Source organism: Tamandua tetradactyla, chromosome 9 (assembly GCF_023851605.1).
Source record: "Tamandua tetradactyla isolate mTamTet1 chromosome 9, mTamTet1.pri, whole genome shotgun sequence".
Classification (NCBI taxonomy): domain Eukaryota; kingdom Metazoa; phylum Chordata; class Mammalia; order Pilosa; family Myrmecophagidae; genus Tamandua; species Tamandua tetradactyla.
The window spans coordinates 102,585,652-102,874,009 of record NC_135335.1 but is presented as its reverse complement, the minus strand read 5'-3'; the positions used below and the strand labels follow the sequence as shown (position 1 = coordinate 102,874,009).

Genomic DNA, 288,358 nt, shown 5'->3' with positions numbered 1-288,358 from the left:
TGCAATAGGCATCAGAAGACAATATTCACCTTTTCCCCCTCAGTCTGGCAGCAGGCTGCCCCAGAGGGGTATCTACTGTTTTAAGGGATCTGTTGTGTTTCAGGCAACTGTGGGAGAACTAGCACTGGAGGTGATTTTCATAGAGGGGTGAATACAGCTTTGTCCTACTCTCCCCTTGTAAATCCTACTGTAGGGGAGAGGGATTGGCCATGGCAAGAATCACTCACTTCCCTCAGCAAGCCCTAAGCATCTCAGGAGCTCATCTATTATCTCAGGAAGCTGGAGTGTTCACATTGTTATGTAGGTTTTTTGTATTTCTCTCCTTTACACAGATTCAGGCACCTTAGATTCCATTTCAGTTAAAACTCAACATTTTAGAGACAAGGTGACGGAGGCTCAGAGAAGTAAAGGAATCTCTTCAAGGTCACACAGTAAGTTAGTGGCCAAACCAGGGCTAGAACAGGGTTTCTGGCTATTATTTAGTCACCCAAAATATATTCTTTGGGTGCTTATTATCCGCTATGCACCATTCTGGGTACCGGACGTCAAATGTTCTTAATAGAAACACACTGGCTGCTCCTGCTAGGGCTTCCTTGCTCCCCTCATCCAGAAGTTTTCCAAACCTGCCCCACAGTCTAACCTCAAGACCTCCAAGGACACTCCCATGGCATTCCTGAAGACTTAGAAGAGACGTTTTGTGTTCAGTCTTTTCCTCCAAGACTCTGGAATGCATGTTAGCAATATTGCTAATTTATAGCCATGTTGCTTTTCAGAAAATTCCCTAGCCTGCTCTAAGTCAACAGATGAGAGCAAAGGCTTCTTAAAATACTGTCACAGGAGCCAAATTTTTCCTTATGTGAGCAGGATGTTTTCGTTGAACCTGGGCCCCAGCTCAGGCCTGTAACAGCTCAGCCTGGTCCTAAAAGTGCTTGGGTTCTGTGTGAAAATTTGGAAAGTCCCTGTAGATAAATTTGTTCAGTGCTATATCCAGTCTTGCCCTTCCACCGACAATGCAGATTCTGTGCTCTCCCATTTGCCACTTTTTGTCTTCCTCAATACAGAAATGCCTTAAAAGTTTTGGTGATCACATTGCCTGTGCACGAGTTCAAATCTGTTATGTACCCTGAAAGGCCATGTTCTTTTAATCCAATCTTGGGTGGGACCTTTTGATTAGGTTGTTTCCATGGAGATATGACCCCACCCATTCAAGGTGGGTCTTAATCTTCTTACTGGAGTCCTTTAAGAGACATTTTGGAGACAGCTATGAAAATCAGAACACAGATGTCTGGAGACAGAAAATGCCCTAGGAGATACTAAGCTAAGAGATGAAATCCAGAGTTTGCCCCAAAGAAGCTAAGAGAAGACCCACAGATACCTGGAGACAGGACATGCAAGAGAAGAAAGCCACACAGAGAGAAAGCCACTGGAATCAGAAGCTGAAGGCAACAAACTGGAAGTAAGGACCAGCAGACACCAGCCACGTGCCTGCCCAGCTGACAGAGGTGTTCCAGATGCCAGCGGCCTTTCTTCAGAGTCCAGGTATCATCTTGTTGATGCTAAGGCATTCAGACATTTTCATGGCTTTAGAACTATGAATTTTTAGCCTAACAAATCCCTTTTGTAAAAGCCAGTCCATTTTTGATACATTGCATTTCAGCAGCTTTAGGAAACTGAAACAGATTTTGGTACCAGAGAAGTGGGGTGCTATGATTTGCAAATACCAAAAAATGCTGGAAAGGCTTTGTAAATGAATAACAGTAAAGTTCTGGAAGAATTGCAGTATGCTTGCTAGAAAAGGCCTGAATTGCTTGAATAGATTGTTAGTAGAAATATGGACTCTAAAGACACTTACAATGAGAAATTAGACAGAAATGATGAATGCATCATTGCAGACAGGAAGAAAGGCAACCTTGGTTTTAAAATGACAGAGAATTTGGCAAAATTGAGTCCCAGTGTTGGGATAGAGGGTAAAATTTGAAAGAGATGAGCTGGAATGCTTAGCTAAAGAGATTTCCAAACTAACTGGAAAATGAAGCCTGGCTTCTCCTTGCACCTTACAGTAAAATGTGAGAGAAAAAGTAAACTGAGAACTGAACTTTTGGGTACAAATAAGCCAGAAATTGATAGTTTGGAAAATTCTGAACTTTTAGAAAATGAGACCCCAGATGCTAGTACCCCATTGCAGATTTAACCGAACATGGAACCAGTCAGCCATGTCAGGACAAGCCAGGTTTGGAGACAGAGTTATCCAGAAAGGATTTGTGGAAAGTCCTATTACCTGATGGTTGTGACCTCCATATGCTGCATGCCAAGCCAACAATTTTTTTTGTGATCTCTATATAAACAGAACCACTGCCAGACTGGACTAAAAAGGGACATATTGAAGGAAAAAAAATACTTCAAATGCAGAAGCATGAAAGCAAAGGTCGTGGAGCCAGGAGTCCTCAGGCCAGGAGAGTGGACCCATTCACTCATATGTAGAGGGGTGAGTTTGTCCTGGAGTTTGCAGAGGTTGGAGCACATTCACCAGGTATGTGGGACAGCCTAGCCACCACCCACTGCTCTGAAGTAGCTGAGTGTGTGCCCTGGAGATGGCAGAGAGTTGGGATACCACCCAGACACTTGAAAAGGGTGGGGTCAGTAACAAGGTGGTCTCTCCAATGCTTCCCAATATTGCAACCCTAACCCCAGTGTTTGAAGAGAGCAGTGCCACTGTGTAAGGCCTTGGAAAGGGTGGGACTGCCACTCTTTCAAGCCCTGAGGATAAAACATCATTCCATAAGAGACACTCAGACTTTAAAATCTAAAGAAGTATGCCCTGCAGGGTTTCAGAACTGTTTGGGATCTTTGACCCCTGTTTTCCTTCCAATTTCACCCTGTGAAAATATGAATGTTTATCCTGTGACTGTCTCTCCTTTGTGTACTGGAAACAGATAACTTGTTTTGAATTTCACAGGTCCACAACCATATGAGAATTTTGCCTTAGGACAGACAATGCCTGTAGCTCATTTTGATAAAACTTGGTACTGTTTCTGACTTTGTATTGTAACTTAAATGATTTAAGGCTTTTGTAATACTGTGATGGAATGTAGTTTGCATATGGAAAGAACATGTTTTGGGGGGTCTAGTGGATAAAATGGGCTGGTTTGAAACTGTTACGCACCCCAGAAAAGTCACGTTCATTTAACCCAATATTGTGGGGGCAAACCTATTGTTGGGTGGAACATTCTGATTAGGTTATTTCCATGTAGATATGACCCCACCCATTCTAGGTGAATCTTAATCACTTACTGGAGTTCTTTAAAGAGAGACATTTGGAGACAGCTATGGAAATCAGAACACAGACAGTTAGAGAAAGAAAACACACTGGGAGATACTAAGCTAAGAGATGAAGTCCAGAGTTTACCTCAGAGAAGCCACGAGAGGAACCAGACATCTCAGGAGAGAAAGATCCTGGAGATACCAAGAGAAGACCCACAGGGCACAGAGAGAAAACTACTGGAATCAGCTCAAGGCAACAAACTGGGAGCAAGAATTAGTAGACACCAGCCATATGCTTTTCCAGTTGATTAAGGTATTCCAGAAGCCAACAGCCTTTCTTCAGAGTCCAGGTATCATCTTATTGATGCCTTCATTCAGACCTTTTCACGGTCTTCATACTATAATTTTTGAATCTAATAAATAGCCTTTGTAAAAGCCAGTCCATTTCTGTATATTGCATTCCAACAGCTTTAGCAAACCAAAAGAACCTGTATTCTATTTTTACCCTCCTGTCATTCTGCTTGTCAACTGAGAACAGAGAACACATCGTGTTTGTGCAAACTGACCTTCTGGAAAGGAATTCATTCATTCATTCATTTGTTCACCAATCTATCTGTTAACTATTCTGGCCCTATTTCTAGGAGCTAAGGACATGGTAATAGACAAAGACCCCTGCTTTATTGGATGTTCTCATGTTGAGCCCACTAAATTTCCTCTTCAGAACCAAGGTGCCCATTTTCCCTGTCCAGAAGCTGCCTGCTGATGACTCACAGCCAAATTCCTCCCCAGGAATTGCCCCCAGCCAAAAGAAGTTGTGTCACCCAAGGTAATTCCGTTTTCCTGGCACAGCCAATATCCAGTAGCTGGTTAATGTGCCCAGTTCCTTCTGTAACAATTTGGGACATGCCTCAAGCTCTACCCCAGCTTCAAACTTCCCCCTGGGATCAGTTGAGGCCTCTGTGCAACTGCATCACAGTTCACCTCTCTCTACTGAGGCCTGTCTCTTTCACCTCTTATGAATGCGGTTTCTCAGACGGTTCCCCAATAAACCTCCTCTACACAAATCTCCCCCTCAGAGTTTTTCCCTGGGAACTCATTCTCCAATATCTACCATCATGAGGCTTATATATTATAGGAGGGTAATACACAATAAATAGTGATATAGTATGTGAAAAGTGGCCTTGCTATAAGAAAAAATAGAATGGGGTCAGGAGATCAAGAGTGTACCAGTTTGAAAGGATGTATGTATCCTAGAAAAGTCACGTTTTAATCTAATCCCATTTTGTAAAGGCAGCCATTTCTTCTAATCCCTATTTAGTACTGTATGTTGAATCTTTAATTAGATCATCTCCCTGGAGATGTGACTCAATCAAGAGTGGTTGTTAAGCTCTTTTAGGTGGAGATGTGTCTCCACCCATTCTAGGTGGGTCTTGATTACTTTGCTGGAATCCTATAAAAGAGGGAAGTTTGGAGAAAGCAGGAGATTCTGAGAGAGCTGAACGATGTAGACATGAGAAGCAGAGTCCACCAGTCAGTGACCTTTGGAGATGAAGAAGGAAAATGCCTCTGGGGAGCTTCATAAAACAGGAAGCCAAGAGAGAAAGCTAGTAGATGACACCATGTTCACCACATGCCTTTTCACACGAGCAAGAAACCCTGACTGTGTTCATCATGTGCCTTCTCACTTGAGAGAGAAACCCTGAACTTCATCGGCCTTCCTGAACCAAGGTATCTTTCCCTGGATGCCTTTGAATGAACATTTCTATAGACTTGTTTTAATTGGGACATTTTCTCGGCCTTAGAACTGTAAACTAGCAACTTATTAAATTCCTGTATTTAGAAGCCATTCTGTTTCTGATATATTGCATTCCAGCAGCTAGCAAACTAGAACAAAGAGTATGAAATGGGGAAGTGATTAATTTTCTTTTTTAATAGAGTGATTAAGATACGTATCTCTGAGGATGTGACATTTAAGTAGACTTGAAATTAACTAGCTGAATGTCCAAGTGCTTCTGAATCTAAAATTGCTACTCTATCGCATACATACACTTCCATCACATTTCCCTGCCTTACTTTCCTTCTTAATGTTTATCACCAGAAGAATTCTATATATTTTACTAACTCATCTTATATATTGCCTTTCCTCCCCTCAGCTTCCACAAAGGCAGGTTTTTTTTTATACCATGTATGTATACATATGCATACCATGTATATAGGCATATATATGCATATGCACTTATACATACATGTTAGAGAAGTAGGTTTACAGAAAAGTCATGCATAAAATACTGAGTTTCTATATGCCATCATATTATTAACACCTTACATTACTGTGATATGTTTGTTAACATTAGAAGAACATTTTTATAATTGTACAATTCACTATAGTCCATGGCTTACAGTAGGGTTTATGTGTTGTACAGTCCTCAGGTTTGTTTTTCTTTAAATTTTTATTCTAGTAACTACATATTAAATAAAATATTCCTTTTTCTCCACATTCAAATATATAATTCAGTGCTGTTAATTATGTTCATGATGTTGTGCTACCATCACCACCACCCATTACCAAAATTTTCCATCAACCTAAACAGAAACTCTATATAATATCAGCATTGGCTACCCATTCTCTATCCCCATCGGCTACCCATTCTCCATCCCCATCTCAGCTCCTGGTCACCACATTCTGGCTTCTGACTCTAATTATTTCATATCAGTGAGATCAACATTTGTCCTTTTGTATCTAGCTCATTTCATTCAACATGTTGTCTTCCAGGTTCATCATGTTGTCATATATATCAAAACTTTATTACTTTTGGGCTGAATAATATTATTCGGCCAAATAATAAATGTGTATATATCACATTTTGCTTAGCCATTCATCAATGGATAACATCTGAGTTGCTTCCATTTTTTGGCAATTGTGAATAATTCCACTGTGAACATTGGTATGCAAATGTCTATTCAAGTCCCTGTTTTAATTCTTCCACAGTGGCTGCAACATTTTACATTTCCTCTCCAATGCTTATAATTTTGTTTGTTTGTTTGTTTGTTTTTAATAGCAGTCATTCTAGTTGGAGTGAAATAGGGTCTCATTGTGGTTTTAATTTACATCTCCTTAGTGGCTAATGATGTTGAACATCTATTCATGTGCTTTTTGGTCATTTGTATATCTTCTTTGGAAGGAATATCTATGCAAATCTTTTGCCCACATTTTAATTGGGTACTTTGTCTTTTTATTACTGAGTTGTAGGAGTTCTTTATGTTTCTGAATATTAAACCCTTACTGGTTATATGGTTCCCAAGTATTTTCTACCATTGTGTAGGTTATCTTTTCACTTTTGTGATAAAGTCCTATAATGCTCAAAATTTTTCATTTTCATGAGTTCTCATTCAACTAATGAGAACTTTTTTTTGTATCTTTTGTTGCTACTGCTTTTGAGTGTAAAGTCTAAGAGACCATTAAGACATGAATTTTTTGTCTGTCTTGTTTACTGCTGTATCCCTAGTGCCTAAAACATGCTGGGCAGTGTTAGGGACACAGTAAGAATTTGTTGAAAGAATAATGAATGAATTTCAAGCTACTACATAAGGAGAACGTTTTTCCAAGACTTATGAAATGAGGAAATTTTCAAACTCAGAGACAGGTTCAGAATAGAGAAAACCAATACAAATGACAAATATCCCTTTCACCAAGGGAACTTGGTAAAAGTTGGTAGCAAATTTTATTCTGTCATTGGTATTTATTATGTTGGTAAATGTGTTAATATATTGATAAAAATGTGGCAGACTTTAATAACAAAATGCATTTTATGGGAACAAGTGGTCAAGAGGAATTGAATTACCAAAATAGGTGGTTTTGTGCACAGGTCTAACTGCCCTGCAATGAAAGCTTTCAGATTGAAATTCATATTAATAAAGATAATATAAATAATGATTTAGCTACAGATACAGAAATATATATAGACGTATCATCTGCTTATAGGAACTATATTAGTCCCTGCAGTATAGCTTTGAATCACTGCCTTCAGGAAAATCACACTCCAGACAACTTCTTAATTCATAACTTCTATCTGCAAGACATAATATACAATATACCAGTTTAACAGGCTTTCATTGGTATCTTCATCAACTCTCTACTCACTTTCTGATCCCCCTCATTTTCCACTTCCACTTCTGATGGTGGGAGACAAGTTCTTCACTCTCCTTCAAGGTCTGCACTGTTAGTATATTTTTCTACCTCTGTCCATAAAATTAATTGAATTTTCCTCAATCCATTCAATCCAGGACCTGAGGGATCAAGTTGTATGCATGAATGTTTCTTGGGTCTTCCATATAACGTTAACCTTATCACGCAGTGAATGAACTGAATGTGGCATACCATTTTTCAACAAAAGGACTGATGTCTTTGGGTTTCAGAGATCATTCACTTCCCCTAATCCCTTGGCTTCTTTGACCCCATCTTTCCACTTATGGTACAATTCCCTTTCAGCTCCTTCATCCTTCCCACAGTGTTATAGAAGTATAAGTTCTCCCAAATACAGTCATTCAAATTAGTTTGTAGCCAACATCCAGGCAATGTTACTGATACAAGAGCAGTGAGCCCAGGGTCCAGAAAGGCATTGAGATCCCTGAGCCAGAAACACAGGTGATGTGGTATTGTTTTGTCTGCACACATTGCTCTAATAATGCTGCACAAATCTTCCCTAACCAGTACTCTGTCTACAGCAATTGTTCTTCACCTGCTGTGATCTGCATCAAAATTACCCCTTTGGTTTATTGAAAGTGTTTATGTTCAACTCCAGCCATAGAAGATCTGATCCAGTAGTTTTGTTATAGGGCTGAGGGACCTGCTTTGGGATGCTGGATCTAGGGTTCTGCAAATTACAATTCTCCTCTGTCCTCTGGCTTCCTATCAGCTCTTGGCCATACGGTGCACTAGAGGAGACTGGGCGGCTTGGAATAGGAAAAATAGAGTTGCTCTTTCCTACTTGCATGCTTTATCTCTCGGTAGCACCCCTATTAAAGGCTGGTCTCCCTGGTTACAACAGTGTCTTTTAGTTCGAGTTTATACCACTCATGATACCCCCTCTAAGACACCAGAACCAGTCAAGGGTGGCTCTCACCTGAGAGGTCTGGGTCCCAGCTCTACAGGGTCCCCTCTACAATCTCCTAATCTTGTACCTTTGTTCCCTCCAGCACAAATGGGAATAGCTGCTTCCCGTGCTTACTATCTCTATGATATCTCAAAGTCCACTTTTTGTCATTTCAGTCCACCAATATGTGTTTACTATTTCCCTATTTCCTGTTAAAATAACTTGTGTGATTTCTGTTGTGGTCTTTTTTTTTTTTTTTACTGGACCCTAATATCACCCTTGGAGCCAGGAGTGGCTCCAGGAAACAGAGTACCAAAGACGACTTTTAGTAAGTATGCCCCAGTACAGTTGAGCCTGTTACTAAAATATTAAGTTACTTATATGGTTGCGTATTACTGTCCCAATGCCATAAGTAACATCCGTGCTGTCTTTCCACCTTAAACTTTCCTGATGGATCCCCAGAATCTCCTCCATGATCCAGAAACTAAAATAGTAACTCCTGGCTATGTGAAGATCTCTAGAATGCTATACCAATTCATTAGCTATAATTGATTCTTATTTGCTAATGTGCATGCCATAATTATTGTTAAATGTTTTGACTTTCATTCTTGCATGCACCTCTAGTTGTGATCCATGGTGCCACAGGACAACCATAAAATATGTTATTGCCTAAAGCGTAGGTGTTAATTTATTTAGTTACTTTCCATCAACTCCAAGTAATGTGAATAGGAAGTCTATGCTGATGGCAAGTACACATGCCAAATATGGCTATTCCTTGTACTGCCCACCACACTGGATATCAATGTATCACAAAGATGGTGGAACTGCAAAGTCAGGCAGTCAGGTAATCTACCAAGTGAAACTTGATATCTATCTATACAATCTGGTCTGTTGATTGGGGACCACCCATCTTTCTAATTGTCAGGTATATTGAAAGTCTTCTCCTCTCATATCCATGCTGTAAGCTTTCCAGAGGTACTATATATCAGTAAAGTGCCCTAGCCTGCAGGTTATAATCCAGAACTTTCTATGGAGCACAGAATTCATGATAATGTCTTAAATATGAATTGGAATGAGAAACTATTCCCATGGATGGTGATATTAAATGGAAGAGACTACAAGGTGGTTCTAGATGGGAACATATGAAAGCTAGGGTGGGAAATCTTAGCAAATGATAAATGTGTTTCTCATGACATTTGGCCCTAGATAACTAAAACTTTGGATGGTAAATGTGTTTATGTGTGTTTATACTTGGTCCTTTTTTGTAATTTTTATCTCTTTGTTAATCATTTCTACCTAGTGAGACATCATCCTCATACTTTCCTATAATTTTTTAGATATGCTTTCCTTTAATGCTTTGAACATGTTTAAAACAGCTTATTTAAAAGCCCAATGTCTGGGTTTCCTCAGGGACAGTTTCCATTGACTTCTTCATGTGTCTGGGCCATACTTCCTTGTTTCTTTGAAAGTCTCCTCATTTTTTAATGGAAACTGGACATTTTAAATAATATAATTTGGCAACTTTGGAAATCTGGTCTTCCTCCAACCCCATGCCTTATTGTTGCTGCTGTTTGTTGTCATTGCTGCTGCTGTTTGTTCATTTGGTGACGTTCTTGGTCTAATTCTGTAAAGTTTATATTCTTTGTTACATCTGGCCAATAAAGTCTCTGTTCATTTTGCTTAGTTGTCAACTAATGACTGGGCAGAGATTTCCTTAAATGCTTTAGGCCAATAATAAGTCTCCCATCTGTTGCTGACGAACTCTGTATGTGCATTGGGCATGACATCCGTGCTCCAGAAGTTTACGACTCTTCCTTAGCCTTCATTTCCTGCTCACACAGAGCTTCAAGGTCAGTTAGAGGTGAAAGATTAAGGCCTTCTCATAACTTTTCAGGGCATGTGCCCAACCTTGCATATATACTTGGCTTTGTTAATTTCCAGGCATATGCTGGAGTTCATTCCCTAGATTTTTCCTTTTAGGGTCTTTGGCCAGCTTTTTGTTTATCCAAATTGTTTATAACCACCTCAGTCAGCTGCAATATTAAATAATTGCACTGCTTGTTTTTGACAAACAAGTGTAAAAAAATGGGGCTTTTCTACACTGAGCAAGTGCTGAGTCAAGTCAAATGAAGAAAAGCCCTGTGAATAGGATTTTTCCAGGAGCTTCCAGACAGTTTAAACAGTGACCATTCTCTGGGGGGGGGGGGGGGGGGGGGGGCGGATTTGGGGGAAGCTTAATACCTGTTCTGCTTGGTACAGTGGCTACTATGCTGCTTTTCCACAGCTACTGTAATTGTGAGGTGGAGAGTTTGCAAGACTACCTCAGAGCTTGGAAGGAGGCATGAGAACGGACAAGTACAAATGTCACAAAGTTCACTGATCTTACAGAAATTCAATGATTTTTTTCTGAAATAAACACTCATCAGATTATTGTAAATCTTTGGTTAATTTCCGGAATTCTGAAAAAGTGATACTTTTTTTTTTTTTTTACCAGTATTCTAATTGCTTTTACGGAGGAGTGAATTTTCAACAGTTCTTAATGCACCATTCTGGAAATGCATCTCCAATTGACCCCATCCCCAATATAGTTGCTTTAAGTATTTTCTCTGCATACATTATCATCACATTAGATATATTATAATTTTTACTTCACCACCAAGTATGATTTCATAAACTCACTAGAAATAGAATAATGCATTATATCCATCCATATTTTAACCATCTTGATGTTTTTCTTTCCTTTCTGAAACGCCAAATGTTTTTCTGTCATCTCCTTTTGTTTTGAGAACTTTGTTATCCATTCTTTAAGAGTAGGTTTGCTAGCAATAAATTATCTTAATTTTCCTTTTATCTTAGAAAGTCTTTATTTCTACTTTAATTCCTGAAGTATATTTTCACTGGATGAAAAATTCATGGTTGACATTCTTTTATTTTTAGGACTTGAAAAATGTTAAACCACTTCCTTATGTCCTCCGTGCCTTCAGATGAGAAATCCACTGTCATTTAAATTGATAGTCCCTTAAATATGCATCACCTCTCTCCAGATGTCTTCTAGATTTTCCCTTTGTCTTCAGTTTTCAGAAAGTTAATGATAGTGTCCCAGCATGGATTTCTTTGGATTTTTCTTCTTTGGGGTTCATTTAGTTTCTTAATATCTATTCCAAATTTACAAGGATTTTTGTCATCATTTCTTTGAATATATTTTCAGTCCTATTTTCCTTTCTTCTCCTTCTGAGACTCAAATGATTCCAGTGTTAGCTCTATTGTTAACAGGCCCCTGAGACTTTTTTGATTATTTTAAGCCTAATTTCTCTATGTTGTTCAGATTGGGTGAATGCTGTTGATTTCTTAATATATGCTGCTTCTATCCTCCATCATCTCCAGTCTACTAGATAATCCATCTGGCAAGAATGGCTTTTTAAATTTTCAGTGATTGTAGTTTTCATTCTATAAGTTCTATTTAATTATTTTTTGTAACTTTTACATCTTTGCTGAGATTCTCTGTTTTTTTCATTTGCTTTAAGAAATTCAGTACTTTTGAAACATTTTTATGTTGGATGCATGAAAACCCTTATTAGATAATTCCAACACCTGATTCATCTCAGGTGTTATTATCTGATTATTATTTTTTCTCATTCATGTTGTGCTTTTCTTGGTTTTTCACATGTAAAGTTACCTTGGATTGCATCTTTGACATTTTGGATATTAAATTATGACACTCTGGATACTACCACTGTTGAGGCAAAATGTGGGTCTTTTTGGGTCCTTGTGTTAGCTCCCTACTTCCCTTGGCCAACACCTTCCCAGCAAAAGTAGCACATTGTCTTGCCCTGCCTCGTTGCTTCCCAGTAGGGGTATAAAATTAGATCTCCAGTCCAGCCCACTGGCATCAGAGGGAGGTGAGAAGTGAAGCGCTGACTCACGTCACATTTTTACTACCCCTACCTTGGTGGGGAATCAGAGCACTGTCTGCTTCTGCCCAGCAGAGAAGGAAAGATTAGCTCTCTGCTCAACCGGATCGACACCTCCCTTCCCCCAGTGAAGGAATCAAAGTGTACCTTCTGTTTCTGTCTTGTGTAGGCTGGTGGAGTTGAAAGATCAAATTCCTACTCAGTTCTGCTGAAACTTCAATACATAGGGAGTGTGATTTTTTTCCATTGGTTTTGCCTGGAGCAGTGCAGATATTCCTCCGAGTGTTTTCTGTTGTTAGGCTGCCATTTTCCAACTTCTTCGGCTAAGGGAGACAGGCTTTTCTTAGGCCATTTTTGCCTGTGCTTGTTGGCTTTCCCAGCTTTGAGGCTTCTGCAGGAACTTGTGTAGGTCTTAAAGTCCGAAGACAGCTCACTTTCTTCCCAACTTTCAGAGACTTTCTTGGCTTGTTTGTTTTCTTGTGTCCCTGGTTTATCAGCTGTAAAAGGGCAGACTTGGGGGGAATGGGGCTACTCCATTTTGGAAACTGGTAATTTGGAAAATTGAGTTTTCAACCAAAAATATTGCTGCCTTAGACAAAATATGTAAGAAGGAAAGAAGGAAAAGAGAACAGATATTAGATAGGCAGCTGGTGGTGACTGCTATGGGGTTGATATCATGAACTTTTGTTGTTGTTCTTGTTTCTTTTATTTTTAAGGCAAATTAATTATAGAGAGTCCAGCACTATATACTAATTGTTCTATTCTGCTAGCTGCCTGAATGTGATATACTAGAAATGGAACGGCTTTTATAGGGGGAAATTTATTAAGTTGCTGGTTTATAGTTCTAAGGCCATGAAAATGCCCCAATTAAAGCAAGTCTATAAAAATGCCCAAATTAAGGCACCGACAAGAGGTTTGCCTTCACTCAGTAAAGGCTAATGAATTTCAGGGTTTCTCTCTCAATTGGAAAGACACATGGTGAACATGGCAATGTCTACTAGCTTTCTCTCCAGGTTTCTTGTTTCCTGAAGCTCCCCTGGGGGCATTTTCCTTCTTCATCTCCAAAGGTCTCTGGCTGCATAGGTGCTTGTGGTTCTCATAATTCTACTCTGTCGCTCTCACATAATTCTCAAGCTTTTCTCCAAAATGCTTCTTCTTTTAAAGGATTCCAGTAAACTAATCAAGACCCACCTGGAGTGGGTGGAGTCACATCTCCCTCTAATCTAAGGTTAATGCCAACAATTGGGTGAGTCAGATCTCTGGAAACAATCTAATCAAATTTGCAACATAAAGTAATGAATAGGAATTAAAAGAAATGGTTGCTCCCACAAGATTGGATCAGGATTAAACAATAGCTTTTCCAGGTTACATAAATCCTTTCAAAGCAACACACAAATATAAGTGCCTTTTGAAATCAAATGTTTTCTTGGAAATCACAAACTGGATTCATAAACATCAGAGTTACTGGAATCTCAGGGGTCAGGCTGAAATTTTGTACACTGAAGGTGGCCACCAAATTAACCCATGCTGAAGTCTTGCCATAGCCTCTGGTGTACAGTCTAAAATAAGCAGAAAGCTGCTGTAATGCTTTCTTCTTTCTGAATAAGGGTGGCTGGCAATACAGAACAGCAGACCTCTGAATCAAAAATAGAGGAAACCCTTCAAGAATCAGAGGAAATGCCTCCCTCTGAAATAAATTTATTACAAAAAACAAGAGAAAAAAATTTAAGACCTCTAATTTGTGTCCTCAAAATAATTCAGCAGAACACTACATTATAAAATAGAATAAACAATAAAAAGGAGAAAATAAATAGATCAGAAAAGCTTGTAAGAAGTTGAAAAAGATCATTGTTAAATTGAAACTGCCATGGAAATCATGTACAGCAGTATGGATGCCATGGGAAATTGAATCAATAAAGAAAATTTGGGAAAATTTCCCCAAACTCCCAAAATGATGTCATTTATTAAAATCACAAGAATAAAACTTGACAGGTATGGAGGACATATTTAGGAAATACAATTTTTTGGCAAAAGGAGTTATAGAAAGAGAAAAAAGAATGGACGCAACAGAAACAAAAAGTAAAGGAAATAATTAAAAAAAAAAAATGTGTGTGTGACCTAAAGGTAGAACAGGGTTTACAAGTCAGTAGAATGGATTCACAGGTTCAAAAAAACCTAACAAGAAAAAGAATGCTTGAAATTTAAAATCAAAACACAATAAGCAGTTGAAAGTTACGAAAAGTCATGAAAATCAGGTAGGTGTCAAGATTTTTCTCCATTATATTTAAAAACAGAAAAGAAGGTTGCAAAACCAATAGAGGAAAGATGTTTGTATCCCAACAATTCCCCATGCACTGAGTTGTTGTTCCATGCCAGGGTTAGAGATAGAAATTTTCAGATATTCTGTCCTCAGAATAAACACCAGTTTAATACCCTGCCTCTGTAGGGTACACTCCAAGATATACTTCAGCCGTCCAGGACTGGAATGCAGTGGGCATGATATAATAAGTAATGAAACCAGTCAAATGGAGTGCTGAGTCTAAACAATGGTACTGATAGAGCAATGAAATTTAACTCTTTGAAATACAAGATATTCCCTGTAAAATAATAGCAGGAATTTAATAGTACCGTGATAAGCCTTTATCTAAAATCCCAAATTATAATAACAAAAACTGAGAGGTAGGGGACATGGGAAGTAGCATCTTTACTGTAATTGCAGGGCATACTGTTTTATTTCTTTTTTGAGCTAATATCAGGAATTTATTTTTTATAGCTTTGATGTTATTTTTAATAGGTGTACAATAGAACTTTTTCAGTTTTTATCTTTATTTTCTTAGTCATCTGTCCACACACTGGATAAAGGGAGTGACAGTCACAAGGTTGTCACAATCACAGGGTCACATCATAAAAGATACATGGTTCTGCAATCATCCTCGAACATCTAGGGATTACAGTTCAGTGGTTTCAGACATTTCCCTCTAGTTACTCCAATACACCAAAAACCAAAAAAGAATATCTATATAATGCATAAGAATAACCTTCAGAATGACCTCCCAACTCTATTTGAAATCTCTCAGCCACTGAAACTTTATTTTGCTTCATTTCTCATCATCCTTTTGGTCAAGAAGTTTTTCTCAATTCCACAATGCCAAGGCCAGACTCATCCCCAAGTGTCAGGTCCTATGTTGCCTGGGAGATTTGCATTCCTGGGAGTCATGTCCCATGTAGGGAGGAGGGCAGTAAGTTTACCTGTGGAGTTGACTTAGAGAGAGAGGCCACATCTGAGCAACAAAAGAGGTTCTCTGGGAATAACTCTTAGGCATAATCATAAATAGGCTTAGCTTCTCCTTTGAAAGAATGAGTTTCATAAGGACAAGCCCCAAGACTGAGCGCTTGGCCTATTAAATTGTTAGTCCCAATACTTGCAAGAATATCAGGTGGGGAAGTTAATATTGCCACATTCCTCTCCAATCCTTCAAGGGGATTTGCAAATACTTTTTTGTCTTCTGCCCAGCTTACTCTGGGATGTATCAGGGCATCACACTACCCTGTACAAACCAACAAGATCTCACTTCCTTTTTAAGATTCCATGTAATTATGGTGTTTAAATAAACTGACCATACTAGTTAAATTAGATAACGTGCCACAGAAAATATAAATTTTGCACCTATGGCCCACAGGAGTTGAAGTTTTAAAATAGTCAATATCATCCATTACCCTTTACCTTGATCCTAACCAGATGGCTTCATTCACATCTCTAACTTATGTCTGATCTCTTTTTTCAGCTTTTTAAACAGTTGCTGTATGGGTTAATGCTGACTTTCATAGCTGCAGGACCCTAGCTCTAAGTCTTAGATGTCACACAGAAGCCCAATGTTTCAGGGAATAACCCAGTTATACAGAAAGAGCTCCACATGTCAGAATTTAAAAATAACAGTTGCAAATCAGGAGTAGATGTGACTGCTATAAGAGCTTAAATCTAGGAATCTTTACAATAAGCTTCCCCTGACAACTTAATGTTCCCAAATTCAGCTCTCAGAGTTTGCACATTATAAGTTAGTCCATACTAGTGAGGCATTATATTTTTTCATTTCTGGCTTTTTTTCACTCAACATACTGTCCTAGTTGCATGCCTCACAACATCCTTCCTTCTTGCAGTCATTCACTATTACATGTATACACCACGGTTAGCCCTTCCTCTCATTACTTGATGTACCCTTAGGCAATCTCCATTCATTGCAAAGTGTGAATACTGCTACCATCAATCATTCATGTCCCTGCTTTCAGTTCTTCCAAGTATACACCTAATTGTGGGGTTGCAGGATCATATGGCAAACCTACACTTCACCTCTTGTGGAACCACCACACTGCCGTCCAGAGGTGCTACACCATTCTACTTCTCTACAAATAGTGAATAGGTACATATCTCTCTGCAGATTTTCTCCAGCACTTAATTTCTGTTTATTTTTAAAGGTTTTATTCTCACACTATATAATCTATCCTAGGTAAACAATCAATGGTTCTGGTATAATCACAGTTATGCATTCACTACCACAACCTATATGATGACATTTTCATTTCTTCTGCAAAGGAAGAATAAGAGGAAGAACAAAAAGCAAAACACAAAAAATAACAAAACTAAATAAAAAGGAGAAACAGCAACACTGATAATCCCATACCCCTCCCATATATTCTCCTCTAATTGACATTTAGCTTTGGTATACTGTGTTGTTACATTAATGGAAATATATTACAACGTTACCAGTAACCATAGAACATAGTTTGCATTGATTGTATTTTATCCATATACCATCCCATTTTTGACACCTGGCCCTATTGACATTTATTTGTTCTCCCTCATGTAAAAGCATTCTTATATTTGTACATTTAATCACTATCATTGTCTATACTAAGTTATACAGTCCCAGTCTTTATCTTCTATCTTTCCTTCTGGTGACATGCATGCCCTAGGCTTCCTTTTTCAACCATACTCACACTCAGCTTTGTTCAGTGAATTTACAATACTGTGCTACCATCAGAAAGTATTATGCTATCCATTTCTGAATCTTTACAATCAATCCTGTTGAACATTCTGGACTCCTTCAACATTAACTGCCCAATCTCTGCCCTCTTTCTATCTCCCTATGTTCTCAACCTTAATTCTCAATGTTCACTCATTAATGTCAATTCATATTAGTGATACCACATTCTTTTGTTTCTGGCTACTTTCACTTAACATTATGTCCTCAAAGTTCATCCATATTGTTGCATGCATTATTACTTTATTCTGATATATCGTATCTTATTTCTTCTCTATTTTTACCCTTACATTACTGTTTTAGTTGGGAAAACCTGCTAGAATGCAAGATACCAGAAATGGAATGGCTTTTAAAAAGGAATTTATTAAGTTGCAAGTTTACAGTTATAAGGCCATGAAAATATCCAAATTAAGGCATCCAGAGAAAGATACCTTTAATCAAGAAGGTCGATGACATTTGGGATTTTTCTCTCAGCTGGAAAGTCACTTGGCAACATCTGCTAGTTTTTTCTCTAGGCTTCTTCAATGGCTTACCTGGGGGCATTTTTTTTTCCTTATGCATCTCCAAATGTCTCCAGCTGTGTGGGCTCTGTTGGTTCTGTTAGCCTTTCCAAAATGATTCCCTCTTAAAGGGCTCCAGTAAGCAATCCCACCTTTAATTGGTGGAGACACATCTCCATGGAAACTACCTAATCAAAGGTACCACCGACAATTGGGTGGGTAACATCACCATAGAAACAATCGGAAAAGTTCCATCCAGCAATATTCAATGAGAATTAAAGAACTTGGATTTTCTGGGGTACATAAGATTCTAACTGGCAATTTACTGATAGTCTTCATTTCTACACTCTTCTCCAGGCCTTTTTCCTGTCTTTTCCTATCTGCCTGTAGTGCTCCTTTTAGTATTTCTTATAGAATAGGTCTCTTATTCACAAACTATTTCAGTGTCTATTTGTCTGAAAATATTTTAAACTCTCCTTCATTTTTGAAAGACAGTTTTGCTGGATATAGAATTCTTCATTGGAATTTTTTTCTTTTTCTATGTCTTAAATATATCATACCACTGCCTTCTCACTTCCATAGTTTCTGTTGAGAAATCCACATACAGTGTTATCAAGTTTCCCTTCTATGTGATGGATTGCTCTTCTCTTGCTGCTTGCAAAATTTTCTCTTTGTTCTTGACAATTGACAATTTGATTAATAAGTGTCCTGGAGTAGGACTATTTGGATCTATTCTGTTTGGAGTACACTGTGTTTCTTGTTTCTATAATTTTATGTCTTTTATAAGAGATGGGAGATTTTCAGGGATTATTTCCTCCATTACTCTTTTTGCCCTTTTTCCCTTCTCTTCTTTTTCTGGGACATCCATAACATATGTATACATGTAGTTCATGTTGTGACTCAGTTCCCTGAGACCATGCTCATATTATGCCATTCTCTTCCCTACCTGTTCTTTTGCATGTAGTATTTCAGGTGTTGTGCCCTCTAGTTCATTAATCCTTTTTTCTGACTCTTCAAATCTGCTGTTGTGTTTTTCATCTCTTCTACTGTGACTTTCATATCCGTAAGTCCTGTCATTTGTTTGTTCAAGCTTTTAAGTTCTTCTTTATGATCTCCCAATTTCTTCTTTATATTCTTCATCTCTTTTGCCATTTCTTCCCTGAACTCATTGATTTGATTTTTGAATTGATTAAGCATTGTTTGAATAGCTTTAATTAGTTGTTTCAACTTTGGCATCTCATTTAAAGTGTTAATTTGTGCCTTTAACTGTGCCATATCTTCATTTTCCTACTGTGATTTATAATTTCTTCTGGTGGGTAGGCATCTCATTTCCTTGAGTAATTTGTTTTGGAGGTCATTTTCACTCTTTTACCTAGGGTTTTTTTGTTGGCTGGCTTTGTTCTCTATCTCTTTTTATGGCCTTCATCTCAATTTATTCTAGACCTCTGTCTTGACCTGTGTCTGTTTAACTGTTTAACTGATCAGAATTTTTTACTTTTGATTTTCTGGTTCTTGCCCTGCCTATATGGAAACATTTTTTGAGAAGATTCTCCCTAGACATGACCAACCTTGATCAGATTTTCCCAGACAAGCCAGGAACAAGTTTCAGGAGGAGGGTTAATCAGTGTGCCAGATTGAAAATATTACATACCTTTTAAAAGCCATGTTTTATCCCTGATTCAGTCTTGTGGAGGCAGCCATTTCTTTAATCTTGATTCAATACTGTAGAATGGAAACTTTTGATTAGATTATATCCATGGAGAGGTGACACATCCAATTGTAGGTGTGACCTTTTGATTAGATGGAGGTATGACTCAACCCATTCCAGGTGGGCCTTGATCAGTTTATTGGAATCCTTTAAAAGAGAGAACATTTTAAAGAGAGTGAGAGGCAATAGAAACCTCAGAGCTGACAGGGGAGAAATGACAAAGCTGAGAGAAACTTCAGACCAGAATTGACAGTCAGAGAACAGAGAAACAGATGTTTGAAGATGCTTGGAGCCCAGCACATGTCACTATGAGATGTTAAGCAAGCCAGAACCTGGAGAGAGACAAGGGAAGCCAAGAGATGAAAGCCAGCCCTGAAGAAGGAAAATGAGGAACCCCCACAAGAACAGAGGCTGAAAGCAATGGAGCCCAGGAGCAAGGGACCAGCAGATGCCAACCCCATTACTGCCCAGCTGACAAAGGTGTTACTGACCCACTGACCTTCCTTGAATTATGGTATCTCTCCCTGGATGCCTTGGTTTGGACATTTTCCTAGGCTTAAAACTGTAGGCTTGTGACTTATTAAATTCCCCTTTTAAAAAGCTGTTTCCAGTTCTGTATATCGCATTCCAGCAGCTTGCAAACTAACACAAACACTATCAAGTTTCCCCAAAGATGAGGCCCAGCAGGTTGTCTGACCTACCTGTGAGCCATCTAGCAGGTGGCATTTGTCAGCCCACAGGTCCCTGGTGGAGTAAAGCCTTTAATACTCAGCCTGGACGGGTATGGTTAAGAAAGAGGCTGATGTGGAAGGCAAGCTTAAACTTTTTCTGATTCCCAGAACTTGGGGTCTGAATTCTCTGAAGGACGGTGGTCACTTGAGCTGCCCCCTGCCCCTCCTTTTCTTGGGGAAGATATGCCCATTAGGGAATTATCTCCTTTGCTTAACTTGTTATTTTGTCTTTCAGACCTATCTTTTTTTTCACTGATAAAACAACTTACAAGCACACACATTCTTAATATACAAACAATCCATACCTGGTATACATTCACAATGTCATCACATAGTTCTCTATTCATCATCATGATCTTTTATTAGAACATTTGCATCACTCCAGAAAAAAGAAGTAAAAAGAAAAAAGAAAAAACGCATACATACCATAACCCTTACCCCTCCCTCTCATTGACCACTAGTATTTTCATCTAACCAATATATATATTTTTAAATTTTAACATTTGTTCCCCCTATTATTTATTTTTTTAATCCATATGTTTTACTCATCTTCTCAGACCTATCTTTTAAAAAACATATATTTTTATTGATAAATTTTAACATACAAACATTCCATACATAGTGTACAATCAATGGCTCACAGTATGATCACATAGTTGTGTGCTCATCACTGTGATCATTTTTAGAACATTTGCGCCACTCCAGAAAAAGAAATAAAAAGAAAAAACTCATACATACAATACCCCTTACCCCTCCCTCTCATTGACCATTAGTATTCCTACCTACCCAATTTATTTTTATCTTTGTCTCCCCTATTTGTTTATTTTTATTTTTTAGCCATAAATTTTACTCTTCACTCAGACCTAGCTTTACTCTGCCCTTGCCTTGGTCAGCACTGACAACTGAAAATGCCTGAGGCTATCTCTAATGAGCTACTTAGAAAAAGTTCCCTGCTGTGATCTTGGCTTTTCACCCATTCCAGACTGGTGTACCATGTGTGTCTGGTCACAGATGTCCCCTGAACAGTTGTCCCAGACAGTTCCTGACTATTTACTAGGACCTCTAGAGGACTAACTAAATTCCACACCTCCTTATGTGACTGCCTTGCCCTGCCTCCCTGTTCTATTTCTATTTATTTATTTATTTATTTATTTATTTATTTCATGGGCAGGCAACGGGAATTGAACCCAGGTCTCCAGCATGGGAGGCAAGAATCTGGCTGCTGAGTCACCGTGGCCCACCCTCCCTGTTTTATTTTGATGGTGACAATAGCAAAAGAAATGTATAGGGTTAAATATTTTCACATACTTGAAATACATCATAATAGAATAAAAATAGGAATACATACACTCAAAACACTAGTGAAAAGCAGAAAGAATGCATGGTCCATATAAAAAGAGAAACAGCAAGGAATCACAAATCCAGTTAGAATAAAAATGCTAACATAAAAACCACCACAGCAGTCATTATTATAAAGTTATTAAAAGCCATGTTTCTAAAAGTCTATTTAATGATGTAAATGGAGAACACATACAAAATAATTTATAACATATGAGTCCAATATCATACTTGTGTGTTTTTGCGTTTATGTTTACTGGGGTGAGTATCTTCCTGAATTTGTATAAATAGAAAAAAAGAATAGAAACAAATACACAACAATGCTAGAAGTGATTGCTTTGGAGTGGTAAAATTTTAGGTATTTTTTTTTCTTTTTGTGTCTGTATTTTCTCTTTTTTTTAAATTAAGAGTATGTATTTTTTTCCTAATAAGAATAATAATAAGAAATCCACACTGGAGATCTGGGTTCAATTCCCAGAGTCTGTACATACCAAAAACAACAACAAAAGAAATCCACACAAACAAAAACTCTCTTTCAGAATAAAGCAATGGCCCAAATTCTTTCTGGGATAGAATATAGGGTTGAGATAATAATGCTAAGTAATCATCTAGAAACATTACAAAACCATTTCTTAAAATAATCATTGTATTGTCTTCTAATATCACCAGAAAGTGGCTGAGGTTATTTTGAGCTTATGCATTTGTAACCCATAATCAAATATTATCATAAAATCAAACATATACCTAAAGAAGAAATAGCTGTCAAAGAGAAGAATCTATGATAACAATTCTATGATGGAATGTTTTCAATATTATTCCACTCCCATGGGTTCACTAAAATTATTTTTCAAATGGGCATCATTGTCTATGGAGGATATGCATCAAATATTTTCAGGGGATATATGATACATCATACATCACACATGTATGATACATCATGCATCATATGTATGATACATCATACATCATATGTATGATACATCATACATCATATGTATGATTATTTTCATTTTATTCATACCTTTTCAGTATTTTTGACAATGCGCAAATTACTTTTAAAGTCAAAGAGAAAATAGATGGTGGTTGTTCTGGTTTTAAACTGTTGTGTACCCCAGAAAAATCATTCTCTTTCCACCCTGATTCAACCTTGTGGGGACAGCCATGTTCTACAATCCTGATTCAGTATTGTAATGTGGAATCTTTGGATAGCATTATTTCCACGGAGATGTGACATGCCCAGTCATGGGTGTGACCTGTCGATTAGATGGCAATGTGGCCCCACCCATTCAAGGTGTATATTGATTAGTTTACTGGAGTCCTTTAAAGGGCGAAACATTTTGGAGAAAGCTTAGAAGTGACATAGATGCAGACATTTGGAGATGTTTGGAGTTCCAGCAAAGAGAGAAGATGCCTACTCACAGATGTTAGAAAATGCAGAAACCCCAGGAGACACCAATAGCTGAGAGAGCTGACAGAGCCAGACAGGAGCCAGAGCCCAGCAGAAGCTACCATGTGCCTTTCCACAAGATGCTAGGCAAGCCTGAACCTTTAGAGAGCCAAGGGAAGCTAAGAGATGAAATCCAGAGCTTTGCCTGGAGCGGCCAAGTGTGGACCCACAGATGCTTAGAGAGGAAGCCACTGGAATAAGAAGATGTAAACAGTAGAACCAGGAACAAGAACCAGCAGATGCCAACCATTTGCTTTCCCCTGTGACAAATATTGGCTTTTCTTAAGTACAGGTATCTTTCTCTGGATGCCTTACTTTGGGTTTTTTTTTGGCCTTAGAACTGTAAACTTGTAATTTAAACTTCTTTATAAAAGCCAACCCATTTCTGGTATATTCCATTCTGGTGATAAACTAAAACAGTGGTGATGGTGGCATACTAGTGAGCATAAATAATGGCACTGAATTATATATTTGAGTGTGGTTAAAAAGGTAAAATTTTGGCTGTGTACATGATACTGGAATACATTTTTAGAAAGAAATCCATGGGACTGTACAACACAAACAGTGCACCCTACTTTAAATTATGGACTTTAGTTGATGATACAGTTATTAAAATGGGCTTTCATTAATTATAACAGATGCATCTCACCAATGCAAGGTGTTAATAATAGGCTGGGTATATGGGAACCCTGCATTTTCTGCATGATTTTTCTACAGATTTTACAACTTCTGTAAAAAAAAACTTTAATTTAAAAATATTTGTCAATTTTTTTTTTTAATCAGAGAAAAATAACCATGAGACAAAATTGTCTTAGGAAAGAGGGAGAAGAAGATAGAAGAACACAGTGTGGCTTAAAACTTTCTATTAAGAGCAAAATCTACTAAGATTTACCTTAAGGTTCAGGATCCCTCATTTGTATGGGTTTATACAAGGCCTGTACCTAATTTTTTATTTGTAGTTTTGTATTCTTTTTTTTAAAATCGGCTTCGCTCAAATTTTATTATCTTCAAGACCTACAAATCCTGGGTTCATTCTGATTTATGACTATCTGTACTGCTCATTATACCCTGTACATATCTCCTTTCTCTTGTTCAGAGAATCCTTATGGTAGACAAGCCACTTTGAAGACCAGGCCCAGAGTCTCTGTAGGTAGGTATTGTGGGTCCATTTTCACCAAAAGAAGCAACTGCATGAAAAAGAGGCTTTTCCAAATGACTTCTCACTTGGCCCATGCATCCAAAATCATGCCAGGCTTGCTAATAATTTTAAAGAGTATCCCCTGCAGCACAATACTAGAAAGAACGGCCCGCACATTACATATCTGTAATCCACAATGCTGCTCTCATTGCACCAGCTGCTTCCAAAAACAGAACCAATTACTGTAGACAACTGAAAATATAGTAGAATGATGCTTTGATTGTATTGACCCCTTGTGGATACTCAAGGAAAAATTCCCTTTCTTAGGCTCTGTGCTCCCTTCACTATGATCTTTCTTTAACACTTGCATATGCACCTTCCTCTGTAAACTTTAAAATGCTCTTGGGTCAAAAATAATTAAATTATTCTGTCCTAGTTTTGCTGTGTGTTTTTAGCTCTCATTTGATGAAGTTTTGAAGGCCATATCCTTCCTAAGCCTATATGCTCCTTTTAGGCAATGGGTGGTCCCATTGTTTGAATTATGAATCTTGTTAAGAAATCTCCAACCAGGAGAGTGGGGAGAAATTCAACTTCCCCAAGTTGAATTCTTGATATTTTCACAAGCAGTGTGGACAACCAAAGCTATAGGCTGAGCCCCCAGTCTTGGGGTTTGTTCATATGAAACTTAACCCCACAAAAGATAGGTCAAGTCTACTTAAAATTTAGGCCTCAGAGTCACCCCCAAGAGAGCCTCTTTTGTTGCTCAGATGTGGCCCCTCTCTCCAGCCAACACGATGAACAGTCTCACCACCCTCCCTCTCTCTGCGTGGGACATGACTCCCAGGGGTGTGGACCTTCCTGGCAACGTGTGACAGAGATCCTGGAATGAGCTGAGACTCAGCATCAAGGGACTGAGAAAAACCCTAGAATGAGCTGAGAATTAACATCAAGGGATTGAGAGAAACTTCTCGACCAAAAGGGGGAAGAGTAAAATGAGACTAAGTGTCAACGGCTGAGAGATTCCAAATAGAGTCGAGAGGTTATCCTGGAGGTTATTCTTACACATTACGTAGATATCACCTTGTTGTTCAAGATGTAGTGGAGAGGCTGGAGGAAATTGCCTGAAAATGTAGTGCTGTGTTCCAGTAGCCATGTTTCTTGATGATGATTGAACAATGATATAGCTTTCACAATGAGACTCTGTGAATGTGAAAACCTTATGTCTGATGCTCCCTTCAACTACTATATCAACAGAAGAGTAGAACATATGGAATAAAAATAAATAATAGTGGGAACAAATGTTAAAATAAATTCAATTTTAAATAGTGGTAAATGAAAGCAAGGGGTAACGGGTATGGTATGTATAGTCTTTTTTTTCTCTATTATCATTTTATTTCTTTTTCTGTTTTCTTTTTATTTCTTTTTCTAAATTGATGCAAATGTACTAAGAAATGATGAATATGCACTATGTGATGATATTAAGAATTACTGATTGTATATGTAGAATGTAATGATATCTAAATGTTTTGTTTGTTAATTTTTTTTATTAATAAAAAAAGTTTAAAAAAAAAAAGAAATCTCCAACCAGGACGATGTTAGCTACCTTATATAAATGTGCACACATGTGCACCCCCATACTTCTGATCTATCTATGGCTTTATTTTCTTACACTTATCTGTCTAGGCACTCATGCACTTTATAAGGCCTCGTTGAACCACTCAGTGCTGAAATCTGTCATCTATGCCACAAGAAACAAATAAGATGGCATTGTCCAGCCATATAGAAAATTAGTTCCCTCCATGAAGTGTTTGCTCATTCTTCCTTTTCAATGTGAATTCCTTAATTTTTTTTTCCTATTAGACACGGGTGTTGTCTACTGCTCCAAAATGTATAAGCCCCATTGAATGGCAGTAACAAAGATATTTGGTCCTCAAAACCTGCTTTTCCCTAGTCTTTGCACCAACTAACCAAGATAGGGTGTTTGTGGAGGGTGGGTGGGGAGTGGTTTGGAGGTAGATGGAAGCAGGTCCAAGCAAGAATACTATAGATGCCTACTATTCTTCTCTTAACTCCAACAGGTTTTCAAACAAGAAATGCTTCTCAGATTGTTGCATGCTTTTGGTCAATCTCCAGAGTGCCAAAAGGGCTGTTTTAACAATGTTTTCCAGCCTTGAGTTTGCTTTTTCAGGGAGAAAATTTGCTGGCCAACTCGCTCCACCATAGCCAGAAGTCCCACCTTGTATTCACATCATATTCAAATGACTTTTTCTTTTTTGTTTCAGAAATAATTTATTTTTAAATCATTTTAAACATGCCTTAAATTTGCAGGAATTACATAAAACAAAAGCAAACAACTCCCATATATCCTTTCTCTAGTGACCCCATTCAAGTTTTACCAACTATCCCAATAATAATTTTTGTAGTAAAAGATAACCCAAAATCTTGAGTTATATTTAGTTGTCATATTGCTTTCAATCTCGAACAATTCCTCCATAATTTCTTTACCTTCATGACTTTGACGTTTTGTAGAACATCTCTCAGTTCGCATTTGACTGCTGCTCCCATATGATTAGATTCAGGTGAGTTGTTCATTTACTTATCTGGATAGATTAAAGGTAGCTCTTTTAGTCAATGGGATATTACTTGTTATTATGATTACTTTGAAGTTCAAATCATTCCAGAATCAGCCAGTTGGCACCCCTTTGTATCTTTTGGGAATATCCTCATCATTCTTTGAAAACTTGTTTGCCTTCTGGAATGACAGGATGTTTTAAATACATCTTACACCGTTTTTGTTCCACCCTTAGACTCAGCCATTTCTCTAATAATGCCTGATTCCTTTTAGTAGAAAATAGTATTCAGAAAACAACTTCCAGGAAAGATGGGGGAGTAGGGCAGTCCAGGCCTCAGTCCTCCCACCAAAACAACTACTAAACAGGCAGGAACTGTCTGAAACAACTATTTTGAAACTCCAGAGGCCAGAACACTGACAGCATCCAGGGAAGAGTGGGAGGAAGAGGCAGATAAATTATGGCAAAGGGCTGTAAGTTTCTCTGTCTGCACCATGTCTACAGGCACCCATCCCCCACTATTACAGGATCCAGTCACGAGCTAGCTCCTTGTGACATAAAAATCCTCTTCTCCGAGAACAGAGGTGGACATGTCTGGTTGCTGATCACAGCTTTTGATTAGCAAATTCTGTTTGCTTTTTCCTGGCTCTGAGGGCACCTATTGTTATAAACCCACTCCACAAAGGCTGGAGGCGGCCACCGTTTCAACCTTCCATAGACAAGAGAGAAGGTGGTTGACATTTAAAGATGTGGTACTTCCTCGGGGCTTCGGGGAACAGTTAACTGAAGGGCTGCATTAATTCACAGACCAGAAAAGTTCACCTTTGGGGAGCGATCAGAGAATCTGTTGGAGTCCTTCCTGAACCCCTCCCCAGGACACTTTGGAGTCAGTCTATGCTGGGTCCCTGTCCCTGTTTTGGGTGGGAAAGATGGACTTGGGAAAGTCCTCTCCAATGTGACCCTCCTCCCAGAATTTGCCCTGCAGACAAAAGTGTTGTAAGACAAGAAAAAGAATGTAAAAAATTGTAGAGGTTGAAGGTCTGGGATAAAGGCCTGTTGGCTTCAGACACCCGGGAGATGTAGGTTTGTCCCCTGGAAAACAGAACAACCAAACTTATGTAAACAGAGGAACTCCAAAACAACTAACAAACAAACAAAAAAACAAAACAGAGGCCCCGAAATGAGGGAAAACCCTGCACACTTCATTTGCCTTGGGCAGATCTTCTTGATAGGACTGAAACTCAAGAAAATCTGTCTTATTACTGGCTGGTTATAAAACCAAGAAACAGACATCCCAGGGAGTAAATCTCAGAGTCAACATTTTAAAATATTAAAATGTACAGCATGCAACCAAAGAGTACAAGACAAAGAAAGAAACAGAAATGATGGTCCATCCAAAGGAAGAGGATAAAAATACAGAAAACACTGATGAAGAAGATGAGCATGTGGGCATACTGAGAAAAGCCTTTAAAAAATTATCTCAACAATGCTCAAGGAGATGAAAGAAAGTATAGAGAAAGAACAAAAGGGTATCAGGGAGGGCAGGCCACAGTGGCTCAGCAAGCAGAGTTCTTGCCTGCTATGCCCGAGACCCAGGTTCAGTTCCCAGTGCCTGCCCATGTAAATAAAATAAATAAATTAAATTAAATTAAAAAAAAAGGGGGTATCAGGGAATCAATGAATGAGCAACATGAGAGTCAAAGTTAAGAGATAAAAATTTTAAAAAGGAAACAAACAGATTTACTGGAGTTGAAGAGCCTAACAATTGAAAAAAAAAAAATGCCCAGGGAGACCAGGGCCCAACATGGCAAGGAGAGAGAGGTGGAGTCCAGCCCCTGAAAGAGGGCAGTCCTCACTTGCACAGTTCCAATATGCGTGAATTTCAGTTTCCATGGTTTAGTTAAATGATGACAATGCCCCAACACATAGTTCAGATTTCACTTAAACCATGGTATAGTAACTGAATAATTGTAAAAAGTACCAACTCTGGTGTTAGTTCTTCAGTTCACAAATCTCTATGTCCGTGACATGATCAGTGATCAATTATGTCACTTTTTTCAGAGTTTCTTGCTACTTGATCACTGTGCATCTGTTGTTCAAGTTTATGCACAGACAACAAAGAGAGCAGTTGTGTCACCTCCTTGTCTCCCAGTTATAAACCTGCATAATCTTTTATAAAAATGGATAATGAAAAGAGAGAATTGGCCCAGGAAAATGAAAACGCAGCAAAGAAATGAAAAGTGATAACATTGGAACCAAAATCGGATGTGATTAGAACATTTGAAAGTGACAACAGCTAAATGAAGATAAAACGTACGTCTTGTGAAGTTCAGGATGAATCTTATTGAAAAAAAATCCAGTAAATAAAAAAGAAACAAGGTAGAATTGTTTTAGCATCATTTAGTTTAAATTGTACTAAGAACAGAAAGCCACTTATGGTTGAAATGGCGCATTTACTTCCATTTTGGATTGAAGACTATAATAAAAAAAAAAAATCCCAATCAGTTTAATTGGCATTCATGCAAAAACCTTGAAATTCATTGCTCCATTGGAAGAAAACAATAATTACAAGTACACGGAAGAAGAACGCTCATGCCCTGCCAACCAGCCCGCCCTCCTCTCCCTCTTCCCCCTTCTGCTCCGGCGGCGCTCCATCCACCATCTTATCCTTCCTTTTCTCCTCCTGCTCCGGCGGCTCTCCAACCACCACCATGCCCTCTTCCTCCTTCACCAGCTCCTCCACCACCGGCCTCGACAGCCTTGCCACCCTCACCTTTCCTCCTCCAGAACAGCTACGGGGGGAGTGGAGATGATACAGAGCAGCTCCCAGAGCCACAATGGAGATCAAAGGGATGGTGTACCCCATCCTGGAACGGCTGACTGTCTGTGAGAACCAGCTCCAGTGAGATTGCTGAGGGGCGTGGGCTTTCCCGGGCGGGACGGCAAGTGGCCGGAGTCCCTCCCTTCCTCCTTCCCAGGCCAACTGGCAGAATTGGGCAGGTGGTCCCCTTAGGCCACGGAGGCTGGCACCCCCACCACGCGAGGCTCCCCGGACCAACTGAGAGAGTTGGGTCAGAAATCCCCAGACTGCGGAGAATGGTGACCAGGGGGTCCCTTCCAAACACATGACTCCCCGGTCCAGCTGGGAACAGTGCACTCTCCCGGGCTGCGGCAGCTGGCGCCCTCCCGCCACGCTTGGAGCCCCGGGCCAACTAGGAAATTCGGTCTGGCACTCTCCCGGGCTGCGGCGGCCGGCGACCCTCCCCACATTCGGACCCCCGGGCCGGCTGGCACTCTTCCAAGCCGCTTCGGCTGTCGAACCTCCCCCACGGCGAGAGTTTTCCAAAGTTAAGGGACCCACAGCAACTTTTACTGGTGCAACCCGTAGACAAACGTGTGCCATGAGCGCCACCTACTGGGCAGGATAAGAAAAACAGAACCCAGAGATTTCACAGAAAAATCTTTCAACCTGTGGGGTCCAACACCCAGGGAAATCTGACTAAATGCCCAGACGCCAGCAGAAGATAACGGATCACGCTCAGAAAATTGAAAATATGGACCAGTCAAAGGAACAAACCAATAGTTCAAATGAGATACAGGAGCTGAAAGAACTAATGCTGAATATACGAACAGAAATGGAAAACCTCTTCAAAAATGAAATCGATAAATTGAGGGAGGACATGAAGAAGACATGGGCTGAACAAAAAGAAGAAATAGAAAAACTGAAAAAAAACAAATCACAGAGCTTATGGAAGTGAAGGATAAAGTAGAAAAGATGGAAAAAACAATGGATACCTACAATGATAGATTTAAAGAGACAGAAGATAGAATTAGTGATTTGGAGGATGGAATATCTGAATTCCAAAAAGAAACAGAAAGTATCCAGAAAAGAATGGAAAAATTTGAACAGGGTATCAGGGAACTCAAGGACAATATGAACCGCACAAATATACGTGTTGTGGGTGTCCCAGAAGGAGAAGAGAAGGGAAAAGGAGGAGAAAAACTAATGGAAGAAATTATCACTGAAAATTTCCCAACTCTTATGAAAGACCTAAAATTACAGATCCAAGAAGTGCAGCGTACCCCAAAGAGATTAGACCCAAATAGGCGTTCTCCAAGACACTTACTAGTTAGAATGTCAGAGGTCAAAGAGAAAGAGAGGATCTTGAAAGCAGCAAGAGAAAAACAATCCATCACATACAAGGGAAACCCAATAAGACTATGTATAGATTTCTCAGCAGACACCATGGAGGCTAGAAGACATTGGGATGATATATTTAAATTACTAAAAGAGAAAAACTGCCAACCAAGACTCCTATATCCAGCAAAATTGTCCTTCAAAAATGAGGGAGAAATTAAAACATTCTCAGACAAAAAGTCACTGAGAGAATTTGTGACCAAGAGACCAGCTCTGCAAGAAATACTAAATGGAGCACTAGAGTCAGAACCAAAAAGACAGAAGAGAGAGGTATGGAGAAGAGTGTAGAAAGAAGGAAAGTCAGATATGATATATATAATACAAAAGGCAAAATGGCAGAGGAAAATATTATCCAAACAGTAATAACTCTAAATGTTAATGGACTGAATTACCCAATCAAAAGACATAGATGGCAGAATGGATTAAAAAACAGGATCCTTCTATATGCTGTCTACAGGAAACACATCTTAGACCCAAAGATAAACATAGGTTGAAAGTGAAAGGTTGGGAAAAGATATTTCATGCAAATGACAACCAGAAAAGAGCAGGAGTGGCTATACTAATATCCAAAAAATTAGACTTCAAATGTAAAACAGTTAAAAGAGACAAAGAAGGACTCTATATACTAATAAAAGGAACAATTAAACAAGAAAACATAACAATCATAAATATTTATGCCCCGAACCAGAATGCCCCAAAATACATGAGGAATACACTGCAAACACTGAAAAGGGAAATAGACACAAATACCATAATAGTTGGAGACTTCAATTCCCCACTCTCATCAATGGACAGAACATCTAGACAGAGGATCAATAAAGAAATAGAGAATCTGAATATTACTATAAAGGAGCTAGACTTAACAGATATTTATAGGACATTACATCCCACAACAGCAGGATACACCTTTTTCTCAAGTGCTCATGGATCATTCTCAAAGATAGACCATATGCTGGGTCACAAAGCAAGTCTTAACAAATTTAAAAAGATTGAAATCATACACAACACTTGCTCGGATCATAAAGGAATGAAGCTGGAAATCAATAATAGGCGGAATGCCAGAAAATTCACAAATACATGGAGGCTCAACAACACACTCTTAAACAACGAGTGGGTCAAAGAAGAAATTGCAAGAGAAATTAGTAAATACCTCGAGGAAAATGAAAATGAAAACACAACATATCAAAACTTATGGGATGCAGCAAAGGCAGTGCTAAGAGGGAAATTTATTGCCCTAAATGCCTATATCAGAAAAGAAGAAAAGGCAAAAATGCAGGAATTAACTGTTCAATTGGAAGAACTGGAGAAAGAACAGCAAACTAATCCCAAAGCAAGCAAAAGGAAAGAAATAACAAAGATCAGAGCAGAAATAAATGAAATTGAAAACATGAAAACAATAGAGAAAATCAATAAGACCAGAAGTTGGTTCTATGAGAAAATCAATAAGATTGATGGGCCCCTATCAAGACTGACAAAAGGAAGAAGAGAGAGGATGCAAATAAATAAGATCAGAAATGGAAGAGGAGACATAACTACTGACCTCACAGAAATAAAGGAGGTAATAACAGGATACTATGAACAACTTTACGCTAATAAATACAACAATTTAGATGAAATGGACGGGTTCCTGGAAAGACATGAACAACCAACTTTGACTCAAGAAGACATAGATGACCTCAACAAACCAATCACAAGCAAAGAAATTGAATTAGTCATTCAAAAGCTTCCTAAAAAGAAAAGTCCAGGACCAGATGGCTTCACATGTGAATTCTACCAAACATTCCAGAAAGAATTAGTACCAATTCTCCTCAAACTCTTCAAAAAAATCGAAGTGGAGGGAAAACTGCCTAATTCATTCTATGAAGCCAACATCACCCTCATACCAAAACCAGGCAAAGATATTACAAAAAAAGAAAACTACAGACCAATCTCTCTAATGAATACAGATGCAAAAATCCTCAATAAAATTCTAGCAAATCGTATCCAACAACACATTAAAAGAATTATACATCATGACCAAGTAGGATTCATCCCAGGTATGCAAGGATGGTTCAACATAAGAAAATCAATTAATGTAATACACCATATCAACAAATCAAAGCAGAAAAATCACATGATCATCTCAATTGATGCAGAGAAGGCATTCGACAAGATTCAACATCCTTTCCTGTTGAAAACACTTCAAAAGATAGGAATACAAGGGAACTTCCTTAAAATGATAGAGGGAATATATGAAAAACCCACAGCTAATATCATCCTCAATGGGGAAAAATTGAAAACTTTCCCCCTAAGATCAGGAACAAGACAAGGATGTCCACTATCACCACTATTATTCAACATTGTGTTGGAGGTTCTAGCCAGAGCAATTAGACAAGAAAAAGAAATACAAGGCATCAAAATTGGAAAGGAAGAAGTAAAACTATCACTGTTTGCAGACGATATGATACTATACGTCGAAAACCCGGAAAAATCCACAACAAAACTACTAGAGCTAATAAATGAGTACAGCAAAGTAGCAGGTTACAAGATCAACATTCAAAAATCTGTAGCATTTCTATACACTAGTAATGAACAAGCTGAGGGGGAAATCAAGAAACGAATCCCATTTACAATTGCAACTAAAAGAATAAAATACCTAGGAATAAATTTAACTAAAGAGACAAAAAACCTATATAAAGAAAACTACAAAAAACTGCTAAAAGAAATCACAGAAGACCTAAATAGATGGAAGGGCATACTGTGTTCATGGATTGGAAGACTAAATATAGTTAAGATGTCAATCCTACCTAAATTGATTTACAGACTCAATGCAATACCAATCAAAATCCCAACAACTAAGATGGCGGCTTAGTAAGACGCGCGGATCTTAGTTTCTTCTCCAGGACACCTACTAGGGGAGTAGAAACGATACAGAAAGCGCCCAAAGCCACAACAGAGATAAAAAAGACAGCATACCCCATCCTGGAACGGCTGGCTGGCTGAGAGAAGCAGCTCGGGTGAGATTGCCGAGGCACGCGGGCCTTACCGGGCGGGGTGGCAAGCGGCCGGAGTTACTCCCTTCCCCCTTCCCAGGCCAGCTGGGAGAATTGGAGAGGTGGTCCCCTGAAACCAAGGCGACTGGCGCCCACACCACGCGCAGCCCCCGGACCAACTGACAGAATTGGATCGGAAACCCCCAGGCCGCGGAGAACGGTGACCCCGTGACTCCCGGGGAACGTGCACTCTCTCGGGCGGGCCGCTGCTGGCGCCCTCCCGCCACGCTTGTTGCCCAGGGCCGACTAGGAAACTCGGACGGGCTCTTTCCCTGGCTGTGGTGACCAGCAACCCTCCCTGCGTTCGGACACCCTCCCTGCGTTCGGACCCCGGGCCGGCTCAAGCCGCTTTGGCTAGCGAACCCCCAGGACGGCGAGAGTTTTCCAAAGTTTAAGGTCCCACAGCATCTTTTACTGGTGGGACCCGCAGACAAACGTGTGCCACGAGCGCCACCTACTGGGCAGGATAAGAAAAACAGAACCCAGAGATTTCACAGAAAAATATTACAACCTTGCTGGGTCCAACACCAAGAGAAATCTGAATAAATGCCCAGACGCCAGCAGCAGAAGATAACTGTCCACGCTCAAAAGATTGAGAATATGGCTCAGTCAAAGGAACAAACCAATAGCTCAAATGAGACACAAGAGCTGAGACAACTAATGCTGAATATACGAACAGAAATGGAAAACCTCTTCAAAAATGAAATCGATAAATTGAGGGAGGACATGAAGAGGACATGGGCTGAACATAAAGAAGAAATAGAAAAACTGAAAAAACAAATCGCAGAACTTATGGAAGTGAAGGATAAAGTAGCAAACATAGAAAAAATAATGGATAGCTACAACGATAGATTTAAAGAGACAGAAGATAGAATTAGTGATTTGGAGGATGGAACATCTGAATTCCAAAAAGAAACAGAAACTATCGGGAAAAGAATGGAAAAATTTGAACAGGGTATCAGGGAATTCAAGGACAATATGAACCGCACAAATATACGTGTTGTGGGTGTCCCAGAAGGAGAAGAGAAGGGAAAAGGAGGAGAAAAACTAATGGAAGAAATTATCACTGAAAATTTCCCAACTCTTATGAAAGACCTAAAATTACAGATCCAAGAAGTGCAGCACACCCCAAAGAGATTAGACCCAAATAGGCGTTCTCCAAGACACTTACTAGTTAGAATGTCACAGGTCAAAGAGAAAGAGAAGATCTTGAAAGCAGCAAGAGAAAAACAATCCATTACATACAAGGGAAACCCAATAAGACTTTGTGTAGATTTCTCAGCAGAAACCATGGAAGCTAGAAGACAGTGGGATGATATATTTAAAATACTAAAAGAGAAAAACTGCCAACCAAGACTCCTATATCCAGCAAAATTATCCTTCAAAAATGAGGGAGAAATTAAAACATTCTCAGACAAAAAGTCACTGAAAGAATTTGTGACCAAGAGACCAGCTCTGCAAGAAATACTAAAGGGAGCACTAGAGTCAGATACAAAAAGACAGAAGAGAGAGATATGGAAAAGAGTGTAGAAAGAAGGAAAATCAGATATGATATATATAATACAAAAGGCAAAATGTTAGAGGAAAATATTATCCAAACAGTAATAACACTAAATGTCAATGGACTGAATTCCCCAATCAAAAGACATAGATTGGCAGAATGGATTAAAAAACAGGATCCTTCGATATGCTGTCTACAGGAAACACATCTTAGACCCAAAGATAAACATAGGTTGAAAGTGAAAGGTTGGGAAAAGATATTTCATGCAAATAACAATCAGAAAAGAGCAGGAGTGGCTATACTAATATCCAACAAATTAGACTTCAAATGTAAAACAGTTAAAAGAGACAAAGAAGGACACTATATACTAATAAAAGGAACAATTAAACAAGAAGACATAACAATCATAAATATTTACGCACCGAATCAGAATGCCCCAAAATACGTGAGGAATATACTGCAAACACTGAAAAGGGAAATAGACTCATATACCATAATAGTTGGAGACTTCAACTCACCACTCTCATCAAGGGACAGAACATCTAGACAGAGGATCAACAAAGAAATAGAGAATCTGAATATTACTATAAATGAACTAGACTTAATAGACATTTATAGGACATTACATCCCACAACAGCAGGATACACCTTTTTCTCAAGTGCTCATGGATCATTCTCAAAGATAGACCATATGCTGGGTCACAAAGCAAGTCTCAACAAATTTAAAAAGATTGAAATCTTACACAACACTTTCTCGGACCATAAAGGAATGATGTCGGAAATCAATAATAGGCAGAGTGCCAGAAAATTCACAAATACATGGAGGCTCAACAACACACTCCTAAACAACGACTGGGTCAAAGAAGAAATTGCAAGAGAAATTAGCAAATACCTCGAGGCGAATGAAAATGAAAACACAACATATCAAAACTTATGGGATGCAGCAAAGGCAGTGCTAAGAGGGAAATTTATTGCTCTAAATGCCTATATCAGAAAAGAAGAAAAGGCAAAAATTCAGGAATTAACTATCCATTTGGAAGAACTGGAGAAAGAACAGCAAGCTAACCCCAAAGCAAGCAAAAGGAAAGAAATAACAAAGATTAGAGCACAAATAAATGAAATTGAAAACATGAAAACAATAGAGAAAATCAATAAGGCCAGAAGTTGGTTCTATGAGAAAATCAATAAGATTGATGGGCCCCTATCAAGACTGACAAAAGGAAGAAGAGAGAGGATGCAAATAAATAAGATCAGAAATGGAAGAGGAGACATAACTACTGACCTCACAGAAATAAAGGAGGTAATAACAGGATACTATGAACAACTTTACGCTAATAAATACAACAATTCAGATGAAATGGACGGGTTCCTGGAAAGACATGAACAACCAACTTTGACTCAAGAAGACATAGATGACCTCAACAAACCAATCACAAGTAAAGAAATTGAATTAGTCATTCAAAAGCTTCCTAAAAAGAAAAGTCCAGGACCAGATGGCTTCACATGTGAATTCTACCAAACGTTCCAGAAAGAATTAGTACCAATTCTCTTCAAACTCTTCAAAAAAATCGAAGTGGAGGGAAAACTACCTAATTCATTCTATGAAGCCAACATCACCCTCATACCAAAACCAGGCAAAGATATTACAAAAAAAGAAAACTACAGACCAATCTCTCTAATGAATACAGATGCAAAAATCCTCAATAAAATTCTAGCAAATCGTATCCAACAACACATTAAAAGAATTATACATCATGACCAAGTAGGATTCATCCCAGGTATGCAAGGATGGTTCAACATAAGAAAATCAATTAATGTAATACACCATATCAACAAATCAAAGCAGAAAAATCACATGATCATCTCAATTGATGCAGAGAAGGCATTCGACAAGATTCAACATCCTTTCCTGTTGAAAACACTTCAAAAGATAGGAATACAAGGGAACTTCCTTAAAATGATAGAGGGAATATATGAAAAACCCACAGCTAATATCATCCTCAATGGGGAAAAATTGAAAACTTTCCCCCTAAGATCAGGAACAAGACAAGGATGTCCACTATCACCACTATTATTCAACATTGTGTTGGAGGTTCTAGCCAGAGCAATTAGACAAGAAAAAGAAATACAAGGCATCAAAATTGGAAAGGAAGAAGTAAAACTATCACTGTTTGCAGACGATATGATACTATACGTCGAAAACCCAGAAAAATCCACAACAAAACTACTAGAGCTAATAAATGAGTACAGCAAAGTAGCAGGTTACAAGATCAACATTCAAAAATCTGTAGCATTTCTATACACTAGTAATGAACAAGCTGAGGGGGAAATCAAGAAACGAATCCCATTTACAATTGCAACTAAAAGAATAAAATACCTAGGAATAAATTTAACTAAAGAGACAAAAAACCTATATAAAGAAAACTACAAAAAACTGCTAAAAGAAATCACAGAAGACCTAAATAGATGGAAGGGCATACCGTGTTCATGGATTGGAAGACTAAATATAGTTAAGATGTCAATCCTACCTAAATTGATTTACAGATTCAATGCAATACCAATCAAAATCCCAACAACTTATTTTTCAGAAATAGAAAAACCAATAAGCAAATTTATCTGGAAGGGCAGGGTGCCCCGAATTGCTAAAAACATCTTGAGGAAAAAAAACGAAGCTGGAGGTCTTGCGCTGCCAGACTTTAAGGCATATTATGAAGCCACAGTGGTCAAAACAGCATGGTATTGGCATAAAGATAGATATATCGACCAATGGAATCGAATAGAGTGCTCAGATATAGACCCTCTCATCTATGGACATTTGATCTTTCATAAGGCAGTCAAGCCAACTCACCTGGGACAGAGCAGTCTCTTCAATAAATGGTGCCTAGAGAACTGGATATCCATATGCAAAAGAATGAAAGAAGACCCATCTCTCACACCCTATACAAAAGTTAACTCAAAATGGATCAAAGATCTAAACATTAGGTCTAAGACCATAAAACAGTTAGAGGAAAATGTTGGGAGATATCTTATGGATCTTACAACTGGAGGCGGTTTTATGGACCTTAAACCTAAAGCAAGAACACTGAAGAAGGAAATAAATAAATGGGAACTCCTCAAAATTAAACACTTTTGTGCATCAAAGAACTTCATCAAGAAAATAGAAAGACAGCCTACACAATGGGAGATAATATTTGGAAATGACATATCAGATAAAGGTCTAGTATCCAGAATTTATAAAGAGATTGTTCATCTCAACAACAAAAAGACAGCCAACCCAATTACAAAATGGGAAAAAGACTTGAACAGACACCTATCAGAAGAGGAAATACGGATGGCCAAGAGGCACATGAAGAGATGCTCAATGTCCCTGGCCATTAGAGAAATGCAAATCAAAACCACAATGAGATATCATCTCACACCCACCAGAATGGCCATTATCAACAAAACAGAAAATGACAAGTGCTGGAGAGGATGCGGAGAAAGAGGCACACTTATCCACTGTTGGTGGGAATGTCAAATGGTGCAACCACTGTGGAAAGCAGTTTGGCGGTTCCTCAAAAAGCTGAATATAGAATTGCCATACGACCCAGCAATACCATTGCTGGGAATATCCTCAAAGGACTTAAGGGCAAAGACACAAACGGACATTTGCACACCAATGTTTATAGCAGCGTTATTTACAATTGCAAAGAGATGGAAACAGCCGAAATCTCCATCAACAGAAGAGTGGCTAAACAAACTGTGGTATATACATACGATGGAATACTATGCAGCTTTAAGACAGGATAAACTTATGAAGCATGTAATAACATGGATGGACCTAGAGAACATTATGCTGAGTGAGTCTAGCCAAAAACTAAAGGACAAATACTGTATGGTCCCACTGATGTGAACAGACATTCGAGAATAAATTTGGAATATGTCCTTGATAACAGAGTCCAGCAGGAGGTAGAAACAGGGTAAGATAATGGCCAATTGGAGTTGAAGGGATACAGATGGTGTAACAGGACTAGATACAAAAACTCAAAAATGGACAGCACAATAATACCTAATTGTAAAGTAATCATGTTAAAACACTGAATGAAGCTGCATCTGAGCTATAGGTTTTTGTTTTGTTTTGTTTTGTTTTGTTTTGATTTTACTATTATTACTTTTATTTTTTTCTCTATATTAACATTCTATATCTTTTTCGGTTATGTTGCTAGTTCTTCTAAACCAATGCATATGTACTAAGAAATGATGATCATGCAGCTATGTGATGATGTTAAGAATTAATGATTGCATATGTAGAATGGTATGATCTCTAAATGTTGGGTTAATTTCTTTTTTCCGTTAATTAAAAAAAAAAAAAAAGAGAGAAGGGATAATTGGAGCTGAAGGGATACAGACTGTACAACGGGACTGGATATAAAAACTCAGAAATGGACAGCACAATACTACCCAATTGTAATGCAATTATGTTAAAACACTGAATGAAGCTGCATGTGAGGTATAGGTTTTTTGTTTGTTTTTTTGTTTGTTTGTTTGTTTGTTTTTCTTTCTATTATTGTTTTAATTCTTATTCTGTTGTCTTTTTATTTCTTTTTCTAAATCGATGCAAATGTACTAAGAAATGATGAATATGCAACTATGTGACGTTATTAAGAATTACTGATTGTACATGTAGATTGGAATGATTTCTAATTGTTTTGTTAATTCTTTTTTTAATTAATAAAAAAAAAATATTCACCAGAAAAAAAAAAAAATTAACGCAGCCACAAAAAAAAAAAAAAATGGGCCCGGTTTTCAATTGTAGCATTAATATAGTAAAAAAGTCAATATGTTAAAAAAAAAAAAAAAGAAAAGAAAAGCAAAACATTATATGGAACTATACAACTCAAAAAGTGAACCCTATTGTAAACTATGAACTAATATTGACAGTATAATTATAATATTGTTTTATCAACGCTAACACAGTTTCTACACTATGGTTAAATGTTAGTTATAAGGAAAACTGTATGTTTGAGCAGGAGCATAAGGGAATCTGGTACTTTCTGTATGAATTTTCTGTAAAACTACAATGAATCTAATAAGTTTTTTTAATAAAAGAAAAGAAATAATAACAAAGAATTCCTCCAAACATGTGCATCCAAGAAGCTTAGAGAACACCAAACAGGATAAACAGAAGAAGAGACATCCCATCATATAATGATTTCATTATTAACTGCAAAGGACAAGGAGAAAGTTCTGAAGCTGCAGGAGAAAAACAAATTGTTAGGTACAGTGGAGGCCCAATTAGAGTGAGTGCCAAGTTCTCATCAGAAACCATGGAGGCAAGAAGTTGGTGGATTGAAATACTAAAACTGTTGAAGGAAAACAACTGTCAGCCAAAAGTTTTATATCTGGTAAGACTCTCTTTCAAAAATGAGAGAGATTAAGAGATTCTCAGATAAACAAAAGCTGAGAGAGTTCATCACCACTCATCTGGCCCTATAAGCAATGCTAAAGGAATTCTTCAGACTGAAAAGAATAGGACAGTGAGTAAAAGCAACAATAAGAAATAAAGAAGTGTGGTAAAGCTAACATTTGGATTATCATAAAAACCAGTGTTATTGATGTATTGCTTGGTATGTAACTCCACTTCTCATTTCCTGCAAGTACTAAAAATGCAAATATATAGAAAGTAATGATATGATGATGAATATGCAACTATGTGATGATATTATGAATTACTGATTATATATGTAGAATGGAATGATCAAAAGTTATGAATGTTTGCATTTGTTTAGTGTTTTTTTGTATTTAAAAAAAATTTTTTAAATTAATTTTAAAAAGTAATGATAAATCTAAGTTTCTGGATATACAATATTCAAATATAAGTGGTACATGTGCAAAAAATGGTGAGAGGGGGACAAGAAGTCCTAAATATGATCGTTACATATGTAGGATGTTAAATTTTAACCCCATGGTAACTACAAGGAAAAATAATGAAAAATTCCAGATAGACATGAAAAGGCATTCAATATGATCCAACACACACAACAACAACAACAACAAAACAATAAATACAAAAGTAGGCTTTAAGGGAAGAGAGGAACAAAAAAAGATTTAAGACTTACAAAGGCTAAATAGCAAAATGGATGAAGAAATAACTGCATTATCAGCAATGACTTTAGATGCATTAAACTCTTCAGTCAAAAGGCAGAGATTGGCAAAATAGATTTAAAAACATTGAAAAACAATCATCTACTGTCTGCAAGAGATATTATAGTCAAAGATACAAGTTGATTGAGAGTGATATGATGGAAAAAAAAATACCAAGTATTCACAATACTGCATACAATAGACTTTAAGTCAAAACGGTTGTGAGATAGTCACTATATACATATTAAGGACATAATTAAACAGAAATGTGTAATACTTATACATGCAACTAAAAGCAGAGCCCCAAAGTATATAAAGCAAATATTGACAAATTTGAGGGGAGAAAATCTACAATAATATTAGGAGACTTTAATACATCTATCTAAATAATGAATAGATCATCTAATCAGAGAATCAATAAGGAAAAACAAGACTTGAATGATACTCTAAACTAACTAGACCTAACATACATATATAGAACACTTCACTCAACAAAAAACAGAATACACATTCTTCATGAATGTACATGGCTCATTCTCTGGATAGATAGTATGTTGGAGTGCAAAATAAGACTCAGCAAATTAAAAAAAATTGAAATCATGTGTCATGGTCAGGTTCATGTGTCAACTTGGCCAAGTTGTGCTACCTGTTTGTCTGGTTGGGCAAGTGCTGGCCTGTCTGTTGCAATGATGACATTTCATAGAATTAGATCATGACCACATCAGCTGCATCCACAGCTGATTCCATTTGTAATCAGCCAGAGGGGAGTGTCTTCTGCAATAAGTGATGCTTAATCTAATCACAGGAAGTCTTTTAAGGAGGATCCAGAGGAGACAGGCTCTCTTCCTGCTTCGACTGGTGAACTTCTCCTGTGGAGTTCGCCCAGACCCTCCATTGGAGTCGTCGGCTTCATAGCCTGCCCTGCAGATTTTGGATCTGCATTCCCATGGTCACGTGAGACACTTTTATAAATTTTATATTTGCGAGCGTTTCCTGTTGATTCTGTTTCTCTAGAGAATCCTAATTAACACATCATGCAATGTATATTTTCTGACCACAATGGAATGAAGCTAGAAATCAGTAACAGAAGGAGCAATGGAAATTTCATAAATATTTGGAAATTAAATAACATACCATTAAACAATCAATGGGCTAAGGAAGAAATCAGAAGTGAAATTAGGAATTATCTTGGGATGAATGTAAATGAAAGTACAACACACCAAGACTTATGTGATGCAGTAAAGGCAGCGCTGAGAGGAAAATTTATAGTTCTAAATGCTTACCTTAAAAAAGAAGAAAAACTTCAAAAACTGAACCTCAAAACTGAAAGAACTAGAAAAAGAGGAGCAAACTAAACCCAAAGCAAGTAGAAAGAAGGAATAACAAAGATTAGAGTGAGGATAAATGAAACAGAAAACAACCAACCACAACATAAAAGCAATAGAAAGAATCAGCAAAAGAAAAATTTGGTTGTTTGAAACAATCAACAAAATCGACAAATCTTTAGCTAGACTGACAAAGAAAAAAAGAGAGAGAATGTAAATAACTAAAATAAGAAATGAAAAGGGGTATATTACTACTGGTCCTGCTGAAATAAAAAGGAATATAAGAGGATACTATGAACAACTGTATAACAATACCTAGATGAAATGAACAAATTCTTAGAAGCACACCACAAACTGCCTATATTGGCTCAAGAAGAAAAATAGAAGATCTCAACAAACCAATTACTAGTGAAGAGATTGAATCAGTAATAAACCCTCCCAAGAAAGAAAAGCCCAGTACCAGATGGCTTCACAGGGGAATTCTAACAAACAGTCCAAGAGGATTTAATTCCAATTCTGCTCAAACCTTTCGAAAAACTGAAGAGGAGGGAACATGTCCTAACTCATTCTACAAGACCAACATCACTGTCTGTGCTGGTTTAAATCTGTTATGCAACCCAGAAAAACATATGTTCTTCTAATCCAATTTTGTGGAGACAGATTTATTGTTGGGTGAGACCTTTTGACTGGGTTGTTTCCATAGAGATGTGATCCCACCCATTCAAGGTGGGTGTTAATCTGTTTGCTGGAGTTCTTTAAAAGAGAGATATTTGGGGAGAGCTCAGAGCTGAGAGAAGCTAAGAGAGAAAGAAAATACCCCAGGAGAAGCCAGAAAGACCCACAGGAGCTGAAGGACTCATTTTGAAACCAACCCAGGAGAGAAGAGCAAGCAGACATGACATCACATGTGCCTTCCCATGTGACAGAGGAACCCCAGACACAATAGGCCTTTCTTCAGTGAAGTCATCTTCTCATTGATGCCTTAATTTGGACATTTTATGAACTTAGAACTGTACATTTGTAACCTAATAAATTCCCCCTTGAAAAAGCCAAACCATTTCTGTTATATTGCATTCTGTCAGCTTTAGCAAGTCAAAGCACCCTCATACCAAAACCAGATGAAGATATCACAAGAAAAGGAAACTACAGACCAATATCTCTTATGTATATAGATGGAAAAATCCTCAACAAATACTAGCAAACTGAACCTAACAGCATATTAAAATAATTATACACCATAACCAAGGGTATTTTGTCCCGGATATGCAAGGTTGGTTCAACATAACAAAATCAATGTAATACACACATTAACAGAATAAAGGGGAAAAACACATGATCCTCTTGATGCCAAAAAAAAAGGCATTTGACAAAATATAGCACACTTTCTTGATAAAAAAACACTTGGAACACTAGGAATAGAAGGAAACTTCTTCAACAAGATTAAGGGTATATTTGAAAACCCCACAGCTAACATTCTACTTAATGGTGAAAAACTGAACATTTTCTCTGGAATCAGGAACAAGAAAAGGATTCCCACCATCACCACTGCTATTCAACATTTTACTGGAAGTTCCTTCCATATCAATTAGCCAAGAAAAATAAATATAAAGCATCCAAATTGGAAAAGAAGGAGAAAAACTTTCCCTATTTACAGATGATACAATCCTATATACAGAAAGCCCTGAAAAATTCACACCAAAGCTCCTAAAGCTAATATATGAATTCAGAAAAGTGGGGGTACAATATCAAGAGCCAAAAATCAGTAGCATCTATACACAAGCTATGAACAACTGGAAGAAGAAACCAAAAAAAAAATCCTATTCATAATAGCAGTTGAAGGAGTCAAATATCTAGGAATAAATCTAACCAAGGATGTAACATTCTTATACTCAGAAATCTACAAATATTGTGAAAGAAATTAAAGACAATTTAAAAGGAAGGATATTCCATGTTCATGGATTGGAAGACTAAATACCATTAAGACGTCAATACCAACCAAAGCAATTTATGGATTTAGTGCAATCTCAATAAAAATCCCAACAATCTTCTTTGCAGATATGAAAAATCTTATCATCAGATTTATATGGAAAATAAGGGGCTCTGAATAGCTAAAGCCATCTTGAAAGAGAATAATGAAATTGAAGAGTTCACAGTTCCTGATCTCAAAACTTATTACAAAGCCACAGTAATCAAAACAACATGGTACTGGCACAAGAATAGGCATGTAGCCCAATGAAATTAAATTGAGAACTCAGACATCAATCCTCACATTTATGGCCAACTGATTTTTGACAAGGTGGCAAAAACCATTCAACTGGGGAAGAAGAATCTCTTCAGTGAATGCTGCTGGGAAAACTAGATCTTCATTTGCAAAAAAAAAAAATTGTATATACCTCATACAATATACAAAAACATACCATTTTGTATATACCTCATACTATATAAAAAAATCAATTCAAAATGGATTAAAGACCTTAATATAAGGCTTTAACTAGCAAACTTCTAGAAGATAACATAAGGAAGAATCTTCAGGACTTTGTTAGGCAATGGTTTCTTAGATTTTATACCTAAAGAACAAGCAACAAAATAAAAAATACATAAATGGGACCTCATCAAAATAAATAAAATATTTTGCTCCTTAAAGGACTTTATCATAAAGATGAAATGACAACCTACACAATGGGAGAAAATATTTGAAACCACATATCAGATAAAGGATTGATATCTAGAAAATATAAAGAAATCCTTCAATTTAGCAACAAAAATAAGCAACCCAATTAAAAATGGACAAAAGGCTTGGAGAGACATCTTCTAAATAAGATATACAAATGAAAAAAAAGTACATGAAAACATGCTCAACATCATTAGTCATTAGGGAAATGCAAATCAAAACCACAATGAGAAACTACTTCACACCCATTAAAATGACTGTTATTTTAAAAATGGAAAATAACATGTGTTGGAGAGGATGTAGAGAAACAGGAATACTCATTCATTATTGACAGCAATGTAAAATGGTGCAGTCACTATGGAAAACAGTTTGGCAGTTCCTCAGGAAGATACGTATAGAACTACCATACAGCCTGGAAATTCCACTATTAAGTATATTCCCCCAAATACTTGAATGAAGGGACTCAAACAGATATTTGCACACTGATGTTCACAGTGGCATTATTCACATTTCCCAAAAGATGGAAGCAACTCATGTGTTCATCAACCAATGAATGTATAGACAAAATGTGCTATATGCATACTGTTCTAGCTTGCTAGCTGCTAGAATACAATATACCAGAAACAGAATAGCTTTTGAAAGGGGGAGTTTATTAAGTTGCAAGTTTATAGTTCTAAAGCTATGAAAATGTCCAAATTATAGCAAGGTTATAGAAATGTCCAATCTAAGGCATCCAGGAAAAGATGAGAAGGCCAATGACGTTCAGGGTTTCTCTCTCTCAATTGGAAAGGCACGTGGTGAACATGGTGACGTCTGCTAGCTTTCTCTACAGGTTTCTTGTTTCTTGAAGATCCCCCGGGGGCATTTTCCTTCTTCATCTCCAAAGGTCTCTGGCTGCATGGGCTCTCATGGTTCTCATGGATCTTGTGGCTCTTTCTAAAATGGTTCCCTCTTTTGAAGAATTCCAGTAAAGTAATCAAGACCTACTTGGAATGGGTGGAGTCACATCTCCCTCTAAGCAAAGGTTAATATCTACAATTGAGTGTGTCACACCTTTATGGAGATAATCTAATCAAACTTCCAACCTACGGTACTGAATAGGGACTAAAGTAAATGACTGCCTCCACAAGATGGATCAGGATTAAAGCATGGCTTTTCTTCCTTTCAAATTGGCATGCATGCCATGGAATATTATTCAGCCATAAAAATAAATGAAGTCCTGATACCTGCGACAATATGTATGAATCTTGAAGACATCATGTTGAGTGAAATAAGCCAGACACAAAAGGACAAATATTGCCTGATTTCACTGATTTGAAACAATTGAAATAAGCAAACTCATACTCAGAATGTAGAATGTAATTTACCAGGGGATGGTAAGGTAGGGATAAGGATGGGAAGTTAAGGCTTAAAATGTGCAGGGTTCCCATTTGGAATGATGAAAAAGTTTTTTTAATGGATGGTGGTGATGGTAACACAATAGTGTGAATGAAATTACTAGTACTGAAATATATATCTGAATATGATTTAAAGGGGGAAATGTTAGATTGTATATATGGTAGCAGGTTTTTTAATTCAAAAAATTCATAGAACTACACTACACAAATGGTGAAGCCTAAGTTAAGCCATGGACTTTAATTAATAGTACAATTATAAAAATGTGCTATCAAAAATTTTAATGAATGTTCCACACCAATGCAGGGTGTCGGTGGTGGGATATTATTTGGGAATCCAGAATTTTGCTCATATTTTTTCTGTAAACCCACAATTCCTCTTATAAAAGAAAAGAGAAAGAAATCAAGATCTGGGCTCTACTTATGCTGGTTATTACTAAGCTTTTACTCTTTCAAACTCTCTCAGGGACAGAGCTAGGAAATGTGTGTATTTACATATGTCTGTGCATGCATTTGCATATGCATATATATGAAGATAAAGATGTGTATGCATATACACACAGAAATCAACATTTATTTCTACATCTACTCTATATATTGAAAACTTTAATTCACACCATAACTTCCAACTCTAATTTATAGGATTTACTCTAGTTTTTTCCCATACTATATTGCAAATCCCATCTTACAATGAGAAACTTGGCTCCCATTATCCTAATTACACTGTCTTACTTGTTCAGTCTACTTGTTTTTAATCAATCCCTTAAGCCCAGTGGGCTGCCATCCCCATCTGGCCATCTTCCTTGCTTGGATGGAATTACACCAGACCAATAATCTAATTTAAAACATTTAATTACAATGATGAAAGTGTAGGTCATGAACAAATAACCTAAACACATTCCTTTCTAGAAAATGCCACAAATATCCCAGTATTGCAGACACTTTGAGTGTCTTACTTACAGCAATGTTGATGGGTTGGCAAGTGTGAAGATGATTCTATGGTTGTGAAACAATGTTTTCTCTATGAAAAGTTAACCACTTTATGGGTTTAAATCCATGAGTCATACAACAGACACATGAGCAACATGCATTGTTCAGTGGTTCCTTGTGTGCCATAAAAAAGATGGCCACTGTTTTCTTCCAGATTTTCACTTGTATAAACAATGAAACTGATTTAATGGACATTATAAGGATGCTTACATTTCCACCAAGGCCCGAAGTTAGGAAGGGCAGAGGATGCATGGCTTCACAGACCACTTAGCACTGCAATTCAACAGTTAAAAATCATATAGGAAAATTTCACTTAACTTCTAGCTAGCATTTGATAGGAAAGACAACTTCATCAGACTGTGGACGATAGTTTCTGGAATCCTGAAAGATTTTCTGGCCAATCAGATACCACTCCTTTTTCTTGTCACTAGGTGCGTTCTATTACGAGCATGGATGGACTAGACGATTTATTCTTATACTTATGCTAAAGTCATTGGTATGCTCCAAAGCCCTGATATGCAGTGTTTGCCCATTTCTGGGGTTTAAATACTCCCACCATAGTCAATTTCAAGAGACCAACTTGACATCATTGAATTAGGAGGCAGGAACACATTCTGGTTTCAGGAGCTTGTATGAGTCAGCTGTAGCCTGGATGCCTGTATACACCTATAAACCAATTCTCTAATTAGATCCACCCATTCATGTAGACATTATCTTCAAACTGTCCCATGCCCTGAAGGGATAAAGTTCCAGAAACAGTCTAGAGACCTCAATCTAAGGTGTTCAAATATTTGACTCTGAGAGAGATGACTGTCCTGTGTCCATGATCAAGAGAGGATTCAAAACGAGCTAAGTGGGATGGGAAGAGAACAGGTGAAAGAAAATATAAAATAAGCAAAACTAGTTTGAAGTCAAAACGGACCTTTGTAGTACAGCATATGGGGTTGGCCACTTAACTGTGTTTTCACTTTCTGGAGAGAAGGGCAGTTCCAGTTGGTTTCCTGTTAGGATTCCTAGGCTCTGCTGTTAGAGAGTCCTAGTGGTGGCCACAGCCTGGATTCTCACTGTCGCATAGAGCACATCTGACCCCCACTGGCTGTTGAGATGTTTTGCATCTCAGGGAGGGCCAAGGATGCTTTGAAATATGGCCCTTTTGTGAGAATCCTCCACAGGAGCTGCCGAACCGGTTTCCTTTTTGATGAATTGTCAGAACATTCTCTCTGGTGCCGTCTGCTTCTCATTGATTTCATTTACAATTTTTTAACTCTTCATCTCTTTCACCCCTTGGGTGTTAGATTTTTCTACTGTTATTATATTGTATATGGATTTCATTTTAGCTTTCATTTGATCAGAAAATGAGAGAAAAATTGGGGTTGTTGCATATGTGTTTGGTTTAAATTTCTCTTTTTCTGGTTCTTTTGGTGACAAATGCCAGCTCCTGCTTCTTTGATTTTAGGAAGCTCTTCAGCTACCTATTCTGCATTGACCCCTGAAGTACATGGTGTCTTGTGACCCCAGTGATAGAGCAAAAGTGTCAACCACAGCAGCAAAGCAGATTTGGTGTCCTGCAGCCTGAGTGCACATGCCAGACACTAAATCTCTGTAGGGGGTTGGACCAGTTAGTGAAATCTGAGTCACAAAGCCCAGTCTATAGTAGGGATGCTCTGTCTATCGAGGATCTTGAGTGTCTGAATCTGTCCTTTCATTTTGGTATCTCACACCATGGTTCATTGGTAATTGGACTCATGAATTAGACTAGACTAAAGGTAACTGAGAGAGGGTGAAATATTGCAGGTGAGGAACATGACTTTCAGTTGTTCTGCTCTAACCGATTCAGCAACTCCAAGTCTTTCTGATTTTGCTCTGAAACTGAAACAGCAATTGCACATTACACATATTCTCCAAAGGCGATTATTTTCAATATTCTGTATTAAATTAATTTCAGTTTTGCATTGAGGCCTGACTCCAACTGTTAATCCTATTTATGGATTGAGAATTGTATAGCTGTTGGTCTTCTTGCACCATTTAATATCATGCCCTGAGTATGTCTTCCTGTTACCAAACAGGAATATTCTTCCCTCTCTATGTATCACTTTCAAACACAAAATTCATGGTTTCTGATTCTAAAGAACTGTTTCTTGCCCTTATTCTCATGACCAGCAGAGGGACCCCAGAGTATGAGATTAAGTTACTTTATTGTAGTGAAGGATCCCCTAACTCTCTAGAGAAGTAACATTGAACCCTAGGGTTTCCCGGCACACATAACAAAAGGCCTAAGAAATATAGCCAAATGGAGTTAACTCTCCCAGGAGCACAGGTAAAATAATCTTTATTTGGGGGTGTGAAGAGCTTTGAAACCACATCCACCCATGGCAGGGAGAGAGAAAGCAGTTTAGAGCTTTCTTTTCAGAATCATGAAAACGAAAGGAGAAAAGCAGCAGAACCTTGGACCTGGGCCATAATTCATCACTGAGATCACGACACCCCAGAGCTGGGGCATGGGGAGGGGAGAGATTGGGGAGACCAAAGGCCAACTCAAACTCATTGTGTCCTTTCGGGTGATAAACTTTACAAATGCCCTTTTCATCACTATAACTTTGTCACTTGTCATATTTCTCTCCCCTTTTGTTTCTTCTTTATCCAATAGAAATGTGTAGAAAATAAACTCTTCCAGACCACTCAGTGAATTTTGGATGGCTCACTGTCTAATGATCAGAAAACTTTGTAGAGATTCTTGGCTTATGCCCATGGCATCCTCAGTCAGTGTCTATGTTGCTCTCCTAAAAATAGCCTGGGATTCAGTTTTATTTCTTAATAACAGGTAAGACTTACCAAGCAATTAAAAATTGTGGTATACCTATCAGGCTCAGGAGGTGTACAAGAAAATCAAAGGTTACAAACAAACAACAAATATGATTCTCAAATCCAAGAAGGTGGCTGTCTGCCTTGGAAGATGAAACATAATCCAGAATAAATAATAAAGAAGGATCAAATAATCCATTTAATGATAATAATACCTACTATTTATTGCATGCTTACTTCATTCAGTGCTGTGCTAAATGTTTTATTTACATTATCTCATTAAGTCCTCAAAACAACTTTCTGAGGTAGTATTAGTAGTCTCATTTTAGAGATAAGGAAACTGAGGTTTGTGAAGACTCAGTAACTTGGCAGTGTTCAAATTCAGGCTCTCTGATATCTTTAATAGCACAGTATCTATACTGTCTCATAAGAGCAACAGGAGTTCAAAGGAGGAAGATTAAGGTGGGCTGGAGGAGACCTTCATGGAAGAGGAATCCTATAGGATAGATATAACTTGGGGAACAAAGAGATGAAAAAAAAAAAAAAGAATTTGCAGGGAAGCAGAGAAGTGGGAGGACAACAAAGAAGTGAAAGTGTATGAGGTATGTTGGAATTCCCAGAATAAACCTGCCTGTTCTCTGCAGATGTTCTGTGCATGGAAGATGAGAAGTATGGATATGCTGTTTCTAAACTGTTGTGTAACCCAGAAAAGCCATGTTCTTTTCATTCATTCTCATGAGTGCAGACTTATTAAGAGTAAGACCTTTTGATTGGGTTGTTTCCATGGAGATGTGACACACACCCCCCATTGTAGATGGGACCGCTTGCTTACATTGTTTCCATAGAGAAGTGACTCCACCCATTCAAAGTGGGTCTTAATCAGCTTACTGGAGTCCTTTAAGGGGTAAACATGGTGGAGAAAGCACCCGCAGAGATGTTTAGAGATGCAGAAGTAAAACACCCCAGGAGACACTAGAAGCTGAGAGAGCCATTTGAAACCAGAAGCCAGGAGAGAAAGATAGCAGACATCACCATGTGCCTTCCCATGTGACAGAGAAACCCAGATGCCAGCTGCCTTTTCTCTGAGAAGGAATCCTCTTCTTGGTGCCTTAATTTGGACATTTTCATGGCCTTAGAATTGTAACTTGTAAGTTAATAAATCCCCTTTATAAAAGCCAATCCACTTCTGGTATATTGCATTCAGGCAGCATTAGCAAATCAAAACAGTGGGTATTGGTGGTCAGGTGGGAAAAGCAGATTTAGATCAGGTCACGGAAGGACTTCCTCAGTAACACCTTTGGGAACTGGTTTTAAAAAATAGGATTGGATTCAGGACAGACAAATAAACAGATTACTATGATTGTCCTTCACGTGAGATGGTAAATGTATGAACTGGAGCTCTGGCAGACCATACCAGCCAGACACAAGGCATCTCCAAAAGGAAGCAGCTAACTTCTAACCCCAAGCACTACACATTCTAGCCCTATCAGTAAGTTGTTTAGTCTGTTAATGCTGCCAGAAATGCAATATACCAGAAATGGGCTGGTTTTTATAAAGGGAATTTATTGTTACATAAGTTTAGAGTTCAAAGCCACAAAAATGTCCAAACTAAGGCATCCAGAGAAAGATACCTTGATTCAAGAAAGGGTCAAGGGCATTCAGGGTTTCTCCATCAGCTGGGAAGGTACATGGCAATGCCTGCTGGCCCGTTGGCTTCTGATTTCAAACAGCTTCCCTGTGGGAGTGAGAGGGTTGCATTTTTTTCTGCATCTCCAAATGTCTCTGTCTGTATCAGACTTTTCCAAAATGGTCCCTGTTAAAGAACTCCAGTAAGCAACCCACCTTGAATGGCAGAGACACATCTCCATGGAAACATCCTAATCAAAATGTCTCACCATAGACAATATTGAATCAGGATTAAAGAGCATGGCTTTTCTGGGATATATAAGAGTTTCAAACCAGCACAGTATCAACTACTGATATGTTTTTATCCTTAGCCCAGTCAGCTAAAAATAATACCTCTGAAAGACTTTACCAAGTCCTTTTCAGACACTTTGTCTCATTTCATTCTCATAAGTGAGCTTAAGAATTACTATTATTATCATTACCATTAGTACCCTCATGTTACAGTTGAAGAAACTGAGGCTCAGAGAGCAAATGACTTACTAAAAGCCTCTCAAATAGGAATGAGTCAAATCAGATCATCCTACTCCAAGTGGTTCATTCGTCTATTGCACAAACATTGAAAAGTCACAACATACTAACACTGTGTTAGGTGTTGGGTGTGTGAAAATAAATAACTCATACTCACCAGTGTAGGGAGTTCATGAAGAGTGCATGAAAAAACACAATAGATGGGGTTACTATAGGTAACAATACTTGTCTAAGTGTCTCAATATTTGTAAATGGGATAGAAGTGTATTTTTTTCAGTGAGCATTTTTCAGAATTCAAAAGGTCAATTCAAATGCAATTGATTTCACCTTCTCACTTCATACATGAGGATAGCTGAAAAGGTTAGCTGCCCTTCCTACAGAGTGAGGCCAAAAAGCGAAGAGTCCGATTTCTGTAAATTCACCCAAAGTTATTCTTACTGCTTCAGTCACTTCACAAATAGAGGCAAGTACCAGCTGATATAAACCTGCCACCAGCTGGAGCTGAGCAGAACTAATCTGAGGTTCCTGTGAGTCTGATGAGCAGTGTGTGCCATCTAACCGATTTTGTTCTCTCCTTCAAACCCTACAGTGTCACTGGACACCGTGCGATGGCTTCTCATTACCTCCATTTTTAACAGACAAAGCTTGGTGAGATAAAACTCTGAGAAACTTTCAGGAGACATAAAAAAGGATTTGCATAGTGTGGTGTCAGAAAGACCTAAGTACAAATCCCAACTTGACTACTTACTAGCTATGTCACTTTCAACATGTTATAAAACTCAGTTTAGGGTGCATGAGTAGTTCAGTGGTAGAAGGCTCACCTGTCACACAGGTGGCCCAGGTTCCATTCCCTGCTCATGCACTCCCACCCACCCCTCAAAAAAGGAATTCAGTTTCATTGCCTATAAAATAAGAGTATTGGCAATCAAATATTTGTTGACTGAATGAATGAATGAAGAGAATTCATGAATAAATTTTTATTGGTAGTATTATTAAAAGTATATGTAAAGCACAGGGGTGCAAGGGTAGTTCAGTGGTAGAATTCTTGCCTGCCATGTGGGAGACCCGAGTTTGATTCCTGGTCCATGCACTTCCCCCAAAAAACAAGCAAAACAAATAAACAAACAAAAATTCAACAAATAGTTCTGCAATAATGGGATACTCACATGGAAAAATGATGAAATGTGACCCTGCCATACAGAACACACAAAAAAAGTATATGTAAATCACAGATTCTATGGAGTGATGGCTCTGAGTCAAAAAATAAATGGTGGTTATAGGTATTATCAATAGATTTATACATAAATAGACAAAAATGGGTATTCTGTCTACTTGGCTGTGTAGATTTGGTGGGGCTTGCTGTCCATTAATATATGTATATGAGATAACTAAGGAATTTCTAAAACAAGTTTTAGAGGAATTTTCTTAAATCAACTGCCTCCTCTGGTCTTATACAAAAGCCTAATAATAATAACAATACTGACAGTAGCTATCACTTTATTTGCTAGATACTTTCTAGGGATTTTTGCATTTAATCCTTGTAACAATCATATAGGACAGTAATTATTACCCCAATTTGTTGCAAATAAGGAAACTGAGGCTCAGAAAATTTACATTTAGTGGACACCAGTGGATGGGCAACTGGTCTACCCTTCGTCCTTGTTGGCAGAGCTCAGATTTTATTCAAGCATCCATCCCTACCCAAGTGGTTCACTATTCAGGTTAGTTTACAGGTCATAGGAACCAACTCTCCTTGCAAGGGGTTCGCTTAGGCAGGAATGAGTGACCTAGTTATGTTCAATAATTCATGAGGTGAGTCTGCTGGAGGCCTTCTAGAAAAGAATTACCAGCTAATAAAAAGAGATACATGAGATGCAAAGATCATTTTTCTCCCCTCAGTTGTTGTTGTGACTCAAGGAACCAGGAAGACTAGCTAAAGATCAAACAGATACATTTAAGATGGCAGAATAGAAAGACGGAAAGAACCTGTGCTCTTGATAATGTTAGCAAACCATTGAATTAACCAAACTTGAGATTACCTAATACATGAGATAATAAATTATTCATCTTGTTTAAGCTTTTGAGGCTGGGTTTCTGTTACTTGGAATCTTCTTAACAGAGCCATTAAGAAACTCAGTAAAGTCAAACACATCCAGCAATGGCAGAACCAGGATTTGAAACCAAGTCTGTTGAATCCCAGCATGTAAACTCTTAATCTCTCACCCCCAGCCCACATTCCCACATTCCATACTCCTTGGGATGGCTAAGGAAAGGCCTGAGGTACCGAATCCTGGAAAGCCTAATAACAATAATGATGATAGCTAGCATTTTATGTGCTGGGTACTTTCCAGGAATTATTGCATGTAATCCTTATAATAATCCTGTAGAACTGATGCTATTATTACCTCATATTGCTGCAAACAAGGAAACTGAGGCTCAACAAATTTAAGTTTAGTGGACACCAGTCGATCAATAACTGGTCCACCATTTTTCTACTGTGGCTTTTTTGGAGCAGTCACTGTATAGAAGAGGAAGTGACAGAAAACTGGGCTGAATCATTCCTGTTATTGAGTTGTAAGTATTCTTTGTATATTCTGGATTCTAGATCTTTATCAGATATATGATTTGCAAATTTTTCCCCATTTTGCAGGTTGTCTTCACTTTCATGATAGTGCCTTTTTATGCAAAAAAGTTTTTAATTTTAATAAAGTCCAATTTATCTATTTTTTGTTGCTTATGCATTTGGTATTATATTTAAGAAACTATTGCCAAATACAAGGTCATGAATATTAACCTCTGTTTCCTTCTAAGAGTTCATGGTTTTTGCCCTTAATTTTAAGTCTTTGATTTATTTTGAGTTATTTTCTGTACATGATGTGAGGTAAGAGTCCAGCTTCCTTTTTTTAAAAAAACTTTTTTTATTGTACAGTATAACATATACACAAAACAAAGAAATAAAAAAGCAATAGTTTTCAAAATATTCTTCAAAAAATAGTTACAGGGTAGATCCCAGAGTTTGTCACGGGCTACCATATGATCCTCTCCTATTTCTTCTGCTAGCTGCTCCATAATATAGGAAACTATACGGCTTAAGTACTTTATCATCACAATCGACTTTTTTTTCTTTGTTTTTGTGAACAATAACATATATACAAAAAAGCTATAAATTTCAAAGCACAGCACCGCAATTAGTTGTAGGAAATAGTTCAGACTTTGACATGGGCTGCAATTTCACAATTTTAGGTTTTTACTTCTAGCTGCTCTAAAATACTGGAGACTAAAAGAGATATCAATTTAATGATACAGCATTCATATTCATTTGTTAAGTCCTATCTTCTATGTATAATTCCACCATCACCTTTGATCTTTCCATACCTCTCATTGGGATTGTTTGGGCTATGGAAATTCTAAATTTTTTGATATTGGAAGGGTCTGTCACTAATATGAGGTAGGGAGATGGAACTATCTGATCTTCTGGAGAGGTTAGGCTATATGTCAGGACATATCTGGACCAGGGATCCACCTGGAGATTGTAGGTTTCTGGCAAGTTACCTTAGTGCCTGGAACACTTGTGGAATCTTATAAATTGCCCTGGTTGTTCTTTAAGATTGGCTGGAATGGTCCTGGTTGGGGGTTGGCAGGTTATGATAGGTAGCAAGGTCTACCTGAAGTTTGCATAAGAGCGAACTCCAGAGAAGCCTCTAGATTCTATTTGAACTCTCTCTGCCACTGATACTTTATTAATTATACTTCTTTTCTCCCTTTTGGTCTGGATGTAATTGTTGATCCCATAGTGCCAGGTCTGAATTTATCCCTGGGAGTCATCTCCCACATCACCAGGGAGACTTTCATCTCTGGATGTCATGTCCCATGTAGTGGGGAGGGCAATGATTTCACTTGCAGAGTTGGGCTTAGAGAGACTGAGGCCACATCTGAGCAACAACAGAGGTTCTCCAAAAGTAACTCTTAGGCATGCCTATAGGTCATCTAAGCTTCTCCACTACCTGCATAATCTTCACAAGAGTAAGCTTCATGATCGAGGACATGACCTATTGATTTAGGTATCCCGAAAGTTTGACACAGTATCAGGGGATTCCCTGTTGGTAAAGTTTAATAGTTCCATAGTCTTTCTCCCCTCCCTCAGGGAACTTTACCAATACTTTTTTGATTATCTGCTTAATATACTCTAGGATGTTTCTAGGCATTACAATAATCTATATAGGATTAGAGGAACTTTTTCTCATTCAGTGCTCTGTGTTTCAGTTGTTCAAATGAGCTATACAGATAGGTTGAATTAGATTATGCCATACAGAAAATTTCAGTTCCATATCAAATAAACCTTTTTACCATTGGTCTCAAAGAGTATGTGTGGTTCTAAAATAGAGACACCGTCTTCCTTACCCCTATGTTCTGAATTACTTTAACCCCAACCTATTCGGCTTTATTCTTATCTCTGAATATCAGATTACATATATAAAACAGTCTCTCAGAATCCAGAAATAATAATCACCTCTCTGGACTTAATGTGTCTGCTCTAAAAGCTTACAATCTAGGCCCCTGGTTTCTTATAAGCATTTTCGAAAATTGACCATACCATCACTGTTTTTTTGGTTCTGGCTTATTTTGTCTCACCAAATGTCCCACATGTTCGTTCACATTGCATGCCTCACGACACTGTTCCTTTTTGTAGCTGCACAGCCTTTGTTCATGAGTATACATCATCATCCGCCATGCTACTTCTCCGTCAGTGCATCCTTCAGCCACCTGCATTCAAGAGGAGTCTGTAGAGGGTCCGAAGTCCACAGTCCATTAACATTCTCAATTTTAGGTAATTTCATTGTTCCCAAGAGACAGCAAACCAATAAATACAACCCTCTCCAAATAGGAAATCTAAACCTCCTCTTAACTCTTGTCCCTCCCCCCATTATTTACCTCTGCTGTTGTTGTGGTACTGCTGATGGTTTCCTTTTGAACATAACTCATAGTATGCAATAGCAGTTTTCCCCCTGTACCCTGGACTTAAACATTCTTTATACAAGAATCTTATCTTTGAAGTAATTCTTACAAGAACTCATTCATATTTCTAGTGTGAGTCAGAGGGACATGTAGGTCTATACAACCCCTCTCAATCTTGTTCATTTTCAATATGGTAATATTACTTCCAGACCTGTTAGAGAATCACCTTCACTCCTATCTATTCTCTTACATTGGCATTCAACATCATTAGCTAACAGTTCACCCATCTCTAGCTTCTATGCATCTCTAAGTCCTCTGTGTTCTGTATTATAAGTCTCTGATTATACCTTTATGCTGATCATAAAAGTGGAATCATACAGTATCTGTACTTTTGTGTCTGGCTAATTTCACTCAGCATTATGTCCTCAAGGCTCATCTGTTTTGTCACGTGCTTCAGGATGTCATTTTGTTTTACAGTTTTATAATATTCCATTATATGTATATACCACATTTTGTTGATCCACTCATCTGTTGATGGGCATCTGATTTGCTTCCATCTTTTAGCGATTATGAATAATGCCGCCATAAACATCAGTGTGCGAATATCTGTTTGTGTCGTTGCTTTCAACTGTTCTGGGTATATATCAAGTAGTGCTATTGCTGGGTCATAGGGCAACTCGATATTTAGTTTCCTAAGAAATTGCCAAACAGTCTTTCATAGTGGTTGCACCATTATAAAATTCCTACCAGCAGTGCATAAGTGTCCCAGTTTCTCCACATCCTCTCCAACATTTATTGTTTCCTGATTGTTTAATAGCAGTCATTCTTATAGGTGTGAGGTGGTATCTCATTATAGTCTTGATCTGCATTTTCCCTATAGCCAGTGAAAATGAGCATTTCTTCATGCGCTTTTGAGCTATCTGTATTTGCTCTTCAGAAAAATGCCTACTCACGTCTTTAGCCTATTTTATAATTGGATTCTTTGTTCTTTTGTTGATGAGTTGTATGATTTCATTTTATATACAGCAAATCAAACCTTTGTATGATATGTGATTTCCAGATATTTTCTCCCATTGAGTTGACTGCCTCTTCACCTTTTTGACAAAGTCTTTTGAGGTGCAGAAACATTTGATTTTAAGGAGTTCCCATTTATCTATGTTTTCTTTTGTTGCTTGTGCTTTGGGTGTAAAGTTTAGGAAGCTACCTCCTATTACTAGGTCTTGAAAATGTTTCCCTACATTTTCTTCTAGAAGTTTTATGGTGCTACTTCTTATATTTAGCTGTTTGATCCACTTGGAGTTAATTTTTGTGGGGGGTGTAAAATAAGGATTCTATTTCTTTCTTTCTCTTGGCTATTGATGTCCAGTTCTTCCATGTCCAGTAATTGAAAAGACTATTTTGTCCCAATTCAGAGGTTTGGGGGCCTTGTCAAAAGTCAGTTGACCATAGATTTGGTGGTCCATTTCTGCACTCTGAATTTGATTCCATTGGTCAATGCCTCTGTCTTTGTGCTGGTACCATGCTGTTTTGACCACTGTGGCTTTATAATAGGTTTTAAAGTCAGGGAGTGGTAATCGTCCCTCCTCATTCTTCTTTTTTAGGGTACTTTTAGCTATTCGGGGTCTCTTTCCCTTCCAGATGAATTTGGTAGTTAACTTTTCCAAATCTTCAAAGTAGGTTGTTGGAATTTTGATTGGTATTGTGTTGAATCTGTAGATCAATTTGAGGAGAATTGACATCTTAATTTTATTTAGCTTCCTATCCATGAGCCAGGGAATGTCTTTTGACTGATTTAGATCTCCTTTGATTTGTTTTGGCAATGTTAAATAGTTTTCTGTGTATGAGTCCTTTACATTCCTAGTTAAGTTCATTCCTAGGTATTTAATTATTCTCGTTGCTATTTTGAATGGAATTTTTTCTTTAACTGACTCCTCAGCTAGCTCATTGCTTGTGTATAGAAATGTTACTGATTTTTGCACATTAATTTTGTGTCCCACAATAAAAACAGTACCTTGCTGAATTTGTCCATTAGCTCAAGTAACTTTGCTGTAGATTTCTCAGGATCTTCCAAGTATAGTATCATATTATCTGAAAATAATGTGAGTTTTACTTCTTCCTTTCCAATTTGGATGACTTTTATTTCTTTGTCCTGCCTGATAGCCCTAGCTAGAACTTCTAGCACAATGTTGAATAATAGTGGTGACAGTAGGCATCCTTGTCTTGTACCTGATCTTAGGAGGAAGGTTTTCAGTCTCTCTCCATTGAGTACAATGCTGGCTATCAGTTTTTCATATATTCCCTTTATCATATTGAAGTAGTTACCTTTGACTCCTATCTTTTGGAGTGTTTTTATCAGAAAAGGATGCTGAATTTTGTCAAATGCTTTTTCAGCATCCATCAATACAATCATGCAATTTTTCCCTTTTGATTTGTTAATGTACTGTATTACATTAATTGATTTTCTTGGGTTGAAACCTCCTTGATTCCTGGTGTAAACTGCACTTAGTCCTGGTGTATAATTCTTTTAATGTGTTGTTGGATTCAAAGTGCTAATACTTTATTGAGAATTTTTGCATCAATGTTCATTAGGGAGATTGGCCTGTAAGTTTACTTTCTTATAGAATCTGGCCTGTAGGTTTACTTTCTTATAGAATCTTTACCCAGTTTTGGTGTTAAAATGATATTAGCTTCATAAAATGAGTTAGGTAGAGTTCTTTTTTCCTCAATTTGTTGGAAAAATTTGAGTAGAATTGGTGTTAGTTCTTTATGGAATGTTTGATAAAATTCCCCTTTTTCTCCCCTGGAGAATGTTCCATGAGCACCAGAGAAGAATGTATAACCTTGTGCTTTGGGGTGCAATGCCCTATATATGTCTGTTAGTCTAATTCATTCATCAAGTGTTTTAACCTCTCTATTTCCTTGTTGATCTTCTGTCTGGTTGTTCTACATATAGAGGAGAGTGGTGTATTGAAGTCTCCTACTTACCACTCCCTTCAGTTTTGCCAATGTCCATCTCATGTACTTTGGAGCTCCTTGTTTCGGAGCATAAACATCTAAGATTGTTATATCTTCTTGGTGAATTGACCCTTTAATTAGTATATAATGTCCTTCTTTGTCTCTTATGATGTTTTTACATTTAAAGTCTATATTGTCTGATATCAGTATAGCTACTCCTGCTTTCTTTTGGTTACAACTTGCATGGAAGATCTTTTTCCACCCTTTCACTTTCAATCTATCTGTATCCTTGTGTTTAAGATGAATCTCTTGTAAGTAGCATATAGATGGATTACATTTCTTAATCTTCTGCCAATCTATATCTTTTAATTGGTAAGTTTAGTCCGTTAACCTTCAAAATTATTACTGAAAAGGCATTTCTGAATTCCACCACCTTATCTTTTTTATTTTATTTGTCAGATCTATATATTCTTTTCCTTCTTACTCTTTGTAATCTTTAAATTACCCTTAAGGGTACTCTTCAATTCTGTGCCCTCCTCCAGACCTCCTTCTCCTGTCTTCTTTTTTTCAGCTGGCAGAACACCTTTTAGTATTTCTTGTAGGGCTGGTCTCTTGTTGACAAATTTTTTCAGGATTTCTTTGACTTTGAAAGCTTTAATCTCTCAGTTTGGCTGGGTACAGAATTTTTGTCTGGAAGTCTTTCTCTTTCAGGGTCTTGAATATATCATACCACTGCATTCTTGCCTCTAGGGTGCTAATTGAGTAGTCTGAACTCAGTCTTATTTGATTTCCTTTGCATGTAGTAGATTGTTTTTCTCCTGCCACTTTCAGGATTTTCTGCTTCTCTTCAACATTTGACAGACTGAATAGCATGTGCCTTGGGGAAGGCCTATTTGGATTTATTCTGTTTGGAGTTCTTTGGGTTTCTTTGACTTGCATATTTATGTCCTTTATGAGTGTTGGGAAGTTTTCCCCCATTATATCCTCAACTACTCTTTCTAGCCCTTTACTCCTCTCTTCTCCTTTTGGGACACCAATGATTCTTATATTTATGTGCTTTGTTTTGTCTATCATTTCCCTGAGTTCCCATTGAACTTCTTCCAACTTTTTTTCTATTTGCTGTTATGAGTCTTCAAAGTCAGTTATCCTGTTCTCTATATCACTTACTCTTTCTTCTGTCTCTTCAAATCTGGGGTTGTGTGCCTCTAATATGTTTTTGTTTGGTCAACAGAGTCTTTAATCTCTGTGATTTCTGCTATTTTTCTATTTATTCTTTCAAATTCCTCTTTGTGCTCTCTTACTGCCTTCTTGATCTCCTTTATGTCATTTGCTATCCCACTTATTTTATTAAGTAGAGTTGTATAACATCTTTGATTAGTTGTTCCAATGTCTGTGTTTCCTCAGGTGTTTTAATTTGGTCATAGGGCAGGGCTATATTTGTCTGCACTGTGAGATGCTCAGTGATCTTCTGTGGTCTTTGCTGCATGTAGATATCTTGATTGGTTTACTTTGGGAGTTGATTTCTTTCAATAATCTAAGTCCTTGTGTTTTCTGGGATGGTTGTACAGCAGGGAGCAGGGCATAGGGTGGAGCACTCAGTATGGTTATTTGTTTTAGGGTGAGTATGAGCACAGATTGGGGATGCTACACTGGTGCTTGTGAACATGGGCACCCAGCAACCAAGGAGGATGTAGCTGTGCGGGTGCACCTGTCTGGGGAACATAACCCTGGTGTGCGCTGGTCTAAGGCATGGGTCCCTTTTAGCACATACATAGAACTGTGGCAGCAGATTGGTGTTACTCCTTTGGACTGGTGGAGATGTGACCCGGCTGTGCAGGTTGCACTTTCTCAGCTGGGGAGTGAGGCTGAGGACTGTGCACATGTGCAGTTCTGGGACTGCTGTAATGTGCAGTTCCCAGAGCTGGAATGACATGATTGGGGGCCCGTGCACATGCATGGGCCTGGGAGTGCCCTAAATGGATGTGTTGAGCTCAGGGAGGGTGGGGTGAGGCTGTGCGACACTATGGGTGTGGGGGGAAGGGAAGCCTAGGTATGGAGGTTAGTGCCTGCAAGCTTTATGTGCCCGTAACAGCCTGCAGGGAACAGGGAGGGGGAGGTAGTGCTCAGGAGGGGTGCAGGAGAGGTGGGTTGGGCTGCACTTGGGGTGGGGCTGTGGGGCAGTTACATGCTCTGGGGGCTGGTGGGGTGGGGGCACCTGGAGCATGGGGAATGGGAGCGGGTGAGGGGATTCAGGTGTGTGGGGTGTGGGGTAAGTCGCCGGTCACGGGGCTGTGACGATGAGGGTAGAGCACCCAAAGTAGCGCAGCCTGGCTTACTTCCTAGTCCCATGTATCTATTCATGCACTCCCGCGGGTTCCGTGTCTCCACACCAGGCTAGGCTCCAGCTTTCTGCCTCTCAGTTCCTCCACCTCTGCAACCAGAGCTGCCCCATGCAGTGCAGAAGGCTCTCCCAGGTCAGCCGCACTCCCAAATTCCTGCCTCAGTCGCACTCCTGTCCCTTCTCTAACTTTTCCATGGAGCAGGGCTAATCTCAAACTGCTCTAGTCAGCCATCTTCCCAGAAGTCTCCTCCCAACTTCCTTTTCTTGCATGTAGATATCCAGTTTTTTTCACACCACTTGTTGAAGAAGAGTTCATTGTTTTAAATTACTTTTATCTCATCGTTCTAGGACAAATTATGGTTACACGGTTGCATGCGACTTTTCCTTCAGATCATAGTGAGCACTGTGGGTCTGACCATCTAAGATCATGACAATTCATTCTTTTAAACTAGTTTTCATCTGAAAGTTCTAAAGCCACAGTGGTTTTGCCATTTTTCCTTAGAAAATGAGTACAAAGCAGCATGAATTTGATCCATTATCAGGGTTAATACTTGTAATGGTCAACATAGGTCAGGTTAGGCTGCGGTGACAAATGAACTGGAAAGCTTAGTGGCTCACCACAGCAAAGACTTATTTCTGAGTCACCCTGGGTGTCCAGTGCAGGTTGAAAGAAGATCCTCTTCCACCTAATTACTCAAGGCTAATGAAAGCTCCACCAACTTGTGCCACTACCATCATGACACATTGTTTTCAGAGTTGCTGTGTCAGGAGAAGAGATTTTATGAAGTATCTCAGACTGAGAGTGGCCTATATCACATCTACTCATAACGATTGTCCAGAATTTGTCATGCTGCCCTCTATAAATTTATGAGATAGGAGGTAGGCCCAAAGCCTTCCCAAAGCCCACAAAAGAGAGGAAAACCAGATATGGAAAACAATAGCTATCTTTGTCACTGAATACTTCCATTTCAGCTTTAAAAAAATGAAGGAAAAAAAAGAGTATCTGCCTCTCTATCTATCTACCTACAAATATGGAAAATATATCTCTGGAAAGATATTCAAAATTGGTTGCCTCCTAAAAAGGTAACAGAATAGTTGAGAGGAGATAGGGGTAAAAAGAAGACTTTTTACTCTTTTACCTTCTGAATTTTGAACCATTTGCATATATTTCTATAATTTTGAACCCTTAACAAAAGAAAAATAAAGTCAGACATAAGTTTCTCCTTTCAAGGTAACAATTGGCTTCAAAGCATAAGCGCATTTACCAACAACTTTGAGTTCAAAGGAAAATAATTCAAAGCAACTGTATTTTACCAGCTCTTTGAGTAAAAAATAACATAGTTTACTAAACCACTAATGTTTTTAACTATTAAGACTTTTTTTAATGCCAAATAAAAATCAATATTCATCTTTTCTTTTCACGGACATTAAATATCTCTTGTTTTAAAAAGGAAACAAAGTAAATAATTATCACCAAAGAATCCTAGACCAGACCTTCTCAGAGTGTGCTTTGGGGACCCCTGGGAGTGCAATGTCCCTTTTAGGAGGCTTATGAGTTTAAAACTATTTTTCATAGTAAAGTTGAGATGTTATTTGCTTTTTCAACCTCATTCTCTCGTGTGCATTACTATTTTCCAGAAACTACAAGATGTGTGAAATTGCAACAGATTGAATGCAGAAGCAGTTATGAGAATCCATTTGTCTTTCAATAAAAGGTGTTTGAGAGATTTACCAGGCATTAAAGAGATTTGTAAAAATTTTACAGAAATGTTTAAACACTGCCACTTTTTACACTAATTCTTTTTTTGTTCTGGAAAATAAGTTATTTTGCATAAAAATATAGTACACATGCTAACAAGTAAGGGATTTATTATTGTATTTTTAAGTAAACTCAATATTTTTAAAGTTCTTGGTTTTATTTTGAATATGGGAAACAGCAACAGATAAAACTCATATATGCAAAAACTCTTTTAGATGCTTAATAATTTTTAAGAATGTAAAGGAGCCCTGAGACCAAAACACATGAGAATTGCTGTTCCAGTCCAGTATATGACAATGTTTCTTCTTCTCCTGCCTATGAACTAAGTGTTGAATGGCAGGATTTGGCATGCCTTGCCTCAGTTACTTTCCACTTTCCCTCTGGCTGGGAGTAGATTAGCTTTCATCCACAGACTCTTGGGTCTGCATTCTCTTCATCTGCCCGCACATTAAATTTCAGTAGAATTTGGGTTCACTCGAGGACATACTCAGGCAGTCTCTAGCCTTGGTAAATTACAGTTCTGTGACCCAGCAACCCCACTCTCTTCCCACATAACCACAAGACCAGCTTTTAAGTGCTGGACCTCTCCAGGATTCTCACCCTACTTTCCCTGCCTACGCCCTTCTGTAGACAGACCCAAGCACTGACTGGGACACAGGTTACAGACGGCACAGAATAATGTTTTACATGGAAAGATGCATACGCATATCGGAATATTCATGTCTTCAACTCAAGCACACAAGAACATGCCTTGGAATGGCATAGCCTGATGCATTCTGGAATTCCTCCATATGCATTTCCCAAAACATCTCTTTAATGTTCACATGTTGTTCTAGTTTGTTACCTGCTAGAATGCAATATGCCAAAAATGTAATGGCTTTTAAAAAGGGGAGAATTTAATAAGTTGCAAGTTTGCAGTTTTAAGGCCTTAAAAATGTCCTAATTAAAACAAATCTATAAGAATGTCTAAATTAAGGCACCAACAAGAGATTACCTTCACTTAAAGAAGGGCAATGAAGTTCAGGATTTCTCTCAACTGAAAAGGCACATGGTGAACATGGCAAAAACTGCTAACTTTCTCTCCAGGCTTCTTCTTTCATGAAGTTCCCCCAGTGGCATTCTTTCTTCTTCATCTCCAATGGTCTCTGGCTGCATGGGCTCTCTTCATGGCTCTCATCATTCTGAAGCTTTCTCCAAATCCTCCCTCTTTTAAAATATTCCAGTAAACTAATCAAGACCCACCTGGAATGGGCAGAGTTGCATCTCCCTCTAATTAATATCCACAATTGGGTGAGTCACATCTCCATGGAGATAATCGAATCAAGTCTCCAACCCAGAGTTCCAAATAGGGATTAAAAAGAAAGTCTGCCTCCACATGATGGGATCAGGATTAAAACATGGCTTTTCTTGGGTACATAATCCTTTCTAACCAGCACACATGTCTTCCAGAGGGGAGAGGTTGCCTACTTATATATGTTGTCTCTTTGAAATTCACTCTGACCCAACCAACCCAACTCTTATCTCCATTGCAGCAGCTGTGAAAGCTGAAGTTTCATAAATGCACATGGACCAATATTCAGTAAAGGGCACTCCTCCCACAGCTTTTTTGGAGAGTGTAGGGTGGGTAGATTAATTTCCAGGTCTATCTGCAAGAATTGTCAGCATGAACCTCACATCACCACGGGATATGATGATGAGTCTGCATGGAGAGAGATCCATCAGGTTATGTATTTACATAATAGGGCACCCCTCAACTTGTATCCAAATGAGAGAGACACTAGGATGGGTGACTTTTTGAAAAGTTATCTCCTTTGGGAGCTCTGTCCCTCATTCTTAGTTGCAAGGGGAGTGTCTGAGTGATAGTTAGGTTTAGATGTCAATTTGATCAGGTGACAGTGCCTCATTCTGATGCTGTGGATTTGAATCATTAGCGTGTGAAACTCATCTGTGGCTGGTTACATCAGCAGTAGGCCAAGGGGAGTGTCATCTACAATGAGTGATGTTTAATTAGCTGCAGGCTTAAAAGAGAGAGGTGAGAAGAGAGCTCAACACAGCACAGGACAAGCAGCTCAACCCAGACATTGGGGATGCAGAAAGGAATTGTCCCGGGGAAAGCTGTTGAAACCTAGAGGCCTGGAGAGAAAGCCAGCAGACATCACCCTGTGCTTTTCCATTTAAGAGGGAACCTCTGATGAAAGTTAGCTTCCTTTCCTCTGAAGAACTTTTAGTTTTTAACTAAATATGTCCCCTTTTATTAAAAGCCAATCCATCTCTGGTGTGTTGCATTCTGGCAGCTTTGGTAGACTAAAACAGCTTCATACCTTTGTCTTTCTGTTTTGTTATGATGATGTGAAGGAGGGTGATAAGGAAGCAAAGGGGGGAAATTGTCAACCTCTTCAAGTCAAAGAACATGATGAAAAGATTAAGACTCTGAAGCTAAAAAACTCCATGATTTTATAATTTTACCCTTTATAATCTAGGAATCTGTTGTTTAACTTCCATTGAAGCAAAATCCCAATGCGAACACACATCCAAAACCAGGTCTCCACTGCCTAAGTCGTATGATTTGAGGGAGAGTGAAAGAGGGGCCTGCCCCCAATATTGCCACTGAGGGCTTCTCACAGTATGTGAAGCTCTTACAAGTAGGCTTGTACCTTTAAGGTAAGTTAGGGGATCCAGGTGAAGTCTGAAAGCCATTCATTTGAATTTTCTTATCTCCAGATTATAAAGAAACACTGCACTGCTTTCCAATTGTTCATTTTTAAATGAGTGTCTTTCAGTAGACAATAGTAGATATCATACCTTGGATTCATTTTATTTCTATGTTCTGAAATATTTTCTGTCATATATTTAATGTTGAAATTGATGCTTATTCAGGAAAAGATACAAATTTTGAAAATTTTTACCTACTTTCATGGGTTGTGATATATCATTGTTACATTTAAGTGACTCTGAATGTTCCATTGCATAAATATTTAACAACTTTACCTATATTTCTAGGTCTTTCATAAAAAATATGTGGAATAATCAACAAGTCTTATAATATTAAAGTTAAAACGGCTCTAATTCATGTATTGGATATAACTCTTGCACTTTTCATATTCCCTAAATTGCTTCCTTCTTTTTCTTAGTTAGCACCTCTACCCAGTGTGGCAGGTAAAATACTTCACCGTGGGACATGGGAGCTGGTCTCTGGTACAACTGACAAGCACCTGGATGATGCCACCTAAAAATGTAAAGGCATTTAGTTCTCCATCAGGTAAACCTTGACCAATGGAAACCAGGAGATAAGAGAGAATAAGGCAGACAAATATCCTTCCTACATGCTCTGCTCAATAGTGTGCTTTCTCCTTGAGACTCCCCCAGAATAGTCATGCATGTGAGAAGATGGAGCCAACATAATGTATCATACTAGTTAACATCACATCTTTCCTTTTCTTTATTCTCTTTGATTTGTTTCCATCATCCTCACCATCCTGGGCTTGCAGCTCCCATTTGGGAGCACTTTATTTAAAGTGCTGTCATCTTGATCTTTCCCTCAGACTTGGCTTTCTGAAGGATCAAGGCTGAGATCATCCTTGTTAAGACTTTTGAGGGTCTCCCAATAAATAGCATCCCTCATTTTGTCTACGTGCTAAACAAGTTGAGGAAAAGAGAAAAACTAATTACGCAGACCAAATAGCAACTTTGTACAAATAGAATCTAAGTTCTAGGAGATAGTCCGGGTTGAAAATCAAACGTGCCTTCCAAATGAACCAAAGACTTTCTTACCCTGTCCCAGTGTTGGATTGGGGCAGACTTGCCATGTGGAAGTGGCTTACCTAGATGAGATTGGCAGCCTGCAGAAGGAGAGGAAAATTCACATTCTGTGCGGGCATGACGAGGACAGAGTTGTACTGAACATGCTCCATTATTCTTACCAAATTTCTTAATCAGATAAGTCATTCCTCTTCAGGGACAGAAAGAATGAAGGGGCAAAGTGAGGCCTAGAATTACGAGAAATGGGCTCTCTTCAAAGAAGGAAATTTAATGAGTGGCATTGCCGTGAATAGTTCTTATCCCGTGTGCTGTAGAAAACAACAGCTCCCAGTAATCTGTGCATTTAGACAAGGCTTTCTCCTATTTCCTGCTTTTTGTTTGTTTTTTTATGTAACCTGTAATAAAGACACAATACATGAAGTAAAAATTGATATATTTGGAAAAAAAACAGACATTCTCACAATCAATAACTGATAGAACAAAGAGAAAAGAACTAATAAAAAGCTGAGGATATCTGAATAACACTATCTACCACCTTGATCAAATTTGACAATGACATCAATTGACATATTGACAAACACTGTTTTCTCATGCACTTGGTACGTTCACCAAAATAGACCACGTGCTGAGCCTCAAAATAAATCTAAATAGTATATTCTCTGATCAAAATTAAATTAAATTAGGAAACAATAAGAATGAGTCTATGAAAATACAAAGTATCTGGGAATTAAGCACATTTTTAAAATGTTTTTTTATTGTGAAATATTACATATATACAAAGAAAAGAAAGAAAAAGCAATAATTTTCAAAGCATGCTTCAACAAGTAGTTACACAACAGATCCCAGAGTTTGTTATGCTTTACGATTCCACTATTTCAGATCCTTCTTTCCAGCTGCTTCAAAATAATGGAGGTCAGAAGAAATATCAATACAGTGATTCAGCAGTCACACTCATTAAATAGAGATAGGTTAAAACCTATCTTCTCTGTTATCATCCCATCTTTGCCTTTGCTCCTTCTCCCAGTCTACAAGGATGTTTAGGCAATGCCCATTCTGACTGTTTCATCATGCGAAGGGGTCAACACTAAAGGATAGGAGGATGCAATTAGTTGACAATCTTGGAGAATCTGATGGCTCTGGGCTTCAGGATTTATCTAGCCTAGGAACCCTCTGGAAATTACAGGTTCCAGAAAAATAAGCTTAGTGCATGAAACTTTTATAGAGTCTCAGTTCGAGCCCAGGGTGCTCTTAATTATTTATTTATTTGCGTTTCAGAAGTGTTCTTTATTTGAAATCCTACATTAGATCCAGATGTACTTCTAAGACTGTTATGACCACTATTATGAACTTCTCATTTTTAATTGAGAGAACTTTAATTTAATTTTTAACTTAAAAAAATTTGAAAACCAAATTTTTATTTTTTTAAATTGTGAAAAAGGGCAAGCCTCAAAATCAAGGGCTTGGCTATTTTCTTGGGCATTCCCAGTGGTTGGGAGGGTACCTGGGGTTTCCCAGATGAAAAAGTTTAATAGCTTCATTTTTTTTTCTGTGGCTCCTCAAGGGACAATACTTTTGAATTAGCAGCCCACCATAGTCAGAGGTGTATCTGGGTATTACATTAAGTTATACGGAATTACAAGGCCTCCTTCCCATTCTGGACTCCAGGAGTTTGGGTTATCTAAATGAGCTATCCTGAAAGGTTGATTTAGATAGTGTATTACAGAAAAAAATTCTAAACATAATGAACCTCTCTGCCTTTGGTCTCATATAGTAGGTGATGGTCTGAAGTATATACACTATCATTTTTTACCCTGTATTCTGATTTACGTTAGTCCCAGCCAGATTGGCTTTGTTTTAATCTCTAATTGAGGCCTGATCTCGTCTTAAATTACTTTCATTTTTTCCAATTATTGTATGTAGCTATACTAACTTTCAGGGCTGCAGCACTTCTTTTCTGGGTCTTAGGTGTCACAGAGTTACTCAAAGTTCCAGGGAAATACAAGCTGATGCACAAATAGCTCAGTGTCTCAGAATCTAGAGATACATTTACAACTTCAGACTAAGTGTGGCAGCTGTAAGGGTTTACAACCTAGGCTCCTATTTTCTTATAAGTATTTTCTGAAAGAGACATTAGCATATTTGTTCTTTTGTTTCTGGCTTATTTTGTCCAACACAGTGTCCCCAAGATTTATTCAGTTCATTATGTGCCTCTTGACGTCCTTTTTTGTAGCCACACCATATCCCATCATATAACTGTATCATGGTTCACCATTCTACTTCTCAGTAATTGTGACTTTGGGCTTCCTTCATCTATTGGGCATCACGGATATATAACAAATAAACAAACTGTGTCTTACAATATCCTCACTTGGTGGTGCAATCAGCAGCAGTCTCAACTTAGTCAATTTTCATTGGTCCATAGAAACTAAGAACTGACAAACACAGCCTCACCAAAGTATCCAATCAAAATTACCCCCTAATTAGTTGTCCTGATAGTGCTGTGGTACTGTTGATGTCTTCTTGTTAACTATCAGCTACAGCATGCAATTTTAGTTTTCTTTTTATACCCTCTACTATTGACTCTTTGTCTATTATGAAATATTTGAAATAGCTCATGTGAGAACTTATTTATAATTGTAGATTTAATCAGTGGGATATATAGCACTGTGCATCCCCTTTCAATCATATTCACCTTCAATATGGCAATGTTAGTTGTAATCCCACCAATTAGTTACCGTCACTTCTATCTGTTCCATTGCATTTAAGTTCAACCTCATTGGGTAGCCTTTCTCCTGCCTCTAACTTCTGTTGTACTTCTAGGTCTGTTATATTCTGCAATGCAACCTCTGAGATTACCTTTTCCAGAGCCATAACAGCAAAATCATACAGTATCTGTCCTTTTGGACCTGGCTTATTTCACTCAGCGTTATGCCTTCAAGGTTCATCCATGTCATATGATTCAGGACCTCATTTCATCTTACTGTACATAATATTCCAACTGTGTATTTACCGCATTTTGTTTATCCACTGATCTGTTGACGGCCACTTGGATTGTTTCCATCTTTTGGTATTTGTGAATAGTGCCTGTTTTAGTTTGTTAAAGCTGTTAGATGGCAATATACCAGAAACAAAATGGCTTTTAAAAAAAGGAAATTTATTAAGTTACAAGTTTACAATTCTAAGGCCATGGAAATGTCCAAATTAAGACACCAACAAGTGGTTACCTTTACTTAAGAAAGGCTGATGCCACCTAAAACACCCTTATCAGCTGGAAAGGCACCTGGCTGGCATCTGCTGGGGTCTTTGGCCTCTGGACACCACTCTCAAATGGGAAGGCACATTGCAATGTCTGTTAGCTTTCTCTCCCGGCTTCTCATTTCATAAGGATTCCCTGGGAGTGCTTTCTTTCTGCATCCCAAAGGTCTCTGGCTGTGTGGCCCCTGTTGGCTCTGAGTTTTTCCAAAGTGGTTCCCTCTTAAAGGACTCCAGTAAGCAACTCTAACTTGAATGGGTGGAGACACATCTCCATTGATAATACCTAATCAAAAGGTCCCACCCACAATTGGGTGGGTCACATCTACATGGAAACAATAAAAAAGATCCCACCCAGCAATATTGATTGAGGATTAAAGAGCATGGCTTTTCTTGGGTATACAGCAATTTCAAACCAGCACAGTGTCACTTGAATATCGGTGTGCAAATGCCTGTTCATGTCACTGCTTTCAGCTCTTCTGGTTATATATCTAGTATTGGTACTGCCAGCTTATAGTGCAACTCAATAATTAGTTTTCTGAGGAATCGCCAAACTGTTTTCCACAGCAGCTGCACCATTATACATTCTCATCAACAGTGAATGAGTGTTCCAATTTCTCCACATCCACTCCAACAGTTGTAGCTTCCTGTTTGTTTAATAGCAGCCATTCTTATAGGTGTGAGGTAATATCTCATTGCCATGTTAATTTGCATTTCCCTTATAGCTAATGAAAATGAGCATCTCTTCATGTGCTTTTTAGCCATCCATATTTGCTCTTCAGAAAACTGTCTACCATATCCTCTGCCCATTTTATAATTGAGCTGTTTGTTCTTTTGGTGATGATCTGTATAATTCCTTTATGTACCCAGGATATCAAGTCTTTATCCAATATGTGGTTTCCAAATATTTTCTATCATTAAGTTGGCTGCCTCTTCACCTTTTTGACAAAGTCTTTTGAGGCACAGAAACTCTTGATCTTAAGGAGTTTCCATTTATATATAAATATTTTCTTTTGCTGCTTGTACTTCAGGTGTTAAGTTTAAGAAGCTACCTCCTATTACTAGATCTTGAAGATGTTTGCCTACATTTTCTTCTAGAAGTCTTACGGTACTGGCTGTTTTTGGGGAGAGGGTTTGGTATAAATTTATTGGTGGGTTTTCATTTATTCAGGACACATTTCATTTTCAAGTATATTTCAGCAATAATGAAGAGTTGGTCAGCTTTTAAGGTTGAAATGGTTTTGGAAAGATTTTATAGAGGAGGTGAAGATTTTTTCTGATTGTTGAAGGATTATTAGAAGTTTGCTAAATTGTTAAAGAGTGATAATTCATGCTCAAGTTTTTAGGTGTGAAATAGCATAGTGTCTTCAGAGATTCTCAGTAGTGACACTTTGATTTTAGATTGATTAGAAATGTAAGAATGTCAAAATCATCACTTTGAGAAGAAATGTTGAGTAAAACATTGGTATATAAATTTGACTTCTGTGTTAGGCTAGAGCTGTAGGAAATGACCATGCTTACAAATGGTCATGGTAGGGAAGGCAGAGAGTGGAAGGGAATTTTGGTGATTGCTGTAGCTAAAGAAAAAGCTTCTAGCAGTGTTTTACTCTTTTTTTTTTTTTTAATTTGTTCTCCCTATTATTTATTTATTTATTTTTATTTTATTTTATTTATTTATTTTGTATGGGCAGGCACCGGGAATTGAACCTGGGTCTCTGGCATGGCAGACTATTTATTTATTTTTAATCCATATGTTTTACTCATCTGTCCATAAGGTAGATAAAAGAAGCATCAGACACAAGGTTTTCATGATCATGCAGTCATGTTGCAAAAGCTATATCTATTTAATGCATAAGAATAATCTCCAGGAAACCTCTTGACTCTGTTTGGAATCTCTCAGCCATTGACACTTTATTTTGTCTCATTTCTCTTTTCTCCCTTTAGTCGAGAAGATTTTCTCAATCCCTTGTTGCTGAGTCCCAACTCATTCTAGGATTTCTGTCCCACATTGCCAGGAAGGTCCACACCCCTGGGAGTCATGTCCCATGTAGAAAGGGGAGGGCAGTGAGTTTACTTGTCATGTTGGCTGAAAGAGAGAGGCCACATCTGAGAAACCAAAGAGGTTCTCTTGGGGGTGACTTTTAGGCCTAATTTTAAGTAAGCTTTACCTACCCTTTGTAGGGTAAAGTTTCATATGAACTAACCCTAAGATTGGGGGCTCAGCCTATTGCTTTGGTTGTCCCAACTGCTTATGAGAATATCAAGAATTCTTCACGTGGGGAAGTTGAATTTTCCCACTTTCTCACCATTCCTTAAAGGGGACTTTGTAAATACATTTTTATTCACTGTTCAAATACTTCTGGGATTTATTGAGGCATCACTCTGGACAAAGTTACAAAATCTCATGCCCTACTCAAGGTTCCATGTACTTATGGTGTTCAATTAAGCTGTCCACATAAGTCATATTAGGAAATGCACTAGCCAAAATATAAATTTGGGGGTACTGGCTCTTACATTTAGGTTTTTAACCCATGTATTAGCTAGGGTCCTCTAGAGAAACAGAATCAGCAGCAGATATTTGTAAATATAAAATTTATAAAAGTGTCTCACATAACCATAAGAATGTAGAGTCCAAGGTCTGTAGGGCAGGCCACAAACTGGTAATTCCAATGAAGTCCACAACGAACTCTCAGGAGAGGCTGGCTGGACAAACATGGGGATGGAAGAGTCCAAATCTGTAGGGCAGGCTGTGAAGCTGGCTACGCCAATGAAGGGTCTGGACAAATTCCACAACAGAGGCTCACTGGCTGAAGCAGGAAGAATGACTGTCTCTTCTGAATCCTCCTTAAAAGCCTTCTTCTGATTATAAATTATAATCAGCCCCTTAGCTGATTATAAATGCAAACAGCAGTGGATGCAGCTCACATAATCATGATTTAAGTCAATGAAATGTCCTCATAGCAACAGATAGGCCAGCGTTTGCTTGATCAGATGACCAGGAACCACCACTGGGCAAGCTGATACATAAACCTGACCGTGACAATCCATTTTGAATTAAATCTTGTATAGGGTGTAAGGTAGGGCTCCTCTTTCATTCTTTTGACTACTGATATCCAATTCTCTCATGCCCATTTATTGAAAAGACTATTCTGGCCAAGTTCAGTGGATTTGAGGGGGTTTTTTGAAGATCAATTGTTCATAGATTTGGTGGTCTATCTCTGCACAGTTGATTCAATTCTTTGGGTTGATACTTCTATCTTTGTGCCAGTACCATACTGCTTTGGCCACTGTGGCTTTACAGTAAGGTTTAAAGTCAGGGAGTGTTAGTCTTCCCTTTTTTTTTTTTTTAGGATATCTTTAACTATTCGGTGTCTCTCTCCCTTCCAAATAAATTTGATAACTAACTTTTCCAAGTCTTCAAAGTAGGTCATTGGGATGTTGATTGGTATTGCAATGAATCTGTAGATCGATTTGGGTAGAATTGACATCTTAACAACTTCAACCTTCCTATTCATGAGCACTGAATGTCTTCTCATCTATTTAGGTCGTTTTAAAATTTCTTTTAGCAGTGCTTTGTAGTTTTCTGAGTATGTCTTTGACATCTCTAGTAAGGCTTATTCCTAGATACCTGATTCTTTTGGTCACTATTTTGAATGGAATTTTTTCCTTGTCTCCTCAGATGGGTCATTATTTGTGTAGAAAAACATTACTGTTGTTTATACATTAATCTTGTATACTGCCACTTTGCTGAGTTTATTAGCTTATGTAGTTTTTTAGTAGATTTCTTAGGATTTTCCAAGTATAGGATCATGTTATCTGTAAATAATGAAAAGTTTCACTTCTTCCTCTCTTATTTTGACACCTTGTATTTCCTTCTTGAGTCTAATCACTCCAGCTATGACTTCTAGTAAAATGTTGAATAATAGTGCTGACAATGAGCATCCTTGTCTCATTCCTAATCTTAGGGAGAATGCTTTCAATCTCTCATTGTTAAGTATGATGATAGTTAAAGATTTTTCATACTTGCCCTTTATGACATTGAAGAAGTTTCCTTCAACTCCTACTTTTGAGTGTTTTTATCAGGAAAAGGTGCTGAATTTTGTCAAATACTTTCCATCATCAATTGATATGATCATATGAATTTTCCCTTTCAATTTGTTAATGTGCTGTATTACATTGATTGGTTTTCTTCTGTTGAGCCACCCTTGTTTGCTGGTACAAATCCCAGTTGGGCTAAAATATAATCCTTCCAATGTGTCTTTGGATTCTATTTGCTAGTATTTTTTTTTTTCAGAGTACAGGCATCTTTAGTGAAAGAAAATGGTTACACCAGTGATAGAAGATCTGAGAAGCCGAGCAGAGGACTGTGAGGCAATAGAGATCATCAGCAGAAGGAAGCCACTTCCATCTCTACATCAGAAAAACATATGGCAAAAGCGGACTGTACCAAATACCGTGAGCTGAGGTTATTCACAGACAGCTGGAACCATAGTAAAACTGTCCAGAGAACATTGGAGCAATGCAGAAGAGGCAGGTGCTCACGAAGAACCCATGAAAAGCAGAGAAAGCAGGAGAGTGATCCTCTGGTTTCTCCCTTCCTCTCCTTTCCATCTCCCACTCACAGTGTCTCCCTTGGTTGAAGCCAGCTAGAAGCCAGATCTTACGGGCACCTGAGAAACATAGTCTACTCTGTGATATGGAGCATATCAGAGAAAAGGCAAGGAATGGCCCTTAGGCCAAACGGGCACAACTGCACAACTTCTCAACAGAAACCCGAAAGCACTAATTATCTGCTATGTTCTAAAAAATATTAAAATTTGGGGATAAATTAAATTTAGTTGAAAATTTGGGTCTCGATGCTACATGACTTTTCATTATTTTTTTAAGTGCTCTAAGTAAATATTTGCCTAAATATTTTTTCTTCTTTTATTTACAAAATTGTGCACGATAGGTCATGTGCCTAATGAGGGCTGCAACTGGGACTAAAGCCAGGCCTCCTAACAAATTACCTGATGCTTTTTTAATATCTCGTGCTTATCCCTCATTATAATTCTAATAAAACCAGCATTACTATAGAAAAAGCACTGAACCAAGATTCTTCTTGTGATTCTGATGTTTACATGCTTTTTGATCTTGACTAAGTCTTTTAACTTCTCTGTCCTTGTGTACTCTCATCTATAAAATGGGAATAATCCCCATTATACCAAGTGGGAAAATGTGTGGAAAGGGGGAAAATATGTTTATGAAGCTCTTGAATTTTTTTCTGGGGCTATATGAATTATTGTACTGTTTAATGTATATATGGAAAATAAAATTATTTCATGTCTCTTTTCATAAGTATTTTCAAAGCAATTCTTAAATCAGCATTTCAAACTGTCTTCTTTTACAACTCCGTGCTTTTTGTTTAGCATAGTATTTATTTTAGGTAAGTGTTCAAATGTGGAATAATAAGAATTTAAAAAGAACAAGTGTATAGCTTAGAATATGCTGATTAAAGAATTTATTGTGGAAAACACATTGCAAGATGTTGAATTTGTTCCTCTACTCCAGATCAGAAAAACACTGCAGACCTCAAAGTTCTGTAAAGAACAAACACTAATAAAACAATATAAGCAAGTGTGGTGGCAGGAACACCAAAGACTTAATGAAGCCAGGTAAGAGTTGGGGAAAATGTCAAAAAGAACACAGAGGAATAATTGAGTGTGCTTATCTAGTCAAATGTTTTATAATTTTGATGTTAATTAAACCATTACAATAAAAGTTTTAACAGAATGTGAGTCAAATTAAAATACTATAATTTTCTCAGATTAATTTTTAATCCAGTGAATATATTAACATGTTTTTCTTTTCTTAGAAAAGAATACTTTTTCTTTATCAGCTAATCAGTTCGTCTTCTGCACTCACTCATCCTTGTATTCATTTATATTATACTTAGCACATTGAATTATAATGTTTTGTTTACATGTTCATCTTTTCTGTAAAGTAATAAACTATTTGAGGGCAAACATACCATCTTATTTGTCTTTACATTGTAGGCTATAGAACATAGTTCATTTGTTCATTCATTCATTCATTCATTTAAAGCTCCTTCTAAGTTTTTCACTGGTTTCTAGACATAGCTGCATTATGACTACATTATTCAGTTTGTATTTTTCTACTCTTTTCTTATTACTCCAGTAGTCACTTCATGCTGAGTTAAAGCAAAATAATGATTCTATACTTGATCTTAATTGTATCTTTGAAAATTAGATTTCCTCCCAAAGGTCAAAGGAAAAATAGAAGATATTTTCCCTTCGGTTGTTTTATTGATGGTATAAAGCATGATTTTAAAATGTACTTTTAAGCATATATGTTATATAAAAATAAGTATTTTATAGGCTCATCTGAGTAGGATTTCCAAATACCATGAACTTTACTGTGATTTAGGTACTCTTCATGTTGATATGAGTTTCTTGTTCTGATGAGTGATTCCTACATGTGAAGTAAAAGGTTCACGTGTGGAAATAGTTTTATATCATCATTACCATAGAAAAACAATTATATAACTTCTTCACCATACTTCTGCTATAAAATGAATTCAATCAGACCCAACTTACTCCTCAAAAAGTAACCTTTAGGGCAATGGTGGCCCAGTGGCAGAATTTTTGTCTGCCGTGCCGGAAACCCAGGGTCATTTTCTGGTGCCTGCCCAAGGGAAAAAAAGTAACCTTTATGGATAGAAAGTTTGAACTTATTGGAAAAAGTTTTTGAAATTTGCACAAGTTGAAAATAATAAAAAGGAAATCCATCTGGAAACTCTAATTATGGTGTTCACTGATGCAATGTAAAGAATTTTTATCTTGGCTGTTCTACACCCTATTTAATGTGTACATTAAGCTGTTCTTGAGCTATTCAGAACAGGCATACACATACCACTATGGAAAATAATTCTTTTGGCTGACCTTCCTCCTAGAAGTTCCTCCTATTACTTGAGGACCATTGAAGTAATAGTAACCTTACTGTCTTGAAGTTTGGAAGGGTTAAAAATTGGACACAATGAAGAATTTCAAGATAATTTTCCATGTTATGTTAGAACACAGGCTAATTTATTATTTGTTCACAGGCTAATTTATTATTTGTTCCGTGAAATTAAAAATAATAAGGATAGCATAAAAGTCATAGAAATGGCTAGATTTGTGGAGAATTTAGGGAGAAAAATACTTAAACTACTTCTGATTTTCTGATAGTACCTAAATTCAATTTCCTAGTATTTTAATGAGAATTTTTGCATCTATGTTCATTAGCTTTCCTTTCCTGTAGCATCTTTATCCAGTTTCATTATAAGAGTGATATTAGTTTCTTAAATGAGTTAGGTAGCTTTCCTATTTCCTCAATTTCTTGGAAGAGTTTAAGCAAGATCGGTGTTAGTTCTTTTTGGAATGTGTGATCAAATTCCCCTGTGAAGTTGCCTGGTCTTGGGCTTTACTTTGTGGGAAAGTTTTTGCTAACTGATTGAATCTCTTTACTTGTAATTGGTTTGTAGAGATCTTTTTCTTCTCCGGTCAGTATAGGTAGGTCATGTGTTTCTAGGAATTTTCCCATTTCATCTAAATTGTCTGGTTTCATGGCATATAGCTGTTCATAGTATCTTCTTATGATATTTTTATTTCTTCAGGGTCCATGGTAATGACCCCCCTCTCATTTCTAACTTTGTTTATTTGCATCCTGTTGCTTGTTTGAAATGATATATGTACCCTAGAAAATCCATGTTTTAATCCTAATCCCATTTTGTAAAGGCAGCCATATCTTCGAATCCCTATACAGTATTGTATGTTTGAAACTGCAATTAGATCATCTCCCTGGAGATGTGATTTAATCAAGAGTAGTTGTTAAACTAGATTAGGTAGAGGCATGTCTCCATCCATTTGGGTGGGTCTTGATTAGTTTCTGAAGTCCTATAAAAGAGGAAACATTTTGGAGAATGAAGGAGATTCAGAGAAAGTCAGAGAAGAACGACATAGCCACGAGAAGCAGAGAACCCACTAGCCAGAAACCTTTGGAGATGAAGAAAGGAAACGCCTCCCAGAGAGCCTCATGAAACAGGAAGCAAGGAGAGAAAGCTAGCAGATGATGCCTTGCTCGCCATGTGCCCTTCCAGCCAAGAGAAAAACTATGACTACTTTTGCCATGTGCCTTCCCACTTGCAAGAGAAACCTTGAACTTCATCAGCCTTTTTGAACCAAGGTTTCTTTCCCTGGATGCCTTTGATTGGACATTTCTATAGACTTTTTGTAATTGGGACATTTTCTCAGCCTTAGAACTGTAAACTAGCAACTTATTCAATTCCCCTTTTTAAAAGCCATTCCGTTTCTGGTATATTGCATTCCAGCAGCTAGCAAACTAGAACACATCCTCTCTCCTTTTTTCTTTGTCATTCTAGCTAGGGGTCCATCAATTTTATTAATCTTCTCAAAGAACCAAGTTGTGGTTTTGTTTATTCTTTCTACTATTTTTTTGTTCTCCAGTTTGTTTATTTCTCCTTTAATCTTCGTTATCTCTCTTCTTCTACTTGCTTTGGGGTTAGTTTGGTGTTCTTTCTCTTATTTCTCCAGGTGAACAGTTAAGTCCATGATTTTTGCTCCTTCTTAACATAGGCATTTAGGGCAATAAATTTCCCTCTCAGCACTGCCTTTGCCACATGCCATCAATTTTGATGTGTTTTATTCTCATTATTATTTGTCCTCAGATATTTACCAATTTCTCTAGCAATTTATTCTTTGACCCACTGATTACTTAAAAGTGTGTTGTTTAATTTCCATATGTTCATGAAAGCCCTAGTTCTTGGGTGATTATTAATTTTCAGCCTCATGCCATTGTGGTCAGAGAAAACACTTTGAGTAATTTTAGTCTTATTAAATTTGTAAGGACTTATTTTGTGTTCCAGGCCATGATCTATCCTGGAGAGCACTCCATGTGCACTAATATATCCTTGTGTTTTGGGTTGTATTGATCTATATATGTCTATTCATCTAATTCATTTATTACATTGCTTAGGCTCTCTATTTCCTTGTTAGTCCTCTGTCTGTGTATTCTATGTATAGTGGGAAACTGTGTATTGAAGGCTCCCACTATTACTGTTGAAACACCTACAGTTCCCTTCAGTTTTGCCATTGCTTGCCTCATGTACTTTGGACCCCTGATTGGGGGCACAAACATTTATGATTGTTATTTCCTCTTGGTGAATTGTCCATTTTATTAATATGCGGTGTCCTTCTTTGTCTCTTATGACATCTTTGCATTTAAAGCTATTTTATCTGATATTAGCATAGCTACCCCTGATTTCTTTTGGTTACTGCTTGCATAGAACAACTTTTTCCATCCTCTCACTTTCAATCTATTTGTGTTCTGGGCTAAAATGAGTCTCCTGTAAATTGTGTATAGATGGACTGTATTTTTTAATCCATTCTGCCAGTCTGTGTCTTTTAGTTGGTAATATTAGTCCATTAACAAAGTTATTACTTTAAAAGTAGTTCTTGAATCTACCATCTTATCTTTTAGTTCTGTTTTTTGTCTATTTTGGGGGTTTTGTGTGTGTGTGTGTGTGTGTATGTGTGTGTATGTGTGCTGTATGTCAGGGTCACATTTCATTCATTTTCTATGTGAGCATCCTGCTATTGCAGTACCATTTGTTGAAGTTTTTATTTGTTTGTTGTCTGTTTTTGTTGGTTTCTTTGTTTCTTTGGGAAATGCATGGGCTGGGAATGGAACCTGGGTCTCCCGCATGGGAGGCAAGAATTCTACCACTGAACCACCCTTGTACCCCCATCCTTTACCTTTTATTTGTCAGAGCTATATGTTCTTTTCCCCCTCTCTCTTTTCATCCTTTAAATTACCCTTACTGATATTCTTCAAATCTGTGTCCTCCAGACCTCCCTCTCTTGTCTTTTTTTTTTTTGGTGTTTAATATTTCCCTTTAGTATTTCTTGTAGGGCGTTTCTCTTGTTGACTAGTTCTGTCAGAGTTTGTTTTTGAAGATTTTAATCTCTCCCTCCATTTTGAAGGACAACGTGTGTGGATAAAGAATTCCTGGCTGGAAGCCTTTCTCATTCAGGATCTTGAATATCTAATAACGCTGCCTTTTTTCCTCCTTGGTGCCTATTGAGTGGGCTAGAGTCAGTCTTAGGTGCTTTCCCTTGTATGCATTAGATTGCTTTTCTTATGCTACTTTTAGGACTTTCTGGTGCTCTTCAACATTTAACAACTTGATTAGTGTATGTCTTGGAGTAGGCTTATTTGGATTTATTCTATTTGAGGTTCATTGAGACTCTTATTTGCATGTGTTTACCCTTTTTAAGGGTTGGGAAGTTTTCCCTGTTTTTATCTTTAACTAACCTTCCCAGCCCTTTACTCTTCTTGTTTCCTTCTGGGACACCTGTGATTCTCATATTTTTGTGCTTTTTGTTGTCTATTATTTCCTTAAGATCCAGTTTCATTTTTTTCCATCTTTCTTGCCATTTGCTCTTTTGTGCACTCTAGCTCAATTGTTCTGTCTTTTAGTTCACTTATTCTTCCTTCTGCTTCTTTGGATCTGCTTTTGTGTGTTTCTAGCATACTTCCAATTTGGTTTACTATATGTTTCATCTCTGTGAGATCTGCTATTTTTCTATTTAATCTTTTGATTTCTTCTTTATGTTCTTTTACTGTCTTCCTGATATCCTTTATTTCATTATAAGTATCCTTGAGTAACTCTGTATTCTGCTCTGGTGTTTTGATTTGGTCATTTGAATGGAACATTTCTGGCTGGATATTCACACGCTTTGTGATTTTCTGTTGTGTTCAAGGGACTTGATTATCTTAATAAGGTTATTCTGCAACTGGTTTCCTTCCGTTGTCTAAAGTCTTGTATTTACTTGGATTTCCATTGAAGGTTTCCTTTTGCTCTTGGTTTGTCAGTAATTCCTTGCTAACTCAGGGCCAGGATCTCATGTCAGAGATACCGTTCTACTTGAGGGTCTATTAAAATCTAGGCAATTGTTCGTGTGTAGTTCAGTGGCAGATTGCTGACCCTCCACGTGGGAGACCTGGGATCAAACCCAAGCCCATGCACCCCTCACCAAAAAGAAAAAAAATTTTTAAAAGCATTTAAAAAAATAACACCCCAGCAATAGTAGACACCTAAGTCAGAAGGAAATATTGGGAATGAACTCAGACTGGTGCCCAGAGAAGAGAGAGAAAAAATTTTAAATACTATATACATATATATAAATAAATACATATAATTAATGAAATATTATAATAAATATATAGAAAAATATATTAAACATTACAAACCAGACAGATGAGTTTGCCAGACTGCGCTTACTGCTTCTACCCTGCAGGTGGCGCTCCTGAGGCACTTTCTCCCTGCAGACATGCTCCACTCTGCAGCCGCTGGCTGGGAAGGTGGTGTGCACAGATAGGGTGGCTGCTGCTGGTGCCAGCAGTGGGACAGCCATTCCCACCGTGAAGGACGACGGAGCTAATCACAGCATCTGGTGGAATAACTGATCTCAGCACCCGGCACCCAGCAAATCCTCTGTTCTCTATAGTAAACTGAATGCCTATTCAAGCTCCCAGTGAGGTGACTGATCCCAGCGCCCAGGGGCGTGCCTTTTCGTGGTGAACGACTAGACATGCCTCTGGGCTCCCCACAGGTGCTGCCGGGGGTGGTGCCACTCAGGGAGAGTTCCCAAGCCAGCAGCCAAGGCAGGCTGGAGTGGAGGGAAGACCTCACTTCCTCAGATTCACGCTTCCCCACGTACCACCATCCACACGCTGTGGGGGTCACAGCTGATCAAATCCGCCTTGCTCTCCCTGGACTCCACCTCTCTCCTCCCTATAAAACATTGAAGACCCTCTTCAATTTCTCACCCCTAAGCACTGCAGTCCTGGTACTTTTTCCCCTGTCCTCTATTTCGCCCTGTGAATCAGTGCTGAATCCAGCCTAACCTACTCCACCACCTTCCCAGAATTCCCGTAAATTAAAATTATCTTTCTGCATTTTTATCTCCTCATAGCTCATCTCTTGTGAACAGTGTCTTCTATGCACACTGTTCCAACCCAAACATGAAACACAACCACTTCCCCCTTAATTTCCCCAAAGAAACTATGAAAATGAGACCATAGAATTTAAAAGACTTACTGAAGACTTGAAGGTAAAAAACAGCCCAACACAGAAAATAGTGAGAGGACTTACGCCCAAGCCATAGCTTACATCATATTAACCCTTTCATCAAAAACAACTTTTAATATTGAACAAAATACATAAAACAATTGTTTGAAGGTATTGGAGACCAAACACAGGCAAGACTTGAGGAGAAACTCATGACATGAGTTCCACATTCATCCTAGAAATTTCTCTGAGGAAATTTTACAAATTGAAACAGAGATATATAAAACAGTAGCCTGGCTGAACTAGAAGACAGAAGGCAGATTTGGGCTAACAAAGCAGCTGGGACTTGAGAGGCAAAGCCTGAAAAAGGGGGAACAACAAAGAAGGAACTGAAAATTCTGCTTAACAAATTTCCCTCTAAGTGACTGATTCCTAAGCTGAGCATGCGCAGGATAAAAATCAAAAATAGAAAAAAAGCAGCTGGAACGTTAAAGAGCTGATCAAAGATTTAAACAGCTTTAGGGAGGCAGAAATTTGAATTAAAGACTTGCTGTCCTAGAAGAAACTTTGGTAAACCCCAGGCTTTGAATTGAAACCTCAGAAGAGATATGCCTTAGCGGTAAGCAGCGTGCCTTAGGAATAAGAATCAATCCATAGGAAAAAGGGAAAACATGAAATAGTCTAGTAAAAAAAAAAAAAAAAAGCCTAAACCAAGTTTTCACAAGATCTTGACTATCTGCCTACCAGAAGAAAGCTTAACACTCTAAGGAAGAAGATAATATCATTTATAGCTTCCATAAAAGTTTTTAGCCAGACATCTGGCTTTAATAAAGATTTTTAAATCACTGAAATCCAAGTGAAAAATACATTTAATAGAAACAGACTTACCGGCAGTTGAGCTATTATAAAAGTACTAATTTAAATTAGACTAAAATAAGTCAATAAGGCATGTTGTCATCTTTAAGAATACTAGTAAGAGAACAACTTTTTTAAAAGTATAACTTAAAGCTAATAGAAGAAATAAAATAAGATAAAAGACATGATTAATACAAAAGAAGAAGAGAAAAGAGAAAGAGCAACACAGTTCAGCTAGGACAAATGGAAAAACTATTAGCAAAATGGTAGACTTACTTAAAGCACAAGTCTATCAGTAATATTTAATGTAAACAGAAAATATAATTAAAAGACACAGATTATTGAGTAGATAAAGAAAGAAGACCCAATTATAATGTTATTTACACAAAAGATAAACTTTGAATATCTTTTCACAACACAGGAAGACTGAAAGTGAAAGAATGGAAAAGATATAGATATACCTTGAAAAACTAACCAAAATAAAGCTGGTATTGCTATACTGATAAAAGAAAAGTGGAAGACTTCTTATGGACTGTATGTGTGTGAGTATTTGTCAATAAAAATATTTTTTAGAAAAGATGATGTACTAGAGATAGAGAGGTTTATCTAATAATGGTAAAAGGGTTCATCCATCAAGAAGATTTAACAAAATTTTTTGCGTATAATAATATATTTCAAAATATATAAACCCAATATGTGAGAACCACAAAGAAAAATAAACTAATCTGTAATCTGATATTAGAGAATTTAAGGCTTCTCAGGAATATAGGAGACTTTAACAATGCTATTGACTTCCTTTAGCAATTGACATACATAGAGCACTACATCTAACACCTGCATAATACATGTTTTTCTCAAGTGGCTATAGAATATTTGCCAAAATAGACAATATGCTTAGCCATGAAACAAATCTCAAAATTTTCAAAATATTGAAATTACACAGAGTATATTCTCTAAATATAGTGAAATTAAATAAGAAATCCATAAAAGGATAAATAGAAAATTGCCAAACATTTAGAAATTAAGCAACGCATTTTTAAATAACCTATAGGTAAAAGAGAAAGTATTGCCATGGAAATCAGAAAATATTTTAAATATAAAAAAATTTAATAGAAAAATTTTAAAAGATAATAAATATGGCATATATAAAAATTTATTGGGGTGCGTGGTTGGTTCAATGATAGAATGCTTGCCTTTCAAGCAGGAGAACTGGGTTCAATTCCTGGACCATGCACCCCCCCAAAAACATTTTATTTGAAGTATTTAACGAAGTGCTTAGAGACAAATTTATAGTTTAGAATGCATATTTAAGAAAAGAAGAAATCTTTAAAATCAATTATTGAAGCTTCCATCTCACTAAGTTAGAAAAAGAATAAGAAAGCAAAAATTTATTTTTCAAACTGAAAAGTTTGAAGTAAAAAGTAATAAAAATGAAGGCAGAAGTTAGTAAAGCTAAAAGTAGATGTGCTATAGAGAAGTTAACAAAACAAAAATTTGGCTCTTTAAAAAGATTAATAAAATTGATGAATTCTTAGCAAAACAGATAACAGAAAACACAAATTACCAATATTAGGGAGGAGAAAAAATATCACTACAGTTGCCAAAGACATTAATCAAACAATAAGAAATTATGAACAATTTTATGCCCATAAACTTGACAATTTAAATAAATGGGACAAATTACCTGAAAAACACAACAGACCAAATCTTGCACAAGTAAAGAACAGAAACTGAATAGCCTTATGTTTATTAAGAAAACATAACCTGTAAATTAAAAAATCTTCCTACCAAGAAAACTTCAGGTCCAGATACTTCCCATCAAACACTGAAGGAAGAAAAAATACTAACCTTAAGCAAATATGTCCAAAGAATAAAAAAAGAGGCAACTCTTCCCCAAATAATCTTCAGATTATGACCTAACAAGGACATTATGAAAAGGAGAATTATAGGCCAATATATCTCATGAACATAGACATAAAATTCCCAAATAAAATAAGATAAATAGAATCTAGAAATACATAAAAAGGATGAGTAATAATGACCAAGTGAAGTTTATCCCAGGAATACAAGAATAATAATTTTTAAAAATAAATCACTATAGGGAGTGCAAAGTTAGTTCAGTGGTGGGATTCTCACCTGCCATGCAGGAGACCCAGGTTTGATCCCCAGTCCATACACTTCCCCAAAAAACAAACAAGCAAAACAAGCAAACAAAAATTCAACGAATGGTGCTGCAATAATGGGATACTCACATGGAAAAATAATGAAACGTAACCCTGCCATACAGCATACAAAAAAATAAATAGATAAATAGGGCGGGCCGCGGTGGCTCAGCGGGCAAAGTGCTTGCCTGCTATGCCGGAGGACCTCGGTTCGATTCCCGGCCCCAGCCCATGTAACAAAAACGGAGAAACAAAATACAATAAAACAAGAAAATGTTTAAAAGATGTTTCCCTTCCTTCTATCCTTCCTTCCTTCTCTCTGTCTTTCCTTTAAAAAAATAAATAAATAAATAAATAAATAAATAGATAGATAAATAAATAAATCACTATAGTTCACCATAATGATAAAATTTTAAAAATCCCTAATGATCATTTTAATAGATGCAGTTGATACATTTTATGAAAATCAACACTTGTTCATGATACAAACTTTTCAGCAAACAAGGAACTGAAGGAAGCTTCCTTATTCTGACAAAGGGTATTAACCATAAAACTACAGTTAACATTTAATGGTCACTATTCTTATTCAACATTATATTGGAGAGCCCAGCTAGTGAATAATACAGGGTAAGAAATAAAATTTAAAAGGTTCGGGAAGGTAGAAGTAAAATTCTTATCATTCACAGGAAACTTGATAGTGAAGGTAAAATATTCAAAAGAATCTACAAATATACCATTAGAATTAATAAGTAAGTTCCCTGGATACAAAATCAATAAATAAAAATCAATAGTATTTCTAAATACTAAGAGCAAATAATTATATTGCAAAAAATTTAAAACCCTCAATTATATAAAAAGCATTGTAATGAAGGATGTACAAGACCTCTGCACTGAGAACTACATAAAATTGCCAAAAAAAGTAAAAGGAGACCTAAACAAATGGAGGAATATAACATGAACATGGAATTTGGAGATACAACATTGCTAAGATCTCTCAATTCTCTCCAAATTGAACTATAGATTCAATACAAGCCCAACCAGGATCTCAGCAGGTTTTTTAGTAGAAGTTTACAAATTACTGTTAAAATGTATATGGAAATGCAAAGAAACTAGAACTACTAAGGCAATCTTGAAGAATTAAAACAAGACCAGATATCAAAGACAGACTAGTGAAAATGAGGCAGTATTGGTCTGTTGGCAGATAGGTCATGGCATAGAATCAAATTTGGAAACAGACCCACAGCTATATGATCAATCACTTGATTTATGCCAAGACACCATAGCTATTCAATGGGGGAAAGGGTAGGGTTTTTTTTTAATAAATAGTACTGGGTCAAATAGATACAAATATGGAAAAAATGAATATTGGCCTAACACCATACACAAAATCAATTCAAGATGGAACATATACCTAAAAGTGATAAGTAAAACAATAACATTTCTACAAGGAAACACAGGAAATATCTTCAGAATCCTAGGATTATCCAACATTTTTCTTAATTTATAAATTGAATTTAATTAAAATTAAGAAATTACATGCAGCAAATGATACCATTAAAAGAATAGGAGGGCGGGCCGCGGTGGCTCAGCGGGCAAGAGTGCTTGCCTGCCATGCCGGAGGACCTCGGTTCGATTCCCGGCCCCAGCCCATGTAAAAAACAAACAAACAAACAAAATATAATAAAACAAGAAAATGTTTAAAGATGTTTCCCTTTCTTCCTCCCTTCCTTCCTTCCATCCTTCCTTCCTTCTCTCTGTCTTTCCTTCCCTTCCTCCCTCTTTCTTTAAAAAAAAAAAAGAATAGGAAATAAAAGCAAATTATAGACTAGAAGAAAATATCTGTTATACAGACATACACGCACACACACATATCTTGCAAAGGATTTAAATCTAGAACATCACCCTTTTTAAAAGTTCTATTAATCAATAAGAAAAAGAGGGACAAAACTATTTCAAAACTTGAACGTGAAATTTGAACAGACACGTCACAGAAAAGAATATTGAAATGGTCAATAAGCAAATGAACAGGTGCTTGCCATTGTTACTCAAGAGAGAAATACAAATTAAAACCACACCTTGATAAAATGTGCAATTTTATGGTCCAGAAATGCTAATGTTTCTCTATAAAAGAATAATTGCAAAACCGCATTTTTTTGAATACTGGAAGTGAATTAGAATAGGTGTCAGTAATTATAAACAACCTTGTTTAATTCAGAGTGAGGTTTCTCTTGAGGTTTCTCATCTTGCAGTAGATTGAATTTTAATTTCCCATTGCAGTTACGAAAGTCATTCTTGCAAGCTTAATAGAGAAAGCGAAAAACTAACGGAAACCTCATCTTTGGAATTAAACAAGGCTGTTTGCAATTATTGAAATCTATCCTAATTCACTTTCTGATATTTAAAGTTGTTTTGTAACTCAATTTTCATGAAGAAACTTTGAAGAGATAAGGCTATATAATCTTTCAAAAATAGCCTCTCTAATAAGTGAGAATTTAGTCCCAATAGATGTGATAACATTGCAAGAATGAGTCTGTTGAGTGAGACTTTATTATGGAGTAATGAAAAAAAATAGTGCATGGAAATTTATATTACAGTGAATATTTTCTAAAATTTGCATTCTCTGAGAATGAGACTTTGGGTTGGGTAAGCTGCAGGTATAAGCAGATCTTTGAACCCAATCCACTTGGTTTCCCTCAGCTCTGGTCCCTCAGTACCACTGCTCTTCTCCTCTACCACACTGATTTTCAAGCTTATGTCCTTGATGATGCCTCATGACCTGATTATTTCAGAAAGCGACTTTCTCCATTGCCACGTACTTCCCAAGGCCACTTTCCAAGCCTGTTAGTGTCATACAAAGGAGCATGCATGGAACTGAGAAGCTGAAGCACCCGTTGAAGAATGGGCTAATTAGTTGGGTGACCTTTGGAAAGCCCTTGCTCTCTCTACCTAATTGCAAATGGCTTGATAATATCTGCCCTGCTGGGGTTCCCAGATCACAATTGATCATTACCCCCTTCGACCAGAGCTTCTTCACTTGGGGGTTCACAGAGGGGGTTCTGAATAGAGTTGGAAGTCCATAACCTTGAATGGGGAAAAACTACATCTTTATGTTCACTTATCTCTATCTGAAATTTAGCGCTTCCTTCAGTCACAAGTCGCAGTGGCATTAGTCGTATCTGTAACTTTGTCACCAATTGAAATCACAAATATTTTCACATCAAATACTTGTTGCAGATATCTCAAAATACTGTTTATGCACATCCTATTTCAAATTTACTATGGTTAACAAACTTGCCACTAAATCTTTGTTATTTAATGCTATAATAAAAAGCATATATATATTGTTATATGACACAATTTTAAATATTTTTTACTGTATTGTGATGCAATTGGTTTCCTTTTCAATCTTATGCTTTTTAAAAATACATTTATCCTGATAAGGAGTTCATAGGCTTCACCAGACTGCTGAAAGGGTCCCTGGCAAAAAGTAGTGAAGCCTCCAACCCAAAAGTCTTGTAAGCCGTTACTGATTTTTGCTCTACCATATTTATGGTATAAAATGTTTGTTGTTAAACATGTGCTCTTATAATGGCCACACACTCAATCTAGCCTGGAAGTCCTATTCCTTATAGACTGAGTATTTTGCATGTAGTTGAGTCTCAAAATGTTTTTACTGATTTATTGATAGTATGACTTAGTGCTTAGGCCTGTAGTGAGATTACTAGTCTCCAAAATCTAGCTCTTGAATCTTGGGGAAGTGGCTTAATCTCTGTAAACCTCAACTTTCTGATCTGTAAACAGAGCTATTAATATTGCCCATCTCGTGGGTCTGTTGTGAGAATTATATGAAAAAAATGCACATAAAGAGCCTAGCAATGTATCTGACCTAGAGTAAACTCAGTATGCATTATATTTTAATTATGAACGTATTATCCATGGTAGTTTTTTTATGTCTTTATTTTTTTACTCATCTGTTAATACACCAGATAAAAGGCGTGTCTGTCACAAGGTTTACACAATCACAGTCACATGATAAAAGCCAAAGTTATACAATCATCATCAAGAATCCAGACCACTAGATTACAGTTTAACAGTTTCGAGTATTTCCTTCTAACTATTCTAATATAGTAGAAACTAAAAAGGAATATACATAATGTATAAGAATAAACTCCAGAATGACCTCTTGACTTTATTTGAAATCCCTCAGCCACTTAAACCTTGTTTGGTTTCATTTCTCTTTCCCCTCTTGGTCAAGAGGGCTTTCTCAACCTCATGATGCCAGGGCCAAGCTTTTCCCTGGAATCAATGGCTCCAGATATAATTGCATAGTTAGGCATTTACTGTCACAGTCTATATGAGAACACTTCCACTTCTTCTGCAAAGAGAGGAAAAGACAAAGAAATAAAAAAATTAAAAATAAGAAGGAAATAAAAAAAGAAAAAATAATAAAAAGAAGAAACAACAGCTAGAATCCCATACCCCTCCCTTATATGCCACCATTATTGACATTTAGCTTTGGTGTATTGCCTTTGTTACAATTAATGAGATAATATTACAATGTTACTATTAACTATAGATACTAGTTTGCATTGATTGGATTTTATCCATATACCATCCCATTTTCAATGATGACATTCATTTGTTCTTTACGAAAAAACTTTCTTGTATTTGTACGTTAATCGCCAACATTGTCCACTGCAGGTTTTGCTAGGTTATATAGTCGCAGGTTTTATCCTCTATCTTTCCTTTTGGTTCCATACATGCCCTTAGCCTTCCTCTTTCAACCATGCTCACACTTAACTTTGTTCATTATACTTACAATACTGTACTATCATCAGAGAGTATTGTGCTATCCATTTCTGAACCTTTACAATCAATTCTGTTCAAAATTCTGCATCCCTGCAGCATTAAATACATAATCTCTACCCTCTTTCTATCTCCTGATAATGTGTGTTCTTAACATTAGCCCTCAGGATTTCCTCATTATGATTAGTTTATATTAGTGAGATCGTACAGTATTTGTCCTTTTGTTTCTGGCTAATTTCACTCAACACTATGTCCTCAAAAAGTTCATCCACATTATTGAACGCTTCATGACTTTATTCTGTCTTACAGCTGTATAATATTCTATTGTATATATATATATATACCACAGTTTGTTTAACCATTCATCCATTGATGGACATCTGGGCTATTTTCATCTCTTGACAATAGTGAATCATACCGCTATAAGCATCAGTATACCAATGTCCATTCGTGTCCCTGCCTTCAGTATTTCAGAGTACACATCTAGTAATGCATTTGCTGGATCATATGGAAATTCTATACTTAGCTTCCTGAGGAACTGCCAAACTGTTTCCAAGGCAGTTGCAACATTCTACATTCCCACCAACAGTGATTAAGTGTGCCGCTTTCTCCACATGATTTCCAGCACTTATATTTTTCTGTTTTGTTCTTTATAATGGCCATTCTAGTAGGCGTCAGATGATGATAGCTAATTGGGGTTTTGATTTTCATTTCCCTACTGGCTAGTGAAATTGAACATCTTTTCATATGTTTTTTAGCCATTGGTATTTCCTCATTGGAAAAGTGGCTCTCCCTGTCTTTTGCCCATTTTTACATTGGATTGTTTGTCTTTTTGTTGAGTTGTAGAATCTATTCATATATTATGGATGTTAAACCCTTAACTGATAAATGGTTTCCAAATATTGTCTCCCATTGCCTAGGCTGCCTTTTTATTTTCCTGACAAAGTCATTTAATGTGCAAAAGTATTCAATTTTGAGGAGATTCCATTTATCTATTTCTTCTTTCATTGTTCTTGCTTTGGGTGTAAGGTCTGCAAAACCACTTCCTATCACAAAATCTTGTAAGACATTTCCTTATGTTTTCTTTTAAAAGTTTTGTAGTCTTTGCTCTGATGTTTAGGACTTTGATCCATTTTGAGTTAATTTTTTTTTTGTTGCAACTTTATTGAGCTGTACTGATACAGTATACAATCCATCCAAAGTATTCAATTAAAGGCTCATCATCGTAGCTCATCACCACTTTCAATTTTTATCATCACATAGTTGTGTGTGCATCACCATAATCATTTTTAGAACATTTCCATCACTCAAGAAAAAGAAATAAAGAAAAGAAAACATACATCCCATACCCTTTACCCCTCCCTCTCATTGATGACTAGTATTGCAATCTATCGAATATTTTTACTCCTTATCCCCACCTATCATTTAATTGTTTTTGTCCTTATTTTTTCACTCCTCAGTTCATACCCTGGATAAAGGGAGCATCAGCCACAAGGCTTTCACAATCACAGGGTCACACTGTAAAATCTCTATAGTTATACAATCATCTGCAAGAATCAAGGCTACTGGAATACAGTTCAACAGTTTCAGGTACTTATCTCTAGTCATGCCAATACAACACAAACTAAAAAGGTATATCTATATAATGTATAAGAATAACCTCCAGGATAACATCTTGACTCTGTTTAAAATCTCTCAGCTGCTGAAACTTTGTTTTGTCGCATCTTTCTCTTCCTCCTTTTGGTAAAAAAGACCTTCTCAATGCCATGATGCTAGGTCCTGGCTCACACCTAGGAGTCATGTCCCATGTGGCCAGGGAGATTTCCACCCCTGGGAGTCATGTCCCATGTCGGGGGATGGCAGTGAGTTACCTGCTGAGTTGTCTTAAACAGAAAGGCCACATCTGAGCAACAATGTAAAACTCATGAGCCAACAGAAGAGGTGGAAGTAAAGGAAAATAGGACTTCAGAAGATGAAAGATGGGCAGGGTCACCAGAAACATAATGTACACTTTGTAGTTTGTAGTTTGTATATATTTCTCTGTGCATAGAAAATTCAATTTTAAGAAAAGGAAAATTTTTTCCAATTATTAATATAAAATACGAACTACAGTGTATGAATTAGCTTTTGCTGCTTAACAAACCACCCCAAAGCTTAAAGGCCTAATAAACAACCTTTATTTCTAACTTATACTTCTGCGGGTTGACAATTTGGGCTGAGTGCAACTGGCTCATTCTGAACTTGGTTGGGCCTCATTTATGTGTTTGCAATTAGATGATGGTCATCTAGGCAGTTCTACTTTTGGGGACTGGCTCTCTACTAGGGTGGCAGTCTCTCATCATCTAGAAGGCTGGCCTGGGCTTGCTCCACCCTCTTCAGGCTTGTTTACCTGAATTGGCAAAATACCACTTAGGCTGCATTCTAACAGCCAAAGTAAGTAACAAGTTCAGTTCTGATTCAAAGGGTGAAGGAGTAGATGCCACATCTTGATGGGAGTTGCTGCAAAGTCACATCGCAAAGGGGCATGGATATAGGAGGATGAGAGAATTATGGCCATTCGTACTCTCTATTTTAGTAGCTGAAACATTGAGATTGCAGCCTACTACCTGGGTTTCAACCCAAGTTATGCCACTTGCTATATATGCCTTAGTTACTGCATCAGAAAATGGGGACAATAATGAATCTACATTGTTTTATTTTAAGTATGTTTTTATAAATATTTTATATTTGGATTTTGCTTTTTAAAAAGCATTCTAATAAATGGTTCAAGGTAGAATGTTCTTGCATGCAGGAGAACCAGTTTTGATTTCTGGCCCATGCACCCCAAAAAAACAATAAACAAAAAAGCATCCTGAGTGTCTCTGTATTTAATAAGTAAATTTAATTAATTTGTGTTCTTCTCTTCTGGCTCTGGACCTATGAATCTCAAAATGAGTTGTCTGGTGCCAATATGCAAAGGAGGGACAGTCATAGGATGCATGTTTTCATTTCCATAAGGAGATACGGGAAGGAACACAGGGGTCACAAGACCTAAACAGTTCTGAAAACCTGCAGGGCAAACTCCATTGGAGTTCAGAGTCTGAAAGTCATTTATCCTTCAGGCCTTGAAAGTGACAGTCCCACCATTTGCCTATGCAGTGACCTGCCTCTCTCCAAATACAACCTTGAGGGACGTCGAGGAAAACACCTTTTTCTTAGCTCCACTCTCTTCAAGCATCAGGGCCGCACTGGGGCTCTCTGCCATCTCCAGGGCACATGCTCAATTCCTCCACGTGGTGGCAGCCAGGCTATCCCTAATCTCCAAGGAATGTGCTGTACCTTCTCCAAGGCCTGAGATGGCATGACTCTTACACTGCAACAGGGTGAAAGGCCTATCCTCTGCCTTCAGGGCAAATTCACCCACTCCACATATATGGGTGAGTCCACTCTCCTGGCTGAGGTTTCTTGGCTTCAGACCCAAGCTTCCAAACTCCAATCCATTCCTTTTCTGACCCCTTTGTCCAAACTGGCAGTGGTTTCATTTATGTCAACAGTCTCTTCAAGCATGCCAGAACTTCTTCATCAAGCTCCTCACAGTTCCTCCAAAATTTCCCCCTTATCCATCAAAATCTGCGCCAACATGTCTGGTATTTGCAAACTGCAGCAGCACTCCACTCCTGGTATCAAATCTGTTTTAGTTTGCTAAGGCTGCCAGAATGCAGCACACCAGAGATGGATTGACTTTTAATAAAAGGGGATTTATTTAGTTAAAAGCATATAGTTCTTCAGAGGAAAGGCAGCTAACTTTCGTCTGAGTTCTCTCTTACACAGGAAAACACAAGGTGCTCTCTGCTGACCTTCTCTCCAGGCTTCTGGGTTCCAACAGCTTTCCCCAGGGTGATTCCTTTCTGCATCTCCAAAGGTCTGGGTCAAGCTGTGAGTGCTGAGATGAGGTATGCTGAGCTGCTTGGGCTGTGCTGCATTGAGCTCTCTCATTTAAGCATCCAGCCAATTAAATCAAACATCATTCACTGCAGCAGGCTCTCCCCCTAGCCAAATACAAATGCAGTCAGTGACAGATGAGCCTCACATGCCATTGGCTCAGGTCCACAATGACAGAACTAGAGATCTTCACCTGGCCAAGCTGACTCTTGAACTTAACTACCACAACTATTAGGTTTATTTTTATTCTAATATTCAATTTTCTGTTTTTATTTGTTTTGATTGCTGATTGTTTCTTTTTGTTGTTTCATGTTTTATCCTGAATTTTCTTTGTGCCTTTTTTTCTATATAATTTGGAAATTTTGCCTACTTTTTTCTATTTAATTGGCAATTTTCTTTATTGGTGATGGAAGTAATACATGAAAATGGTTTAAAAAGAAATAAAAGAAAATTAAAGTACAATAGTATGGATGAGCAAAAACCAAAGTACAAAGTAAAATCCTTCTTATTGCCACCCTCAATTCAGTTTCTCCAATGTTGACATTGTTAGTGATTTCTAATTTTGGTTGTTTTCTTGGTTATCATCATTATTTAGAATAATATATTTACTTATCAATGTTAAAAATTGTGCTGAATATGAATTTCTTGTCTCTCAGCTGCAAATTTGCTCTTCAATGTGTGCTCTGTGACAACAGGCAGAATTCCTTTAAGGACTTCTCTTTTAAAGAAGGCCATGGAAGGACAGTCCAGGAGGAAGGGAGCTCTTCTGAGGTTTCCTGCTGTTGAAGGGAGTTGATAGTGTGGGCATAAGGACATCTGGCAGAGTTCTGCTCTAATACTGGCCCAAAAAAGCACTGGATAGCACCTTTTCCAGTGATGGCTGAACTTCTTCCAAGTCTGCCCTTTTTGGGTCTCCAAAAGTAGGCACAATAGAGAGTTTATTAATATCATATGATTACTCTTTTATCACAGTTAATAATTCTTTATATTAAGCTTCTCTGTTTAGTCTACTATGTGATTCTGTCTCCTGAATGACCCATCAGATACTCAAATATATCTTAGTTTAATGGTTAAATAACAATATTGTTTTTAACTTAAATTTAATTGAGGACCACTAATAGTGAATATTTTTAGCCAATTAAATTCTTCATTTATTTAATACAAATTTATTGAATGGCTACCACATGCCAGACTAACAGGAACGTTTATCTTTATAGTACCTTATTAGCAACTTATTTTCTTTCTCTATAAACTTTTGTTGAACTTTGTCCCATTTTTAAATTGAGATATTCATGCTTTTCTTATTGAAATATAGTAACTGTTTGGCATATTTGAAGCAAATATTTTCCAAGAGTACCTTTTAATTCTATCTTATTTTTAATTTAGAAGTTTTTAAAATATGATTATTTGGCCATATCTATGGAGAATTAGATTTTGAAAAATGAAAAGTGTCCCATACTTGGTTATTCCTGTCAGAGATAAGGGATATTCTATAGTTTGGGGCTCTGTCCAGTGAAAAATCTTTGACATGGATTTGGGGGCTTAGGGATGCAGAAGGTCTGAGAACAGGCAGTTCATTCATGAAGTATGTTGGGGTCGTGAATGACAGAACCAAACATTGGGCCAGGCACTTAATGCATGTCCAATACCAACTTCTTGATCAATAGTTATAAATGATATCTCATAATACACCATTCTAATTCAACTGTTTGATTTTTCACTGAGAGAGACAAGAATTAAGGTCCCTACTTGTTCATTATAAGCATACAATTTATTACACAGGAGTCTGCCCTAAGTGAAAAGAATTATGCAAACATTTGTTCAACCACCCAAATAGGCTGACCTCTTCTGGAGTTGGTCATTGTCAAAAGGGGGTTCAGAGATCACCACAGCCACCTCTTATTCCCATCAAATACTATTAGCAGCCTATTTTAAAACACTGCTCTTATAGCTTGGATTTTCAAACAAGCAGCTAAACATTTTCCCGTGTATTATAATGAAATGACAATCATGTTTGTACTCCTATGGAATTTCAATGCATTTGTTTGACTAATGAAGAGAAGCTTAAGCCTATTGTCTGGCTGAAGATTCAGGGACTAATTCTGATTTGACTCTTGGAAACTATTTTTGCTTCTCTGAGCCTAACCATGCCAAAAATTTCCTGCTGCAATTTGAAATCTCATTTTTTTGTTTTCGTTTCTCAATTTGTATTTCAATAGAATTTCTTTCCCTGAGGATTAGAAAGGAAAATGCCAGAATGTAAGCTCCAAGAAGCCTAAATTCTGCTGATATTAGGTGAAATATTTCATTAAGCTAAATTTGCCTAAAGGTTGACATGTTGGTACACATACAACTTGCACCTCAAATCTCTCACAGACAAATAGGGCAAATTAGACCAAAGAGAGATTCAGATACCAATTCTCCAAAATAGGTTGGACCTGTACGATACCAAAAAGATCAACACTTTAGGGACTCAAAGACAATCAAATTGATTGTTTAGCATAATGTAGATCAAATAATATATAACATGGCTTGACAAAATTTTAATTTCCTGCTCTGTAGGCTTAATATAAATCTGTTTGCTCTAACACCATTTCTAGGGAGAAGAATGTAGATTTGTTTTAAAGCATGCCATAAAAAGACTATGAAATCAAATTGAAAGAGGAATGCTGACTATCACTTAGCAATTCAAAACTGTAATCTGACAACCACATGTAAAAACATCCTTTTGGACAGCATATAAAGGAAGTTCCCAATCCCTTGATGTTGTTACATTCTCAATGCTGTATTCATGCAACTGAGTGTTGCCTCAAACAGCCAAACAATAATCCAAGCTTTCTTATTTTTCCTCCTGCAAATAAAGGGAAAGGATTTTTTCTGATGATTGTTGGTTTAGTTATCAGCTTCTGTCTATTTGTGAAATGAGGATGGCTATGATCATGCTTTGCTTTAATATAGTTAATGACTCTCTGAATGTTGAGAATTCTTTTTAAGACATATGACAAGAGGAATCTTGAGGCTGACATTCTCCTGAGAGAAACAGAGACTTGCAGAATACAGGGGTAAGGAGGACATTGCCTATATTTTAGAACCTCACCTACTCTGTGAGACCAAAGGAAAAAAGTTTTACTTTATTCCAAACCTAAATTTTCTGTGCCACATAATCTAACTCAACCTGTCTGGATAGATCATTGAAACAACCCAAACACAGGAAGCCCAGAATGAGAATAAGGCTTGTAATTCTGTATAGCTTAACGTAATGCCCTGATACATCTCACAGTATGTTGAGCAGATAACTTAAAAATGTCAGTAAAGTCCCTTGAGATACAAGAGAAATAATATGGGGCTATGTGATGGTCAGGTCCTGGGGTCAACTTGGCAAAGTGATTACGCCAGTTGTCTGGTCAGGCAAGATTGGCCTCACCATTGCTGCAAGAATATTTTGTGGCTGGTTGATAAACTGGAAGGGTGGTGTATTAAACCATCAGTCAATTGATTACCCCTGCCACCAATAATCCAGTCAGTTGAAGGCTTATAAGGAAGAAGAGAGACTCCTTCACTGCTTCTTCAGCCAGTGAGCCTCTCCTGTGGAGTTCGTGCAGACTCTTCATCTGAGCTGCCAGCTTCACAACCTGCTCTACTGATTTTGGACTTTTCCGTTCTCATGGTTATGGAAGAGACAGCTTTACAAATCTCATATTTCTGGATCCCTCCTATGGGTTCTCTTTCTCTAGAGAATCCTGGCTGACACAAACTATGAAGCTTTACCACTGAGGTAACCCCTGATACTGTCTCAAACACTAGGGACTCAATAGACCAAGCTCTTGATCTTGAGGCTTGCTCTTGTGAAGCTTGCTTAGGAAATAGAGAAAATAAGCCTACCTATAGTTATGTCTAAGAGTTACTTCCAGAGAATCTCTTTTGTGGCTCAGATATGGCCTCTTACTGTGAACCCAATTCAGCAGGTAAAATCATTACTCCCCCTGCTACGTTGGACATAACATTCATGGGTGAAAATCTCCCTGGCAACATGGAATATGACTCCCAGGGATGAACCTGACCTTGGACTATGGGATCAACAATGCCTTCCTGACCAAAAGGGGGGAAGGAATTGTAACAAATAAAGTATCAGTGGCTGAGAGAGTTCAAATAGAGTCAAGAGGCTACTCTGGAGGCTACTCTTATGCAAGCCTCAGTTAAATATTGCTATTTTCTATGATTTGCCAAACCCCAACCAAAACCATTCCTGCCAACCCTAAAGAATACCTAGGGCTTTATCTGAATTCTACAAGAATTTCATGCACTATGATCACTTTCCTGAAACTGTAGCCTCCAGACAATTCCTAGGCGAGATAAGTTCTGAAACCCAGAAGGGCCAGCCTCTCCAAGAACATCAACTTGTCCCATTCCCCTGTCTCATATTCTCAACAGCCCTTTCCAGCATTAAAAAGTTAGAATTGACATAGCCCAAATACCCCTAAAGATTGGGAGAAAGATCAAAGGAGAAGATGGAATTATAGCTGAAAAGATAGGATTTAACAAATTGATACAGAAACATACTTGTTCTAGTTTATTAGCTGCCAGAATGCAATATACCAGAAATGGAATGTCTTTTTAAAAAGGGGAATTTAATAAGTTACAAATGTACAGTTCTAAGGCCATGAAAATGTCCCAATTAAAGCAAGTCCATAGAAATGTCCAATCTAAGGTATCCAAGGAAAGATACCTTGGTTCAAGAAGGCCGATGATGTTCAGCATTCCTCTCTCAGCTGAAAAGGCACATGGTGAACATGGTGGCATCGGCTAGCTTTCTCTCCAGGCCCCTTGTTTCATGAAGTTCCCCAGGAGGCATTTTCCTTCTTCATCTCCAATGGTCGCTGGCTGGTGGGCTCTGTGGTTCTCTTGTCCTTCTGTCATGTTTCTGTGGCTCTCTCCTCGTTCTCAAAAGGTCCCTGGCTGGTAGACTCTCTCCTTCATGGTTCTGCAGTATTCGCTGCTCTCTCAGCATCTCCAAAGGTCCGTGGCTGGTAGACTTTGGTTTTCTCGGCCTCGTGGCTCTGCTAACTCTGCTGTGGCTTTCTTGTCATTCTTAGAGGCATTCCCTCCAAAAAATGTCTCCTCTTTTATACGATACCAGAAAACTACTCAAGATCCACCTGGAATGGGTGGAGACTCCTCTCCACCTAATCAAGTTTAATATTCACACTTGATTGAGTCACATCTCCATGGAGATAATCTAATTAAAGCTTCCAACGTATAGTACTGAATAGGGATTAGAAAAATGGCTGTCTTTACAAAATGGGATTAGGATTAAAACACGGCCTTTCTAGGGTACATAAATCTGTTCAAACTGGCACAGTACTCAATCTGTCCTGTCCCCTCTGTGGCTATTGGGGGTACAGGCTGTGGTCACAAAACAGAGAATCTCTATAGAGTGAGTCTTTGGTCTCATTACCAACTATTCTAAGCAATCACAAACAACCACAGGTTTCTCTTCTATTAACCTGCTTAGTAACCTGAAATTTTGTTTTCCTAGCTCTACAAGAAAATTTGGAGAGCTACAGTCAATTAGATTTCTTTTAAGGACCTCCTCTTAAATACAAAGAGAAGTGCTTATTAAACACTCCTGAGGTGGCCAGGAGAAGGCAGAGGGAAAAGGTCAGGTTGCTGGAGCCAGTCACCTAGGGCATGCTCACTTAATTCAAGCCACAGGACTTCATTGGAACTTGACCAATCATTCATGAGTAGAAGGAAAGGATATATGGCAAAGTTGGAACCTTTTAAAAACACTTTTGAGATCTATAGCAAATTCACAATCCACACACATTTTAAATCATTGTGGGTTAGTTTTTGTTTGTTTGTTTTTAATTATATTTTGTTCTCTGTGTTTTCCCAAATCCATCTGGTTGCTGGGGAAGTGACCACAATCCAGATGCAATTGAATTTAAGTCCCTCAAGTTTCCAGTTAAGATGGAAACTTAGAAATGAAACAAAAGCAGTTCAGAGAAAGAAATTTTGTAAATAACTATTTGTGACTTTTAAATAAATACCAAATTATTATGACCCATTGACATCTATGCTGATAGCAATGCCCACCAGATAATATTTTTCTGAATACATCCAATAGGGATAACAGGGTAGAAAATCCTATGATAATCTTCATCTGAGTGAGACAGGCTAGAAGCTTGCTTGTTAGGTAACAGCACGAGTAACATTTGTCAACAAGGTAGAGAGACAGGAAGAACATTTTGTCTACCTGATTATGGAGGGTGTTACAATGTTCTTACAGAAGTTGATTACTCAGCTTTATGGCCTCAGGCCCTTGGTGGCCCGAGAATATCATTCAAGGGTTCTAAGATGCCAGGAAACCACAGGAAGTGACCCCAAATCACCCTCAAACTGAATGTTTCCTGAGAACAGGAACCACATGCCTATTTTGGTCACCACCATGTCTCTTTTTAGCACCAAGACCACTGTCTGGCTCATGATTAGTTCTTATTAAATTTATCACATTGTTACTGATCAAGTGCTAGGGTTCCCTGCCTGATGCACACAAATGGTCAAATAGAAACATCAGCAATTCAAAGGGAGAAAGACTCTATTGTCAAGCACAAAGTAAGGAGAACAGACAGCCTATGGCCTAAAGTCTGTCTCCCCAAACTGCAGTAACTCTTAGAGTTTTCAAAAGATGGGCAGGCTTTAGGATAAAGCATTTACTGTCTTGACATGACAGAGTTAGAGGTGATCTAATTATTGAGCATGTGCAGATTGATTACATGCCTAGTCACAGAATGCATGTAAGAAAATGGTTGCCTTAACATGATGATGGGTGTGATTTTTAGTGTTATAATGTAGTACAGGTCACTTACAGGTCAAGGTTTAAGCTACTGTGCATTGTCAAGTGAGCCAATTTTGGTTAGGTCTAGCTTTTTCTTTTCTTTTCTTTTCTTTTTTTTTTTTTTGATTGGGCAGGCACTGGGAATCGAACCGGGGTCTTCGGCATGGCAGGTGAGAACTCTGCCCCTGAGTTACCGTCGCACTGTGCAGATCTAGCTTTGTCTACTATGATCATTTAGGGATTAGGGAGGGTTAATTCTGGGCTGACTCAAGTTCCTTTATTAATAAATATTAAGGGGCTGTCTAGAGATCACAAGACTCTAAAGTTGTTAAAAAGGATAAGGGAGGAAAAACCAGGGCCAGTCATGAATTATCATGAGGCATTTGCAATCATAAGGTAAAGTTACAAACATTATCAAAGATAAAGGATCTGTGTTCTACAGTTCGGTGAGTTTCAGCAGATTCAGGTATTTGCTTTTGGCTATTTTACAGTATACTAGAAAGTAAAAGGGCATCTAGATAATGATTCAGTAATCATAATCATTTGTTAAGTGATAACTTCTCAGTTACAACTGAAAGAATGAATGAATGAAGTCATGACTCCAAACTAATTTGAGCATGCTCGATACGCCTGACAAATTCTCACCCAACTTTCCATCATGATACATATGAAGATAAAATTTTACAGCAGCTTGGGAACCAAGAGTAAAAGGAAAAAACATGGCAAATTCAGAGAGGGAGTTCTCTGAACTAAGAATGGGGTTGTATAGACTGAGAAGGGAAAGAGAAGAGGAGAACTCATTACAGAGACAGAAATTTCCACCGTCTACTTCACTATTTCGCCCAAAGTCTGTTTTGTCCATTTGTGCATTTAACATTTAGCATTTGACAGACAAATACTAATGCTGGCTTTGACAACGTTCATAGAAGTGTTTCGACACTATGAGAGACAGAAGAGCTCCAACTTAGTTACTGCCTTCTGGGAACTTAGAATCTAGTTAGGAATATAAAAGTAACAAGAATCCGTAGCAAACAAAAACTCACAAAGCAAAATATCAGAAGGAGAGGTATCCAAATGTAATTTATGATTAAGTGCAAACTGGGTGATGAATGTTAAAATGAACAGAAAATCTTTCATAAAGGAAATATAAATTGAGTTATAATAGTCCCTGGCACATAGTGTTAAATGTTTGTTTCTTTGAATGAATAAATGAATGAATAGTAAAAGGAAGAAGTTATATGACCAAGCCAATATGAAAATTATCTTAAGGAAAACAAATACATTTAAAGTATAAGGCATACTGTGTACAGGGAGACAGTTAAGATTGTTGCTTCATGAAATTAGGAGTGAGATAATATAAATAAGTGGTTGGAAATACGAAGTAACAGACAGCATCAATATTCAATTGTATTCTTCTAGGATTTTAGACAAGAATGTAACTTTGAGTACGACAGTGAAACATTTAAGTATATGGGTTATCCTTAGAAAAGTTTCAAAATAGCCTATGAAGAGTGCTTACTCATTTTAAAGAAATAGCCTTAAGTGGTTTAGAAGCCCCTTGGCTTCAAGAATAACAGCACAACTTCTGTCATGTTGGCCACAGTTTACTTTCATAGTTTACAGTCTTCTTTGCTAGCTCCTATCCTTCAGCCCCAGCCATGCTGGCCTCATGGACGCATCACAAGGATTAGGTGGAAGAAGCCGTATCAAGGTGAGAAGTAGGATGAGGCTGCAGGGGCGGGTGTGGTGGGCAGGGATGGTGAGAAGACACACATATCACCAAAAAGCAACTGCAATTCCACAAGGACACAGGCTGCCACAGCCTGTGTATAGACACAAAGGGAAAGGGATCCTTGAAGGTTGGGTGAGTAACTCTTAGGTTATATGATGATGATGGCAACTAACGAACATGATGATGATAGAGACAACCTTCCGGCTTCTCTGGGCTTTTCAGTGTTTCCTTCTACATCAACCACTGCTAAGCTACTTAAGGGACCCTTGATTGGATGCTTCCTTCTCCTCACAGGTGCCAGGGGAGGAGTGAACATGCAGCAAACCAGAACCCTCTTTACATTCTGCATGCCATTACATCATCCAAGGCTATATATAAATATAGGACATCTACTTTACTAAAGGCCGCAAGGTAAAGGAAATTACTAGGAAGAAAGATAAAGCTAAAACTTTTCCCATAGTTCGAGAGAAACATACTTGAGAAGCCAAGTCTTTTGCAGGGGTGCTTTCCTAGGGAACCCCAGATCCTGATCTTATTCTCTTGCCTCAGGGCCACAATGTTGTGCATTAGCATCTACTTCTTACTTCACCCCCCAGGAAACATCCTGCTATTTTTCTGGTAACTCTATTTCTTCCACAAAAGCTGTCTTGCTCAACAATAAAGCACATCCCCTAGAAGTCCAATTTTTTCAGAGTAAACTAACAACTGAGTCTTAGCAGAACAACACGATAGGGTCTTTGGCAGCAGTGTGGGATGGGGTGAGCTTCAGCAGAATGTGTGGGGGCAATCCAAACAGGATCCCTTCAAGCTCATTTAACAGGATCCTTTGAAATGAACTTTTTACTGCTTTTCATTGTCCAGCAAATAACGGTTGAATCAAACATACACAAGTATCTGCCTCTTGAATAAACAGTAATTCCCAGAGATGGTCAGCTCTAAGCCAAAAGTTGCTAACTGGTACCTGATTCCTAGACTTATCAAAATTTGATATGATTATGGTGGCGTCCCACAAATGTAACTCAAAATAAAATCACTATTAAACTGTAAAATAAGTGCAAGTGGTTTGGTTTGGGTTGCCCCAGAACCCAAAGAATTAAGTGGGATAAATGAGTGCAAGTAGTTAGAGATTGGGGAGTGAGTTGGGGTTAGAGAAGGCAGCCATCAAAGAATGGGTTACCACACAGCTAAACCATGGGTAGCTGGATCTTAATCCCTCATAGAAAACTCTAGGAGGAATGGAAAACTCAGGCTTCCCAATGATCCCAACAGAGCAATGAGGAGGCTACAGTGTTTATACACCAAGTCCCTTCACTCATTCAATGAGGACTGCTCTAGGGTGGGATGGTGATGGTGTCAAATTCCCAGGCACTGCCAACTTCCTGTGTGGGTGCAGAACTGGCTTTAGCAGCAGGAGAAGGCTCTCAACCAAAGCTGCAGGAGCTAGTGGGTAGACCAGACCCACATGCACCAAGGCGGTGAGGGCAAACAGGATGCTGACCGGGCAGGTGTTTTGGTTGCTAAAGCTGATGAAATGCAATATACCAGAAATGGGTTGGCTTTAAAGTAGAGATTTATCAACTTACAAGCTTACCATTCTTAGGCTATGAAAAATATCCAAATTAAGGCATTAACAGGATGGTACCTTCTCTGAAGAACGGTTACCAGTGAGCTTGGGGTCCTTTGTCAGATAGCAAGGTACATGGTGACATCTGCTTGTTCTTCTCTCCCTGGTATTGTTGCTTCCAACTTCTGGCTTCAGTGGCTTCCTCTCAGCTTCTCTGGGGCTTTTTCTGTGAACTTCTCTTACTTTCATCTCTATGTGTTTTTTCTTCTTATGAAGATGCCAGTAAGAGGATTAAGACCCACCTTGAATGAGGTGGGATATATTTCAATTCAAATAACCTTATCAAAAGTTCCCACCTCCAGTAGATCTGCACCTACAGGCCTATTCTTAATTAAATTTAAAACATGATTTTCTGGGATACATAAGAGCTTCAAACTAGATGTCCGCTACGGAAGTCCAAGGTAGCTCTGAGCTTTTTTTAAAAAATATGATCAAAAAAGCTGTGTGGTAGCTGTGTGGTCACTACTCCCTTTTGCCTTACACCTCTCCGATCTGTCATTTACATTTCCTGACCACTGCTGTAGGATCTGATTTTGTGACCACTGGGCAAAATTCCAAAGAAGTAAGATAATATTTTCTTAACTAACCTATTTTATTTAAGGCTACCTTTCTCACAATGAAATTAATAGTACACATTCTCATTTGCAGCCACATTTCCTTCCCTCTTCTCCTATCCTTTTCAAACTTTGCCCTGTTAATCATACTGGAAATGAGGAATATATACATTGCTGAGTCAGAGTCAACTAAATAGTCTTTCACTAAGGGTGCTCAAAGATCCCATAAAATAGCACTATCCAATAGAAATAAAATGCAATCCACATGAGTAATTTCAATTTTTCTAATTAATTAATATAAATATTATTAAGGAATATTTGCATTCTTTTTTCTGTACTAAAATCCAGTCCTCAAACATAAAATAAAGTCCTCAAAATCCAGTGTGCATTTTATACTGCCATCACATCTCAATTTGGACTAGCCACATTGCAAGTGCTCAGTTGTCACAGGTCACTGGTGGCTATCATATTGGACAGTAAAGCTTTGGAATTTTTGAAATCACCCCATGTTAGGGACAGTTAAAGTCTCAGGCAAGGTCCCTGCTCTTCCTTGTCTGTCTGGGACATGCTATGTGGTCAGGAGGAGAGGTCTTGGGTCTTCTAGTTATTATAATAAAAACAGTAGCTGCCATTCACGGAGTGTTTGCTGTGTACTGCATTCTATGCTTATGCACTGTGCAAATAATCATGAAAAATACTGAATTATTTAAGTGAGTATTGATTAAAATTATCATTGAAATTAGACATCATTAATCCTACAATTTTGTATCATTCGTTTTTAGCCCTAATTTACGGATGGCAAAACAAGCTTCACTGGACTTTTCTGTAAGAAAAGATGGGTTTTCTGGGTATTTAAGTATTAGTAAACCACACTTGTTTTACTCACAAGTAGATTCCTCAGATAGTTTTGTGGCCATAGCTGATGGTGGCATGATAAAAATCACACTGTGTTATTCTGGACACTAATTTGTCAGTGAAATTACAACTCCTAAGAGGACTTATATATATAAAACATAAAGAAATAAATCTTTCAAAGGATGCTTTGAACGAAAAAAGAATTATAAAGCTGTTTGAAACAAATGTGCATTATTTCACATATAAATATTAGTGCTCTTCAAACTTAAAGTAGCATTTTAAGTTTCTACCACTACCAAAAGCATATAATTGCCAAGATATTAATAAAACACTGCACAAGAAAAATGTTTGGAAACGTGGCATGATTCTGCAGCGAAGTAAGTCGTTCAAGTATCACTTTCCAATGCACGATGGCTGGACATTTCAGGAATTGGGTACTGATACAGAAAACTGACTCAAAGAAAAATAAATTTAGCAAAGCATTATCAATTATAACTTGAAAAATATACATTTATTGACAATGTGATTGTTATTATACTGTGATTTAAACAAAAGAGTGATATAAAGAAAGGGTGTTCTTTTCATCTTCATTGCAAATAAATAAAATTAATACAAAACTGTGAAGGAATGCAGTGCCGATAAATGTGGTTTGAGGTTTAAATTTTGTGTGGATAGATGCACTGATGATGCAGCTACAATGACAAGAACACATTCTGGAGTGATACATTAGTTGTTTCTTGCTGCATAACAAATCACCCTGAAATTCAGCTTAAAGCTACACACATTCATTATCTCACAATTCCTGTGAGACGTGAATCCAGAAGCTGGTGCTTCTGGCTCAGAGATTCTCTTGAGATCACAGTCAAGTTGTCAGCCAAGGCTGCAGTCGTCTGAGGTAGACCATGGCTGAGGTCACTCCCATGGTTGCTGGCAGGCCTACGTTCCTCACAGTTGGCTGGATATCTCAGCTCCTTACCACATGACCTGTCATAGGCTGCCTGAGTGTCCCCTACAGTGAGAGATGAGAAAGGGAGAGAGAGAGAATCTGAGACAGAAGCTGTGGTCCTTTGCAATCTCAGAAGCAACATGCTATCACTTCTGCCATATAAGACCTACTCTGGCGCAGTACGAGAGAGAGGTCTTCAGAAGGCTGTGAATTTCAGAGTTAGGGTAGCACAAAAAGTCACCCAGATAAAGGAACTTTTACCAGAATACCTGTATACAATGCCTCCTTCTTTAAGAAAGTCTTACCCTCCTCACCCCATACCCCCCCAAAAAAGTCTAGCAAACAGTGTTTTCTGCCATATTAAAAATTATAATTTATGTCAAGACTAATGATTTTAATTTGATATTACTCTATTTTTATTTGTGATATAACATGAAAACTGGTTGTATAAATATTCTTTTGTAAGTTAAAGTACAATATTGAAGGAAAATGTTCTGTTGAGAGCGTATGAACTATGAAACAAACTCTTAGTGTTCCTGAAAGTTCAGAAGTCATTCTGGTCTCTCTATTTTTTTCAGTGTGAATTGGACAGTGTGATGATTAGGTTCATGTGTCAACTTGGCCAAGTTATGGTGCCCATTTGTCTGGTCAGGCAAGTACTGGCCTATCTGCTGCTGTGTGGACATTTCCTGAACTTAAATCATGAATACGTTGGCTGCATCAGTGGCTGATGGTATCTGCAATCAGATAACGGGAGCTTCTTTTGCAATGAGCAGTACTTCATCCAATCACCCTAATTTACAGGGTGATTGTAAAGGCTTTTAAAGAGAATTCAGAAGAGAGAATCTCTCTTATCAGCTTCAGCCAGTCAGACTCTCTTAGGGAATTCATTGAGAAACTTCATGGGAGCTGCCAGCTCATGGCCTGCTCTATAGATTTTTGAAATCTTACATTCCCATGGTTGCATGAGACACTTTTATAAATCTCGTATTTACAGATATCTTCTGTTGATTTTGTTTTTTTAGAGAACCCTGACTAACACAGGCAGAAAACTTGCTTATTTGTCTAGTATCTTGGGTATTTCAAATGATGTTAATACATCCATGCAAAGAAGGAATGCAGTGTGATTTTTTTAAGATAGATAAAATCAATGAACAGTTATAAAAGCTAGACACATGAAAGTGCAGAATTTCTAATTGTTACAAAATGTTCTGTAACTTGGAAACAATTTTTAATGAGTTTGGTGATCTTAATATTGTACATCTATGAAGGTAACCCTGAATCTCTTCATAAATTTGATAAAGAACAGTTAGAATTTTATTTGTTACCAAAAGAAAATCCATATATAAGAAATTCATGGATCCAAAATCCACTACTCAAATTGAAAGATATTTAAATTTAACTATGTCTTTACAGAATAAATTGTTGGAGCTGACCAGTGATGAAGGATAAAAGATAAATTCAGAAAATACAGTATCGTTTGCTTCATTTAAGACAAAAGTTAAAACCAAGCTTCCTGAATATGCTGTAATTGCTTGAAATGCTTCTATTCTTGTCAAGATACTTCTATGAGACTGTTTCTTTACCATGAATGATACAAAACAAAACATAAGAATGATTGAGATGTACATTATCCCCTAAGAGTAGTGTCCATCAATCTAACCCATGTTAGATAAATTATCGAACCAAAAGAAAGGTCATTTGTCACATTAAAATTTTTAATGTTATATGCACCTTTTACCCCAAGTATACATATAGGCTTTTAAATTTGGGAAACACTCAAATATGTTACCAAAATTTCAAAATGAGAAGTGTAATATTAATTCTCCTTACTGGTATTGTCCAACAGAGCATTCCATGATAATGGAAACATTCTGTATCTGCACTGCTCAATTTCGTAGTCACTAGCCATGTGTGTCTGCTGGACACCAGAAATGTGGCTACTACACTGATGAACTGAATTTTAAATTTCATTTAATTTAAATTAATTTAAATTTAAATAGCCATATGTGGCTAGTAGCTACCCTATGTAAGCACAGCATATGAATGCCTACATGCATGCTTTCGGTGAACAGTGTATACAGTTGTTCTGGTTTGCTAGCTGCTGGAATGCAATATACCAGAATCAGAATGGCTTTTAAAAAGGGAAATTTAATAAGTTGCTAGTTTACAGTTCTAAGGCCAAGAAAATGTCCCAGTTACAACAAGTCTATAGAAGCATCCAATATAAGGCATCCAGGGAAAGATACCTTGGTTCAAGAAGGCCCTGAACCAAGGTTCAGGGTTTCTCTCTCAAGTGGAAGGGCATGTGGTGAACACAGTTTCTCTCTCATCTGGAAGGCACATGGTGAACACGGTCAGGGCTCCTCTCTCATCTGGAAGGGCACATGGTGAACACAGGGTCATCCACCAGTTTCTTCTCCTGGTTTCCTGTTTCATGAAGCTCCCCAGGTGGCATTTTCCTTCTTCATCTCCAAAGGCTGCGGGCTTGTGGACTCTGCTTCTCATGGCTATGTCTTTCTTCTCTGCTCTCTCTGAATCACTTTTATTCTCCAAAATGTTTCCTCTTTTATAGTACTCTAGAAACTTATCAAGACCCACCCAAATGGATGGAGACATGTCGTCATCTAATCCAGCTTAACAACCACTCTTGACTAAATCCACCTCCAGGGAGATGATTTGATTACAGTTTCAAACATACAGTATTGAATAGGGATTATTCTGCCTTTACGCAATGGAATTTAGATTAAAACATAGTTTTTCTAGGGGACATACATTCTTTCAAACCAGCGCAGCAGTTTTTGTCATTCTGTTTTATTTTACATTTGTTCTGATTCTATTTATTGACCCGTAATTTTATGTCTGTTGAATCTAATAGCACATATTGGGGCTTGTATTATGTATATCTTATATTTTTATTTTTCTATGATTAATTTTTCATAAGGTATGAATGTGTTGGTTTATAATGGCTTGGGAATTTAAAAACCAGCCCTTCCCCACAGATAGTTTGAAAAGCACTGTGCTAGATAGATGTCATGACATGAGCAAAAGCCCTGTTTCTCTGGTAGGGATATTTTCCTTTGTAAATTCATTAAGCAGCATTCTGGAGAAGGAAATGACTAATGGGTTCAGCGAGTCAGGACTATTTTAGATAATGAGGTCAGGAAAAACCCTCTAAAATGGTGACATTTGAGCTGGGAAAAGAGCGTTCCACGCAGAAGGGTAGCAATAGAATAGTCTTTGGGGCGAAAAAGGGCTTGGCAGGTTCAAGGAACAGAAAGGAGACCAGTGTGGCTAGATGTTGGGAGCAGAGTGAGAGAGCCAGGAGATGACCTGGAGAGGAAGGAAGGAGCCAGATTTTGCTCTTCTCCTTTCCCGGGAGGACCTTCTCCTTCCTTCCCCTCCTATATTATAAATAAGGAATCAGTGATCCACAGGCATGAGAGATGTGTGTTCCTAAATGCCTTATTCAAAAAGCACTTGAAAAATACCTGTATCTACTATAACTCGCTGAACTGTAATCTTGGTGAATATTAGACTTTTTTTTAAACTTTTTTTATTGTGAAAAATAACCTATGTGCAAAAAAGCAACACATTTCCAAGTACATTTTAACAAGCAGTTATACAACAGATTTTAAAGTTTGGTATGTCTTACAGTTCCAAGATTTTTCATTTTTTCCTCTAGTTGTTGCAAGACATTGGAGACCAGAAGAAATATCAATATATTGATTCAGCAGTCATATTCATTTGTGAAATCCTGTCTTCTTTATTATACTCTGCCTTCTCTTTTTTTGTGAAAAATAACATACATACAAAAAAGCAATAAACTTCAAAGTACTTTGCAACAATTAATTGTAGAACAGATTTCAGAGTTCGGTATGAGTTACAATTCCACAATTTTAGGTTTTTAGTTCTAACTGCTCTAAGGTACTGGAGGTTAAAAGAAATATCAGTATAATGATTCAACACTCATACTCATTTGTTAGACCCAGACTTCTCTGTGTTAACTCCACCATTGCCTTTGATCTTTCTACCACATGTTAGGGATATTTGGGCTATGGCCAGTCTAAATTTTTCATGTTGGAAGAGGCTATCGATAATATAGGATAGGGAGAGAGAACCTAATTGATGTTCTGGAAAGGCTGGCCCCTCTGCATTTCAGGACTTGTCTTGGTCCAGGGACCCATCTGGGGTTGTAGATTTCTGGAAAGTTACCCTAGTGCATGGAACCTTGCAGACTTTTATGTAATGTGCTAGGTATTCTTTAGCATTGGCAAGAATGGTTTCAGTTGGAGTTTGACAAATTATGATAGCAACAATGTCAAACTGAAGCTTGCGTAAGAGTGACCTCCAGTGTAACCTCTCAACTCTATTTGAACTCTCTCAGTCACTGATGCCTTATTTGTTGCATTTCTTGTCCCCCTTTTGGTCAGGATGGCATTGTTGATCCCATGGTGCCAGGGCCAGACTCGTCCCTGGGGGTCATCTACCATGCTGCCAGTGAAACTTTCATCCTGGATGTCACGTCCCCTATAGTGGGGAGGGCAATGGTTTCACTTGCAGAGTTGGGCTTAGAGAGAGAGGCCACATCTGAGAACAAAAGAGGTCCTCCAGAGGTAACACATAGGCATACCTATAGGTAAGCTAAGCTTCTCAGCTATATACATAAGCTTCACAATATCAAGCCTCAAGATCAAGGGCATGGCCTGTTGATTTGGGTGTCCCTAATGTTTGACACAGTATCTGGGGTTTCCCTGGTGGTAAAGTTTACTAGTTTCCATATTGTTTCTCGCATCCCTCAAGGGACTTTGCCAATACTTTTTGATTATCTGCTTAATATACTCTGGGATGTATTCAGGCATTGCATTAAACTGTACAGGATTAAAGGCTCTCCTTCTTATTCTGGGCGCCCTGTGTTTGGATTGTTTAAATGATCTATGCAGACTGGCTGAATTAGACTGTGTGCTACTGAAAATTTAGGTTCAGGACAAAATAAACCTTTCTTTCTTTGGTTTCAAAGAGTAGGTAAAGTTCTAAAATACAAGCAATGTCTTCCTTACCCCTATATTCTGAATTATCTTAACCCTGACCTGATCAACTTTGTTCTTATCTCTAAATACCAGGTTATACATGTATAAAACAGCCCCTCAAAAATCCAGAAATAACAATTACCACTCCAGCTAAATATGACTGCTATAAAAGCTTACAGTCTAGGCCCCAGTTTCTCGTAAGTATTTTCTAAATGAGATAATACAATATTTACTCTTTTGTTTCTGGCTTACTTTGTCTCACCAAGTGTCCCACAGGTGCATTCACATAGTTGCATGCCTCGCAACTTTGTTCCTTTTTGTAGCAGCGCAATGTTTGATCATATGTATACACCTTCATTCACCAATATACTTTTCATGCATAACGTCCAAAGTCAACAGTCCATCAATCTGAGATAAATTCATCGTTCCTAAGAGAAAGATAGCCAATAAACACACCCTCACTAAATAGAAAATTCAAACCTCCACCTAACTTTTGTCCCTCCCCCCATTCTGTATCCCTGATTTTACTGCAGTACTGTTGATGTTATCCTGTTGAACATGGCCCACAGCATGTAATAGCATTTTCCCCCTGTACCCTGAAATTATACACTCTTTGAATAAGATTCATACTTTTGGGGTAGTTTATGCAAGAACTTATTTATATTCGCAATGTTAACCAGTGGGACACGTAAGTCTATACAACCCTTTCCAAGCATGTTCACTTTCACTATGGTAATATTACTTATAAACACATTAGTGAACCGTCACTTCTATTTGCTTACAATTAAGTTTCAACCTCATTAGCTAACCATTCACCCATCTTAAGCTTTTGTGATCTCTAGTCCCTTATATTCTGTATTATAAGCCTCTGATTTTATCTTTCCCATGGTTTGGAGGTCCCTAATGTGGAATAAAAGTGAAATCATACAGTATCTATCTTTTTGTGTCTGACTTACTTCACTTAGCATTATGTCCTCAAGGCTCACCCATCTTGTCATGTGGTTCAAGACGTCATTTTGTCTTACTGCTGCATAATATTCCATCGTAGGTATATACCAGATTTTTTTTTGATCCACTTGTCTGTTGATGGGCACTTGGATTGTTTCCATCTTTTGGCAATTGTGAATAATGCTGCTGTGAACATTGGTGTGCAAATGTCTGTTTGTGGTGTATGTTAACCTTCTGATAAATTCAGAAGCAAAAATCTTTAACTGTTGCAACTCACTGAACTGTAACCCAGATGCCTTGATGCTTTTATGATGATGCTTTATTGTGTAACTTTGTAACTGTACAGTCTTGTAATAACTAACTAGTGGCTGGCAAAAAAAAAAAAAAAAAAGGACTTGAAGAGATAGCCAAATGTCAACTTATATTTGCCTTTGGTTGTATAGTAAGTATTATGACTATATTTACAGCCCAGGAAGTGGACTGAACAACATCAATGTAGGAGGTGGCATTCCACTCTGCATCTGACGATACTGAGTCTCAATAAGTTGCTGAGCTTGCCCAAATTGCAGAGCTAGCAAGAAACAAGCTCCAGCTCATGTCCTTCCAACTCAATTTCATTGCCCAAAGCAGCCCTTTAAAAAATGAAAATATCTGTTTATTCTAATTTAGTTTGGGCAATGGTATAAATAGGCATAGAAATTTAACAGTTTTAGAGATCTTGCATTTATTTTGAGTATCCCCCTCCCTGTGCTGAGGCCTGGAAGTTCTCCCCAGGAAGTGAGCTGAGGACGCGTCAGAATCACCTTGTTTGTTTCCCTTCCCTCAGGGATCTCTGTCCTGAACTGTCTGCTCTCTGCAAACCACTGTTTCAGATATTTTGCCCAGTTTTCTAGTTGTATAAGGCAGGGGGATAAAACAAGTCCCTCTTAATCCATGATGGCCAGAAATAGAAGTTGCACTGAAGAGTATACATTCACAGACTACAGAGACCTTTCCTGTCTTGCTCATTGCCACAGCTCCAGTGCCTATAAAAAATTATTGAAATGTAGGAATCCATCAATTAATGAATTAATGGACAAATGAAGGAATGGAAGTTAGTCTAAATCCTTTCTGTTTTCTCTTAAGCCTTTTTTTCTCCCATTTGGGACGGACTGGCAACAACACTTTTTCCTCAGTCAGTTGGATAAGCTTGAGCCATCTCTCCTTAGCTGAGCATCTGCTAGTGTAATTCAAAGTTTCTTCCCCAACCCACCTCCAGCCCCTCAATTTGACTTTATGGTTAATGCAAGAAACAGGTCTTGGGAAATTGAAGAGCTGTATCTGTTCCCACATCTGTACCCACATCTTGGGTAATGATATATGAGTATGCTCCATTGTGTTTTAAATAAAAAGGACATATTTGGAAAGGGGCTGATAAGTGAGCAGAAAGGTAGTGTCAGAGCCTACTAAAGCCAAGCTGGGGCACTGGGAGGACATGAGAGGTGAGAGAGAAGAAAGAAGTCTGCCTTTGGAAAAACACAAATTACAAATGAGGTTAGTCCGTGTCAAAACGAATGTGGCCATATACAGAGAAAATGGTTTCTATTTTTGTTTCCACATTCACCCGTTAATTATTTAAAACACAACAACAATAGTTATTACCATTATTAACACATCAAGCAGCATGTATAAGTGCTTCTATTACATGGTAGGTGCTGTTTGTCCGAAAACCAGACCAGATCCTTAGTGTAGAGTTTTGTTTGTTTTGAGTTTTTTACATTAGATTTTTCATTATAAATATAAAATAATAGACACTTGTTATAATAAGCCAAACAAAAAATACAGAGATAGCTAAAAAATAAGTCAGAAAATTCCCACCTTAATGGCAATCCCCTGAGGTAACAATTTAATGTGTATCTTCTACATTTTTCTCCACATTCCTATAAACCTATATAAATATTTACATATAAAGAAGGTGGCTGCTGGTTTTAGAAAAATAGGGAACAAATGAATTATATAACTTGTTCTATTCATTTAACAATAGATTAGTGACATCCTACCAGATCCACACGTACAGATTTATCTCAGTTAAAAAATCTTCAATTGCTCCTCAAATCATAGACATTTCGGTGTTTATCAGGTTACTGCAGCCACATGTAATGCTGCAATAAACACCCTTGTGACTGCAGATTCTCAATTTTGTTCCCACAGGCATTTGAGCCTTGGAATATAACCTTTCAAATGCCACTTCCTTCCCTCCATCCTCCCTGTCATTCAGATAATGTAGGGGATGGACAAAAGACTACAGATGAGCTGTGAAGGTTGCTCATTCTTCCATATAGCACGTGGCCCAGAGCCTCCTGCTACAATATTTACATCTTATTCCATTGAGATGGCACTCTCTGCTCACATGACCCAAATGCAGTTCTCACTCTGCCAGGAGCACAGCCGAAGCCAAACTGCATTGGCAGCTTCGCACATGCTCCGTCTGGCCCTATGAATCCTCACTCACCCATTGAGATTTCTTTTGGTTTAAAGCAACATTCAGCTGCTGAAGCTCTGTGACCTGCAATATTTCCCTGGTCCCAATCCGAGGCAGGTGACACCCCATGAATACTGTTCTTAAGGTTTGGGCTACTGTATTTATTGGGGAGTAGAGAGTATGTAATACTTACACACAAGCATAGCTGCTGAATAAAGCCATCAGAAGTAACTCTTCCTGGCAGGTATTACAAGAATAGCATTTACCTATTTCCATCATTTACCTTGTCAACAACCTGCAGCTCTAATGCACATTTAATTCGCAAATAGAGGACTTGGCAAGTGCTGCTGCATCTGATTGTTGTTGACTGTAACATGTGAAATGGTGTGTTTTCTCCTCCTCTAGAGACTTGGATGCTTTTTGCCGTTCTGATGGTAAATGATGAGACAGGCAACCATGGATTTCAGCACGCCATCTGTGTTTGATCAGCATAAAGGTAGGTTTTTCAGCTGCTTTGACGTGTTATTAGCATCTTTAGTCTAACCGTAGGGATTTGCAGTTGTAAGGAGAGTAGTATGTGTGTGTGTGTGCGTGTGTGTATGCATGCACACTCTGTGTGAAAGGTGGAAAGAAGATTTCACATAGAAAACAAACCTGTTCTAAATATTCATTTCTAATTTGATAAGCATTTGGCAGGGAAAAATAAGATTTTTGAGATTTTCTGTCTTGTTGAATTGCTCTGACCTCCAAATTTTAAAAAATGGGTTTTAAGCATACCAGCTGTTTCAAATACTATCATCTTTATTCTCATTAGGTTTTTTTTTCATCTTGAAAAAAAATAGAGTTTTGTTCTGCAGCTCATCTGCAGAATACATCATGAGTCTCTTGGCAGTCACTTAACGCCAAATCTCATTAGTACTTTTTCATTTCTGTCAGGAATAGATATTGACCATAGTTACAATGTGTTTGACATTTTGTCTCATCCAAGGTTGTATAATGCTTATTACTGTGTTATTATTTGCTATGACAGAGTTTATCTTCATAATTTCCAGGATGGAGGTAATTTTCCACATTAAGAGGTTGCTGTGAAATAGACCCAGCCTTATAATAAGCACTCGTTTAGTTGTACAGCCTTTGTATATTTTGTGTATATTAATGCTTATATATAGGTATACATAATACCTATTTGTAATGATGCATCTTTTCTGTGTATGTACATGAAATTTCCATTCTGTAAATGTAATCAGTACTTGTTAGAATCTTTTTTAAACATATCTGATATCCAAACAACTCTCTAGTCTCTAGATATTATTCCAGATCCTGAGGTCCTTGGTTCATTTTACCTGTTTTGGCTACAACCTGAAAATGGTGGTTTGTGAAAGCATAATCAAGACAATTCATTGCTTTGTTCTTTTTTCCCGTTTCCTGCTCAACGCCACAGTATGTTTTCTAATCCTCTAGCTACAGCTGGTTTCACGAGTGAATTATTTTAAGTCAGTAGGTTTTCGAATACTAGATTTGCGTTTAGAATTCTGAGTAACTATATGAGATATAGTTTATGTACGTGTAGTTGGATCTTTGAACTCATTTTTGCATAGTGTGTGTGTACCCTTGAATGTGCTGGCTCACACTGCATTTGGATGATTGTTGCAGCTGTGCCCACTTCTATCCTCTACTTTGTAAATTTTGTATCATCACAGATGGCAATGAGCAAAAATGAAAGTCTGCTTAGAATCAAAGAACTGAATACTGGGCTGAAAAAAAAAGAAATTGTTGAGCTATGAAATCCAAAGAAGAAAACAATGGGTTTGTTTGAGGGAGTTGAAGCTTGGTAATGAATTCATCTGTTCCAGTATCTTGCCTTCTAACAGTGTCTGGTCCAAAACATAGCTATAATATTGATTTCTAATTATTTTTTCTTATAGCACCCTTCATTTTCACAATTCATAGCATTTCCTCCCCCTTAAGCACAATCCCCTGCCCCATGTAAGTTAACCCTCTCCCCTGACATCTTTATCTCTCAACACTTTCTCTTTGTAGAAGCTCTGTGGTTTGGTGGAAAGAGAAAGGGCTTTAGAATCTTATAGACATAGATGAAAACAGCAGATCAGCTATTTCCTAGGTGTGTGATCTTGGCATGCTACCTAAACTCCTTGGGCCTCAGTTTCCTTGGCAATGAAATAAAGCAAATGCTGCTTACCTCTCAGAGTTGTGAAGATTTAAAATAATGCATAAGCGTACCTGTCACATTACGTGATGTGCAAAAGGAACTTGTAAATGGTGGCTGCAGTTGTTGTTTTTGTTGTTATTATTATTCCCACACTGGACTGTGGGCTCCTCAAGTGCAAAGGACTATTCCCCTCTCTCTACCTCCAGCTTGAATTTGGCACAGTCGTGAGATCAATGAGGGCTTAATTAATGTGGATTGAATAAATTACATTAATTATTTTTTACCATTTAGAGTCACTTTAGAATAAGAATTGACTAAGGACACCTGAATAGTTCTGTTATCTCATTAATTCTTGAATGAGGATAGCAAGCCTGCCAGCAGGAACAGAGCCCTCGTGTCCCAACCCATCAGGTGGTGGCCATCAAAGCATGACTCACACAGGCACTGGAGGCAACAACATTTATTCATGTAGAGAGACAGAGCAAGGCCAGCTTCACTAGTGGGCTTTGGTCCCCCATGGTCGCGGAGGCAAGCAGATGGCCTGATATATACACATCCTTCTTGTGCCATAGTGGAAGGATGCCACTTCCTCCCCTCCAGGAACAGATGTACCAGGTGGGTGTGGACCAGGTGCATTCAAACTTAATACTCCGTCTGAGAATGTTTACAAGTGCTCAGGGCAAAAGGGGAACGAATACATGGGCAGACCACTATCTGAGATGCCCCCCAAAAAGGAGTCAGCCCACACTTTGCAACCTGTCCGAGGAGCCAGGCTGACCCATGTGGTCCTGAGTACAGGGTTTATTGATAGGTCCCAGGGAAAGGTGGCAGGCTATACCAGACTTCCACAGGTTTTCCATGAATTCTGAGTGCCTGGGGAATCAAAACTCTAGGGGCCACATGCTTCACTGTTGAGGCTGACAAATGATATTACATGTGAAAGGACCTTAGATGTCATGTAATCCATTGGTTCTTGAACTTGGCAGCTCATATGAATCATCTGGGAACTTTTTGAAAATGCTCATGCCTGAGTCCCACCTTGGAGACTCCAGTTTAATTGGTGTGGAGTGTGTCCTGTGCAAACACTTTCCAGAAAGTCCTGAAGTGCAGCAAACATTGAGACACACCCATCCAGTCCATCCACCTAAACTTTCAGATGGGAAAACTGAAATCCGAAAGATGAAAGGTGGGCCCCTGTTATTAATAAATATTTAGTAATTAGTATTAATTTACTAATTACTTCTAATTACAACAAAGAAGACTGAGACCCAGGCATTCTCTATCTAGGGAACAGAATAACAAGAAGCTTCCTTTTCCTTGACAATCACTGGCTATAAAACTCCTCTGAGGGTGAGGATGGGGTGGGTTGGACAGCTCTGGTCAGTGGTTGCCCCAGAGATTGGTGTGACACTGTGGACTTGGAAAAATAAGTCGAATGACCTTTTAGGCTCAAATGAAGTGGATTTGGTAAGCCTGAACCCTTCCAATTGCATTTTTCTATATTTCTCATTAGCTAAGGGTAATGAGACATTTTTATGCCAGGGGCTTGGTGACAGACAAGCATTTGTAGAAGACTCATCTCAGCCTCCTCCCAGGTGCATGATCCTGGACAAACTGATCTCTTTTGACTTCCATCTCCTCATCTGTTAAACATGGATAATAAATATTCAGAGGGTTGTTGAGAGGCTTAAAGATCAGGTATCTGACTGGCTTACTTTGTAAAGTTGTGAAAGAGGAAGCCTGGGCCTTCAGAACTTGCCACTCCTGTTCTGTGCTTTCTAGTTTTCTCCATAGCAACACCTCTCCTGGTCCCACGTGCACCCCTGGCTGTCTTCCCTCTCAAAGCCCACGTGCAAGAAAGGATCTGTAGTAAAATTATTTACAATGGAATACAGAAATTCCTACTTAAGAGAGGCATTGCGTAACTGAAGATATTTGCATTTCTAATTGTGGAAAGAAAAGCCTTACTGTGCCTGAAGGAATCCCAGGTCTTGGTGAGAAAACTGGGGAGAGAAGCGTGGTCCCCCCCCGCCCCCGCACCGGGCTTTGTCCACCCCTCTGTGTCGCTGAGCGTGGAGGGTTCAGTCCTGCCGAGGGTCTGACAGGAAGTGTTTGTGATGAGGGTGAGCCGTGTGTGAGCCGACACACCTGGGAGGATTGCAGGCTACCTCATGGGTTGTTTCTCTTGTTGAGCTGCTGAGAGAATGGGAAGAGGGGCTCGTTTTCCAGTTCAGGTTAGTGTGGTTTCTTAGTTTCCTAGGGCTGCCGTCACAGACTACCACACACTGATTGGCCTAAAACAACAGGATTTTACTCTTCCACAGTTCTGAGAGCTGAAAGTTCGAAATCAAGCTCCCTCTGAAGGGTCTTGGGGAGAAGCCTTCCTTCTCACCTCCGGCCGCTTGTGGCTGCATCACTTAGTCTCTGCCTCTGTCTTCTCATGGCCTTCCTCTCTGTGTGTGTCTCTTCTGTGCGTCTGTCTCAAAACTCCCTCTGGCTTTAGGGCTCACACAAATAGTCCAGGACCCTCCCAAGATCTTTAACTTAATCACATCTTTAGCATATAGGTAGTATTCATTCTTTTTGCCATGTAAGGTAATGTTTGCAGGTTCCAGGGATTAGAATGTGAATGTATTTTTGAGGCCACCGTTCAACCCACTGTAGGTTACATCTCAAGTCCTTTCTCAGGAAGCATGCAACTTCATAGCTTGTTTATTTTTGTTTTTAGTTATTTATTTATTTATTTTTGTAAAATCCTTCCTCAAGCTAGGAGGAAATTTGGCATCTGGAAGGTGAACTGGAAAAAAGGCATTTGTTTGGTACAGAACCTCTGCAGGCATCTTAATAGAGTATGTATTGATGAAAGCTAATATTTACTAAGCACCCAGCAGAGCCAGGTCCCATGCTAAAAACTGTATGTGAACTAGCTCCCATAATCCTCACATCAGCCCCACTATTACTGCCCCATCTCTATCGATAAGGAAATTTTAAAATGTCAGGACTTACCCAAGATTACCAGAAGGTAAAATAGCAAAACTGGGATTTAAGCCTGAGCCCCTCTGACTTCAAAATCCACGTTCTTTCCACTATAGCATGGATTTTGTTGTGGATTTTTGAAGCCTCCCACTCACAGATGTACTGGCTTTAAGTTCTGACTTTTTTTATACTAAATCAGAATGCTAAACAAACACACAAAAATTAGAGTGCACATCACAGATTTGCACTTTGCTGAAAAAGCAAAAGTTGAAAATTAGGCATAACAACCAGATGCCTCTAAAGGAAGAATAAACAAATTTTGAAAGGGGTTTGGGAAAGTAAAAACCTGCTGTCACTGAGCAGGAATCCTTAAACACAACAGGGATGATAGGATCCTGTTGCCGAAGGCATGCAGCAACATTTAATCACCAAAGACAAGATGATATAGCTATCATAATGGACAGCAGAGAAGAAGCAGGTAAAGGAGACAGGGAAGAGAGGGGAATGATTTGGGCCCGATTAATGATTTTAGGTTCACAGACCTTGAGTGGTTATCAGGAGCAGAAACCAGGAACACTGAGGAGAATTCTGTGATTGATCGATTCTCAGATTCATGGTCCAGATAAAAGAAGACTAGCTGGCAGGTGACCAAACCACAGGTTTAAAGGCAGATTATCTGTTGCTTCTGGGAAAACGTTCATCCCCTCTCCCGCTCTTGGAGAAGAAAACAGAGCCGGAGGAAAAAGAGAGATGGGAGAAGAATGCTTTTTCCAAAGTTCTTGCCCTCTTCAGACCAATCCTAGGCAAACATGTGTGCTGGAAGCTTGCGCTCTCTTTCTGCCCTCCCTTCTTATTGGTGCCTCTGTATGGCACGCAGGACGCTCCCTTCCGTCAACCAGCTTCTGTGAAAGGTCGAGACAGGTCAATTCTAGAGTCTCATCTATTAACACCTACACCAGTCTCTGCCTCCCACAACCTGAATATTCCTCCTCCAGTTACTGAGCAGCTGTATTAGAAACTGATACCCATAGATTTTTATTTTGGTGGAACCATTTTGATGCAATGATATTTTTTCTTATATTTTTGTTGAGATATTTTCACATACCATCCAGTCCATCCAAAGTATATTAATCAATGGCTCGCAATATCATCACATAATTGTGTATTCATCACCATGATCATTTTTATAACATTTGTATCACTCCAGAAAAAGAAATAAAGAGAAAAAAGAAAAACACATACATCTCATGCCCTTACCCTTCCTTCTCATTGACCACTAGTATTGCAATCTACCCAATTTTTTCTACTCCTTATCCTCCCATTATTTATTCATTTTTGTCCTCATTTTTTCACTCATATGCCCATATCCTGCAAAAAGGGAGCATCACCCATAAATTTTTTTCAATCACATGGATACATTGTAAAAGCTATATAGTTATACAATCGTCTTCAAGAATCAAGGCTACTGGAACACAGTTCAAAAGTTTCAGGTACTTCACCCTAGCCACTCCAATACACCATATACTAAAAAAAGGGATCTCTATAAAATACTTAAGAATAACCTGCAGGATAACCTCTTGACTCTGTTTGAAATCTCTCAGCCACTTAAACTTTATCTCATTTCTCTCTTTCCCCATTTCAGTCAAGAAGGTTTTCTCATTCCCATGAAGCCAGGTCCTTGCTCATCCTGGCAGTCCTTCTCCACATTGCCAGGGAGATTTACACTCCTGGGAGTCATGTCACATGTAGTGGAGAGGGTAGTGAGTTCATCTGCCGAGTTGGCTTGGAGAGAGGGAGGTCACATCTGAGCAACAGAAGACGTTCTCTGGGGTGTGACTCTTAGGCATAATTATAAGTAGGCTTAGCTTCCCCTTTGCAGCTATTAATTTCATATCCAGGGGCAAACCCCAAGATAGAGGGCTTGGCCTATTAAATTGGTTGTCCCCAGTTCTTACAAAAACATTGGGAATTCCCCAGGTTGGGAAGTTTAATATTCCCTCCTTTCTCCCAAGTCCCTCCAGGAGCCTTTGCAAATACCTTTTTATTCTCTGTCCAAATTACTCTGGGTCGTATCGGGGTATCATGGTGGTGATGCAATGATACTTTAATAGAGCCTAAAGGGAAAACTGCTATGCTTTTAGCTATTTTAATTACCAAATCTGTATGAAACAAACATCTCACCCATCCCTGAATATGAGGCAAGTTGAGGGTCTGGATGTGTTGAGGTCCAAGGCTGGGGTAAAGAATGGGATATGGGGTAACAGCCACCTTACAGAACAATTGCACCCAACAGGGAATTACATGTTCAGAACATTTTTAACTCTCAGAGGGTCTGTCAATCATTCAATATAGAGTGTCCGCTGATTCTTATAATTCACTTATATCATTAATAGGTTACATCTGAGATTCTCTGATCTGTCTCATTAATCTTGATTGTTTCTTAATATTAACTTCCAACTAGTAAGTAGGTTTGTGTACTTAATAAGGGCTCTTTGTTTTCTCTTTACAAGACTTGAGAATGCACTTGCTAACTGATGATGCTGTTCTTACTTTATCAGGTATATTGGGAGAGAAAGAGAAGGGATGGTGCTCCAGTCTTCACAGAGAATATCTCAATTTCTAATTGTGCCTTCAGAACTGTACAAATACACATACATAGTATTTAACAGTGTTATGATCTTTTTAATTCTCTCTTTGAAAAATAATCTCAAACTCATGGAAAAGTCATAAGAATAGTATGCAGAGCACTTATATACCCTTTTCCAGGATTCACCTAATGTTAATATTTGACCTCATTTGTACACTGTGTATGTACATATGTATATGTATTCATTTTAATCTACTGTCTACATTCGACTTTTGTCAGTTAACCCATTTTATGCCATTTTCTGCTTCAGTACTATTACACTTAGTCATCATGCCTCTTTAGTCTCCTTCAATATGGAACATTCCTTCAGACTTTCCTTGACTTTTATTCCATCGTCAATTTTGAAGATCACCATCGTTTTTGTTTGTTTCGTGGAATGTTCTGTACTTCAACTTCGTCTGATGTTTCCTCGTGATTCGATGTAGATTGGGCATTCCCCAGCCAGAATACCTCATAAGTGGTATTGCATCCATCTCAGTTATCGTGTAATTGTCAAAATACGTTCTAATGATAATTTTAGGACACAGGTGTTACACCATTAGATGCCAACCAGGTTCTAACAACATTTTAAAATCTGGTTTGTCTGTTTGTTCCAATTATAAAATTAACGTAATTTTCTTCAAAAAAATGTAAGCAACACAAAAATGAAAACAATATTAAAAGTGCTGTATTCCTCCATGACAATGGATAAGGGACCCTGTAAGTCCATGGATGATAGTTTTAGAAGAAGCGTTGCATTTAAGGAAGACAAATCCATATTCAGAGTGTCCACTCCAGTAACATCAAAACGCTGCCCCTTCTAGGGTGGAGGGGGTTCACCGGGTAGCTGGCTGGTCACCTTGGGAATGGTGTCCTATCAGGAACTGCATGTTGGTATCTGCTGCTGGCAGATTGGGCACTCACCAGGTTGACCTTAGTGAGTGGAAGTCCACGTTGTTGAGCCCATGTCCATTCCTACCACATGGTCACTTTCTCCATTATAACCCACTGGACAATGGTATCAATGACTGGGAAAAGAAGCTCACTGGCATCCACAGAACAAGTCGTGTTATCCACTTACTTGTTAGACTCCCCTTCTTCTGAGGTCACCCTTTGATGAGCATTAACACAGGACACAAATATTCTCTTATTTTTTCCATTCAGAAAAATCTATATACATGTCTCTCCCCCACACTTCCTTGTATCAAATTTTCCAGTTATATGCTTCCAAGTCCTTGATCATCCATCCAAATCATTGTCTAATCCGTGTTTCAGTATGCAGACACATCTCTGGTTATTTCTCCTTCCAAGCAAAGTGAGCAGTCAGGTGCACTGCTGGAAGTTCTAACTCCTGGCATTTCTTTCACCACTGCCTTTCAAGGATGTCCCATAGAGGGGCTGTAGTGTTGCAACTGTCCACTGTAAGGTGGTGCTGCATATTATGCAGAACCTTTTATAAACCAAATCTGAGTTTTATCTTTCTCTGGTATCTGAGTGTAGCTAACTCCCCAAGAGGCTGTAAATGTGGGCTGGCTGCATTGGCTGCTGGGACACCTTGTGATCTGTTCTCATATCATAGTCCACATTTGATGGTCTGCTGGCTGGCTTTCCCAGCCCGAGTCTTTAGCGCTAAATATTGTTGCTTGTTATCAGAGCATTGGGTGTGACTCTTATTTATTAACCAATTTAAGTGGCTATCCTTGCATCCTTGTGTCACAAAGTCCACATCCTTTTTTGTTATAATTCCCTTGCAGTTACCAGCCTGCACCTTCTGCTACATTTTTTATGCTCCTCATCCCTGGAAGTAGATGGTAATTTTGGGTTCCTCTATCAAACATAGGCTGTGGAATATGATGCTGCTTCTGACATATGTCCCTATTAATCTTCACTATTGATTTCTAGCCTATTGTTCAGGCTCCATGTTGCATATAGCGCCAGGCCAAATGTAAAGTGACTCTGAGATTCCAGCAGTCTTTCCAGACTACAGCAAAACCCAATAAACAAATAGAACAACCATCTTGCTCAGAATTCTCTCCAAACCTATCTTGGTGTCTAATAACTTCCCCAACATTAATGCCCAGTGTTTGGCACCAAGGCAAGTAGGAAAGCACTGATTTTTGTTGTGTTTGCTCTCCCTGTTCTTTTATTGTATGACCCCCATGAGCACAAGAAAGGCTTTCCACTGTCCTCTCTGTATGATGGGAACTCCATGTGTATCGTAACCTCCTCCTTCTCTCCTATGATACGATCCATTAAGTACGGCAGGAAATCACTTAAGTGATTTGTGGCAAGACTTCAAAAAATAAATATAATAGGGGAGTAAACATCAGATTTCATGGTACTTAGTAAAGATATTTTTTCATGACACTTGTGTGTGTGTGTGTATATATGTATGTATGTATATACACACACGTGTTCATGTATTTGTGTCCTGCGTGGTGAAGTAAAACATATTTTTCATATATAGTCTTTGAAATTGGCTGAAAAGTTGAGAAGCCTAAAGTGGGGAAGAGATTATTAAAAGTAAAAATACATCAGTTGATTAAAAAAATACTACTATTACCTTTTTACAATTTATGGTGACTCTAATAACATCACGTAAGAATCTGAACTTTAACAGTACTAAAATGAAATGCACAAATCAAAAATAAATAAATAAAAATTATTTAGTTAAATACATTTTAACATTAAGTTTTGCCTTGACAGGTCAATGCAATTTACTTGAGCAGTATTTTTCCTGGCAAAAGTCAGCATGCTCCAAGTTAGCAATTTCTCTCTGTTGCTCTTAAATTCCAGGTGCTGTTTAAGAGTAGAAGAGTTTGAAATCTGAATTAATCCCAGAAATCAACCTCTTTCTATGTCTCTGAAACACGACGATTTGAGAAAAATAGGTCAAATCAGATTCTGACGTATGTTTGTAACTTACTGTAAATCTAAAATCCGTTAATAAATCTTTAAAGTTTTTTGGAAAAAAAATGTGTTGTATTCTTTAATTAGCGAAGGATTGTATTTTGAGCGTCATTTAGTCCCAGCCTGTTCCTTGCTTCTCAGCTCCCGAGATGAATACATGACAACTTGCCCTTCATGCTGGGGTTGGGGAGTAACTTCCAAAGAGAGACAGGAGATCAGGCCAAGAATATTCACCAGTGTCAATATCAATAATTAGAAAAAGAGCAATAACTCTCATTTATTGAGGAGCCCCCATGTGTCACTCATGGTGCTAAACTCTTTGATTCAATCTTATTTAATCCTCACCATAACCTATAAAACAGTTTCCATTTTTATTCCAAGCAAGGTTATATCACTTGTCCAAGGCTACACAGGACAACAGGCAAAGCTGCCCCTTTGACCTCAGGCTTCTGATCCCCCAAGCCTTGGCACACTCCCCTTCACCACCAAATTATACTTTCTGGATTCTGACCCATGAGCCTCTTTCTGACCCTTAGCACTAGAAGGAAAAGAAAGGTGATGGTGACAAGAGTCCTTGGGAAAATGCCTGGTTCCCTCTCCATTTTCCTCATGCTGTGGCTCCCCTGGACTGGGCTGCTGTTTGCCATGAGCTCAGTGCAATAGCCCGACATCTGCCAGGATAGGGGTGACCCAATCTCCACGGAAGTCTGCCTTTGGAGCCAAGAATGCCACCAGCACCCTCGAGAGGAAGAAGAAGGAAGAAGCTAAAAGGGTGGAATTATACTGGACTAACCTGTGGAACTGAAGTGATGGAAATGGAATTTGCAAGGTCAGGGCTTGGCTTCCATCACAGAAGCTTTTGAAGGCAGATTCCTTATCACTTTCCTACTTGGTGCATGTGTTTTGTTCAGCAACAAGTTGGCATTTCTCCAAGAGCTAATACAGAGAGCCAGGACTCTGTAAACAAAGTTACACCTAAACAGCACTTGATAAAAGTAGAATTCTCTGAACCTTGACTCCTATGCTTCAATCACGGTCTCAACAACTTTACCCTTGCGATCATTTCTTTGCTTTTTTAATCCATCCCAGTAAATCAGAACAACAGTCTGCTGTTTTAAAAATCTTGTTTTTATGAGCTGTGAGATGAGCAGCTGAAATTCATCTAAATTTGTATTTGCTTTTACTTTTCTTATCACAACGTTATTCAAACATGGTGTACTACACTTTTGCAACATTTAGGCTGACTCAGCGTGGACCTCTGAATAAAGGTGTCTGGTTTCAGGTGGCCATGGCAGAAACTAATTTAAAGATGGATGTTGGAAGGGTTTTGCCTTAGAATCGTAGTTCTTTTAGAATAGGAATAAATTTTAGTGAATGTATAATCCAAACCCCTTACTTTTTATAAGTAAAAACTGAGACATAGAAAGGTTAAATGGTACTGTGTAGAGAAGTGCTGGTGATTATTATAAATTACTTACATAAGATGACATGGATAATCTGTCATGCCAGCCACCTATTAAGTGATTACTATGGCCGGACATGGATGGTTCCAAGTGTTTCAAATTAATTAATTTATTCATAAACATTCCTTTGTAGTATCATCACCATCATCTGTAATGAATTCTTGGCATAGCACCCCTTTGACATTTAGAAATTGGAAGGGACAGAATTTTCCTGAGCAGGAAAACCACATCAGAAGGAAATTAATTCTCCAGGGAATCCCATAGACCACATAAGTCTTCCAATTGCCCTTTTCTCTGTTTCTGGTTCTCTATCTTCTTAGCTTAATACTCATCTTTGAGACAGAACTTTTCTCTTTGCTCAAAAACCAGCCTACCTGTTACCTTCCACCTTCCATAATGGTACCAGGGCGGTTTCTGGGCTCTCTGCTCTGTTTTAGTGATTGAACCAGTTTTAAAGAAGAACCTCACTATTCTAATTGTCACAGTTTTATAATATTTTAATATCTGATAGAGAAATACCCCTCAGCAACTTTTCAGTTTTATTAGATATTCTTATTCATTTTTTGCTCCTTTTTTTTTTCTTTTGAAATGGTGATACATTCACACACTGTCAAGGTATAAAACAGTGTACAAAGAAAAGTCTTTCCCTTGCCTTTAGCCATCCAGTTTCCCTTCTTGGAAACAAAACCATGTTATCAATTTCTTATGCATCCTTCCAGAGAGAGTCTATGTATAGGTAAACAAATACTTAAATATATTCTTTTTTCCCTTTTAAGAGCATAAACTCATCCATTTTATTATTATTATTTTTTTGCATACACTATAGTGGGGTCACACTTCATTATTTTTCCATGTGAGTATCCCACTATTGCAGTAGCATTTGTTGAATTTGTTTGTTGTTTGGGGAAGTGCATGGACTGGGAATTGAATCCGGGTCTCCCACATGGCAGGTAAGAATTCCACTACTGAACTACCCTTGCACGCCCCCCCATCCATTCATTTTTACATATGAAAGTTAGTATCATTTTCTGAGCTAAAAATTAAAAAAATAACCTGTTGGAACTTTGATTGAAATAACATTAACTTATAATTTAATATAGGTAACAAATGTAATAGTGTATATGATTTAGTTTCCTTGTCTTGGAGCATGGCATGTATCTCCCTTTATTCAACTCTTTTGTTATATCCCTCAAAAAAAGCTCTGTAGCTTATCTCATATAGATGATGAATATTTGGTAAAGTTTATTCCTGGATATTTTATATTTTCATTGTAATAGATTATTTCCCTCCTCATATCATTTGATATAGATGAGTTGTCTAGTGTTATATTTGCTTTTAAATCCAGCTAATTTAATAAAATCTTATTAATTCTGTGGTTAATCCTATCATGGTGGCTCATAGATAATTAAATCATTCGAATGAAGAGGGCAGAGCCACAAAGTGGTTGGGAAACCTGGCTCTGGAGTCAGATTGCCTGGGTTCAAATACTGCTCTGCCGCATGATAGCCGTATACTTTTTAGAAGGTTCTATACCCTGGTTTTTTTAATGAAGGGCTTAATTAAAATGAAATTTAGATGTTAGAACAGTGCCTAGAACCTAAGACTTGTATAAAGTTGATTATTAAATTTCAATAATTTTATTCTTCTTTTATGATTATTATATCTCATTTCTTTCTGCTTCATACTGTGTTGCATTAGATAGAGAGCTTGGGAGATTTCTTCCTTTAATAGTTCTGCCTCTAGTGTTTTTCCATTAAGTATAATGTTTGCAATTGGTTTGAAATATATGTACTTTATCGTAATAAGTATGTGCCCTTCTATTCCTAGGTGTTAAGCACTCTTTTTAGGAATGGAGAACAAATTTTATCAAATGCCCTATAGTCTTTACCCATATAGTGATATATTTTCCTCTTGACCTATTGATGTGATATATTTTAACAGATGTCCTAAAATCAAATATCTTTAAATTTCTAGAATAAACTCTATTTGACCAGGGTGCAATTTTTTTAATAACCAATTAAATCTGATCAGGTAAAATTTCATTTAGGACATAGAATTCTGACTTCACAAATTGAATTGGTCAAAAAAGTGCATGTATGTGCATATATGTGTGTGTGCATATCTTTACCAGTTTATGCTAGCGTTAGAAAATGAGTAAGAAAAGTTTTACTCTTTCTGTGCTTCAGTATGAGGATTATTTGTTCCTTGACCATTTCACATTTATCTTTATACTTTAAAAGAACTTACCCAACTCCAACTTTAGAATCTTCAAGCTATTATTTATTACTAGTTTTAATTCTTTCCCTGATGTACAACCTACCTTTCAATTTTTGGTTAATGTATAAAACTAATTTTGTTACAATAGATTCTAAACTCTTAGCAGAATGATTTATGTCAGGCAGAACACTGAAACTCACAGCTTGTATGCCAGGCTGTAGGGGGGATTACAGCTGCTGGGAATAAGAGAGAATGGAATGTGGATATATCCATCCAGCACAAGGATAGGTCACAAATTCAGTGGAAAATATGAGGACTCTGCCTCCTGAGTGAGTGGAAAGTTGTAGACAACAGCTCGCAGGGATCAGAGGATGGAATTTTGAGTTCAACAGCCTTGCAACCATATCTGGGATTCACCATTTATTACTTGAGTGACTTTGGTCAATTTACTTTCCTACTATGTAGTAGGAAGAGAATTAAATTGTCAGTATTGGAGATTGAATCAGGTCCCCCACAAAAGGCATGTTCAGGTCTCAACCCCTGGTCCCGTGAGTGTGAACCCATTTGTAAAGAGGACATTTGAAGATGTTATTAGTTAAGGTATGCCCAACTGAAGGCAAGTGGGCCTTAATCCAATATGGCTGAAGTCATTATAGGGAAAAGAAATTGGACACTGTATTAATTTGCTAAATATTGCCAGAATGCAATATGCCAGAAATGGAATGGCTTTTAAAAAGAGAGTTTATTAACTTACGAGTTTACAGTTCTAAGGCCTTAAAAAACATCCAAACGAATGCATCCAGAGAAAGATACCTTGACTCAAGAAAAGCTGATGGGTCCATTGCTTCTAGCTTATGATGTGAGTGGTTTCCTCTCTATGATCTGGAGGCCTTCACTTTAGCTCTTCTGGGACACAAATCTGAGTTCTGACTTGCTTAGCATCTCACGGGAAGGCACATGGCAATGTCTGCTGGGCTCTGCCTCTCCAAAGTCTGTGTCTAGGTGTCTGTTCTCTCTGTCAGCACTCCAAAAATTTCCAAATGTCTGTGTCTCTGTCAGCTCTGAAGCAACTGTATTTTCTCCAAAATTTCTCCCCTTTTAAAAGGAGTCAACTAATCAAGACTCAACTTGAATGAGTGGAGTCACATTATCTAATCTAAAGGTCACACCCATAATTAAGTGGGTCGATCTACATGAAAACAATCTTGTCAAAGGTTTCTACCCTATAACATTGAATCAAGATTAAAGGACACAGCTTTTCTAGGTTACACAACACTTTCAAATCAGCACAGACATGGAGGGAGAGAAGCCACATTCAGCAGCAGCTGGAGGTCAATGGAAGGTGGAAGAGAAAGGAAAAGACATCACCATGTGATTTGCCATGTGATGGAAAACCAAGGACCAAGGATCATAGGCAACCAGCCCCAGAATGCCACAGCTTTCTGGGAGAAAACATCGTTTTGCCTATACCTCGATTTTGGACTTCTCCAAGCCTCAAAACCATGGGCCAATAAATTCTCACTGTTTATGCTGACCCATTGCATGATATTTGAGAAACTGGGAAACTAAAACAGCCACAGTATGGAAGGGGCTTGGCACAATGCCTGGAGAGAGTTAAGTTATATAAGTGCTGACCATATTACAATTGTGATTTAGAAAATGACACAGTGCTAAAGAGACCCCAATGAATGCTGCAAAACAGTGGATGCTTTTATAGCTACAGTGAGACATTGTAGAACTGAAGAAGTGATTATCTGGCAGTTTTTACAAACTTCAGATTTGTTATGAGTCTCTTAAGTCCTTCAAATATGCTACCAAAAATTCTAAAATTTGGAACTATGCAAGGAACACAAAAAGTCTCAGAGCCTTGACCGTGGACTGACCACAAGACCCCATGGAATGTAACTGAGATGGACTTTGGCTGGATCTCCAAGTGAATGTGCTCACCACTGCCAAGAGGATGCCAGAGGATGCCAGAGGATGCCTCTGTGGGGCCTGCACCCAGAGCCTCAAATCCAGCAAATGGGTTGTAGGAGAAGCCTCATCAAAAGTGTTAAAAATGACCTCAATTATGATAAGGTTGCCATTAAAAATTAGTGAGGAAAAGGGGGATTAGCCAACAAATGACAATTTAGAAAAAAAAAATTGATTGAAATACATAAAATCAAGGTTTAAAACCTCTACATTAGAGTTAAATATTAATAAATAAATAGCTCCAAAGGATGACTTTTTTAACCATAAAAGCAACAAAATTAATCAAATAATGGAATATCTAAAGGTTTTGACTATGTAAAAGTTGAAAACGTATATTGAAAAACTCACAAAAATAAACTGAGAGCTTAAGCATCAAAGAGGGAAAAAACTACAGCAGGTAAGACAGGTTGATGTGGCATACTTAATGTACATAAAGCTCTTTCAAGTCAATTAGATAATATTTCTTGAAATAATAAGAAATAAAGGACATCAATAAATAATTCATAAAATGGCCATAAACCTATGAAAAAAATGTTCTTTTAGGAACAATAAAATAAATGGTCATTAAACATGCTATAGCATTCTCTTTTCACATTAGCATACATTAAAAAAAATAATAATGCACAGTGTATTAAGAATGGGGTGAAATGAATGTTCTCAGGCATGGGTGGGAAGGATCTTTCTGGAGGGCAATCTGGCAAAGAACCTTGAATATGTTCATATCCATTGACTCCCAAATTCACTAGTAGGAAAGTGTCCAAAGGAAATAATCAAAGATGCACAAAAAGATATATATATATATAAAAGAATGCTGTAGCATATTTGGAGGAGCAATAGTACATACAATTGGGGAAAAAATTAGAAAACATTTAAATGTCCAATGATAAGAAAGTGATTTTAAGTTAGTTGTGCTAAATCCAGTAAATGGAATTTTATGCCACATATTTTAGTAACATTTTCAAATTTTACCTTATGACATGGGAGAATGATTATGATCTATTATTAAGAGAAAAAGAGCAAGAACCAAAACTGTATATATAACATGATCCTATTTTTGTTATGAAATATATATATATGAATATGTTCAGAACCCTGTTAGTTTTTGGTTGTTCAAATGTTAAAATATTTCTATACTTTGTACTTCATATGAATAACAATTGCCTCATCATTACTGTTCCAATCATTCCTGAGAAACCCACACACCCCCCCATAATTCACCAACTAAAACATTAACAACCCTGCTCCAGCCCATAGGCCTGCCTCCATGCTGATGGGGGACCCTGCTAAGTTAGTTGTTCCGTGCTCTTAATAGTACCTTGAAACTGGTCCTCTATCATAGAACAGAAATATGTTTGGATGGGGGGTGATTTTTTACAGTGATCTAGAAAATAGTCCAATTTACCCAGGGGGTCAGAGACTTTCAGTCATCTCCACGTTCCATCAGTAGATTCCAATCCATGGAAAGATCACAGTGTGGGAGATTTGAGGTTAGCATCACCAGCCTGCTCAGCTTGTCCTCTCCACTGGCCAGCACCAACCCTAAGATCTAGCAACAGGCATAAGGCAACAACCCAACTCCCTGAGGACACTGCCCACCTCAGGCAGTAGCACCTCCCAGAAACTTTCTCCTTCTTGTTATGTCTCTCCTGGATTTGCAGCTGTTTGGATATCTTAACCCTTTGCTTACTCTTCAGGAAACTACCTTGTCTTTTTCCTGGGTCTTTCATTGGGTTGCCATTTATTTTAACCATGTCCATTTTGCGTCCAGGGAAACTTCCAATGCTGAAGATGGAAAGAGCAGAGGTTCTCACAAGAGTGCAATCCTATGACTGCATGCCCTCAAGCAATCACATCCTTCAGACATCCAGACTTCACCTACTGCTAGCACTTTCCTTCCCTCCCATATTACATTGCACAGGGGAATGGAGGGAAGGAGGCTCCATGAAAAGAATTAGGGTGGGAAGCAAATTCATTTTACCATGTAAGTCAAGTATACACAACACATCAAAACTTTAACAGTGACTGTGCCAGTTGGAATCTGTGGTGGACCCCAGAAAAGCCATCTCCTTTAATCTTCATTCAATATTGCTGCGTGGGAGCATTTTCATTGTTTCCATGGAGATGTGGCCCACCCAATTGTGGGTGGTAACTTTTGATTAGATGATTTCCAAGGAGGTGTGTCTCCACCCATTGAAGGTAGAGTTGCTTACCGGAATACTTTAAAAGAGGAAACATTTTGGAGAGAGTCCCTTTTAGTAGAGCCAGGAGAAATGGCAACTTGCTCTCCATGTGCCCTTCCAACCAAGAGAGAAACTGTGATCGCATTTGCCATGTGCCTTCTCACTTGAGAGAGAAACCCTTAAATTCATCAGCCTTCTTAAACCAGGGTATCTTTCCCCGGATGCCTTAAAATGGACATTTCTACAGACATGTTGTAATTGGGACATTTTCTCGGCCTTAGAACTATAAACTAGCAACTTATTAAATTCCCCTTTTTAAAAGCCATTCCGTTTCTGGTATATTGCATTCTGGCAGCTTGCAAACTAGAACAGTGACAATCTTTGAGTATGCTTTTCTTATTATTTGTATTTTACATAATCCAAAAAATTATAAATGAACAACATATAAAATTACAGACCAATTAAATACATTTTTTAAGTTCACCAGGTAATTCTAAAGTACACCCAGTGTTGAGAACCAGAGATGTAGTCAACCTTCTGATCTTCTCATTTCATAAAATAGACCCCTGATCCAAGAATGGGATATATCCATTGTTGAAAAAGGCAAATCTTTGTGACATTCAGATTTAACTGACCTTCTGCTTAGTACTAGGAAGTCACTTCTGCTGTCAATTTATAGTGCTCACAAAATCACATGCACAGCTCTAGTAATATGGTCTAAACCAGATTTCCTGTATCTATCATGATTTGGGTTAGGGGGGAGCTGTTCATTTACTTCAACTCTACTTTAAGTCCTAGACTTTACACAGTTGTTTAACAAAGTAGAAGACTACTCCTTCCATCACTTTTCCTAACTCTACTACCAATGATTATGAAGAATGAGCCTTCATTTCTATCTACTCCTCTGTAATCCGGCAATTGGAAGTTGAATTTTCCCTCTTTCTCACCATTCCCCAAAGGGGACTTTGCAAATACTTTTTTATTCACTGTTCAAATCACTCTGGGATTTATTGGGGCATCACTCTGGACAAGTCAACAAAATCTCATGCCCTATTCAAGGTTCCATGTATTTATGGTGTTCAATTAAGCTGTCTACATAAGTTATATCAGGAAATGCAGTAGTCAAAATATAAATTTTGTATCAAAAACTTTTTGCTTTAGTCTCACACATAACATTAAAATTTTTAAATATTAATTGCCATCTATTTTCAACACCCTGCAGTATTGACACCCCTTGGTATTGCATGCCTTTTTTTTTTTTTTTTTTTTTTTTTTTACATGGGCAGGCACTGGGAATCGAACTCAGGTCCTATGGCATGGCAGGCAAGCATTCTTGCCTGTTGAGCCACCGTGGCCCACCCTACATGCCTTTTTAAAGCAACAACAAAGCAGAAACAACCTCAACACATGAGAAGCTTTTCCATTTCAATTGCTTGAAGAAAATCTTTAGGAACCCATGAAACATTCATGCAGGGACTCTCTATCCATGGCTGTGGGACAGAACACATGCTCAGACAGTTAACAGGTCAGTGCAATTTTAAAGAAAAGTTAAAGATAAGAGAGATCCTGTCCAAAGCGGGAAAGAATCATTAATGAGAAGGCAGAAAGCAGAGTCATGACAACCAGCACATGCCATGGAAGGCCAGCTGAACCAACGTGGTCTTAACTAGGTTTCAGAGAGATTCAAAGACGTGTAACACGTGTTGCATCACAAATCTAGCTATGAAGAAAGATCTGCTTGTGGTTAGGTGTTTACCCTTGAGGAAATATTGTTGCAAGACTTCCTCCCACAGAATAGGATCCCTTCTCTTCTGGTTCCTGGGCATGAACTGTTAAATAAGCCATGCAGCAATTCCAAAGTTACTTTGAGTGTTTGCTCTCTCAGCTGGTACATGCAGAAAGATTGGAGCTATTTTTCTCATTTGAATGCTAGAAAGAAACTCTTTCTCCTCCTCACTATGACTGATACTTTATCAAACATTCTTAAAATCTCAGCCAATTCACCCTGAAGGACTAGAAGAGAAAATTAGAGATATAGAAAAGCGTTTTAGCTCACAATACCACTAAGGCTTGTTGAGCAAGAAAAAGGGTCTCATAAGGTGAAAGAAGGCAGAGATACCTACCTATGTCTACATAGTAATATAGATAATACCGATTGACATGTTTTACATGGTTTAACTTGTTTAGCCCTCAGAACAGCCCTATAAGGTAGATATTATTATTACCTCATTTAATAGATGAAAAACTGGCAATAGAGAGTTTAAGCAACATCCAAGATCATGCAGCTAACAAGTAAGTGGCAGTGCCAGATCATATTCCGGAGGTTGAGTTCCAGAGCCTGTGCTCTCACTGCGTTTCCATATTGCCTCCATACATATGACTATGAGTCATGTGATAGATAGGAGATTACTTTTGTTTCAATGCCAGCCAACTGTATCAGTGACCTTAGACTTGTTCCTGCATGACGACCAAATTTTCCAGCCTGGCTCTTAACTCTACCTGGAAGGATTGGCACTGTCCTCGTTCAGGGTGCCAGTCACAGAGACTCTTCACCACCAGTGGGTGGCAATGTTGCCACATGGGGCCACCGGGGTGCAGTGAAGGCCTAGCACCCTCCATAAAGGGAGAAAGGCCTTGCCACCTTATGGATGGTCATCCTGGCTGTCCCAAGGATGCAATTTCTTTACTGTCCCCAAGGCATCAGATTAAGCCAGTGAGAGGAGAAAGGGATCTAAGTAAGGAAAATGTCCAGGAAACTACTTATGTAAGTAATTCTCCACTGTCATGCCATATTATCCCTGGTTTATCTCAATCAGAGGTTACTTATTTGTCTGCTCCCTGTAATATGTCTGTCTTAGAGAAAGAGAGGCCATCACCTTTGTACTCACAATTTCACTAGACTATTCTATACTGAATAAATGGATGAATGAATAAATTTCAAATTTTCAGAGGCAATCAATACCACTTGAGAGAATAATCTAGAAAAAATCTGCAGAGTCCTCCATAGTTGCCCAAAACGAATCCAGAATTTACCAGTGACCCCAAGGTGAGTTCAGTTACCTGAGGATTCTCAGAATATAAGGAACCAAAGAGAGCCCCTCAAGACTTGATCTGGACTTTTGAGATGGCAATACCCAATCTGCCCTGGTGCTGACCTGGCTCTTCCACAAAAGCATCTTAGTTTAAGTAGGACAATTGCCAAGATGGCCTTGCATAATTTAAACAAGATGGGTCCAGTGATTGATGCAATCAGGGCTTTTACAAGGAAATCCACAGTAACCCAAGGTCAGAGATACTATGTGAAGATCTTGAACAGGGCCCACATTTGTAGTAAAATCAGAGAAGCTATGAGGAGGGCCCTCTAATTACATACAAAGATTTTTTTTTGTATGCTGTATAGTGGGGGTCACATTTCATTCTTTTCCCATGTGAATATCCCATTATGGCAGCACCATTTGTTGAATCTTTGTTTGTTTGTTTTCTGTTTGTTTTGGGAAGTGCGTGGGCTGGGACGCAAACCCCAGTCTCCCACATGGCTGGCAAGGTTTCTGCCAATGAACTACGCTTGTACCTCCTAATCACAAATGTTTTAAACAGCCTATTACATGTCTGAAATTCTACTGTTAAAGAGTTAGGAGAATCCATAATGACTGACTAGGAGGATCCGTGATGGCTGATTAGGGAGAGGCTGGTTCACTTCTCTTCTAGAAAACAACTGGGGAACAGGCAAAATCAGTTCTTTAGAAACAGTTTTGGAGCTCTGGAGATCTGGAGCACCCAGGCAGAAAAATGCAGGATGAAGAGAGCTGCAGGGAGAGCTCATGAGTAGCAACCCCCTTCCCCCGCCCCCCACCGCCACTTCAGTCTCAATTTCTGACACTCATTCCCCACTCTTGGGGCTGAAAGCTTCAAGGTCACCAATCCCTGGTGGGTGGGCAGCAGCAAACTGAAGGAGCAGCAGAGGACCTCTTTCCCAAAAAGAGGGTAGGCACAGCAGGCTGGTTTCCCAAAGGGAAAGGAAAAGCACTTTACTAGTATTAAGGGCTTAGCTCAACCAAGCTCCAATTATGGAATTAATTAACAAATTCTGACTACTGAAAATAGGCCCCTAACTCAGATAAACCTTCAATAAGAGCTAAAGGTACTAAGAGTTTTTGCCCCAGCAGAGAAAGGGCAGAACTGATGGGGCAGGGGAAAACAACAGAGGCTTTCTGGACTGGAAAGCACAAAATGTTTGAAAAAACCTGAACCTTAAGGGGGGGTGAGGGACAATAGAGCCTGGAGATACATAGAGCAATGTACCAACTAAAGCTCTTGATTAACAAACCCCAGGAATGGGGGCGCTTCTCTGAAATGATTTTTTTTTTGCTTTGTTTCTACTACTTAACAACTCACTAGATAGAACTTCAAGGTTTCTCAAGCTCCAACTGCCCCAGGCAGGGGTGGAATTTAGCATGTCTGAGAGATAAGCAGCTGGTCATGGAAAAGGAGTTAATTCCCTAGAGACTGTGCCTTCCTCCAGCTCAGGTGGAATCCTCCCTCAAGGAATTCAGACCCCAGGGACTGGAAAACTGAAGCAATTAAAGCCAGCCTACAATCTCTCCTCTATCTCAAACATGCCCCTAGCAGGGACAGTCTACTGAAGTTAAAGGCACCGATCACTTTAAGCTGGTGGGAAACCACAGACAGACAAACACCACATCCTGAGCAGGATAGGAGAAATGCAGAGGCTTCATAGGAAATTCTGTTAACTTGCTGGTTCTTACCTTCAGGGAAAACTGATGCAGGTGAATCTTTCCTTCTGAGACAAGGCCAGTCCAGTGTGGGAAAATATGACTGGAGTTTATAATATCTAAGTAGAACTCCTAAAAATAAAAAAAAACACTGTATAGGCAGGGTGAGAAGCAGAAAAATAAGAACTGGAAAATTTTGATCTATTAAACAAAACTTATGCTAGAGGTCTAGAATTAGCTGAACTGAATGTCAAAGAACAGATAGAGAACAAAGCCATCTAACAAGAAAATCTTAGGTAAATGAGAGAAAACAATCTGCAGAATAAACTAATTGAGGAAATCAAATGCCTAGACACCAGCAAAAAAAACTGTCATACTAGAAAAATCAAAGATATGGCCCACACAAAGGAACAAACCAATAATTCAAAGAAGATACAAGAGTTGAAATAACTAATTCAGGATGTTCAAAAAGACATAGAAATTCTCATCAAAAATCAAATCAATGAGTTAGGGAGGATATAAAGAAGGCAATGAGCAAACAAAAAAGAATTCAAAAGTTTGAAAAAACAAATCACAGAACTTGTGGGAATGTAAGACACAGTAGAAGAGATGAAAAAAAGAACAGAAATCTACAATGGTAGATTTGAAGAGGCAGAAGAAAGGATTAGTGAACTAGAGGACTGGACATCTGAAATCCAAAATCTCAGGGAATTAAATGACAACATGAAGTGCATGAATATATGTGTTATAGATGCCCCAAAAGGAGAAGAGAAGGGAAAAGGGGGAGAAAGACTAACAGAGAAAATTATCACTGAAAATTTCCCAACTCTTATGAAAAACATAAAATTACAGATCCAAGAAGTGCAGTGTAACCTAAACAGAATAGATCCAAATAGACATACTCCAAGACCATTTACTAATCAGACTGTCAGACGTTGAAGAGAAAGAGAATTTTGAAAACAGCAAGAGAAAAGCAATCCATCATATACAAGGGAAACCTGATAAGACTATGTGTGGCTTTCTCAGCAGAAATCATGGAGGCGAGAAGGCAGTTGTATGCTATATTTAAGACTCTAAAAGAGAAATACTGCCAAGCAAGAATTCTATATCCTGCAAAATTGTCCTTCAAAACTGAGAGGGTGAGTGGTGCAGTAGTGGCTCAGTGGCAGAATTCTCACCTGCCATGCAAGAGACCAGGGTTAGATTCCTGGAGCCTGTCCGTGCCAAAAGAAAAAAAAAGGTGGTGATTAAAACCTTTAAGACAAAAAAATTAGTGAGAAAATTTGTAACCAAGAGACCAGCTCTGCCACAAATACTAAAGGGAGCAGTACAGGCAGATAGGAAAAGGCAGGAGACAGAGGTGTGGAGAAAAGTGTAAAAATAAAGACTATCAATAAAGGTAAAAAGTAGAAAAAAATAGATATGATGTATAAAATCCAAAGGGCAAAATGATAGAATAAAGTACTGCCTTTACAGTAATACTACTTAATGCTAATGGATTAAACTCCTCAATCAAAAGGCAAAAAACAAGACCAATCTATATACTATCTACAAGAGACTTATTTCAGACCCAAGAACAAACATAGGTTGAAAATAAAAGGTCAGGAAAAGATATTTCATGCAAACAACAAACAGAAAAGAACAGGAGTAGCTATATTAATATCTGAAAAAAATCCATTTTTATATTTGAAAAAATAGATTTCAAATATATAACAATTAAAAGAGACAAAGAAGGACATTATGTATTAATAAAAGGAACAATTCAACAAGAAGACATACCAATCATAAATATTTATTCACCAAGCCAGAGAGCTCCAAAATACATGAGGCAAATACTGAAAAGAGAAATAGACAACACTACCACAATAATTGGAGACTTCAATTCCTTGATCTCATCAATGGATACATCTAGATAGAGAATCAATAAAGAAACAGAAAATTTGAATACAATAAACAAATTAGACTTAACAGACATTTATAGAACTTTACATCCCACAACAGCCGGATACAACTTTTTCTCAAGTGCTCATGGATCATTATTAAGGATAGAACATATATGGAGCGACAAAGCAAGACTCAATAAATTTTAAAAAGTTGAAATCATATAAAACATTTTCTCAGATATTAAAGGAATCAATCACAGCAGAGGGCCAGAAAATTCACAAATATATGGAGGCTAAACAACACACTCTTAAACAACCACTGGGCCAAGGAAGAAATGACAAGAGAAATCAGTAAATATCTCAAGGCAAATGAAAATGAAAATAAAACATATTAAAATTTATAGGATGCAGTAAAGGCCATACTAAGGGGAAACTTATCACCTTAAATGCCTATATCAAAAAAGAAAAAAGAGCAAAAATTGAGGAATTAACTGTTCACTTGGAAGAACTAGAAAAAGAACAGCAAACTAACCCCAAGGCAAGCAAAAGGAAAACAATAACTAAGATTAGAGCAGAAAAAATGAAATTGAGAAGATGAAAACAATTGAGTAAATCAACAAACCAGAAGTTGGTTCTTTGAGAAAATCAATACAATTGATGGACCCTTAGCAAGGTTGACAAAAACAAAAAAAGAAGATGCAAATAAATAAAATCAGAAGCAGAAAAGGAGACCTAAACACTGACCCTGCAAAAATAAAATGGGTAATGAAAAGATAGTATGAGCAACTTTATGCGAATAAACTAGACAATGTAGATGAAATAGACAACTTCCTAGAAAGGCATGAACAACCAACATTGACTTGAAAATAGGTGACCTCGACAAACAAATCATAAGTAAGGAGATGAATCAGCCATTAAGAAGCTCACTGTTCTAGCTTGCTAGCTGCCAGAATGAAATATACCAGAAACAGAATAGCTTTTAAAAGGGGGAATTTAATAAGTTACAAGTTTACAGTTCTAAGGCCATGAAAATGTTTCAATTAAAGCAAGTCTGTAGAAATGTCTGATCTAAAGCATCCAAGGAAAGATAATCTTGATTCAAGAAGGTCGATAAAGTTCAGAGTTTTTCTCTCAAGGGAGAAGACACACGGCAAACACAGTCAGGGTTTCTCTCTCATCTGGAAGGGCACATGGTGAACACAGTGTCATCTGCTTGCTTCCTCTTCATCTCCAAAGTCACTGGCTGGTGAACTCTCTGCTCCATGATGCTGCAGTGTTCTCCACTCTCTCAGATTCTCATGGCTTTCTCTCTTGTTATTCTGTAGCTTTTTCCAAAGAGCTTCTTCTTTTAAAAGATTCCAGTATAACCAATCAAAACCCACCTAGAAAGGGTGGAGACATGTCTCCACCTAATCCATCTTAACAACCACTCTTGATGGAGTCGCATCTTCAGGGAGATGATCTAATTAAAGTTTCAAACATACAGTACTGAATAGGGATGAGAAAAAAACAGCTGCTTTTATAAAATAGGATTAGCATTAACACATGGCTTTTCTAGGGTATATACATCCTTTCAAATTGGCACATTCTACACTCTGGATCCTAAAAAAGACATGTTTTCCCTATATACAAAATACATCAATTCCATCACAAATACATCCATTCCATAACAATATCAGAAATTCTTAAACCATTTCAGTAGCAATACAAATGAAATACAAAGTTAGGAATAGGGCAGGCCACCGTGGCTCAGTGATAGAATTCTCACCTGCCATGCTGGAGACCCATGTTCTATTCCTGGTGCCTGCCCATGCAAAAAAAAAAAAAAGAAAAAGTTAGAAACAGTACAAACTCCTATCAAAGTTACTTACAGATACAGTCTGTTCTAGGCAGAATTATCCTCTGGCTCTGGACCTGTGAAAACTCAATTGAGTTTAATCTTTGTTCCCCCTGTTACTTGTCTATTTTCTATCCATATTTTTTACTTATCTATGCATACCCTAGATAAAAAGAGCATCAGTACAAGATTTTCACAATCACACACATTGTAAAAGTAATATCTTTATACAAAAATCTAGTCTACTGGTACACAGTTCAAGAGTTTCTGGTACTTCCTTCCAACCATTGTAAAATACCACAAACTAAAATGGTATATCTATACAATGAATAAGAATAACTTTAAGATAACCTCTAAACTCTGTGAAATCTCTCAGTCACTGAAATTTTATTTTGTCTCATTTCTCTCTTCCCTATTTTGGTCAAGAAGTCTTTCTCAATCCCATGATGCTGGGTCTTGGCTCATACTGGGTGTTCCATCCCACATTACCAGGGAGATTTGCATCCCTGGGAGTCAGGTTCCACACAGGAAGGAGGGCAGTGAGTTCACCTGCTGAATTGACTTGGAGAGAGAGGCCACATCTGAGCAACAAAAGAGGTTCTCTGGGGCTGACTCTTAGGCATAATTATAAGTAGGCTTAGCTTATCCTTTGCAGGAATGAGTTTCATAAGGGTGAGCCCCAAGATCAGGGGCTCAGCCTATTAATTTTGTTGCCCCACTGCTTATGAGAATATCAAGAATTCCCCCAAAAGGAGGAAGTGTAATATTTTCTCCTTTCTCCCCAGTCCCTTAAGGGGACTTTACAAATACTTTTTATTCCCTGCCCAAATTTACTCTATGATATATCAGGGCATCACATTAGCCTATACAAACAAAAAAAAAAATTGCACATTCTAGTCAGGATTCCACATACTTGTGGCGTTCAGCTAAACTGACCATACAATTTAAATTAGGTAATGCACTACCCAAAATATTAATTTTGTACCAAATAAATATCTCACCCTTTGGTCTCAAAGAGAAGTTGAAGTTTTAAAATATGAACCATATCGTCTTTAACCCCTTCTCCTGATTTACCCCTTAGTCTTATCCAGATCAGCTTCATTCATATCTCTAGTCAAAGTCTGATCCCTTTGTCAATGTTTTAAACAGTTCCTATGTGGGCCTTTCATAGCTGCAGAACTCTAACTCTAAGTCTCAGGTGTCACATAAATACCCAAAGTTTCTTGGAATGACCAGAATCAACACACTTTTAAACAAACAGTGGATCAAAGAAGAAATTACAAGAGCTATCAGTAAATATCTTGAAATGAAAGAAAATGAGAACACAACTTATCAAAACTTAAGGGATGCAGCAAAGACAGTGCTCAAAGGAAAATGTATAGCCCTAAACACCTACATTAAAAAGGAAGAATGTACTAGAATCAACAATTTAAGTGCATAACTGAAAGAGCTAGAAAAAGAAAAGCAAGGAGAAAGAACTAGCAAAGAATAGAACAAAAATTAATGAAATTGAAAAAAAAATTCAGATAGAATCAGCAAAACCAATGGACCCTCTGAAAGCAGCAAAATCAACAAGTTCTTAGCTAGACTGACAAGGAAAAAGAGAGAGAAGAATTTAAAAAAGAAATCAGAAATGAGTTGTGGGACATTAATACTGAACTCAAAGAAATAAAAAATTTCAGAAAAGGATACTAAGAACAGCTGTATGCCAAAAACCTAGATAACCTAGGTAAAATGGACAATTTTCTAGAAACATGAATAATATACACTGATTCCAGAAGAAAAAGATCTCAACAACCATGTCACAAGTAAAGAGATTGAAACAGACATCAGAAACCTCGAAACAAAGAAAAGCCCAGGACCAAATGGCTTCGCAGGTGAATCCTACCAATCATTTCAAGAAGAATTAATACCAATCCAGCTCAAATTTTTCCAAAAAATTGAAGATGAGGGAATGCTACCTAACTCATTGTATGAAGCCAATATCACCCGAATACCAAAGGCAGATAAAGATACCACAAGAAAGGAAAATTATAGGCCAATCTCTCTAATGACATAGATGCAAAAATCTTCAATAAAGTACTTGTAAATTGAATCCAACTGCACATTTTTCAAAAAGTATACACCATGGTCCAGTGAGTTTTATCCCAGGTATGCAAGAGTGGTTCAACAAAACTAAATCAAGGGAAAGACTGAAAGCTTTCCTTCTAAGATCTCAAACAAGACAAGGATGCCCACTGTCACCACTGTTATTCAACATTTTGCTAGAAGCTCTAGCAAGAGCCATTAGGCAAGGAAAAGAAATAAAGGCATTAAAATTAGAAAGGAAAATGTAAAACTTTCAGTATTTGCAGATGGCATCATCCTATATTTAGAAAGTCCTGAAAAAATGTACAACAAAGCTACCAGACCCAAGGAATGAGTTCAGCAAAGTGGTGGGATACAAGGTCAACATGCAAATTCCATAATGTTTCTATATACTAGCAATGAACAACCTGAGGAGGAAATGGCGGGGGGTGGGGTGGGGTGGGGCATTCCATTTACAATAGCATCTAAAAGAATTAAATATCTAGGATTAAACCTAACCAAGATGTGAAGGACCTGTATTCAGAAAACTGCATATCATTGCTGAAAGAAATGAAAGAAGACTAAATAAATAGGACATTTTGTGCTCATGGATTAAAAGACCAACCACTACTAACATATCAATTCTACCAAAATAGAATTACAGACTCAATGTGATCCCATTCATATTTCCAAAACCTACTTGGCAGAATTGGAAAAGCTAATTATCAAGTTTATTTGGAAGAGTAAGATAAGCCAAAAACTTCTTGAAAAGTAAGATGAAGTTGGAGGATTCTTACTTCCTGACCAAAACATGTTAAAAAGCTACAGTGGTTAAAAAAAAAAAATTAGCATGGTATTGACATAAAGATAGACATATTGGCAAATGGAACTGAATTTAGAGTTAAGAAATAGAGTCTGTATCTATGGTCAATTGATTTTTGACAAGGCTACCAAGTACACCCAACTGGGTAGAGCAGTCTGTTCAACAAATGGTACTTGGAGAACTGGATAGCCATATACAAAAGAGTGAAAGGAAACCCTTATCTCAAACCCTATACAAAAGTTAACTCAAAATTGGGCAGGCCACGGTGGCTCAGCATTCTTGCCTGCTATGCTAGAGGACCCGGGTTCGATTCCTGATGCCTGCCCATGTAAAAAAAAAAAAAAAGATTAACTTAAAATTTATGAAAGATTAAATTAAAAAGCCAGAACAATAAAACATCTGGAAGAAAATAGTAAGGAAACATCTTCAAAATCTTCAAGATTGTGTAGTTTCTTATACCTTACACCCAAAGCACAAGCAATATAAGAAAAAATAGGTAAATGGGTGATGGTAGCACAACAATAAAAGTACATGGAATGGAAGCTAAATGTGACTATGGGTGAAGGAGAAGGCCTGGGGACATGTATGACACCAGAAGGAAAGACAGAAGATAAAGACTGAGATGGGGTCACTCAGGAATGCTTAGAGTGCACAATGATGGTGAATATAAGAGTGTTTTTGTATAAGAGAGAATAAATGAATGTTAACATTGCAAGGTGTTAAAACTGGGAAGGTATACAGTAGAAAAAATACAATCAATGCAAGCTAGGATCTATAGTTAACAATATCATTGTAATATGCATCCACTGAATGTAACAAAGGCAATATGCCAAAACTAAGTGTCAATAAGTGAGGATGTGAGAGAAAGGATGAGACTCTTTGCAGAAGCAAAGGAAATTTCCTCAATATAGATTGTGGTGGCAAACTCACAGCTATGTGATTATACCAGTAACCATTGTTGTTTTTACTTTATGTTGGATTGTATGATGTGTGAATAAAATTGTTTAAAAATTAACAGAGAGATACAAGGACTGGAGAAAGAGATGTGCCTATTCACAGTTGGTAGTGAAACAGAGTTGTGCAGCCTCTCTGGAAGGCAGGGTGGTTCTTCCACAGGAGGCTAGGGGTGTGGTTGCCATGTGATTCTGTAAGCCCATTGCTAGATATATACTTGAAAGAACTTACAGTGGGGACATGAATGGGTACTTGCATGCTGGTGTTTATGGTGTCAGTGTTCATAATTTGCAATGGATGGAAATGGTCTAAGGGTACATTGACTGAGGAATGGGAGGGGGAACTCTGATGTTTACTATACAATGAACTACTGAGCAGCTGCAAGATGGAATGAAGTTGTAAGTCATGCAATTAGGTGAATGAAACTAGAGGACGGTATGTTGAATGAATAATAGACAAATATTACCATGTCTCACTCAAATGGACTATCTATAATATACAATCTTGGAGATTTCAAGTTGAGAGTATGGGTTATCAGGCTGAGGGCTATTGTAAAGTTTCCTAGATTATAAGCTCTTACAGAAGTCACATCTATTCCTGAGTTGTAATTATTATTTCTAAATTCTGAGATACTGAGCTATTTGTGTATAACCTAACCATTCCCTATAACTTTGGGTATTTGCATGACATCTGAGACTCAAAGTTAGAGCTCTAAAAGTCAGCATTACCCCATATAGAAATTGTTTTTAAAAAGTTGGAAAACTGGAGACTTCCTGGAAGATGGCGGCTTAGTAAGACGCGCGGATCTTAGTTTCTTCTCCAGGACACCTACTAGGGGAGTAGAAACGATACAGAAAGCGCCCAAAGCCACAACAGAGATAAAAAAGACAGCGTACCCCATCCTGGAACGGCTGGCTGGCTGAGAGAAGCAGCTCGGGTGAGATCGCCGAGGCGCGCGGGCCTTACCGGGCGGGGTGGCAAGCGGCCGGAGTTACTCCCTTCCCCCTTCCCGGGCCGGCTGGGAGAATTGGAGAGGCGGTCCCCTGAAACAAAGACGGCTGGCGCCCACACCACGCGCAGCCCCCGGACCAACTGAGAGAATTGGATCGGAAACCCCCAGGCCGCGGAGAACGGTGACGGGTGGGGGAGGCCCCTTCCAAACCCGTGACTCCCGGGGAACGTGCACTCTCTCGGGCGGGCCGCTGCCGCTGGCGCCCTCCCGCCACGCTTGTTGCCCAGGGCCGACTAGGAAATTCGGACGGGCTCTTTCCCTGGCTGCGGCGACCAGCAACCCTCCCTGCATTCGGACCCCGGGCCGGCTCAAGCCGCTTCGGCTAGCGAACCCCCAGGACGGCGAGAGTTTTCTAAAGTTTAAGGTCCCACAGCACCTTTTACTGGTGGGACCCGCAGACAAACGGGTGCCACGAACGCCACCTACTGGGCAGGATAAGAAAAACAGAACCCAGAGATTTCACAGAAAAATATTACAACCTTGCTGGGTCCAACACCAAGAGAAATCTGAATAAATGCCCAGACACCAGCAGCAGAAGATAACTGTCCATGCTCAAAAGATTGAGAATATGGCTCAGTCAAAGGAACAAACCAATAGCTCAAATGAGACACAAGAGCTGAGACAACTAATGCTGAATATACGAACAGAAATGGAAAACCTCTTCAAAAATGAAATCGATAAATTGAGGGAGGACATGAAGAGGACATGGGCTGAACATAAAGAAGAAATAGAAAAACTGAAAAAACAAATCGCAGAACTTATGGAAGTGAAGGATAAAGTAGCAAACATAGAAAAAATAATGGATAGCTACAATGATAGATTTAAAGAGACAGAAGATAGAATTAGTGATTTGGAGGATGGAACATCTGAATTCCAAAAAGAAACAGAAACTATAGGGAAAAGAATGGAAAAATTTGAACAGGGTATCAGGGAACTCAAGGACAATATGAACCGCACAAATATACGTGTTGTGGGTGTCCCAGAAGGAGAAGAGAAGGGAAAAGGAGGAGAAAAACTAATGGAAGAAATTATCACTGAAAATTTCCCAACTCTTATGAAAGACCTAAAATTACAGATCCAAGAAGTGCAGCACACCCCAAAGAGATTAGATCCAAATAGGCGTTCTCCAAGACACTTACTAGTTAGAATGTCAGAGGTCAAAGAGAAAGAGAAGATCTTGAAAGCAGCAAGAGAAAAACAATCCATTACATACAAGGGAAACCCAATAAGACTTTGTGTAGATTTCTCAGCAGAAACCATGGAAGCTAGAAGACAGTGGGATGATATATTTAAAATACTAAAAGAGAAAAACTGCCAACCAAGACTCCTATATCCAGCAAAATTATCCTTCAAAAATGAGGGAGAAATTAAAACATTCTCAGACAAAAAGTCACTGAAAGAATTTGTGACCAAGAGACCAGCTCTGCAAGAAATACTAAAGGGAGCACTAGAGTCAGATACAAAAAGACAGAAGAGAGAGATATGGAAAAGAGTGTAGAAAGAAGGAAAATCAGATATGATATATATAATACAAAAGGCAAAATGTTAGAGGAAAATATTATCCAAACAGTAATAACACTAAATGTCAATGGACTGAATTCCCCAATCAAAAGACATAGATTGGCAGAATGGATTAAAAAACAAGATCCTTCGATATGCTGTCTACAGGAAACACATCTTAGACCCAAAGATAAACATAGGTTGAAAGTGAAAGGTTGGGAAAAGATATTTCATGCAAATAACAACCAGAAAAGAGCAGGAGTGGCTATACTAATATCCAACAAATTAGACTTCAAATGTAAAACAGTTAAAAGAGACAAAGAAGGACACTATATACTAATAAAAGGAACAATTAAACAAGAAGACATAACAATCATAAATATTTACGCACCGAATCAGAATGCCCCAAAATACGTGAGGAATATACTGCAAACACTGAAAAGGGAAATAGACTCATATACCATAATAGTTGGAGACTTCAACTCACCACTCTCATCAAGGGACAGAACATCTAGACAGAGGATCAACAAAGAAATAGAGAATCTGAATATTACTATAAATGAACTAGACTTAATAGACATTTATAGGACATTACATCCCACAACAGCAGGATACACCTTTTTCTCAAGTGCTCATGGATCATTCTCAAAGATAGACCATATGCTGGGTCACAAAGCAAGTCTTAACAAATTTAAAAAGATTGAAATCTTACACAACACTTTCTCGGACCATAAAGGAATGATGTTGGAAATCAATAATAGGCAGAGTGCCAGAAAATTCACAAATACGTGGAGGCTCAACAACACACTCCTAAACAACGACTGGGTCAAAGAAGAAATTGCAAGGGAAATTAGCAAATACCTCGAGGCGAATGAAAATGAAAACACAACATATCAAAACTTATGGGACGCAGCAAAGGCAGTGCTAAGAGGGAAATTTATTGCTCTAAATGCCTATATCAGAAAAGAAGAAAAGGCAAAAATTCAGGAATTAACTATCCATTTGGAAGAACTGGAGAAAGAACAGCAAGCTAACCCCAAAGCAAGCAAAAGGAAAGAAATAACAAAGATTAGAGCACAAATAAATGAAATTGAAAACATGAAAACAATAGAGAATATCAAAAAGGCCAGAAGTTGGTTCTATGAGAAAATCAATAAGATTGATGGGCCCTTAGCAAGATTGACAAAAAGAAGAAGAGAGAGGATGCAAATAAATAAGATCAGAAATGGAAGAGGAGACATAATTACTGACCTCACAGAAATAAAGGAGGTAATAACAGGATACTATGAACAACTTTACGCTAATAAATACAACAATTTAGAGGAAATGGACGGGTTCCTGGAAAGACATGAACAACCAACTTTGACTCAAGAAGACATAGATGACCTCAACAAACCAATCACAAGTAAAGAAATTGAATTAGTCATTCAAAAGCTTCCTAAAAAGAGAGCGACTTCCTGGAAGATGGCGGCTTAGTAAGACGCGCGGATCTTAGTTTCTTCTCCAGGACACCTACTAGGGGAGTAGAAATGATACAGAAAGCGCCCAAAGCCACAACAGAGATAAAAAAGACAGCGTACCCCATCCTGGAACGGCTGGCTGGCTGAGAGAAGCAGCTCGGGTGAGATCGCCGAGGCGCGCGGGCCTTACCGGGCGGGGTGGCAAGCGGCCGGAGTTACTCCCTTCCCCCTTCCCGGGCCGGCTGGGAGAATTGGAGAGGTGGTCCCCTGAAACCAAGGCGACTGGCGCCCACACCACGCGCAGCCCCCGGACCAACTGAGAGAATTGGATCGGAAACCCCCAGGCCGCGGAGAACGGTGACGGGTGGGGGAGGCCCCTTCCAAACCCGTGACTTCCGGGGAACGTGCACTCTCTCGGGCGGGCCGCTGCCGCTGGCGCCCTCCCGCCACGCTTGTTGCCCAGGGCCGACTAGGAAATTCGGACGGGCTCTTTCCCTGGCTGCGGCGACCAGCAACCCTCCCTGCGTTCGGACCCCGGGCCGGCTCAAGCCGTTTTGGCTAGCGAACCCCCAGAACGGCGAGAGTTTTCCAAAGTTTAAGGTCCCACAGCACCTTTTACTGGTGGGACCCGCAGACAAACGGGTGCCACGAACGCCACCTACTGGGCAGGATAAGAAAAACAGAACCCAGAGATTTCACAGAAAAATATTACAACCTTGCTGGGTCCAACACCAAGAGAAATCTGAATAAATGCCCAGACGCCAGCAGCAGAAGATAACTGTCCACGCTCAAAAGATTGAGAATATGGCTCAGTCAAAGGAACAAACCAATAGCTCAAATGAGACACAAGAGCTGAGACAACTAATGCTGAATATACGAACAGAAATGGAAAACCTCTTCAAAAATGAAATCGATAAATTGAGGGAGGACATGAAGAGGACATGGGCTGAACATAAAGAAGAAATAGAAAAACTGAAAAAACAAATCGCAGAACTTATGGAAGTGAAGGATAAAGTAGCAAACATAGAAAAAATAATGGATAGCTACAATGATAGATTTAAAGAGACAGAAGATAGAATTAGTGATTTGGAGGATGGAACATCTGAATTCCAAAAAGAAACAGAAACTATAGGGAAAAGAATGGAAAAATTTGAACAGGGTATCAGGGAACTCAAGGACAATATGAACCGCACAAATATACGTGTTGTGGGTGTCCCAGAAGGAGAAGAGAAGGGAAAAGGAGGAGAAAAACTAATGGAAGAAATTATCACTGAAAATTTCCCAACTCTTATGAAAGACCTAAAATTACAGATCCAAGAAGTGCAGCACACCCCAAAGAGATTAGATCCAAATAGGCGTTCTCCAAGACACTTACTAGTTAGAATGTCAGAGGTCAAAGAGAAAGAGAAGATCTTGAAAGCAGCAAGAGAAAAACAATCCATTACATACAAGGGAAACCCAATAAGACTTTGTGTAGATTTCTCAGCAGAAACCATGGAAGCTAGAAGACAGTGGGATGATATATTTAAAATACTAAAAGAGAAAAACTGCCAACCAAGACTCCTATATCCAGCAAAATTATCCTTCAAAAATGAGGGAGAAATTAAAACATTCTCAGACAAAAAGTCACTGAAAGAATTTGTGACCAAGAGACCAGCTCTGCAAGAAATACTAAAGGGAGCACTAGAGTCAGATACAAAAAGACAGAAGAGAGAGATATGGAAAAGAGTGTAGAAAGAAGGAAAATCAGATATGATATATATAATACAAAAGGCAAAATGTTGGAGGAAAATATTATCCAAACAGTAATAACACTAAATGTCAATGGACTGAATTCCCCAATCAAAAGACATAGATTGGCAGAATGGATTAAAAAACAAGATCCTTCGATATGCTGTCTACAGGAAACACATCTTAGACCCAAAGATAAACATAGGTTGAAAGTGAAAGGTTGGGAAAAGATATTTCATGCAAATAACAACCAGAAAAGAGCAGGAGTGGCTATACTAATATCCAACAAATTAGACTTCAAATGTAAAACAGTTAAAAGAGACAAAGAAGGACACTATATACTAATAAAAGGAACAATTAAACAAGAAGACATAACAATCATAAATATTTACGCACCGAATCAGAATGCCCCAAAATACGTGAGGAATATACTGCAAACACTGAAAAGGGAAATAGACTCATATACCATAATAGTTGGAGACTTCAACTCACCACTCTCATCAAGGGACAGAACATCTAGACAGAGGATCAACAAAGAAATAGAGAATCTGAATATTACTATAAATGAACTAGACTTAATAGACATTTATAGGACATTACATCCCACAACAGCAGGATACACCTTTTTCTCTAGTGCTCATGGATCATTCTCAAAGATAGACCATATGCTGGGTCACAAAGCAAGTCTTAACAAATTTAAAAAGATTGAAATCTTACACAACACTTTCTCGGACCATAAAGGAATGATGTTGGAAATCAATAATAGGCAGAGTCCCAGAAAATTCACAAATACGTGGAGGCTCAACAACACACTCCTAAACAACGACTGGGTCAAAGAAGAAATTGCAAGAGAAATTAGCAAATACCTCGAGGCGAATGAAAATGAAAACACAACATATCAAAACTTATGGGACGCAGCAAAGGCAGTGCTAAGAGGGAAATTTATTGCTCTAAATGCCTATATCAGAAAAGAAGAAAAGGCAAAAATTCAGGAATTAACTATCCATTTGGAAGAACTGGAGAAAGAACAGCAAGCTAACCCCAAAGCAAGCAAAAGGAAAGAAATAACAAAGATTAGAGCACAAATAAATGAAATTGAAAACATGAAAACAATAGAGAATATCAAAAAGGCCAGAAGTTGGTTCTATGAGAAAATCAATAAGATTGATGGGCCCTTAGCAAGATTGACAAAAAGAAGAAGAGAGAGGATGCAAATAAATAAGATCAGAAATGGAAGAGGAGACATAATTACTGACCTCACAGAAATAAAGGAGGTAATAACAGGATACTATGAACAACTTTACGCTAATAAATACAACAATTTAGAGGAAATGGACGGGTTCCTGGAAAGACATGAACAACCAACTTTGACTCAAGAAGACATAGATGACCTCAACAAGCCAATCACAAGTAAAGAAATTGAATTAGTCATTCAAAAGCTTCCTAAAAAGAAAAGTCCAGGACCAGATGGCTTCACATGTGAATTCTACCAAACGTTCCAGAAAGAATTAGTACCAATTCTCTTCAAACTCTTCAAAAAAATCGAAGTGGAGGGAAAACTACCTAATTCATTCTATGAAGCCAACATCACCCTCATACCAAAACCAGGCAAAGATATTACAAAAAAAGAAAACTACAGACCAATCTCTCTAATGAATACAGATGCAAAAATCCTCAATAAAATTCTAGCAAATCGTATCCAACAACACATTAAAGAATTATACATCATGACCAAGTAGGATTCATCCCAGGTATGCAAGGATGGTTCAACATAAGAAAATCAATTAATGTAATACACCATATCAACAAATCAAAGCAGAAAAATCACATGATCATCTCAATTGATGCAGAGAAGGCATTCGACAAGATTCAACATCCTTTCCTGTTGAAAACACTTCAAAAGATAGGAATACAAGGGAACTTCCTTAAAATGATAGAGGGAATATATGAAAAACCCACAGCTAATATCATCCTCAATGGGGAAAAATTGAAAACTTTCCCCCTAAGATCAGGAACAAGACAAGGATGTCCACTATCACCACTATTATTCAACATTGTGTTGGAGGTTCTAGCCAGAGCAATTAGACAAGAAAAAGAAATACAAGGCATCAAAATTGGAAAGGAAGAAGTAAAACTACCACTGTTTGCAGACGATATGATACTATACATCGAAAACCCGGAAAAATCCACAACAAAACTACTAGAGCTAATAAATGAGTACAGCAAAGTAGCAGGTTACAAGATCAACATTCAAAAATCTGTAGCATTTCTATACACTAGTAATGAACAAGCTGAGGGGGAAATCAAGAAACGAATCCCATTTACAATTGCAACTAAAAGAATAAAATACCTAGGAATAAATTTAACTAAAGAGACAAAAAACCTATATAAAGAAAACTACAAAAAACTGCTAAAAGAAATCACAGAAGACCTAAATAGATGGAAGGGCATACCGTGTTCATGGATTGGAAGACTAAATATAGTTAAGATGTCAATCCTACCTAAATTGATTTACAGATTCAATGCAATACCAATCAAAATCCCAACAACTTATTTTTCAGAAATAGAAAAACCAATAAGCAAATTTATCTGGAAGGGCAGGGTGCCCCGAATTGCTAAAAACATCTTGAGGAAAAAAAACGAAGCTGGAGGTCTCGCGCTGCCTGACTTTAAGGCATATTATGAAGCCACAGTGGTCAAAACAGCATGGTATTGGCATAAAGATAGATATATCGACCAATGGAATCGAATAGAGTGCTCAGATATAGACCCTCTCATCTATGGACATTTGATCTTTCATAAGGCAGTCAAGCCAACTCACCTGGGACAGAGCAGTCTCTTCAATAAATGGTGCCTAGAGAACTGGATATCCATATGCAAAAGAATGAAAGAAGACCCATCTCTCACACCCTATACAAAAGTTAACTCAAAATGGATCAAAGATCTAAACATTAGGTCTAAGACCATAAAACAGTTAGAGGAAAATGTTGGGAGATATCTTATGGATCTTACAATTGGAGGCGGTTTTATGGACCTTAAACCTAAAGCAAGAGCACTGAAGAAGGAAATAAATAAATGGGAACTCCTCAAAATTAAACACTTTTGTGCATCAAAGAACTTCATCAAGAAAGTAGAAAGACAGCCTTCACAATGGGAGACAATATTTGGAAATGATATATCAGATAAAGGTCTAGTATCCAGAATTTATAAAGAGATTGTTCATCTCAACAACAAAAAGACAGCCAACCCAATTACAAAATGGGAAAAAGACTTGAACAGACACCTCTCAGAAGAGGAAATACGGATGGCCAAGAGGCACATGAAGAGATGCTCAATGTCCCTGGCCATTAGAGAAATGCAAATCAAAACCACAATGAGATATCATCTCACACCCACCAGAATGGCCATTATCAACAAAACAGAAAATGACAAGTGCTGGAGAGGATGCGGAGAAAGAGGCACACTTATCCACTGTTGGTGGAAATGTCAAAGGGTGCAACCACTGTGGAAGGCAGTTTGGCGGTTCCTCAAAAAGCTGAATATAGAATTGCCATACGACCCAGCAATACCATTGCTAGGTATCTACTCAAAGGACTTAAGGGCAAAGACACAAACGGACATTTGCACACCAATGTTTATAGCAGCATTATTTACAATTGCAAAGAGATGGAAACAGCCAAAATCTCCATCAACAGAAGAGTGGCTAAACAAACTGTGGTATATACATACGATGGAATATTATGCAGCTTTAAGACAAGATAAACTTATGAACCATGTAATAACATGGATGGACCTAGAGAATATTATGCTGAGTGAATCCAGCCAAAAACTAAAGGACAAATACTGTATGGTCCCACTGATGTGAACGGACATTCGAGAATAAACTTGAAATATGTCATTGGTAACAGAGTTCAGCAGGAGTTAGAAACAGGGTAAGACAATGGGTAATTGAAGCTGAAGGGATACAGACTGTGCAACAGGACTAGATACAAAAACTCAAAAATGGACAGCACAATAATACCTAATTGTAAAGTAATCATGTTAAAACACTGAATGAAGCTGCATCTGAGCTATAGGTTTTTGTTTTGTTTTGTGTTGTTTTGTTTTGATTTTACTATTATTACTTTTATTTTTTTCTCTATATTAACATTCTATATCTTTTTCGGTTATGTTGCTAGTTCTTCTAAACCAATGCAAATGTACTAAGAAATGATGATCATGCATCTATGTGATGATGTTAAGAATTAATGATTGCATGTGTAGAATGGTATGATCTCTAAATGTTGGGTTAATTTCTTTTTTTCCGTTAATTAAAAAAAAAAAAAAAAGAGAAGGGATAATTGGAGATGAAGGGATACAGACTGTACAACGGGACTGGATATAAAAACTCAGAAATGGACAGCACAATACTACCCAATTGTAATGCAATTATGTTAAAACACTGAATGAAGCTGCATGTGAGGTATAGGTTTTTTGTTTTTGTTTTTTTTGTTTTTTTTCTTTCTATTATTGTTTTAATTCTTATTCTGTTGTCCTTTTATTTCTTTTTCTAAATCGATGCAAATGTACTAAGAAATGATGAATATGCAACTATGTGATGTTATTAAGAATTACTGATTGTACATGTAGATTGGAATGATTTCTAATTGTTTTGTTAATTCTTTTTTTAATTAATAAAAAAAAATGAATGAAAAAAAAAAAGTTGGAAAACTGATCAGACTTTGACTAGAGATATGAATGAAACTGATTTGGATAAGACTAAGGCAAATCAGAATACAAGGTAAAAGATGATATGGTCTGTATTTCAAAACTTCAACTTCTCTTTGAAACCAAAGGGCAAGATGTTTATTTGGTGCAAAATTTATATTTTGGGTAGCACATCATCTAACTTAATTTGTATAGTCCATTTATTCAAATGTCATAATTACATGGAATCTTGAAAAGTGATATCTTGTTGGTTTGTACAAGTTAGTGTGATGTCCCAATATATCCCAGAGTAAATTGGGGCAGAGAATAAAAAAGTATTTGCAAAGTCCCCTTAAAGGACTGGGGAGAAAGGAGGATATGTAAAACTCCCCCCTTCTGGGAAATTCCTGATATTCTCACAAACACTGTGGTCAACCAATTTAATAGGCTGAGCCCTCAATCTCGGGGCTTGCTCTTATGAAACATATTCCTGCAAAGAAGAAGTTAAGCCTACTTATAATTCTGCCGAAGAGTCAGCCCCAGAGAATCTCTTTTGTTGCTCAGATGTGGCCTCTCTCTCTAAGCCAACTTGGCAGATGAACTCACTCCCCTTCCCACTATGTGGGAGATGACTTCCAGTGGTGGAGATCTCCCTGGCAATATTGGACCTGACTCCTGGGGATGAGCCAGGGCCTGGCATCATGCAATTGAGAAAGCCTTCTTGACCAAAAAAGGGGAAGAGAGAAATGAGACAAAATAAAATTTCAGTGGCTGAGAGATTTCAAACAGAGACAAGAGGTTATCTTGGAGTTATATATATATGTGGGATTATATAGATATTCTTTTTAGTTTGTGGTATACTGGAGTAGCTAGAGGGAAGTTCCTGAAACTGTTGAGCTGTAGTCCAGTAGCCTTGATTCTTGAAGATGATTATAGAACTATATAGCTTTTACAATGTGACTGTGTGATTGTGAAAACCTTGTGGCTATGTTCCCTTTATCCAGGATATGGACAGATGAGCTAAAAAAAATGAGGACAAAAAAAATAGTAAAGGGGTAAATAAGGGGTAAAAAAAAAATTGGGTAAATTGCAATATTGGTCAATGAGAGGAAGGGGTATGGGGTATGGGATATATGGATTTTTTCATTTTTCTTTTTATTTCTCTTCCTGGAGTGATGCAAATGTTCTACAAATGATCACGGTGTTGAATACACAACTATGTGAAAATATTGTGACCCATTGATTTTATATGTTGGATGGATTGCATGTGTGTGAAGATATCTCAATAAAAATATCTTTTAGAAAAATAGATAAATGGTACCACATTAAAATGGAACACTTTTGTGCTTCAAAGAGCACTTTTTCAAAGGGAGAATAGGCAGTTTACTCAATGGGAAAAAATATTTGGAAACCAATATTCAACAAGGATTTAATATCCAGGATATTAAAGCAATCCTACAATTCAACAATTTAAAAATATGCAAAAGATATAAAGTGCAAAAGGTGTGCTTCCAAAGAGGAAGTACAAATGGTGAAAAAACACATGAAAATACTAGGGGAAATGCAAACAAAACTACATGAGATAGAATTTCATACCTACTAGAATGGCCACTATTAAAAAAAAAAACAAAAAGTGCAAGTGTTGGAGAGGATATACAGAAACAGAATCATTTGTTCGCTGTTGGAGGGAATGTAGAATGGTACAGCCACTGCATAAAACAGTTTGGTGGTTTCTCAGGAAGCTAAGTTTAGGTTTGCCATGAAATCAGGCAATCTGGCTGCTAGATATATACTCAGAAGAACTGAAAGCAGTGACATGAACAGACATTTTCACACCAAAGTTCACAGTGGCATCATTCACAATTTCCAAAAATATGTAAAGAACCCAGGTGTCCATCAACAATGAATGAGTAAACAAAATATGGTATACACATACTGTGGGATATTATGCCACTATAAGAAGAAATGAAGTCATGATACTGGTGACTAAATGGATGAACCTTGAGCACATTATATGTAATGAAATAAGTCAGACACAAAAGGACAAGTATTATATGATGCCACTAATATGAATTAAATATAACTAGAATCTTATGGTGTTAATACCTAGAACATAAGTCAGCAGAAGATAGAATGAGGGCAAAGAATGGGGAGCTGATACTTAATTTGCACAGAATATGTGGTAAGGAGGATTGTAAATGTCAGGAAATGGATAGAGGTGATGGTAGCACATTATACTGATTGTAATTAGAAGAAATAATATGTGGATGCAACTGTAGCTGAAAGGGAAAGCGTAGGGTCATGTACGTCACTAGAAGGAAAGACAGAGGATGAAACATGGGACTGTATAAATAGTGTACATTCTTGAGAGTTAAAATATTCTAGAATTGATTGTGGTGATGAACGTACAACTCTGGGAATATATTAGAAGATGCTGTACATTTTAGATGGATTGTATGGTATGTGAATTTATCCCAAAAAACTGCTTTAAAAAAAAAGTTAGGTGCTGGGATTGATGAAATAATTTATGATACATCTAGAAACCAGTTAGGGTTTTTGATCATGAAAAATGAGGCAAATAAATTATTCCAAGAATGTTTATCCTTCCAAATTATGAGTAAAAATTGAAAAAACTTTAAAATATTCACTTTTTTTAAAGTAACAACGGAATTTATAAAGATCTGAATGAGCAAAAAAAAATTTTTGTTCAGGACATTGTAAAATATTCAGGACTTGTGTTCCCAGCTATTGACACACCAGACTCTATTTTTGGGTAGCAGTGCATTAATGTAAAGTTAGTTAGTTAGATAGCCTCACCTCCCACCATCTAAGGAAAAAAAAAACTATTTGGTTTACTGTGATGACTATAAAAGAATATAAATTCATTACAGAGAATTTGGAAAACAGAGAAAGTTCTGAAGAACATCCAAGAGATTATCTTTATTGACTTTTTGATGTGTGTTCTTCCAGTCTTTTACGTATTTCATGTATATATACATTCGTTTTTATAAAATATAATCTATATCTCTTCACATGCTTTTCCTTCCTATTTCTTTCCATCTCTTTTCCATTTTCCATACTTTCGGTCTCTCTCCCTCTGTGTGCATTCTGAAATAGCTCTTCATGAACCAGCACATAAGTCCGTCTGATTAACTTTCACACACAAAGAGGCATTCTGCCCGGTTCCATTCTCCTTCCCTAAGCTGAATGGCGAGATAGATGAGAGAGAGAGAGAGAAAGGGTAAGAGGGAGGGAGGGAAGGAAGGAGGAGAGAAGAAAAGGAGGAAGGAAGGTAAAATTTATGTGTTGGTTGTTCGTGCAGCGATTTTGGATATCTTAAGTGGGTTTGTGACTTTCAGTAGAAAAAAAAAATCCTACCCTTGTTATCAACTCCATAAAGACCATCAATCATTCTTCTCTTTGTACCAGTTATTTCTACATCACTCTTCCTCATTTCTACAGAGGAATTATACAGTCACTAAATTTATGCCTATTTACACTGACCACAGTTTAGATTGGCTGTTTCTACGCAACCTCTAGGAAAGCTCCTTCATTTACTATTTCTTAATCTCTCTGTGGTTTAATATTATGCCAAAGGCTAGAGGGAACTCTGGGGCATTCTTTCCTGTATACATGCCTTATTGCCCCTTTCTCTATGCTTTATTTTGATACCTGAGTTCCTTCTACAATTCATTTCCTTGTTGGCCATTTAGCCATGGTTGGCCATCTTCAGTGACAGGAAGCTCACTATCTTTTGAGGTGACCCAGACAATTTTTTACAATGCTCTAAAACTGAAAATACTTGTCTCCCTGTCACTATCATACACTAGTATTTCTAACCATTAGAGTGTCACAAAACAATTTAACCATAATATTTTATATAGAAAAACACTCTGAATATCTAAAGTCTTCTATAATGACCTCACTGAATAATCTTGAGAGAAACATACTTATTTCCTTCAACTGTTCTTCATGTGGTATGAATGAAGCACCTTTAATACCCATTTTGGTCACTCTTCTCTGAATATTCTTCAGACACCTATAGCCCATGTAATCCACAGGCCATATAGACCTCAACCTAGCACTAACCAGTTGAGAATCCCATTCTACTTTCTGGACTACTATTAATGCAGGCAGAGCTATCACTAACTTATTATCATACTGTTCACTTCTATAGAGCTGACTCCCCGAGCTAAAACATCCAGGGGTGAAAGTCTCCCTGGTGATGTGGGAGAAGACTCCCAGGAATGAATCCAGACATGGCACTGTGGGCTCAACAATTCCATCCTGATCAAAAGGGGAAGAGAAGTGTAACTAATAAAGGATCAGTGGCAGAGAGAGTTCAAATTGAGTCAAGAGACTACTCTGGAGGTTGCTCTTATGCAAGCTTCAGTTAGACCTTGCTACTATGCTACTTACCTGCCAACACCCAACCAGGGCCATTCCAGCCAACCTGAAAAAACACCTAGGGCAATATATAAGATTCCACAAGGGTTCCATGCACCAGAGTAACTTTCCAGAAAACTACAACCTCCATATGGGTCCCTGGCTCAGATAAGTCCTGAAACCCAGAGAGCCCAGCCTCTCCAGAACATCAGAGAGTTCTATCTCCCTACTCCGTATTAGTGACAGACCCTTCCAATATGAAAAATTTAGAAAGGCCGTACCCAAACACCCCAAAGAGAGGGAAGGAAAAATCAAAGGTGATGGTGAAGTTAGAAGAAGATAGGACTTAACAAATGAATATGAATGCTGAATCATTAAATTGATACCTCTTTTAGTCTCCAGTATTTTAGAGCAGCTGGAAGTAAAACCTAAAATTGTGAAATTGTAACCCATATTACACTCTGAAATATGTTCTACAACTATTGTGGGGCTGTGCTTTGAAATTTATAGATTTTTTGTTTATATGTTATTTTTCACAAAAAAAAAGAAGGAAAAAAAGTTGATTGTGATGATAAAAAAAATTATTTAAGCCTTCTAGCCTCCTATATTCTGGAGCAGCTAGAAGGAAAAATCTGAGAAGATCATGTGACAAACTCTGGGATCTGTCCTATAACTACTAGTTGAAGAGTGCTTTGAAAACTATTGCTTTTTTTTATTTCTTTGCTTTGTATATATGTTATACTATACACTAAAAAAACAAAAAAAAAAGTGGATTCTGTGCCCAATGCACTCAAATGACCAATTCCCGAGTCACTAGGGTTTCAAAGAGAGAAAGAGGTTATTATTAGGCATGAAGCAGGAGAACAGATGGACTATTGGTGTCAACATCTCAAACATCTTGAACTGCAGTAACTCTGATAGTTTTATAGTATCAAAAGATGGGTTGGTTTTAAGATAATGAGTACAATGGCCTGAGATGAAGAGGTTAGATATGATCTAATTATCAAGCATGTGTAGATGGTTACATGGAGAATATATCTAAGAAAATGCAGTCTTAATATGATGATGGGTGTGATATTTAGTATTACAAGGAGATATAGGTGACTTATAGGATGAGTTTAAACTATTGTACATGCCTCGCAGGCCTATTTTGGTTAGCTCCAGCTCTATCAAGAGAGCTTCAGAAACTGTAGAGCTGTGTTCTAGTAGCCATGTTTTTTGAACATGATTGTATAATGATATAGCTTTTACGATGTGACTGTGTGATTGTGAAAACCTTGTGTCTGATGCTCCTTTTATCTATGGTATGGGCAGATGAGTAAAAACTATGGGTATGAAATAAACAAAGAATAGGGGGAACAAAGGTTAAAATAAATTGAGTAGACTGAAATGCTAGTGATTAATGAGAGGGAGGGGTAAGGGGTATGGCATGCATAAGTTTTTTCTTTTTTCTTTCTTTTGCTGGAGAGATGCAAACGTTCAAAAAGATGATCATGGTGATGAATACACAACTATGTGATGATATTGTGAGCCATTGATTGCAACTATGTCAAGAATGTTTATATGCCAAGAATGTATGTTTGTTTATTGATTATAATAAAAACCAAAAGGATAGTTTCAGAATTGGGGTGGGTTACTTCTGGACTGACTGAACCCTTCATTAATAAACATTAGGGGCTGTCTTTAGTGATCAGAAGACTCTAACATTGAAAAACAGGATAAGAGGGTTCAAGTAAGGGTCAGTCATGAGGTTTTTACAATCACAAGGTCACAAGATAAAGACCAGGTAGTTATACAACCATTATCAGGAATCAAGCCAGCTGGAATACAGTTCAGCAATTTCAGGTATTTCCTTCTGGTTATTCTAATACACAAGAAAGAAAAAGAAACTTCTACATATTGATTCAACAGTCATAATCATTTGTTAAATCTTAACTTCTCGATCACGATGCCTCTCTTTCATCTGATCATTCCCCAATCTTGAGGGCTATCTGGCTGACAACTACTCTGATTTCTTCCTGCTGAAAAGGGGTGCCAACCATAGGGGTTGGGAGACTGGAACTTCTTAGATTATAGTTGCACATATTCTTTAACTTCAGGTTTTGGCTGGAGTATAAAGGCTTTTCCAGTAATTTGGTTATGGCAGGGTTGGGATAAGAGACTGAGACATATTTACATAAGTATGCTTGTAATTATTAGCCATTATATCATAAGTCCTACTTGTAATATTGAATAAAACCAAAATCTCATTCTTTGAAGAAGCCTGCTAAATGAACCAAGTATACCAAAGGAGAACACACCAGTGTCTACTGCATTAATTTGATGTTTCATTTGTTCTAACACTATCAGATCCATCAGGTATATAGGTACAATATTCAGTTTTTATTATAGCACGTGTCCTCCCTGCAAAGGAGTCAAGATATCTAAAGCCATTTGATTTTGTAGTACACAGTGAGTAGAGTCACTTCAGTATTTAAAAGAGATGTACTATTGAGGCTACCATTTAAAGCTTGTTGTGTGAAATTGTTCAGTGCTTCTGTCCTAAGTATAACACCTTCTATGACTAATAAAGGCAGAAATACAGCAGTTAAGAGGATCACACCACTGAAATACTGATTCGGCCTATCTAGCTTTTAAAAATGGCAGATATGCTTCTGATGCTACAGTTTTATGAATATTTCTTTCACCCAGGAAAATACTAAAGTGCATCTGCCCATTCAACCTGAGGACAACCAGGACCATAAGTTGGTGCCACATAACCATTGAGCTCCACTTGGAGCTACCCAGCAAACATCAGACCTATTAGCCCAATCCACCCTAAACCAGCCACTTTCTTATCATATTATAGTTTGGAGACAATGGTCTGGAGGTGGTCATCCCATTTTCCTTGTATTGAAGGGATCATGTTGTTGGGAGTAGTTCTCTTGTTCCCAACAGAAAGAGGCTGTCTGGCTTAATCTATATGCAGGGGTTAGCTATACCATGCTGTTTCCAAAGTTGCAAATGCCCTCTCTTTTTCTCTAATAGTTAAATACTCAGCCTTACTATTTAAACATTTTACATGTTGCATTGCTTTCTCCATTGTTATACTATAAGAAAAAGAAATTCAATGTCCTGGGGTTTCTAAATTAATTGGCCATCTTTGGCTCTGCATTAGTTAAATTTAATTAAGTGTATGGTATCTAGAATCCCTTTTGGTGCTCACATCTTTTTTTATTAATTTTCTTAGTTCCTTCCAGTTGGCTTCTGGGAGGGGTGATATCCACCAGGGTAACCTGGAAACCCTAGATGTAGGTAATTAGCCACATATCCAACAAACTGATTCACAGAAGCTACATAAGAGTGTGCCTATTAGAAAAACAAACAAACAAAAAAAGCATAATTTTTTGATAATGTGCCAGTTCCCTTGGGCTATACTATAGTAGAGATACAAAACAAGAATATGACGAAATACATGTTGGGAGGAGTCTAATAATTTTATATGGTAATCTATCTGTTTGATCACAAGTGAAGATGTTCCACTCTTTATGCAACACACACATTTACAAAGTTTTGTATATACTTAATGGTACTCAGATAAAACTAAATGCTCTAATATTTAGCATTTATTATCTGTTTTCCTGAAGACTTATTTTAAATCTTCTAGGAGTTCACAGTGATATCTGCCAACTGGAACTTTGTTGGTTTCCTCTCCTTCTTTGAGGTTCTTGGAAGTTTTTCAGTATTTGTCTTGTGAAGGAGTCCACATCAAAGTCACCAGGAGTACCTTGTCCCATGAAAGATTAATCACTTAGCAGAGTTTAGTCTCTGTTTTCTTCAGGGTATGATTCATCTCCATTTTCCCGGTTGATTGTGGTCTCCAAGATGCATGGAATTTCCAATGTATGTTCAATGCTCCTGACAGTTCCTGTGAAATTTTTACATAAAAGCACCCATTATCACTGTGCTTTGAAAATGGAATCCAAATCATGGGATTATTTCCTTCAGAAGTACCTTAGCTACTTCTGAGGCTTGCTCTGTCCTGTCTGGAAAGGCCTCTACCCATCCTGTAAATGTATCTCATGAAAAGGTCCCAATCTCCAATAATGTTTGTAGAGTTACCACTGCATGGCCAGCTTTTCAAAGTCCTTGCTCCATGAAGCTGCTGCGTTAGTGTACATCCCAATGCCTGGGTCTTCAATTAAAACTGAACAGCTGGAATAGACCTCAATGATTTGTAGACAGTCATGCACAGATTCCCCTTCCCCACTTGGAAGGAAGGTAACTGGGTTTAAGTTAAAAGAAACTTTTAGAGTCTATTAGGATTATCTAGTAGAATAGCATGGTATTTACCTAACTGTTTAGCAGTGAGCCAATATCTGCCTTTCTGTTCTAACAGTGGTAGTACATAGTGTGATGTATGCACAGCAGTGCATAGTCATAAGTGAATTTTTCAACTTCTTTGAGAATGTCACAGATGGCTGCTACAGCCATTAGGCATACTGGCCATCCTTGGGTAGTACTGTATAACTATTTAGAAAAACAGACCACATGACATCTGGCATTTCCCAGTTTTTTAGTAAATACTCCTAATCTAATCTCTTATCTTTCGTGTATGAAAAGGTCAAAATGTTTTCTTGGGTCTGGGAGGCCAGGGGTTGTGGTTGTTACGTTTTTGTTGTTGTTGCATGGGCAGGCACTGGGAATCAAACCTGAGTCTCCTGCATGGCAGGCAAGAACTCTGTGTGCTGAGCCACCATAGCCCACCCAAAAGTTCTCTTTTTATTTTCTGGGAGGAATTTTTACATTCAGTAGTCCCAATTTAGAGATTCTTGCTCAGATCCTTTCAAGGCTTTATGTAAAAGGGATTTACCATGAGTCCAAAATTAGGTATCCAATTTCTACAGAATCCTGACACTCCTAAGAATCCTCCAAACTCCCAAGTCATTCTGCTGCTCAGGCTAAAGCTTCTCTCTGGTCTGGCAAAGGATTTCTCTGTCCTTTGGTTAATTCAAAACCTAAATATTTTACTGATTCTTGTGAAAGTTGGGCTTTTCTTTTTGAACTTGTACTCGTGGTCTGCTAAGAAATTCAGAATTTGAATAGTGTCCTTATCTGATGCTTTTCTGGGACAACTTGTGATTAACATATCATCTACACAACCAGGACCATTCCAGCCAATCCTAAAGAACACCTAGGGCAATGTATAAGATTCCACAAGGGTTCCAAGCACTAGAATAACTTTCCAGAAACCTACAACCTCCAGATGGGTCCCTGGTCCAGATAAGTCCTGAAATCCAGAGAGCCCAGCCTCTCTAGAACATGAGCTAGTTTCATCTCCTTACCCCACATTAGTGACAGACCCTTTCAATATGAAAAATTTAGGATGGCCATAACCCAAACACCCTTAAAGAGAGGGGTAGAGAGACCAAAGGTGATGGTGGAGTTATACAGTGAAGATAGGATTTAACAAATGAATATGAATGCTGAATCATTAAATTGATATCTCTTTTAGTCTCCAGTATCTTAGAGCAGCCTTGGAAGTAAAAACCTAAAATCATGGAATTGTAACCCATGTCAAACTCTGAAATATGTTCTACAACTAATTATGATGCTTTGAAATTTATGGCTTTTTTGTATATATGTTATTTTTCACAAAAAAGGAAAGAAAAAAGTTGATTGTGATGATAAAAAAATATTTAAGCCTTCTAGCCTCTTATATTCTGAAGCAGCTAGAAGGAAAAAAATCTGAGAGGATCATATTGCAGCCCATGGCAAACTCTGGGATCTGTCCTGTAACTACTCGTTGAAGAGTACTTTGAAAGCTATTGCGTTTCTATTTCTTTGCTTTGTATATATGTTATACCGTACAATAAAAAAGTTAAACATTAAAAACAAAAAAGGCATCATCTACATACTGTAATAATATTCCTTCTCACAGGTATGATTTCCTAAAATATCTATTTAAAGCCTTTCCAAGTATTTAAGGAACATTTTTAAATCTTTGTGCAAGAACAGCCCAACAATTTTATTGTTTTATGGTATTAATGGTGTGTTCTCAATCAAAAACAAAAAGTTCTTGAAATTCTGGATCATGGGGTGTGCAGTAAAAGGTATCTTTCAACTCTGAGATGGTGAACTAGCAGGAATCTCCAGATAATGTAGTAAGTACAGTACATGGATTTGGAACTACAAGATAGATGTCTCCTACAATTTGAGTAATTGCCTGGATATCTGGCACAAAGTGCATTCATCTGGAACAAACCATGCCTGGTTTTCATACTGGCAATATTGGAGTGCTATATGGAGATTGACAGGGTCCTATTAATGGTTATTTTAAAAATGTCTCTATTAATGGAGCAATTCTTTCTCTAGATTCTCTAGATTCATATTGCTTAACATGAACAGTACCTGAATTTTGAAGTTTTACTTGAACCCGTCTTACTGTTATTGCACATATGCATTTCTCATCAGCCCATGCCTCTAGTTTTAGGGCACTCAAGATTTCTTCTCGGTAGACGTGGTCTGTTTATCTCTTTCAGGAAACAGCAGTGCCCCTTGCAGTGTACAACTTCTCCTGGAGGCATTTCTATTGACAAACAATCTGGAGAAAAGGTTATCTGGGCATTTAATTTAGTTTAAAGGTCTCTTCCCAGAAAGGGAGTTGGACATTCCAGTGCATACAGGAAACCATACTTTAAATTTTAGGTCCCAATTAGGCAGTCTAGCAGCTGCAAAAGCTGGTTTATTTGCTCTTTGACTGGATTCTTCCATTATAGTAACTAATGGTTGGAAATTGCATTAGGTTTTTAAATTTAATACTGAGTACATGGCTTCTGTATAGTCAATCAATTGTTTTCCCACCTGTGAAGTTACCCAAAGGCTCTTGGTGAAAGATTGGGAGAAGTGGTATTTCTTCTAATAAAGCCACTGGGTCCCTGTGTTCCAAGTCACTGTCAGTTTCATCATCTCATTGGGGCAATCCCTCTTTCAGTGCCCTTCTTTCTGGCAGTATACACATTGGTTGGTTCCTAATTCCTTAGGATTTCCTCTGGTCTCTCAGTGGGGGGGGGTGGGGGGCAAGTAACCTTCTTGCTGTTGTCTTGTCCTAGTTATCTTTGGTTCATAACAGCCCTGAAAAGTGCCATATGCCTCTTAAGGTATTGATCCTTGAGTACTACTTGCTTTTGGAAGTACCAACTGCTGGCAGTTCATGGATATAGATCAAGAAAGTCCAGAGATGCCAGAAATTTAAATATAACTTTTATTGCTCAGAGTTTTCCTAAATAAGGAGAAAGCTACAGAAAATTGATGGAGGACAAAGATTGTCTATCTCTTGGTTGGTTAAAATCACTTTTAAAGGTTATAACAGCAGGACCAAGTTAAAGAAGGTTGGTACTTCCAAAATCAAGCAGTGCCCTTTTGTTTAAGTTTATAGATTTAGGAAACCCTTTTGGCTGACCTGTAACAATGCACTGTTTACAATGCTCTAATTTAGCCCAGTCATCTTCATCATTCAGATTCCTTTCAGGATTCCTTGCTACTACTGCTAAATTTCCTCCAGCATATATTGGGCTGTTAAATCTCTCCTCGTTTTTTATCTGCTTCTTGCTTTAACTTTTCTATTACCCTTCTCCTTTCTTCTACTGTTTTCAGAGCATTTAACAAGGCCTGAATACCAGCCCAATTTGGGTCATATGTTGCAAATATCAAAGAAATTAAGCTTTTCATTTTGGGGTGGGGCCCTCTCTATAGAGTTGGAGATTATTTTTCCAGTTATATAAATCTAATGTGGACAATAGGGTAGGCACAATACAAATCCTCTTGAGCCTCCCTGTTCATTTACTCCTATAAGCACTTGCCTGGGTGGGGAGTTATGGGGGTGCTAGAAGTTTTGCCAGTGGCTCCACTGCTGGTTTTAGAGAGCAGCCCTGGATGAACTAAGTACCCCAGTGGGTATGGGTGGAGGAGACCATTTCTATCTCTAGTTCTTTTAACCCCATAAAGAGTAATACTGAGGAAGGTAAGGAGGAGGTAGGAGAGCTTTCTCCCTTCCTGATATATTGGCTTTTGGGATATAGGGTGGAGGTGGAGCAGATGAAGGAGTTAACAAAGGTTCTATTTGATCCTCTGGATTTGAACCAGGGAGGACATTCTTTTCTCCACTAATCTTTATAGGTAAAAGTTTGTATTTTCTTATCAGCACTGATTGCTGGGCGAGGCAAATAAAGGATTAAACAGATGTTATCTCATCCCATTTCTGCACTCTCTTGCAGAACAAATCTAACTTCAATACAGTACTTTTCTATAGAGCTATTCTAAGGCTCCTTTTCCTGATTCTAAATCATTGTTGAGGTCAGACTGTGTTACAGAAGTAAACTAGCTTCTATTTTTTCATAGGCTTACAACTAAAATCTTTCCAGTTTTTCAAAATATAGCCTAGGTTGGTCTGAGGGTTGTGGGTTTTGTTAAACTGTTTGGCATTGTCTCCCCTCACAACCATGCTTGAAAACACAAAACAAAACAGCCCAAAGAACTTTATTCAGGAATGCTATTGAAATTAGAATTTCATATTTTAAAGAATTTCCACTATCAATAATTGATCAGGGACACTTGAGAAATGCAAATGCAGTAACGTACCAACTAACAAATTTAACCAGACATTTAGCACTATATCTAAGTAACACATAGATTAATAACTAGACCAAACAGACAATTAACAATTAAACAGGCATTAAACTCCTACTATACTTAAGTAATACACCAATGAACAGTTCAAAAGACATCATACACTTAATTTCCTTAAATACCAGGAGAGTCAATAGACAAACTCAGGTCAGGGCCTCAAACCCCATAGAGAATGGTACTCAAAAACAGAAAGGTGAGGGCAGTGCAATGGTGGCTCAGTGGCAGAATTCTCACCTGCCAGGCCAGAGATCCATGTTTTATTCCCCCCCCAAAAAACAAAAAAAATCCAGAAAGGTGAGGCATCAGTGGCAGAATTTTCACCTGCCAGACCAGAGATCCATGTTTTATTCCCCCCCAAAAAACCAAAACAAAACCCAGAAAGGTGAGGCATTTATTGCAACTGGGATCATGCTGGTAATGGAGCACAGGGCCTCAAGGCTAGGTCTACCTCCATACTGACTTCCCATCTGACTTTTACCTGGATGACCCACTCACCCCATGGGTGAGTCTGGCAGTTGGAAGGGGCTCAATTGCCTGTTTACCTGTCCCACTTGGGCTCCAGAACTTCAGGCAGTGGACTCCTTCTTGGGAACCTTGGTCCCTTCTCAGGGTCACCAAGTTGATAATCATCAAAAGTGGTGGATTTTCTGCCCGATGTACCCAAATGACTAATTCCTGAGACACCAGGGTTTCAAAGAAAGAGTTTATTGCTAGGCACAGAGCAGGAGTTCAAATGGTTTATCAACCTAAAAAGTCTGTCTTCCTGAACTGCTTTAACTCTAATAATCTTATAGTATCAAATGATGGGCAGTTTTAGGGTAATGTACAATGGCTTGAGATGAAGAGATTAGAGATAATCTAATTTTTGAGCATGCACAAATTGATCATATGCTTAGTCACAGAATGTATGTAAGAAAATGGCAACCTTAATATGATGATGGTGTGATTTTTAGTATTATAATGAGGTATAGGTCACTTAGAGGTGAAAGTTTAAGCTATCATGCATGTCAGGCAGGCCTATGTTGGTTAGATTCAGCTTCATCTTTCAAGATAGCTTCAGAATTGGGTGGGTTAGTTCTAGGCCAATCCAAGGCCCTTTAAGAATAAATATTAGGGACAGTCTTTAGTGAGCAGAAGACTCTAAAGTTAAAAAACAACAACAACAACAATAAAGGGTGTACAAGTGAGGGTCAGTCACAAGTTTTTTATAATCACAAGGTCTCACGATAAAGGCTATGTAGTTATACATCAAAGATCAAGGCAACTGGATTGCAGTTCAGCAGTTTCAGGTATTCCCTTCTGTTATTCTAATACACTGGAAAGTGAAAAGAAACATCTACACAATGATTTAGTGGTCATAATCATTTGTGAAATCTTAACTTCTCAGTTACAATACAAAAAAAAAAATCTATCCACACTGACTTAAGCAAAAAAAGGAACTTACCAATACATGTAAATACTACAGAAGTCATGCTGACTTAAGGGGTCATTTGATTCAGGAGTTCAAATGATGTCAATAAGTCTCAATTATTTCCTTCCTTGGCCCAGTGCTGCTCTTCTCCTTGCATTGTCTTCATTCCAAGAGAAGCTCTCCTTTCATAAGATGTCCCCAAATAGCTCCCAGGTACATAGCCAGTGGAATAAAGAGGGAATCTTATATTGGGAAAATAAAAGCAAAATCTCTTGCCAACACAGTGAACCTCTTCACAAGAGAGAAAGAAAATAGTATTATTACTTAATAATTATTAAATTAGAATGTGACATGTATCACAGGCAATCTGCTAAAGATATTGCAAAAACAGAAAGGAATTGTGCTTATGTAAAAGTATTATGTACCCCAGAAAAGCCATGTTTTGATCCAATCCAATCTCGTGGGGACATCCATTTCTTTCAAGCCTTATTCAGAAATTTCGATTAGATTATCTCCACAGAACTGCCAAACCCCAACCAAACCATTCCAGCCAATCCTAAAGAACACCAAGGGCAATATATAAGAAAAAAAAAACCTATGGATGATATTGTTCTTTACCCTGTATTTTGTTATTCCTTAGTCCTATCCAGATCAGCTTCATTCATATGTCTAATCAAAGTCTGATTTCTTTTTCAACTTCGTAAACAGTTCCTGTATGCAGTATGCTGACTTCCAAAGCTTCAGAGCTCTAACTCTGAGTCTCATGTGTCACATAAATACCCAAGGTTTCTGGGAATGACTATGCTATATACAAACAGCTCAGTATCTCAGAATTTAGAATTAACAGTTACACTTCCTGAATATATGTGACTGCTATAAGAGTTTATAATCTAGGAGCCTTTACAATAGTTCCCAACCTGATAAGCCATTTGTCAACTTTAGTTCACTGGGTTATTATATTATACTTAGTCCATATGATAGAGGCATGATTATATTTGTCTTTTTGTTCCTTACATTTCGTTCAACAAGTTTCATTCACCTAGTTGCATGCTTCAAAACTTCATTCCCTCTTGAGGCCATTCAGAACTATGTACATACCATAGTTCCCCTTTCCATTCCTCTGTCATTGTACCCCTAGGCAACTGCCATTCGATCAAGAACACTTCCGCCATAAACACCAGTGTACAAGTGTCCCTTCATGTCCCCACACTTAGTTCCTCCAGGTATATACCGAGCAATGGGGTTTCAGGATCATATGGAAAACCCACTCCTAGCCTCCTGTGGAATCACCACACTGCCCTCCAAAGGGTTGCACCTCTCAGTTCCCTACTGACCGTGAATAGCTACATCTCTTTCTCTGCGTTTTTTCTAGCGCTTGTTTTTCTCTGTTCATCTTTAAACAGTTTTAGTCACACATCATACAAGCCAACCTAAGTGTTTAGACATGCCTTTGCCACCATACTCTCTCTGAAGACATTTCCTTTTCTTCCACCAAGAATCCCTATCCCTTTCCCATGCCCCCTGCCTGTTGACATTTAGTTTGGGCATAATGCCTTCGTTACATTCATAGGAAGCATATTATCATATTACTATGACTAGAGACCCTAGCTTGCATTGATTGTACTTTCTCCCATATACCATGTATTTTCAACACCTGCAATATTGACATTCATTTGTTCTCCCTCATGCAAAAATGTTTTTTAATTTATACATCTAATCACCATCATTGTCCACTCTATGCATTCCTAAGTTATAACATCTCAATCTTTATCTTCTATCTTTCCTTCTGGTTTCCTATCTGCCCCCAGCCCTTCTCCCTCTATCATACTCACATTCAGTTTTATTCAGTGTACTTACATGATTGTGCTATAATTAGGTAGCATTGTCCCTTGGCTTTTCTTGACTTAAGGCATCTTTCCTTGAATATCTTATTTTTTATAGCCTTAGAACTGTAAACTTACACCTTACTAAATTTCTTTTATAAAAGTCATTCAGTTTCTAGAATATTGTGTTCCAGCAGCTTAATGAACTAATATGGGCATCTTACCCTTTTATATAGCCAGCAGTCACAATCCATTATATATATGTTCTTAAGATAAACAATAAGTAGTCTTCAAGGAAGAAGTCTTCATGACACCATTTGTCACAAATAGTTTATTTTAAATTCATCCAACCATTTGTGTTTTCCAAAGGAAATATGCATTTCTCACACATTTATGACAGGAGGTAGATTTGTAACTGGAGCCAGGCACCACTGAAGTTAGGTTCCTACCCTGCCACAGAAACTGGGAGATAGAGGCACTATCTTCCTTGATAATTACATTTCAAAGAGGACTCCCAGGTCCTTCAGAAAAGCCTTTCTGGGCTGTAAAAACAACACAGAGGTTTATTTAGCCTTTTAATAGCCACTACTACTCAAATGGGCAGAGAAAGAATTTACAATCACAAGTTTTCTAAAGAAAATGCTCTAAGAAAAAGGCAAGGGTGAGAGATGTCTCTTTCCCTTTATGCACCAGGAAATTTTTTCTTTTCTTTTTTGATTTGTATTGACCCTTACACCTGCTTCCAGAAATCCAAGAAAGAGTAGCATTGCTGAATTTCAGGAGCTCTAGTTGAGTCATGTGCCCATTCCTGCTGAGCTAGTATTGAGAGCCTTAATTCTAGGATGCAGGTTCTGCGCCTGAGCCAGGGATACAGCTAATCCCACTGAAAATGGAGAGGAGGTGGTCCCTGCAGACCAGCCAGGTTAAGGTTACTAGCAGGGTGAGGGGATGTTGAGCAGCAAGAAACAATATGTCAATTACACTTCAGTTAGTTTAATTGGGTGTTTTATAGACTAAACTATATTACCCTAAGCTTATACCTATTAAATTCAATCTTTCAAGATCTTTTTGGAATCCTAATTCTATGAGGACATGTGTTCATTGTCCCTCTCAGCTGTATGTACTCTACCAGTGTCAAGACATGGTTTATATATTTTATTGCTCTCAGGGATGAACAGGTAATCAAATGGGGCTCCTCTGCATACCACCCAGATCTTCCTTCCCAGGTGACACCACCATGGCACCTGTGGATGTGATCATAACCACCAGATACCAGGCCCATCTTTGTCCTTGAATCTAGGTCCCATTTCTTATGCCCAAAGGTGTCATGAGCCTTCCTCATAAAATTTCTAACTACTCAGGAAGTTTTTAGTAGAGAGTTAATATTCTGTACAGTGTATGAACTCTTTATCTAGCCTTCAGCAAAAAAAGACATTTCTCTCTGTTGTCTGTTCACATGTCTCAGATCTCTAGTGATCTCTATATAAGCAAAAAAAATTAAAAAGTAGCAAAAATAGTAGCAAAGTATATACAGAGCTTACTTTGTGTCAGACCCTTTATCCTACTCAGACCACATAAAATTAAATATTAACTCATTTTATCCTCATAACAACCTTATGATATGCTATCATTATCATCATCATCATCATCATCATCATCATTTCCATTTTAAAGACAGGAAAACTGAGACCCAGAGTCCAATTTCATATAGCTAGTAAGTACAAGCCCAGACTTGCATATAAGAAGTCTAATCCCAAAGTCTTTGAACTTATCACTGGATGGGTGTTTGATTTTTGACAGCCATCACCTCCTGTGTTAGTATGCAAGCTGCTGAAATGTGGTATACCAAAACCAAAATTGGAATAGCTTTTAAAAGGGGGAATTTAAGATACAAGTTTACAGTTCAAAGACTATAAAAATGTCCAAACTAAGGCATCCAGGGCTAGATAGCTTAATTCAAGGAAGGTCAAACAGTCAGGAACACCTGTCAGCTGAGTAGTAATGGGGCTGGCATTTGCTGGTCCCTTGCTCCTAGGCTCCATGCTTTCAGCCTCTGTTCCTGTGGAAGTTCATCACTTTGTTTCTCTGGGACTGGCTTTTATCTCTTGGCTTCCCTTGGGTCTCTCCAGGTTCTGGCTTACTTAACATACATGGTGATGTCTGCTGGACTCCCAGCATCTCCAAACATCTGTGTCTCTGTTCTGTAAGAATTGGCATCTATGTCAGCACTGCTTCTAAGTTTCTGTCGGTGCTTTCTCTGTTGGCTATGAGGCTTCTGTCATTTCTGATTCTCTCCAAAATGCTTCCTCTTTTAAAGGATTCCAGTAAACTAATCAAGCCCCACCTGGAATGGGTGGAGTCATATCTCCATCTAATCAAAGGTCACACCCTCAAAAGTGGCTCTGCCACATCTCTGTGGGGATAATCTAATCAAATGTTTTCAACCTACAGTATTGAATCAAGATTAAAAGAAATGGCTTCCCCCACAAGATTGGGTCAGGATTAAAACATGGCTTTTCTGGGGTACATAATAGATTCAAACTGCCACACCTCCTACTTCCAAGTCCAGCCACCAGGTAAATGAGTGAGTCTGTTTTAAAAACATACAAAACAAAAAATTAAAGATCAACCATTCACTTTACAAAACAGTTGTGAGTTTTTTTTGTTTGTTTGTTTTTTGTTTTTGTCATGATAAGAGAATCATTTTCAATAGCTAGCTCTTTGGGGGGCAGATCAACTTGTCAAAAAATCATTAATAGTTTTCCAGGAATACCGGGACAAAGTAGCCAAGTCAAAGAGTTAGGACGACTGCCAACTAAAGATTGGTTAGAACTCTAAAGGAGTTCAGGCATAATGTTCACATTACTATAAAAATACAATGAAAAAATTTCTTGCACATATATTTTCCCCTGAACAATGGCTATATTTAGGAGGGGGGAAAAGTGTGGGAAAAAATTGTATAAGTAGGTGGGATTGGCACTGTCTTACTGGGGGTCTCTGCATCAGCAGAACGTACCTCCCAGCCCTTCCAGTGCCCCCCTGGTTATTAGAGTTCTGATATCACCATTGGCAGGAATGTTAATTGCTTCAATCATACACAAAGGTACAATAAAGATGGCTACCAAATTCAAAGAGTTGGCATACAGTTCTGTTTCTTCTGGAAACACCAATTTGTTAACCCAAGATGTTTCCAATGAAGGGGATTTCATGAAAGGATTGCATACAGAGATGATTGCAAAATTAAAAGAAAAATGAGGCATGTTGAGACACCAGAGACCAACATCAGTAGGAAGGCAGTCCCAAGTTTAGAGGAAGTAGTGCCGGAAAGAGCCAGGGAGAGCCAGCCCTGTGGAGACTGAGTGTCCTGGCAGGAGGGAGGCAGCTACTGCTAAAGACACTTTCTAAGAAGGGTGGGAAGAAACATCCTCTCTCTCTGTCCTCTCCCTGCCAATGATCCACCAGTGCCCCCCACTGACAAGCCAGAGTGTGAGGAAGTCTCAGTGGTGCAGTCAGTGAGGGTCAACCCCTAGGTGGAAAAGAGTGGATCTGGGGAGAAAAGAATAACCAGCACATTATCTCTTTCAAAGGTGGAATAAGTGAGTCATTGAAGGAAGCGTAACATGTTTCAGACCACACAGGGAAACCCAGAACAAGATGAGGACCCTACTTCTTGTCTGGTCTCACTGATTTCATGTAGTCTGAATGCATGAAGAGAATCACTAAATCTCAGAGGACATCCCATCTCTGCAGGCTCCTTCCCAATATAGGGTGGTATTACGACATGGCCCGTAGTGGTCCACCTTTCTTCAGAAGTGGTGAGGATGCATGTGATCAGCATGACTCAGCCTCCTGCCTGGATCTGCCAGAGAAGTTTTAATGAATCACTTGTGTGGGTGATGGTTTGGGTGTTGCTGTTCTTTTAGTGAACTTGATTCACACACTCTATTCAGTATTTCTCTGTTTGATTCATGAAGGTGACTCATCTGAGGAAGTTGACCTGACCATTGTTTACCAGGCAGCATCTAATGGAGATGTCAATACTCTAACTGCAGTGATTCGGGAAGACCCTGCCATCCTAGAATGCTGTGACAGTGAAGGTGAGAGGTACATGCACTTTGAATACCGCAGAAGGATCTGATTTATCCTTAGGGGATGGCCTTCAGACATGAATAACAGTAATGAAATTATAACTGACAGGCTACTTTGATACTGGAGGGACAAGGAGTAGTCTACCTGCTTGCAGGTATCTCAGTAATTTTTTAAATGAGAATCTTGGACACAATGCTTCAAATTCTCTTAAATCACTTCTTATAATAAAGCCAGTCAGTTTGAGTTTGTTTCCAATTACTTGGTGGTGATATGACAAAAACAGATAGACTAAGTTGTTAGAAAAGGAAGGTGGGGAGAGGATACTACTTTTGGCTGCAGTGGGTATTAGGAAAAGGTTACTGTTAAAGTAAGAGAACAAGGACTTCTGCTTCCAGGAAGATGGAGTAGAGGTACTTTTCCCTATTTCTCCCACTAAGTATAACTAAAAGCATTGGATATTATATATAAAAGAAAAAAAAAAGGTGACTTTGGAAGGTGGAGAGAGAAAAACAAACTGACTAGGACTTTGGATCCCAAAAAATGACAGTGTCATGAGTTCCCTGGGTTTTCTTTCTGCCTCATGTATCTCAAACATGATGCTGAAGAAGGCAGCAAACCAAAACTTGGAATGGTCCCAGAAAAAAATAAAAGCTCCAACAAAAGCCTGCTCTCTCTAGCCAAAGAACCAGGAAATAGGCAGCCTATTTTAAACAATAGCCACTCTATCCTAGCCAAGCATAGGAAAAAACGTGGCCCCTTCCCCATGCACATCAGCAAAGACCCAGTGGAATTTCACCTCCACCAGACTCCATTCCTCCCCTTCTGGCGTGGTGTCAGAGAAGGTCAAGTAGGGATCCTAGATGTTCTTCTAACCAAGCAGAGACACCCTCACCCTTGGTGTCACTGAAGACCATGTGGGAAGCAATAATGAAGCTCTCCCACACTTCCTAGCCAGGAGGATACCATTGGACATCTGGTAGGGAGCTAGCACTCCCACACTTGATCAGTGGTAATAGAGAGACCTCTTCCTCAGATGTCAGTGGAGGTTAATGGAGGAAAGAACCTGGATTTTAATTCCACCTGGCAGTACAAAATGGCATTCTCCCTCTCCTGTGGCATTGTATCGAAGGAATCCAGGTTCAATAGAAGGCTTAATTAAGAGTCAGTTTCTCATAAAATAATACACAGAATGTTAAGATTTCAAATGAAAATAACTCATACTTTTAAGATCTGACAAAAATTTACAGCAGCCATGATAAAATTACCAGCATGACTGAACCAAATGGGAAAATTTCAGCAATGAAATAGAAAATCTCAGTCAGGAAATATGTATATTTTATTTGTTATTTTTAAAATTTTTATATGCAATTTTATTGAGATATATTCACATACCATATAGTATCCAAAGTATACAATCTGTGGCTCACAGTATCATCACATGGTTGTGCAGAAGTAACAGTGCTGTATCCCAGAAGGAAAGGAGAAAGATGTGACTGCAAATATATTTGAACAAGTAATAGCTGAAAACTTCTCTGTTTTGGCAAGAGACATGCATCTACATATTTCAGAAGCCAAATGAACCCTAATAGGATAAACCTAAAATACAGTACACACCAAGACCCATCATAGTCAAAGTTTTGGAAATGAAATACAAGGAAAACAATTTTGAAGACAGGTCAGTGAGAGAAATAACACCTCGTATATGGGGAGGGGGGAGGAGGTGAATGACAACAGATTTCTCTTCCAAAACTATACAGGCCAGAAGGAAATGGCATTTTTTAAAGAGTTGAAAGAAAAGGATCCTATATTCAGCAGAAATACCCTTCAGGAATGAAGGAGGAATCCAAATATTCTCATAAGAAGGAAAACTCAGGAAATTTGTTGCCAGAAGATCTATACTAAAATAATAGCTAAAAAAAAAAAAGTTCTCTAAACATAAAGTAAATGAGACAAAAAAAGAATCTCAGAACATTTGGAAGGAATGAAGAAGCAAAAATATGGGTAAATGGAATAGACTTTCCTTCTCTTCTTGAGTTTTCTAAATTATGCTTGACAGTTGAAGCAAAAATTATAAAACTGATGTGGTTGTAAATGCATGTAGGGGAAATATGTAAGATAGTTACATTATTGATGCAAGAGGATAACAAGAGGTGAGGTATGTATATATATATATATATATTTCACTTGAACTGGTAAAATGATGACACCAGTAGACTGAAAAGTTATGCATATGTAATATAACACTCAGAGCAACCACTAAAAAAGCTATCAAAGAGAGACAGATGGGAAAATTTTGGTAATGGATTGTGGTGATGGTAGCACAGCATTGCAAATGTAATCTACAACACTGAATTATATATTTGAATGTGATTTAAAGAAGAAATTTTAGGTTGTATACATAGTACTAGAATAAAATTCGAAAAAAATCCATGGAACCACACAACAGAAAACAGTGAGCCTATGGTGAACAGTGAACTATTAATAATAGTACAATTACAAAAATGTGCTATCATCTATTGTAACAAATGTACTGCAAGGTTCTAATAATAGGGTGGGATATATGGGAATCCTGTATTTTATGCATGATTATTCTGTAAACCTTCAACTCCTATAATAAAATATATATATAGTGAAAAAAAAAAACACTATGTAGGGGGTGGGCCACTATGGCTCAGCAGGCAGAGTTCTTGCCTGCCATACTGGAGACCCAGGTTTGATTCCTGGTGCCTGTCCATGCAAAAAAAAAAAAAAAAACCCACTATGCATTAACCAGATAATCAAAAAGTATTGGCAATGTCCCTTGAGGGATAGGAGAAAGAATATCGAACTTTTAAACCTTACCAATAAGGAATCCCCTGAAACTGTGTCAAACTTTAGGGACACCCAAATCAATAGGTCAAGCCCTCAGTCCTGAGGCTTACTCATGTGAAGCTTATGTAGGTAGCAGAGAAGCTTAGATTACCTATAGGCATGCCTACTTCTGGAGAACCTCTGTTGTTGCTCAGATGTGGCCTCAGTTTCTCTAAACCCAACTCTGCAAGTGAAATCATTGCCCTCCCCCCTATGTGGGACATGACATCCAGGGGTGAAAGTCTCCCTGGTGGGGATGGGAGAGGACTCCCAGGGATGAATCCAGACGTGGCACTGTAGGATCAACCATTCCATCCTGACCTGAAGGGGGAAAAGAAGTGTAACTTGTAAAGTATCAGTGGCTGAGAGAGTTCAAATAGTGTCGAGAGGCTACTCTCAAGGTTGCTTTTGTGCAAGCTTCAGTTAAACCTTTCTACCTATCATAACCTGCCAATCCCCAACCCAAACCATTCCAGCCAATCCTGAAGAATACATAGGTCAATATGTATGATTCCACAAGTGTTCCATGCACTAGAGTAACTTTCCAGAAAACTACAACCTCCAGATGGATCCCTGGTCCAGATAAGTCCTGAAACCTAGAGGGCCCAGTCAACACCAGATAGTTCTATCTCCCTATCCAATATTAGTGACAGACCCTTCCAATATCAAAAATTTAGAATGGCCATAGCCCAAACACCCTTGAATAGAGGGACGGAAAGAGCAAAGGTGATGATGGAGTTATACAGTGATCATAGGATTTAACAAATGAATGTGAATGTTGAGTCATTAAATTGATATCTCTTTTAGTCTCCAGTATCTTGGAGCAGCTAGAAGTAAAAGCCTAAAATTGTGGAATTGTAGCCCATGTCAAATTCTGAAATATGGTCTATAACTTATTCTGATGCTGTGCTTTGGAATTTATTGCCTTTTTGTATATATGTTATTTTCCACCAAAAAAAGAAGGAAGAAAAATCGATTGTGATTATAAAAAAATATTTAAGCCTTCTAGCCTCCCATATTCTGGAACAGCTAGAAGAAAAAATCTGAGGGGATCGTATGGTAACCCATGACAAACTCTGGGATCTATCTGTCCTATAACTATTTGTTCAAGAATGCGTTGAAAACTATCGTTTTTTTTTTTTGCTTTTGCTTTGTATAATATGTTATACTATACAAAAAAAAGTTTTTAAAAAAAAAACCCTATGGATGCAGCAAGTGTTTAAAAAGTTGAAAAAGTGATCAGACTTTGACTAGAGATATGAATGAAGCTGATCTGGATAGGATTAAGGTAAATAGGAATACAAGGTAAAGGATGATATGGTCCATATTTTAAAACTTCAATCTCTGTGTGAGACCTAAGGAGTGATTTTTATTTGGTGCAAAATTTGTGTTTTGGGTAGTACATTATCTAATTTAACTTGTATGGTCAGCTTATTTGAACATCATAATTACATGGAATCTTGAATACCGTATGAGATCTTGCTGGTTTGTACAGGATAATGTGATGCCCCAATATATCCCAGAGTAATTTGGGCAGAGAATAAAAAAACTATTTGCAAAGTCCCCTTGAGGGGCTGAGGAGAAAGGAGAAAATGTTAAACTTCCCCATCTGGGGAATTCCTGATATTCTCAAAAGCAGTGGGCTCTACCAATTCAATAGGCTCACCCCTATGAAACTTAACTTGCAAAGAAGTTAAGCCTACTTATAATTATGCCTAAGAGTCAGCCCCAGAGGGCAGGCCATGGTGGCTCAGTAGGCAGAGCTCTTGCCTGCCATGCCAGAGACCCGGGTTTGATACCCGGGTGCCTGCCCATGTGGAAGAAAAAAAAAAGAGTCGGCCCCAGAGAACCTTTTTGGTTGCTCAGATGTGGCTTCTCTCTCTAAGCCAACGTAGCAGGTGAACTCACTGCCCTCCCTCCTACATGGGACATGACTCTCAAGGCTGTAAATCTCCCTGACAACATAGGACAGGACTCCTGGGATGACATGGGATCTGGCATCATGGGATTGAGAAAGCCTTTTTGACCAAAAGGGGGAAGAGAGAAATGAGACAAAATGGAGTTTCAGTGGCGAGAGACTTCAGAACCAAGAGGTTATCTTGGAGGTTATTCTTATGCATTATCTAGATATCCTATTTTTAGTTTATGATGTATTGGAGTGCCTAGAGGGAAGTACCTGAAAATGTTGAATTGCATTACAGTAGCCTTGATTCTTGAAGAAGATTATATAACCATACAGCTTTTATAATGTGACCGTGTGATTGTGAAAATCTTGTGTCGATGTTCCTTTGTTCAGGGAATGGGCAGATGAATAAAAGAAAAGATAAGGACACAAAATAAATAAATAATAGGGGTGAAAAGAAAATTGGGTGGATTGAAATACTAGTTATCAATGAGAGGGAGTAGTAAGGGGTATGTGATGTATGAATTTTTCTTTTTATTTATTTTTCTGGAGTTAAGTGAATGTTCTAAAATGATCATGGTTATGAATACATATCTACAGGATGATGCTGTGAGCCACTGATTGTATGCTTTGGATGGAATGTATGTGTGTGAAGATATCTCAATAAAAATGTTTTTTTAAAAACACTGTGGATTAATCAAAATGAAATTCTAAAACATGCCCAAGCAACCTACAGAAAGGCAGAAACTGGGAAAGAGAGAAACAAGAAAGAGGGAGAACAAACAGAAAACAAAAAATAACATGTCACATTTAAGCCTGATCTTATTAATAAAAATAATTACTTTAAATGTATGTGTTCTTAGTACACCATTTAAAATAGCAATTTGCAGAGTAGATTAAAAAATATGACCCAACTACATGCTGTCTCTAAGAAATTATGTTCAAATATGATGATATAAGCCAGTTGAAAGTAAAATACTGGAAAAAGATATATTATGAAAGCATTAATCAAAGGAAAGGAGTAGCTATTTTAATATCAGATAAGGTAGAGCTCAGAGCAAAGAAAATCACCAGAGGCAATTACAAACATTATATATTGATGAGCCAATACATCAAAAAGATATTGCAATCCTAAATGTGTATGCATTAAATAACAGAGATGCAAAATATGCGAAGCAAGGGTGCATGGCAGTTCAGTGATAGAATGCTTATCTTCCATACAGGAGACCCGGGTTCAATTTCTGGACCATGCAGCCCACCCCCTTGCACCCCCCCCTAATTTATATATATATATGAAGCAAAAATTAATAAAACTGAAGTTTTTCACCCTCCATCTTTCCTTACTTGTAAGAGTGCCCATTGGCTCTTTTTCTCTGCTTGTGTACTTAATATATTTCTTATGTATGTGCCCTAATTGTTCTGTGCCTCTGAATTCTCTCTTACGGGACAGCCAAGAACATAGGAAACCAAAATCCAGTAACATATTTTGTTGATTCATAACCAGGAGCCATTTCTCTCTGCCCACCTGCTGAGTACCAGGAAGCTTGACCATGTGCTGCCATTTTGTTTCCTTCTTGCTTGGCTCATTGCTATCCTCTCATGTCCTCCTTTTAACTGTTCTTTCTAAGAATCTAGGGGCTCTAATACAGCTCTCCCAGGACACAACCTCTGCTCAGCCTGAGCCTCAGGCTCCCTCTTATTGGAGGTGGCAGGGGCCTTGTCTCCACACCAAATGGATCCAAGGAGACTTGGGTGGTGGGTGATACTGCCCTTTGGGTTGGGGTTGGGGAGTTCTCCCCATGCCATGCAGGAGTCCAATGGGAGCCAAATCAAATCCCCTGTCTCTGTCTCTCTGTCCTTCTCTCTTCAGCTCTCCAAACCTTCCCACACTCTCTTTTCCTTCCCTCTGAGGACCCACACCCTTTCTGCTGAATCTGTTCCTCTTTTCACCTCTTCAGCAGAGGTCCTCTCCCCTGACTCGCTGACAATATTCTTTCTCCTCTGTCTGGCTTCCTATGCCTTCTGAGACATTCCATCTTTTATAAAACAAAATTCTGGGCTAAGTTTCTTGTACCAAACAAGGTGTTGTCTTTACCATTCTAGGGAGTCACCTGTGGTTTCGGCCCAGGGAAGTTGGGTTCATTCCAGTGTGGGGTGTCTCCCCCTGAAAGCCAGAAGTGAGGGCTGCAGAGTGAACAAAAGCCCTGGCTATCCTGATTGGAGTTAGCTGAGCCTGTAAAAGCCAGTAAGCCCCCATTCATCTCAAAATGAGCACACAGGACTGCTTACTCTCTGCTTGCTTGTGGCATCACAATGATAACTGGCTTCTCACTTTTCTCCCCTGGTCTTTCCATCTCTTTGTCTTCTACTATGCCTCCAGTCTCAGTGCAGTTTGCTATTAGCTCTCCTGAGGGTGTCAGCTCAGCGCAGGAGGAAATCATTGACTTGGGAAAATAGGCTATTGGGTGTGTGTTCACTTTATTGGAAAAGATTCATGCTGCAAGGGATGGAGGGAGCCTCACTGCTAGCCTTGTCCTATATATAGTAAGTCCATACCTAGACCCCATGGATTGCCTGAAAAGTTCATTGAGCTACATTTAGTCATGTGGCTGCTCTTTCTTAGGACATTCCTCCTTAAGGGGAGCTCAGTATCTTTATTCCATGTTCCTTCCCTCTAGCCCCATGCAGGAAGCACCCGGGGAAATTCCCTCCATAGAGTTTCTTTGTTTGTGGTAAAACTTTCCATTTCTTAGGCACTGAGCCAGGCACTAAGTTTAGGACACAGCAACCCAGGAAGATGAGTGGGTCAGCTCAGCAGCATCAGGATTATCCCAGACCACCCATCTCCTGAGTCTCTGGGGGGCCCCAGGGATACCTGGGGACAGGGAGCCTGACTTCTTGGGTCCAAGGGATCAGCACTTGGAATGGCAGGCCGGTGACCAGGGACACTGGGTATGGTACTGAAATTTGCTGTTTTCTCTTCTCTCTCTTCCTTAGAAATGGGTGGTGCATTCCGGCTGATAGTCCTTGGGCCACCTGCTATGGAATCTAGCTGCCACAGAGCTGAGAAAGAAAAGGCTTATTTTCTGTTGTAATACTGGTCACAACAAAGCCTGGAGAAGAGTCCGTGTTGGCCCACAAAGGGGACAGTCACCTAGAACCCTATCCTACAGTTAAATCTCTTTTGTGAAAAAGAGGGAATGTGACAAGAAATTCCTATGTACAGCCTTTTATGACCATATATCAGGATAAATCCATGAAGGGTTTTGCAAATTGCATTATGCCCAGGAGGACTCTCAGGAGCTTCCTCATAGGAGAAGGCAAATATTTCAAATAATTCTCTTCTAAGTAGCCCTCCCCACTGTAACCCTGTCCCGAGACCTGAAACACCCCTAGAACCCCTAGTGCTGAGGCTGTGACCTCCTCGACACCCTCTTCACCTCCATCCTACTGTCACCCAACAAACCAAACTCACAGTGGGGCTCCATACCATCCCCCAAGAAAAAAAGGGGAAAAGAATGATGTTTTCCATTCAGGAAGAAGCAAATAAAAACCAGCCACATTCATGTTAAAATCTATTTTATTGACCAATCTGCTCTGACCTAAGGAGGAAATTCCAAAATCTGTCCTCTGCGGTCACAAACCCCTATAAATGGTCTCATGGATGCTGCTTTTAATAACTGGGATAGGGCTGTGGAGAAGAAAAATGTAAGGAGAGACAGGAACTACGCTTGGCTGTGTTCGCCATGAATGGCAAACAGCCGCCTCCAGGCTACTAGGGCAGAAGGCTGGCAGATCCTGCCATAAGTGGGATAATACCAGACACTGGAAGTGATACTGTCCTCAAGATGCCAGAAGCCCACGGGGCCTTGCCTTAAGCATAAAACAGCAGGACACTGGGCCTGAGAGTGTATCAAGGCCCAAAGGGAAGTCGAGGCCTTCCCAAAGGCCTGAGTGACCCCTCCCAATTAGACCGAGGAGATCCTAGGCCACTAATAGCTCCTAGACATGGCCAAAGAACACTGATTTCAACAAACCCCAGGTGACCTTGGACATGGTAGGTGTGCCAGTTTAAAACTGTTGTGTACCCCAGAAACGCCAAGTTCTTTAATCCACATTCAGTATGGCTGGGTGGAATCTTTTCATTGTTTCCATGGAGATGTGACCCACCAAATTGTGGGTGGTAACTTTTTTTTTTAAATATACCATTTCAGTCTTCATTATCTATCTTTCCTTCTGGTTTCATATGTGCCCCAGCCCTCCTCCCTTTATCATTCTCACATTTAGTTTCATTCAGTGTACTTACATTATTGTGCTACAATCACGTAGCATAGTGCTACTGATTCTGAATTTTTGCAATCAGCCCTGTTGCACAATCTATATACCTTCAGCCCCAATTACCCAATAGCTACCTTATTTCTATTTCCTGATGACCTCTGTTCTTAACTGTAATTATCCAAGTTCATTCATTAGTGTTAGTTCATATCAGTGAGACCATACAGTATTTTTCTTTTTGTTTCTGGCTAATCTCACTCAGCATAATGTCCTCAAGGTCCATCCATATTGTTACATACTTCATGACTTTATTCTGTCTTACAGCTGCATAATATTCCATCATATGTATACTCCACAGCTTGTTTAGCCACTCCTCTGTTGATGGACATTTGTGCTGTTTCCATCTCTTAGCAATTGTAAATAATGCTGCTATAAATATTGGTGTGTAAGGCGGGCCACAGTGGCTCAGCAGGCAAGGACCCTTGCCTGCCATGCCAGAGGGCCCGGGTTCGATTCCTGGTGCCTGCCCATGTAAATAAAAAAAATAAATAAATATTGGTGTGTAAGTGTCTGTTTGTGTCCTTGCCCTCATGTCCTCTGAACAGATACCTAAATGATATTGCTGGACCTTATGGCAATTCTATACTTAGCTTCCTGAGGAACCACGAAACTGCCTTCCACAGTAGTTGTACCATTTTACATTCCCACCAACAGTGGGCAAATGTGTCCCTTTCTCCACATCCTCTCCAGTCTTGTTGTTTTCTGTTTTTTTGGTAATGGCCATTCTAGTGGGTGATATCTAGTAGGATGATATCTCAATGTGGTTTTGATTTCTGTTTCCCTAATAGCCAGTGAAGTTGAGCATCTTTTCATGTGCCTTTTAGCCATTTGTATTTCCTCTTCTGAGAAGTGTCCATGTCTTTTGCCCATTTTTAAATTGGGTTCTTTGTCTTTTTTTTTTTTCTAAGTTGAAGAATTTCTCTATATATTCTGGATACTAGACCCATATCTGATATGATATGTGGTTTCCACATATTGCCTCCCATTGTATAGGCTGTCTTTTTACTTTCTTGACAAAATTCTTTGATGCACAAAAGTGTTTAATTTTGAGGAGTTCCCATTTATCTATTTCTTTCTTCAATGCTCATGCCTTGGGCTTAGATCTAGGAAACCACCTTCTATTGCAAGTTTTGTAAGATATTTCTCTACATTTTCTCCTAAAAGTTCTAAGGTCTTAGATTTAATGTTTAAGTCTTTGATACATTTTGAGTTAATTTTTGTATAGGGTTTGAGATATGGATTCTTTTTCATTCTTTTGCATATGGATATCCAGTTCTCTAAGCATCATTTATTTTATTTTTTTAAACTTTTTTTATTAATTAAAAAAAATTAACAAACAAAACATTGATATCATTCCATTCTACATATACAACCACTAATTCTTAATATCATCACATAGTTGCATATTCATCATTTCTTAGAATATTTGCATTGATTTAGAAAAAGAAATAAAATGATAATAGAGAAAAAGATTATACATACCATACCCCTTACCCCTCACTTTCATTTACCACTAGCATTTCAAACTAAATTTATTTTAACATTTGTTCCCCCTATTATTTATTTTTATTCCATATGTTCTACTCTTCTGTTGATATAGTAGCTAAAAGGAGCATCAGACACAAGGTTTTCACATTCACAGAGTCTCATTGTGAAAACTATATCGTTGTTCAATCATCATCAAGAAACATGGCTACTGGAACACAGCTCTACATTTTCAGGCAATTCCCTCCAGCCTCTCCGCTACATCTTGAACAACAAGGTGATAGCTACTTAATGCGTAAGAATAACCTCCAGGATAACCTCTCGACTCTGTTTGGAATCTCTCAGCCATTGACACTTAGTCTCATTTCGCTCTTCCCCCTTTGGTCAAGAAGGTTCTCTCAATCCCTTGATGTTAATTCTCAGCTCATTCTAGGGTTTTTCTCAGTCCTTTGATGCTGAGTCTCAGCTCATTCCAGGATTTCTGTCCCACGTTGCCAGAAAGGTCCACACCCCTGGGAGTCATGTCCCATGCAGAGAGGGGGAGGGTGGTGAGACTGCTTGTCATGTTGGCTGGAGAGAGAGGCCACATCTGAGCAACAAAAGAGGCTCTCTTGGGGGTGACTCTTAGGCCTAAATTTTAAGTAGACTTGACCTATCCTTTGTGGAGTTAAGTTTCATATGAACAAACCCCAAGACTGGGGGCTCAGCCTATAGCTTTGGTTGTCCACACTGCTTGTGAGAATTTCAAGAATTCAACTTGGGGAAGTTGGATTTCTCCCCACTCTCACCATTCCCCGAAGGGGGCTTGCAAATACTTTTCCAGTCACTGATCAAATCATTCTGGGATTCATCAGGGCATCACTCTGGACAGACCGACAAAATCTCATTTGCTACCTGAGATTCCAAGTACTTATGACATTCAATCAAACTATCTACATGAGTTATGTTAGGAAATGCTCTAGTCAAAATATAAATTTTGTAACAAACATTTTTCCTAAGCATCATTTATTGAAGAAGTTCTCTGTCCCAGGTGAGGTGGCTTGACTGCCTTATCAAAGACCAATTGTCCATAGATGAGAGGGTCTATATCTGAGCACTCTATTTGATTCCATTGGCCAGTATATCTATCTTTATGCCAGTACCATGCTGTTTTGACCACTGTAGCTTCGTAATACACCTTAGAGTCAGGTAGTGTGAGACCTCTGACTTCATTTTTCTTTCTCAGGGTATTTTTAGCTATTCAGGGCATGCTGCCCTTCCAGATAAATTTACTTATTGATTTTTCTATTTCTGCAAAGTAAGTATTTGGGATTTTAATTGGTATTGCATTGAATCTATAAATCAACTTTTAGGTAGAATTCACATTTTAACTATATTTAGTCTTCCAATTCAGGAACACAGTATGTCCTTCCATTTATTTAGGTCTTCTGTGATTTCTTTTAGCAATTTCTTGTAGTTTTCTTTGAATAGGTCTTTTATATCCTTGGTTAAATTTATTCCTAAATATTTTATTCTTTCGGTTGCAATTATAAATGGAATTTTTTTCTTGATTTCTTCCTCAAATTGCTCATTACTAGTGTATAGAAATATTACAAATTTTTGAGTGTTGTATAATGATATAGCTCTCACAATGTGACTGTGTGATTGTGAAAACCTTGTTCCGATGCTGCTTTTATCTATGTTATGGACAGATGAGTACAACATATGGAGTAAAAATAAATAAACAATAGGGGGAACAAATGTTAAAATAAATTGGGTAGAGGAAAATACTTGTGGTAAATGAGAGGAAGGAGTAAGGGGAGTAAGGTGTGGTGTATATGAGATTTTTCTTTTTTCCTTTTATTTCTTTTTCTGAAGTGGTATACTCTTTCTCCATTTTCTATATAATTGATATCTGTTGTTACCGCTATTTCCTTTCTTCTAATTATTTAACATTTAATTTGCTTCTCTTTTCCTTGCCTTTTAACTTGAAAATTTGGGTCATTTCATCTTTTTTTAATATGAGCAATTAAGTTGTACATTTCCCTCTAAGTCCTGCTTCATCTGCCTTTCATAAATTTTAGTATATGTGATTTCATTTTTATTCAGTTCAAAAAACTGTCTGATTTTTCTTATGATTTCTTCTTAGGGCCATACTTATCTTGAATTTAAAAAAAGATTTATGAAGGTATAAATGCCATGCTAGCATATTTAAAGTGTACAATTTGATGAGTTTTGATATATATATATATATAGCTGTAAAACCTTCATTGAAATCAAGATAATGGCCATATCCATCACTTCCAAGTTTCCTTATTCCCCTTTGTAGTCTCTTCCTTCCTTCTTTCCCTACCCTCTTCCTACTCGCCATTCCCAGGTAACCACTGATCTGCTTCCGGTTATTATAAATTAGTTTGTATTTCCTATAATTTTATATAACTGAGATCACACAGTTTGTGGGGTTTTTTTGTTGTTGTTGCTTTTTTAACATGGGCAGGCACTGGGAATTGCACCCGGGTCTCTGGCATGGCAGGCAAGAACTCTGCCTGCTGAGCCACTGTGGCCTGCCAAAGTTTGTGTTCTTTTTACTTCTACAAATATTATAAACACCTCAATGGCACATATTGATTTTACTTTAAATTGTCAATTAACTTTTAAAGAAAGTTAAAAATGAGAATAAAAATATTTTATATTTACCTACATATTTATCATTTCTGACACTCTCCATTCCTTCACATAGATTTCAAGCACAATTGGGGATCATTTTCCTTCCACCTAAAGAATGTTCTTTAACATTTCTAGTAATGCAATTCTATTACCTCTAGTAATGTGTGAGTACTTCCTTGGTTTCTCCCAGACATTCTAGATCATCTTATATATTTCCTACCCTAGTCCTAGAACCAGTAATATCTCTGCAGACTCTTATTCCTTTTATTGAAGAATGGTATTAGAAAACAAGATCTAGTTATGTTATGTTATGTTATGTTTGCTATGTTATGTTATGTTTATGTTATGTTATGTTATGTTACGTTACGTTACGTTACGTTACGTTACGTTACGTTACGTTATGTTATGTTATGTTCATTGTCACTGAGGTTCCATTTCATTTAGGCCCTCTCAGTTGGCAGATACGTATTGGCAGATATTGCCAATGTGGATATATATTTCTCTATGTGTCCATCTGTATCCATATGAAGCTAAACATAAGCTCTTACTGATGTCTGCAACTCTAGTCCATTATTTTATGGGTCATTCCAGCCTCTTTCCCTTGCTTATCTGTAAATTCCCATCCCAAAAGTGAGAAACATGGCTCCCACCATCCACCATCCATTTAATTAAGTATCCAATTCCAGTGAATATGTCTAGCAGTATCAGAATCTTTTATTCTTACCCCCAAGGAAATAACTTTAACTACTAGAGTACAGTGTGTGCATGCAGTTTTTTGTTTTGTTTTGTTTTGTTTTGTTTTTGCTTTTCATCAGGCAGACCCTACGCATTTCTAAAGTGCTTTTGGTCATCACATTTCCTACCACTCCCTTCAGTGAGGTGGTTTCATATGTTTGTTATGTAGTTATATTCTCTTGTCTCAGTCTGCATTTTCTTGGGACCCTAGACCTCCTAAACGATTTTTTAAAGAAAATGTATATACATTGTGCATACATTAAATACATGATTTCTTTGTAACTTAATTGTGCCCCCAGAGCTTGCTACAGCCTAATCGAATGTATACCACTTCCATTTGATGATGGAGTACTGCTGCGCATACCTAACTTTATGGCTTGGTGGGTCAGATAACCAGTTCATCATGGACAACTCAGGTCTCATGGTAATTTGATGGTCCATGAGTAAGTATTCATTCTCTTCTAGGGCCCAGTAGGTCAAAAGCTATTTCTCAAAAGGTGAGTGATTATCTGCAGAGGATGGCAAGGCTTTGCTCCAACATCCTAAGAGTCTACAAAGTGATTCTCCTACAGGGCCTGCCAAAGAGCCTAGACAGCATGTCCATTTGCCAGTTAAACTTACAGCACCATCGAATCTTGTGGGTCATAAAGTCCAAGTAGCAGAGCAGATTACCCAGCAGGCTGGACATTGCACAGAGCCTCCTCTTGTTCCCACTCAAAACCAGAGACTTTTCAGGTCACTCAGTAAATAAGCAAGAGTAGCATACCCAAATGAGGAACAGCCTTTTTTTGCTGTAGGAGGGGCAAGATGCTTATCCGTCACCTTAGAAGGGATAGCGCAACATGCCCCACACCAAAGGATGCCTAGAAATTTCTCTGAAGTAAAGGGCCCCTGAATTTTTGTTGGATTTATCTCCCACTCTCTGACACAGAAGTGCCTTACCAATTAGTTTAGAGTAGTTGCTGCTTCTTGTTCACTAGGTCCAGTCAGCATAATGTCATCAACATAATGGGCCAGTGGGAAGTCTTGTGGAAGGGAAACTCAACCAATGTCCCTGAAAACTAGACTAAGACATAGAACTAGAGAATTGATATACTCTTGAGGTAGGGCAGTGTTTTGCTGGCCTTGCCAGTGGAAATCAAATTGTTTCTGGTGGTCTTTATTAACATATTCCAAGGAAAAGCATTTGCCACATGTTTTAGTTTGTCAAAGCTGTTGAAATAAAATATATCAGAAATTAAATGGCTTTTAAAAGGGGAACTTATTGTCTCAACTTTATAGTTCTAAGGCCATGAAAATGTCCAAATCAAGACACCAACAAGAGGTTACCTTCACTCAAGAAATGTAGATGCCATCCAGAACACCTCTGTCAACTGGGAAGGCATGCGACCGGCTTCTGCTGGTCTGTGCTCCTGGGTTCCATTGCTTTCAGCCTCTTTTTCCTGTGTGGGGGTCCTTACTTGGCTTCTCTGGGGCTGGGTTTCATCTCTTGTCTTTCCTTGACTGTTGCCAGGTTCTGGCTTGCTTAGCATCTCATGGGAAGGCATGAAATGCTAGGTCATGCTGGGTGATGTCTGCTGGGTTCTGCCTATGTCTACACATCTGCTCTCTCTCCATTGGTATGCCAAGCATCTCCAAGCATCTATGTCTCTGTAAGCTCTGAAACAGCTGTTCTCCAAACACTTGCATCTGAGATTTCTCCAAAATGTTCCCTTTTTAAAGGACTTTAGTAAACTAATCAAGACACACCTTGAGACATGACTGGCTGGGGATGAGCCAGGAGCCAGCGTCATGGGATTGAGAAAACCTTGACCAAAATGAAAAAGAAAGAAATTAGACAAAATAAAGTTTCAGTGGCTGAGAGATTTCAAGTGAAATCAAGAGGTCATCCTGGAGGTTATTCTTATGTGTTACATCGATATCCCTTTTTAGTTTATAGTGTATTAGAGTGGCTGGAGGGAAGTACCTGAAACTTTTGAACTGTGTTCCAGTAGCCTTGATTCTTGAAGAAGATTGTATAATGATATAGCTTCTACAGTGTGACCATGTGATTGTGAAAACCTTTTGTCTAATGCTCCTTTTATCCAGGATATGGATAGATAAGTATAAAAATAAGGATAATAAATAAATAAATAACAGAGGAGGGATAAAATGTAAAAAAGAAACAAACAAAAAAGAAAACTAGGTAGATTGAAATAATAGTGTTCAATGAAAGGGGGGGTCAGGAGTATGGGATGTCTGAGTTTTTTCTTTTTATTTCTTTTTCTGGAGTGATGCAAATGTTCTAAAAACAATAATGGCAATGAACACACTACTATATGATATTGTGAGCCAATGATTATATACTACGGTTGGACTGAATTGTGTGTAAAGGTTTCTCAATAAAAATACATTTTTTAAAAAACTCACCTTGAATGGGTGGAGTCATATCTCCATGTAATCAAAAGACCACATCCACAATTCAGTGTGTCACATCACCATAGAAACAATTTGATCAAAGTTTCCCTACGTAAACAATAGGTCTGGCCTCATAAGATTGGATCAGCATTAAAACATGGCTTTTCTGGAGTACATAGCAGTTTCAAACCAGTACACCATATCAATAAATGCACAACAAGGTTACTGGGGATGTGTTGATTTGCTCAAGCAATGACACCATGTCTGGAATAGCAGTGCAACAGGAGTCAGCATTTGGTTAAGTTTACAATACTATACTGCCATCCTCCAAGGTCCAGCTATTTTCTGCACAGGCTAAAAAGGAGAGTTGAATGAGAATGTGGGTGGTGGAAATCACCACATCTGCCTCCTTTAAGACCTTGATGGTGGCACTAATCAATTACTTATTTTTGATGTACTATTTTTCTAGGTAGAGGCATTTTTAGGGGCTTTCACTTGGCCTTTCCTACCATAAAACTCTCACTCCACAAGTCAGGGAACCAATGTGGGGATTTTTCCAGTTGCTGAGTATTTCTATTCCATTTTTGCATTCCAGAACTGGGGAAATAACCACAGAATGGGTCCAGGGACACAGTGGATCCAGTTGTGAGATGGACCTGAGCTAAAACTCCATTGATCACTTGACCTCCTACTCTGACTGGTGGATGCAGTGATGTTTAGGTCTTCTTGAAATTAATGTCAGTTCAGAGCCTGTGTCTAATAATCATCTAGATGTATGATCATTTCCTTTTCCCCAAAGCACAGTCACCTTAGGAAATAAATGTCTGTAGCTCCCTTTGGAGAAGACCAGAAGGAAGATTAACAGTGTAAACTCTGGACAGTGTAGCAGTGCCTTTCCCCAAGGGGACCCAGCATTCCATTCATTCAGAGATTCTAGGTCTATAATCCTTCCCATGTCTGAGAATTGATGGAGGGTCATGGCTCTCCATTTTTGTGGTTCAAGTTAGACTTTTATTCACTTAGCCTAGAACTCTTCTGTTTATACCAATGAAGTAAGAATTTAGTAAGCTATCCATCTATTTCATTTCTAGGTACCTCATGATGAAATAGTTAATGCTGTAGGTCTCTGGAAGTCAGACTATTTTGATTGTTGCTTTGACTTTGTTGTCAATTATGGTAATCACCTAGCCTTTGGTGGTAAAGTCCTGCTGTTTGGCTTCTGCCATCCTGGAATCTAATTATCCCCATTGTGTTTAAGGATCCAAGTTCATTAGCAGCTGTTGTCACAGTGGTATTTGACCCATAGGAAAAAGAGACCACAGAGTTCTTTGTTGATGATAGAGCAGTTCTCACAAATTTATTCCTCAGACTCCAGGTGAAAGATATGTCCTCTGGACATTCCTGTAGTAAGTGAGCAAGTCTTACATGAGAAGTCCCCTCCAGAATTCCAATTTCTCTAAAGTCTATCTTTAGAGAAGATGGTCCCTTCATCTAACTTACAACAAGGTACTGTAGGCCACCTTTTGATTCATGTTTCAGTCAATCATTTTGAACTACAACACTGAATTCAGAATCTCTACTTATTGGGCCCATATCAATAAAATCAGCCAAGATTCAACTTTATGCTCCTTCCACCATTATCCCACAGTCTTAATATTCATTTGCCACATATTCCCCTGTTTTCTATTTATATAAATTGGAAAAATCATATAGTTCTTTTGGAGTATAGCACACCTCCTCATGCATCACACTTTGTAACTCACCATCTGAGGTCTGTTGGGACTTCAGACTAATTATGTACAGGCCAGGAATAAAAGAGGGATGGACTACAAGAGGAATTAGCAGTATCTTGCAAGACAACTATGTAAAGGCATTGTATTACACTTTTATCTGGTGGAATGGGGTTAATACTTCATAAGAAGTTGTAAGAGCTATTTCCTTATTCCATACCCTTTACCCCTCCCTCTCATTGATCACTAGTATTTCAATCTACCCAATTTATTTTACCCCTTAACCCTCTATTGTGTATTTATTTTTTATCCATATTGTTTCACTCAGCTGCCCATACCCTGGATAAAAGGAGCATCAGACATAAGGTTTTCACAATCACACTGTCCCATTATAAACATTATATCTTTATACAATCATCTTCAAGAATCAAGGCTATAAGAACACAGCTCTACAGTTTCAGGTACTTCCTCCACCCACTACAATTGATATCCCAAAGTCATATTAATATGCATTCCTGATTACTTATGGGGTTTATAATATTTTATATGCTTAATGATTTGTGTTTTCATTCTTGTAAATTGCTTGGGTATGTTTGTCCATTTTTCTTGATAGGTTATTTTTTTCTAACTGAAAAAAATTCTTTAGTCTGATTAATAATCTCTTTGTTTTATTAATTAAAATAACTTCTCAATCTGTCACTGGCCTTTTAATTTTGTTTATGGTGTCTTAAGTAGTTCAGATAATTTTAATTTTTATATAATTGAATTTAATAAAAGATTCTGTTCATAGTTTGTAATTTTTGCATGTCTTCTTCAGTAAGTCCTTACCAATTTTAAGATTATAAATATTGTTTTATATTTTCTCTTAAAAGTTGCTAAATTTTGTTTTTCATAGTTGGTCTCTAACCCATCTGGAATTTGTATTTCTATATGTTATGCATAAGCTTTGGATCTAATTTTAAGTTTTCCCCTGTGTATAGCCAGGTGGTGAGCATCATTTATTAAATAGCCTTTAAAAAAAGTCATTGTAATTTTGCTTTATTCATTTACCTAGATCCCATTAGGACTGAGTGTTTCCTGAGCTTTTATCTCTTCTGTTGATCTATTCATTTGTTTTAGTTATCATAGATTTATAACAAATCTTTTTGGCTGATTAGGCAATTTCTCCCTCTTGTTCTATTTTAAAATTGTCTTGAATTTTTTTGGCATTTTACTCTTTCAGATTATTTTTAGGAACTCTTTTTTTAGTTTCACAAAAACATAATGCATTTTTATTAGAATTGAATTGGATTTATAGATTCACTTTCAGGAAACTGATATCTGTATTGTATTGTTCTCCCCTTTGTAAATATTGTGTCTCTCTCTGGGTTTATTTCTTCTATGTCGTCCTGTAAGTTCCACAATTTCATCCACGCAAGTCTTTCTCTTCTTCTTTAAGATTTAGTCCTAAGTATTTTACATTTTTGTTCCTATGGTTTTTCATTCTTTTTTTCATTTATATTTATAAGAACAAATTTTTGTGTGTGTGTTAATGTTATATCCATCAACAATGCTGAACTCCCTTACTTGTTCTACTTTTGTTTTGTTTTGTTTTTACATGGGCAAGCACTGGGAATTGAACCCAGGTCTCCAGCATGGCAGGTGAGAACTCTTCCTGCTGAGCCACTGTGGCCTGCCCTATTTTATTTTTTATATTTTCAATAAGGGCAGGTATATTGACTAAAAATAAATTTTGGAGCCCAATTGAGAGATGAATCTCCTATCACTCCCCCCTACACTTTAGTTAGAAACATCTCAATGAGATTGTTTTAAAATATTTGCAAGATTATCATGGTTATACATTAAAATTTTATTAAATATTTTTATTGGCAAATCTTCACACACATACAGTCCATACATGGTGTACAATCATTGACTCACAATATCATCACGTAGTTGTGCATTCATGTGATCATTTTTAGAATATTTTCACACTCCAGAAAAGGAAATGGAAAGAAAAAAGTAAAAACTCATACATTCCATATCCCTTACCCCTCCCTCTCATTGATCACTAGTATTTTATCTACCCAATTTATCTCACCCCTCATCCCCCCTATTATTCATTTATTTTTTTTAATTTTAACATCTTTTAGGTCTCAGGCACAGTGCTAGGTGCTAAGGATGGAATGATAAGCAACAGAGACCTGGTTCTACCACCCTGGAATTTACAGTTTAGGAGGAGAAATATATTTTAAATGAATGGACATCCCCAAGAAATACAAAATTACAAAATGGAAGAGGGTTGTGAAAGAAATATCATTCAGCCGCATGAAGGAATAGACTACTCACAAATGCTATCATATGATGGAACTTGAAAACATTAAGCTTAGTGAAATAAAACAAACACAAAAGGACAAGTATTGCATGATTTCACTTAAAATTTAAACAAATTCATAGAGATAGAAAGTAGATTAGAGGTTATAAGGGCCTGGGGGGAAGAGGAATAGGAAATTGTTGCTTAATGGAGACAGAGTTTCTGTTTTGGGTGATGCAAATGTTCAGGAATGGATGGTGGTGATGATACCACAGCATTGTAAATGTAATTAATGCCCTTGAATTGTATACTTAAAAATGTCTAAAATGGCAAATTTTAAGTTCTATTTATAACTACAATTAAAAAATAAAATATTTAGCAGAAGGGTGAAAGAAAAATAAAGGGTGATGAGAGATTGTAACATGGAGACCTAGTTTAGAATGGAAGGTTGGAGGAGTCTTCTCTGAGAAATTATATGTAAACTAAGATTTCAAGATGAGTATGAATTAGCCAGATGGAGCCTTTAGCATTATGAATATAATATCTAGAAATCCTTCGGCTTTATGCTACTGAACATTTCAGGTTTCACAGATTGCTCCAGAAATTGCCTTTTGCAGCACGTTCCCTGACTATCTTTTTTTTCCCTGGTAGTTGTAACTCATCACCTATTTAAAAAGAGAAAGGAAGGCAGGCAGGAAACAAAGAGGGAGGGAGGGAGGAAAAATAAATTTGTCCACTATTGAAGATACAGTACTTTATTGCAGCTTTTACCCAGTACAGGTGCCTGAAAGAGTAATCAAAAGGGAGAGATTTCAAGAGGAAACTGGGTTGCCATCTGCAACCTTTCAGTGAGAACAGTGGTTCTGGAATTGACCCATTCTCAGGGATCCCTGAGGGATGTATCTCCAGTTTATGCAATGAAGAATCACAGCCTCAACCTAAATCTCCATTCAAAAGTGAGCTAAACATTTTTAATCAATAGATAAATAAATAAGTGAACTGAACAAGTCTCAGTTGGGCATGGGATCATGTCTAAGGTTTGATTTCTTCTCCTGAAATACCATGGAGCACCGGACTTCTGCCTCACCAGGATGGCTTGTTCCTGTAACAGCCCTGAAAAAGTTAGCCAGAATATATAATGTCACTTCTGTTTTAATTTGGGAAGAAAACACATAAACCAACTTCCTTGGCCCTTAGACACCTATATTGATTTCAGTAAAGGTGGCCCCTTTTTATAAGAATGAATGCAACTCCAGACTAGGCCACCATCTCTGCCCTTTACCACCCCCCATCCAATAAAGGCTGTACTGAACCTGTCTGCTTGGCTGGAGTTGCTTTCCAAAGACACTCCCAGATTCTGCATTGTTTAAGTGGTCAGGATAAAATATGTCAGTTATGTCCCAAAGTATGTTGATCCCTGAAGTAGTAACATGCAATATTTATCATCTCCACAAAATGATTTAGTCACTCAATCATTACAAAAGTACAGAAGATTGAATAAGACCAGAAAAGAAGTACATGGTTTACATAAATGTGGCAACAATCATCCCCATTTCTCTTAAGCCTTATACAGCTCAACAGCTGGGTTTGTACTGAGAACGTTCATTTATCTGCAAAGAGCAAAATAAATGAACAGGCAAACAAAGTCTGCCTATAAATTTAATAAGTCAAACATTTTGTAAAAGCTGTTGAAACGTCTCATTTCAGGATGTACACCCTTGATGCATGCAGTTTCTGGACGTCAAGTGGACACAGTGAAGCTGCTATTGAAGATGGGAGCCAATATCAACATGCAAGATGCATACGGCCGCACAAGTTTATGCCTGGCAACCTACCTGGTACCTAATTGTGTCTGCCAGAGGATTAAGGAAGGGATGTGCTGATGTGTCATTAGGGGTCCCACTTGCAGAGGAGTGTTCTTGGATATATACAGCTGGTCAATGGAAATAAAACTGATAGCTTTGCTCCAGTAATCTCTGGCATTTATATTGCCATTTACATTTGGTTCCTTGGATTTAACTCATTTGGGAAATTCTTAGATAGTCGTGGTATGTCTCTTGGAAGCACATTTTAAAGGCTTGGCATTTTCCTTTGGAACACATCTGGACCCACTCGGTACCCCTTCTAAGAACGTCCTCCATAAATACCCCCTGATGGGTGGTGGTACTTTTGAAGCTTCAGTTTATAGCTCTGGGATAGGATTGATTGGAGTGGAAGACGAGGGCTGAGGAATGTGGAAAGGATGAGAACCAGGAAGTCTGCAGGATGGGGAGTGGGAAAGAAATACCAGGCTCTTGAGGGACAACCCCACACACAGTCTCAGCCCATGATTGATGTTCAACTTAAAACTTTGCAGAATAAACAAAGATCTGTAAAAAAACAAAAAAAAAACTTTTCTTCATAATTATGTGTGGTGCCGGCACTCACCACAAGATGAGTTAGCTCAGCATTTCCCAGCGATGCACGTTGAATGTGTCTTGAAAATCCTCAAGCTTCTCTCTTCTCAAATCTTCCCCCAGTCCTTCTGGAAGGCCCTAGGGGATGCCTTGAGTCCCCATCAAACAAATCTTCCTAACTGTCACATAGAGATAATCATTTCCCTTCAACAAGGGACCTGAAAATGTTCAGTATGACAACAGTAGCAGCCCCTTGCTTTTGCTGTGACTGCCCGTTGATGGCAGTGGATTTGCCCTGGGCTACCCCACAGTGTCCTGACACTGTCCTGCTACCTCCCTTCCCCAAACTCACGCAACGAAGTATTGCCCTATTCTCACAGAGATTTTCTCTGGAAACTTCTTTTTCATTTTCTATTTGCATGCCTTTAAATACAATCTATGTGTTATTACTCAGGGTACTTTCTCAAATTCAGGTTCCTTGGAGGCACCTTGGACCTCCTTGGTCAGACATTTTGGGAGTGAGACCAGAGTAGTTGGGGGGCATGGGGAGAGGTGTCTGCATTTTAAACAACATCCGTGGCAATTTTTATGTCCTCTGAACTTTGAGTAGCATAGGTCTGAGATGAACAGCTGAAATCCAATATCTCAGACAGACATATGGCTGTCCTCTCAATCACCCTTCCCTTTATCACGTGCCCTAATGGCTGCTCTTGCAATGAGTGTCTGAGTTAAGAAAATAAAACATTTAGATCAACCAGTGGAGGAGGGAGGTAGAGACGGTTTACAGGATTATCTGCCACTGGCATAGAGAATATAGTGAAACCAGACTGCACGTCTTTGAGAATTCTATTATTCAAATTTTCAATGTTGTTTTGCTGGACAAAGAACTGGAAAGAGTACTCCTCTGGAGAGAAGTGAATCGTAATGGAGAACATTTGGAGTCTAGAGAGGTGGCACCTTTGCAGACCAGTCTTTCTAGGAATGCATTCTAAGAAACTGCACAAAGGAACTGTGCCTTTATGAGATGAAGTGGTGGCATTGTCTTAAAAAATGCCTCATTCTCTCCGGTGGCTCCCCAAAACAGGACCTTGTCCCTTGCTCTCCTGAGTTCTCTTGGAAGACTGAGGAGTCTTGGGGATTGCACTAAGAAGCTAGTAGTCCCTCATAGCAGTGTTTAAATTCAAGTATTAAAGAGAAATTTGACAGAAGGGGCTGTCATGAAACTAAGTCTCAGTCACAGCTCCAAACTCAGTACATAAATAAACTTATCACAAATGTGTGATTGTAGGCAAATAACATAACTTCTTTGTGCCTTTTTCCTCATTTGTAAAATGTAGTAAAAAATAATACTTACTTCACAACAAAGTTTATCCCAATTGAAGGAGAAAACATGTGTGGAGTCACCCAGCACATAGTAGGTTCAATAATTATTTGTTGGTTCTGAATACTGACCATGAGTTTCAGAAATATTCAACGGTTTTCTGAAGAAAATAAGAAAACCACATATATACACATAGTTCCAGGAAATATTGCAAAACAATTAAAAATATTTTAAACCCTCTCTCATGAAAAGATCTGTTTTTCAAAAACTAAAACTTTGGCAACTCTAAAACTTGTCCAGTATGCTTTTCTTTTGGGTCTCTTGGTCATATTTTTTCCTTTTAACGAGAGAATTGATGACATGGAAATAAGTAACTAAAAACAGATTTAGCACATTAGTAAGCTATGAGTCAAGCCTGGCAGTGCCAGAAAATGTTGGTTTCTGCTTAAGACCTAGATATTACTGGTTAATTGTACAATCCATATTCAATATTATAACCTATGAATTTTGATGTGTTTTTCCTGATAGTTTTCCACACTTTTTAGAACCAAAAAGTTCTTTCTTCTCATTAACTTTTCTTCTCCATGCAATTAGTAACAATTTGATTTTTGTTGTTTCAAATATTGCCTTAAGGGGAAAAATAGTCATCTTTCTCATCTTACTGAGTAATCTTGAGGCATAACTATACATCAATAGAGGAAGGTGGGAAGAATGTTTCTAAATAAAATAGAAAGTTATATTCTTATTATTATTATTCCCCAGAGTAACAGTTTCATCTATGTATAAGTCTGTTTAAGATTAGGTGAATAATTCAAGTGGTTCTAGAATGTAAATCAAATCTGGTTCTCAGTAAGGGTGGATCAGTTACTTAAAGCACTGTGGTTCAGAGAAGGGGGCCAGCCTTAGATTATACCATCCTATGAGATGGGACAGACAGTCTTGAAATGACCCAGCTGAAAATGCTGACCCAGAAGTGGACAAACATGGGATGTCACAATATCAGATTTCAATGTGGGGAAAACAGAAAAACAGAAAAACAACAGGGTCTTCACATACAGTTTCTTGGTGAATCCACAGGTGGGTAAAACACAGCAATCAGAAACCCTTGGAAGGTTTTGTGATACCCCCATATTCATGAATTTGGGCTGTCAGCACCAAAGATCATCAATAAGGTGGACTCCAGGTATTGACAAGGGGGCTGATTAGAATAAGCAAGACTTTGTTTTGATGGTTACTAGAAAAGGAACTTGGCAACTAGGAACAAGGCCCACTTACCAGAGATAGAGCAGAGATTGGGACTCACGAATGGCCGAGGAACCCAATATTTAGATTTGAACCATGACATAGAGGTCCACAGAATGAGAGTCCAGTGCTAATTAATCCCCTCATATATCATGCCATGTTGGATCTTGTTGTTATTCCAAGTGGAATACCAATGAGTGGCCCTAGAAATGGAAGAGGGAGGCAGGATGCAGATCTAGGAATAGTCTGCCTCTGACAGGATAAAGTCCTCTTGGGAGTCCACACCTCGATGTCTTCCACCCTCTGCTGAGGTGTCCAAGCTGGAGTTGTGGTCCTTAACCACTTCAAGTCAAATAAAATACATATTTTGATCAAACCAAGGATGAAAGGGAAAAAAAAAAACTGTAGAAAATTTATTGGTATACGTTACAAAAGATTGTGTTATATAATGATGCAGTTGCTCTCATATTTCAGGGTTGGCTCGAAGGCTGTGTGAGTTTGCTCAGAAACGGTGCCAAGCACAATATCCCAGATAAAAACGGTCGTCTGCCACTGCATGCTGCCACCGCTGAGCCCGATGTAAGGTGAGTAGCCAGGTTCAAAGGACACTAAAGTTGGGAGAGACCCAACTTGGATTAAGAGGTCATATAATCCATTTCTCTTTGGCTAGCAAAAACAAAACCTGTCTATTTTTTTTGAAGTTGCAACAAAGAAGACCCTGCCTCAGTAAATCAAAATGCTTTGGAAGGATTTTAATCTCTAATTGCTTTCATCTCCTACATCCAGAAAAACTGTTTTCTCCTAGTCCTGGGTTTAAACAGAAATGCTACTTGTTGTCACTTGAATTCATATATTCATTCATTCAGTTATTCAGTCAATCATTATTAATTCGATAAATATTTTTTGAGTGCTTAGTACATGCCTTGCATTGTTCTAGGCCCTCGCTATTTGACAATAAGCAAGACCAAGTCTGACCTCACAGAGTTTACATTCTAATAAAGAAGGTAATGAACACACTAGTCAACAAAGAAATATCTAACTCAGAGTCAGGATGACATTTATGGGTTGAGAGGAAGAGTAGGACCTAGAAAAAGGAGACTGAGACAGGAAGACCAATGACTTGGAAGAAAAAAAACAGGTGTGTGTGCACCTAGGAGCTGTGTGAAGACATATATTTAAATAAATTGGATGATCTGAAAAAATCAAAAGGGACAATTGAGTGGTTGAGAAGAAAATTTTGCCCAGACCAAGTATAACCCCAGCTTCCTCATTCCTCCAGTCTCCATTCTTTAAAAAAAAATCCCTCAGAGCAGCTACTAGTATTACCAGCTATGGAGTCAGCAACATTCTGCACTCATCCTTAGGCTCTGTTGTGTAGAAGCCTCTGATAGGAATTGAGCACTCCCAGCCCTAGGCCACAGGTCAGCACGGCAGGGAGCACGTGCTGGATGCCTTCCACTCTACACTCTGTGCAGACCAACCTTAAAACTCTGCCTTAATCTTGAGAGATAACAGGATTTCTTCATTTCAATCTGTTTTACAGTAAATAAAATGGTTTGGGAAATTCCAGGACTATTCCCAAGGCTTGCCTCTTACCATCATTTCTGGATTATATCCAGAAATAACAGAAAACTAGGATTTATCCAAAGCCCAACAAAACAAGGAAGTTTAGAGAAGAAACAACAAGTCCAGACCACTAACGATCAATAAGCAGCATAAGGGAATGACTCCCTCTTAACAAATCAGACAAGAAAGACTGACCTTTCTTGACAATCCAAAACAAATTTAGTCACAACATCACACTCTTATTCCAAAAGTAAGTCTTTAGAAAATAAGCTTAAAATATACCTCTGAAGGTCAGTTTGCCTTTATTTATTCTGAATGCTAGTACCTGCCTCACTCAGAGTACTCACTTAACAATCCACCTAACGGATAAAAATAAATAAATGAATAATAGGGGCAGATAAAGGGTAAAAATTGGGTAGATTGAAATACTATGAGTCAATGAGAGAAAGGGTAAGGGATATGACATATATGAGGTTTTTTTTTTCTTTTTATTTCTTTTTCTGGAGTGATGCAAATGTTCTAAAAAGGGTCACGGTGACGAACACACACTATGTGATGATCTTGGGAGCCATTGATTATATAATATGGTGGACTCCATGTGTGTGAATATTTCTCAATAAAAACACTTTTTAAAAAATCCACATAACTGATTCTGAAAGAAAAAAAAAAACCTGCTTTAGTTATGGTAATGATAGCTGTGCTAACAAATGAAAACCCAAAGCTTCAGTGTTTTAATACAATAAAAGTTTATTTTTAACACATGTTGCAGTCCAATGCAAGTGTTCCTTTATGGTGGGTGGCTCCCCTCCACACGGTGCTTATGGGAACTAAGCTCCCTCATCATCTAAGACCATAGAGCCCTATTCATTCAAACCACAGATGGGGAAAGAGGAGAGTGGAGAAGCCCTATTCATTTCTTTAAAAGCTTAGCCTGTACATGTCACACTTCATTTCAGCTCACATTTGATGGATAAGGACTGGTCATAGGGCTTTACCTAGGTACAGTGAGGACTGGAGAATATAGCACCTGACCAGGAATCTACTGCACAGCAATGACTCCAATCCATGAAAGGGGAACATGAATTTTGGTGAAAAACTAGCTGCTTCTGCTATCAACTCATTGCCCTTGAGAGGTGAACAAAGCCTTCTTAGTCAAAATCACTCTCAAGATCAGTTTGGTTAATTGATTAGGCTTACCATCTAAAATCACTGCAATAATGAATCAAACACCAGCCAAGTTTACTTCCTCTTTTGTGGATTTGTATGACTATTTTGTATTATCCCCAGCAGTGTTCCTAAGCTATCTAGAATCTATAGGATCTATCGGCCCATCGTTATAACTGGGAAAATGCAGAGTTGTAGCTTCCCCTTATCTTCAAATTTACCTAATGATTCAGCTAGCACCTTGGGACGAGTTGAATCCAGAAAAATAAACATTTTCCTGTCTGCCTACGACACTGTTTTATTGCCCTAAATGGAGTGGTCCTAACCCTTAAATAATGGCTAAGATCTACCAATCTATACTGGTTTCCTAGCCGCTGAAACAAATATTATACATGTTGTCTTAGCAACAGGAATTTATTGGTAATAGTTTCAGAGACTAGAAGAGTTGCCTCCTTCCAGGGTCAGTATCTCCTGGCTGGTTGGTAATCTTTGGACTTCTTTGCTTGGCTGTCACATGGCAAAGCAAATGGCAACATCGTCTCCCTTCTCTTCTGGATTCCATTGACTTGCAATGTCCAGCTGGTTCTGAGTCTTCCTCATCTGTCTCTAATTTCCTTTACTTACAAGGACTTCAGCCATATTGGATTAAGCCCTATCCTCAGTCGGTTTGGGCACCACTTTAACAATAACATCTTCAAAGATTCTATTTGCAAATGGATTCACATCCATTGGACCAAGGGGGTTGAGACATTGAACATGCCTTTGTGGGAGACATGACTCAATCCCTAATATATTCCGAAACCAAAATCATTATTTCTGGTAAATGTTCTCCAACATTACCTAAACTGAGTTGAGCATCAACAACTCATGTATTGAATCTACCAGTTTAGTCACCTATAGAACATTTGGAAATTAACTTTTCGTCAAGTACTCCCTAGGAAATCACATTGGTTAAAATAAGATTTTTCATAGCATTTATCCTTCTCTTGTTTTCTCTTCCCCCATAATTTGCTTTTCATCTTGTTTTTGAAAGATAATAGCCACTTGAAGTCTTTTTTGGGGTTGAGGTAAACGATGGCAAGGAATGCTGACTCAAGAGTCAGATCAACTAAGTTTGAACCTGGGTCCCTCTTGTCAGCCATGTTGTCCTGGGTAAGTTAATGGCTCATGGCTCAGCTACTTTTCTTTTCTAGAAAGGAGGAATAATACAGTATTTACTTCATAGGTAAGTAGGCAGAAGAGAATGAGAAAATGGATGGAAACCACTGATCAGGGCACCTAGTATAGCCTGAGTGCTGAGGAGGGAGAAGAAGGAAGACAGAGAAATAAATATCATACTTAAGTTGTTTAAGAATGAAACCCAGCTACTGACACCCCATCAACTGTCATCCTTCTTCACCCTGCACACACAGGTCCACACAAAGAAATGTATACAATACACTTGTAAATGCAATCCTGAGCCCCACTGGCGTGTACACACATTTAATGCAGATGTCATTAGAGTAAGGAACATAGACTGTTGTTGGCTTTGAGCCCAAAGAACATCAGATTCCACCATTCAGCTCCCTTGTAACTCCCTGCTTCCCTTTGTTACTGCACATACATTTGTGCTTTTCCCCTAATGGTAAACCATCTATACAGACCACATTGAGTCCTTGGGCTTAGATATCCGCACTCATCTTAAGACCTGCTAGCACTTAGATTTCCAAGCAGCTAGCTCCTTCCACCTGATGCACACTGGACATTCTGCAGAGCAAAGCCTCAAACTGAAGCTGCTTATAAACAAGCCAAGGGGACACTTCAATCAGGCCTTTGCCTCCAAAGAGGTTTTGTTTTTTCTGAAGCAAACAATGGCCTAGCAAACCAATTAGTTCCAATATACATCCTTAGCTAAACTACAACTCAGTGGGAATCTAAGCTGATATAAGGATAACTGATTTATAATTGTGAACATGAAGGCAAGTTGTATTGACAAAAGCAAAGAAGCACAGGTTTCATTTCAAGATTCCCCTTCCTGCTTTGAACCCTTTGCTTCTCAGCAGGTCCGAGTTTTCTCCCTTTCAGCTCCCCCATGCCTTTTCTCCTTCTCTTGGCTGTGACATTCAGAGGGCACCAGTGTGAATGAGGGGGCATGATCATTAAGACAAAGCTCCAAAGAGAACAGAGTTATGTTTGTACAATGCTACACATGCTAGTGTTGGAAGGCAAGCAGCAATTTCTTCTGAAAGCAGTCACAGGGTTCTCTGAGGGTCTTTTTCATAGTCTCCATGGTTACAGGCTGATTTTTTTTTCCCCTGCCAGAGATCAGCAGTTTTGCCTCTTTTCATCTCTCAAGACTACAAGAGAGGGAGGAAAGGTGTCATTTCTTTGGAATCTTGTTTCCTAGTTACAAGTTGATATGTTCTTACCTGTGGGTTGGTGTTTCATTGCAGCATACTTTCATATCCAGAAGCTTCAGAAACAGGAAGGGGAGGCAGCTGTCCTGGGGGTATTTTCCCCACTTCTCAATAGGCTGGCCAGCTTCAAGGTTGAAAAGAAGCAAAAAAGAAGCTCCTAGAAAGAAGTTGCCTACAGGATGCTTCTGTTTCTCTTTGGCCTACCAATCACCTAATGGCAATCAGGAAAGACACAGAAAATATAAGGCAGGAGCTTCAAAGAATAATGATATCCATTATATAGAAGTTATTATGTCATGCAAAGACCAATCCAAGTCCTTTCTATGTATTGACTCATTTAATGTCACAACAAATCTTTAGGAAGTAGGTGGTGTTATTTTGCATAAAAGAAAATGTAGGCACTGAGAGTTTCATAGCTTTGCTCAAGGTCAGTCAGTACGTTGATAGTGGGGCAGAGATGGGAACCAAGGCTGCCTGTGTTCTATCACCCACCACACCGACTGTCTAGGACCGCTCCCATTAGGGACCCGTGACTGCCGTCTTGGTACTTGGGATTAGGTTGGCCTTATGTGGCAGCTGCTGCCTTAAAGATGTGAGAACAGGATAGAATTTGAGCTGATGTTAAAAGGATTATGGGGACCTCTGAGAATACAAAATGAAGAAATATTCAAGTCTTTTGTTAATTGAGACAGACATGGGACAAGTATCTTGCCGCTTTCCACTGCACCTTTGAACAGCAAGGAAGCACTAAACCGGGAAACCTTAGATGTCATCTAAGCTGAGAACGATGAAGATTTGATTGGGAGGGAGCTAAAAAGGTTCATTTCTGTTCAAATAGTTCTTCAAAATAGTTTCTTTTTTAAAAAATATTTTTACTAACAAAACAACATACAAACATTCTATATGTGATGTACAATCAATGGCTCACAATAGCATTACATGGTTGGTTGTTCATCACCATGATCATTTTTTAGAGCATTTGCATCACTCCAGAAAAAGAAATAAAAAGAAAAAAGAAAAATCTCATACATCCCATATCCCTTACCCTTCCCTCTCATTGACCACTAGTATTTCCATCTACCCAATACATTTTAACCTTTATTCCTTCTATTATTTGTTTATTTTTTTAATTCATATTTTTTACTCATCTGTCCATATCCTAGATAAAGGGAACATGAGCCAAAAAGTTTTCACAATCACACAGTCACATTGTTTAACATTTTATCTTCATACAGTCATCTTCAAGAAACATGGCTACTGGAGCACAGCTCTACAATTTCAGGTACTTCCCTTTAGCCACTCAAATATACCATAAAATGAAAAGGGGTATCTGTATAACGCATAAGAATAACCTCCAGGATAACCTCTTGACTATTTGAAATCGCTCAGTCACTGACACTTTGCTTTTTCTCATTTTTCCCTTCCCCCTTTAGGTAAAGGTTTTCTCAATCCCTTGATGCTGGGTCCCAGCTCATCCTTGGATTTCTGTGCCAGGTTGCCAGAGTCAAACCTCTGGGGGTCATGTCCCATGTAGGAGGGGAGGGCAGTGGGTTCCCTTGCTGTAGGGCAGTGGGTTCCCTTGCTGTGTCAGCCTAGAGAGAAAGGACACATTTGAACAACAAAAGAGGTTCTCTGGGGGTGACTCTCAGGCCTAATTTTAAGTAGGCTTAGCCTATTCTTTGCAGGAATAAGTTTCATAGGTGCAACCCCCAAGGTCAGCGTATTGATTTGGTTGTCCCCACTGCTTGCAAGAGTATCAGAAATTCTCCAGATGGGGAAGCTGAATTTCCTCATTCCTCCCCATTCCCCTAAGGGGACCCTGCAAATACTTCTTTATTCACTGTTCAAATCACTCTGGGATTTATCGGGGCATCACACGAACCTAGCAAACCAACAAAATCTCATGTCCTATTCTAATTTCCTGTGCTTAGGGTGTTCAACTAAACTGACCATACAAGTTAAATTAGGAAATGCACTACCCAAAATATAAATTTTGCCCCAAATAAGCGTCTTTCCCTTTAGTCTCACACAGAAGTTGAAGTTCTAAGATATTGACAATATCATCCTTCACCCAGTCTTCTGATACACCTTAGTCCTATCCAGATCAGCTTCATTCATATCTCTACTCAATGCTGATCACTTTTTCAACTTTTTAAACTGTTCCTGTATGGGGTGATGCTGACTTTCATAGCTTCAGAGCTCTGACTCTAAGTCTCAGGTGTCACATAATACTCAACGTTTCTGGGAAAGACCAGGTTATATACAAACAGCTCAGTATCTCAGAATTTAGAATTAACAATTACACCTCCTGAATAAATGTGACTGTGGTAAAAGCTTAGAATCTAGGACCCTTTAAAATAAGCCCCAACCTGATAACCCATGCTCTCGACTTTAGTTCACCGAATTTTTATATTATAGTTCATTCATATAATTTGGGCATAATATTCGTCTTTTTGTCTCTGATATTTCATTCAACATACAGTTCTCAAGGTTCGTTCATCTAGTTGCATGCCTCACAACTTCATTCCTTCTTGCAGTGGGTCAGTAGACCATTGAATGTATACACCATAGTTCCCTCTTCCATTCCTCAGCCATTGTACCTTTAGGCCACCTCCATTCATCGTGAATCACGAACACTGCCACCAGAAACAGCAGTGTGCAAATGTCCATTCATGTCCACACACTCAGTTCCTCCAGATATGTACTGAGCAGTGGGGTTTCAGGATCATATGGCAAAACTACCCCCAGCCTCCTGTGGAACCACCACACCGCACCTCTCATTTCCCTACCGACAGTGAATAGGTACATCTCTTTCTCTGCATTTTCTCTAGCACTCGTTTCTCTATGGCAATTTAAAAATTGTTTTATTCACACATCATACAATCCAGCCTAAGTTTATAGACATGCCTTCACTACCATACTCTATCTGAAGACATTTACTTTTCTTCCACAAAGAATCCATACCCCTTTCCCAATGCCCCCACCTGTTAACATTTACTTTTGGCATAACGCCTTTGTTACATTCAGTGGAAGCCTATTACAATGTTACTGTTGACTATAGACCCTAGCTTTCATTGATTGTACTTTTTTCCATATACCATCTATTTTCAACACCCTGCAATACTGACATAACTTTGTTCTTCCTACTGCAAAAACATTTTTTAATTTTCACATTTAATCAACATCATTGTACACTCTAGGCATTCCTAAATTATACCGTCTCAGTCTTTATCCTCTATCCTAACTTCTGATTTTATACATTCTCCCAGCCCTCCTTCCTCAACTATATTCATATTCCACTTCACTCAGTGTACTTACATTATTGTGCTACAGTCAGGTAGTATTGTACTATCCATACCTGAATTTTTACAATCAGTCCTATTGCACAATCTGTATTCCTTCAACACCAATTACCCAATAACTACCCTATTTCTATCTCCAGATAACATATGTTCTCAACTTAAATTCTCCAAGTTCATTCACTAATGTTAGTTCATATCAGTGAGACCACACAGTATTTATCCTTTTGTTTCTGACTAATTTCACGCAGCATAATGTCCGCAAGGTCCATCCATATTGTTACATGCTTCATGACTTTATTCTGTCTTACAACTGTGTAATGTTCCATCCCATGTATATACCACAGTTTGTTTAGCCACTCATCTGTTGATGGGCTGTTTCCATCTCTTGGCAATTGTAAATAATGCTACTATAAACACTGGTGTGCAAGAGTCTGCTTGTGTCCTTACCCTCATGTCTTCTGAACAGATACCTAGCAATGATATTGCTGGACCATATGGCAATTCTATACTTAGCTTCCTGAGGAACCGCCAAACTACCTTCCACAGTGGTTGTACCATTTTACATTCCCACCAACAGTGAATAAGTGTGCCCCTTTCTCCACATCCTCTCCAGGCTTGTCATTTTCTGTTTTTTTGATAATGGCCATTCTGGTGGGTGATATCTAGTGGGATGATATCTCAATGTGGTTTTGATTTCCATTTCCCTAATAGCCAGGGAAGTTAAGCATCTTTTCATGTGCCTTTTAGCCATTCGCATTTCCTCTTCTGAGAAGTGTCCATGTCTTTTGCCCATTTTTAAATTGGGTTCTTTGTCTTTTTTTGTTAAGTTGAAGAATTTCTCTATATATTCTGAGTACTAGGCCCTTATCTGATATGATATCTGGTTTCCAGATATTGTCTCCTATTGCATAGGCTGTCTTTTTACTTTCCTGACAAAATTCTTCCATGCACAAAAGTGTTTAATTTTGAGGAGTTCCCATTTATCTATTTCCTTCTTCACTGCTCATGCCTTGGGCATAAGATCTAGGAAACCACCTCCTATTATAAGTTTTATAAGATATTTCCCTACATTTTCTTCTAAAGGTTCTAAGGTCTTAGATCTAATGTTTAGGTCTTTGATCCATTTTTAGTTAATTTTTGTATAGGGTATGAGATATGGATCCTCTTTCATTCTTTTGCATATGGATATCCAGTTCTCCAAGCACCATTTATTGAAGAAGTCCTCTGTCCCAGGCGAGTTGGCTTGACTGCCTTATCAAAGACCAATTGTCCGTAGATGAGAGGGTCTGTATCTGAACACTCTATTTTATTCTGTTGGCCAGTATATCTATCTTTATGCCAGTACCATGCTGTTTTGACCACTATTGCTTCATAATATGCTTTAAAATCAGGTAGTGTGAGACCTCTGACTTCATTTTTCTTTCTCAAGATATTTTTAGTTATTCAGGATACCCCATCCTTCTAAATAAATTTGGTTATTGGTTTTTCTATTTCTGCAAAGTAAGTTTTTGGGATTTTAATTGGTATTGCATTGAATCTATAAATCAATTTGGGTAGAATTGATATCTTCACTATATTTAGACTTCTAATCCATGAACATAGTATGCCCTTCCATTTATTTAGGTCTTCTTTGATTTCTTTTAGCAATTTCTTGTAGTTTTCTTTGAATAGGTCTTTGGTATCCTTGGTTAAATTTATTCCTAAATATTTTATTCTTTTGGTTGCAATTATAAATGGAATTTTTTTCTTGATTTTCTCCTCAGATTGCTCATTACTAGTGTATAGAAACACTACTGATTTTGGGGTGTTGATCTTGTACCCTGTCACTTTGCTGCACTCGTTTATTACCTGTAGTAGCTTTGCTGTAGGTTTTTCAGACTTTTTGACATATAGTACAACATCATCTGCAAACGGTGAGAGTTTTACTTCTTCCTTTCCAATTTTGAGGGCTTTTATTTCTTTTTCTTGTCTAATTACTCTGGCTGGAATTTCCAGTGCAATGTTGAATAGGGAGTTGATATCCCTATCTAGTTCCTGATCTTTGGGGGTAAGCTTTCAGTCTTTCCCCATTGAGGATGATGCTAGCTGTGGGTTTCATATATTCCCTTTATCATATTGAGGAAGTTCCCTTCTATTCCTATCCTTTGAAGTGTTGTTGTTAAGAAAAGATGCTGAATTTTGTCAGGTGCCTTTTCTGCCTCAATCGAAATGATCATGTGGTTTTTCTGCTTTGATTTGTTGATATGTTGTATTACATTAATTGATTTTCTTATGTTGAATTATCCTTGCATATCTGGAATGAATTCCACTTGATCATGATGTATAATTTTTTTAATACACTGCTGGATTCAATTTGCAAGTATTTTGATGAGGATTTTCACACCTATATTCATTAGAGAGATTGGTCTGTAATTTTCTTTTCTTGTAGTATCATTGTCTGGCTTTGATATGAGAGTGATGTTGGCCTCATAGAATGAGTTAGATAACCTTCCCTCTTCTTCAATTTTTTTGATGAATTTGAGCAGAATTGGTACTGATTCTTTCTTGAATGCTTGGTAGGGTTCATATATGAAGCCATCTGGTCCTGGACTTTTCTTTTTGGGAGCTTCTTAATGACTGAGTCAATCTTTTTACCTGAAATTGGTTTTTTGAAGTTGTCTATTTCTTCTCAAGTCAGTGTTGGTTTTTCATGCCTTCCTGGGAAGTTGTGCATTTCATCTGTGCTATTTAGTTTGTTAGCATATGGTTGTTCATAGTAGCCTCTCATTACCGCCTTTCTTTCTGTGGGTCAGTTGTTATGCCTTCTCCTCCATTTCTGATTTTATTTATTTGCATCCTCTCTCTCTTTCTTTTGTTCAACCTAGCTAAGAGTCCATCAATTTTAATGATTTTTCCAAAGAACTGACTTTTGGTTTGCTGATTTTCTTAATTGTCTTCATGTTCTCAATTTCATTTATTTCTGCTTTAATTTTTGTTATTTCTTTCCTTTTGTTTTCTTTGGGGTTAGGTTGCTGTTCTTTCTCTAGTTCTTCCAAGTGAACAGTTCATTCATCAGTTTTTCCTCTTTTTTTTCTTTTTTGATATAGTCATTTAAGGCAATAAATTTTCTTCTTAGTATTACCTTTGCTGCATCCCATAAATTTTGATACGTTGTGTTTTCACTTTCATTTGCTTCAAGATATTTACTGATTTCTCACATAATTTCTGCCTTGACCTACTGGTTGTTTAAGATTGTGTTGTTTTGCCTCCATATATTTGTGAATTTTATGGCCTTCTGTCTGTTATTGATTTCCAACTTCATTCCTTTATGATCCAAGAAAGTGTTTTGTATGATTTCAATCTTCTTAGATTTATTGAGACTTACCTTGTGACCCGGCACACGGTCTATCCTTGAGAATGATCCATGAGCATTTGAGAAAAAGGTGTATCCTGCTGTTGTGGGGTATATTGTTCTATAAATGTCTGTTAAGTTTAGTTCACTTATCGCATTGTTCAAATTCTCTGCTTCTTGATCCTCTGTCTGTATGTTCTGTCCATTGATGAGAGTGGGGAATTGAAGTCTCCAGCTATTATGGTAGATGTGTCTATTTCTCTTTTCAGTGTTTACCTCTGTATTTTGGAGCACTCTGGTTTGGTGCATAAATATTTATGATTGTTATGTCTTCTTGTTGAATTGTTCCTTTTATTAATGCATAGAGTCCTTCTTTGTCTCTTTTAAGTGTTTTACATTTGAAGTCTAATTTGTCAGATATTAGTGTAGCTACTCCTGCTCTTTTCTGATTGTTGTTTGCATGAAATATCTTTTCCAAAACTTTCACTTTTAGCCTATTTTTGTCCTTGGGTCTAAAATTAGTCTCCTGTAGACAACATATAGATGGGTCCTATTTTTAAATCCATTCTACCAGTCCATGTCTTTTGATTGGGGAGTTTAATCCATTAACATTTAGTGTTATTTCCATAAAGGCAGTACTTTCTTCTACCATTTTGCCTTTTGGATTTTATATGTCATACCTAGTTGTTGTTGTTTTTCTCTCTCTCTCTCTTTTTACCTTTACTGATAGTCTTCATTTCTACACTCTTCCCTACACCTTTCCTCTCCTGCCTTTTCCTATGTGCCTGTAATGCTCCCTTTCTTGCACAGCCAGTCTCTTGATCACAAATTATTTCAGTGATTGCTTGTCTGAAAATGGTTTAATCTCCCCCTCATTTTTGAAGGACAATTTTGCTGGGTATAGAATTCTTGGTTGCCAGTTTTTCTCTTTTAGCATCTTAAACATATCACACCACTGCATTCTCACCTCCATAGTTTCTGCTAAGAATTCCACACATAGTCTTATTGGACTTCCCTTGTATGTGATGGATTGCTTTTCTCTTGCTGCTTTGAAAATTCTCTCTTTCTCTTTGACATCTGACAGTCTGATTAGAAGTGTCTCAGAGTATTTCTATTTGGATCTATTCTGTTTGGAGCATGCTGCACTTCTCAGATCTGTAATTTTGTCTTTTATAAGAGATTGGAAATTTTCAGTGATAATTTCCTCCATTAATCTTTCTCCCCTTTTTCCCTTCTCTTCTTCTTCTGAGACACCTACATATATATTCATGTGCTTCATATTGTCATTCAATTCCCTGAGACCCTGCTCATATTTTCCCATTCTTTTCCCTATATTTTCTCTTGTGTGTCAGATTTCAGAATCCAGCCCTCTAGTTCACTAATTCTTTCTTATGCCTCTTCAAATCTATCATTGCAGATTTTTTTCTTCATTTCTTCTACCATGCCTCACATTCCAATAAGTTCTGTAGTTTGTTTTTTCTAATTTTCAATTTCTTCTTTTTCTTTGCCCAATGCCTTCTTGATAACCTCCCTTAATTCATTGATTTGATTTTTGATGAGATTCTCCACATCTGTTTGAGCATCCTGAACTAGTTGTTTCAACTCCTGTATCTCATTTGAATTCTTGGTTTATTTCTATGACTGGGTCATATCTTCGATTTTCCTAGTATGACTCATTATATTTTGCTGGCATCTAGGCATTTGATTTCCTTAATTAGTTTATTCTGGAGTTTGTTTCACTCTTTTACCTAGGGTTTTCTTGCTGGATGGCTTTATTCTCTATCTGTTCTTTTACACTCAGTTCAACTTATTCTAGACCTCTAACATAGGTTCTGTTTAATCAGAATTTTTCAGTTCTTGTTTCTGTTTCTTGTCCTGCCTATATGGAACTTTTTTTTTTTTTAAGACGGTCTCTTCAGATATTAAAGACCCCAGTCAGATTTTCCCAGACCAAGCTGACCTCATCTTAGGAGGAAAGAGTTGCGTGCATCTGTTTTCCCTGGGGGTGAGACCCTACAGGTTGACGGACTTTCGTATGAAACTCTAGACCCTGTGTTTTTCCTATCCTGCCTAGTGTGCTTATCTAGAGGGTGCTTATCTGCCCACGGCTTCCCACCAGCATAACGTGAAGCGGTGCCTTTAACTTCAGCAGACTCTCCCTGTTGGGGACATGGTTGAAACTGAGGTGACGTTGGAGGTTGGCATTAATTGCATTAGTTTTCCAGTCCCTGGAGCCTGAATTCCTTGAGGGAGGGATTCTACTTGAGCTGGGCCCCACCTTTCTCTTGGAGAAGGTACAGCCTTTAGTGACTTAATTCCTTTCACCTGATTAATTACTTTCTTTCTCAGACAAGCTTAATTCTGCCCTCGCCTGGGGCTGTGCTGGAGACTGAGAAGCTTTGCAGTTCTATCTGATCAGTTGTTTAATAGTAGAGACAAAGCAAAAAAGAAAAAAAGAAAAAAAAAGCAGGCAAGCCCCAGACCCCTGCTCACTGGGTTTATCACTCAAGAGCTTTAAAGGTTGGTACTTGGCTCTATGTATTCCCAAGCTCTGTGTGCCCCTATTTTTAGGGCCCACCCTATTTCAAGTATTTTGTGCTGTCTGACTCAAAAAGCCTCTGTTTTTTCTTTTTCTTTCTTTCTTCTTTTTTTTTTTTTTTTTTTTTGTCAGCAGCACACCCTCTCTCTGGGGCAAAAACTCCTAGTACCTTTATCTCTTATTCCAGGTTTATCTGAGCCAGGGGCATATTTTCAGTAGTCAAAATTTGTTAATTATTCTGCACTTGGAGCTCAGCTGAGATAAACATTTGCTGCTAGTAAAGTCCGTTTCCTTTCCCCTCAGGGAACCAGGCTGCTGTACCTGTGGGGCCACTAGCCTCTGTAGCTCAGGGGGCTTACAGTTCTGTGTGGGATCACAGTGGTCCAGCTAGTCCAGAATGGTGTATGGTGTGTGCTGGTCACTGATTTGACCCCAGCAGTTGTCCTGTACTGTTCCTGGCTATTTACTATCTGCTCTGGAGGATGAACTAAATTTCACACCTCACTAAGCTGCCATCTTGCCCTGCCTCCCTCAAAATAGTTTCTGAGTTTCATTCATTTTCTGTTCATAGGCTGTTCTTTATCTGCTTGATGAGAATTCACTGATTTAGTCATTTAGCTCCTTTTGCAATGATTTCTAAATCTGGCTGCTAGCCAGAATTTCCAGTGCAGCTTTTTAGACTATTAAAGTCCTCAGACTTACTGAGTCAGAAAGCCCAGGTATAGAACCTGAGTATTTGTGGTTTTACAAATCACTCCAAGGGATTCTGAGATGTAGCCAATGTTAAGATTCCAAGAGGTGTGTTCTGGAAATATCCCTACTGAGTTCCAAGTATTCTCTTATGAGCAGATGCTTTTTTCTGCATACTACTTCATTTAATCCTCACACTGAGCAAAAGAGTGGACACTTTCTATTCCCTACTTTACAGAAGTGGGTACAAGGGGCACAGAGGGGAGAAGTGGCAGGTCTGGGATGTGAGCTCCCTGGCTTAGAGTTTGGGCTCCTAATGCTTGCTGGCCTCTCACAGTCAACCAAGTAGGAGGTCCAAGTGGGGGAACTGCTCGAATTTCAGAATCACTGCTAGTTTCTTCACACTGATTATTGTTATCTCATGCTTAGACATTTGTATGTTTTACAAAGAATGGGCAAAGTTGTAAATACTATCTTCCAGAAACATCTGTGCTTGCAAAAGGCCTGACATATGTACCTAATGGTGAAACGATTTGAAGCACTCTGTAAGTTCATGTGTAGTGAATAAAGAAGCAGCACTTGCGGACTTTGGTTCTCCAGGTGCGTGCAGAGATTTCCTGGGTCTGGTGAATAAAATGGGGACCTGCTCCCATGTCCTCTGGCCTCTCTAGGAGCACTGAGATGGAAAAGAGGCAGGCAAAGAGAAGTCAGAGGTATTCTGCCCAGAGCCTTCTGACCTCTAGTGCTGGCTTCCTTTCCATGGATCTTTTCCCCAGATAAATGGAAAGGGCCCTTGTCTTCATTTAGAGAGCCAGTTGTTGGCCTTCAACAGACTGTATTTCTAATACCATGTCCTCGAACAAATTCTAGAAGCAGTGTGGCTGTCCACATCTCTGAGCAGCTTATCCTGTTTTTCCTTACAGGCTCCTAACTGTCCTGCTGCAACAGTCAAATCTCAGTGAGATGAATCACCAGGACAACGAGGTGAGCATGCCCCTCCTGTAACAGCAGGCCATTTTGCATCTTAGAGGGAAGGAAGGGTCTTTCTGAATTACTGGGCTTCCTGGAGCACCCATCTTGTAAAGGTGCAAAAGGAATGAAGCACATTTTTGTGTTCCTACACCAAGAGGGGAGTCCCTGTCTCCATTATTAATTCTCTAGCAGCAAGTCTTCCCCTCCATGGGTGTGGATGAAAAGGAAAGGACTTATTGCAATAAGTACCTAAGCATTTATCATACCCCTGAAATTTTGTAATTTCCCTCTCAACATTGAGAAACAAATGTTGCTCTCTCTTGCGTCCTGAAAACCCAGATGGCAAGCTATGGCCCCACATGCCCCATCTCTGAGTAAAGATGGTAGATAGATAATTGCTTGGGTTTACTAGCTGCCAGAATGCAACACACCAGAGACAGGTTGGCTTTCAATAAAAGGGGATTTATTTGATTAATGTATAGCTCTTCAGAGGAAAGGCAGCTAACTTCCAGTCGAGATTGTTTCTTACTTGGGAAGACACAGGGGTTCCAACAACTTTCCCCATGGTGATTCCTTTCTGCATCTCCAAAGGCTTGGGCTGAATTGCATTTGCTGAGATAGAGGTGTCTGCGCTGCTTTGGCTGTGCTGTATTGAGCTATCTCATTCAAGTACAAGCTAGTTAAATCAAACATCTTTCATTTCAGCAGGCATGCCTCCTAGCAGACTGCAGATGTAATCAGCAAGAGATGAGCTTCATATGCCACTGGCTCATGTCCACAGCAATAGAACTAGACACCTTCACCAGGCCAAGTTGGCACTTGAACCTAACTACCACAATAATCATCCCAGACTACCTGTTCCTGATGCCACATTATTAATCCCAGTGACCAAGGTTGCTGTTTCCTTCATGTTGCAAAGACAATATTGTAGGAGGCTTCCAAAAAAGAGTTGAGTACTCTTCAGTAATGTTCTCAAAGGGAGACTAGTCATACAGTAAACAGAGTTGCCCCAGAGTAGTTTAGGGCTTTGTTATCTTAACCTTTTAAAAAGCAGTATGAATTTTAGTTGGGCAGCCTAATTTTTTTAACAAAATTCTAAAATCCAATGTAAATATCTAGTTTTTAATGGAATTTTTCATAAATAATGGTGCTTGGTTGGGCTGCATTTCACTAAGAATGTCTGATTTTAACATAAAAAAAAAAATATATATATATATATACTCAAAGATACCAAATTACATTATTTTCAAAGAAGCCAGTCAGCCATAGACAAGGGGATGGAGGGGAAACCTTCAACAGTTTTCTCCTGGGCTGGGCCCCTTGCCTTTCCTGAATTGTCTGATTCAAGGCCACTCGCCTCCCCTGTTGACTTGGCATTAGTGACCACATCAAAGAGCCCTGCTTCACAGCCTGTGTGTGAGGTTGGACCACCTCCCCAACTGGGTGGTCACACGCTGCTTTCACTCCCCACATTTTCTGTGGTTTAAAGCTAAACCCACAGTCTTGAGGACTGCACTTTTTTTAAACTTCTGCTTTAAAAACGAGAAGCAGAGATGAACTAGCATGCTTTGATCATTCTCTGTCCCATGGTGTGACAGCCAGGAACTTGAGTGGTTGGAGTTTATGTCAGCATATTGTGAACTTCTAGACTTTTAACAAGTTTGCAACCACTTCCTCCACCTCCAACTCCTGTCCTCACTGTCCCCAAAATTGGGTCTTAATGGAAAGACAAGTTCAGTCATTCATACCCAAAAGCTAAATACTGCTTATAGACTTCCAACTCCATCCATTCCTTGGTTGTACTAACATCCCCCAGCAAAATGTTAGTTCCCTATTTTTCCCCACCTTTGGGAGGTCCTTGGCTGGTGGAGACAATGAAAGTAGATACAGACCTTGCAAACAGTACTAATTGTAACATTTTTTTGACAATATGAGGTAAAATTGGAAAGGTCCCTGATTTCTTCTCATGCAAAGTGACCTCTCTGAGCAGTTTTCTTCTGCTATTGCATGAGCATTCTTACCAGTTGGGCACAGAAGGCAGGCCCACCAGCTCAGGGGGCCTTGGAAAGTGTACTTCCTATCGAATGTTGCAGCTTCCTCCCTGGTCCAGAACACATCATGTCTGAAGCGCATCTGAAGCCAAGTGCAAATGCTTGCCTGTGTTTTACATCGTTTTTGTTTTTTTTTTGTCATTCATTTGTAATGTGAGCCAATGGACATAAATTTGCAAAGGCTAGAAGCCATTTGGCATTGGGAAATAAGGGTAATTCTGAAATGGAACAAACACAATCTAAGCTTTTTCGTTTTCATTTTTTACTTTGGAGATTTTCCTGCATTAGGCTTCACAATTCTTATTGGGTGAATGAACAATCGCCTCTTCTCTCCTTGCCTCAATCATTTTCCCAATGAATTACAAAGCACCATGCAGCCTGCACTGCAAATGAGGGGGTAATAATTAAAATAGACACATTCATCCTACACTTGCTAAATACATGGAAGCATAAAAAGCAAAACCAAAAGAAATAAAGGAAAGGGAAAGTTAGTGCTATTGAAATTTTAGCATTTGCAAATGATGAAAAGAAAAAGCAAGGCACACACGAATGAAATTATTTTCCCAGAATAATTGGAAGAGTCCTAAGCTTGTCACAATCATGGTTTATAAGGGTTAAAAACCAATTAGTAGAAATCAAGCTTCCTTATGAAATATATTAAATAGGAAACTCAAAAGAATGGAGAAAGGTAGAAAAAAATTCTATGACTGCCAAATATGGAAATTTGCATCCTCAAGCAATCAGAGAGATGAATAACACTTTAACGTTTGGTTAGGTTGATCTGAGCTCTGTGACTTAAAATTTTTATATTGGTTTTTACTTATAGAAGTAACACATGAGCATATTCTTTTTTGAAATTTAAATATTGCAAATAATGCTAGAAACTCCTTAATTACATCCTGCCCCACCACCTTTGCCTACAGGTAATTGCTATTTGATTGATGTTTTCCTCAATCTTTTACATAAATTCATAGAAATATAGAATATTACATAAAAGGTAGTACACTGTATGCATTGTTCTGTAACTTTCTTTTTCATTCAGAATTATGTTTTGGAGCTCTACCGTATTAATACATATAGATCTGGCTCCTTTTTTTTCACTTTTTCATTAGAGAAGTTGTGGGTTTATAGAACAATCATGCATGAAATACAGGATTCCCATATACCACTCTATTATTAACACCTTGCTTTGGTGTGGCACATTTGTTACAGCTAATAAAAGTACATTTTTATAATTGCACTTATAACTATAGTCTATGACTTTTAACTTAGAGCTCACTGTTTGTGTTGTGTGGTTCCATGGTGGTAGGTTTTTTTCATTTTTATTCTGGTACCATACATGCAATCTATCATTCCCCTTTTGACCACATTCAGATATATATTTCAGTGCTGTTAATTACATTAACAATGTTGTGCTACCATCACCACTATCTATTATCAAAACATTTCCAGTGTTCCCTGGTACATTTTAAGCCTTAACTTCCCATTTGCTAGCCCCACCCCATCCTCTGGTAACCTGTATTCTGATTTCTGGCTGTATGAATTTGCTTATTCTAATTACTTCATATCAGCGAGATCATACAATATTTGTCCTTTTTGTGTTGGGCTTATTTCACTAAACATGATGTTTCCGAGGTTCATACATGCTCAGGGTGTTCCATACTACAAGAATTCCTCAGCTTATTTAGCTATTCCCCTATGATTGGTCTTCAATTTTTTACCATCACAAATGCTAATCTAAAAAATGTCATTATACAAGGTTCCTTCAGGATTTCATACAATCATTTCTGTGGAAGAATTGTTGGGTGGTAAAACATATGTTTTATGTTTAATACATACCGCCAAGTTGTTCTCCAAAACAGCTATATCAATTTATCTCCATCAGCAGTGTAAAAGAATACCCATCTTCCATTGTTATTTCCATTTTCTGTTTCAACTTTCATCTCTCTGGTTACCGGTGAGATTGATCATCATTCCATATGAATAATGGTCATTTTTATGTCTCCTTTTGTGACTTGTCGTTTATATCCTTTGTCCATTTTTCTGTTAGGTTACCTGCCATTTCTTATTGATTCATAGGAAATTAGTTTAATTTTCTGGATATTAATCCTTCACCTGCTATTGAGTTGCAAATATTTCTTCACAGTCTGTTGTTTCTTTTAAAACCATTCATGGTGTCTTTAATGGTACAGAAATTGTTATATATGATAAGATCAAAATGATCATTCTTGCCTGTTATTATTTTTGCCTTTGCTGTCTTATTAAAGAAGCCCTCCCCACTCCAAGGACACAGATATATTATGCTATATTTTCTTTTAGTTTGCTATAAGATCTTTTTAAAAAAAAAAATGGCCCATGTCTTAACGCTTTGTTTGCTTGTTTTTCCTGTCTCATTAGTCTTCGTCTAATTATAAAGTGACTTATTTAGAAAATATCTGCACTGCAGTTTAACACTGCGGAAAGGTGAGATGGGTCAGGTCACCCTTTGAGCTTTTGTTCTCCAGATCAGGATGGCAGGGGAATCACCTCCATAGGGAGAGGCTTGTCTTTTGCAACTTCGGGGAGTTAAGTTGCTCAACCCCTGAAATCTAACCTCTCCTACCCGCATTTTGGTTTTGACAGGAAGAGGACCAGTCAAGAAGGGCAATGAGCTGTTGGCCTTTGGGTTAGAATTTTTAATGCATTTATTCAAAGAAGCACTGGTACACATGGCATTTAAGATGCATTGTTAATCCTATATTAAAGGTATATTCTGATGCAAGTAGATATCTGTGACTGGCCTGACAATTTAAACATCAATTACTACAGCAATTCTAAGATAATAAATTCATGTTCCAAAAATAGTTATGAACTTTTGGATGCAATTCTTAGCACTAATTCCACTTACCACATTCTTAAAATACAGCCAAGAGCAGAGATTGTGCACTACAAAGCCAAAATCAAAAGAAACAGTGCCTGACGCTAGAAATCATTTTTACTTTGTGTTAGAAAAATGTAATATAATAAAACAAAATTTTTAAAATGCAGAATTTTTAAAAATAATACAATAAATTTAACATTAAAAAAATTTTTTTAATTTGAAAAATGCACCAGAATTTTTATCCTAAAACTGAACACCTTAGAATGGAGTAGTATCCTAAAACTGAACACCTTACTCCTGTCCAAGAGCTTTCCTTTCTCTTCTTCTCCCCCACCCCCACCCAACCTCTTATCCTTCCCCCTCAGTTTCTAGAGAAGAGCCATGCATTTTTGATCTTTACATCCCTAGAATATAGCTCACTAACTTGCATATAGTAGAAGCTCACATAAAAATGGTGATTTCTTGGTACAAAATTTATATTTTGACTAGTGCCTCTCCTAACACAACTTATATGGACAGTTTAATTGAACACCATAAATGCATGGAACCATGAGCAGGGCATGACATTTTGTAGGTTTGTCCAGAGTGATGCCCCAGTGAATGTCAGAGTAATTTGAACACTGGGTTAAAAAGTATTTGCAAAGTCCCCTTGGGGAAATGGTGAGAAAGAGAGAAAATTCAATGTCCCCATTTGGAGAAGGCCTGATATTCCTACAAGCAGTGAGGACAACAAAAGCAATAGGCCGAATCCTCAATCTTGGGATTTGTTCATGTGAAACTTACCCCTGTAAGGGACAGGCTAAGCCTACCTAAAATTAGACCTAAGAGTCACCCCCTAAAAACCTCTTTTGTTGCTCACATGTGGCCTATCTCTCAGCCAACATGGCAAGCAAACTCACTGTCCTCCCCCCTCTATGTGCAAACATGACTCCCGGGGGTGTAAACCTCCCTTGCAATGTGGGACAGAAATTCTAGAATAAGCTGAGACTCAGTATCAGGGGATTAAGAAAAACTTCTCAACTGAAAGGGTGAAGAGAGAAATGAGACAAAATAAAGTATCAGTAGCTGAGAGATTTCAAATAGATCCTGGAGGTTATTCTTACGCATTATATAGATATCACCTTTTTAGTTAAAGGTGTATTAGAGAGGCTAGAGTGAAGTGCCTAAAACTGTGAGCTGTGTTCCCGTAGCCATGTTTCTTTAAGATAATTGTATAGTAATATAGCTTTCACAAGTGACTGTGTGATTGTGAAAACCTTGTCCTTTTATCTACGGTTTGGACAGATGAGTAAAAAATATGGATAAAAATAAATAAATAATAGGGGTAACAAATGTTAAAATAAATTGGGTAGAGGGAAATATTAGTGGTCAATGAGAGGGGGTATAAGGAGTATGGTATATATGAGCTTTTCTTTTTATTTCTTTTTCTGAAGTGATATAAGTGTTCTGAGAAATGATCATGGTGATGAATATACAACTATATGATGATATTGTGAACCACTGAATACACAGCAAGTATGGAATGTTCATTAGTTAAGAATGTTCATGATTGGTTTTATTAATAAAAATTTTTAAAAATGATTTAATTTTTTTTAAAAAGGCCATATTACTTTATGGCCTTTCTCATTTTGTTTTGTTGGCCCAGCTCAATTGCCCTTTTTATTCACTAGTTTTGCTGCAGGTGACTTTCAGTTATTTCCAGAGTCTACTCTCAAAAACAGTAAGATTTGATCGTGTTTAGAGTCTTCAAATAATGGATAAAAGAACTAGATCAGTAGCCCTTGTCCTGTTTTATGACACAGCCTCCTTTGACATACTGGAAAAGCTGATGGAATCCTCAAAATAAAGTTTAAAATTTCATAAAATACATAGGATTACAAAAGATACTAATTTTATTTAAATAGTTATCAAAATATTTTTAAAAATATGTGCATGATACAGTAATATATATGCTTCTTTATCAATGTGTTAAATTGGAAGATTTAGTGATGGGTACAATAACTGCCATAATTTCAAAGTACTAATGCACATCAGGAATATTTGAGATATCTAAAATAGCTAATGGAATGTGAAAGTATCAGTGATTTATATTAGTACCAGGTCACACTTAAACTGCGAATACTACTGTGGGTTGTTACCTACATTCATAACTGAAGAAGGTGCTAAATTTCAATTAGAAGGCAGTGAAAATAACAATGTAATTTTTCTCTGATCCAAGTTTACGTATGCCTAACTTCCATCACAGATAGAACCCATGCTTTGAGGTAATTCCAAAAATTATTTTCCAAAAACATTTTGAGCAACGGTAGTATGAATGAAATGACTGCATAACCTTCCAAAGTGATCTCCTTGGAACAAGAAAATAGTCATTTTATTCATTCAACAAATATTCATTAAGTACCTACTATGTTCCATGTAGGTTTCAACCCTGCCCTTACAGCACTTGCCATTATAGATAATCTCGTTAGGCTATAAAATAATCATAATAACTTAAATCTACATTCTAAAGGCATTGTTTAGAAGCTTATTCTTGTTAGAATTTGCAACTTTTTTCTATGACCTAAGTTCATTTTATTTTTTCTTGCATTTGCATCTCATTTAAATTATGAAAATCTCCATTCCAAAGATTTTTTAAGATGTCAAATATATATTTTTTGTAATTATTGTGGGAGAAAGCAAGATCTTTTAAAGGATATTATTCTAAGTAGTGAGTCCCCCTAACACTCACCTTCAGATTATTTTTGGTCTTTGATTATAATCTTTGGCCATTGATTATCTATTCTGGTTAGAAATCTCCGAAACAAAGACAATGAATTATTTTACCGATTTTTCTAATCTTTAATTGTAAGATTTCTTCCAAATAAAAATAAAGGAGAATAAGATGCTGCACATCTAACACCATCCAGATTTTAAAGTTTTTTAAAGTACATCATTCATTCCAAGTTTTTGTCTGGGACACCGTTCATAACTTTTGTGGGGTTGATATATGGTTGGGGATTAATAATACATGCATTTTTAAAAGTCAAGCTGGACTCCTGTGAATCTCTTATCTAAGATTGTTTGGCTGATCTCTCAGCCACTTGCCATAACTCTAACTCCCAGTTCAACAAGGCGATGGATGTACCAAGCACTGGTCCAATCACACGTTTCTCCCTCTGTACCTTTCAGTGTCATCTAGAGCCATTCTAAAGGTACATTTCTGAAATATGAAAACCTGCTAAGCCCTAAAGCTCTAAATCAGTGTTCTGCTTCAGAAAACACAAAAATTGCAGTGGTTTTAGAGAAAAAAAAAGTTCTGAGAGGCTGATCGGTCCTGGAACCCCTTTAACTGATATCGCAGCCACATAGCTTCAAGGCACAGAATTACTCATCTGCAGAAAAGCATGGTTCCAAAGCAACCCTATTATGAACCCAACAGTTATGACATAGATCTAGACCTATCAGCACACCAAAAATGGATGAGAGGCCAACTGAAACAACATTTCCCTTCAAAACATTCAAGAGTGCGTTTTCTTAACTGAATGTGAGTCTTCACTTTGGTGCCAATATTCTTTGATTTTCAAAAGCAAAGTGGAATTCTACAGTCACCAGGCCACCATGGAGTTTGTGGTAACATGTCAGCAAGAGATTCCTAGGCTTGGGCCACGGTGGCTCAGCAGGCAAGAATGCTTGCCTGCCATACCAGAGGACCCGGGTTCGATTCCCGGTGCCTGCCCATGTAAAAAAAAAAAAAAAAAAGAGATTCCTAGGCTCAACCTGCAGCCCTCAGATGCTTTGAAGGCCCAGTTGAAACCCCAGCTTGGGCAGCTGGCAGAAAACATCTCCAAAGTTCAGCATGGTGGCTGTGTTGCATCCCACAGACTCTGATATTTTGTACTCCCCAGGAGTTGAAGGATGCATGGGTAACCTGAATCATTAATTAACTCATCCAAAAAATATTTCTTGAGCACCTAGTACATGCTGGGTGCAGTGCAGCATACCACAATGAATATGCTACAGCCTCTGCCGTTAAGTGTACCACAGCTTATCTCTGTCGCTGCTCAGGGTAGATGCCAATTGCCAAGCCTGAAGACTGCACCTTAAATGGTCACCAGAATCTTTAATGTAACAGAGCTATAATGCCTGCAGACTCAACAGAAGTTAAGTTGAAGGAAGAAGCAGGCAGTTGTAAGAAAAAGTTCCTAAATAAAGTACATTGTGCAATACCAAGAGCTGTACTTCAGCTGATTTCGAAAGTTTTGGTTTTCATATTACTAAGTATAAGAAGATTTGTTTTTATTTCTCATTAGTCTGATTGAAAAAAATAGCAATAGGAAATTTCCCTTGGCTTGACTGAATGTTTGCAACCTGTTTACATTGCAAAATTCTTTATAGAAGTAATCGAGTCTTGATTTGGAGTCATTCGGAGGATCCTTTGTTATGTTTCTAATAGTGTTCCCAAATTCCAAGGTAGGGGGCAATATTTATATATAATTCTATACCTTATAAAAATATGTAAAATATGTACTTGCCAGCTGCACTTTTAAGAAGCACTTAATGATAAATGAAACTATTAAATAGTAACATAGGGTGGCAGCTGTCACCGTGGTGAAAACCACCACTCTAGAAAGGAGACCCTGAAATCCAGCTAAAATCACAAAGAAAAGAATTTCCCAGCATCTGAAAAATTTCAAAATGAAAGTCTACCAGCCCAAAAGTGAGGGAAAAAATACTCTTCTCCAGAGTCAGAGAGACCTGGATTGGAATCCGAGGCTCTGCCAAGAACTCAGACAATGCCCTTAGGCCAGTTACTTAACCTCTCTGTGTTTCAGTTTCCTCACCTGTAAAATGGGTCTAAAAATACTCTGTAGGATGGTTGTTAAGAGTCAATGAAGTAACCACTGTGGAAGGCATTTTGGTAATTCCTCAGAAAACTAAGTATTGAGTTGTCCTATGACCCAGCAATACCAATACTCGGTATATACCCAGAAGAGAGGAGGACAGTGACGTGAACTGACATTTGCACACCAGTGTTCATGGCAGCACTATTCACAATTGCCAAGAGATGGAAACAACCCAAGTGCTGATGTCCTGTGGGAGCAAGGGTTAAAACAAGACCTGCGGAATTTGTTGAGAACAGCTGATGTCAGAGTGGCGGCAGCAGTAAACTGTGGAGATAGTTATTTGCTTAATGGAGAACAGTCTGAGAGAGAGAGAATATTTGTTTTGTCTTAACCCCAGGTTCTCTACGATCATCTTAAGTGAGCACTCTGTATCCTTGCCAAGTGCATGCGTACTCTTTGTCATGTGAACCCTGCAGTATATAATCAGGAACTAGTTAAGAATAAAGTTGTCTGTTGTCACTGAGCTTCAGACCCCTGAAAAAAATAAAAAAATAAAAAACAAAACAAAACAAAAGAGTCAATGAAGTAGAATGGAATGATCACATGTTAAGAAAAAAAAAGAAGCTTTAAAGTGAGTGTTTTTGTTAAAATGTTAAGAATGTTTGTGTTTATATGTTGTTTCGTCAATAAAATATTTTTTAAAAAATCAATGAAGTAACATATATAAAATTCTTGGCAACAAGTAGGTAAACAAAAAATGTCAGTACTCATCCTCATCTTATTCCTTTGTTTTGTTTTGTTTTGTTTTGTTCTTGAAGCCTAGCAACTGTGTTTAGGAGATAAGAATTAACATTGTGTGACTGTATGATTGTGAAAACCTTGTGTCTGATGCATTTTTTATCCAGGGTATGAACAGATGGGTAAAAAAAATATGGATAAAAAAATAAATAAATAATAGGGGGGGATAAGGGTAAGATAGTATGGACTATATGCGTGTGAAGATTTGTCAATAAAAATATTTTTAAAAAAAGAATTAACTTTGCATAACGACAGTTTAATTCACAACCACATTTTCAACTTAATTCTCAGATTGTTAAATATATTGATCTTCCTCTACCTCGTCTTTTGACAGTAGTACAAAGAACAAGATAATTTTAAGTACTCATCAAAAATTCAAACAGGTTTCAATTGATGAGTTGGTGACACTGATCATATTGGACATTTTCAGGAAAGGAGAAGTCACATTCTTTCTTTCCTTCTTGTATCTATGATTTTTAAAAGCAATGTCAAATTTTAGAAAATTTTTTAAAAAGCAATCAAGAACAATGAGAAGTCATTCATTAATTTAATAAATATTTATTTGGCATCTACAATGTGTCTAGCACTGTCCTAAGCTCTAGGCTCTTCCTTCCTCATGAAGTTTGCACTCCAGTGACTTTAAAATTGATTTGATGTCTTTAACCTTCAATAATCGGGACACTTCATGACTCATCGTCAAGAGCCTATAACTCTGAAACAATTGAGGTTCCGAATTGGGGAAAGGGTTATTCGTGCATAATATAAAGAGATTCCCTTGAGTTCCAATTTCTAATCCTGGTGCACCAAAACTTAAAAAACAAAGGATGTACTGAAATGTATTCAGCTATTCTGAATCCCAAATACATATTCAACTATCTGAATAAGAATAAGAAGTTCCTCTGCATTCAGACCAGCATTCTTTTCCATATGTGGCCAGTTTCTTAAAATATCCTCAAGAATATCTTAGGAGGTTCAGTGTTATATGACACTTGAAACTCAAAAGCAGAACAAAATTTAGTGGCTTAAAATATGGAACTGGTCAAAAGGAATTTGACATTTCAATCCAAGCCTCACTTGGCTAAATCCAAGTGCTCTACAGACCTCAAACCCTAGATTCACTTCCTTGCTTATTCACTGGCTTGAGAATGTCTCACAGGTTCAGCTTTACTCTTCTACAAATGAGAAGGTTAATGGTATCTGCAATAGTCCTAGTTGGCTAACTGCTACAGCAAACAACACAAAATCCCAGTGGCTCGACTCTATGAAAACTTATTTCTTGCTTGCATCATGGTCCAAAGCCACTTGATGAGGTGGTCTTATTGTACCTTAACAAGGACCTAGGTTTCTTCAGTCACATGGTTCCAGAATCTTCTAGAGCTTTGGCCTCCTCCTCATTCATCTGGCAGATGAGGACATGGAGGACAGCATGGGTTTTATTTTATAGGCCAGACCTGTATGTGGCTTCCATACCTGTTGTCCACTTCTGATGATCAGAACTCAGTTAGACCACACCTAACCGCAGGGAGGTTGGAAATGTAGACCTGCTGAGTGCCCTGGAGGAAAAGGAATAACAGATTGGTGAAGACATAGCAGGCTTTACCACAATACTCAATCCAGAAGGTCGGTTGGACAATTAAATGAAATAACACATATAAAAATTCAGAAAGATCTCTGGATCAATAAATATGAACTCTAATTATTTTTAGGCTGCGGTCCATCTCCTCCACTCAGCTTATCTTGGATGGGGCAGAGAAGGTCAAGATAGTGGCTCTTACCTTTATGATACCTGCAGATGACCAAAGAAAAGAAACTTCAGAGTCATTTTATTATTTTAAAAGCAGTTTTATTGAAATATAATTCATATATCATACAATTCATCCATTTTAAGTGTACAACTCAATGGTTTTTAATGTCTAGAGTCATTTTAGATACACTTCATGGAATCGAGAGCAGTGGGCAAAGAAAAGAGGCCATCATTTTGGCCATGGTAGCTCAGAATAAGCTCATCTCGTCATTAAATTATGCCTCTAGTGTGAGACCTTAAGCCCTGAAAGAAACTGGGATTCAGCAAACTGACTTGTCCAGATCTGTTCTCCAAGCTGCCACAGAATGTTTTCTTCCAAACAGTGTAAATCAGATCACGTTAACATGATCTTCATTTTCCAAATGCCTTCATTTTCCAAATTCCTTCTACCAGGTCAGTCTTCCGCCCCCACTCCAGGATTAGGCAACCCCTGCCTCCCTCCCCAACCTCATCTCATATCACTCTCCTCCTCTCCCACTTCAATCATTTACTCGCTTATCTGTTCGTTCACTATTTATCTAGCCTTTTTTCTAAGCACTGGGGATACTCCATAAAACAAAGTTCCTACCTTGGTGGTGGAGATTACATTCCAATATGATTTCAGCTGTATGTACCTCCCTTGAAAATACTTTCCCTGCTTCTAGGATGTGGTATTTACTGTTCCTTTTGCCTGGACCATCTTTCCCCAGCTCTTCTCACAAGGGCCTGTCTAGAGCCACCCCTGTGGTTACTCTCCAGGCATCTCGCTAAGAGAGTATTTCATTGCATTCCTCAGTCTGGAAAACCCTGCAGCTCCTTTACATGCATTTGTCTGTTTGCCTCGACTAGAATCTAATCCCTATGAGGCCAGGGGGTCTTGCTTATCTTATTCATAATGTATCCTCAACACTTATATGCCTGGCACAAAGTAGAAGCTCACATCCCTGTTGGATGAATGAACTAATGGGCAAGCACCAAGGTATCTGCTGGTGGCCCCCTGTGTTTGGGGAGAGAGTATGAGTTCCAGTTTCCTTCTTGGCAGCTTGTCCTCACGTTGGCTCTCTTTGGTTATTGTGTTTTGTAGGGAATGACACCACTCCACTGGGCAGCTTTCCACAACCGGCCTCAACACACCCAAGTGCTGCTGAAGAAAGGGGCAGACCCCACTCTTGTGGACAAAGACTTTAAAACAGCTCTCCACTGGGCTGTCCAGGTGAGGAACTGGCCAATGGACTGTTTCAAGTGTAAAGTAAAACAGTGTGAACAATTCTCTGAGTTATGTCAGGCATGCAAAAAGATGGAATTATCAAAGATATGGGGTCCTGGTATTGATTTGGAAATTATATGTATGACAGAATGAGTGAGAATCACTTTGTCCTTCTTCCCTCTTTCCATATCCAAAGGGACAACTGCAAGCCTGTCACCTTGGGGGACTTGGCGACATCACTTTTTAAAAAGAAATCTTGCCAAGATTCCAAGGGGAGAGGTTATAGAGCATCAGGCGAGGCCGAACTTGCTTGGCTGTTATGCACACACACACAAACCTCACTCTCACTTTCTCTCTTACTCTTCCCATCTCAGTGCTTGCTACTTGCTTACAGCATCCCAGAGCAAACCTTCAAACAATCAGTAGGAAAATTCCTGCCAAGTCTTTGGACCATGGCCTTCTCTTCGCTTCTAAATCTTCCAAAGATGGGTCAGTCCAGTTGGCCCTGAATTCTGTGCTGGAATTCTGCACAATACTAGGCGTTTTTATAATCCTGCAGCACTATCACAGAAGGGGGTCTACACTAATACACACAGCCAAAAAACTCAAAATGCGTCTGAGAAATCTGTAATCCAAAAAGCGCAACACTGAGAATAAAGTGAAAGAATGTTAATAACTTACAGTTATGGAGTAATTTCTATTTGGAAGGTGAATGATTAACTATGGGTTATCTATCCCTTCCTTCACAGGCCAGCAGAATAGGCATCCTTTCGAGAAACTTGCTAACTTATTCTATCTTTTGATGGCCTAAACATATGCATCACCCTGTTTGTTTCCGTGTGCCCAATAAAGACGTTTTTTCTGAATTGCTGCCAGGATCTTGTGGGAGTAGTGTCTACTGTTCTGACAGTGGTTTCACTCAGGTTTTCATGTGCAAAGCACAGCGGTGGTGAGCACCTGGGAGTTTCAGGGTTGACAGATGTGCCCGATATGAGGAGAAAACAGAAGTGATTTGGAAACTGCTCTGTTTTTGTCTCCTTGACCTCAGCTCCAGTTATTCTTTACCAGGCAGGGCCAGCACTAGGCAAAAGTGAGGTGCATAAAATGTTCTAAGAAATGATCATGATGATGAATATGCAGCTATGTGAATTACTGATTATATATGTAGAATGGAATGATCATATGTTAAAAGTGTTTGTTTGTTGTTATATATATTTTTTAAATTTTAAATTAATAAAAAAAAAGAGAGAGGTACATAAAGCTTGTTTATGCCATCACCACCTGCCCTTAGTACCCCCCACATACTTTTGGTATCTAATCCTCCACCCCAATATCTGCCCAGCGCCTGGTCCCTTGGCCTCTGGCATGTCGAAGGACACAACCCTAACAGTGTCTGCAATGCCACCTAGCTTAGACTCCCAAGAAGGGCCCCATGGTTATCAGTTCTCAGCTGAGGTAAGAGTGGTGTCCAAATCAAGCACTTTCTGTACATCCCTCATCACTTTTGTATTCTGATTCCACAGTCTGGGATGGGACCCACATATGCATATTTTGAAAAAACTCCCCAGATGATTGTGACTGCTCCCCCTTCTTCCACCTCACCCCCAATCTACTCTAGACCAGAAACTCCCAAACCTAGCCTTGAAATAGAATCACCTTCAGTGGCCTGTAAAACAGCAGATTCCCAGGTCCCACTCTAGACTTTCTGAGTTTGGCTCTCTGGGGATGAGAACCTCTGCTCTTATCCTCTGAGAAGCAGTTTGGCAAAATCATAAGCACAACATACTAAACTTGGAAGGTCTGCGTTTGCAATGACTGATCCCAGTTTGACCTGAGGAAGTTCACCCATACATGCGGGGCTTAACTATCAGTGCATCTCTGAGGTTCAAATGACACCAGGCATATGAAAGAGATATATAATGTGCTATGTAATTGAGAGTTTCACTTTTATTATGGTTATTTTCATTATGTTCAGGAATATTTCCTCCATGAAAATTTACCTACCATACTCATATCTTCATATCTTTTCTTCCTACCTAATGATACAGTTTTTAACTAGTTACATTGATTTTTGTCCTTGTCTGCCATTAGAATTATCTGAAAAGCTCTTAAACTATACTAATACTCAGGTCTCAGTGTGGCCAGAGTGTCAATATTTTTTTCAATTCCTTATCCCTCCAGGAGATTGTAATATGCAGAGTTGATGACCACCATGATAAATGAATTGACATGAATGAATACTAATACCTTACCTATTTTTCCCTAAGATGTTTTTGTTTGACCATGATCTTGTACAGATATAATGTATCACTCATTTATCTGCTCAATCACTTAATATTTTCTTGAGCAGCTACCATTATTAGGCATCAGCATACAAAGATTAAGAAGACAGATCATGTTGGAGTACATGTGTGTGGAGATTTCTCAATAAAAATATTAAAAAAAATAAAAATAAAAAAGGTCACTTCTAGGACCCCTAACATTGGATGCTATTGTATGTGTGTATAAGTGTGTTTGCGTGCATTTCTCTGAGGAAAGAAAAACCTTCTTCAATTACTCAGTGTGATCTGTGACCCCAAAAGCTAAGAATCACAGCTGGAGGTGGAGGGAGGGGGTATTGGAGAATACTGCACCCTCTTCCTTCTCTAGAATTAGCAATAAATTTCAGAAGTGGTGTATTACGCCCTTTACACTACAAGGGTAATTCCAAATGTTGGCTGAAACCATCATGACACTTGCTTTCATTAGCCTTCTTGTTCATTTTTAACACAGGACCAGCATTGTGTTCCCCTTAAGATGTTTCCACATGAATGATTCTATTTCCTGTTGTCATTTCTTCTTTCACTGAAATTCCAGCTTCGTTCTTATACTGTAAAATGAGATCTTGTTTAAATCTATAGTACTTTGAAATGATAAAGCTTCTGTATTTGGTCCAGATAAGAAAGTAATAATATTTGAAATGCCAAGCCAATGAAGTCAGCTAAGTTTGACTTCTGCTCCCATTTCCCATGTTCCTTGTTACCTCATGGTCTCCTCTGATGTCTCCGTTGCCCTCTTCCACCCCCACCCATCTGCCCAGGAGACCCCACTGCTTGGTTGTACCTGGGCCTCCACACTAAGAAGAACCCTGGTCCCATCATAATCTACCTGTATGGCATCACAGTCGCTTAGGGGCATGTTCTTGCCTGTTGGTGAAGAATCAGCCTATGGGGTCTACTCCCAGGCCTCTCTGCCTCACCTCCCTTTCACTATACAACACTGCAAAATTTCAGTCATCAATCCTTTTCTGACTCTCTCTTCCTGAGATGGTTCATCAGTTCCTATGGCTTCAACTACCATCTAATTCAGAAGATTTTTAGCGCACTCACCCCAGCTCTGGCATCTCTCTGAACCGTAGGCCCACATTTTCAGCTCTCCTGGGCATCTTCCCACCATATCCCACAGATACCTTAAACTCAATATAGTCAGACAGAATCCATCCTTCCTTCTTATCACATTCCCATCATTCCAGGAACCCAAACCAAAGACTTCAGCATGTTCTATAAACACTCCATCCTTACCACCCTGCATGACCTGTTGCTTATCAGGATCTCTCAGCTCTACCTCTTCAGGTCCCTCTTCTCTGTCTTCTTCCTCCTGTCCACATTGTGCAGGTCAAGGTCCCAGCAGGAAACATGTGGCACACGCAAATGGGGATAATTACAGTTGGATTCATAAAGGGCTATTTACACAGGTTTTGGCAGGGTTTAAAGACAACCCTAGGGCTACCAACAGCAGGTTTTCATTAGTATCCCGGGGCCTAAAAGCGCATGGGGAGGGAGCACTTACTAATATACAACAAGAACTGTGGCTTTAGGAGAGGGCCCCGAACAGAAGCAATGGCCCTTGGTAGAAGAACCAACCACTGCTAAACTGTAGTCCAACAGGGAGAAAATCAGAGAATAAATACCACAATCTTTCCTTCCTCCCACATCCCTCTCCTGTTAGTGTTTTACATGGTTCAAACTCAACTAGGAGCCAAGGGGAAAGGGATCCCATATGATGCAGTCTATAGATTAGTTAGAGGATGGAAAGAAACAGACAACAAACATGGAAGTACAATGAAGACAATTTAACATACCCACCTTCACTTCCTTAGTTCAAGTTTCTACCATCTTCCATCTGAACAGTTGTATTAGCTCGTATTCACATTTTTAGTCCTTCCCCCTCTCCATTCTATTAGCACATTGCCATTGAGTTCTCTTTCAACAAATCACAAAGTAACATACTAGCATAGCTATTATTACACCAAAACAATTATGGTCATGTTGGTCCTTGGATCAAAAACCTTCAGTGGGTTCCATTTTATGGCAAATGACCAACTCCCTAGGCCAGCATTTAGCTGTGAATAACCTCTTCCTTCTCCTTCCCTCTTCAGCTCATGCTATTTTTGTTCCAATCACACTGGCATACATTCCCCTAATACATCATAAGGTTTCATTCTGTCTTCCCTTGACCACATTCTTCCCTTTGGGCAAAATGCTTCTTTCTTCCTATACTCCCCACATCATCTGTCTATCAGTAGAATTTCTGATACCTCAGTGGAGTACCCTTGTCTTTCCTCTAGACTATGTGTTTAAGGACAATGAGCCCTATCCATCTAATTGTTTCTCAAGACCCACAATAAAGCTTCAGGAATCTTAGGTCCTCAAAGAGGTGATCACTGAATTCAATAATCAAAAAAACATATATCTTATCTCAAGATAAATGAGGTAATAACATTTTCAGGTTCTGTGAAATAACATTTTCAGATTAATCAAATCTTCCAGGAGTGCAATGTCTTCATACCAGGGAGTTTTCCTAACGATAAAAGTTCCAGGCACCATGGCAGGTCAATGAGAGGAGCAAGTATTTACTGTCCCTCAAATCTCACCACTAGGTCCCTCCTCTGCTTACTAGAAAATATGTTTATTTGGAATCTTACTCGATAGCCTTTTTCTTTCAGTGTGCTTTTCAAGGGAGGGCTAAAAGTATTGCACAAATATAAAATAACTATTCCATGTTCATTCATTCATATGTGGTTGTGTGGTTTTAAGGAAATTTAATAACACACACACATACACATCCTTGGACCTCTTGAATATAATCTTCAAGTTCCCAGTGTCTGAGACTAATATGGTCTAACAGTGAATCTTCCCCCTTCCCATGGGAGTCATGACCTGTGGTCAACTGTTTGATTGTGCAAAACTCCTGTAAATATACTTTAACTCTAAACGTATTTGCATTGCCAAAGTGCATACCAGTGGATGCAGCTCTTAAAGTTAAAGAGTCTTAGAGCTAGAAAGGACCACAAAGGCCATTTAGCCCAGCCCTTCAGTTCATAGGCAGAGAATCTAATTCACAGGGAGGTTGTCATTTGCCCACCTGTACCAGCACCCACAGAGTAACACGGACCTCATGACTCTCAGTGCATTACTTTATAAGAGGAAGACTACAGAGCCACAAGGCTAGGGTAAACAAAGAGAAAGTTAGGTTTCAAAATCAACTCCCAGTACCTTGGGATGAACAGACCTACTTAGGAAGCTGGACTCTTAAAGGGTAATCTAAGTTAAAGGTATCTATGTAAGCTCCCCAGTGTTTGATGGTGGAGAAAAAGGGGGTTGAGAAGAATGAGGAAAAATAGGGTCTGACTAGGAGTAAATACAAATAAAGAAAGAAGAGAAACGATAATGAAGTAAGAGAGAGAATGAAGAAAAGAGAGAGAAGCAAGAAAGACCAGATAAAATTCTATTCTGTCTGACTTTGTCCACAGTTTGTGGGGCTCATTTTACTCATTTATTTATTTATTCATTGTTCAACAAATATTTATTGAGAGTTACTCTTTGCCAAGTTCCATCTCAGGAGAAAGCTCTCCAGTCATAAATTTAGCAAGAATAACCACAGAGATGTCTTGGAGACCTTGATCTTGCCAGACAGCAATAAGCAAAAGCCAGCTTCTTACTACGCACACACGCAGCAAGAACATAGATTTTTTTTCCCCCATATTAAGCATTAGTACACCTTTGAAATAAAGAGGTTCAGCAGCTGAGAGTCACCATGCCTCAGCCTCCTCCCAACATTTCTGTCTTCCACTTGCTTTCTAGGGGAGTCAGCTCCAGACTTTTGGGTCCAAAGTCCTCTGGAGTTCAGGCCAAGCAGAAAGTCTGGGTGTGAAGAGGCTGGCCCTGGTGATGGTCCAGACTCTGAGCCAAGGAGATTGGCCACCTTCCACTGACTGGTGAGCCCCAAACCCTCAATTCTCAATTAATCACACTGAGTAATCCAGTAGCTCTTCCCCACCAGCTCCATTCCAGTAAAACACATCTGGTTACAGCTGAACTAATGGGCTAACATGGTCTTCTCATATTACAAACCTACCCAGCCCTGCGGGGTGATCTAAAACCCCAGCCTTTGCTTTGTACAGTTCCCATCATGAGAAGAAATGCAAACTGATCCCTACATCCACGCAAAGGAAGCCAATGGGCCGTCCCTTGAAGAAGAAGCTACCCTAGAACTAATACCCCAGACATATATTACAAATAACCAACTAGTCCTAAATCTCCCACTAGGACTCCTTAGAAAGTCATATGGAATAAAGAAGGTCACAGTCAGGGTATTGGACTCTTGTCTCTTATTAGTCTGCCTTTGCAAAATCATTCCACATTAATTCAACTCTCTTCTTGGCAAGGCTTCTTTTCTCCCTCATGAGGGATAAAGAGAAAACAGACAGGACTGAGATAGTCCTGACAGTTTTCAGAGCACATGAAGGCAAATGTAGGGACTAAACCATGGACAAAAATGAAACAAACAAATACAGAAAACAAATAAACAAATCCACAATCCTCATCTGGTGGCCCAATCTAGATTTCTAGAACCCCATGAGATAGCATACACACAGTATTGTTACTTTCCTATTTACGGACATCCCCATCAAATAAACCTATTCTTTATTCTTCCTAAGGGCCCACTGGGGTTTTCTGGTCTCTGTGACATGAACTCCCCCCATGACCCCACCTCGGTCTAAACCTACCTTTCACTGACTCCTGGCCCAGACTACCAAGGAGCAAATGCTGTAACTAGGAGGCCACTGATCCAGCAGCCTTGGCTTCCAACCCAGTGCTCTCTAGGGCTCTTTCAAATGCTTGTGGGAGCACACCATGGCAACCCTCCTAGGAAAGGCTTTTGAAGTGCCTTAATATTGAACTCTAAGAAGGTCTCTGTTGGCAAGGCACACATGGCTGTTACTGACACTGTGAGACTAAACAGCAGGATTTTTTTCGTTGTTTTTTTTTTAACTTTTTTTAATTGTATAGTATAACATACTATACAAAGAAATAAAAAAGCAGTAGTTTGTTACAGTATAGAGTCCAGAGTTTGTCATGGGTTCCTACATGATCCTCTCAGAGTTTTCCTTCTAGCTGCTCCAGAATATAGGAGGCTGGAGGTCTTAAATACTTTTTTATTATCACAATCGACTTTTTTTCCTTCTTTTTGTGTGAACAATAACATATATACAAAAAAGCTATGAATTTCAAAGCACAGCACCACAATTAGTTGTAGAACACATTTCAGACTTTGACATGGGTTACAATTTCCCAATTTTAGGTTTTTACTTCCACTATACTGGAGACTAAAAGAGATATCAATTTAATGATTCAGCATTCATATTCATTTGTTAAGTTCTATCTTCTATGTATAATTCCACCATCACCTTTGATCTTTCCATACCTCTCATTGGCATTGTTTTGGCTGTGGCAATTCTAAATTTTTGATATTTTAAGGGTCTGTCACTAATACGGGGTGGGGAGATGGAACTATCTGATGTTCTGGAGAGGCCGGGCTAGGTTTCAGGACTTATCTGGACCAGGGACCCACCTGGTGGTTTTAGGTTTCTGGAAAGTTACTGTAGTGCCTGTAACCCTTGTGGAATCTTATATATTACCCTAAGTGTTCTTTAGGATTGGCTGGAATGGTCCTGGTTGGGGGTTGGCAGGTTATGATAGGTAGCAGGGTCTACCTGAAGTTTGCATAAGAGTGAACTCCAGAGTAGCCTCTAGATTCCATTTGAACTCTCTCTGCCACTGATACTTTATTAATTATACTTCTTTTCCCCGTTTTGGTCTGGATGTCATTGTTGATCCCACAATGCCAGGTCTGGATTCATCCCTGGGAGTTCTCTCCAACGTCACCAGGGAGACTTTCACCCCTGAATGTCATGTCTCATGTGGGGGGGAAGGCAATGATTTCACTTGCAGAGTTGGGCTTAGAGAGACTGAGGCCACATCTAAGCAACAACAGACGTCCTCCAAAAGTAACTCTTAGGCATGCCTATAGGTAAACTAAGCTTCTCCACTACCTACATAATCTTCACAAGAGTAAGATTCATGATCGAAGGCATGGCCTATTGATTTGGGTATCCCTAAAGTTTGACACAGTATCAGGGGATTCTCTGATGATAAGGTTTAATAGTTCCATAGTCTTTCTCCCCTCCCTCAGGGACTTTGCCAATACTTTTTGATTATCTGCTTAGTATACTCTAGGATGTTTCCAGGCATTACAATAGTATATACATGATTAGAAGGACCTCTTTCTTATTCTATGCTTCCTCTGTTTCAGTTGTTCAAATGAGTTATACAGATAGGTTGAATTAGATTATGCACTACAGAAAATTTCAGTTCCATTTCAAATAAACCTTTCTTCCATTGGTCTCAAAGAGTATGTGTGGTTCTAAAATATAGACACTGTCTTCCCTGCCCCTGTGTTCTGAATTACTTTAACCCTAACCTTTTTGGTTTCATTCTTATCTCTGAATATCAGATTACATATATAAAACAGCCTCTCAAAATCCAGAAATAATAATCACCACTCTGGACTTGATGTGTCTGCTCTAAAAGCTTACAATCTAGGCCTGTTTTCTTATAAGCATTTTCTAAATGTGCCCATACCATTCTTGTTTTTTGTTTCTGTTTATTTTGTCTCACCAGATGTCCCACATGTTCATTCACATATTGCATGACTTTTTGTAGCAGCACAACCTTCATTCATAAGTATACACCATCGTTCGCCAATCTACTTCTCCATCAGGGCATCCTTCAGCCACCTGCATTCATCGGATATCATGTAGAGGGCCCAAAGTCCTATCACCATTCTCAATTTTAGATAATTTCATTGTCCCCAAGAGATAGAAAACTAATAAACACACCCTCACCAAATAGGAAATCTAAACCTCCTCTTAACTCTTGTCCCTCCCCACATTATCTACCTCTGCTGTTGCTGTGGTAGTGCTGATGGTTTCTTTTTGAACACAGCTCATAGCATGCAATAGCAGTTTTCCCCCTGTACCCTGGACTTAAACATTCTTTATACAAGAATCTTATCTTTGAAGTAATTCTTACAAGAACTCATTCATATTTCTAGTGTGTCAGTGGGACACATAAGTCTATACAACCCCTTTCAATCTTGTTCATCTTCAATATGGTAATATTACTTCTAGACCCACTAGAGAATCACCTTCACTCCTATCTATTCACTTACAATGGTGTTCAACCTCATTAGCTAACAGTTCACCCATCTCTAGCTTCTATGTATCTCTAAGTCCCCTATTTTCTGTATTATCAGCCTCTGATTATACCTTTATGCTAGTCATAAAAGTGGAATCGTACAGTATCTGTCATTTTGTGTCTGGCTAATTTCACTCAGCATTATGTCCTCAAGGCTCATCCATCTTGTCATGTGCTTCAGAACATCATTTTGTCTTACTGCTGCATAATATTCCATCATATGTATATACCACATTTTGTTGATCCATTCATCTGTTGATGGGCATTTGGTTTGTTTCCATCTTTTAGAGATTGTGAATAATGCTGCTATGAAGATCAGTGTGAAAATGTCTGTTTGTATCATTGCTTTCAACTCTTCTGGGTATATACCAAGTAGTGCTATTGCTGGGTGATAGGGCAACTAGATATTTAGTTTTCTAAAGAACTGCCAAACAGTCTTCCATAGTGACTGCATCATTATACATTTACACCAGCAAAGCATCAGTGTCCCAATTTCTCCACATCCTCTCCAACATTTATAGTTTCCTGTTTGTTTAACAGCAGCCATTCTTTTGTTTTCCCTTATGTTTGTTTTTTTTTTTACTAAAAATTTTTAATTTTCCATGTAGTAAGATACACCACAAAAAGTTAAAAATCAAGTGATGATATTTGCTTGTATATACAGGGTATATCTTTGGAAAACATTCAGAGGAAATTGATAATGTTGGATGCCTCCACAGATGGGAACTGGGTATTTGGAGGAGGACATGAGGATCAGTAGAAGGGTTGGAGGAAACAGTTATTATTTACCCTTTTGTACCTTGTGAATTCATATATCTGATTCCTTCCAGAAATCTCTGCTGAACTTTGCTTGTAGTTCATCTGCAGGGATAGGAGCTGTATAGAGCATGCCACAAGACTTATACCTAGTTGCCCCAGCATATTTCTGACCTGCATCTATGATGAACTGGTCTTTACTTTCTTTATTTGTGTCTTTGGTATTTTTCTGTGAATTGGTCTGTTTCAAGAAGTTAGTAGATATGATGCATCCCATAGAAGACTTGTTCTTCAGCTAGAGACCTTTTGGTATTGACTGAAGACACACTGAAGGTGGGATAGACAATGGACTCAGAAGAAACTGCCTTCTTGCTTTCACTAGGAGAATCCTCTGGAGGAAAATGCTTACTTTCATCAAATTTACATTCTCTTGGAGAAACTGATGAATCTTTTATTAATTTTTCTTCATTTGTACTCCTTGAACTCAATAGCTCAATGTTCAGTTCCTTTCCTAATAACAAGCAGTCTGGTACTTGCCTTGTCACAAAAGTTTTTCTTTCACTGACAGTCTCTAAATCAGAGTCTTCAATCACTTTTGATTTATTCTCTTGGGTGAATTCCAGGAATGATTTATTTTCCAGAGACAATTTCTTAAGAGAGGATTTTTTTTTTCTATTAACAAAAAATGTTGCTCCACCCTGGAGTGTAACTTGTGGTTTTATTTTTTGGCCTAGAACCAAGGAGCAATCAGATTATTTGCAGCTGAATAACAATTATTCTCTCTCTCCACAAATGGTGTATAAGTCACTCTATTTTGTGTGGAGTTTTTAGAATTCTTTGACACACGCTTGATGCACTTATAACTTGGTTGGTACTTAGCAGTTAAACTCTTCTGTGTATTTTTGTTCATCTCCTTGGAACAGATAGGTTTTACCTGTATTTTTTTCATCACACTAGGTAAAGGTTTATCTTCATTATTAGTTTTTAAACAAGTGGGTCTACTCTCAGTTACTAGCTTCCTCTGTAATGGATTGAGGTACCACTTATCTTTGTTGTAAAAGGATAGAATGTACACAGCACATTTAAATGGTGATTTGCAGATGGCAATCTGTTTTTTTTCATTGTTGGAAATAATGTGTACGTCAGATTTGAAATGAAGGGGCCTTGTTGAAAACAATGCACCTCTTCTTCATTTTGTGATTGCTTTGGAGAATGTGCTTTTCATTAGGTGATGGAAATATATTTTCAGAAAAGTCCATAATTTTTTTGATGGAATGTTTGATAATAGATGATCACAGCTCAAAGAATATTATTTCCTTTTCCTTTGGAAAGTTTCCACTTTCTAAGGTGAATACCTGCGACTCAGAGCCAGGCCACTGCCCTTATTTATTAATTTTTTTCATTAATTTTTTTATTTTTTAAAAAAATATAACACCAAACAAACACTAACATTCTTAAATTTGATCATTCTGTTCTACATATAAAATCAGTAATTCACGATATCATCACATAGTTGCATATTCATCATCATGAACATTTCTTGGAACATTTGCATCTATTCAGAAAAAGAAATAAAAGAAAACAGAAAAAATTCATACATACCATGCACATTACCCCTCCCTTTCACCAATCACTAGCATTTCAATCTAAATTTATTTTAACATTTGTTCCCCCTATTATTTAGAAAGTAGATAAAAGAAGCATCAGACACAAGATTTTCACAATCACACAGTCACATTGTGAAAGCTGTATCATTATACAATCATATTCAAGAAACATGGCTACTGGAACACAGCTCTACATTTTCAGGCAGTTTTAGGCAATTCCAGCCTCTTCATTACATCTTAACTAACAAGATGATATCTATTTAATGTGTAAGAATAACCTCCAGGATAACCTCTCGACTCTTTTTAGAATCTCTCAGCCATTGACACTTTATTTTGTCTCTAATCACTCCTCCCCCTTTTGGTTGAGCAGGTTTTCTCAATCCCTTGATGCTGAGTCTCAGCTCATTCTAGGGTTTTTCTCAATCCCTTGATGCTGAGTCTCAGCTCATCCTAGAATTTCTGTCTCACATTGCCAGGAAGGTCCACACCCCTGGGAGTCATATCCCACATAGACAGGGGGAGGGCAGTGAGTGTGCTTGCTGTGTTGGCTGGAGAGAGAGGCCACATCTGAGCAACAAAAGAGGTTCCCTTGGGGGTGACTCTTAGGCCTATATTTTTTTTTTTAGATTTTTTATTAATTAAAAAAAAACAACAAACAAAACATTAAGATATTCTACATATACAATCAGCAATTCCCAATATCATCACATAGTTGCACATTCATCATTTCTTAAACATTTGCATCGATTTAGAAAAGGAAATAAAAAGACAACAGAAAAAGAAATAAAGCGATAACAGAGAAAAAAAAGATTATACATACCATACCCCTTACCCCTCGCTTTCATTTGCCACTAGCATTTCAAACTAAATTTATTTTAACATTTGTTCCCCCTATTATTTATTTTTATTCCAATGTTCTACTCTTCTGTTGATATAGTAGCTAAAAGGAGCATCAGACACAAGGTTTTCACATTCACAGAGTCTCACTGTGAAAGCTATATCATTGTTCAACCATCATCAAGAAACATGGCTACTGGAACACAGCTCTACATTTTCAGGCAGCTCCCTCCAGCCTCTCTGCTACATCTTGAACAACAAGGTGATATCTACTTAATGCATAAGAATAACCTCCAGGATAAGCTCTCGACTCTGTTTGGAATCTCTCAGCCATTGACACTTAGTCTCATTTCACTCTTCACCCTTTGGTCGAGAAGGTTCTCTCAATCCCTTGATGTTAATTCTCAGCTCATTCTAGGGTTTTTCTCAGTCCCTTAATGCTGAGTCTCAACTCATTCCAAGATCTCTGTCCCACATTGCCAGGAAGGTCCACACCCCTGGGAGTCACGTCCCACACAGAGAGGCGGATGGTGGTGAGACTGCTCATCGTGTTGGCTGGAAAGAGAGGCCACATCTGAGCAACAAAAGAGGCTCTCTTGGGGGTGACTCTTAGGCCTAAATTTTAAGTAGACTTGACCTATCATTTGTGGGGTTAAGTTTCATGTGAACAAACCCCAAGACTGGGGGCTCAGCCTATAGCTTTGGTTGTCCACACTGCTTGTGAGAATATCAAGAATTCAACTTGGGGAAGTTGAATTTCTCCCTGCTCTCACCATTCCCCAAAGGGGGCTTGCAAATACTTTTTCACTCACTGATCAAATCACTCTGGGATTCATCAGGGCATCACTCTGGACAAACCAACAAAATCTCACGTCCTACCTGAGATTCCAAGTACTTATGACGTTCAATCAAACTATCTGCATAAGTTATATTAGGAAATGCTCTAGTCAAATATAAATTTTGTAACAAATAAACTTTTTTTGCTTTAGTCTCACACATAAGGTGACATTTTAAAATATTAATTACCATCTATTTCCAGCACCCTGCAATAATGACATTCCTTTGCTCTTCCTCATGCGAAAACATTTTTTAAATTTGTACTTTGTACATTTCACTATTATTATACACTCTAGGCATTCTTAGGTTATACCGTCTCAATCTTTAACATTTATCTTTCTTTCTGATTTAATTTATGTCCCCAGCCCTCCTCCCTCTATCATTCTCACATGCAGCTTCATTCAGTGTTTTAACATAATTATATTACAGTTAAGTGGTATTGTGCTGTCCATTTCTGAGTTTTTGTATCCAGTCCTGTTGCACAGTCTGTATCCCTTCAGCTCCAATTACCCAATATCTTACCCTATTTCTATCTCCTGATGGTCTCTGTTACCAATGACATATTCCAAGTTTATTCACTAATGTCAGTTCATATCAGTGAGACCATGCAGTATTTGTTGTTTAGTTTTTGGCTAGTCTTACTCAGCATAATGTTCTCAAGGTCCGGCCATGTTGCTACATACTTTGTAAGTTTATTCTGTCTTAAAGCTGCATAGTAGTCCATCATATGTATATAACACAGTTTGTTTAGCCACTCGTCTGTTGATGGACATTTTGGCTGTTTCCATCTCTTTGCAATTGTAAATAATGCTGCTATAAACATTGGTGTGCAAGTGTCCGTTTGTGTCTTTGCCCTTAAGTTCTCTAAGTAGATACCTAGCAGTGGTATTGGTGGGTCATTTGGCTATTCTATATTCAGCTTTTTGAGGAACCACCAAACTGCCTTCCACACTGGTTGCACCATTTGACATTCCCACCAACAGTGGATAAGTGTGCCTCTTTCTCCGCATCCTCTCCAGCACTTGTCATTTTTTGTTTTGTTGATAAAGGCCATTCTGGTGGGTGTGAGATGATATCTCATTGTGGTTTTGATTTGCATTTCTCTAATGGCCAAGGACGTTGAGCATCTCTTCATGTGCCTTTTGGCCATTTGTATTTCCTCTTCTGAGAAGTGTCTGTTCAAGTCTTTTTCCCATTTTGTAATTGGATTGGCTGTCTTTTTGTTGTTGAGTTGAACAATCTCTTTATAAATTCTGGATACTAGACCTTTATCTGATATGTCATTTCCAAATATTGTCTCCCATTGTGTAGGCTGTCTTTTTACTTTCTTGGTGAAGTTCTTTGATGCACAAAAGTGTTTAATTTTGAGGAGTTCCCATTTATTTATTTATTTCTTCAGTGTTCTTGCTTTAGGTGTAAGGTCTATAAAACCGCCTCCAATTATAAGATTTATAAGATATTTCCCTACATTTTCCTCTAACTGTTTTATGGTCTTGGACCTGATGTTTAGATCTTTGATCCATTTTGAGTTAACTTTTGTATAGGGTGTGAGATACAGGTCCTCTTTCATTCTTTTGCATATGGATATCCAGTTCTCTAGGCACCATTTATTGAAGAGACTGTTCTGTCCCAGGTGAGTTGGCTTGACTGCCTTATCAAAGATCAAATGTCCATAGATGAGAGGGTCTATATCTGAACACTATTCAATTCCATTGGTCAATATAACTATCTTTATGCCAGTACCATGCTGTTTTGACCACTGTGGCTTCATAATATGCCTTAAAGTCAGGCAGCATGAGACCTCCAGCTTCGTTTTTTTTCCTCAAGATACTTTTAGCAATTTGGGGCACCCTGCCCTTCCAGATAAATTTGCTTATTGGTTTTTCTATTTCTGAAAAGTAAGTTGTTGGGATATTGATTGGTATTGCATTGAATCTGTAAATCAATTTAGGTAGAATTGACATCTTAACTATATTTAGTCTTCCAATCCAAGAACATGGTATGCCCGTCCATCTGTTTAGGTCTTCTGTGATTTCTTTTAACAGTTTTTTGTAGTTTTCTTTGTATAGGTCTTTTGTCTCTTTAGTTAAATTTATTCCTAGATATTTTATTCTTTTAGTTGCAATTGTAAATGGAATTCGTTTCTTGATTTCCCCCTCAGCTTGTTCATTACTAGTGTATAGAAACACTACAGATTTTTGAGTGTTGATCTTGTAACCTGCCACTTTGCTGAACTCGTTTATTAGCTCTAGTAGTTTTGCTGTGGATTTTTCAGGGTTTTCGACATATAGTATCATATCATCTGCAAACAGTGATAGTTTTATTTCTTCCTTTCCAATTTTGATACCTTGTATTTCTTTTTCTTGTCTAATTGCTCTGGCTAGAACTTTCAACACGATGTTGAATAACAGTGATAGTGGACATCCTTGTCTTGTTCCTGATCTTAGGGGAAAAGTTTCAGTTTTTCCACATTGAGGACGATATTAGCTGTGGGTTTTTCATATATTCCCTCTATCATTTTAAGGAAGTTCCCTTATATTCCTATCCTTTGAAGTGTTTTCAACAGGAAAGGATGTTGGATTTTGTCAAATGCCTTCTCTGCATCAATTGAGATGATCATGTGATTTTTCTGCTTTGATTTGTATAGGTGTATTACATTAATTGATTTTCTTATGTTGAACCATCCTTGCATACCTGGGATGAATCCTACTTGGTCATGATGTGTAATTCTTTTAATGTGTTGCTGGATTCAATTTGCTAGAATTTTGTTGGGGATTTTTGCATCTATATTCATTAGAGAGATTGGTCTGTAGTTTTCTTTTTTTGTAATATCTTTGCCTGGTTTGGATATGAGGGTGATGTTGGCTTCATGGAATGAATTAGGTAGCTTTCCCTCCACTTCAATTTTTTTGAATAGTTTGAGCAGGATTAGTACTAATTCTTTCTGAAATGTTTGGTAGAATTCACCTGTGAAGCCGTCTGGTCCTGGACTTTTCTTTTTGGGAAGCTTTTTAATGACTGATTCAATTTCTTTACTTGTGATTGGTTTGTTGAGGTCATCTACTTCTTCTTGAGTCAATGTTGGTTGTTCATGCCTTTCTAGGAAGCTGTCCATTTCATCTACATTGTTGAATTTATTAGCATAAAGTTGTTCATAGTATCCTGTTATTACCTCCTTTATTTCTGTGGGGTCAGTGGTTATGCCTCCTCTTCCATTTCTGATCTTATTTATTTGCATCCTCTCTCTTCTTCTTTTTGTCAATCTTGCTAAGGACCCATCAGTCTTACTGATTTTCTCATAGAACCAACTTCTGGTTTTATTAATTTTCTCAATTGTTTTCATGTTCTCCATTTCTTTCTGCTCTAATCTTTGTTATTTCTTTCCTTTTTCTTGCTTTGGGGTTAGTTTGCTGTTCTTCCTCCAGTTCTTCCAGGTGGACAGTTAATTCCTGTATTTTTGCCCTTTCTTCTTTTTTGATATAGGCATTTAGGGCAATAAATTTCCCTCTTAGAACTGCCTTTGCAGCATCCCATAAGTTTTGATATGTTGTGTTTTCATTTTCATTTGCCTCGAGATATTTACTGATTCCTCTTGTAATTTCTTCCTTGACCCATTGGTTGTTTAAGAGTGTGTTGTTGAGCCTCCACATATTTGTGAATTTTATGGTGCTTTGTCTATTATTGATTTCCAACTTCATTCCCTTATGATCTGAGAAAGTGTTTTGTATGATTTCAATCTTTTTAAATTTGTTGAGACTTGCTTTGTGACCCAGCATATGGTCTATCTTTGAGAATAATCCATGAGAACTTGAGAAAAATGTGTATCCTGCTGTTGTGGGGTGTAATGTCCTATAAATGTTTGTTAAGTCTAGCTCATTTATTGTAATATTCAAATTCTCTGTTTCTTTATTGATCCCCTGTCTAGATGTTCTGTCCATTGATGAGAGTGGGGAATTGAAGTCTCCAACTATTATGGTAGATGTGTCTATTTCCCTTTGCAGTGTTTACAGTGTTTGCCTCATGTATTTTGGAGTATTCTGGTTTGGTGCATAAATATTTATGATTGTTATGTGTTCGTGTTGAATTGTTCCTTTTATTAGCACATAGTATCCTTCTTTGTCTCTTTTAACTGTTTTATATTTGAAGCCTAATTTGTTGGATTTTAGTATAGCTACTCCTGCTCTTTTTCTGGTTGTTATTTGCATGAAATATCTTTTCCCAAACTTTCACTTTCAACCTAGGTTTATCCTTGGGTCTAAGATGTGTTTCCTGTAGACAGCATATAGAAGGATCCTGTTTTTTAATCTATTCTGCCAGTGTATGTCTTTTGATTGGGGAGTTCAATCCATTAACATTTAGTGTTATTACTGTTTGGGTAGTACTTTCCTCTACCATTTTGCCTTTTGTATTTTATATGTCATATCTAATTTTCCTTCTTTCTACACTCTTCTCCACACCTCTCTCTTCTGTCTTTTCATATCTGTCTCTAGTGCTCCCTTTAGTATTTCTTGCAGAGCTAGTCTCTTGGTCACAAATTCTGTCAGTGATTTTTTTGTCTGAAAATGTTTTAATTTCTCCCTCATTTTTGAAGGACAATTTTTCTGGGTATAGAATTCTTGTTTGGAAGTTTTTCTCTTTTAGTAATTTAAATATATCATCCCACTGTCTTCTCGCCTCCATGGTTTCTGCTGAGAAATCTACACATAGTCTTATTGGGTTTCCCTTGTATGTGATGGATTGCTTTTCTCTTGCTGCTTTCAAGATCCTCTCTTTCTCTTTGACCTCTGACATTCTGACTTGTAAGTGTCTTGGAGAACGTCTATTTGGATCTATTCTCTTTGGGGTGCACTGCACTTCTTGTATCTGTAATTTCAGTTCTTTCATAAGAGTTGGAAAATTTTCAGTGATAATTTCTTCCATTAGTTTTTCTCCTCCTTTTCCCTTCTCTTCTCCTTCCAGGACACCCACAACACGTATATTTGTGCGCTTCATATTATCATTCAATTCTCTGAGTCCCTGCTCATATTTTTCCATTTTTTTCCTTATAGTTTATGTATCTTGTTGGATTTCAGATGTTCTGGCCTCCAGTTCACTAATCCTAACCTCTGTCTCTTGAAATCTACCATTGTAGGTTTCCATTGTTTTTTTTTTCATCTCTTCTACTGTACCTTTCATCCCCATAAGTTCTGTGATTTTTTTTTTCAGACTTTCCATTTCTTCTTTTTGTTCATTCCTTGCCTTCTTCATATCCTCCCTCAATTCATTGATTTGGTTTTTGATGAGGTTTTCCATGTCTGTTCATATATTCTGAATTAGTTGTTTCAGCTCTTGTATCTCATTTGACTATTGGTTTGTTCCTTTGACTAGGCCACATCTTCAATTTTCCTGGTGTGATTTGTTATTTTTTGCTGGTGTCTAGACATTTAATTACCTTAATTAGTTTATTCTGGAGATTGCTTTCACTACTCTTACCTAGGGTTTTCTTGCTAGATGAATTTGTTGCCTATCTGTTCTTTGACCTTCAGTTCAGCTTTTTCCGGACCTCTAGCTTAGGTTTTGTTTACAGAGGATAATTTTTCAGTTCTTGTTTTCTTGTTTCTTGCCCTGCTTGTAAGGTGCCTGTTCTGGTTGCTAGCTGCTGGAATGCAATATACCAGAAACAGAATGGCTTTTTAAAAGGGGAATTTAATGAGTTGCTAGTTTATAGTTCTAAGGCCGAGAAAATGTCCCAATTAAAACAAGTCTATAGAAATGTCCAATCCAGGGAAAGATACCATGGTTCAAGAAGGCCGATGAAGTTAAGGGTCTCTCTCTCAAGTGAGAAGGCACATGGCAGACAGTCAGGGCTTCTCTCTCTCGGCTGGAGGGCACATGGTGAATACAGCATCATCTGCTAGCTTTCTCTCCTGGCTTCCTGTTTCATGAAGCTCCCCGGGAGGCATTTCCCTTCTTCGTCTCCAAAGGTCACTGGCTCAGTGGACTCTCAGCATCTCATGGCTACATCGTTCTGCTGTCTCTGAATCTCTTTCTCCAAAATGTTTCTTCTTTTATAGGACTCCAGTAAACCAATCAAGACCCACTCAAATGGGTGGAGACATGTCATCCCCTAATCCAGTTTAACAACCATTCTTAACTAAATCACATCAGCCAGGGAGATGATCTCATAACAGTTTCAAACATACAGTATTGAATAGAGATTATTCTACCTTTACAAAATGAGATTTATATTAAAACATAGCTTTTCTTAGGGGGCATACTTCCTTTCAAACCAGCACAGTGCCTTTTCCCTCCCCACCCTTAGGAGGGTCTACATAGGTATTATAGACTCCAGCCGGGTTTTCCCATACTAAACTGGCCTCCTATCAGGGGGAAGGAGTCACCTGCATCAGTTTTCCCTGAGGGTGAGACCCAGCAGGTTAAAAGACTTTCCTGTGAAGTCTCTGGGCTCTGTTTTTCTTATCCTGCCCAGTATGTGGCGTGTCTGCCTGTGGGTCTCACCAGCAAAAGATGCTGCGGCACTTTTAACTTTGGCAGACTCTCCCTGCTGGGGGCAGGTGGAGATGGAGTAAAGGTTGTAGGCTGGTTTTAATGGCTTCAAATTGCCAAGCCCTGGGTTCTGAATTCCTTGGGAGAGGGATTCCACCTGAGTTGGGCTTCACCCCTCCCCTGGGGAAAGCACAGGTGGGAGACAGCCCTGAAAGCAGTCCGTTTCTGCCTATGCCTGGGGCAGTTGCAGCCCGAGAGGTCCCGCCACTGGATCCAGAGGCTGCCAAGTCTCCGTAGAAACACAGCCACTAAAATCCATTTCCTCCCCTTTCCTCTTTTTCCATGAGCCCAACGAGTGACCTCCAGCTTGACCAGGTTTAGAGTCTCTTTCCTTTCTCTCTGGGAAGCCACCTGTGGGGGAGGGGCACCGGGCGCCAGCCACCCCAGCTTGGGGAACTCATGGTTTTGGGGAGGCTCTCAGCTGGTCCAGGTGGTTCAGACTGGGATACGCTGTGTGTCTGGTCACTGACGTGGCTCCAGGAGCTGTTCTGTACTGTTTCTGGTTATTTAGTAGTTGTTTTGGAGGACGAACTAAAACGCGCACGTTGCTAAGCTGCCATCTTGGCCCCTCCTCGGGGACAAATCTCTTAGGCCTAATTTTAAGCAGACTTGACCTATCCTTTGTGGGGTTAAGTTTCACGTGAACAAACTCAAGATTGGGGGTCAGCCTATAGCTTTGGCTGTCTGCACTGCTTGTGAGAATATCAAGAATTCAACTTGAGGGAGTTGAATTTTCCTCCTTTCTTACCATTCCTGGAAGGGGACTTTAATAGCAGCCATTCTTATAGTTGTGAGGTGGTATCTCATTGTAATCTTGATCTGCATTTCCCTTACAGCCAGTGAAAATGAGTATCTCTTAAAGTGCTTTTGAGCCATCTGTATTTGCTCTTCAGAAATATGCCTATTCATATCTTTAGCCCATTTTATAATTGAGTTGTTTGTTCTTTTGTGGTTTTTTTGTTTGTTTATTTGTTTGTTTTGTTTTGGGTGCACGGTCCAGGAACTGAACCCAGGTCTCCCACATGAACGGTGGGCATTCTAACCACTGAAGTACCTGTGCCCCCTACTTTTGATGTTGAGTTGTATGACTTTGTATAAACAGGAAACCAAACCTTTGTCTGATATGTGATTTCCAAATATTTTCTCCCATTGAGGTGGCTGCCTCTTCACCTTTTTGACAAAGTCTTTGAAGTACAGAAGCATTTGATTTTGAGGAGTTCCCATTTATCTATTTTTTCTTTTGTTGCTTGTGCTTTAGGTGTAGAGTTTGGGAAGCTACCTCCTAGTACTAGGTCTTAAAGATTAAGTTTAAGTTTTTACTTTAGTTCCCCAGAATGAACATGCAAAATCAAACAGACTATTCGTTTTATCAGAGACAGCACAGTGGTATAATGGTTAAGTGTCAAGACTTTGCAGACAGCCTGTGAGTCCCGACTGCCACTTCTTAGCTGTGATCTTGGACAAGTTACTCAATCCCTCTGTACCTCCATTATCTCCTTTACCAAATGGGAATAATTATAGTACCTACCTCCTAGAATTGCTGTCAGAATCAAATGAGTCTGTACATGGAAATACTTAGAGCAGTGCCAGGTACAAAATGTCCATGCAAGAATTATAGTTATTACCAATATTCCTGGGAGAATCTTCTTTCAAAGAAAAGGAAACTGCACAGGATAATGTTGTAAGGGAAGGCCAGTGTAGAGACTAAGGAATTGTCTGGAAAATTCAGGACAAAAAGGCATTGGTGGAAGGAGTGGGGGGGTGGGGGTGGGCTCTGACTTCACTTATCCAGAGAAGCAGTTAGTGGTAATTAAGCTTTCAAGGGAACTGCCAGCTTGGACTGTCTGGTCAGGATCCCAGAAGAGGCAGGAATCCTGGGTAGCACCTCCCATTACAGCTCCCTACTTCCAAAATGGCTCCATCCAAAGGTTAATCCAGGAGGTAAGAAGAGTGAGTGTGAGGAATGGGGTTTTAGTTTTCCCTCTGTGCTTGGTGCCCCCTCTTCCACACAAAGGAAGAGCTGAGCTGTGCCAGGGCATTTTGCCCTTTGAATCACCTTGGTGACTTGAATTCCTTTACTCCTCTAGTAAATTGTTAACGAAATACATTCGTTGAGCTGATACTCTTTCTGCTTCTGTTTTCCTTCTTTAAATGGTTAGCGCTTTTTAAAAAGGTCTCTCGATTATTTGAAATATGTTTTAGACACCCTCAAAACACATTTTGGTAACATGAAGCAAAAGAACCATAGAAAAGTTGATAAAGCAGCATGAAACTATGTGTGGATTCAGTATGACAGATTTCTGGTGACAGGCATAGCTTGAATTTAAACAATTGGTCAAAGTTATTTAAAAGCCATTGCTAGAAAAAGGAAGGGCAGAGGGAAGAGGTTGGAAGAGAGAGGCAAGAGAAAGAGAAGAAAGAATGTTGTAGGCAGGACAAGCTTTGTTAGTGTGGGATTAGTGCAGCCACAGACACCCCGTGTTCACAAGGGGACCCAGTGTTTAATCTTCTGTGATCACCATCTTAACATTCTCAACCATTTTATCTTTTTTTTCTTTTTTTGCATGGGCAGGCACCAGGAATCAAACCTGGGTCTCTGGCATGGCAGGTGATTACTCTGCCACTGAGCCACCATGGCCCGCCCCCATTTTATCTTTTAATGTGTGTTTTGTAAGTGAAGTGGAACATCTGCCGGGGACTTGGGATCTCAGTTCATTTGGCCCTTCCTCCCTGGGACAGATTCTCAGACAACCCTTCCATCCCCACCCACCACCTCTGATCTGGGGCCAGATGAAAGGGAAGGTCCAGGGTGGGCCCTGGAAGCATCAAAGGCAGGGTGGCAGGCACCTGGGAGGATCTGCATGCATCCAGTGACGCTCAAGGGAGGGCAACATTAAGTAGCAAATAAAATCACTATGTCACGTTGAGAGAGACACTGTGGAAGAAAGCAATCAGCTTTGTTTCTGCTGTTTGAACAAGGAGATTCATGTGTTCATTTTGCCCTGGGCCCTGCAGCTTCTGTGGATTTAAAAACCTACTCAGGACCCTTCTGTGGGGCTCAAAGTGGGGAGCTCAGAATGGCCCTGGGCTCTTGCTCCTCTGCAAAGTTTCAGAGTTTTAGAACTGGTGCCAGCAGTTGACTCCAAATACAGTGGACAGCCACTTGCCGTGTAATGGTTCATACCAGCTCAAGTGGCAGGCTGCATAATGGGCTATCCTGACAGCCTTCCTGACTAAACTTGCAAACCGAGCTGGAGAGGGAGGAGGGAAAAGAAGAGGAAAAGGGAAAATGAGCGGGTGGCATTCCATAAAAGAATCGTAAAAATGAACTCAGAGGTTCTAAAATACAACTTTGAGGTTAAATAACGTGGGATACTATAGTATGAAAAATACCAAAGAGAAATTTTATATCAGAAAATAAGGTGGCTATTGAACAGCATTTGAAATTTATCAGAATTGTAGCATTTTAAAAATCCAGCTCTCTCTTTTTACCCCTATGTCTCTGAGCCTAGCAAGTGGTCCCACTTCCAGCTTCCAGACCCCAGAATGACAGTGTGTCTCTCTCTCCTTCTATAACCTGCTCCTTTCCTACATCCTAGGAACCTCCATTCCACTGACAAGATTTTGTACATTGAGTTACAGGATATCTCTGTGGATTCATTGAGAAAATAAAAATGCTAATGAATAATTTGGCTTGCCCAGATATCAGAAGAAACCTGAAAGACAAGACCTTATGGTGGGCAATATAAAACTGGAATTTCCTTTTCACATCATCAGAGATTTGTCACCTTAAATTGCAACTGCTTATGCAATGTTCTGGTTTTTCAGTCCAATTAGGGGTATTCAACACTAGGGGTATGCATACCTTTATGCAGTCTTCACTCAAGCTGAAAAGATTTTGCATATCCCCAAGGAAGAACTGGTGGCTTTTAAGGATGGGGTAGTTTATTTTAAAAAGGGTTATAGAAGAGACTCCCTTCAGATAAGATTAAAAGCTTCTTATAAACCTGCTGAGAAAGGTAGATCCAATTTAGATGGCTGCCTGAAGTACGTTTCTTCTCATACTTGTTTCACTTTTCTACATCCTTCCAAAAAGACTTTTGATGGATACGTTCTATGGAACTTACGGCAATTTGACCATTTCCAGGTCATTTTGGCCTCATAATCATGCCACCAGTCACTACTCAGCATAGTCATTTCGTGAACAATAAAATTAACTACCAAAGTGATGATACTCTGAGCCACTGTGTACACTTTGGATGGATTGTATGGCGTGTGAATGTATCTCGGGAAAATAGCACACAAAAATTACCTACCAATTTTCCAGTGATCAACCTGTACAGCAAATGGGGAAACAAAACAAACAGCTCTAACAGGCACTTTGTTGTCTAGATGGCCGATTCACAATGCCAGGTCTGATGTCAGTCCATTAAATACCTGCATTTAAGTCCAACCTTCCCTCTTTAATCAAGGAAGACAATTCCGATCTGCTGGGAGAGAAAGCTCTCTACAGTGCCTTGAGAAAGTGAAAATTTATTAGGGTGCTTGTATAGAATGTGTTTTCCTTTTTTGTTCTCTTTTCTGCATTTCTTAACTTCACGTTTTCTTCTTGACCTGCATACACCAGGTCGAGCCCTGAATTGTACATGATGGGCTTTCTTGGACCCTTTTTTCCAGAGTGGAAATAGAATTCTATGTTCCATGATTCTGGGCCATCACCTGGGTCCATCCATAATCAACTACGACGACGAGAGCGGGAAGACCTGCGTGCACGTGGCCGCAGCGGCAGGTTTCAGTGACATTATCAACGAACTGGCGAGAGTCCCAGAGTGTAACCTGCAGGCTCTGGATGTGGATGACAGGTATCCATGGTAACCCAGAAAGGGCCGGGAACTACCAGTAACATTTTCCACATTTTAATCTTAAAATAAATTCTAAACATGTTAAGGAGTGATCCTTCTTGACTGTCTTCTCATTGCCGGTAATATTTACACGTGAACTCGTGACAATAAAAATTGCTCTATTTTAGTCAGGGCAGGAAAAAATATTGTTATGGAGAGAAACACTGTGACTGTACAGTATTGTCAAATTTTCCATTTTTTTTGCTAAACGTCCTCGGTGTTCTCAGAAAGCTTTCTATCAGCTTCCTGCTATACGTGCTTCCTGTTTCTAATAGGTTTTATTTTTATTTGTTTATTTATTTATTTGCTTCGTTCCTGGATTATGTTGTAAAGTCAACAAGTTCTTATCCAGAAGGGTATGATACAGGTTTTGTATTTAGAATTATTAGACTCTTAGAACTAGAAGGGACCTGATATCAGGTTTTAAAGCATGTATACAAATTATAGATTTATTAGCATAAGAAAGGAAGCTGGACCCAAAAATGTGAAAGGACTTACTTCAGAGCTATTTATGAGTGAAGATTGTACCCGTCTTCACAACTTTGAACTTTTCACCTACAGTGCCCTGTTTATTTAACCTTCGTTTTGGTTAACCATTGACTCAATGGCAATACAAAAATAATAAAACAACAAGCAAGACTACTTAAAATAACTATAAGGCCTGCCCACACTGTGTATGATTTTTTTACCCTTTTATTCAAGTGAAAAATTAATTACATACTTCTAATTTTAAACACCCCAAGAAAGCACCTTTTGCTTCCTAAAGTCTAAAATATTTTTAACACCTAGGGGAAAAAAAATGTTGAGTTCCACAAAAGTTCCAGGAGCTGGAGATTGTTAACGTAATGACTTAAATCAACATTAGAGTGTGAATAATTGAAAGTAGGTCTTTTCCTAAGAGCAGGTATTGATCCTGAGTAGGTAAGAAAGTAGAAGGACTTCAGTTACATGAGGAGAAAAGGCATATGATCCATAAAGAGAAGAAAAGAGCAAATTTAAGAACAGAGGGCTGAGGGAATGTTTGCCTACTTCAAAATACTCCCAGAACCAGCTCTGAATAGATTATTTTCCATTTTGCCTTATCACATGCTTAACAAAGAAAATCCAGTTCCCCAGACTCAGGAATGAAAATCAAACCAAGAGGAGAAAAAAATGCAAACAATCAGGTTCTATGAGAATTCGCAACAGAAGTAAAATCTCACGGAGACTCTAGTTCCTGCTCCAGTGTTCAGATCAAGTCTCTCATGATGTCGAATCCTACTCTCCACTTTGTTTCCCATTTTCTGTATTGTACCTTCACACTGAAACTATAAGTTTGTGTTAGTGGGAGAATTTTCAAACTTTTCATAGGTTTCAGTGCCTTAAACATTTGCAATAATTGTGACTTCCTTTCCCTTCTCCTCTTTCCAGGTGGAGAGAAGGTTTTTGTGAAAAGGGAAGAAGAAAGCTGTGATAGTAAGGAAGTGGAGAGAAAATGCCTGGTCACTTGCTCTCCTAGGAATTAAAACACACCATAAATCTATGATTTTGAAACATTATGGTACTAACCTAAAACTAAAGACATGGAGCACATAGTCTAGAAGTAGCTTAAATGTCTCAAACTTCAGCAGCCTATGAAGTCACACTTCTCTTGAATAACCAACACAATAATTTGAACTACTGCCCAGCTTGTCCACAGGGAGTCGTTGATCAAATTCCTCCACCCATTTCTGGGACTTCTCTGGAGAATTTTTACATGCTCTATAAATCTTCAACCACTGCTGAGGTTTTTGTACTCATCATCCCCTGCCATTCAGTGACCACCGCATCAGTCTCTGCTGCCCTTCTCCTGAGCTTCTTCTCCTGAATCATGGACACTGACTCTTTCCTTCAGGTCCCCACTGAGACCATTGTGTTATGTTTGCAGCATGCTCCTAAAGGCTTACAAATAAGAAAGGAATTATAGCTCAGATGTGTAATTGGATACAACAGATTGGACACAAAGACTTTATGTATATTGGTTAGAAGTTATCTATATGCCCTTATCCATATTCTGCAACAGCAAAAAAAAATTAAATTTTCCCCATGTTCTTTTGGACCTCTTCTTCTGTGTTGCTGTTCAGAAGTCATAAGAAAAAGTGGGCTTAGAGTACTTTCCAAGGTTTTTAGGCCTGACTAGATCAATGTCCAACCCTCTAGCCACTGAATTTACTGGCAATATGTTCTCTAAATGGAAGGGCATGATCTGATATTGCTCTATCTTGTTTCAAAATAAATGCTGTCTCACATAGAATGGAACAAATCATACCTGCCATATATATTCAAATAAGCAGTATGATATGCCACTGTATTGGAAAATACATGTGACTCTATGAAGCGTTCTGAAATTGCTTTCTGAAGCATGAAAAGGAGGGTGCTAGATCAACAGAGTGCAAGCTTGCACATGTAGGCTCTGTGGGCATGGCCCGAGCCCACTCAAAGTTATCCCCAACCATTAAAAATAAATAAATAATGGGGAAACAAATCTTAAAAGAAATTTAGTAGATTGAAATGCTAGTGATCAATGAAAGGGAGTGGCAAGGGGTATAGAAAAAAATAGAGGAAACAAAGGCTGAAATATATTGGATAGATAGAAATATTATTAGTCAATGAGAGGGAGTCAAACCCTCCCCAGAGTTCTTCCATCTCTGCGAAACCACTTTTGCTCTCCCAGGATTGCCCTCTCCAAGGGTTCAGCCCCCAGCCCAAGGCCAGGGAGAGTAGGGGCTCTATCCCCATTGCCATCCAACTCTCCTTTCCTGCCCAGGGTTGAACCTTTTCCAGAGTGACTGACCCCAGAAATAGCTGTTCTCTTCATGGCAGACCCTATTTGTAGGAATTTCATCTTACCCTTTGCCTCTCCCTAACCACTGCATGCTCAAAAATAAAAAAAATCAGAACATGAAAGTATGACATCAGCACACCATCCAAAATATTGTGCATTCATGTTTAGACTTCAGCATCTAGTCCCTTTCCATAGTACTTTCCAAAATGACAAGATAGCCAGAGCTACTCATTCTTTGGCCACCTCCAGGATCACCTCTGAATTGTCTGGTTAGCAACGTGGCAATTACAAGCCCAAAATTTTTACTAATAATAATAATAATAACAATAGTAATAGCAAAACAGGCATAGGACAACAAAAATCAATACTTAAGAAAAATACATTTTTTAAGGGCAATGTAATCTGCAGAGATGCAAATTTCTGTTCCAGATGAGAGGATTTGCTGTATATTAGGAATACTGCAGATTCCCTAGGATAGACTCCCAGAGCACAGGCAGATTCTTTCTTCGGGGCTAAATCCAAACCTTAACTTCTTAGAAGGTAAAAAACAACATTCAACTTTTAAATGAAGAATCCAAAATGCTCATTTCTACTTCAAAGAGTAAAAAGAAAAAAAAAATTCAGGGTCTGATATTATACAGGGTTAACTTGTTATCAGTATAATAAAGACAATATCACAAATATAACCGTTTATTTGACATGTTTTATTGAGCTTGTTTTATGTGTTAGGCACCATGCTAGGTGCTAGGTATAGCGTAAGTGAGCAAAATGCCCCCATTTCCTTCTTATGTGGAGTTCATAGTCTGTATAAGGGGAAGGGATAAAATATTCAATACATCAGATTTTCAAAATTTGTGATGGTTTCTATTATCTATAATTTAATCTAATTTCTATTTTTGAGTTGTCATCTCATTAAGTTAAAGGGAAACTTAACCTAGATCATTTTCAGTCCTCCCTCCCCTTTCCCTTATCATGCAATGGTTCTGGAATCTCTTAAATGTCAAGGCGTATAGGAGAGAGGTGGAGGCTGACCTTCCCATCCACTGTCCTTGTCAAATGGCCTTCAGCTGTTTCCTTGCTATGCTTAGTAGCACAGAAATCTTCTGGGGCTGCCTCCCTTACCTAGACACAGAACAAAGACATTCCACACTCCCTACTAAGCTCTACCAAGGAAGCAAGGTTCTGGTGCCTTCTGCTCTGGGTTCCAGGGGTCCTTTATGCTCATGTCATTCATCTCCCACTCTGCCTTGATAGTGGAGAGAGCTGGGATAGGAAGGGATGGGAGGGTGGACTCTCTTTCTAACCTCAAGAAATCCTCCCTTCCTAATTTCAGTTAAATACTTTGCCTTTGCTCCAAACTCACTCTCAGTGCTGGGTTTAGTTTTGGGAAAATAGGAAGGCGCTGACTATTTCTTGCCTGAGGTTGAACACACAGCCAAAAGAAGACCCTGAAAGTATCATTTTGTCTACCAAATTGGCATTTTTGAAAAGATGGTGATAATACTCAAAGTTAGGGAAGAGAAAGGACGCAGCTAATGGAAGGCTAAATTGAGGCAGTCTTCCTGGAAGACAGTTTGGTACTATATATAAAGAGCCTTAAAATTGTTCATACTCTTTGCCCCAGCACTCCCTCTTCTAGGAAATTCTCAGCAATGTCACAGATGGCAGAAGGCCAAGGAATTTGCAGAACTAGAGGAGAAGCCCCTACACCTACACACCAATCATCCTTAAGTCCTATTTAATGCATACTCAAATAGCAACAAGTTTCTCTTGTCACAACTGGACTTTGAGCTGGAGCTGTTAGTGTTTAAGCAACCTATGTCAATCCTGTGCTCAGACTTGTGTTTCTCCCACGTGGCTTCCCAGGACACCCCTGCACTGGGCTGCGGCTGCAGGAAAGGCGGAATGTGTCCAGTCACTGCTCGAATTGGGCATGGACAGTAACCTGCGAGACATCAACGAGAGCACACCCCTGGCCTACGCCCTGTACTGCGGCCACACGGCCTGTGTCAAACTCCTCTCCCAAGAGAACAGGCAAGTACACCAGGAGTCACCCATTTTTTTTCCTTCCTCTCAAAGGTTTATAAAATTGAATGGAAACAGCACTGCAAAGGTAGTCCCTTCCCCTACTGATGTGCAAAATCAACAATAGCTTAATTTTGGGTTTGCCGTTATCTAACATACAGAGAAATGGTCTCAACTACGTACGGTGAAATGATGGTAGCAGCCTGACTCCATGAACCTCACATTCATATGACTTTAATATCTTCTTTCCTTTTTCTCTCTTTCCTCTCCCCTTTCTACTATGTCTTCTTACTCCTCCTTTTGTCCGAATCAGTGGTTCCACAAACTTTTTTTTTGGTCTCAAGACCCTTTTACACTCTCAAAAATTATTAAGGGTCCCAAAGAGTTTTTGTTTATATGAATAACACCTGTTAATATTTTTGATATTGGAAATTAAAACTGTGAAACTTTTTACACACTTATTTCATTATTCATTTAAGACAATAATACACCCATGACATTTATGTGTTGTCAAAAATTACATATTTTAATTAAAAATAAACATGCACTCCAAAACAAAAACAGTGTAATGAGAAGAACAGCATGTTTTTAACTTTTTTAAAATTTTTTGTTGTTGTTGCATGGTCAGGCACTGGGAATAGAACCCGGGTCTCCAACATGGCAGGCAAGAACTCTGCCTGCTGAGCCACCATGGCCCACCCTGAAAACCTTTTTTGATAGCTTAACAGAAGTTTAATTGAAGACAGTTGGATTCCCTGTTTCTGTAGCAATATGTTGTTTTGATTGAAATGTACAAAATCAATCTGGCCTCAGATAAATAAAATCCATTAGTCTATTTTGCACTTTAAATGCGTCTTACACCTATTCATGATTTTGTAATATCTTAACATCGGTCATTTGGAAAACATAGATTCACTTAGTTATACAGATCTTCTAAATGACATATATTTCATTACACAACATCAAAAATTACGTGTTAATGTGACCACCAATCTCATGAGATAAACCTTATATATTGGGAAGCTGTCAAGTTCACAGTGGAGAATACAAGTTTTCCAAACTTTTAAATTTTCCTTGATATATAAACTTTGGTCATTGGCAATAATTACTGTCAGTTATTTTCCTCGAGTGCCTGGCTCATTTTGTTCATTTTTAAGAAGATTTCTTCAGATACTCAATTCTGAATAACCATGGTTTGGCTGTAAGTCTTAAAAATGGTATTTCATGAGGAAAAAAAAGTGGCTAGTTCAATTGGCAATGAACAGATTGCACAAGTGTTTTGCTTTAAGACAACCATCATACTTCAATGTGTAGCAGAACCACTTTGTGAGTACTTTCTATTTTGTTAGAAAGATGTATACTCAAGGGTAAATTTTAACAAAATTGAAATTTTTGCTTCTCCAAAGTCATTATGCTAAACTGATTTTTTTTTTTTTTTTTTTTTTTTTTTGCTGTGAGTGCATGCTGGTAAAGATTGCAGTACTGCTACTGCAGTTTTATGCCACTGTCTTGACTTGTACTGAGGTGCCCACAGGTTTGTATATCATCTCTATCATGCCATCACTGCAAAAGGTGTCAGTGAAAAAAGAAAAATAACAACTTGGTACATTATTATGAAAATGATTTTGACCTCATGGACCCTGTGTTATTTTCCAAGCTGCCAGAATGCAGAATACCAGAACTGAAACAGCTTTTAAAAAGGAGGATTTATTAAGTTACAAGTTTATAGTTCTAGGGAGGTGAAAGTGTCCAAATTAAGGCACCAAAAAGAGGTTAACTACGCTCAAGAAAGGCCAATGGGTCTGGTAAGTCACATGGGTGACATCTCCTGGTCCTTTGCTCCTGGGCTCCATTGCTTTCAGCTTCTGTTCCTGTAGGGGTTCCTCACTTTGCTTCTCTGGGGCTGGCTTTCATATGTTGGCTTCCCTTGGCTCTCTCCAGATTCTGACTTGCTTAACATTTCATGGTGATGTCTGCTGGGCTCCAAGCATCTCCAAACAGCCATGTTTCTGTTCTCTGAAGCAACTGTTCTCCAAGCGTCTACATCGGCTCTCTCTGTTGACGCTGAGGCTTCTATCATTTCTGGCTCTCTCCAAAATGTTTCCTCTTTTAAAGGATTCCAATAAACTAATCAAGACCTACCTGGAATGGGTGGAGTCACATCTCCATCTATTCAAAAGTTCACATCCACAACTGGGCATGCCACATCTCCATGGAGATGATCTAATCAAAAGTTTCCAGCCTACATTATTAATTCAGGATTAAAAGAAATGGTTGCTCTCACATGATTAGATTAGGATTATAGTGTGGCTTTTCTGGGATGCAGAACACTTTCAAACCAGCACAGACCCCCTGAAAGAGTCTTGGGAACCCTGCGAGTTTAATGAAACTTCCTTTGAGAACTACCAGCCTAAAGCACAACCTATAATAGAGGAAGATAGGTTGTAGACGCCTATGTCCAATTTCCTTTGCTTATAAGTACTTCAGCCATATTAGATAAAGACTAACACTCTTTCAGTTGGATACACCTTAACTAAGAACATCTTCAAAGATCTTATTTACAAATGGCTATACATCGCAGGACTGGAGATTAGATACTGAACTTATCTTTTGTGGGGGATCGGATTCAATCCCCAGCAGGAGTCCAGGAAACTGTTCAATGTTTCAAAGGTCTAGTGGAAGATGAAAGAATGAAGGTTAAAATACATCATGGCTAATGCAAACTATTCTTTTAGTTAATAATAATGTACCAATATTGGTGAACCACACTAACGCAAAATGTGAATAATAGGAGAAATTGTTAGGGGTAGGTGGGATAGGGAGAGGGGATTTATGAGAACTCAGAAATTTCTGCTCAAATTTTTTGTAAACCTAAAACTGTTCTAAAAAAAGGGTTGGTTTTTTTAAAAATGAAAAGAAAACATGCAAGTACTAGAAAGGAAAATACATCATGGCAATAAAAATTCAATTATGCACTGTGTAACCTATAGAAAAAAATCATGATATGTATGCAGCTAGAATAAGTGGTGATGTTTTTCAAATTATAAATTACAATCTCTCACTCCAAAGAGCAATGTTGAAACCTGAATCTTTAGGCTATGCACACGTGTCAGGTTTCATGGTAAACTGATATCATAGAAAGCATTAAACCAACTACGGCCTCCAAAGAGAATAACAGAACTTTCCAAGGAACAAAAACAGAATAGTTCCTCAGGGGAACTTTGAGGATAGGCTGTAGGACAATTGCTGACCTTTTTTCCTGAGTTTGCGTGCCCTTTCGGTCTTGCTTGCTTTTTGACAGCTGCCACACCCAACCTATGGCATACCCACTTCCTCTTCTTCCCCAGCTGGGGCACAGGCCAAAGCCTCCTTCTCTGGTTTCCTTTAATATACTTTAAAATTTAAACGTTTTTTTCAATATGCAACTTCATAGAAACAAAAAGGGAAATAAAGAGCAGACATCGCATAAACGGGCGAGTCTCCTGATGTGGATAATGTAAGAGCTCTGCCCAGATACCCTTCTGATCCCTTTCGTCTCGCCACCTCTGCTGCTTCCACTGTCCTCCAACTAGTTGAAGCCTGACTCAGCCTTGGTCTTCATCGCTTTGACTTAAAGCTTACACACCTACTGACATGTTCTTTCAGCTTAGTTTATGCCTCGGTGAAAACAGAATAACTAGGAACAAATTTTGAAAGGGTGATCCCTGAAGGTACAAAATGAATCTAATTTAGAAATGTTCTAGGGCAGGCCACAGTGGCTCAGCAGGCAGAGTTCTTGCCTGCCATGCCAGAGACCCAGGTTCGACTCCCGGTGCCTGCCCATGCCAAAAAAGAAATTAAAAGAAAAAAGAAATGTTCTGATTGAGCAGGGGGCTGACCATGGTAAGGAAGAAATGCTGGAAGGAGATTTCACAGGATGTGGAGAGTTCTTGCCCATCACCTTTGACTTGGGAGAACTTTAGGGGTGTCTTTGAATGATCTTAGACAGTTTGCTCAAGCAGACAGAATAAGGGGCTATATTTTGGTTACTGGTGTTGTCTCTACTTCCTTTCTTCACATGACGTCCTTGTTATTTACGTTTCCATAGACTAGAGCCTACCCGACCCCTTCCTTCCCAGAACAGTAGATCCCAGAAGAAGGAGGGACGGTTCAGCGTGCTCAACCAAATCTTCTGCAAAAATAAGAAAGAAGATCAGAGAGCCCATCAGAAAGATCACAGCAGGGACCGATCCAGGCCAGCGGACACCTCGGAAGTCGATGACATCATCACCACCTTTGACAGCATCGTGGACACCAACTGCCAAGAGCAGCCTGGTGATCAGGAGGCTATGGTTGACTTTAAGAAGAAGACCTCTGAGAATTCAAAATATCTCTTGCCAGAAAAGAAGCCTCTGGCCCGTAAGGGGCTTCCACCAATCAGAACGCAGAGTCTCCCACCCATCACCCTGGGCAATAACTTCCTGACAGCCTCGCATGGAGCCCCTTCTCATGCTGGGCTGAGCTCTGGCACTCATCATACAGCTCAGAAGTCTCAGAAAAGTAGAAGTGAGCAGGATTTGTTAAATAATAGAACTGGGTGCCAGACATTGCTAGATAACCCCTGGAGGGGTGAGTCTAATCAGGTGTTCCCCTACAAAGCTTGGACTGTGTCTTCTTCTGATAAGCTGCTCGACAGATTGCTCAGTGGCAGATCTGGTCACCAGGAGGTCTCAGGGCCACCACATCTTCCTCATCTGCATAATCCTTCCTCAGGTAACTTCCTTGTTTCCTTCTTTATTCCTGGCAAGCTCAGTAAAGGTAGTGGTCAGTACAGTTCTGGGGGAGGAACTAGAGTGACAGACAACCACGCTACCCCAGAGGGAAGGGCCAGAATCAAATGGGTGAATAGAGCTGCCCTTATTTCCTGGAGTGCTCCTGGATTCAGATTTCCAGGCTGTGGAGACATTCTCTCCTACCCTGAGAAAAAAATTATCGAATAAACATGTATGCCTCCTCAGCCTCCAAGCAAATATGTGTGTCATCTAGCAGTCTGAGCAGGAATAATACTGTTTCTACTAGCAGGGATGCCTAACCAGGGTATGTTGCAAAGCCACCTATGAGGGTGATTGTTTTTAAATCAGGTGTTGAAGCACCGTTCCACGCTTACCAAATCAAAATCTCAATGAGGAAGGAGGGAAAGTGAGTATGCCTTGAATGCATATATTTAGTAAGCTAACATATTCACACATTTATGATTCAAGTCTCACCACAAACCAAGGAATATGTGGTAATGCTTCCTTCTAACTCTTCCCACAGCTACCCAGTGCCTCTCTCCCAAAGCTACCGATGTCATTAATTTCTTGTTTATCCTTCCAGATATTTTGCATGTGTATATAGCCCACCACTACTCCTTGTAAATACATGCATCACACTAAACAATTTATATATGTATGTATGAATATTTTTTAATAGTTCACAGATTATTCTGATGCACACCAGAGGCTGAGAACCATTGCTCTAAAGCAGAGGCTGCAAATTAATTAATTTTCAAAGTCTCTTCACTACCCTGTATTTTGGTTTCTCTTGTTTTGTTTTTAATTGAATTAACTGCCAATATTAAAACGCAGGAGGTTTTACACAAAAAAATCTAAATTCATAGCTTCTCTTGAGAAACCAAAAAATCTGTCAGCAATGAACCCAGAATCCCACGCAGCGTTAATCAGCTGCAGCTGTCCATCCACTGTCCCCTTGGAAGGGCCTGGGCTGCCCAGTTCAACCCAGTCCACGCTCACTAATACCTCCGTGGAGTGTCAGTTGTGATTTATCAATGTGTTTCTGTTGTTGTTTTCCATGTTGTAGCATTAGGAAGAAAATAATATATTCCTTGAATACATGTCCCTGTCAAAGCTATGTGTTTTAAGAAATGTGGGGGAGGGCATATTTCTTTTGGAATTGAAGAATGTTTCTTCCTGTTATTATGCCGCTTACATCAGGTTCTCTTCACTCATTTACCTGTGACTGGTGCCCAAGCCTCTGAGGCAAAGCTTGGCTCTCATACATATTTACACACACATATATATGCACACATTTAGGCATGGGATGAATATGGATAAGCACATTAAGCTCTTTCTGTGTGTCTGAAAAGAACTCCACTCAAGACTCTACTTCCTCCACAGAGCGCTGGAGCATTTAGCTGGTGACGTGGGTGGTGAGGTTTTGCCTTTCTTTCTTTCTTTCTTTTTTTCTTGTATGCTGTATGGCAGGGTCATATTTCATTCTTTTTTCCATGTAAACATCCCGTTATTGCAGCACCCCATTCGTTGAATTTTTTGTTGTTGGTATGTTTGTTGGTTTTTTTTTTTTTTTTTATGTTTTGGGAAGTTCATGGGTCAGGAATCGAACCCGGGTCTTCCTCATGGCAGTCAAGAATTCTACCACTGAACTACCCTTGAGCCCCCTTTCTTTCCTCCTATTTTTTTTTTTTTTTTTTTGAGGAAATGTAAAGAAGAGAACTTCTTTTCCTGCCACCTTTTGACACTTTATTGGTCCCCAGGATCTCAGCTCAGCCTTCTTCCTGGAGCTAACCCTGTCCTGACCATGCTTCCACCTTCCCTTTTGGAAATGAAGTCAGTTCTTTTTCTGCTCTAAAGCAGGTCTTCTGCTGACTCTGCAATTATAGTCAGGATTGGGCTCAGCTGCCTGTAGAAGAAAACTCAAAATAACAGTGACAAACAATATAGGTTTATTGCTCTCATTCTATTTTTCTCCTATGAAAAAAGTCTGAATTTCCAGATATTTGGTGGCTCATGATCATCAGAAACCCAGGCTCTGTCTTTCTGTGGGCACCGTATCCCAACATATGGCTTCCATCCTCCAGGTGAACTCACAGTTCACAGTGACTGGTGGAGCAGGAGGAAGGAGGTGGGGGGAGCGTATGAGTGTCTCTGAGCTGAGTCAGCTCTGTTAAAAAGTCATCTTCTATAAAGCCCACATTTCTGTTTACATCTCATTGGCCAGAACTTAGTCATATGGTCACACCTATCTGCAAGGATAGATAAAAATCATCATGTAGTCTTTTATCTGAGTGTATTGCTGTCCCCACCCCCATCCCAAATATCAGGGTTCTGTTTCTAAGGGGAGAAAAGAGAGTGGGTATTGAATAGATAACCAGTAGACTCTGCATCATATGAAACTTTCTACAATTTGAAATAAAAGGTAATTCAATAAAGTTGGTTTGGGAATTTGCTCAATGCCTAATGAAGTAACTGGGAAAGTCCTTGGCAATAGAGTAGCAGAAGAGAAGTGGAATTCTCCAAGGGAATCTTCATCAAATTAGTTTTGCCTATAAAATTTGTCAATAAATGAGCTTCATCAGTGATGGATTTGTTAAAATCTGTGCAGCTGATTTTAAATTGACTTCTCATGTTTAAATACAAGGTAACAGGTTTTAAGATAGAAGCGACATTGATCATTTACTCATTCATTAAATGATGACTGAGTGTCTGTCATACTCATTTACAAAGAAGCAGGATGGCCCAATGGTTAAGAGAGTAGCTCTTAAGCCACACTGTCTGGGTTTAAATTCTGACTTTGCCACTTACTTGTTGTTACTTCATCTCTTTGTGCTTTAGTTTCCCCCATTTGATAAATGTGGGGAAATGCCTAGTTCATAGAGTTGCAGGTTGCTGTGAAGATTAACTGAGTTACTACATGAAAATTACATAGAACAGTGACTGGCATGTAGTAAGTACTACAGACAAATATACACACTAGGCCCTGTGCTAACCACTACACTTTATAAGCCAGCTAGAGATCATCTTTGTTTTAAAAATGATAAAATATAAGCTAAGTGTGCCAATAAACTGCCTTTTTGCTCTCAGAGCTAAGCTTCACCCTTCAGCTCCTCTGTAACTTAAAACTCATTTCCGGGTGCAGGGGTATTTTAGTGGTTAGAATGCCTGCCTTCCATGTGGGAGACCGAGGTTCGATTCCCGGACCATGCACCAAAAAAATAAAAACTCATTTCCCAGCTGACTTCTAGGTAGTTTTGGCCAATAAGAGGAAACAGTGAAAGATTAAGAGTAGCAGAATGGGGAAACCAGGGTATTTTTCCAGGGCCCCCTCTGCTTCCTACAGCTCCATCTCTTCCCCTTTCTCCACCCCTTTCTCTTGACATGGCCTAAATGATTTGCTCAGAATCTTACAACCTGATGATATATTCAGTTATCACTGTGGCAATGTAATTCTCTCTATAATGCTTAAAGTCCAGTTTGTTGGTAGGCATACTGTTTACCTAACATGCAATTTTCTTAGACATTGTATTATCCTCTAGAAAATAAAAAGATTACCCTGCCTTACAGGTTTTATTTTTGCAGGCACTTTTAACCCTAATTTAATATGTTGTGTTTAAGGCTATTGAGGCATCTGGAATACAGTTGAGAGGGTTCTCTTTAGTGGTTTAAGTTTTTAGTCTAGGTAGGTTGAAACTCAGCAAATTTTTACACTGAGCGTCCATATATATGTGAAAGCCTGATGTGGCAAAACAATTGGACACTGTAAATCATACACCACACCACTGGTTTAAACTTGGGTACCCCTTTAATTTTGGATTTTCTCTTTTCCTGCTCTCGGTTCAGTAAAAATAATTTGGGCTAGTAGCACTAATGTCTGAATTCCTGGCAGCTGCTAGCTATCCTGTGCTTACATCAGCAACTCTGAACATTTCACTGTAATGATTTTTGCTTAACATTTATTGAGACCTGTCAGCGGGCTAGATGCAGAGAGATGGGGAGTGAGGCACTTATCCTAATGAGTTGGAATTTGGACCACATCAGCTTAATTCACTGCCAGCAGCTTTCAGAGAAAATGGAACAGAAAGCTCTGTGGTGCTTTCTACCAGTCTGGTTATTTACAAGCTATCACAAGAACAGTAAGAAAGGGTTCACTTCCTTTCTCCCTCAAGAGACAGCTTCCTCCTCCAGAACTTTCTACAGTAAATCAGTAATAATTCAACCTCCTTACTGGGTAAATCTGGTCTTATGAGTCCTCTGTTTAAACCCATCAGAGGCTTTGCATCTTTTTTAGAATGAAGGCCAGATTTCTTAACTGAGCAAACAAGGCCCTGAGACTGTGGCCCTGCTCACTTCCCATTCTCTGTACCTCCCATCTCGCATATTCCCGCCCCCTGCCCCAGCCCCTTGAACAGTTTCTTATACATTCTGTGCCTTTTCACTCCACAAGATCTTTGTCTATATGACTTTTCTCTGGGTGCTTGAATGAGCCCTTCAAATCCCTTAAGAACCAACTTAAAATTCCCCTTCATATTTGTCCAGAGTGATGCCTCGATAAATCCCAGAAGGATTTGAACAGTGAATAAAAAAGCATTTGCAAAGTCCCCTTGGGGGAATGGTGAGAAAGGGGGAAAATTCAACTTCCCCAAGTAGAGAAGTCTTGATAGTCACACAAGCAGTGGGGACAACAAAAACAATAGGCTGAGCCCCCAATCTTGGGGTTTGTTCATATGAAACTTAACCCCACAAAGGATAGGTCAAGCATACTTAAAATTAGGCCTAAGAGTCAACCCCAGAGATCCTCTTTTGTTGCTCAGATGTGGCCTCTCTCTCTCAGCCAACACAACAAGCAAACTCACTGTCCTCCCCCTCTCTACGTGTGACATGACTCCCAGGGGTGTGGACCTTCCTGGCAACATGGGACAGAAATCCTAGAATGAGTTGGGACTCAGCATCAGGGAATTGAGAAAACCTTCTCAACCAAAAGGGGAAAGAGAGAAATGAGACAAAATAAAGTGTCAATGGCTGAGAGATTCTAAACAGAATCGAGAGGTTATCCTGGAGGTTATTCTTATTCATTAAATAAATATCACCTTTTTAGTTAAGGTGTAACAGAGAGACTGGAGGGAACTACCTGAAAATGTAGAGCTGTGTTCCAGTAGCCATGTTTCTTAGAGATGATTGTATAATGATACAGCTTTCGCAATGTGGCCGTGTGTTCGTGAAAACCTTGTGTCTGATGCTTCTTTTATCTACCTTATGGACAGATGAGTAAAACATATGGATTAAAAATAAATAAATAATAGGGGGAACAAATGTTAAAATAAATTTAGTGATTGAAATGCTAGTAATCAATGAAAGGGAGGGGTAAGGGATATGGTATGTATGAATTTTTTTTCTGTTTTATTTCTTTTTCTGAATTGATGGAAATGTTCTAAGAAATTATCATGATGATGAATGTACAACTATGTGATAAAAAAAGAATGTTCAATTGTATGTTGATTGGTTTTATTAATAAAAATTTAAAACAAAAGAACAAAGCAAAAAAAAAAAAATTCCCCTTCAGCCTGAATGTCACTCTGAGCCCTCTAGGAAGTGTTGCTCTTTTTAACTATTTTTAATTAAAAACAAGAGCAGATCTACCTGTTGAGCCATCTTCTTGGGAGCAGACAATGTACAATACACTTTACTCTCAACAAAGCTTCAGGAGAATTTTTATCCCCATTTTATAGGTGAAGAGATTGAGACGAGAGATTTACTCACCTACCTAAGGTCACAACCCTAAGGGGGAAGGGGCAGAGCAGAAACTCGAACTAAGTCTGTCAGATTCTAGAGCACCTCGACCTCTCTGGACCCCTCTTTCCTCTGCAATGCCTTCACATGCCTCCATCACAGCACTATTACGGGGCTTCAGAATTATACATTGAGTTCCAAGAAATGATGAATATGCAACTATGTGATGCTATTGTGAATTACGGATTATATATGTAGAACAGAATGATCATGTGTTAATGTTTTAGTTTGTTTGTTAATTTTTTTTAATAAATAAATTTTTAAAAAAATTACCCATTTACCTGCCTCTCTCCCCATATAAACTGTCAGCCCTTTCTGAGCACTTGCCTGCTCCTCCCCTTTGTATTACCAATGTCTGGAATACAGTGAGTGTTCAAGAGATGATTGCTGAATTTATTGCCTTTTCCTTTAATTGCCTCTGGCTCCTTCATGTAACTGAAAATTTTTCCTGCCCTTTTATTCTAGGACAATGGCCCTTGGCCCTGTCCCTGCGGGCTGGATGGTCCCTGGTGGCATCTGCAGCACAGATATGAGCCTGGGCTGTGCACAGATCCGTCCTGTCCTTCAAAACGGGCAGAACAAAAGTCCCCTTGGGGGACTGGGGAGAAAAGAGGAAATATTAAACTTCCCCATCTGGGGAATTCCTCATCTTCTCACAACAGTGGGGACAACAAATTCAATAGGCTGAGTCCTCCATCTTGGGGCTTGAACCTGATGAAGCTAACTCCTGCAAAGGAGAGACTAAGCATACTTATAATGATGCCTCTGAGTCAGCACCTGAGAACCTCTTTTATTACTCAGATATGGCCTGTCTCGCTAAGCCAACTTGGCAGGTGAACTCACGCCCTCCCCCCTTGTGGGAATGCCTCTCAGGGGTATAAATCTCACTGGCAACATGGGGCAGAACTCCCAGGGTTAGCCAGGAACCAGCATCATGGAATGAGAAAGCCTTCTTGACCAAAAAGGGGAGGGGAGAATGAGACAAAATAAAGTCTCAGGGGCTGAGAGATTTTAAACAGAGGCAGGAGTTTATCCTAGAGAGTTATTCTTACATGTTATATAGATATCCCCTTTTTAGTTTGTGGTGTATTGAAGTGGCTAGAGGGAAGTACCTGAGACTGTTGGGCTGTGTTCAGTAGCCTTGATTCTTGAAGAGGACTGTATAACTGTATAGCTTTTACAATGTGGCTGTGATTGTGAAAACCTTGTTTATGATGTTCCTTTTACCCAGCGTATGGACAGATGAAAAACATAATAATAAGCATAAAAAATAAATAGTAGAGGATAAAAATTGGGTAGACTGAAATACGTGGGTCAATGAGAGGGAGGGGTAAGGGGCATGAGAAAGAGTTCTTTTTCTTTTTCTTCCTTTTTCTGGAGTGATGCAAGTGTTCTAAAAATGATCATGGTGAAGAATATACAACTATGTGATAATACTGTGAGCCATTGACTGTATAATATGGTTGGACTGTATGTGTGGATATTTCTCAACAAAAATCTTATTTAAAAAACTGACTCAGAAGGGACACAAATGTTGAAAAAAAAATTGGGCAAAACACCAGTGTGGGATCAAGTTTAACTCTCCTCCCACCTCATTCCTCAGCCCCTCTCTTGCCCACTTCTCCCATCCTAACAATATCTCTTTGGCCCCTGGAAGGCAGAATAGAATAGGTTTTTATGGGTTTGTGACCTTGAACACATTTTAGAATTTTTCCAAAGCAGCATCCTCATTTGTAAAACAAGGAAGATGATATCTAACTCACAAGGAAGGTGATTGTTTAGGACGAAATGAGATTATGCCTGCAGCATTTAGCCCAGCCCCTGATATTGCTTGAAAATATTAAGTGCTTTAAAATGTTATCCATAGTTATCATTATCTTGTTTCTTGGTTTTGCAAATTTTACTGAAGTGTTCAAAGATAATTAAGGAAGGGCTGATTTGGGTCTTAACATAATTGCACACAGGAGGGTTTGCTTTTTAAACAGTGGCTTCTGAAATTATTTGACCTTCATGGTCCAAAAGAATAAAGATATAATAGTCCATTAACTGATGAATGGATAAATAAAATATGGTATATACATAACAGTGGGATATTATTCAGCAATAAAAAAGGATGACATTCTGATACATGCAACAACATGAATGAAAATTGAAGACATCATGTTGAGCGAAATAGGCCAAACACAAAAGGACACATATTGTATCATCTCATTGTTTTTAAATAATTAGATTAAGCAAACTCAGTCAGAATCTAGAATATGGGGATGAGATGAGGGTAGGGAATGGGAAGTTAAGGCTTAAAATGTACAGGGTTCCTATTTGGAATGACGGAAATGTTTTGGTAATGGATGGTGGTGATGGCAGCATAACATGTGATGAACAGCACTGAAATACATATCTGAAAGCAATTAAAAGGGGAAATATTAGATTGTCCATATGGTAACAGAATAAAGTTTTTAAAAAAAATCCATGGAACTGCACTGCACAGTGATCCCTAATTTAAATCAAGGCCTAGAGTTAACAGGGCAATTATAAAAAGCTGCTATTATCAATTACAACAAATGTTTGGCACCAGTGTAAAGTGTCAATGATAGGGTGGTGGAGAGTGATTTGAACAGTGAATAAAAAAGTATTTGCAAAGTCCTCTAGGGAGAATGGTGAGAAAGGGGGAAAATTCAACTTCCCCAACTGAAGAATTCTTGATATTCTCACAAGCAGTGGGGACAACCAAAGCAATTACCTGAACCCCAGTCTTGGGGTTTGTTCATATGAAACTTAACCCTGCAAAGGATAGGCTAAGCCTACTTAAAATTAGGCCTAAGAGTCACTCCCAAGAGAACCTCTTCAATTGCTCAGATGTGGCCTCTCTCTCTCAGCCAATATGACAAGCAAACTCACTGCCCTCCCCATCTCTATGTGGGACATGACTCCCATGGGTGTGGACCTTCCTGGCAATGTGGGATAGAAATCCTAGAATGAGCTGGAACTCAGCATCAAGGGATTGAGAAAGGCTTCTTGATGGAAAGGGGGAACATATGAGACAAAATAAAGTGTCAATGGCTGAGAGATTCCAGAGTCGAGAGGTTATCCTGGAGATTATTCTTACGCATTAAGTAGATATCACCTTGTTGTTCAAGATGTAGTGGAGAGGCTGGAGGGAACTGCCTGAAAATGTAGAGCTCTGTTCCAGCAGCCATGTTTCTTGAAGAGATTGTATAATGATATAGCTTTTACAATGTGACAATGTGTGATTGTGAAAGCCTTGTGTCTGATGCTCCTTTTATCTACCTTATCAACAGACGAGTAAAACATATGGAATAAAAATAAATAATAGAGGGAACAAATGTTAAAATAAACTTAGATTGAAATGCTAGTGATCAATGAAAGGAAGGGGTAAGGGGTATGATATGTATGAATTTTTTTCTGTTGTCTTTTTATTTATTTTTCTGAATGGATGCAAATGTTCTAAGAAATGATCATAATGATGAATATGAAAAGCTAAGAAATGATCATGATGATGAATATAAAAAAATAATAATAGTAGAGTGGTGGGAATCCTGAATTTTATGCACGATTGTTCTGTAAACCCAAAACTTCTCTAATAAAGAAAAAAATCTAGGTATATAATGGCAAAGTATCCACAGGGGAAACTGGAAATTTTGGCCAGTCGCTATCAACAGACTGCATTGGTGATGCCCCCACACAGACAATCTACCATTGGACTTAGAACAGACAGAAGATGGGTCTTCAATAAAATTTTCTTTTTTCTTATGCAAAGGACTACTTTCCTCCAAACAGGAGATCCTTAAACCCTATCAGCATTGCTATTGTGATGCCAGTTCCTTCTTAGAGAGACTAGTGAACAAAAGAACAAATGGAAACATGCCCCACTGTCTGGAAGATCATGTCAAATGCTCCACATAATAGAACTCCTGCAATAACTGCTAATGCTTATTGAGTGCTTTCCTGGTCCCGGGTATTAAACTAAATGCTCTACATTTGTTCCCCTATTTAATCCTCATGACAACTGGAAAAAGCGGATAGTGTTCTCGCCATTTTTAAATATGAGGAAACAGATTTAGGGAGGTTTTATTGCTTTCCCAATGCTAAAAATTGGTATCCTGGGATTTGAGCCTAATCCTGTCTGATTCCAGATGTCAAGCTCCTGGTCATTGCACCATTCTGTCAACTTTGAATGTGAACTGAGGTAACCTTTGTATATTCCTTCCATGTTCAGATATGTGGAACATCCAGCTCTTGTATTCAGTGGTATGCTGAAAAATGTTTAACAGTGGACTCTCAAGAGGGAACAAAATCAGGGTTTGCTGATTTCCAAGGTGGAAATACTACCACCATGACCATCAATCCACCAGTGAGATAAAAACCAGCTCACAAAATTCCTGAAAATCTCACCAGCAGCCTTCAAGAGTCAGTATACCTGGTTCCAACACACTGTTGTAGGCAAAGTTAGATAATAGCAATTTCCTGAGTGCTTTCACCCAATTCCCACCCATTAGGTCAGTAATTCTCAATCTGACTTCATTAGAATCACCTCAGAGCTGATAAAAATGTGATGCTGGGTTCTAACCCCAGAGCTTCTCTTTATTTTTTTGCATGGACAGGCACCGGAAATCGAACCTGGGTCTCTGGCAAGGCAGAAGAGAACTCTGCCACTGAGCCACCATGGCCCACCAAGCATCAGTATTTTTTAAGCTCCTCAAATAATTCCTATGTGTCACCAGAATTAACAAAGACCTCAAATAATGGGGGAAAATTCAACTTCCCCAAATTGAATTCTTGATATTCTCACAAGCAGTGGGGACAACCAAAGCTATAGGCTGAGCCCCCAGTCTTGGGTTTGTTCATATGAAACTTAACCCCACAAAGGATAGGTCAAGCATACTTAAAATTAGGCCTAAGAGTCAACCCCAAGAGAACCTCTTTTATTGCTCAGATGTGGCCTCTCTCTCCAGCCAACACAACGAGCAAATTCACTGCCCTCCCCCTGTCTATGTGGGACATGACTCCCAGGGGAGTGGACCCTCTTGGCAACATGAGACAGAAATCCCAGAATGAGCTGAGATTCAGCATCAAGGGATTGAGGAAAACCTTAGAATGAGCTGAAACTCAGTATCAAGGGATTGAGAAAACCTTCTCAACCAAAAGGGGGAAGAGTGAAATGAGACAACATAAAGTGTCAATGAATGAGAGATTCCAGACAGAGTCGAGAGGTCATCCTGGAGGTTATTCTTACGCATTAAGTAGATATCAACTTGTTATTCAGGATGTAATGGAGAGGCTGGAGGGAACTGCCTGAAAATGTAGAGCCGTGTTCCAGTAGCCACGTTTCTTAGAGATGATTATATAATGATACAGCTTTCACAATGTGACTGTGTGATTGTGAAAACCTTGTGTCTGATGCTCCTTTTATCTACCTTGTCAACAGACAAGTAGAACATATGGAATAAAAATAAATAACAGGGGGAACAAATGTTAAAATAAATTTAGTTTGAAATGCTAGTGATCAATGAAAGGGAGGGGTAAGGGGTATGGTATGTATAAATTTTTTTCTTTTGTCTTTTTATTTCTTTTTCTGAATAGATGCAAATGTTCCAAGAAATGATCATGATGATGAATATGCAACTATGTGATGATATTGTGAATTACTGATTATATATGTAGCACAGAATGATCAAAATAGGAATGTTTGCGTTTGCTTGTGGTTTTTTGGTATTTAGAAAAATAAAATTAAAAAATTAAAAAAAAATCACATTAAAGAAAAAAAAAAAGAAATACCTCAAATGACTTGTCACCTACCCATTCATCAAAGATTTGCAAATAAGTGATAAATTATTCCATATCTTAATATTACTTTTATTTTTCCAACTTAAGTTTTGTAGAATGAGTGGCCAATTATGTTTGTTTAGAAAATGTTATTTAAACTAGTTCATTCAAGAAGTGATTTCTGGTGCCTTTTCCTTTCATTTGAACAGTGACTAGCAAATAATAGATGCTGAAAGTGTAGTGTTAGTTCTTTGTCATCGCATCTTAATTGTAGTGATCTGTAATGCTTATGATTCTCTTTGATTCTCTTACCCATTGGTTATTGCAATTTGCATTTGATTGAGTCTCAAATACTGATGTAAATATGTTTGTCTCCAGGACAAAATTTTCAGCATCCCTCTCCAAACAGACCCAAAATCAGGGATCCTCCTTTCACACGGAACAATCTAGCTCCCTTACCAGACCAGAAATGTAAGTATTGTGAATCTTTTTCAACTTCCTTTGTAATCATTAACAATCTAGACACAAACAACTAAATGTAATTTCATTTTGCTTTCATTTTTTCAAGGGAACATCAATAGCCAAAACTTGTAATTTATAGGAAAAATAGAGACAATCTTTGAAAAGCTTCTTCTAATTTGATAATGCTTGTTGGGGGGGAATGGGGGGAGAATTCTCTCTCCCTTGAGGAATTGTTGTATTTGGACTACAAAAGCAATAGCAGAAATTTTCTTTGCTATATATTATTTAATGTCTTTAGGAAGGTGCTTTAAAAAATTCTTTTCTTAGGAAAAATATCTTGACATTGGTATCCTTACAATGGTGGAAGTGTGCGTCACCTCTGTATTCACGCTCCACATGAGCAGAAAGAAACAGTTAAGCAGATGCCCTTCATCAGTACTGATTTTGGTATTACTGATTTATTTTATATTTATTTAAAATTGATTTTTATATTCGTAGTGCAAACAAACTCACAATATAAAATATCAAAACGTTCTACTGTGCCAGTGGACTTCAAACTTGAGTATGCCTAAGTATTATCTGGGATGCTCATTGAAAAGTAGATTCCTGGACCCCACCTCCAGATTCAGATTCTGTACATCTTCATATCTGTGCTGTGAGACAGGCACCCCTCTTATTCCCATTGTACAGACAAGAAAACTGAGTTCGGAGAGGTTATGTAACTTGCCCACCATTGCAAAGGCAGTAAGTAGTGAAGCCATGGAATACTAAGTCAGCTACTTATTGAAACAAGTAATAGTTAACGGATTCTAATTTTCTTCCTCCTTTTTCATCCTGCCTACTCACTACCCACCCCCACTCCATCCCTCTATATAACTTGCATCCACACACAGAGCCACAAACAAGCCCCTTCTACACCTTAAATCAGAAATTAGATGATTTAGGAGATGCCTTAATTATTTCAGTCAAGTTCCCTAGCCTTTCTGTACTTGAGTTTCCTCACTTTGGCTATAACAATAGAACCAGCCTGAGACATTGTGAGAATTGAATGAGATAATATTCAATACATAAAGCAGTGGCACACGGTTTGCAGAGTAAATACCCAATGTGTCTATTCCCCCCAGGCTATGGTTTGGAAGGGACCAACCAAGAGTTCTAGAACTCTTTTGGTAAAAACAATCAACTGTCTTAGTAAAATCCAGTCTTTTTGCAGATTAGGAAACTAAGAGGTGGAACAATATGTCAAAGTCACAGAGTTAAGAGCAGAAACCAAAGCTTCCTCTTCGACAGATGAATTCCTCTGCCTTACTGAGCTGGGTAAATGTGAGAATTTGGGGCACTGTGAATGATGTTGTTGAATGAAATTCAAGCCTGGGCTTGTCTTTAAGCAAAAATGTAGCTCTACAAAGGTCCAGTTAAGAAAGGAATCAATCAGTCTGGAGTCTTGGTGGTGTTTAGAGAAACCAAAGACAGGGGATTTTCTTTGGCAGAACTTGGAAGCTTCACTTTTCACAATTTGATTTCATATAAGAGAAGGGAAGACAAAGATCTTTGATAGGCTTTAGCTCTAAGAAAAACAAATGGAAGGACATACAGTTCTTTTCCTTAAAAAAAAAAACAAAAAACAAAAAACTGGACAGTGTTTTGAGGTTTGCTTGCAGTCTGCATAAAAGCACAGGGCTAATGTCTTTGGAGATTCTTTGGAAACTTGTGCTGACTTGGCCATCAACAACTACCCCACCCAAGGAAGGACTCTGCCAGGCACGCACGGCCCAATCTTGTTTTGATCAAACTTGGCCCAGTCCTGTACTTTTGCATATTTGACATCCCTGACTACATGAAGTAAAGCCTAAATAGAAACGGGTACTCAACTCTCAGCATAAAAGACTTCTTAGAAATACTGCCTCTCTTAAGAAATATTGCAGTTCTCCCACCACGATTCCTCACTGAGAGGCAAATCTTGAAAGTCTCTCATTCTATTCTTTCTCCCCAGTTCTGTCAGGAGAACCTTTACGAGCAAACAGAGTGCTTCCAGCTATTCCAAGCCAACGGGGGCACAATACACCAGCTGAAGGGAGTGAAAATCTGCCAATACTGCCGATAATGAATACTAACCATGCGTCATAGTAACCATGCGTCGCTAACTACAGAAATATAAATGATACATATCTTCAACTCTCAATAAGGATGAGATTTCTCTGATTTGTAAGAACAAAGACTTATTTAGTAAGCTGCACTCTATAAGCCATTCACAGTTGTGTAGCTCAAAATTCTTTATTCCAAATAAAGACATTTCTCAAATAAGCATTTAAAATTTTTGAGTGTGCATATATTGTAAGTCTGTGAGTTTCTATGCCCTCCACAGGCTAAAATAAAAAGTCAAAATATGCTGTCAGTAGGGAAACTTAGCTATATTTGGTTTGTTTTCTGGCATGTTTGCTGATTTTTTTTTTCTGTATGATTTTATGTTTAAAAAATGTGTATGTTTTGCTCAATAAATAAATAAATAAATAAATGCACATTCCAGACTCTTTATTTACAGCTCTTGTAATTTGGCCTTTGACTGCTGTGATAGCATTAAAATGATAGTAATAAAGCCCTTTAGCAGTCACTTTTAAATGTTCAATCTTTTGCAAAATATCTTCTAACATAGTTCCTGGCTCCAGTCAAGTTAATGACTGCCCAACTGGCTTAACAGTGTGAGTTTTCAATGTTTCAGTGTTTGTAAGTCTCTTCTTTGCTAGTTGCTTATTCCCACCCATTATCTTTTTCAAATATTATTGATTGTTTAAAAAATGATATGGTCCTATGAGTTCAAAGGCCTACATCCTGGCCTAACGGAACTGAACAGGCATTTCGTACACATTCCTCTACATATTTAATCCTTCGTTTCTCTGTTTCAAAATAATGGTCTCAGCCTACTCGAAACATTCCCAAACTTTAGGCTAAATGAAGCTTTTGAAAAACTGCTACTAATTACAGATCTCCTTACCAAAATGTTTGTGTGATGTTTTGATTGATTTTGGCTAGAGGGCTTTATAAATTTCAAGGCTTAGCTACATGAGAAATAACCACTCTATATTATTTCTGAGCCTGTATATTATTTTACAAACATCTCATGTGTAACATTTATCATTTTATATTAATGCTATTTGTTTAGAGAGGTCAGATTCTACCATTAACTGGATTGATGCTCCTGTGGGGCTAAATCAGTTATTGGCTTTGCACTCCCAGAGATCTGTTCAGTGCTTGACAAGGCATGCACTTACTGTTTTCAGGAAGGAAGAAAAGGAAGGAAGCCAGGAAGGAGAGAAGGTGGAGCCAAGAGAATGAGAAGTAGGAAGTGATAATGAAAGAGTTCATTAGTCCACAACCCATTTGGACAATGCTAGTTGTTGAGTCAGGGATTCTGAAAGAGAAAGTCTTTGGATCATCCTTCCAAGCTCAAGGGAGGGCAAATCTTGAGGCAAATGTAAGAGAGCTTAAGACATAGCTTCTAAAGTTCTTCTGCATTTGGTTTTGTTTTTTGTATGGACTGGTTTTGCTTTGAGGAAATCATTCTTGGTAAAGAGTGGACTGTCAGGCTGGTCAGTTGTGTCATCACAGACTGACTTTTGATCCATGCTCCTTCACTAGTAAATACCAGGGTTCTGTGTCACCCAGATGAATTAAGATAGGCTAGCTTTTTTAATTGAACACCATAAGTACATGGAACCTTGAGTAGGGGCATAAGATTTTGTATGTTTGTCCAAAGTGATGCCCTAATAAATCCCAGAGTGATTTGAACAGTGAGTTAAAAAGTATTTGCAAAGTCCCCTTGGGGGAATGGTGAGAAACAGGGAAAATCCAACTTCTGCAAGTGGAGAAGTCCTGATATTCTCACAATATCAGTGGGGACAACCAAAGCAATAAGCTGAGCCCCCAATCTTGGGGTTTGCTCATATGAAACTTAACCCCACAAAGGATATGTCAAGCCTACTTAAAATTAGGCCTAGGAGTCACCCCCCAGAGAACATCTTTTGTTGCTCAGATGTGGCCTCGCTCTCTAACCAATACAACAAGCAAACTCACCACCCTACCCCTGTCTACATGAGACATGACTCCCAGGGGAGTGGACCTTCCTGGCAACATGGGACAGAAATCCTAGAATGAGCTGAGATTCAGCATCAAGGGGTTGAGAAAACCTTCTCAACCAAAAGGGGGAAGAGAGAAATGAGACAAAATAAAGTCTCAAAGAAAGAGAGATTCCAAACAGAGTCAAGAGATTATCCTGAAGGTTATTCTTACATATTAAATAGATATCACCTTGTTATTCAAGACGTAATGGCTGGAGAGAACTGCCTGAAAATGTAGAGCTGTGTTCCAGTAGCCGTGTTTCTTGAAGATGATTGTATAATGATGTAGCTTTCACAATGTAACTGTGTGATTGTGAAAGCCTTGTGTCTGATGCTCCTTTTATCTACCTTATCAATAGACAAGTAAAACATACGGAATAAAAATAAATAATAGGGGGAACAAATGTTAAAATAAATTTAGATTGAAATGTTAGTGATCAATGAACGAGAGGGGTAAAGGTATGGTATTATGAATTTTTTTCTATTGTCTTTTTATTTCTTTTTCTGAATTGATGCAAATGTTCTAAGAAATGATCATGATGATGAATATCCAACTATGTGATGATATTGTGAATTACTGATTATATATGTAGGACAGAATGATCATATGTTAAGAATGTTTTTGTTGTTGTATTTTTTTAAAAATTAGTTAAAAAAAATAAAAGGGTAGCTTCTGCGGCAATAATAAACAACCCCTAAATCTCATTGGCTAAAATGACGTGTTTCTCATTCACACTCCATGTCCCTCACCAGTTGGCAGAAGTGGCTGATGTAGATTCCACTTCAGCATGTACTTCCTTGATGACCAAAGCAGAGGGAATGAGAGGTGAGTCTCATCACTTCCTCTCACATTTCATTTGCCAAACCAAGTCACATGGACATGCCTAACTTCAAAGGGGATAGAGAAGTGTGCAATACTTCTGTGCGTCTAGCATTGGAATGATTGTGAGTTATTCAAAAGATTACCACACTATGCAAAGCTCAGGCTCTGAGTCATCATTTAAGAAGACAGGTATGCCCTTCCACTGATTGGACAATACAAAAATAACGTATACAACTATGGGAAAGGCCACCATCCCCTAGCACCTGCATTTATGTATTTGCTTATTCACACCAAGAGTCTTCTGATGATGGGCTTTTCCATCCAAATTCATTTAGGAATTCATTTTTCCTTGTTGTGAACAAGTAATATGTTGCCCACTACGGTCTCTTTAAACAGAGTAGCTGTCCTTCTCCTACCAGGTAAAGTTGCTTATTTGGGGTAGATTCATTCCCATTTGATATTTTACTTATCAAATCAAATATTAGGTTCTCACTAGTGAGAGCTTAACTTTCAAAAATTCCAGGCAATTTTTTCTTCTAATATCATTTTTTTCTTGTTTTACCACTTATAGTACTCTTCATTTCCACACATAAAAATCATAACTCTACATTCATTATTTCATTTGAACCACCATATCAATCTACAAAATAGTTCCTATTGCCATCCCGTTTACAGGTAAGAAATCCAAGGCAGAGAGACGTTAGGTAATTTGGCTTATAAGAGAAGTCTCTCTAATTCCAAAGTCCACATACATAATCTCCAAACCATCAATTCCTGTTCCACAAATTTCATAAGTATGGTGTACCTTTGTCAAAGCCTCCTTTCTGAATTTATGTATTCAGCCTGTACATTTATACAGGCAAAGTAGAGCAATTGCTAATGTTTGTGGAAGTAGCCACCAACCTGGTAATTTATACTAAACTTGGTAGAGTTGTTGGAAGTTACGGTTTGATCCCCCCATTTTTCTTTGTTCTCTTTCATAATCACCTCATTTTATACAGGTGTTATTTCTTTCAGTAAGCATTTAGTTTCAATTCTCTGGTCTTCCCAAAATTAAGTCAACAAATAGATTTCTGTGACTCTAGTGTAGTATCTTTTCTAATTCTACTAAAACACAGCTTGATGCACAATATTTTATTTTAACCCATCAAGTGAGTGATGAGAAATAGAATGCCTCCTAGAAAGACAAATATAACAATTAATTCTGTTTTTGCCCCTACTCTTTGAAATTAACAATACACGCCTCTGAGTGAGTGCATCATGGCATTTTAAGGGGCTCTTCTAAGACCAGCCCATGGACTCTACCATGGGTTTAAATGCAGTAACTAAGAAGGAACAAATTGGACATCACCTTCTAGTATAAAATCTAAAACTCAAGACAAAAATTAAATTAATAAAGGAACATGATAACAACCTCATATTTATTAGCTAGACTCTCTTATAGCCTTGTGAAATTTTTTTAATGATGCTTTAAATCAGAGATTCTATCAAAGCCACATATTTCCTAGACATTGGCATAGTAATGCTAATACTAGTAGACCAAGACTTTAGACATACTGTATGTTTCTATCAAAATTATAGTTTTTCAAAGTAAATGCCTTCCTGTTCTGAGCTCTGTTCTAGTCCAACTTTGCTCTTTTGGGCATTGAATGAGTTCAAAGAAATCCCCAGAGACCAAATCTGGGAAGTCAGTGCATATTTTTTACCAAAAACCGAACAGTTTCCAGTCAGCATGTTATACTAGCACAGTTGTCAGCAAAGGGACAAAGGTAATTTTCACACTGATACATATGAAAACAGGAAATAACTTGCTGATTATTAAATCCCTAGTGAAAATTTCCTAAGTGCTAAATGGTAAATCACCTTGCAAATCTACAGACTAAGAAAAATGTGAAGAGAAAAAAAAAAAAAAGTCTGCCCGTTCCCTTAGGAAGATAATAATAGAATCTAACTAGTTTGCACACAAGATAGGAAGCTGAAGTTTTGGGGGATGTTGTGCCTGCTATAAGACGAGAAGGTGGGGTATAGGGTAGAGCAGATTGTAGTCAGTTCCACATGAGCACTGAATCCTAGAACCCAACCCAGATACAAAAAAATGACCATTTACAATATCTTCTATGCATTGAAGGTGACTTTTGGCAACAGAAATAGCAGAGATTGATGTAAAAGAATGAAGAAAATTATCTCCATGGGTTCTAGCCATGTGATCTATAGAACTACTCCAAAAGAGAAGCCAACCATACTTGCAACTACTTAGACCCTGATAATTAAGAATAAACAAAATCAAACACATAAACAAAACAAAACAAACAAAGCAGACAATGACAAAGTTAAGCCACATCTTAGAACTAAAGAAGGCAAAGAATTGTTCTCTACAATCAGTAAGAAAAAACCTGGCCTCAGCCTCAGAGGAACAAATTCTATTTTCCTTTCTTAACACTCAAGTTAGCACTCACAGATCTCTTAAGAGACACTAACTATAGTTTCTTTAAAGTTAGAGGGATGCCAAAAAAACTAAAGACATTTTCTCACATATAAAGGAGAAAGCCAAGCAAACCTTGGAATGCAAGAAAAGCCAAAAACTAAGATAATGCTCCCATGTGTCTAAGTAGCCCATTCTGGGTATTTTCTGAACAACTGACTTTGGAAGAGAAAACTTAAATGCAGAGAAAAAGCAAACTGGAAAGCCGTAAGGAATCTCTTCTTCCTTGAATCTCTAGGCCCTGAGGACTTGCCCATTAAACATCCGTAACAGTGAGTTTAGCAAGCATGTCTCCTGCTAGCATCACCTTCCCTTTGCACATTCCCTCAGAATGAGATGAAGATTTAACCTTCCCTAAAGCCTTTTGTATTATTCAAATAAAGCCTGGCAAAATGAATAAGAGTTTACTCCCAGCTGTGCGCTAGAGTCAGCTCTTACTGGTTTGCAGGAGCCAATTTTTAAATACAGTCTATAGGAATTTTGTGAAATGGTTGTTCAACTATTGGAGCTTGATATCGACCATGGTGGAAATATCCACACCATGAAAATAAGCAAACAAATCAGGCTTTCTTTACCAACTTATCACTGAATATATTTTTTGGAAAATCTTTTAAAAATAAGAGCTTTTTAAATTAAGGTTTTCTAAAGATAACCCTTTGGTAACCCTGATGCTATAGAACAGGACTCATGCCTGCCTCAAAGAATAATCATGACATGTCTAGGTTTTATTGCATTGAATTGTAACATTTCGTGGACTATAATATAATCCAAGGTTAATGAAACCCATCTAATGTGATCCAGCCCGACACAACCTCAAAACCAAAGAACACACTAAGCAGAAAATTACCCATGAATTTAATTAGGGGCTTATGGACAGGAGAAAGATCACCCCAATGGCAGCTGCTTGGGAGATGAAAATCTACACACTGCCCAATGCCAAGAGAGAAAAAAGAGAGAGGCATTTTCAGGAACAGCTTAAAAAGTTTAACAGTTTCATGAGATTTGGTTACAACGGAGTTTCAGCAGACTTTCATGAG

At 38.3% G+C, this 288,358-nt stretch overlaps 1 protein-coding gene and 1 pseudogene across 1 annotated transcript; one reads left to right on the top strand and one right to left on the bottom strand.

Moving 5' to 3' along the window:
* The first annotated feature begins 117,210 nt into the window (after positions 1 to 117,210).
* ANKRD55 (ankyrin repeat domain 55) lies at positions 117,211 to 282,325 on the top strand. Its single transcript, XM_077115173.1, has 11 exons — positions 117,211 to 117,306; positions 178,274 to 178,396; positions 200,470 to 200,600; positions 204,196 to 204,305; positions 219,633 to 219,693; positions 233,081 to 233,209; positions 258,042 to 258,226; positions 262,935 to 263,102; positions 267,181 to 267,845; positions 279,818 to 279,910; positions 281,895 to 282,325. The coding sequence occupies exons 1-11, from the start codon at positions 117,249 to 117,251 to the stop codon at positions 282,026 to 282,028; spliced, it is 1,857 nt and encodes a 618-aa protein (XP_076971288.1). The 5' UTR covers positions 117,211 to 117,248; the 3' UTR covers positions 282,029 to 282,325.
* Positions 243,567 to 244,796, bottom strand: LOC143646376 (N-acetyltransferase ESCO2 pseudogene; annotated as a pseudogene).
* Positions 282,326 to 288,358: the final 6,033 nt, after the last annotated feature.

Coding starts and splice junctions, on each gene's coding strand:
- ANKRD55 (XM_077115173.1), top strand. CDS start 117,249: ATGATGAGACAGGCAACCATGGATTTCAGCACGCCATCTGTGTTTGAT. Junction 219,694..233,080: donor TGAATCACCAGGACAACGAG/GTGAGCATGCCC, acceptor TGTGTTTTGTAG/GGAATGACACCACTCCACTG. Junction 263,103..267,180: donor CTCCTCTCCCAAGAGAACAG/GCAAGTACACCA, acceptor ACGTTTCCATAG/ACTAGAGCCTACCCGACCCC.